This window comes from Halichoerus grypus, chromosome 8 (genome assembly GCF_964656455.1).
Source record: "Halichoerus grypus chromosome 8, mHalGry1.hap1.1, whole genome shotgun sequence".
Classification (NCBI taxonomy): Eukaryota; Metazoa; Chordata; class Mammalia; order Carnivora; family Phocidae; genus Halichoerus; species Halichoerus grypus.
The window spans coordinates 88,786,541-89,068,418 of NC_135719.1; the positions used below are offsets into that span (position 1 = coordinate 88,786,541).

A 281,878-nucleotide genomic window follows, 5' to 3' on the forward strand; every position below is an offset into this window, starting at 1 on the left:
CTCAGGAACTAGTACTTCAGAGGTGACTAATACCTTTTTTACAAAATTATTTAAGAACTCATGGATTTAGGGCACCTGGGTGGCTCAGTCGGTTAAGCGCCTGCCTTTGGCTCAGGTCATGATCTCAGGGTCCTGGGATCGAACCCCACGTTGGGCTCTCTGCTCAGTGGGGAGCCTGCTTCCCCCTCTCCCTCTCCCTGCTGCTCCCCCTGCTTGTGCTCTCTCTCCCTCTGTCCAATAAATAAAATCTTAAAAAAAAAAAGAACTTATGGATTTAGATATACTTATAGGTTTAAATACATTACATTTATTATCATTACTGAAGCTCAAATGATCACATATTTGGTCAGTGGAAGCCTCTTCAGGGTGGCTCCTGAGTCCTTTTAACATGACCCAAGTAGTGATCAATAGCTTCCTTGCTCTCTGGTATGACAAGATGTTCTAGCTTGCCCTGTATACTTCCTGTGTCATGCCTGGAATCTACCATTTGTCTAATAAGGTTTTTTTATTGAGAAATTATATTTTAAAATCATATGTGGTGTTAGGGATGCTCATACTGGATCAATCTTCTGTTTCTAGTCCTTAAAGTGGACAGAGCTTGAAAAAGATAAATGTGTGTAGACACACACACATATCTGTGCATATATTTTGCATCTGCTCTTTCCTCCAGTTATTAATAGTTGTACTTTGTCTAATTGTTTAGACAAATAGTTTCTTGACCCTTATGTCATCTTTGGCCCACAGGCAAAGTATCCTATGCCAAAGTTGCCCTAGTCATCTTGGTTGTCTGAAGCTCATTCCTCAGGAAGCGTTCTTGGGAATAATATTTCTTGTGTCCTTGTATGTTGATAAGTTTGTGCCTTTTGTACTTGAAAACAAGTTTTACTGGATATCAAATCCTTGGCTCCTTCTTTCTTTGAGTACCTTAAATATGTTACAATATTTCCTTCTGGGAAAAAGCATTGCTGTGGAAAAAAACTAATGGCAATCGAATTTTCCTTCCCTTATAATTCGCTTGTTCTTTTTCTATATGCCCAAGCAATTTTTCCTTCCTGTTCCTTCCCAATATGGCTTGGTAGTGGTCATTCTGGGTTGATATTCATAGTGTGTGTTTTTTTTTCAGTAATATATATATGTGTATGGTTTTAGAAAAGTTTCATATATATAGTTTTATATATATATGTAGTTTTAGAAAAGTTTTTCTTAAGTTATAGTTTTTAGTATTTGTTCTATTCCCTTTGGCTTTTCTTCTACAAGGACTCTTATCAATACATTCATCTCCTTTGCTTATCTTTAATATTACTCATTTCTCTTGATTTTTTTTTCAAGATTTTATTTATTTATTTGACAGAGAAAGGGGCAGCGAGAGAGGGAACACAAGCAGGGGGAGTGGGAGAGGAAAGAAGCAGGTTTCCCACTGATCAGGGAACCCAGTGAAGGGCTTGATCCCAGGACCCTGAGATCATGACCTGAGCTGAAGGCAGACGCTTAACGACTGAGCCCCCCAGGTGACCCTCTCTTGAATCTTTTAAAAGATTTCTTTCTTCATTACTTTTTGATTAAGCGATTTCTCTTTTGCACACTTAGTTTCTCTTACGGTATTATCTGTTGTGTATATTCGCTCTTACATTCCTTCATGTTTACTCTCCATTCCTGAAATGAAGTTTTATTTCTAATTTGTATTTGTCACCTCATTTCCAAGTTTTTCTAATTTTGATTTTTTTTCAAGTCTTCTATCATTTTCTTAATGTCTTTGAACTCACTGTGAAGTATTAGATTACAGTTTTGTTCTGTATTGTGGATGTATCTTTCTGGCATGCTTTCTTTGCCTGTGGGATGCTATTCAGTTCCTTATTTTCTTTTTCCTTATAATAACTTTGTATGGTATATGCTTTGATACTTTTCTATAGCACATTTCTTAGTGAAATTAGTTTTTCTGAACTTTAGAATGAAGCAGGGGTTTGATGAAACATTTCTCACTTCACAGAGCCCCCTCTCTTGTTTTAGTGTTGTGTTCAAATATATGGCAGCTTTCTTTCTCAGCTTTCTTGACTCTGTTTCCCTCCTCCACTTTGGTCTGAACTTTCTCTTTCCTTTGTCTCCGTGTCCCTATTCTGCCTGGTTTTCATTGCACTCCCATCAGTTTCTCTGCAGTCTGAGCCCCATCCTAGAAGGGAGCCCTGATTTCACAGGGGCCCCTTCAGTCCCTCTTACTGCAGGCCACTTGAGTTCACTTGCTATTGGCAAGAGCTCAACTGCCCAGTTTCAGCTGCTGTTCTCCAATTGGTCCTCCATATTTTCCAGTGATATCTGTTGACTATAGTGTGGTTTTTCTGTTCTTGATCCATAAGTGAGAAGTCCCATTGCTTCCTTCTTCTTCCTCCTACATAGATAGGCTACTCTGCAGGTCTTGTGAGGGTTGGGTTGTTTCCACCCACTTATATTGGGATTCATGGGGATACCTTGTCATCTAGTCTTGATATAAGTATTGTCCACAGGTTTTTGGTTTTGCTCTCTTATTCATTAAAAAATATATATATATTTATTTATTTGAGAGGGGGTGGGGGAGAGGTAGGTGAGGGGAGGGGAGAGAGAGAAAGAGAGAGAAAGAGAATTGTAAGCAGACTCCCCACCGAGCATGGAACTCAATTCCATGACCCTGAGATCATGACCTGAGCCGAAATCAAGAGTCAGGTGCTTAACCGACTTAGCCACCAGGTGCCTCTGTCTTACTCTATGTTAATGTGGGAATTTGGAGAGATTGAAAAACAGTGCTTGCCACACTCTCAGTTTCCCAGAATCTTCCCCTACCAAGGAACCCTTGATAAATGTTCCCCCAGTCTTCCTTCTCACCTAGAGAAGGGAGAACTATTTTAGTCTCCCTGGTAAAAACATGCAAAAATTTTTGATGGAGAACTCTCTCTCTCTTCTCCTCAGCCTACTCAAGCCCTTTTACCCCTCTTTGCCCTCCCTGGGCAAGTTTTAGCAGGATGGAGGGGAAAACAGGTATGCTTTAGAGCTTGACAGTATGACAGGATTCTTGGAACATTTTTGCAACTTGCCCTCCACAGACTGAATTGAAAGGTCAGTGACAGCAGAATGTTTCAGAGATGAAAGCTATTTTGTCCCAAGTGGAGTTTTAGTGATTCATTCTTAAATAGGAGGAAATCACTCCAAATAACAGATTTTCTGGGGCTAGTAATCCACTTCCAGGTGGAGGCAGGCACCACTAGGAGAAATCAGCAGTGTGACCTCAGAAACATTTTTGATGCTTGTATTCACACGGTGAAAACTGGGGAGCTGTAGGATTTTAACCCTGTAATACAGACCAGTTTTGGTGGTTTTCCTCCTCACTGTGGCTCCTGGAGGAAGGCAGCATATGACTGAAGGAGGTACTCGCTCCTCCCTGCCTGGCAGTCCCTGTGCCCTCCGTGGGTCAGTGAGGGTCCGTCAGCTCTGCAGTTTTTCTGGCTCAGGCTCTGCCGGCTCCGCGGTTTTTCTGTGCAGGTGCTGGCCCTCCTTGGACATCCAAGCACGGTCCTGCTGGGGGCTGTCTGACAGCTAGGGCTCCCTCTGAGTTTCCGACCAGGCAGAAGGCCCCGTTTGAGTGGCATTTCTTTTATAAGCCGGGAGCCAACGAACAATCAGCCCTTCCACCAGGCCAGCATTCAGTGTGTGGCTGGAAAGTGTCTCTTGGTGACCTTTATTTGCATTGGCCTGCAGATACTAGTAAGTTTCCTTAGTGAGGAGGAGAAGGGAGGAGGTAAAGGGCGTATGTGAAGCCTAAGTATTAGCTCTGGGGACTTAAGTATAGGATGTGCGGCCAGCTCTGGCAACCCCAGTTCCGCTGCCCTTTACGAGGGAGACAATGACTGTATCATGAACCACCCCGGTCGAGCACCACCGGAGGGACACTCACAAGTTCAAAGACTTTAGAGCTCAAACTGCCCCTGTCCTTCTGAGGTCCCTCAAGCAGGAGGCCACACCTGGTAGCCGCCGAAGGGATACGACTTGGCTATATAGGAGAGGTCGCCAGCTGGCAGCCTGCAGATGAGTTTGGTTTGGACTTCAGAGAGTTAAAAAAATGTTTTTAATTAGTTGCCAACATTTAAATATCAGGAGACTTCATGTTTTAAAAAAGAAGAAAAAAAAGTCAGTGTCTGGCTTCTCTTGAGAAGCCAGGGACGTGGCAACTAGTGGCTGGCACTGAGTGGCAAACTGCTCCCTAACGGAGGGGCCTGTGTGCTCCCCGTGGCCGTGGCCGTGGCCCCTCTCGCCCCTCTGCCATCATTTTTGCTCTTTCTCCTGGGTTATTCCCATCAGCATAAAAACCTAATGTAATTTCTCCTTTCTTTTTTTAAAAATTTTTTAATTTTGATTTTAATTTAATTTTATTTTTTTAAAGATTTTATTTATTTGACAGAGAGAGATGCAGCGAAAGAGGGAACATGAGCAGGGGGAGTGGAAGAGGGAGAAGCAGGCTTCCCGCAGAGCAGAGAGCCCGATGCGGGGCTTGATCCCAGGGCCCTGGGATCATGACCTGAGCTGAAGGCAGACGCTTAATGACTGAGCCACCCAGGCGCCCTAAAAATTTTTAAATTTTTAAATTTTTTAAAGATTTTACTTATTTGAGAAAGAGCACGAGCAGGGACGGGGCAGAGGGAGAACCAGACTCCCCGCTGAGCAGGGAGCCCGATGCAGGACTCAATCCCAGGACCCTGAGGTACTGACTGAGCCACCCAGGTGCTCTGTTTCTCCTTTCTTAAAAATAATCAACCTTCGATCTACCAGACCACTCTGAGCACCCACGAAACCAGCCTGAGATGTAAGAAGATCTGGATCTCTACAAACAGAATATCGCAGGCAGTTGGTTTTGAGGTACGAAGTGGGGAGCCGTGATTCTGTGGGCAGATATCGGAGGATAAACGGCAGCGGGAGGGTGCCTGGCCGTGGGGATCCTACACCGCCGGTGAGTGACAGCCTCGCGCGCTGCGGACGGGGCACAGACTCGCAGACCGGTAGCGTCAGGAAAGGACTTTAGGGCAGCCCCCGGGGTGGAAAACCAGAGCTGCGGGGTCGCACGCACGCGAACTGCAGCCCCCGGGACGGAAACCCGGAGCGACGGAGTCACACACACGCGAACTGCAGCCTCCGAGACGGAAACCGGGTGCGCCGGGGTCGCGCCGGTGAACTGCAACCCCCGGGGTGGGAACCCCGAGCGGCGGAGTCCCGCGCACGCGAACTGCAGTCCCCGGACGGAACCCCAAGCGGCGGAGTCACGCGCGCGTGAATAGGGAGTAGCTGGCGGTTTTAGAAGCACGAAGGGCAGAGACGTGCCCGACCTGGAGGCAGGACTGGGGGCGCTGCGGAGGGGCGCACAACCCAGGACGCCACAGTTTATAGCAGCACGGACAGAAACGGAGACGGTGTGGCCTGGAGAGCGCACTGAAGAACAGACTGCGGTCTCTCTGCTCTGAGGCAGAGGGTGGGAAACGGTCTCTTCTGCTCTGACTCGCGGAAGAGACGCGGAAAGCCGCCAGGGAAAGACGCCAGAGAACAAAAGCCCCAAAGACTGATTCCCACTGAGCCCATCCCCCGCCACAGGGGCGCAGGGCAACTCCGCCCAAACAGGGTTGCCTGAGTAACAGCGCGGCAGGCCCCTCCCGCAGAAGACAGGCTGGGAAAACAAGAGGCCAGCAACCCTAAGGTCCCAAGAAAACGGGTGCATCTTGCTTGGGTTCTGGTCAATAATTTGGACTCTATACATTCCCTCAAACACCCATCAACAGAATGACTAGGAGGAGGAGCCCCCAAAATAGAAAAGACTCAGAGATTATGACTTATGCTGCAGATTTACAAATGGATGCAGATATAACCAAGATGTCGGAGATGGAATTCAGGCTAGCAATTGTGAAGACAATGGCTAGAATGGAGAAATCAATTAATGGCAACATAGAGTCTCTAAGGGCAGAAATAAAAGGTGAATTGGCAGAACTTAAAAATGCTATCAATGAGATCCAATCCAATCTAGATAATCTAACAGCTAGGGTAACTGAGACAGAAGAGAGAATAAGCGACCTGGAAGACAATATAATAGATAAAAAGGGAAAAGAGGAGGCCAGGGAAAAACAACTCAGAATCCATGAAAATAGAATCAGAGAAATAAGTGACACCATGAGGCGTTCCAATGTCAGAATAATTGGAATCCCAGAGGGAGTAGAGAGAGAGAGAGGACTAGAAGATGTATTTGAGCAAATCGTAGCTGAGAACTTCCCTAATCTGGGGAATGAAACAAACATTCGAGTCCTAGAGGCAGAGAGGACCCCTCCTAAGATCAAGGAAAACAGGCCAACACCCCAGCATGTAATAGTAAAACTTGCAAATCTTAGAACCAAGGAAACCATCTTAAGGGCGATTAGGGGGAAGAGAGTCCTTACGTACAGAGGGAGGAACATCAGAATAACGTCAGACCTAGCCACAGAGACCTGGCAAGCCAGAAAGGCCTGGCAAGACATATTCAGGGTACTAAATGAGAAGAACATGCAGCCAAGAATACTTTATCTGGCAATGGTTTCATTTAGAATGGATGGAGAGATGCAGAGCTTCCATGAGCGGCAGAAGTTGAAAGAATATGTGACCACTAAGCCGGCCCTGCAAGAAATATTAAGGGGGGTTCTATAAAAGGAGAAAGACCCCAAGAGTGATCTACAACAGAAATTTACAGGGACAATCTATAAAAACAACGTCTTCACAGGCAACATGATGACAATTAATTCATATCTTTCAATAATCACTCTCAACGTGAATGGCCTAAACGCTCCCATAAAACGGCACAGGGTTGCAGATTGGATAAAAAGACAGGACCCATCCATATGCTGTCTACAAGAGACTCATTTTGAACCTAAAGATACATCCAGACTGAAAGTGAAGGGATGGAGATCTATCTTCCATGCCAGCGGACCTCAAAAGAAAGCTGGGGTAGCAATTCTTATATCAGACAAATTAGATTTTAAACTAAAGTCTGTAATAAGAGACACAGAAGGACACTATATCATTCTTAAAGGGTCTATCCAACAAGAAGATCTAACAATTGTAAATATCTATGCCCCCAACATGGGAGCAGCCATCTACATAAGCCAACTGTTAACCAAAATGAAGAGTCATATTGATAACAATACATTAATTGTAGGAGACCTCAATACTCCACTCTCAGCAATGGACAGATCATCTAAGCAGAAAATCAACAAGGAAACAAGAGCTTTGAATGATACATTGGACCAGATGGACCTCATAGATATTTACAGAACATTCCACCCTAAAACAACAGAATACTCATTCTTCTCGAGCGCACGTGGAACTTTCTCCAGAATAGACCATATACTGGGTCACAAATCAGGTCTGAACCGATACCAAAAGATTGAGATTATTCCCTGCATATTCTCAGACCACAATGCTCTAAAACTGGAACTCAATCACAAGAAAAAAATTTGGCAGAAATTCAAACACTTGGAAGCTAAAGACCACTCTGCTCAAGAATGTTTGGGTCAACCAAGAAATCAAAGAAGAACTTAAACAATTCATGGAAATCAATGAGAATGAAAACACATCGGTCCAAAACCTATGGGATACTGCAAAGGCGGTCCTAAGGGGGAAATACATAGCCATCCAAGCCTCACTCAAAAAAATAGAAAAATCCCGAATTCACCAACTAACTCTACACCTTAAAGAACTAGAGAAAAAGCAACAAACGACGCCTACGCCACACATTAGAAGAGAAATAATTAAAATTAGAGCAGAAATCAATGAATTAGAAACCAGAAACACAGTAGATCAGATCGATGAAACTAGAAGTTGGTTCTTTGAAAGAATTAATAAGATTGATAAACCACTGGCCAGACTTATCCAAAAAAAAAGAGAAAGGACCCAAATTAATAAACTTATGAATGAAAGGGGAGAGATCATGACTAACACCAAGGAAATAGAAACAATTATTAGAAATGATTATCAACAACTATATGCCAATAAACTGAGCCATCTGGATGAAATGGAGGCCTTCCTGGAAACCGATAAGCTGCCAAGACTGAAACAGGAAGAAATTGACAACCTGAATAGGCCAATAACCAGTAATGAGATTGAAGCAGTGATCAAAAACCTCCCAAAAAACAAGAGTCCAGGGCCTGGTGGATTCCCTGGGGAATTCTACCAAACATTCAAAGAAGAAATAATACCTATTCTACTGAAGCTGTTTCAAAAAATAGAAACAGAAGGAAAACTTCCAAACTCATTCTATGAGGCCAGCATTACCTTAATCCCCAAACCAGGCAAAGACCCCATCAAAAAGGAGAATTTCAGACCGATATCCCTGATGAATATGGATTCCAAAATCCTCAACAAAATCCTAGCTAATAGGATCCAACAATACATTAAAAGGATCATCCACCACGACCAAGTGGGATTTATCCCCGGGATGCAAGGGTGGCTCAACATTTGCAAATCAATCAATGTGATAGAACACATTAATAAGAGGAGGGAGAAGAACCATATGGTCCTCTCAATTGATGCAGAAAAAGCATTTGACAAAATACAACATCCTTTCCTGATTAAAACTCTCCAAAGTATAGGGATAGAGGGAACATTCCTCAAGCTCATAAAATCCATCTATGAAAAACCCACAGCGAATATCATCCTCAATGGGGAAAAGCTGAGAGCCTTTCGCTTAAGATCAGGAACACATCAAGGGTGCCCACTCTCACCACTGTTGTTCAACATAGTACTAGAAGTCCTAGCAACAGCAATCAGACAACAAAAAGAAATAAAAGGTATTCAAATTGGCAAAGAAGAAGTCAAACTCTCTCTTTTCGCAGACGACAGGATACTTTATGTGGAAAACCCAAAAGATTCCACCCCCAAATTACTAGAACTCATACAGCAATTCAGTAATGTGCCAGGATACAAAATCAATGCACAGAAATCAGTTGCTTTCTTATACACTAACAACGCAACTGTAGAAAGAGAAATTAGAGAAATGATTCCATTTACAATAGCACCAAAAACCGTAAGATACCTCGGAATAAACCTAACCAAAGAGGTAAAGGATCTATACTCTAGGAACTGCAAAACACTCATGAAAGAAATTGAAGAAGACACAAAAAGATGGAAAAATATTCCATGCTCATGGATCGGAAGAATAAACATTGTTAAAATGTCTATGCTACCCAGAGCAATCTATACCTTCAATGCCATCCCGATCAAAATTCCAATGACATTTTTCAAAGTGCTAGAACAAACAATCCTAAAATTTGTATGGAATCAGAAAAGACCCCGAATCGCCAAGGAGATGTTGAAAAAGAAAAACAAAGCTGGGGCATCACGTTGCCTGATTTCAAGCTATATTACAAAGCTGTGATCACCAAGACAGCATGGTCCTGGCACAAAAACAGACATACAGACCAATGGAACAGAATAGAGAACCCAGATATGGACCCTCAACTCTATGGTCAAATAATCTTTGACAAAGCAGGGAAAAACATGCAATGGAAAAAAGACAGTCTCTTCAATAAATGGTGCTGGGAAAATTGGACAGCCACATGCAGAAGAATGAAATTCGACCATTCTCTAACACCACTCACAAAGATAAACTCAAAGTGGATGAAAGACCTCAATGTGAGACAGGAATCCATCAAAATCCTAGAGGAGAACATAGGCAGTAACCTCTTTGACATCGGCCACAGCAACTTCTTTCAAGATACATCTCCAAAAGCTAGTGAAACAAAAGCAAAAATGAACTTTTGGGACTTCATCAAGATAAAAAGCTTCTGCACAGCAAAGGAAACAGTCAACAAAACAAAGAGGCAACCCACAGAATGGGAGAAGATATTTGCAAATGACACTACAGATAAAGGGCTGGTATCCAAAATCTATAAAGAACTTCTCAAACTCAACACCCAGAAAACAAATAATCAAGTCAAAAAGTGGGCAGAAGAGATGAACAGACACTTCTCTGAAGAAGACATACAAATGGCGAACAGACACATGAAAAAATGTTCATCATCATTAGCCATCAGGGAAATCCAAATCAAAACCACACTGAGATACCACCTTACACCAGTTAGAATGGCCAAAATGGACAGGGAAAGAAACAACAAATGTTGGAGAGGTTGTGGAGAAAGGGGAACCCTCTTACACTGTTGGTGGGAATGCAAGTTGGTACAGCCACTTTGGAAAACAGTGTGGAGGTTCCTCAAAAATTTAAAAATAGAGCTACCCTATGACCCAGCAATTGCACTCCTGGGTATTTACCCCAAAGACACAGATGTAGTGAAAAGAAGGGCCATATGCACCCCAATGTTCATAGCAGCAATGTCCGCAATAGCCAAACTGTGGAAAGAGCCGAGATGCCCTTCACCAGATGAATAGATAAAGAAGATGTGGTCCATATATACAATGGAATATTACTCAGCCATCAGAAAGGATGAATACCCAACTTTTCATCAACATGGATGGGACTGGAGGAGATTATGCTAAGTGAAATAAGTCAAGCAGAGAAAGTCAATTATCATATGGTTTCACTTGTTTGTGGAACATAAGGAATAACATGGAGGACACTAGGAGAAGGAAGGGAAAAATGGGCGGGGGGAATTGGAGGGAGAGATGAACCATGAGAGACTATGGCCCTGAGAAACAAACAGGGTTTTAGAGGGGAGGGGGGAGGGGGGATTGGTTAGCCTGGTGATGGGTATTAAGGAGGGCACGTACCGCATGCAGCACTGGGTGTTATACGAAAACAATGGATCGTGGATCACTACATCAAAAACTAATGATGTATTGTATGGTGACTAACATAACATAATAAAATTAAAAAAAAAAAAATAATCGACCTTCTCTTGCCTCTACGTTCCCTGTGAGTGCTCTCTCCCATTTCTTTCCCCTCTTTGCAGCAGAAACTCCTCACAAGAGTTGCTCACACTCACAATCTCCACCCTCCTGCTCCCATTCTCTCCCACATGTTCAGGCTCTGGCCCTGCAGGCCCCACTGCAACACAGAGAGGTCCCCAGTGATGCCAGCCAGGGCTCATGTTTCCTCCAAGTCAACCCATGGGCTGCCTGTGACTCTGGCACTTGGTCCCTCCTTGTCCTCCATGCTCCCTCTTTGCTCACCTGCCCTCCAGTTTCTATCACTCTTGAGCTTTCCTTTCTGTCTACCCTCTTCGCTCGAAGAGGCTTAGATCTCTGCCCATGGTCCTTGTGTTTCCCCATACCCCTTTATGACCACCATTAGTCTTATCGCTTTAAAACGCACCTGGGGCACCTGGGTGGCTCAGTTGTTAAGCGTCTGCCTTTGGCTCAGGTCATGATCCCAGGGTCCTGGGATCGAGCCCCGCATCTGGCTCCCTGCTCAGTGGGAAGCCTGCTTCTCCCTCTCCCTCTGCCTGCCGCTCCCCCTGCTTGTGCTCTCTCTGTGTCAAATAAATAAATAAAATCTTAAAAAAAAAAGGTATTATAAAAAGCAGCTATGTGCTGGGTCCCAAGTGTATATTTCCAGGTCAGGCCTCGGCCTGAACCAGTCATAGATGCAGCTGCCTACCTGACACCTCCTCCTGATGTCTAATAGGTGTCTCATAGTGGCACATGCAAGCCAAACTCTTGGTCTTTCCCCCTTTGCCAGCTATCTTCCATGTGTCTCCATGTACATTCTTCACCTTCCCTCTTCTCTCCCTACTCACTACCCTGGAAGACTGACTTGTATGGGCTGTTCCACAGTCGGACTTCGGGTTGGGCTCTACCAAAGCAAATCCCAGCAGGAAATCAAGAGGTCGAGGAGAGTGAGGTCCAGGTGTTTATTTCTTGGACTCTTTCCCCACAGGGTCACCCAGGGCTGGCTGCCTCCTTCTATCAAAAGTAAGTCAACACAGACATTTCCACATGATTCTATCCTTTCTGGGTCCCGTAACTGGCCTCCCAGGCCTAGGGCTGCTCACTGCCCCACTGTTTACTAGACTTGGAGTATTCGTTCTATCACTTGTGGTTTCCCTACACCCTGCCCACACCTTTATAAATAGTCCCTTCATTAAATGCTCCATGAATTATTCTAATGTGAGTGTGCCATCTGTTTCCTGCTGGGACCCTGATTGTACCTCATACTGTTGCCCTTTTTATTTGAAGAGAATGTTATTGCGAATGACCATTCTTTGTGTGAAGACAGTTAGAAAGGCAGATGTGTGTCCGTCATTTTAATGTTACACTTTGATAGAAGCCTGAGGGGAAAGCAGAGCTACATAGTCATTTCAATAAATATCTGTGACTAGACCTTCACCCAAGAGGATAGATAACAATTTGGAAGTAAATGCAAATGAGATAGGAGAGCATTTACCTTAGGTAACAACTCTGCTGCACATGCCAAACCAGTTGCGCGGACTCACGTGGTTCACTCCAGCTGTGGGAATATAAAATTACATATTTTATATAGAGCCCTTCCAAGAAGGATGCAAACTGTATTCCTATGTATTTTCAACCATTTTATCAAGATACACGTAGTGGAGAAATACTGCATCTCCTCGATCTGAAGAGTGGGCATTGATTTAGCTGCCAGAGACAGAGGAAGCTGGAATCATTATTAATTTATCTGCAGACACTGGCCCAAGCCATTCAATAAACAGGAGGTCCTGCAAGGATTATGTTTCATTGATGCTATTGTTTACTCTTATGTTAATGTTATCTATATGCTCAGCAAAAACCCAATTAAGCAAGATCCTTGCTTGTTAATGCTTCATGTTCTTTTTGCATCTGGCTGAGTATAAAAGGAGGAAATATAGTAGCTCATCCACTGGTGATAGTCGGGACAACAGGAGAAGAGGAGACGTCCCTTCACATGTAAATTGTAAGAAAGGCAGAGATTTTATCTTGAATCTTCCACTTCCTGTCTCTTTCCCCCCTCTCAGAACTCCTTTTACCTTGAACTTTCACAATTTAGATACAGCCTAATCTTTCCTTTCTGCAAATAAAGCAATCTGATAAATGTATTACTATGAGACCTTCAGGGAAAGATCTGTGGGCTTTTCCAGGGTATTTTTGCTTTTAAAACCACAAGAAAAAAAAAAAATAGGAAAGATAAAACAAATCACGATGAAATAAGTATCAGTTATTCTATCATTTTGAGGGTCAAATATTATTTCTAAAGGTCCAAATAAAGAAAATAAAAGCAGAAATGGCAAATAATCATAGGCAAAGATTTTATATACAAGGAGATATATTCCACATAGATTATTCTGATAGAAGCAACAAAAATATGCTACATGAAAGGAATGGTTAAATAAAGTGTGATATATCCATACAATAGTTAAATAACTTTTTATACACCCATAAGCACCCATCAAACATCATCTTTTCAAAGTATATTTGAACACATAGGGGACTGTTCCAGATAAAATATTAGGTGGAAAAAGCAGCTATGTGTTTAGTATTATCCCTGTTTGGATTATAAATATGTATGTGTATTACATGTATGCATATCTGTATTAATAGATAAAGAATTGGGAATACATATGCTAAAATGCTAGCAGTGATTATCTCTGGATGATAGGATTATAGATGATCAATAGTTTGTTCTTTAGAAGTTCTGTATTATTTACACTATTTTTGCATTAAACATATAAACATGTTTATTTTATAATTAAAGGTGGGAAAGTTACTCTTTAAAAGAGAAGACTTTGATTTACAGAAAGGAATGGTGGAATTTCAGGTAGCAGGGAATGGGCATTTTAATGTGTGCGAGAGCCTTCTATTACATCAAACATAACAGCAGTAATTAACAACAGGCTTCACAGAATAATAGTAATGAATCTTTCTTGTGTACTTAGTTTTTGCCAGGCACTGTGCATTAGGGTACTTCGTATTCATTGCTTCTCTTCTAATCCTCTTAACAACACTATGGAAGGTAGGTGCTAGAATTATCCTGAAGAGGCAAGTGGAGTTTAGAGAAATTAAGAAGTTAAGTATATTGGTTAGGGTAAAGCAAACCGCTGTAACATAAACCTGAAATCTCATTGGATTAACAAAAGGGAAGCTGATTCCTTAATCACCCAAAGGTTATTTCTTAATCATGTAAAATTCCATTGGCAGCACCGGTGGAGGGTGGGGTGGAGTGTCTACTCCAGGCACGGAGGGAGGCCCTGCTGTCTTCCACACATGGCTTCCAAGGTTGCCCTGGACATTCATACCAGGCCAGCAACCAGGGTGATTTGAGATAATGGAGGACTCCGTGGTTTTTGTGGGCCAGAATTTCCACCCATGTTCCCGTGGCCAGAACTCAATCTCACGGTTACTCTTAACAGCAAAGGAGGCTAAGAGATAGAGCCTAGTCATATCTCCAGGAGGAAAGAGGGAAGGATTTGGAGAATGGTTCACTAGCTTCTGCCCTGTGGGGTAACTTACTGGAGATCACACACCAGGTAAGTGGCAGGGCAGGATTTGAGTAGGGTCAGCCCCATTCCAAAGCTGACATGGTAACCACGGAGCTAGACACATTCACACCACAGAGGACTAAAAGTTTCAAAGCTGACTCCCTTAAGTGCTGGCTTATAGAGCAGCAGAGTTGCTGTCTTTAGAAATGAGGTACTCAATCTTTTATTTTTACTTACTTTTGAAAAGGAAGTTTTACTTTGGTTTTTAAAAGTTAGATTCAAAATGAAAGGAGAGGTTGAAGTATGGCCGAGACTAAATACCCATGAGCAGGATAAACATCCAGGAATTACAGATGGAATGAACTGAGGTCTGTGAAGAAATGCTTTCAGTGGCAATAAGGTAGATCTTAAAAGAGTAGTACAAGAAGAATAGCATGTTATAAACTGATGGCAAAGGAAAGAAAAATTGCTTAATGCATATTCTCTCAAGAATAGTGTTCAAATAAGAAAAAGCAGAACAGGGGCACCTGGGTGGCTCAGTTGGTTAAGCATCTGCCTTCGGCTCGGGTCATGATCCCGGGGTCCTGGGATCGAGCCCCTCATTGGGCTCCCTGCTCAGCAGGGAGTCTGCTTCTCCCTCTACCCCTCCCTTCTGCTCACGATCTCTCTCATGCTCTCTCTCTCTCAAATAAATAAATTAAAAAAAAAAAAAAGAAAAAGCAGAACAAACATAATTAAGAGGGAACTGGAACGGAGGTGCAGAATAACCATGAGGCAGGTATGAGCGGTGGGACCAAAAATGGCAGTGGGGGCAGAGGGCAGCCGATACACGTTGTATTGAAGTTTTATCTGTTGAAGAATCTATTAGGGTAAAAGTCAAAATATACCTGATACAAGGAAAGGAGTAGGAGGAGTGGGGAGTCAAGGCAGGATGTCAATTTTTATGTAAAAAGAAATAGAGGTTTGAATATTATTTAATGTTACAGTGGTCATTAATAGAAAAACTAAAAAAAGAAATTAAAGCATTGAGGAGAGAGGAATAGGGTAGTATAAACAAAATCCTTCTCTTTCATATCAGGGAGTCAATAAAAACTACTTTGTTTGATAAGTTAAGAAATAGAAATATTTCTTAATTTTATCCAATAAATTATCCAGCGGAGATAACCTCCAAAATAATAAAAATAAAAATATTAAGAGTTTAGGGTAGTGTCCCTGGGGGGGTGGAGAAGGAGGCAGTAGATTGTAAGGTCTACCTTACTATTTGACTTGTTCATATATTTTCTTCATGGAAAGTAAAATTCAGTGCAACTCTCTAGATTCCTGTACTTTGTCATGCGTAGTATTTTCCCAGAAAGCCTACTAGAGTATAGATTCAGACCCTTCCCCCAGCAGCCGTAGGAGGTAGCTATAATTTTTATCTGCATGTCGTAATTGTTATAATTTAGCAGGGTGTTCTGATACAGGCGAGGGAACCATGTCTGTAGGCTGTGAGAAATTATGTCCAGTGGTTCTGCCAAAGTCATAGGTATGAGAGCTGAACCAGCCTTCTCTGCTCTCCCTCTCACCACGCTTCTGACATGTGGTATGCAAATCTGGCTGCTCCCTTTCTTCAGTTGGAAGTGTCTTCAGGGAAAGATCTGAGAAGCTGTGCCCACAGATGAGCCTGAGAAGATGGCCTCTCCTTGGTGACTTCCCTTGGTCCACGGCCAGTGCCTTCTGTTTCTAAGCCCAGAACCAGTGTTGTCGGTGCCCTGAGAGAGTCACACCACTGCATATGACAACAAAGTCACGTTAGTCATTTATAATGAGGTGACTGCCACTTGGACTACACGCTCTGATTGGCTGATCAGCACACCGTCCTCTGATGGAGAAACCATTTAGAGAACCAAAATAAATCTAGAAAGTTGCTTTGTAGATGGGGAATCAGTTTATTAGATGAATAGGATGTTTAACAGACATAACTCCGCTTACCCGTCACCCATCTCCACAGCATGTATATAGCTAAGAGACTAGCACTTCCCAGCCCTAGCTACACCTTACGTTCACAGACAGAGCTTTTCATAAGTACTAGCATAAGCTTCATCCCAGAGCAGCGAATTGGAATCTTTGAAGGTGGGGCCCAGGCATGGATAATTTTGTTAATCTCCCTAGAAGATTGTAATGTACTGCTAGAGTTGAGAAACAGGGCATCCCCCACAGGTTGTCTGAAACCTCTCTTTCTTCTGACCCACACGGCAGACAAACTAATATGTGCTTCGGGGATATGCCTGCGGCACCGCTTTGGTGACTTCATATGGTCCATGACTGACTAATTCCTTAATACGTCCAGAAACTCAATATTGTCTACAATACAAGTAAAACTTTGCTTTACGTGTGTTAATTCATTTAATCATCATAGCAACTCTGAGGTTATCTACATTTCATAGACGTGGAAACTGAGGAAATAGGGAGGTTAAGTAACTCGCCCAAGGTACACAGATGTTAGATGGGAGAGCTGGGATGTGAACCCAGGTGACCTGGCTCACAGTCTGGACTCAACCATTCTGTTATATTCCTTTACAATCACAGACTTCTCCCTGTTCCTCATTTGGCTGATGACCTTGATTCTTAACTTCACTGAGAAAACCGAAGCAGTCGGAGAAGGTCTTCCACCAGCTTCCACAACCACACCGACCAGCCTGCTGCATCTGTGAGCGTCCCTTCCATTTGTGCACCAGACCCCATCTCCTCTTGCCAGCTCAGGGACATGGTTCCAGCACGAAAGCCACCTCTGTCCTCCTCCTCAATTATTTCCTTAGTTGGTTCTTTCTCACTAGCTGGTCACATATTTCAATGTTACATATGCCATAATATCTTTCATGGGGAAAAAAAAATCCCTTCTGTGATCCTACATCTCCTTGCAGCTGCCATCCTACTTTTCTTTTCTCTTCTGTAGCAAAGTTCCTTGGAAGAGTGGTCTCTATTTGTCTTCACTTCTTCTTTTCCCATTCTGCTTCAATCAGACTTTAGAGCTGCCCTCCCCCAACATACACACATACACTCATTAAAATAGTACTTATCTGGTGGCCTCCACTCTGCCAACTCCAGTGGTCTTCCCTGAGTCTCCACGCTTTCCGCTTACCAGCAGTATATGGCAGCGTTAATGACCTCACCTGGAAATTTCTGGGACTCCACTCTGCCTCAGCTATGTCTTCTGCTACGTTACTGACCATCCATTCTTTCTCAGTCTCATCTGCCAATTCCCCTTACCCCTTTGCTTTCTAAGCATTGGCATGCCCTGAGCTGTCCAAGATTTATTCTCTTTCTATAGTCACTCCGTAGGTGATCTTATCCTGTACACTAAACGTCCTCAGATTTCTACTTCTAAATATCTTCATGACCATTGGATAGGAAAAGATTTCTTAAACAGAACATAAAATGTGCTAAGCATAAAAAGAAACATGGATAAATCAAGCTCTTTTAAAAATTTAGACTGTAAATCAAGACACTATTCAGAGAGTGAAAAGGTAAGCCACAGAGTGGAAGATATTTATATTGCATGTATCCAACAAAGGACCTGTATCTGTATTATATAAATAACTCCTACAAATAGTAAGAAAAAGATAGACAAAGAAATAGAAAAAATAGGCAAAAGGCTGGAACAGCCCAGATCTCTTCCCTAAAGTCCAGCCTTGAATATAAAACTGTATATTCATGGGCGCCTGGGTGGCTCAGTCATTAAGCGTCTGCCTTCGGCTCAGGTCATGATCCCAGGGTCCTGGGATCGAGCCCCACATCGGGCTCCCTGCTCAGCGGGAAGCCTGCTTCTCCCTCTCCCACTCCCCCTGCTTGTGTTTCCTCTCTTGTTGTGTCTCTCTCTGTCAAATAAATAAATAAAATCTTTAAAAAAAACACAACTGTATATTCATGATCTCCATTGAATAGGCATCTTAAATATTACCCATCCAGAACAATGCCTGCTTCCTCCCTTCCCTCTGAACCTGCTCCTCCTTCAGTAAATGGCAACTCCAGACACCAGTTGCACAGGCCAAAACCCTTGGAGTCATCATCAACTATACTCCTCTTATATCCCATATCCAACCTATATTAGGTCTCTATTGCTGTGCAACAAATTATCATACTTCATTTTCTGTAGGTTGGGGATTTGGGCATGGTTTAGCTGTCCCCAGCTGCAGTCTCTTACAAGGCTACAGTCAAGGTGTCAGCCAGGGCTACAGTCATCTCAAGGCTTGACTATGGAGGACCACTTTCAAGCTCACTCATGTGGCTATTGGTAGGCCTCAGGTCCTTGTTAGCTGTTAGCTGGAGACAACAGTTCCATGCCACATAGAACTCTCGAAGTAAAGATCACAGTGTGCCATCTGGCTTTCCCCAGAGTTAGCAAGAGAGGGGGGGGGGCAGCTAGACATGAGTCACATTTTATAACCTAATCTTACGATTGACATACCATCACTTTGCCACATTCTTTTCATTAGAGGTGAGTCACTAGGTCCAGCCCACACTTAAGGCGAGGTAGGAATCATTGGGGGCCAAGGTGGAGGCTGCCAGTCACACAATCCAACAACAAATTCTGCCATCTCTACTTCTAGAATATGTGTGGAGTCCAAGTACTTCTCACCACCTTCATTGTTAGCTCCCTAGTCCAACCTTCTGTTGTCTCTCACCTGACTAATTTCAATAGCCTGTTAAATGGTATTTTTGCTCCCTAATCCCTACCACACACAAACTGTTTGACATACAGTAGTGAGAGTGAGCCTTTGAAAATATGAGTCAGAACTTGTTAATCCTCTGCTAAAAAAAAATCTCCAGTGTTTTCTAAGGACCCACATGCTCTGCTCCTACCCTGACCTCCTCTCCTACTATTCCCCTCTTCACTCATTCTGCTGCAGCCACACTAGCCTCCTCAGTGTTCACTGAACACATCAAGTATGTTCCCAGCTCTATCCTTTGCATGAGCATTTCTTCTCTTAGATATCTGCAAGGCTGTGTAATTGTCACCTTTCAATGAGGCCTTCCCCAATTGACATATATAAAAGGCAAAATGCACCCCCTCCCTACTCCTTTGCTCCCTATACCCTTTAATCATCTTGTACTTTTCTCCATTATACTTAAAACCATCTACCTTGTTTTACTTGTTTATTTTCTGTCAAATGCAGAATTTTAAAAATTTTTATAGAATTTATTGGCATGGAATAGGAGTGCAATAAATGTTTATTAAACACATACATACCCTTGATCAGGTTATATCAAATTCTCACTCTTTCTAAGGCTGGTACAGGACGATTTTGTGTCTATATGTGGAAGGGATGGGTGGGGATATGAAAGGGGCAGGAGGACAGATTGGCTGGTACGTCCCTAGCACCACACAGTCCCTTTCAACCCACTGGTTCTTCATCCTCTTGTAAAAACCCTTCCTCCCCTGAGCCTCCTGGTACCTGGCTCATACTTATGCCTCCTTGCTCTCACTTCCAGACCCTGCATTCATCCAGGGAGACCTTAGCCCAGCACCCTCAGTTTAGACCTCTGGCTCTTGCTCTACCTGTAATCACAAACTCTAGAATACCCTAAACTTCTGCCCTTTCAATTTATTCTCCTTCTATTTGTCCTTGAAACACAGTGAGATGTCCACCCTACATGCCTCCATTTTCAGCCAAACAATTAATGCCCCTTTGGCTTTATGTCCTGTATCCAGCCTAAATACCTGATTCATTTTCTCATTCTGTACAAAGAAGATGTAGTATAGTGGTGGGAAACAGAGACCCTGGAGATACAGACAGGTTCAAAGCCTGGCTACGCCCCTTGCTAAACCACTCCTTGGGTGAACTAATCTGGCTGAACCCACTTTCCTTGACTATAAAATGAGAATAAGGAGGTTGTGAGGATTGCATGAGATTTAAGAAAGCGTTTAGCTCATAAACAGAACAACAAATGGAAATGATTACTATTAATGATAATTCTTACATGAGTTAATATTTAGAAATGTTTAGAACAGTGCCTGGCACATAGTAATGACTATTTAATGTTTGTTAAATAAATTGATATTTTTTTCTTTCTAATGTCATTAATTTCCTTTACCTTTCCCTCACTCTCAAAAACTCCCAGTTTCTGTTGCTCCAAAAGGAGTTCTGTTCAGGAAGTCACACAGCAGGCAAAATGAAGCCAGAACAAGCCCGGTCCCAGGGCAGTCAGCCCGTCCTTCAGGTGTGCCTCAACACCACCATCTCTCCTCTGCCCAGCAGCTGCCTCGGCTCCTCCCTGCTCATACCGAGAGCCCTCCTTACCATGTTCTCTCGCACACCGAGTACATGTTCTTACCTCCTACTGGACAGAAAAAGACGGAGGTCTGGTGCAAACATCTGCTTGTAGACCCTGCAGCTGTGACTCCTCTTCACTGATGCTCATCCTTACCCTTGTCTCCCACCCAAGGGCTCTCTATCTTGTCTGGGCTCCTTGGGAATGCCACACTCTCTGCATATTTAACCTCCCCCTCTCTGCTGCTTCTGTTCATCGTCTTGATGGGGGGGCAGTAAAACACAGCGGGTTATGCATGTAGCCCTGTCCCCAGAATCCTCAGGTGTGGACCTGGTGCTGCTTTTTCCTGACTCCATGTCCCTGGACAAGTTACTTAACTCCACTCTTGCTCAGTTTCCTCTTCTGTAAAATAGGGAGGACACTGGTGTCTATCTCATAGGCTGGTTGTATGAATTAATACATGCGAAACACTTTAGAACAGTCCTGGCATACAGCAGGCTCTCAATAATTGTGTGTTATTGTAAGTCATCCCAATCTAAAAAAGTGCATGAAACTTCCCTATTTGTGTCTTCTCCTAGCAACTACTGTATCCTTTTTTTTTAACATTAAAGTTTCTTGAAAAAAAAATCCTTTGATATGTTTATTCTCCCTTGCTCTAGTGCTTATTTTTACCCTTCTGCCAAATGTATTGTTCAACTCTCCCATTAAAGTGCTTTTGCTTAGGCCTTGCAAATACCAGTGTGTGTGTGTGTGTCCCCCCATATGTGTGTGTACTTGTGCACTTGTGCTGTCCACCCTGGGACCCCTGGCACTGGACCACTTCTTCCTCCTTCAAATCTCCCCCAGGGCCTTTCAAGACACCATTTTCTTTCCATTCTCTGATCTCTGTAGCACAATCTTTTCCTCTCTTTCCCATGCTTATCTTCTAAATGGTGGTTGTCTCCAGGACTCTGTCGGCAGCCCTGCCTCCTTTTCACGCTATGTACTCTACTGCAATCTACCCAAGTCTTCAGTGTCTGCTTATGTGGCAGGACTCTCAGACTGAATTCTGATCTACAAACTCATCTATTCCAAGGCCTACTTATAATTTTACTTAGTTGTGCCTCAGGCTCATTAAAATTTATCATGTCCAAACTTGAACTCTTCATCTTCCCCACCAAACACACTCCCCTTTCCTTATTCCATACCATTTATTTATTTATTTATTTAGCACACATGCTTGAGTGGGGGGTAGGAAGGAGGGGCAGAGGGAGAGGGAGAGAGAGGATCTTAAGCAGGCTCCATGCCCAGCACCAAGCCTGACTCAGGGCTCAACCTCACAACCCTGGATCATGACCTGAGCCAAAATCAAGAATCAGATACTTAACTGACTGAGCCACCCAGGCACTCCCCATTATTCCATATCTTTTTAAACAGCACCATTATCCACCTATTGCCAAAGCCAGAAAATGGAGCGTCACCCTCAACAACACATTTTTGCTCACATTACCCTGATATTTAGATGGTCATGAAATCTCAGAGATTTTACGTCCTGCTTCTAAAATCTGTCTGCACCACTCTACTCCTACTGTCTGTCTCTCAGCTAATCTCTCGATATTCAATATTTCTTGCCAGAATTATTACAATTCCCTCCTGATGCAGCCTCCTCACTTTACTGTCTAGCTGTGCCAATTTACGCTTCACAATTCTACAGATAGGTCTTTTTAGCATACAAACCTGCTTATATTATTTTGCTGTTTACAATTTCCAATAACTCCCATGGATAAAACTCAAATTGCTTAGCCTGACACAAGGCTCTCATGAATGCACCTCTCCCTGCCCCTCTGTCTTCACCTCCTAGCATTCGCCTTTGTCAATGCTATGCAGTTCCTGAGCACATCTTTCTCTCCCTACCTTCCTGGCTTTGCCTGGAACGTCTTTTCCTGGTTCTCTATTAGACCAAATTACACTCACCCTTTAAGATTCATCTAAGCTTTATCTTCTCCTGGAAGCCTTCTCTGACTACCTCTAGCATAAATATCTCTTTGATATAATTAGGAATTCAATGTAGCTAATGATCTAGTCAGCTAGCTTAAAAAAAAAAGGCATTGTGGGGAGGAACAGGTGCTCATAAAATTACTAGAAGGATTAGAGGAACAAACTCTTGGCTGAGTTTCCAGGCGGGACTCCCAGACTAACACTGCACAACTGGCCCACCAAGAGATCAGTGTGTCTGTTATGATCAGAACACCAGATAATAAGGAAGGTGCCACCACAGTTCTTAGCTGCCTCTGCCGTGATCCAGGTCAGCATGGTACCCAGGAAGCTGGGAACTAGACGTTGTTACCACTGCCAGTGAAAAATCAAAACCTGCCACAGCTGCCTATCAGTATGAAGAGTAGCAGCCATAACAGGTGGCCTCCTTCTTGGGGTACTTACACCCACATTCTAAGTCTTTCCAGAAGGTAAGTACATGTGGGGAAATTGAGCTGCAAAGAAACGGGGAAATGTAGTCTTTAGTTTTCCCGTCCCTAGTGTGCAGAGAGACAGGCTAGAAGGAGGGTGGACTAGAGCAGAGGGAGCCCAGTACACGTATCTGCCTCTCACTCTGTGCTCTCGTGCCATCATGTGCACAGTTTGCTGTAATACCTTCCATTCATGTTCTCCTTAATTGCTTAATTATATCTCTGTCTTATCTGAACAGCCTGTCACCTTCTTGAAGACAAACCTATTTTTGTTCATCTCTCATCTTGAAGTGCGCCTCGCACACAGTAGTTTCTCAGTAAATGTCAATCGAATGAATAAACAAGAAATTTTAGCATGACCTTGGAATTCTCCTTTAATCCACCAGCGGGCAGCTTCTATTAATTCTATCTTCAAAATACCCTTCCAAAGAGCTCTCATCATCTCACCATCTAGTACAACCACCTCATTATTAATTTCTATCCCTTTTTCCATCCTGTGGTATAAACTCCATATCACCACCACATAACTTTCTAAAGCATTAATCTTCTCATATCACTCCCCTAAAAGCTAAAAGCCTAAAAGCTTCCAATGGCTTTTTCATTTAGGAAAAGTACAAATTCCTTAGCACAGCATTCAGAGTCTTCCTCTCTCTGTGCACAGTCTCCTTTTCAAGAAAGCTTCTCTGCAGTTCTAGAGCAATGGTGTTTACGCTGTGTTGCCCAGGGCCCAGAGGCTCCACGGGGCTGTTTCTAGAGCCTCTGAGGGGCAGAGAGGGAGGCCACGCAGATGAGGCTCTGATCCCTCATTTCACTTAAGGCAGAGCTACTCTGCTCAGTCTCATTCAAGTATTGTGTTTCATATAAGACTGTGTTGAGAAAAAGCTTACATTGCTGTGGGGAAAAGAAAAAAAAATACTTTAGAAGGCAGTTTCTAAGGTACTTTATAGTGTGGGTATAGCAGTCATCCTAATAAATTAAGTTTAATTATATACATGTGTGGTACTGCATCTGGCTCATGTTTTAATCCCTTATGTTTAGCCCAGTGGAGGCAGTCAATAGCATTTGTCCATCTGGATGAGGAGCTAAGGCTTAACGAAGACATCATTGTAGTCATCAACTTCATGCAGAGCTGTAAGGGGGAAGAGAGTTGGACTTCCTCTGCTTCCTCGGAAAGACAAAAAGTCCGAATCAAAGGAAGTGTTACAGAGATGAAGTTTTTGATCCACTTGAACAACTGTTAATTTGACCTCAGCAGTTGTGGACTTCCTTGTAAAACCTCTCTGACAGCAGAATTATCTGCCACGAATGGCACATAAGTGATCTCCTTGTGGGGCTGGCCCTCCCACTAGAAGACCTTGCAGGTCCCTTTGTCTTCTGTGCCTCCATGATCTTTTGTAATGAACAGTAAGTCCCCACTGAGATTCCAGATGGCTCAGTATCTGGATTTCCGAGACTGCCGTATCAACAGTATTTTTCTTTTTAGTTGAAAGTAAATTGGTTTGCTACTTTTACATGATTGAAATGGTTGCTGTCTGTTTCTGACTAAGGCCATTCTAGAAAGGTGCCTGGGAACTGAAGGGGTGTCAGATGGGGGAGCTGACGCTGTCACTGAAGTGATGTTGCTGGCGTTTTCTGGTCACAGATTTGCTACGGCAGCACATTTAGAGGCAAATGTATAGCTTCTGCTTCTTAGTAGTAAAGTAAATTCACTGGACTGAGGTCTTGGATTGTGGGGGATTCTGCAGTCATCTCTGTGGGTAGTCAGCAGCTTTAGACATGAAGGCTTTATGGCCTCCTCTTTTACGTTCTAGTTTCACTGCCATTTGATTGGGTTTTCTCACTTGGATATTGGAGATTGGATAATGGTACATTTTATTCCCAGATCAACTAACTTTCCAGTAGAAACCAAGAAGATTACTTATTGTTTCCACACCTTGGGATCTTTTGTGGGGTGGGTCGTGGAACACGTTGGCAGGCAAGACAAACAATGACCCCAGAACTGCCTTGGTTCACAGGGAATCCTAACACAGTCTACGCTACTTAGAAACAGTGAAAGAATTTGTTTGCTCACTTAACTGAACCAAATAACCTATCTTTACTGGGAATCGTTTATCAGATGTAAAAATACTAGATGTAGTTTAATAATTCCGTTGTATTAATATTACTCTAGTTAATTCCTGAAGTCCCGACTAATATCTTCAGAGAGGAATGGTTAGCACAATAACTTAATTGTATTTCTTTTTATCTTTCTTTTTCCTGAGATGGTTGTTTGATTGAAGGCTTATGGCATAGTATTTTTCTTTAATAAGGAGAAGTGTTTGATTTTATAAACTCCTATCACATAAGGACACAAACTCAACCAATAAACTTCAAAGAACCTTTCTTTGAATCTAGATAGGATACTTTCCTTGATCACTTAGCCTTGTGTACTGAAGACTAAACAGAAGTATAATTTATGCATTTTGTAATAGATATCAGTTATACCAACATGCATGCTAAATACAGGGCTAGCCTCCGGCACTGTACAGTTAATGATCACCAGAATATTTTCTTCTGTAGCTTAATCTGCCCTATATCTTTTGGCCTCTTATACATATATGCACATATTCCGTGTTATGGATTTCTCCCTAATTCTGTTATGTTCTCTGCTGTTACTGCCAGTTGTTAATGGGGCAAAGGAGAAATAATGGTATTTGAAATGCTATCTCCTGAGATGGGTATTCTTTCAGATCCAACCATTGATCTGTAGCTAAAGATTCCCTTTTAAATTCTGGCAAAATCATTAGGTGTCTCATTTTCTTTAACCGGATGCTACATTAGCGAGATAGTTTGTTCAGCATTTGCAACACAGTAAATAAGAAAGGAATTTATGTAAATGTCCACAGCTTAAACTAACAGGATTGAAAACCCAGATAGTATGTGTTACAAGCATATGGCCCATTTTCATGACTAATCACTGGAGATATGTAAATGGTGTCACCATAGAAGCAGCAGAAGGAAATATAAAAATATGTGATATAATTATGTTTCAGAGGAGGAATAACCTATTATATTACACAGGATCAGCTCTAAAAAGAATCAAGAAACTTCTTGTGTGTGGCCAAGGATCAAACCCTGCTTTATTTATTTATTTATTTATTTTTTTAAAGATTTTATTTATTTATTTGAGAAAGAGAGAATGAGAGACAGAGAGCAAGAGAGGGAAGAGGGTCAGAGGGAGAAGCAGACTCCCCGCTGAGCAGGGAGCCCGATGTGGGACTTGATCCTGGGACTCCAGGATCATGACCTGACCGAAGGCAGTCGCTTCACCAACTGAGCCACCCAGGCGCCCAAACCCTGCTTTATTTTATAGGCTCAAACAAATTCAGAAACCACAGTCCAGGATTTTTTTTTTTTTAAGATTTTATTTATTTATTTGACAGAGAGAGACACAGCGAGAGAGGGAACACAAGCAGTGGGAGTGGGAGTGGGAGAGTGAGAAGCAGGCTTCCGGCAGAGCAGGGAGCCCGATGCGGGGCTCGATCCCAGGACCCCAGGATCATGACTTGAGCCAAAGGCAGACGCTTAATGACTGAGCGACCCAGGCGCCCCACAGTCCAGGATTAAAAGGACTGTCATAAGAGATGCAAAATGCTTAGCACAGACGCAATCTTTGATGCAAATGTCACAGTTCTAAAAATCCCTGGTAGCACTGGGCAGCCTTTGAAATTTGGTTCATATGTTGAGCTTGTCGATATGCTGCCCATTCTGCCAGAGGCTTAAAATTGGTTCTTTTCTTGGTTCACTTAGGGTGGGGGAATGCAAAATTTGTTGCTCATTCATTATATGTACAAGGCAACATCTGTTCTCTGTTCATTTTTTGTCTGCATTTCTCCCTTCAGAGTCTGTTAAATAAACATAAAAATGAACTTTGTGGTTGAAATTTGCTAACCTAAAGTTGAAAATAGATAGGTAGGCATATTACCTGGGCTAATATTTAACTGGAATGCACCAGCTGTTAAAACACTAACCCATTCCGTTGGTTGGTCGATAGCCTCTATCCTGACACTCCCAAGTGCTATTGGCTCTGGCTGCCTCAGCCCCTCCTTGGGTACTCTGTAGGCCTTTCTATAATCTAGCAACTTAAGGGATAATGCCTGGTTCAGCAGGGTCTCCAGGACCCTGCTGGGGCAGTATGTTGAGTATTTTGAATAGTATCTGCATATTACCTAACTCTCTGGAAAGCAGACTGGCCATAAAAGACTGGAATGTTTTGGGCACCTGGTTGGCTCAGTCGGTTGGGCTTCTGCCTTCAGCTCAGGTCATGATCTCAGGGTCCTGGGATCAAGTCCTGCATCGGGCTCCCTGCTCAGTGGGAAGTCTGCTTCTCCCTCTTACTCTGCTCTTCCCCTCCTCCTCCTGCTCTCTCTCTCTCAAATAAATAAATAAAATCTTAAAAAAAAAAAAGACTGGAATGTTTCTACCCCTCCATATTGAGCAGTATAACATTATCCAGTCAGGATCCTAGCAGGAAAGAGATGGCATACCCAAATGAAGATAATCTGTTGAAAATCAACTTATAAGGAACTTTACCAAGATGAGGGTGGGGTGGTAGCTGGGGAGGGAACCCCAGGGGTTCCACAATAACCCAGGGCTAGAAGCAGTACAACCACCCTCACCCTGGGTTCAGGTAAAGGGAAGAGGTGTGGCAGTAATATAGAGAAGGCTGCCTTGAGGCAAGTGACCTTAGGTCAAGCATTAAGTCAACCCGAAGCAGTCCTGAGGCAGAGATTCTGATTACCACGAACAACTCTCAGAGGGCCCATCTCCTGTGAGCTCCCCATTGGCAGAACCCAGTGGGAAGCCAAGAGGCCCAAGAGCCCATGGACATGGCTATGGGTTGTGCCTCCCGGGACAGGTCTCAGAGTGGGGAGGGCAGAGAACCTGTCGGGAGGGGTGAAAGGAAGTCACCCAGCCAACTATCTAACTGTTGTCCTTCTATGGAATTTTTCAAAATAGGTCATATCCCACATGAAGTGTTCTTCACCAGAGAAAAATATGAGAGATTTAGCTTGTTTCTTTGAATTTATTACTTTAGATTAGGAAATGTAACTTTTTGTTCTGTTAACTAACTTCATTCTCCAGGTTATGCTCAGTACCATACCAAGCCACACTTCTCAAATGGATTTTTCACAATCAGGTTTACACAAAATGTCAATATTAGAATCATTAAAACAAAACAAAACAAAACAAAACAAAACAAAACAAATAGGTATGCGATTGTTCAGCAGAGATTCCTGAAAATAAAGTGACAGAAACTCAAACAGATGTAATTACTCCTGAGGTAGGGCAGTGTAATCAATTATTCTCAGTAAGATTCAGTTGAATCCTTGTGATGTCTACAGGTGTGAAAATACAACTCTCTTAGCAACTCTGTGAGTAAAACACACTGTCTTAGAGAGGTCACAGTTATCTCTGACCAAACTGACTCATGTTCCTTCTCCATGCAAGAATAGATGCTTATTATCTACATATTAAAGGATCAAAAGATAGATTATAGAACAAAGAGGAACTGTGCCTTTTTTTTTTCCTTTGTTTCTTTCCAGCTCCATCTCCAAAATGTTGAGCACACAATGGCCTTGATCAGAGTTGGATTTATGCTGCCTACTGTTTGCCTCCAGGGTCCCACAGCTTTCTGTTGCCACTCACTTGGCACTTTCAGACTTTAAGGAACCATCAAGGTGGTAAAGTACATGCATAGTTATCCAACAGTGATGGAAATGGTTTCCAAGGTGTGGGACAGCAAAAATCCTGTGCCCTGATGATATGGTCAACTTGGAAGTGTTTCCACCGCCAAATCCATGAGGGACCCCTGGCCACCCTGGGATGCCTGGAGCAGTTCGTCCCAGCAGTAACAATCTTCATCCCATGTTTGGTATCATGGGAGAGCTGAGTCCTGGATTTCAGTTAGGCAAATCGCTTAACCTCTTGCACGTATTTGACTTTAGTAGACTTTTGTGAGCATTACTTAGCACAGTGCTGGCTTGCCCTGGTCAGAGGAACCACTTTCCTTTTAGCCAAAGTCCTGAATGGCCATTTTTACTCCTTTGTTAACTGCAGCTCTTGAACTCATGATGATGTCAGCCTTCCTTGGCACTGAACTAAGGAAATTATAATGTTGTTACCTCTTACGGATATTATCTAATACAAAAATATACAAACAGCTTTGTATCTGGATGAGGATTCCATCCAAACAGAAGAGAAAGGAATGAATTTTAAAGTTCTTTGAGTATTGAGGGTTTGGTGTTTTTTTGTTTTGTTTTGTTTTTGTAATTGTATGCCTCAAGTGGGTAGCAAGAAACTTGGATAATGAAAACATAGCAGGGAATTTCAAGTTCAAATATTTGTTAAGGGTCTACTGAGTGCCCAGCACTGTTCCAGGCACTGACATAATGATAGAGAATGATGTCTTCCTTGGCCTTCAGAAGCTCATGGTCTAATAGAAGAGTACATTAAGACTAAGAAGCACAGTAGGGAGTATTTTTTATTTGTTTATTTTAATTTAATTTTTTAATTTAAATTCGATTTAGTTAACATATAGTGTATTATTAATTTCAGGGGTAGAATTTAGTGATCCATCAGTTGTATATAACACCCGGTGCTCATTACATCATGTGCCCTCCTTAATGCCCATCCCCCACCCACCTCCCCTCCAGCAACCCTCATTTTGTTCCCTATAGTTAAGAGTCTCTTACGGTTTGCCTCCCTCTCTGTTTTTATCTTATTTTATTTTTCCTTCCCTTCCCCTATGTTCATCTGTTTTGTTTCTTAAATTCCACATATGAGTAAAATCATACGGTATTTGTCTTTCTCTGACCAACTTATTTTGCTTAGCACAATACCCTCTAGTTCTGTCCACATCATTGCAAATGGCAAGATTTCATTTACTATTTTTTTAAAAATTGTATTTATTTATTTGACAGAGAGAGAGAGAGCGAGCACAAAGCAGGGGGAGAAGAGAGGGAGAAGCAGACTCCCTGCTGAGCAGGGAGGGAGCCCGATGAGGGACTCCATCCCAGGACCCCGGGATCATGACCTGAGCCGAAGGCAGACACTTAACCGACTGAGCCACCCAAGCGCCCCAAGGTTTCATTATTTTTGATGGCTGAGTAATATTCCATTGTGCATATGTACCACACCTTCTTTATCCATTCATCTGCCGATGGACATCTGGGCTCTTTCCATAGTTTGGCTATTGTGGACATTGCTGCTATAAACATTGGGGTGCAGGTGCCCCTTTGAATCAGCATTTTTGTATCCTTTGGATAAATACCTAGTAGTGCAATTGCTGGGTCCTAGGGTAGTTCTATTTTTAACTTTTTGAGGAACCTCCATACTGTTTTCCAGAGTGGCTGCACCAGCTTGCATTCCCACCAACAGTGTAAGAGGGTTCCCCTTTCTCTGCATCCTCACCAACATCTGTCATTTCCTGACTTGTTAATTTTAGACATTCTGATCCATGTGAGGTGATATCTCATTGAGGTTTTGATTTGTATTTCAGAAGGGACTCTTCAGCAGCTAGAGGGAGAGGTAGAAACAGGGAAGAGGTGCCATCTGAGCTGGACTTTAAAGGACAAATTCTAAGCAGAGGAAAACCTAGGCAAAGGTATGGGATGTGAAAAACAGCATGGTGGGTTTGAACAGGCATCGTAGGGATGTGTCTGGAGGGGGAGTAGAGACTTGTGGAGGGCCTGGTGCTAGGAGCTTGGATTTTATGCAGTGAGCAGTGGGGAGCTATTGTGTGACCTCCAACTGGGCAGGGACATGGTCAGATTAGCAGCCTCATGTGGGTACGAGGGATGAACTAAATGTGTATTGGACCATGGCATATATGAAATAGCTTTCTAATTTGCTTTAATTTCAGTTAACAGTGAAATTAATTGTATATCAGTCAGAGTCCTGTCAGGAGTCAGAAATCGGACTGGTTAGTTTAATAGGGAGAATGTAATACCCAGAACTCTTAACTAGGCATTGAAGAAAAGCCAGAGAGTACATTAAGGTGTCATGATGGTGGTAACCGAGGGAAGCAGCTGCCAGCCCCAAGGCTAGAGGAGCAGCGGAAGAGGTCAGCATTTTTAAAATGTAGAAGATTTGGGGGGGGGGGGCGGGTGGTCACGTATCACGAGGCTGGTTCTGTGAGTATTGGAAAACCTGCCAACTAGAATCACCTGCTGCTACCAGAATGACGGGCCTCCCCAGGTGAAGCCCTGAGACTGGGGAGCTGCTGATAAATAGGAAGCAAACAGCAAGCACTCAGCAGAGAGCAGGCCCCTTCTTCCCTCTGCGGCCTTGCGGGCTCCATCCAGCACGCCTCCCTGGCACAGCCTAAGAGCAGCACAGAGCCCCGGCCCCCAACTGCCAGGCGGAGCAAAGAGGGGCGAGTTTGGAGCTGTTTATTATAGCTTAATAACGAGCACAACTGCTGTTCCCACAGGACCGTGGATACCAGTGGATGGGAAGAAACTGGGCAGACATCCTAGAAGCTAAACATTTCCTGAAACATTAGCAGGTAATCATTCACCTTTTAGGCTTATGGTCATAATGACCCATGGGTGCTATTAGCTCTCTCTGTGACCCCTAATTCACATTGTCTTCAGTGTCTTGGGACCTACTGCTTTTCCTCTGACACCTCCCACCCCAAGTCTGTTATCCTGCGGACCCTGGAACTTTAGGGAAAAGACATGAGTGGGCCCAGGCACATCAAAAGGTGGGCAAAGCTCCCTTGGTCCTACAACCTCATGCTTATCTTCTCTGATAATCTGAGATTCTCGGATAATTCTCAGAGAATTCTCAGAGACTCTCAGATTATCTGAGGCGTAGATGTCATTGATAGAAAAATCATGCTTCCTTTACTGTCCCTGCCTGTATTTTGCTTAGGGCCTTGCTCTTTGTGGGTATCTGTACGTATGTATAGAACTGAATTCAGGAGGCTCGATCATGTGAATTAAGCATCTGATTATGCACGGCTGGTATTTGTCTCCTATTGGTTTCCGTGTGTAAGTCTTGCCTCACCCACTAGATGACAGTCTTCTTGAGGGCAAATCCATGCGGCCGGTGAACATGAGGATTCGTAGTCAGTAGAATTAGGTTCAAACCCCAGCTCTAAGGCTTGTTAAATAATTTAAGTAAGTTACTTAATCTCTCTAAGCCTTAGTTGCCTCATCTGCAAAAAAGGGGGTAGTATTTATTTTCACGGGGTTGTGATGGTGAAATAAAATGATCTCCTAACACAGAGCCTGGTCCTTCCTAGGTGTTTAATAATTTACTTCCCTTCTCCACCCCTTACTTTGTGTGTCTTCCACCATTTCTCATCACGCTAGGAATGCAGTAAACTGGGTGACCTGACTGAACAAAATAGAGAAGTTGGGGAATCCTTTTAGGAGAGAATCTGAAATGTCCTTATGCAATTTCCCTCTTCCCCGGTCATCTAGAACATCGGGTACACCGGTAACAATGTAAAAAGCCATATAATGGCTGGAAGTTATTTCTGAAGAGGAAGGTCGTCTTCAGTGTGTGTAGACACGAGCCGCCGGATACGGTGTCAGAACAATAGCTATTCATTGTGTCGGTTTCAAAGCTGGCACCGGCAAGCTAGTATTCCGGTGTGGTTCCCACACAAACAGATCTCGAGCAAAATTTCCATGACCCGATGGATTGGTGTAAACAACTCATTGCAAGAGCTTTTTACATCTATCCCCATGTCACTCATTTAAACACTCGAGGCTTTTCAGGGAGCCTTGTAGGCACTGCTTAAGAATTTTCTTTTTGCAACAAATGTTCATCCACCCCTGTGTTTTGTTGCTGAGTACACAGAGTAAACGGCTCCGTTCCTTCCATCAGAGCTGTACACGGGGGACCCGGCCATCAGATGGCCCAGGTTAAGGGAGAAGTCCTTTAAGGGCAGCAAAGTGTTAACGGGCTGCGCTGGCCGTGGCTGCTAGAGGTCTTGACTCCAGGACCAAGGAATAATGACAGGCTTTTTATTTTTAAGTAGTAGTTAGCATTTGATAGCCCTTCCTATTTGCAGTGACCTTTACAGCTATTGTTATTAGTTAGTCCTCCCAGCGGCTCTTTGAACTAAATGACAAAACTATTTTTACTCAAATGCACCGACTCCCTCCCCTTCCAGTCCAGTCACAAGATCGGTGGGGTTCTCTATACCTCACGCTGATGCCTCCTCCCAAGCATCGAGCTCCATGATAAAGAATATGTTCAAGTCAAAACAGTATAAAATACAGTGCATTTTAATATATTCAGTGCAAGTTAGATCCTGTCACTCCTCTACTTGAAACCCCATGACAGTTCCTCATCTTACTTGCTATAAAAGCTTGGCAGACCTGCCACCCTTCCCTCACTGTTTGGACCTTAACCTCCTACTCCTCGCCTAACCCTGCCCCAGTCACACCGGCCTCCTTGCATCTCCTCCACTCAGGTAGGCTCTTGTCCCAGCCTCTGCATTGGGTGTATCCTCTGCCTCCAGTGTTTTCCCTTCAGATACCGACATGACTGACTCTCTCTCTTCCTTTTAGCCTTCACTTCAGTGTCACCTTCTCAAAGAGGTCTCCCCTGCCAGCCTAATTTAAAGCTGCAACTGTGATCGAGTACTTAAAGCCTTCTAATATACCATCTAATTTACTCAGCTATTAGGTTTGCTGTTTATTTTCCCTCCCCCCACAAGACTGTAAAATCCACGAAGGTAGGGATCTTCGTCTGTTCAGCTCCCTGCGATATACCCAGCACACAGAAGACGTGGAATAGATATTTGCTGAATGGACAAATACTACTCCTCTGAAGGTCGTTGTCATGAAATTTGACCTACAGACTTAGAATGTGTCTCGATATGTGGTTTATCTTTATATTCCTTAGCCATAGTTCCTATGCTTATTTTCCATTTGTAACAACTCATTTTTATAGCAATTCTGTAGAGATAAATGAAGCCCACAGATTCTTAAGGTTGCAAGGAAGCATAAAATCTCTGTGTGGCAGCATAGGAAAGACTTTATGGGTGTTGTAGCCCACTCATCTATTCTCATCCCATCAACGGCATAGCCACATGGCCTTGCATCTCCCTTTCCATCTTTACAGGGGGTAGATTGAAGCATTGGTGAAAAGGATCGGCTCTGCGATCAGGCACCCCATCAGCTAATTCTTGTTCCATCAGTGTCTACCATGTGACCTTGAACAAGGTATTTTAGCTTCTCCCAGCCTCAGTTTCCTGTAAAATGGTGGTGAAAATCATCTCCATCTCAGAGGGTTTTGTGAGGATGAATGAGTTAAGACATGTAAAGAGTTTGGCATATAATGAGCATCAAATCAATAGGAGCTGTTATTATTGATCCTGATTTTTAGAAAGTCCTAAATGTTGAGTTTAATGAAATCTTATTTACGACTTGGATATGACTAATTTAACATACTTCACCAGTTTGGGGGAGGGGGCGCTACAAAGAATGGGAATATCCTTTTCCCCCCAATCAGTTGCCAGAACACCTTCCTGCTCACATTAGTAGGGATTCCAAAACTTCTTTCTTAAGGCCCCAACCACCTCCCACCTCTTCTGAACATCCAAGAACACCAAGAACACCCTGGTCTTAATTCATTCCAAAGGGTCAGTCTTGGGTGTGAGTGATCTGCAGTGTTGCTGTGAACTGGCTCCACAGTATTTTCCCCCACTGCTGCAGGGATTCCCTTGTTGCTGTTGCCCTAGAGCCTCCACATAGTGCATGTGCTTGGGCTCCAAGATGACAGCTCTCTTAGTTTAGAGTGCTCAGTCATGGTACTCCAATCACACCCACATCGAGAAGGTTTCCAGTCTCAGCCATGGCCTGTGTTCGAACCAGCCTCCTCCAACTCCCACAAGGATTACCCTGCCTCCCTGCTGGTAACCAAGACCTGCCACTTTCCTCATGGTGAGTTTGGGGAACCCCCCTTTGGGGTCTTTGGGGTCCCTTTCTCCCAGAACGCTTCTTATGGGGTCTGTCGTAACCCATCAGGGAGACTCTTGAACTCCATGTGCTTTCCCACCTCTCATCAGAGACCAGCTCTGCATAACAAAGGGTATTAGAGGGGCGCCTGGGTGGCTCAGTCGTTAAGCGTCTGCCTTCGGCTCAGGTCGTGATTCCAGGGTCCTGGGATCAAGCCCCGCATCGGGCTCCCTGCTCCGCGGGAAGCCTGCTTCTCCCTCCCCCACTCCCTCTGCTTGTGTTCCTTCTTTCGCTGTGTCTCTCTCTGTCAAATAAATAAAATCTTAAAAAAAAAAAAAAGGGGGTATTAGACATGCAGGCTTTGTCGAGCTATAAGAAGCTTTACTAGGTTCTCTCTCTAGACCTGTGGGGCATGGCCTCTTATAGCATCATAAGAACCACTTAATGACTTTTCCCTGAAGGAGAGAGATAGGTATCTGCTTGGCAGAAAAGTCACTGGCATTGCCTAGCTAACTAATTTCAGGTTGCATTCTACCCAACGCCCTGTTACACTTACATTCCCTGAATCTGGTTCTACTTCCTGAAGTCAGTATAAGCCTCTCTTCTTCCCTATGACAGACCATCACCACTAGAAAGCAATTACCCAGGCCCCTCAGATTCTTTTCTTCTCTGTGGTTCCCCAAATTACAGGGTGACCTTAGGTATGTTTTCTCAACAGTAATAGCTGATGCTTATTGAGCTTACTATATGCCAGGCACTGTGCTACGTGCTCTAATGTATTAACTAATTTAATCTTCAAGCAACCCCATGAGATTAGCCTCCTTTTGTAGCTGAGGGAACTGAAGCTTAGGAAGGCTTAGCAGCATGGCCAAGGGCGTGTATAGCTGTCAGAACTTGAACTCTGGCTGTCTGGGTCCAGAGCCCAGTGATGCAGTGCTGTTTCCCTAATTCAGTTTCATGGGTTTAATTCTTTCATGAATTCAATTCAGCTCTCTAAATCAGGGATAGTACTTATCTCAGAAGATCATGGTAAGGATTAGATGCGATGAAGTATGATAAAGTGCTTAATGCAGTAGCTCCACTAGGGCTCAAAAATATGTTCATTTGTCCCCTTTTTCCTTCCATTCAAATCATCTCCTAGTTTAACTCTTTCACATTTTGAAAGTCCCTGACACAGAGTGGGTGCTCAGTGGGTGGTAACTACTCCTCTTGTTACAGTGTGTGGTTTGAAGTCCCCTCCCTATCCAGAGTATTCTCCTCTAATTCATTTAGATCCTAGACTGTGGTACTCGGGGCTGCACATGATAAACCAGGTGGGCTGGAATGAAGCGGCGTGGAAAAGGACAGTCACCTTCCACAGGGAGGGGGGTACCTATGAAAATTAAGTCCTATTACCTGCAGTCATTTATGCTGTCAATAGGTATTGAAATTGCTGCTAGTCAAATCCTCGACATGTCTTAGGCTTGTACTGATCCTCACCTCACTTGGCTTGTCCTTGAATAATTGATTGTTTCTTTTCCAAAAATGTTCTTCCCCCCTCTCCCGATTTCTTAAACACCACGTGTCTGTTGGGGAAGCTTTGAAAAATGCAGAAGAAATCACAAAGAAGGAAATTAAAGTCACCGCGAATAACGTGATCTAGAGATAATCACTATTAATATCTGCATATGTATCTTTCCAGTATATGTGTGGGTGTATTTCTTTTTTATAAAATCAGGATCACACTGTTCAAAATATATTCTGAGTCTGCCACCTTTTACCATTTTCTCCCAGCCTAAGACACCATCATCTCTTTCTTAAAATACCACAAAACTGGGCTGCGTGTGTGGCTTAGTCGGTTGAGCGTCTGACTCTTGATTTCGGCTCAGGTCATGATCTCAGGGTCAAGAGATTGAACCCCATGTGGGGCTCCATGCTCAGCGTGGAGTCTGCTGGAGAGTCTCTCTCTCTCTCTCTCCCTCTGCCCCTCCTCCCGCTCCTACTCTCTCTCTCTCGCAAAATAAATGAATAAAATCTTTTTAACAAATGCCACAAAACTATTCGACTACTGTCCCCCCAAATTGATTTCCCTAATTCCATTCTTACCCCTCTTCAGCATATTCTTCAAAAAGTAGCCAAAGTGATCATTTAAAATCATAACTCTCTCCTGCTCACAATCCTTCGATGGCTGCCCATGTCATATGAGGTGAACCCCCATGCTTCTCCTGGCTGGCAGGGCTGCGTATGATGAGCCCTTTCTAACCTCAGTTTCCTTCTCTGCAGCACGCCCACCAGGCTCCCGCCTCACGTACTAGCTTCCGGCCCCAGCCTTTTCCTGCTTTAGGGCCTTTGCTCTTCCCAGCACTCCGTGGCTCAACCCCTCACTTCAGTCCCTTGTCAGATACCATCCCTCAGAGACCACCTTCCCAGAGTGCCTCTGCTTCCACCATCTCCTCTCCCTTACCCTGACTCATTTTCCCCTTTGCCTTCATCATTCTTCTGTAATTTATCATCAGTATTTTATCTTTCCAGCTTTCATCTTGCAGGGTCCCACCATTTCAGTCTGCCAGGTAACTCCTATAATCAGGTACTCTTCTAAGTCCTTTTATACATGCCAGTTTAATCTACCTCATCTAAGTGAGGTAGGTACAATTATTATCCCCATTTTCTAGATGGGAAAATTGAGTCAGGGAGTATACGTACCTTCCTTAACATCACACAACCAGTAAGGAGCGGAGCTGGGATCCAAACACAGCCTCCCTGCTTCCACAGCTGGGCTCTCAACCCCTCCTCCACCCCCTGGCTGCCTCCTGGTCTTTCTCCCAGCAGATGTCAGTAAACTTCCTTGTCCTGAAAGTCAAGATCGCCGGCTGGACAGAGAGGCACTGAAGACTGTGTCAAGTGCCACTAAAATCCGTCTCCAGGTTTCTGCAAGCCTGTTCTCCAGGCCTCTTTGGGGGTTATAGCTGAGCCATTCTGAGTTCTCCTAACTGTACTATCATGGAGCCTTTCTCCCTACCTGGTTCACGAAGAAATGGCGCGGCCTTGTAGTTATCATTTCCTAACTCTACAACACTGTGGCACACTGTTAGTGTCCGGGGAACCCCATGAGAGAGATGAGGTTAGTGTGACCAGTATTCACCTTCTTGGGTCAACACGAGGTGTCTAATCTCTACTAAAATTTTGCTGAAAGTGTCTGTTACTAAAATGGAGACATTTGTCTCTCTGCAAGTTTCTGGAAGTTCTACCATGCCTCATAAACTCTCATATATTATCTCATTGCCATTTTTTTCAGATACCATAATCAAGAATTCATGTTCTTTTAGGGTACTAGGGCTATTTACTTTGCTGTCCCTGTTGCAGTGAGTATTTGGGTGCATGAATGGATGGCTCTGGGATGTAATTCACCGGAGCCTGGAGACTTAACGGCAGTGGCCAGGAGCTCTCTTCCTATCTCCTCGTATCTCAGACTTTAATTTCCTCTTGGCCATGTTTTTGCTCTCCTTTCTGGCTTGCAGATTGTTCTTCTTGATAGAGAAGATGGGAACAAACTAGGAGTTGAGTAATTCCGTTTCACTCTATCACCTCTAAGTTAACTGCGTCATCTGCCCCAAGCAGTAGGCCAACCCTTCTCTTGTTTTTTTCCTTGTTCTGAGCACGCCCCAGTGGTTCTTGTTGTTGTTCTGTGTATGCATTAGTCCCAGGCCCCAGCCTCCTACCGCCCTGACTTTATTCATTTCATGTCATTCCTTTGTATCTGCTCTTGGTTGCAAATTCCTCCTTCCTGCCTTTGTAAGTATCCTTATAAAATATAAACTAATTGGAGACACAGTGATTTCTTTGGATCATTTCCTCTCTTCTTCCTCTCTGGAATTATGTATGAGTAGATAGTCAGAATTATATTATGTGGAGCCTCTAATATTTCTGGAGTCAATTTCTGGTCCCAGAGTCTCTGACCATGGGACCAAAGAGCATCTAGCATAGCGCCTTACACATAGGAGGCCTGCAATCTGGTGGTAACAACAACAACGACAGCAAGTGTTTATTTGATTCGGGCATTGTGCTAGAGGCTTTTATATACGTTACTTTGTTGAATTCTCACAGTCAACATTGAAGGCAGGTCCTATGACTCATGATCCTACTGGGGAACCTGAGACACAGGGAAGTGATGTCTGCATAGCTGTGAGGGCAGAGTCAGGAGCCTGACTCAGGTCTGTCCGGATTCCTGAGTGTGCACTTTAACCTCCACAATATGCTGCCCTCTGAGTTTAAGTCCACTGACTCACCCCTTCTTCTCTCTGGACCTGTGGAGTTGTGCTTGCTTACAGTTTCAGGAACACAAAATGCTCATATTCCCTTCTTTGGCTCTTACAAATCATATGATGACAAGATTCCTTTTCTCTCCCAAGTGCCAGTCACCTCCATTCTGTCATCCATGTAGTTCTCCCACATTGGCCAAAAATAGGTCCTTGTCCTTCTGTCAGGTGAGAGTGTCATCAGAGCAAGGCTTGAATGAATTAGATGCTCTGCTTCTGGCAGAGTAGGGCTCTGAACAGACCTTTGAATGGCCCTTCCATCATTCCGTGGCCTGCAGAGAACAGGACCTGATGGTGGAGTGACAGGTGCGCCTAGCTGGGTGGGCCCAAGGGGAACTGGCCCTCCATCTTGCTGCTTCCCCACTGAGCTTTTCACACTCTGGGAATATTATGTTGTTTTGAAGGTTTTTCTTCAACTACGATTTATATGCCACCTACTCTCAAAAAGAATATAAAGTGGTTTACAATAAAGCATGTCGAAAACAGGTCAGTTAAAACACATTTTAAAAAGCGAGGCAGATGGAGAGAGGTCAGAAATCACTTGGTTTAAATTCCTGACAAGAAGTTTTATAGCACATGAAGGTATTTGATTAATTCCCAACACAAACATCTAAGTATGTGGGAATGGGTAAAGAACTCTGCAGATTGAGAGAACTTAGGACAGCAGGGCCCATTCTATATGTGTAATCAAAATAAATGGCATCAGGCCTCGTGCCATGTATGGAAATACTCATGAATACTACCTCATCTCAGGAAGCCTCAGGGGAAGGCAACAGAGGGACAATTGCATGGATTTATCCTAAATTGAGACTAGCCAGTCTGCTCAAGGGTCATAGCCTGGTTAATTCATCACTGTCATTGACAAAGGACCACGATAAATTTGTCTTTAAATTTTAATACTGAATTCACATATTTTACAGCTAGAGCCCACACTGTCCCTTTATCTCTGTGTTATTATTTTTAAGCACAGAAATGGTATAAATCTGTATTGGAACCTTTTAAAATCAACACACTTGCTTCAAGGGAGGCTTTTGTTACGGCTGATCTGCTGAACAAGATTTCTAGTTGGGAATAGATGAGCGAGGAATGAATGAATGAAGGCTACCTGGTCCCGTAACACCTGTGCCCTGCTATCACACTAGCTGCGCTATAGACAGCTCATTCATTAAGGCTGGGTGTGCTCCCTGGCCGTGCTTCCTGCTGTGATGCCGGCTGGTGGCCAGCAGCATGACTCAGGACAGCATGGGGCAGGGCAAGGAGCACAATGACCTTGCCGACTCCATCCGGACACACACCTACAACCACCTTGCTAGGTTTACATATGCTCAAGTTCATTCTATAGCCAGATGGAAAGCTAGAGAAGGAACATTGGCAGGAGAGGGTGGGCTTGTGAATTTCTATACCACCAGAGACGTGATAGACACTCAAAGTGACCAAAGAAATCAGAGGAGAGATTCACTGAGGTCCCTGGTGGGCATTTTCTGTCTTCCCTACAATTGTATAGGGGCTTTTCTTTAGTTCACTGAATGGAATCCGAGTGCTAAGACAACCTAGGAACTAAGTACAAGCCAGGTTCGGTTTAAAGCAAACAAAACCAGGCACGAACCATGAACTAGATCTGACTAAAACTATTTTCTTAGTTCTTTCTGCTCCCCTAATGTGAAGTTTCTTAGTAGGTAGGCATTTATGGGAGATGTAATAGTTATTTATTGTAGGCAAATACTGATATTCTCTTGGGTCCAGGAAGTCATTACAAGTGAGAATGATCAGGACAGGGGAAATGGCATTGATAAGTCTGGGTATAGCTATTTTTTGTCAGCTTGATAGAATTTGGTGAGCAGTAATTTTTAAAAACCTCTTGTAAGGCTGGATTAAAATACATAACGTAAGAAACTTTGGGATGATATTACAGCAAAAGCCAATCTTCACAAGTGACTATGTGAGTTCGCTCAATTTGCCAAGTATTGTTGACCAGTTGGTTGTTTATTCATCCAGTCCATCTGTTCATTGACCTATCCTTCCACCATTTACTCACCCAACACTATTGAGTGCTGTATGAGCTGAACTATGTAACCCCACACACAAATTTATATGTACGTTGAAGTTCTAAACTCCAGTACCTCAGAATGTGAATGTTATTTGGAGATAGGGTCTTGAAAAAGTTAACATGAGGTTAGTAGATGGGCCATAAGAGAATATGACCAGAGTCCTTAAAGAAGAGGAGGTTTGGACCGAGACATACAGAGGAAAGACCTGTGAAGACAGGGGAGAGACACCGTCCTCTACAAGCCAAGGAGAGAGGCCTCAGAACAAACCAACCCCACTGACACCTTGATCTTAGACTTCTAGCCTCCCAATGGTGAGCAAATACATTTCTGTGGCCCTTGGTTCAGGTAGTCCTAGCAAACTAAAACCAGCATCTGTAATACACTAGGGCACCGTGCTAGAGATGGAAATATCATCTCTGCCTTCAAAGAGCTGCCAGGTACAAGACACTGCTAAGTGTTGGGAAAATTACAATGATAAATCAACTACTTAGTTTTGTGAGATGTGAACAGTCTATAAAACTGAAGCGCTTGTCCCCGTTGGTCTGATTGGTACATACCCTCATTTTATTTTGAATTCTGACCAAAATTTTTTCCAGGGTGAGGGATCAGTTTGGAATCAAGTGAAACATATTATCAGCCCCAGGAAATGAAAACCTGCAGAGGTAGGGGAGGTTGCATGTTTTTGTTTTTTTTTTTTAATCCATGTGGCATTATTTAGGTATAAAATAGTCTTCAGAGCATTCTTCCTGTTTTAACTCGTCAGAAAACTCGTTTTCACAGTCAAATCCTGTCTTCATGGCCGATCCATTTCCTCCCGGCTCACCTGGCTTTTGCTGATCTCCAGAAGGAGCAGAAGTATGGCAGTGACACCTGGTTCACTTCGATTCTGTTTGTGCAATTGCTGTTTACATGGAGCCACTAACTGAAGGAACAGATCATGAGTTGAAACATGGTGGAGCACATGGAGGAGGGCCCTGTGGCTTTTGGAGTAGAGTGTAGTCACACATTTTAATAACAGCATGAACCAGCTATAGAAACATGGTATTTCTAAAGCTCTAAGGGACTTTGGATATTGTCTAGTCTAAAAACAATCCCTCATATTTTATAAATTTGGAACCGGAGACACAGGTTAAGTATTAAGTGACTCACCTAAAGTCAAAACCGAACCAAACAAACAAAACACAGAAAGCTAGTTAGTAGCAGAAATGGGATGAAGACTCTTGTCTCTTGCTTCAAGTCCAGCTGTCTTTTCTGACCCTGTAGGTTCAGGTTTGGGAAGTTATATACTCCAGGGCGAATCCCCGCACAAACACCATGTCTGTAATTCAGGTGCATTGTTGCTGAACAGAGTGCTGTCTATTCCTTGGCTTTGGCCTGAAGTGGCTAGAATTCCTATCAGTGTGGGAAACTGAGTAAGGCAAGGATAGCCCTCTTTTCCATTAAAAAATAGAGCTGCTGATGAACATAACAAATACTTATTAGGTACAACTATGCGGCAGACGCTGTGCCGGCCCTTCACGGCAACACATGAGGCGGGCGTGGTTATCCCCATTTTACATATGGGAACACTGAGGGTTAAGAGATTATATCTCTTATCCAAGGTCTCCCAGTACCAATGGATAGATCCAGGATTTTTTATATTCCACAGCCTGTGATTCTCCTGTGATTTTATGCTGCCTTCCCTAGCATAATTAATAAATGTTATATGATAAGGCCAAATTAATGTTACGTTAAGACATAAAGACACACAAATACAGAGTTATGTTTTCTGGTTAACCTTTAACTTTTCTCAGTCAGTCACTCTATAACACTGGTTCATCTCCAGGCTAAAATTGAACACCATTGAGGCTCATGGTGGACCTCTTTTGGCCAGGTAAATACCTGGCCCAGAGTTACATAACTTTGGGACAGCTTTGCATTAACAACCATTGCAAGAAGCTTTCACTTACCCTTATAAAAGAGGAGAGTCACCATCTCCATGGTCCTCTTGTCTTGCTTATCAGGTCTGGCTTCTTTCTTAGCAGAGATGTGGATCACTCCTATGAAGATCATTTTTTTTTTTTTTTTTTAAATTCTGAGAAGACCTTGGGTACCATGTCCTGTTCTCATAGCCAGATGTCTGAGTACTTAGGTCTACCACATATTGTTTTTTCTTTTCTAGACACATAAGAGAAAGGCCAGTGATACACAGTGTGTCAGTTTGGCACACTTAGATTCTGTTTGTAGAGTTGCCTTTTCTATGGAGCTAATATTTACTGAGGGCTGATGTCCCGGGCACCATATGGCATCCCAGGCACCGTACTAAGCCTTTTCTGTGGATTGTCTCCCTTAGGCCTCAGAGTAACCTTGTGTTGCACCTACCTAGTTTACAGAGGTATAAATGCTTGCTAAGGTCAAACATCTCAGCCAGGTTTTTACTGCCATCAAGAACAGACATGAGCTCTGAACCCAGGCTATGTGCGAAGTCCTGTGCACGCTGCCTCCTGACAGCGTTTCTTTGTTTCCTTGTGTGTTTCTCCAGGCAGAAGGTTTTTCTCCACCTGACCATTTATTTTCCCTAATTCCTACTCTTGGAACAGATGATTTCCAAGATCCCTTCGAGTATTGAAATTCCGTGACTAATTAAAGTTGGTAATTGATGCAGTTTGATTAATTTGCACCAACGCCTGAGTTCATTTATTACATGAATTCTTTTACTGAAGACTCCAACGGCTTTTTAGTTTACTTACAGATCTCCTGATGTTAAAGGAATCCTGCTGCTTTTCCCAGAATAACACTTAAAACCTGAATTTTAAAATTGAAGGTTTAAACACCTATCTGAAAGGATTTTTACCATGCACACAATGTATCAATTTTCCATCTGGACCAAAATAGTCCTTTCAAGCCCCGGTTCTCTTGGTTGTTTTTCCCTGCCTCACAGATGCAGTGCTAATTGCTTGCAGCGTCAGGTCCGTTTTAACATGAGGTAACAATTGCAGCGTCTTGGGGTTGACCGCTGTGTTTGTTAGACATGCCAGGTCTGCAGTGGGTGTTGGCGCGTCAGGATGCGAATCCACGTGGAGCTCAACTTCTCTGAGTGGGGGGGCGGGAGGGGGCGCTTCCTGAGACCTTCTTGTTGTGCTCCTCTGGAGGTCGGTGCACCTGTGTGGTTCCACCACCAGGGCACCTCTTGGTCAACCTGGCAGCTTCGAGGGATGCCCTTATGGACAGACACAGGCATTTGAGTCCTCCTAGTCAAGCTGTGGTTTTTGGAGAACGGCTCTGGAAGTGGCATTAATTCACAGACCCACCAGCTGGGCTGGCCCCAGCGACTGAGTTGCTCTTTGCAGCCGAAAGCAGACTCCGCTCGGGACACAGCTAAAATTCATTCTGACTGGATGGAGAAGACAAAGAAGGCCAAAAAGAAGGGAAATGACGGGATTCTGCAGCCACATCTGTGATTAGGGAGCCATGGGACTAACTGTTAGTCTTTGCACCTTGTCTGTAGTTCTGGTCGTTGGGGTCAGGAGAGCCTGGCTTCTAACAGAGCTCTACTATTAATGGCTATGCACTAAGGAGGATGGCATTTGACCTCCCTAGCCTCAGTTTCCTCATCTGTAAATGGAGATGGTGGTATATCCCCCAAGGGTGTCTTGTGAGGACCACATGGTGATGCCAAAACGCCCAGGGCCAACACAGGGTCAGCAGCTGTGTGATGTTGTTTGTGCTCCCTTCTCCCCCTCCCCCACACAGGCCACCACACTCCTCGAAAAATAAGGTTCTTGCAAACCAGGGGTTTAGGAGCACTTATATAGCTGTGCGCCACGCACTGCATGTGTGCTTGATGAGGTTTCAGTAAATCTAATTTTGAAATCCTGTTTTAAATATACTTAGGGAAATACAGAAAGGTACTCCAGAGCAGGTTGCTTTATAGAGACAATAATAATTTTCTGAATCATTTTAATTTAGGCTTTTTATAGATCATATTTTCATAAAATGAGACAACCCCTTCACCCCCACGGCTCCCTAGGGGGGCAATAGCAATGATCAGACAGCGTTTGCCTCCTCGAGATGCTCACACTCACTCCTTCCTGTGTTTCTCCTAAAGGCAAGCTCATTTAGTGCAGTTGCCGGGGGCTCGCTCCCCTTTTCCCTGGGATGAGGGGTCGGCCTGGGTCCTCAGCTGGCTAAGACTTGAACTCACAGGTTAAGGTTGAAGAGTCATGATGGGTCTGTGTCAAAGAACTAGCATCGCGGAAGGGACTGTCCCCCGGGGAGCTGCCTAAGGCCACCTTGGTGAGGCTGGTCCTTACCTTGCCCCAGAGATCCTATGCCAAGTAAATCCATGTGAATCATTAGAATCGTGCCTGGCACACAGAAAGTGATGCATGTCCACCATCAGTACTAACGCTATTATTATTATTATTGTGGTACTTGTTGCAAGACTCTCTGGGATTTGTCTCTTGAAAGCGGTCTTCCATCCTACAGAATCGAGGGGTGGATTTTAGGACCAGTAGCTGTATGGCCAATGGAGGAGCAATATGACAACCTCAGGATTGATTCCACTAATCATCTCAGACCCTCTATGTTCTTATTCTCCCTAAATAGCTAGACCAGCTGAGCTCTGGCTGGGTCCTTCCGATTTACCTGGGCCATTGTTGTCTCCCGAATCCTGTGGAAGCGATGAACATCTCATTGGTATTCATCTGATGGGCTGACGGAAATGGAATGTAGCCAGACTGCTAAGTCCACACTGTCCTGCATTGAGGCCTCAGAAATCTGATTCTGAGAATGTACATCTTGCATTACAATCTAGATTGCCAGAGGAAAGTTTTGGACAGAACCCAGACCGAGGTCTGGGTACGTTAAAGCCTGGGTGAAATGAGGCAGAAAGAGCCCAGAATATACAAGTCTGAGTCTTGGCTGGGGAGATGTGGAAGATTCGAGGTGCCAGACAGCTGGCTTCCCTCCAAGTGTTTACCACCCTGGTGCCCTGGGGCTGTGGGCAGGCCTTGTGCTTATTTGCCCCTCCCTCCTTCCTCTCCCTTTCTTCCCTCTCCTCCTCGTGTTTTTCCTAGGCTGAAGAAACTCAGGAACCTATGGACCCAGAGGGAAGGTAATGGGGCAAATGAGACCAAGGAATCAGACTTTGCCATGGGTTTACAGTGGCTGATCCCTCTGTGAAATGTAACGGCTGGCCTTGGACTTTGAATCCCAGTGTTCACCCTCCTCTGCCTGGGTGTGGACCTTCTTCCGGAGAAGCTTTGGTCTCCAGGAGAGAAGATTGCATGAGGCCTGGGCTTGTATCTCTAGGAAACAGGAAGACTGCGGCAGCCGTGGATTCACAGGGAGCCAGTGACGACAAGGCTGCTGTTTCCTCCCTGCCCCACCCCCAACCCCCCTACTCCTCATCCTGTGGTACGTAAGCTGCCTGCACTATGTGGATCCCACAGGCCATGGGCCTTCTTAGAGACCTCTGAGGCATGCGGCTGGGGGTCACTTGAGTGGCCACGTCTCTGAGTTCACCTCTTGGAGGAGAAAACATATACCCTGGGACCAACTGCAGCTCCTCACTGATGTGCCTGCTACTCAGGCAATAATTGTTCAGTCTGGAACTGCTTTCTCTTCTTCCTAAAGCCTAATGTCCCATCGAGTCCTGAGCTGAGGCTAGCCTCTGGAACCCAAGAATATGTGCTTTTATAAACCCAAAATCCTGCATGCTCTGCCCAAAGGAAGTGTTTCCACAATTCCTCCCTTCCCCAGACAACTGTGTATCGAACTGGAGGAATTACTTTGATAAGGTGGATAGCGGGGGTCCTGGGACTGTCATTGTTCTGAGTCCTGTTGCCTACAGACAAGGAGGTGGTACCAGAGGCCAGGAGGGCGGTGAATGGCAGATACAGCACAGGTTGTGTGTTGGGCTGGTGGGGGTTAGTGGGGGGCTGGCATTGTGTGTGCACACCTGCAGAGCCCCCACTTCCTTCCCGTGTACCCCAACCCACCTTTCCCGGGGCACAGCAAAGGAGGGCCTTTCATCCATGGGTCTCACGGTCACCGAAGGCCTCAAATTTGGATTTTTGAAAATTTTATCCCCAAAGATATGCTAATAGGACTGGAAGAAGGAAATTATCATTGGCTTTAAACTTCTGCCAAATTTTGGTACCATGCCCATGAATTTTAAAAATAAATCCTGCTATTACATTGCGAATAGGATGATTACATTGCCTTGTGTATGTTTTAAATTTTACATGTGTTACAAACCTTAATTTAATAAATGTAAGTTTCTAAAATGTATCACAATTTTTGGAACCCTATTGAGACATCTCTTTATTTAAACATACCTGGACCCGGGCCTCTCTTGACCTCTCCTCTGGGTGGACTGTGGGAAAAGCTGTTCCCTTTCCGTATGTCATTTCAACTTCAGAAAATCTAAAGAACTAAACCCTGTTTCATTACAGCGGCTGACCTACTGAAAGAGACCTTCTAGGTTGGGCGTGCGCAGTTCAGCCTCTTTCTCATGCCATTAGAAGATGCACTGCCCTGTCTTTCCCCATCCCCTCCCCCAGTAAGGTTGTCTTGCTTACGTACTGCAGCCTGCCCAGCTCTGGCTGATAATTCTCAAGTCCTTTACCCTTAGACGATGGTGCTCAACCCTAGCTGCACACTGAAATCAAGGGAGGGGTTTTTAAAAAACTGATGCCTGGGTCCCACCCCCAGAGATTCTGATTTACTTGCCATGGGGTGTGATCTGGGCATTGGGAAAGCCCAGATTAAAAGCTCCCCAGGTGGTCTTAATACGCAGCAAAGTTTGAGAAACAGTGCACCAAGACAGTGGTTTTAAAACATCCATGTTAGAACTACCCTACAGTCCAGCAATTGCACTACCACGTATTTACCCAAAGGATACAAAAATACTGATTCGAAGGGGCACGTGTACCCCGATGTTTATAACAGCATTATCAACAATAGCCAAAGTATGGAGAGAGCTCAAATGTCCATCAACTGGTGAATGGATAAAGAAGATGTGGTATATATATATACAATGGAATATTACTCAGCCATCAAAAGAATGAAATCTTGCCATTTGCGATGATGTGGATGGAGCTAGAGTATATTATGCTAAGCAAAATAAGTCAGAGAAAGACAAATACCATATGATTTCACTCATGTGGAATCTAAGAAACAAAACAGATGGAACATAGGGGGGAAAAAGAGAGATAAAATCAGAAAACAGATTCTTAAATATAGAGAGCAAACTGAGGGTAGCTGGAGGGGAGGTGGGTAGGGGTGGGCTAAATGGCTGATGGGCATTAAGGAGAGCATTTATTGGGATGAGCACTGGGTGTTATATGTAAGCAATGAATCACTAAATTCTATACCTGAAACTAATATTACACTGTATGTTAACTAACTGGAATTTAAATAAAAACTTGAAAAAAGGAAAAAAAAAAGAAAACATTAGCATGTATCAGAATAACATTTGGTGCTTACTAAAAATCAGATTGCTGGGCCCCATCCCCACAGTTTCTGAATCAGAATTTCTGGATGGTGTCTGATAATTGCATTTCTAACAAGTTCAAGTTCCCAGGTGATGCAATGCTGCTGGTCCAGGGACCACACGTTGAGAACCAGTGTCCTAAATGAAAGAAGCCAGGGAGATGGGCCGGAGAGGGAAATATGAGTGAATGCACGAAGATCCAGCTATTTCTTATTCTCAAACTCTGCAGCTGGCTTCAGAGGCCAGGATGCTTCTAAGTTCCAGAGTATGGGTCACTATAGATGCGGCTGTACAGAAAGTCCAAGTGGGATTAAGTTGAGTCCAGGCAGCTGGGACCCCCCAGTGGTTGGATAAGAGTTGGTAACAATATACTGTAATAAAAATTATGTGAATATGGTCTCTCTCTCTCTCAAAAGATCTTATTGTACTGAACTCACTCTTGTGATGATGTGAGATGGTAAAATGCCTACACTGGCATTTGGGTCTGAAACAGAGTCTGCAGGTCTGGATGGGCTCTGACCAGAAATGTGTCACATGTGTAATTTCCTATTTTCTAGTCCTATTAAAAAAACTAGAAAGAGGGGCACTGGGGTGGCTCCGTCAGTTAAGTGGCTGCCTTCGGCTCAGGTCATGATCTCAGGGTCCTGGGATCAAGGCCTGCATCGGGCTCCCTGCTCAGCGGGGAGTCTGGTTCTCCCTCTCCCTCTGCCTGCTGCTTCCCCTGCTTATGCTCTCTCTCTCCCTCTCTCCCTCATTCTGTCTGTCGAATAAATAAATAAAATCTTAAAAAAAAAAAAACTAGAAAGAAACCGTGAGATTGACTTTAACAATATGTATATTGAATCTAATTATCCAAGATCTTACCATTTTAACATATCAACATTAAAAATTATTCATGCGAGAGTTTGCAGTCTTTTTTTTCTGCTAAGCCTTGGAATCCGGTTTTACACCTAGCCTATCTCCGTTCAGACTAGCCACCCTTTTCAGGGGCCGCATGCGCGCAGCGCAGGTCTCGATACACCACGTGCTGGGGCTGTGCGCTCCTGAGGAAGGGCTGATGCACACGGGTCCCCCCTTCCCTCGGCAGCAGGCAGCCCCTCCTTCCTGCCCTTCCGAGAGCCCCTGGAATCTCTTCTCAGGGTCTGACAGTCTTTCCCATGTTCTGCGCCAGCAGCGCTGCCGGAGAGCACAAAAGGTCGAGTGGCCGAATCAAGTCTGCGCGTCTGAGGACAGGATCCGAGAGGTTCTAAGATATAAGCAGAGCCTGGCTCTTTGGGGGAGAGGATGAGGCTTCTGTTGGAGAGAAAATGGGTGTTGAAATTGAGGAAGAGAGTGAAGAGAAAGCTATGGTTGAACAGAGCAGTAGAACCAGGATGGGGTTTTCTTTTGAAGGTGGCAAGCGGGAATGAGCTGGTATTTCTAGTGCTTACCGAAGTTTTTCACAGCACTGTGTCACCCATCCCTGCGCTCTCCCGGCGGCATGCTGCCCTCTCTCCGATTGAAGTCATTAAACACTCAAGTATTGAGCGCCTACTGCATGTGCAAGCCTACTGGTGAGGCAGTCGATTGTAATTATTGAGATCATATGTTTTAGAAAGTCAGGGCTGAGTTCAAATTCCCGTTTTTGCGATACGATCTTAGGCAAGTTATTTAATCTCTACGCCACGGTTTCTTCATTTGCAAAATGGGGAAAATACCACCTATACCACAGAAATATGGTGAGGTCGGTGCCTGGCGTGCGGGCACTCAGTGAATGGTAGCAGCTGGGACTAAGTGAGGTGAGGCAGGTGCCGAGGGTGCGACATTTAAAGATTTTATTTTTTATTTATTTATTTGACAGAGAGAGACACGGAGAGAGAGGGAACACAAGCAGGGGGAGTGGGGGAGGGAGAAGCAGGCTTCCCGCGGAGCAGGGAGCCCGATGTGGGGCTCGATCCCAGGACCCTGGGATCATGACCTGAGCTGAAGGCAGACGCTTAACGACTGAGCCACCCAGGCGCCCCAAGGGTGTGACATTTAAGGAGGCACTTGCACTCGGGGTTGTGCGGGTGGCACCGTGTGGCGCTCTCCCCCCATCCCCATTGTTGCTACTGTACGATTACACTGTGGTAGGTGCCTTGCACACCAGGCTGCATAAAGCCCAGTCCCTTCTCCCAAGGAGTGTCGGGTCCATGAGGGGAGAGAAGATGTATATGCACAGACAAATCGGAGATGAGCTCGATGTCATGATTGCCTTGAGGGAGGAAGGAGAAATCACTTCCACCCGAGGGATTCAGAGACTGTGTCCTGGAAGAATGGATGAGGTATCGGGAAGCAGAGACCGAGGGGGAGGACAGTGGGGAGAGAGAATGGTTTGGTCAAAGCCACAGAGGTGAAGAACTGTGCTCAGGGAGCAGGGAATGGTTGTGATACGAGCGCATGGAGGCAGTTAAAAGGGAAGAGTAAGAGGCTGGTTGCAGGGCTTGAAATACCAGGCTAAGGGGTTTGGATTGTACTTGGTAAAAAATGGAAAGCCACAGACTGCATTCCAGGAAGGAGTAACCAGAGTCATGATGAATACCTTTTCCTTTGGAAACAGAGGGATTTTTGAGAGTCAGACTTGATTGGCATTGCCCTGTCAAAACTGAACACAAGCTCTTGTGCTTTGAGACACATGTAACTTGTAAATCATAGTATCCGTTAGCACCCCTTTCCAACCCCACTCCCCCAAAGTAACCATGGTGACCGGTGTGGTATGTATCCTTCCAGACTTTCCTCTGTTCATAGACAATATAGAGATTGAAAAAAATTGTAACCAAAATGGGATCATATCATATTTACTGTTCTGCTATTTACCTTTTTTATTGTAGAAAACATACATCACATAGAATTTTACCATTTTCACCACTTTTAAGTGTACAGTTGAGTAGCATTAAGTACATTCACATTGTTGGGCAACTATCGCCACCATCCATCTCCAGAACTCTTTTTTATCTTCCCGAACTGAAAAGCTGTACTCATTAAACACTGCCTCACTATCCTCCCCTCCCCCATCCCACCTCTAGTAGCCACCAACTCTACTTTCCATTTTTATGAATCTGACCACCTCAGATAAATGGAATCATACAGGATTTGTCCTTTTGTGACTGGCTTATTTCCACTTAGCGTACTGTCTTCAAGGTTCATCTATGTTATAGGATATGTCAGAATTTCCTTCCTTTTAAAGGCTGAATAATATCCCAATGGGCATATATATATATATATATATATTTGGTTTGTCCATTCATCCATTGATAGACACTTGGGTTGCTTCCACCTTTTGGTGTACTATTAAATAATACATTGTGGACATTTCTCCATGTAAGTCCTTACAGAGCCCTTTGTTCTTCTTAATGGCTGCCTAATACTCCATTATGTGGAAGTGACTAGTCTAGAATCACACAACTAGCTGGTGATATAGTGGGGATTTGAATCCAGTTCTTTTTGACTCCGAAAGCTGAGGGCTTTTCACCACTTCAGGAGACATGAGGGATGCGTACATTTTGAGCCACCACACAGACAGCCTAGCGTTAGGCTGGTATAAAATAATATGAGACAACCTGACTGGGTCCTGAGAAGATTCTGATAAATGAAGAGAGTGCGTGGAGGTCAGGTCTAGCCCTGATTTAGAAGTCCCCACTCTGTCCTCCCACAATGCAGTTATCACCAGTTCTCTGTCAAAGCCGACCTGGGCCTCTCTCAGGGTAGCTCTGGAATGCGGTAGTCCTCCCTTATCCACACAGGGGATACGTTCCAGGCCCCCCAGTGGATGCCTGAAACTGTGGATAGTAGTATCTAAGCACCAAAACTGTATACTATGTTTTTTCTATACATGCATACCTATGATAAAGCTTAATTTATTAATTATGCACAGTAAGAGAGAATCATAAAATAGAACAATTATAACAATATACTGTAATAAAAATTATGTGAATATGGTCTCTCTCTCTCTCAAAAGATCTTATTGTACCGAACTCACTCTTGTGATGATGTGAGATGGTAAAATGCCTACACGATGAGATGAGTGAGGTGAACGAGGTAGGCCTCGTGACATAGCGTTAGGCTACTATTGACCTTCAGCGACAGGAGAAAGTCTACAAGAAGATACTGTTGACCTTCAGAATGAGGATCATCTGCTCCTGGACTGCGGCCAACCACGGATCGCTGCTGACCACGGGTAACTGAAACCTCAGAAAGCAAAACCACGGAGAAGGGGGCATTACTGTAGTAACGAATAGTAGCATCTTGGGGCCAGAAGGGACCTTAGAGTTCATCTGACCCAAATGTTTGTTTCAGGAGAGGAGGAAACTGGCCCCCCCACACGTGAGCTTCCCCTGCCTCCGCCTTGAGGATGTGGCTGCCAGGCAAGCCGTGTGGTAAGAGGCTCCACGCTGTTTCCCATCCCAATTTTATTGTCTCAGTCACCCCGTTGACGCTGGAAACTCATTTTCCCAAGTGCATTATTTTTCTTGTTTATTTCTCTTGTACACATGTGTTCTTCCAGCATCCTGCCTGGCTTTATTAAAAGATATTTATGTTTTCTGATCACTTCTGCTTCCTTCTGTTCCTTCCAGGAATGGAAAATCAATCGGAGTGTCATGAAGAGGATATTCCCTGAAGAAGATTGCTGGTGACAGTGAATTTGTCACCCACCTTACTTTCTTTTACTGAGCAATTGGAATTTCCTCCACAGTGAGTGAGACCCGGTGTTATTACAGTGTCTGAATTCAGGCAGGCCTTTTACAGACAAGCCAAGTTTTCATTCCATTGTCTCGCTGTCATTGGCTCATCTGATCTCCACGCTGGTTAATTAGTTTCAAATCCCTTCATATTGATCTAATAAAATCGGCTTGTTTAATTCATGTCGGGAAATTCTGAGAATGTTTCATTTGGACTCTGATGAGGGGTCTTTCTTTTAGTGTCCTGTCGGAGACCTCCCTTGGGAGAGAGGTTGTCCTCCCTGCAGTCTCTTGAATTTCACAGAGCCAATGCTGAAATGGTGGTGAGAGTCTCCCTGCTGCCAAGTTGGGATGTTTTCACAACAAACACTTTTGCCTGTGAATGGGGGAGTTTTTTAGGTCCTCTCACCAAAGGCACATTAGACTGCTGTCTTTTCCACCTCTGAAGGTTGTCTGAGCTGGTTCTAGGCATCAAAACCCAGCCTGGCACGGTGGGGCCTGCCCGCCCCCCGCATCCCCGCCAGCCAGGGCCAGGACAGAACCACAGCCACTTCACCAGGCCTAGTCCTAGGCTGCTTGGTTTATAAATGCCTTCTTATCTGTTGGCTGTGATCCCCTCAGGAGATGGGGTGAGCAAAACTCCCAAAGTCGAATGTTTTCTGTTCTGTCACAAAAAGAAATGGATGGGCAGATACCAGTGGCCTTGGAGGGGAGGAGGGAATGAGCTAAGAGCCAACCCCATCCTGGATGCAGGACCGATTCATGGCACTCGGTTGGATGCCTGCCCGGGTACCGTTACTCACTGGCTAGAATTAAAATTCTAATAGCTACGTTCCCAATCAGCAACCAGTGGGATGCAGGGAGCTTGTTTATTTAACACGATCAGACCATATCCAACTAAGCTCTACTTGCATATCTCCCCTAAGATAGCTTTCGTAAAATTGTGTAAACATGCTCTTAGAATCTTCTTAGACATCCCTCAAAACCCCCTGCCATGCGCGGCCTGTCCTCAAGCCCAGGCTGTCCAGGCAGTGGGTGAGGCGCCCCCTCGGTGAGAGGGTTCTCCTACATCTCCACCAGGCAAGGCAAAGAGCTGCGGCCAAAAGTGAGGTGCTTCCCCCCCCCCCCCCCGCCCCAGCAGCCTCCCTGCAAGGCAGGGTCCTGGGAGCCGCTGTGCGGGCTGCCGCGTTTGGCCCCTTCATTTGTCTTCATTAATGTTGCTTATAGCTGAGGCCTTTGTCACATATGTGATTATGTGAGATTCGATTCTCCTGAAGGTGTAAACCCTGAGCTCTAGCGCCAGGCTCCGAGCCCGCAGCAGCCTGGAGAGAAGCTTTCCTGCTGTTGCAGGGCTTGCATATGCCTTCAGCCCCTGGGGTTGGGGCCATGCTCGAGGAGCCAGGCCTCAAATGTCAGGAACTGGTTCTTGGAGTGGTAAGGGTCAGAAAGATGCTGCCTTGGTCCTTGGCTCCAGGGACTCATCTCTGCCCGCTGTTCACTTCAGTGAGTAAGTCCTTATCCATTCCTCCCCACCAGCTCTACGTTCACCGGCTCCACTCAGTGTTACCCCCTCAACATCTCTTCCCTCAGTCCCTTCCTCTTTCCTCCTTCAGGGTCCTGTCCTCATCTTAGGCCACCATCACCTCGCGGCTGGATCCTGCGACAGCCTCTTAGTCATAGTCCCTACCTCCAGCCTTGCTCCCCTCAAATCCATCCCACACGCTGCTGGTATCCTCATCTTTCTGAAATGCGTTTCAGTTTGGGCCACTCTCCTTCTCTGGGAAAAGGCCAAACTGCTTCAGCGGGTCTGTAAGGCCTTCAGGACTGGGTCCCCAGAACCCTTCCAGGCTCTAGCTCCATAGCTATGCTCATTCCCTTACCCCTGCCCCCACCTTTCTCTCCATTTTTCAGGCTATGCTTTGTCACAGGGTTCCAGAACAATTCTACCTAGTGCCTAATATCTTAGGGCTTTTAGAAAAAGCAATTTCTTAGTTTTTAACTCACTCTGCTATTTCTCAGATTAAGACAGGAGACCATGGGGAGCTGGACCAAGTGAAATGTCCTAGTCACTATTTTGCTATGTGTATTCTTCTCTAGGGACTGAAGTTTCTTCTCCGAGCTGTCATACTCACACCACTTTAGGTGCAAGGAAGAGAACAATCAAGTTACTAGAGCGAAAGGGGGGGAATTTATTAAAGGCTATGCATGAAGGAACCCAGAGAAATCTGGCTTCAGGAAAAGCAGAAACAAAACAGCTAGAGGGCCCAGCCAGTCTCTCTGTCTCTGTCTCTCTCTTCAGTCTCTCTTGTCAGTTTGCCTCTCTCCATTCTTCTTACTTTCTCTTGACCAGCTTCCTCTGCTTTCTCATCCTATACACAACTCAAAATGGCAGCCACATGCTAGGGTCTACATGGGCTCCTAACTTAACACCCATGACCCACTACAGCCTCCTATTGTCTGAGAATTGCTTTGATGGTCCTGGGTCATCTCGCTGAGGCAGGCTGCAGCAGTCTTAGGTCCTGGCCAACTTTAAGATTGGTTGTCCTTGGCTCAGAACTCCTTGCATTCTTCCCCATAGCTTTGACCCAAAGTGGGAGGTTAAATGGGGTTCCGCCTTCTCTATCAGGGGCTGCGAGTAGATGCAGCTTATCAGTGGGGAGCTGTATTAGTTATTACATGAACTGTGTTAGTAACAAAGAATTTGTTACATAACAAATTAATAAAGGAGGCTGTATTAGTAACAAAGTACCACAAGCTGGGTGGCTTAAACAACAGAAATGTATTGTCTCACAGTTCTGGAGGCTACAAGTCTGAAATCAAGGTGTTGATAGGGTTGGGTCCTTTTTTGTTTTTTTAATTTTTAAATTTTTTTAAATGTGAATATATTGACACAATGTTACATTAGTTTCAGGTATACAACATAGTGATTAGACAAGCTTGTACATTATACTGTGTTCACAAGTATAGCTGCCATCTGTCCCCATACATCGCTATCACAATATCATTGACTATAGGGGCGCCTGGGTGGCTCAGCCAGTGGGCGTCTGACTCTTGATTTTGACTCAGGTCATGATCTTGGGGTCGTGGGATTGAGCCCCACCTCAGGATCCACACTGGCGGGGAGTCTGCTTGAGATTCTCTCTCTCTCCCTCTCCTTCTGCCCCTCCCCTCAGCACTCTCTCCCTCTATTTCAAATAAGCAAATATTTTTTAAAAACCCAATATCATTGGCTATATTCCTTACACTGTGCCCTTTATTCCCATGACTTATTCATTCCATAACTAGAAGCCTATATATCCCACTCCCTTTCACCCATTTTGCCCAAAACCCCACCGTCCTTCCCTCTGGCAACCATCAAGTTTGTCCCCTGTATTTATAGGTCTGATTCTGGTTTTTTGTTTGCTTATTTATTTGTTTTGTTGTTTTTTTATTCCACTTATGAGTGAAATCATGTGGCATTTGTCTTTCTCAAACTGACTTATTTTACTTTGCATAATATCCTCTAGATTCATCTGTGTTGTCCCAAATGGCATGATCTCATCCTTTTTATGTGTAATATTCCATTGTGTATATACACATCTTCCTTATCTATCCATCTATCAATGGACACTCAGGTTGCTTCCATAGCTTGGCTATTATAAATAATGCTGCAATAAACATTGCATAAACATTGAGGTGCATTTTTTTTCAATTAATGTTTTCATTTTCTTTGGGTAAATACCCAATATTGGAATTATTGGATTATATAGTATTTCTATTTTTAATTTTTTGAAGAACCTCCATACTGTTTTCCACAGTTAATGCACCAAATTACCTTCTCATCAACAGCGTATGAGGGTTCCTTTTTCTCCACCTTATTGTTAACACTTGTTATTTCTTGTCCTGTCTTTCTTTTAACCATTCTAGCAGGTCAGATGTAACGTGATATTTCATTGTGGTTTTCATTTGCATTTCCCCGATGATTAGTGATGTTGGGCACCTTTTCATATGCCTGTTAGCCATCTGTGTGTCTTCTCTGGAAAAATGTCTATTCAGGTCCTCAGCCCATTTTTAAATCTGCTTGTTTGGGTTTTTTTTTGTTTTGTTTTGTTTTGGTGTTGAGTTGTGTAAGTTCTTTATATATTTTGGATATTAACCCCTTATTGGGTATATCAATTTGCAACTATCTTCTCCCATTCCATAGATTGCCTTTTTGTTTTGTTGATGTTTTCTTTTGCTGTGAAAAAGCTTTTTATTTTGATGTAGTCTCAGTAGTTTGTTTTTGCTTTTGTTTCCCTTGCCTTAGAAGACATATCTAGAAGGATGTTGCTTCGACCAATGTCAGAGAAATTACTGCCTGTACTCTTTTCTGGGAATTTTATGGTCACGTCTCACATTTAGTTCTTTAATCCATTTTGAGTTTATTTTTGTGTATGGTGTTAAATGGTGGCCCAATTTGATTCTTTGGCATGCAGCTGTCCAGTTTCCCCAGCACCATTTATTGAAAACACTGTCTTTTCCCCATTGTACATTCTTGCCTCCTTTGTCATAGATTAATTGACCAGACAATTGTGGGTTTATTTCTGGGCTCTCTATTCTGTTCATTGATCTATGTGTCTATTTTTATGTCAGGACCATATGTTTTGATTACTACAGCTTTGTAGTGTATCTTGGAATCTGGAATTGTGATACCTCCAGCTTTGTTCTTCTTCCTCAAAATTGCTTTGGCTGTTCAGGGTCATTTGTATTTCCATACAAATTTTAGAATTATTTGTTCTCATTTTGTAAAAAAAAAAAAAAATGCTTATTTTGATAGGGATTGCATTGAATCTGTAGATTGCTTTGGGTAATATGGACATTTTAATAATATTAATTCTTCCAATTCATGAGCATAGAATAACTTTCCATTTGTTTGTGTCATCTTCAATTTCTTCCACCAATGTTGTGAAGTTTCCAAATTTTGGTTAAGTTTATGGGTTGGTTCATTCTGAGGGCTAGGAGGGAAGGATCTGTTCTATGCCCTAACAAAGGCTGTTTTGTTGTTATGTTTCAACCCAAAGCAGATGCTAAGGGCACGGCCAATAGCCATCTCTGTAGTTCCTCTCTTAGGTCTCCTCAGGAGCTCCCTGGTTAGCCTGCTTTGCTCATCCTTCAGATACAACTAGATACTAGAGAGAGACATTATGTTCAAATTGAGGTTCCCCACCACAGACAGAAAGCAACTTGTAAACTCCAAGTAAACATATTCTACAGGCAACAATGCCCCATTATACCCTTTCCAGGAATATAGCCTTTCAGTATTGTGAGACCTTTAGGGAAGGATTATTTATAACATGGATAGGTCCGTAGCTCTGATAGCAACTATTAATGTGGTCACTACTAGTTACAAGAGTAGTGAGGATACTGTATGGCACATGTGTGGTGCATTAGAATTGTCAAAGGATTTTCACATACATTATTTTGTTTCTTCCTCACAACTATGTGAAGTAGGAAAAGCAGATTTTGTTTCATTTTTTTTGAAGAATAATTGACATATAACATTATGTTAGTTTCAAATGTACAACATTGTGATTCATTATTTTGCTTATATTGTAAAATCACCACATGATAAGTCTAAACATCTGTCACTCTAGTTACAAATTTTTTTGTGATGAGAACTTTTAAGATCTACTTTCTTAGCAACTTTCAAACATGCAGTACAGTATTATTAACTGTAGTCCCTATGCTATACGTTGGTTACACTCCTATGACTTACTTATAACTGGAATTTTGTACCTTTTGACCTTCCTTCACCCATTTTGCCCACCCTCCAACCCCCACCTCTGGTAATCACCATTCCATTCTCTGTATCTATGAGTTTGTTTATTTTAGATTACACATATGAGTGAGATCATATGGTATTTCTCTTTCTCTGACTTATTTCACTTAGCATAATGCCCTCAAGTTCTATCAATCCTGTTGCAAATGGCAAGATCTCATTTCTTTCTAATGGCTGAATTATATTCCATTGTATACATATATATATATATATATATATGTATATATATATATATATATATATATACCACAATTTCTTTATTCATTTGTCCATCAATGGACACAAGTTGTTTCCATATCTTGGTTATTGTAATAATGCTGAAATAAGTATGGGGGTGCCAATATCTTTTCGAGTTAGTACTTTCATTTTCTTCAGATAAATACCCAGAAGTGGAATTACTAGATCATAGAGTAGTTCTATTTTTAATTTTTTAAAGAACCTCCGTACTGTTTTCCAGAGTGGCTACACCAGCTTGCATTCCCACCAACAGTGTACAGGGGTTCCCTTTTCTCCACATCCTCGCCAACACTTGTTGTTTCTTGTTTTTTGGATATTAGATATTCTAACAGGTGTGAGGTAATATCTCATTGTGGTGTTGATTTGCATTTCCCTGATGGTTAGTGATGTTAAGCATTTTTTCATGTAACTGTGCAGATTTCTGTTATCTCTTTGTGCCTTGGTTTTTTTGTCTGTAAAATAAAGATAGTAATAGCTACTCAAAGGATTGTTGCATAGGTTAAATATTAATAACTTTAAAGCACTGGCATCTTGAAAGCAAGACGTAACAGATGCTAGTTTCATAATTGTCATTCATATTACAGAGGGAGAAAGGAGATGCAGAGGTTAAGAGTCTCAGCCAAGACTCTCAGATCCATGACAGAAATGGGCCTGGCCCTCAAGTTCAGGACCTGGGGGGGAGAGGATCAAATAGGTACCTCTGTGAAATCAGAAAGGAGATGCCTCTTCATTCCCACCACCTATTCCTGCCATATCCTGCAGTTACTTTGCTGGAGGCTCCTATAATACCATTTCTTTCAACTGTGTTTTCCTTTATTTTATTTCCTGTCAAAGCTGTTTTGTTGTCACCAAAATTAGGAAAGTATAAAGAACATACATTTTGGGGTAAAATAACATGCATCTCTTTAGTTATGCCTATAATATCCCAAGGTCGTGCCGTATAGTCCTTTACCAGAAAGGAAAAAGGAAAATTATATACCCACATGTGTGTGCATGCACACACACACAATTACTATTAGAAGATATAAGGGAACTGGAAGATGGTACAAAATGTTTCTTTACTTTCCCATCAGTCTCCTTTCAGTCTCTAGGTCAAGCCCTTCTCTCTTATCCCCCTGCTGCAATGTCCTGCCCTCCCACCTGCTGGAGGCCTGTTCTCTCTCTCCCCTTCTTGGCTCCATTCTAGGATGTCTTAGATTGGGATCTTCAGAGGCAGCTGCTGGGATGAGGGATCATGTGAAAGTGATTTATTAGGAAACCTTCCCTGGAAAAATTCGGGGGTGGGGAGTGGGATCAGGAAGAGGGGTATAGAAAAGTATCAAGCAAAGTCTCACAGAGTTGCTCTAGGAGACAGAGGAGGTCTTACTTCAAAGTCTTCTTCATCAGCAAAGGACAGACAGAGAGCTGGATAGTTGACACCCCTGCAATCAATAATTATTGGTTGTTAAGGCCTAACCCTACCTTTCTCCCCAAGATGGAAATTCCCAATCACTTCTGCAGTCTGTGTGCAGACCTGAGGGTCCTTTTCAGGAGGGGCAGGTGCTGGCTGTTGGGAATGAAGGCAGCACTGAGGCTGGTGTGTGAGAAGGTGGTGGAGAGATCTGAGGGGACAGGGGTCTGCTCCCTCAAGTGCATGGCGAATCTTGGAGGTTCTGGTCCTACCTCCATCGTGTAGGGGGCTACATGAAGAACCTCCTGAGGGGGTATGAAGGGGACTTTAGATCCTTCAGAGGTGAGAGTCTACAAAACAGACACATCTTTTTGTTGTTCACGTACACTGTCTCCTTTGACGGTTTTGATGTTTTATGCTACACAGGGTCTGGGTTTTTATTTGTTTTACTAAACTCAGAGAAGGGAAAGAAATGACAAGAGTGAAGGTAGAAGAAAACCCCACGAGTGCACAAACATAAATGTGTTTTAGTTCCATCTTACTGATTTTTAAATAAAACTAAGGATTGATGAGACTAATTTTTCATGCCAATTAAATGGTACGTTAGGCCTATGGGCCTGGGTGCCTCTGCTCTCCTGGGAAGGGTTTCTGACTCCAGGCAGGTGCCCCCATGTCCTAACACTCTCACCCCACATCTTTCTTCTTCTTTGTCTGCCTCACCCTTCCTTCTACTGTCCAAAATTGGCCTTGATTTCTTATTTCCTTCTCCTTTTTCCTTCTTTGAAAGCCATAGGTTCACTAGTAGGGGGGAGATGCTGAGAAAGGGGGTTGAACACCCAGTCTGTATCCTTTTGGGGAACAGAGTTGTATCTGAGGTGAGCCAACTCCCAGTGGCAGCAATGGAGGATTCTAGGAGCGGCAGCCATGAAGGAAAGGGAACAGGGAGGTACAGAAAGAACATGCTATCTGCGCTCTGTGTGTCAGAGCTGGTTTCAGCAGAGACCTATTCTCCCTAATGAGGGAAGTTGGGTTTCTGGCCTACAGAAGACAGAGCAGTAGAGGGGAGGGCTTGGCGAGGGGGAGGCTCCTGGCACCTGTTGGAGGGAGCTGGGCCACTCACCTTCGGTGCCTCTTGGCAGAAAGGCAACGTACTTCCTAATGGAGACTGATGAAGCCAGAACTCAGAGAGATAATGAACTGAAACAGGATTCCTCTCTGAATTGAAAGAGCTGGTGGTAATGAATGCAGTTGTCTCTGTTGAGCCTGGAAGCTCCACTCGGCATGGAATTTTGTGAAATGAGGCCCTCCTTGTAGAACAACAGATTGTGAGGAGAAGAATCTATGTTTAAATGGCTGGTAAGCAGAGCTAAGCTAAGTTAGGCAATAGCCTTCCACCTCAACAGATCGATCCTGCAAGCTAGGTGCTCGGACATCTCGGAGAGGCTTGAAGTCTTCCCGAGTCTTCCAGCGACCTCTGAAAGGAAACAGGTACAAAAATCTTTCTGCCATGTAGGAGCTTAAGCATCTCAAGGGCAACCTAAGACTATTGTCCAAGGTTGTTTTTCTGAATGGAAAGTCATCCTCAAATTGGAAGTTTGTGTTATTATGGGGAGAACAAAAGCGGACAGAACCCTCAGGTGCAAGCACTCTGGAAATCTAGAGAGATGTTTTCCTGGGCTGGGGAGTATCAGCAAAATGTCCTAGACTCTGGAGCACATTAAAAGAAGGAACTGAAGGAATATTTATCCTATAACAATGTTGGATAACGAGTCTATTGATCCTGAACTTCCAATATAATTCCCAACATCATTAACATTTCTACTGTACTGAATGGAAAAAAGCAGGATCTGGACTGGAGATACTTTACTCTTAAGGTAAGATATTTTATTGATGTTTAAACTGATAGTGATCTGTATAGTACTTGATATTTGCATTGTCATTGACAAATTTTTAACTCATGCGCTACATGACTGCCAATAGAATGTACAGATTGCACTCAGAAAAGTTTGTGTAGGGGCGCCTGGGTGGCTCAGTTGTTAAGCGTCTGCCTTTGACTCAGGTCATGGTCTCAGGGTCCTGGGATCGAGCCCCACATCGGGCTCCCTGCTCCGCGGAAAGCCTGCTTCTCCCACTCCTGCTCCCCCTGCTTGTATTCCCTCTCTCGCTATGTCTCTGTCAAATAAAATAAAATCTTTAAAAAAAAATTCTTAAAAAAAAGTTTGTGTAAATTAAATTTTTGTAAATCAATCAATTTTGGTGATTTGAGGAGATAACACCATCCATCTATAGATTGTCTCCACAGTTTACAAAGTATGTTAGTATATATGGTATCAATTTTCACAATCTCTTTATCAGGAAGTATTGTCATCTCCATTTTCCAGAAGGGGAATTAAGACTGATGCAGATGAAGGGATATGTTCAAGCTTCTGCTGCTTCTTAGCTTGTGTTCAGAAGTCTGTTCTCCCAACTATAAATCTTACACATTCTTTTTTCTTTGTTTGGTACTCATTCATTAAATCAATCCCTTCACTGAATAAATGCTCATTCTGAAAGGTTAATTCTTCTGTTTTATATGTATGTCAACAAATACTTTTATTTATCAAATTATTGTTAAATTGGGGTAAAGCCATAGTGGGTCAACACTGAATGAGTGTCAACTAGGAGTGAAATAACAATGAGGTTAAGTGAATTTCCTAAATTCTTGCTGAAATTATGGTATCAGTACTGAGTAGTTCAAGCCTCTGGTTAGCCTATAAAATACCCCTATATTTTCATTTCTTGCTTTGATAGCCTGGTTATTTGCAATACCCATAAGAACACTTTCAGTGGAAGCATAATACGTGAGCTTACCCAAGACCCAAGGGCAGATCCATGTATCTGTGCTTTGAAGGTTACACAATTTGGCAGAACAGTTTTAAGAAAAAGCATACACAATTAGTGAAGGACCCTGAAGATTGAACTCCATTAGCTCCATGGTAAATCTACTTCTGCCAATAGCTGGCTCTCTTCCAGACTCTCACCACGCTCCCCATCCCAGAGTTACACTACCCCAATGGGCAGGAATGAGTTCGTTTTTCATCTTCCTTCATCAGCGAGGATACATCCTGGAGATGTGGGGCAAAGCCCTGGTTGGGGACAAACATATTGAGAGCAGCTGGTCATTTGAAATACATACAAGTTTGTGAGAGCAGATAAATTACTTTCCAGGGAACGAAAATAATTTAAAGATATGCTTGAGGAACAAGTTTTAACAATCTTTGAACAAGGAATGAATATCCACAGATCAGAAGGATAAAGTTTACCCCACATTTCAGAGGTGGATTCCGGAAACTTCTGACTGGTTAACATTAACCACCAACAAATTTCTAAGACGCATTATCTAACAAATAGTTTGTTAAAATGTAGAAAGGGAGGGAATACATGATTACCAGATTCTCACGTGGATTCACTAAAAAGAAATAACACAAATGAAATCCATTTCCATGTTTTTTTTTTTTTTTAAGATTTTATTTGAGAGAGAATGAGTGAAAGAAAGCACAAGCCAGGGGAGAGGCAGAGGAAGAGGAAGAGGGAGAGGGAGAAGCAGACTCCCCACTGAGCAGAGAGCCCAATGCAGAACTTGGGATCATGACGTGAGCTGAAGGCAGACGCTTAACTGACTGAGCCACCCAGTTAACCCCATTTCCATGTTTTAAATTGAAGTATTAAACCCAAAGACCAGGGGAATACATTTGGGTTTTAGAAGGCTACTTGACAGGATCTTTCATGATATCTTTTCAAACAGGTTGGAGAAATGTGGATTGAACTACGGAATAGCTAAATAGATTGTTTTGGTTGACTGATAGAGTGAGATGAATTAGTGCTGAAGGGAAAGCTAGAAGAAGTGCCCCTTTCTTTTCAACTCTTGCTTGTCAGCGACAATGGAGATGCAAAGATAAATATGACAGGGCTCCTGCCTTCGAGAGTTCGGCAGGAAAAAACGATATAACGTATAAACAACTAGCTATGATCATTGTGGGGAGGGCTGCACTGGGGATACATAAGGGAAATGGGATGACTGAAGTAGAACCCCTGGGGTTAGGGGCGGGAGATCTTTATGGCAGTTGCTGATGTCTGGCTGTTACGCAAAGCTGTCTTAGAAAGCAGTGAGGATTTCAACTAGAGGAGAAATGACTGGTGGAGAAGGACATCAAAACAAATGACTTTCAGGTTCTGTTCAAATGCTGAAGTCCTGAGTTGTCTCATGGTTAAATCCCCGCAGCTGGTCTCGGCACAGCCAAGCCTGCTCTCAAGTTCTGAGGATGCATCTCCACAGCCAGGCTCCAGGTGGGTATGTCAGGGGACGGAACCGCTGAGATGGGTGACAGAGTCAGCTTGGAGACCACGATCACACTAGGAAGGAAGGAGGGGGAACGGGAAGCTTGTTAGCCTGTTCAGATTAGTAGGGTCCTCATGAAAGGAAATATATTTGGCTGTTCAAAAAATTACAAGCTAAAGGGCCCAGGAATTAGAGGAAACTTACGGTCTGGCAAAGGGAAGCTGGCAATATGAGTGGGAGACCCTCCACTCAGAGAGATTGTATTTATGTCTACAGAGTGCTAAAAACCTCCATATTCTCCTCATTGCAGTGCTTTTTCATGCCATTGAAAAGACTGATTCTGCTTTTCCAAAGAACAGTGTGGGTTATTTATTATCATTTATAAGAAATATTTCTGCAATGCTACCCCAGGGTCTGAAACTAGCCTGGCCGGAAGAGGCATATCTAAAGTCTGAAAATCCTAATAATGTCAGCCTTGTTTCCTGTGCAGAGCATGGTTTAAAGTGAAAAATTAAGTTATTGAGTCATTTAAGTACCTGGAAACAACTCATATAGACTGGGAAGAATTTATTAGAAAACTATATCTCATTCCCCCAACACAGGAGCCCACAGCTCACTGTGCACAATTGTCAACAGCCGGATTCCATTAGATTCTATCCCTGGTAAATGTCCTGGCCTAAATCTGAATTCTGACTGGAGATCTCCTCCCCACCTGAAAGTCACCGTAACAAGATAGCCAGCCACACAGCCTCAAAATTCTTCACCAATGTATCTCCCTAGAGGCTCACCCTTTCTCAGATTAACACCCTCTTCTGAGGACAAAAACCAGGCATGTGGTACGAGCGAAGCCCTTTTCACCAGGCCAGCTAATTACACCCAGCCTTTCTCCAGCCGACTCGGCGTCAAAGACCCGCAAGACAATGAACTCAGGCTGCGGGCTCCGGATAATGCCGGCCATTTAATGTGCTTGAATACCGCAGCCCGAGCCTTCCTGTTTCCAAGCCAGTCGGTAGAGTTGCAGGGTCCTGGGTGTGTTCCTCAGCTTTTCACCATAGACAACAAAGAGGAGTTTGATGTTTGTGCCCTGAATACTTAGCATGAGATGCTGAGGTCCAGCCATTGCTCCACACAGCAACTGAAGGCGGCGGTACTTGGGACAAATGAGGATAGAGCTCGGTGAGCTAGACGACACCATGCCTCTGTGCTCAGAGGTCCCCAGCTAGGACGGTCTCAGCGTGACTGGGAGAATATTCGGTCACAAAATATTATCTCTTCTCCTGCATAAACACACAGCCCTCATACTTCAATTCCTTCAGGAACTTAAAAATATTAGTTGGATTTAACCATTCATTTTTGCACCCCGGAATCCCATGTTTTATTTGTAAAACCACTTGTGTTCTTTAAAATTTAATGAGACAATATTAGATAAGTCATCCAGAAGTCGCATAATAAAATGCCAGTACATCCAGGCTGTGACTCCGTTCTGAGAAATGGGTGATGTGTAAATTTGCTGCCTTTCTGTCCAAGGAACTACCCTGCTGATCTAAACTTGTGAAAATGCAGCTGGGATGGGCCTTCGCCCTTTGGATCTTAGTAATAGGGAATACGGATTTGTACATAGGCAGTCTCTTCATTTCATCCATAATAGCTTGGCAGTCAGATTATTCCCATGTTTTGGTTGAAAAAGAAATGCTATGAATAGCAATAGGGTGTGTGAGTCCATTCCATCCCTCCTTCCTCCCCCTTCTTCCCCACCCTCTATTTGTAAGCAACTCTATTCCAAACATCTCAGGCAGCTAAGAATGAAAATCTAGAGTTGCTATAAAAACTGTATCCTCATACTCCCACCTAGACCATGTCTAGCAAAGGACTCAGGACTTGTGTACACTTGGCTAAGAATACAGTAGGTGGGTGGATAGATTAATAGATTTAGATCATTACATTATCATTTAATAATTTTTTTGGCATAACGTTCCTTTAAGTAAATAGAGGAAAACCAAGGTATCATTCTGAGAAATGATCAAGCTACTTTAAATCTCTTTCAGTTTTTTTAAACTAATCTTCTCTCATTCTCTCTAACACCCTTCACCAGCTAACTCGAGGTCTTATTTTAAGAAACACCAGCCCTGGGAAGCCTTCCGTGATTTCCCAGGACTAGGTGAGTTGGCCTCATTCAGTACCCCCATAGCATGCTATTTGTTCCTATCAGAGCATCATCATGCTAGTCTGTATCATAACTGCTTGTTTAACTGTCTATCTTTTCCACTGTTCTATAAGTTCCCCTAGGACCATGCCTGCCTTTTTCATATTTTGATCTTCAGCACGATTGTGACACATAGTAGCTATTCAGTGGGCATTTATTGAATGAATGAATGACCTCACTGTAATTCAAGGTCACCCTGGACTTTGTAGAGCCAACAAGCATGAATTGTGACCCTATTATATGTGAACATCGTGGTCTTTCTGGTTCTGTAGGTTCCCACTGAAGGATACAAGCAGTGGCCCTGCTCTCAAATCCCTTGCACACTAGCTAGACAAATGAGACAATCAGAATCTCATCAAGAGTCACATTGAACCACTGACTTCAGCGGAAATTCAGAGTGAGATCACGGGGGCCTAAGAAGTCCTGAAGGGCAAGGAATAAATGAAACTGCAGCTGGGTTTGAAGGCGGGGTAGAATTTGATTAGGCAGAGAGGGTGAGGAGGGCACAGCAGGAGGGGGGAATAAGAAATGGAGGTGAGGACGAGTCTGGTGTGAACGTGGACCAGGGAGGAGCCCAGCTTCGCTGGGATGGAAAGGCCAGATTCTCCATGAGCTGTAGAAGCTGGGGCTAGATTATGGAGGGTTTGGAGAGCCAGACAGAGGGGTCTGACCACCAGACACTGCATCCCGGGATATCAGCATAAAATCTGATGTAGGGAATTTCATGATACAGAAAGTCGTTTAGGAAGAAGGTCTTAACGGCCCAGGAAGACTCTGAAGGGAGCTAGCTATGCCAAGAAGGCCACCTAGGAGCCATGGCAGTTATCCAAGAGACACGTAACACAGCCTGGGCTAGAGTGATGTGAGAATGAAGAGAGGAAAAGGAAAACCAGGAAGACATTTTGGAGAAAGAAATGGCACACTCGCCTCAGCTGGAGAGACCCCCGGTTCTTTCAAGGTCTTAGAAGGCTGGTTCCTCTGAAGGTACATGTAGCCGCTCCCTGGGAACCTGCGACCAGGGGCCGCATGGCTCGCGAGGAGGAAGGAGATGGCTTCGGAGGTCTTGGTGCTGTGCTGACTCCCCTCATCCCCGTTTCGGGCCAACCTTCCCTTCCCCGGGGCTGTGTTCCTGTGGAGCCTCTGCTCACGCCCCGAGCACGGCCCGGAGGCTCACCTCCCGGCACCACAGTTCTGAGTCCCCGCCGGGGCCGGGGGTTCCGGGGACCTGTCCCCTTGCTGCCTTGCAAGAGTTTTGAGTCTCTCAGGACAAAGCCCCCAGGCTGCGCTGGAGGCTTCCCAGAGGGCACCACTACCAGGAGTTGCTAGGGAAGAATGATTTTTTAAAAACATGTCAGCCTTTGACTGCCTTCTCTAGGGCCTCCCGGTCCTGCTTTCCCGCTTTGCTGCAATGGCTTTTCATGGCGGTCTTCACAACCATCACGTGAACGTATTTAAAAGAAAGGGTGCTGCTTTTCCAGAAGGTGCTCAGGAGGAGTAGCCACCACTCCCGGTTAAGTTCCCGGTCTGGAGAACTTGGGGACTTGTTGCCCTGATTTATCATTCTGGTGTCATTCCCAGACAGTCGGCCTGCTCCCCCGGTTCAGCTTTTCATCATCATTTCAGGGCTGTTTGCTCAGCCTTCACTATTGCTGTTGCAATTGTGTTTTGGACCTGACCTCCTGGCAGGCTGTGGGCTTGGCTGAGGAAGCTGGCAGATGCTGAGCGCGGCAGAGGAGAGCAGACCCGACCCCGTGAGGAAGGGGAGGAGATTGGGACAGGACTCTGAGATGTGCTCCTGCTGTCTTACCTGGGAAGGGGATCCGGGGAGCCACTAGCTGAGGTGCCCTTTTGGAGCATCCCCTGGTGACTGGGATCGCCGTTGAGGTATCGTTCGCTGCTTCAGCTCTCCTTAATTCCAACTCCCCCCTCAGACTTTCTTGCCTTTGTCACCTCCCAACAAAATGATTCTAATTCTCTCCAAATTGTGCTTCATTTGAAATGAACCCAAAAGCAGCCCCGAGGGCAGCACACAGCTGCCTGCCTCTACTTAGGAGCCGGGGCCCCGGAGGCTGCAGGGTCCGCTGGGCCTGCTGAGTTGCCGGGTACCTTGTCCCCAGTGTCCCCTTCACCCCCAGCCTGAGCCTGCAGGCCGGTGAGACAGCCTGGAAAGAGCTTGGCCTGGATAGCTGGAAATGCAGGAGTCCAGAATCCGCTCGAACACTGACTTTTCCTGTGCTGCCTACTTTATAGGAGCCGGAAACACCAGCCTCCATCTTTGCCTGGGAGGGATGGATTTAGCATTATCGATCATTTATTATGTGTCACGCTGTCTCCATACGCTCTTAATCCTCAGGCCAGCCCTTAAGAAGTGATTAGTTGTGTCCTAAAGGTACAGTTGCTCAGAGAGTAAAAGTAATAACTCAAGGCTGCAGAGCTAGTAAGTGCTCACGCTGGAATCCAAGTCTTCCTGACTTACTTCGCAGCGCCTCTGAGAAAGGGTGGGCCAGCCCGCACGCTGACTCTTCTGATCCACAGCCAAACAGACAGATTAGAAGGATATTCTCAACATCAAAAACTGTGTATTGGGTCCCTTCCACATAAGGCCAGAAAATGTGTCTACCTTCTCAGGAAAAAGGCTGTGGAAAACTCAGACTAGGTACATAGCCGTTCCTCCCGCCCACCTCTCTTGGGGGTCATTTGATTACCTTAGGATGGGAGCCTTAGGATGGGAGCTGTCGGGCATCAGGCTTTCTCTCCTTTCAGCCCACATGAGTCAGCACTGCTCAGTGGGAAATGCGGTCTCAAACAAGACCCTAAAGGCTGATCCCAGCTGCCTCGCTGGATGTCGGAGACCTCATCATGTAGCCTGTCTGGGGTTTCATTGCGCCACCTCAAAAGAGGAACTGAAGGCCATGCCCTACAGAGCTAGGCAATGAAGAGAGGCGAAGCATGCCAAACAAAAGGCTATGCTCGAGGTAATTGTCTCTTGTCCCCTCCTGGGAAGACAGAAGAAAGGGTCCTCCTCCAACCGGCTGCCTGGGACTCAGAGAGCACCCCTTCACTTCTGAAACAAGTCCTTCCTTCCTTGTTTTCCTGTCACCCCCCAACATGGGCAGATGCAGTTTGCTCCCTACAACTGGATAACATCGGGATTTTCCACACGGCCAGGGGAGCTTGGGGTCCAGGCAGCCTGTAGCTGAGGCATGTCTCCTGGGCAGGCTCAGTTATTCCCTCAGCCTGGTGCAGAATTGAGTTACTTCACTCCCCCTCCAGTAAACTGGTTGCTTCTCTAGACTCAGGCCTGGGGTAACAGACTTTGCCAAGTCACCTCACTTCTTAGCTTAGCTTCTTGGGTTTCTTGGAAAACAGGACCTTTTTTTTCTGTCTGGGTTTCAGACCCAGCCTCAGGGCATTCCTTGAGTTAGGCTGAGACCGTTCGCAGGCACCCACCAACCTGCAGAGAAGGCTTGAGCCAGACTAAGGACCTCTGCTGCCCACTGGGGCTCCGCCCAGGTCCCCTTCTTGTCTTCTGTAAATGACCTCCCATTCTTTCACAGCCCTGTCCTTCCTGTGTTCTAGTTCAGCCAGGACTAATGGCTTGTATTATGTCTATCAACACCAACCACCCAGTAATGACTGCATGAAATACAGTGTTGGCAAGAATTCTAAAGTTAAACCTCAGTTTGGTGGGAAAGAATAGCCTAGCCTTGATTAGCACTGTCTGCCACGAGCATGGGAGGAAAAGGGTCAACACGCAGGCAAGGTATTTGCCGTCTCTCCATCAGCATTAAGGGCTCGTTTCTCTGGCTTCACATCAAGTGTTGTGTTGTGTTTTTTTTTTTTTTTTTTTTTAATCTTTATTCAGCTCACATATCTTCCTCTTGGATGTGCTGTACCATTTTTTCTCCTGATAAGAGTAGCATATTTTAAAAGCACACATTTTAAGAAGTGATTTACATTTTATCATAATTTTCCCTGCCCAATACAGTGATTTTTGGAGGAAAGGTACTATTTTTGCCAGTGAATTCTGGGGAAAATCTTACACAGTTATTTCTCTCCTATCTCTTTGAGAAGTTAGAAAAAAGAAGCAGCATATATTTTTCTGGAGACAGGTACTAGAAATTTATTTACTCACTAAATAAATCTTTATTGAGTGGTTATAATGTGCCAGACACTGCTAGGCACTTGGGACAGAAAATGAAAATGACATGGACAACCCCTACAAGAAGCTCACATTCTAGCCTGAAAAAGCCGTGTTAACCACCGACCATAGATAGAATACAGTCTCACCACTTTCTCTAAGGGAAGCTGCCATGATGTTCTTAGAACTGGAGAACTGTTTTCACCAACTTTCATTTTCTAAAGAGGCTAAGCTGTTAAAGGAAGACCAAACCTCCTCCACATTGTTATCCATCAATGATTCTCAGTTCCCAGTGTCAAAGAACCTGTGGTGCCCTTAAAATGCTCCCAGGCAAAAACTGCTGAACTGGGCTAATAAATCTGACTGAGGTAGCAACAAGCTATTTGGCAATAGTCCTTGGAACCACCCTGTTCAGCCTCCACAGTTCCTGTGTTCAGTACTTGGCCGCCCATCCTAGCTCCTGGACCAAGTCTGCCTTGGGCTTGATCTTCAGGCTAAGCCCCCTGCTCCCAGTGCAAGTTCACATCCCTGGGCTTCAGGTTTGAGGCTTCATCCTAAGACAGCACTTGGTGCCTCCTCATGTGAATTCCCATGGCTGACTCCATTGTCCACCTTCAATGCTATCTTTTCAGACCAGGCTTGACCTCTCATCACTGATCTGGCATGTCCTAGATTCCATTTTTGCTAAGAGTTAGTGCACAAGAGTGGATCACCCATGTAGTGGCTACACGGTGCTAAAGCACGGGGACATGCCTGAATTACTCTGGCGATGTCCAGGTATTTCACATTTGCTTTCATTGTGATTCTGGGCTGAATTTCAGTGCTCATCAACATGTTTGGCAATACAGAGACTCAGCCTTGGCCTGGAGGAGGCTGAAGCCATCTGTTCTTTTAAGTGATAGAAAGGATGAGGCTGGATTAGCTAGAACCAGGATAGCACAAGGAATGCTTTCTGAAGAGCATGACCTGGGTAGAAATTTTGCTTGTGTGCTTATGCAGAGGTCCATAAATCTGTTGAATGCACTGGTCAGAAATCTGTGGTCAGAGACAGACTGTAACTTAGTGGTTGCCAGGGACTGAGGCATCGGAGATAGTGAATGATGGCTCCTGGGTACAGAGTCTTTGAGAGAAGTGATAAAAATGTTATAAAATTAGATAGTAGTGATCATTGCACAACTCTGTGAATAGACTAAAGCCCACTGAATTATATACTTTAAAAGGGTGAATTTCGGGCGCCTGAGTGGCTCAGTTGGTTAAGCGACTGCCTTCGGCTCAGGTCATGATCCTGGAGTCCTGGGATCGAGTCCCACATCAGGGTCCCAGCTCAGCGGGGAGCCTGCTTCTCCCTCTGACCTTCTCCCCTCTCATGCTGTTTCTCTCTCTCTCTCTCTCTCTAATACATAAATAACTAAAATCTTAAAAAAAAAAAGGGTGAATTTCATAATATATGATGTATATCCCAATAAAGCTATTATTAAAAAAAAAAAAGAAAGAAAGAAATCTATGATCTATAGTCCCAAAAAGCCCCCAAAGCAAAAAACAACCTGGTGTACATTTAACAAACACTTCTTCAGCATCTACTATGTACTGGGCTTTGCTGTCTCAGAAATGAGACAGACAAGGAGTCTGTAGCTCAAAGTAGCCCATAGATGCAACTGAAATTCCTCCTTGCCCACATCTAGGGCTCACCCGGAGTGTTTGCCAGCCTAGAGCCAGGTATAGACACCCACCCAGCCGCAGTTGTTCTTTGGACTTCCTACCAGGGCAAGACTGCCTATCTTGGCAACCCTGAAGCCCTTTCATCTCCAGGGAGTGTTTCACTGATGAGCTGGCTTATCTCACTTGTTAGTAATCACAGGAACAGAACAGGTTGCAATGAATCTTTCTTTTTCCCTCTGCTTGTGGGAGTCATCCAGGCCTTTCTCTGGGGCTCCCTAACCATGAAAGCTCTAATACAAGATGTTCTGAGTGGGTGGCCCTCCTGCAAGGTGGAATTACCTGGCAGTTTCAAGCTCCTTGGTAGACCATAGCACTCAATTTTTGTCTTCACCTCGAGAGGCTAAGTCCATGGAGTGGCAGTCATGATCTGGACACAGATGAGGCTACTACCTCCACTTCGTCTTTGGGAGACCATATCTGCTTTGGCAAAAGCAGTATGTTATTTATGTGAAATTGTTCTCAGCCATGGTACCCAACCACACCTCCATCTACGACCAAAATTCAAAGAGGTTGGAATCCATCTTCTGTCCTCCACAGGCTACGTTTTCTAACATCCCCAAATGCCCAGCATCCAACCCTCCACCTTCCCTCCAAACCAGAGCAAGGCCAGGCCCTAACTGACTCCACTAAATACAACCCATCGTCCAACACCCACCTCTCTCCTATAGAACAGAATGAATTGTAACCAGATGAGAAAGTCCATATGCACCAAATGAGCTCTCAGCCAGGAGAACAAAGGGACAGTGTTAGAAAGATGTCATCCAGCATGGAGACAGGCAGGAGTTCATATCCTGGGAGCCCACAGGCTGTAAACTGAGCCTAGATTTCTGTTCTGAGATACACATGTACGTCCCTCGGGGAAGTGAAAGCTGTGCAGATCAGCACAACTCTGGTGATGTATTAAGAAACCCCAGGAGCAGTGAGCAGGGGCATGTGGGCGGACAGAAGGACTCAGGGCATCTAGAAACCGTCCACTTCCAATTTAGAGGCTGTCTGGGGAGTTGGGTGGGGCTCGTGATGCCTTTTGTGAAGACTTGGGCTAGGTGGGGGAGCTTGCTTGGCAGCGGTATGATAGAAATAAGAGTTCATTTTATTTGCAATGAAGTGAAACTTCAGCTTAAAAAAATTCCATTGTGACCAGAGCCCATGTCGCAGATGAACACAGAAAAGCACTGTTGGCTGTTGCCATCTCCTCTCAGAAATTGGGCCTTCAAAATCACAGTAAGTGGCAGTTTGAAGGTCATGATCAGGTCCTGTCCAGCTTTCTCACAGGAGAAAACAGGCAAGCAGAAGGGGAAGAGTTTAAAATAACAAGGGGGCTCTTTAAATAGAGCTATAAAACTGGGTGGCAAACCTAGTCCAAGGGTTAAAAACAAGCTTTTCCTCCAAAGTTTCTATGGCAACTAGATAAAATCTACAGCAAGAGTGTAGTTAATGAAATATTTCTTCTAGACCAACATGTAGCAGTAAGTAATGAAGGCTGACTTTGTGTAAGGATCCAGCATAGGTTACATTTTTAGCTGCTGCTTTTTTTTTTCCTGGCAAGAATTGGCATGGAGTTTGGTGAGATTCCATATATTATACGCCCTGATTTCTCTTCCTCATGGCATAGAGTCTAGAAGACTGGGGCAGAAACGCTGGTGTTGATCCAAAATACTTGGAATGGAGTGATACCTTCTCCCTCCCTCTTCCTGCCCCCGCCCCCCAACAGTTTGGATTCATTTGACACACACTTGCAGTGTTAATTTGGACATTTAGAATAAATGCTTTTGACTAACTAATTTTATCTGTACACAAAGAATAAATACAAGCTGGTGAGGTTAGTTCAGAGCTTAGTCTTGTACATGACTAAGAAGTGCTCAGAATGCTGGGACTTGGAGGCTTTGAAAAGATATTTTAACTTGGTCAGTTACTAGCAGTGGGTCTTTGGGCCCATTATTTGATCTTTCTGTATCTCAGTTTCCCATAAAATGGGCCTGAGAGTAGTACCCACCCAAAAGTTAGTTTAAGGATTAGAGGAGATTAAAATACATAAATGTGCCTAGCAGTGACTGGTATGGAGTATTACAGGTATTCAATAACTCCTTATTGAATCTGATTAAATTTCTTTGGCTACATATCACTTCAGCATTCTAGAGAAGCTCTGCTATGTTTCTCACCAAGAAGATTGAATCCCAAATCCTTTCTTTTAAGGTGGCTTCTTAGAGAACAATTTAAAAATATGGGATTATTCTTAGTGTGGAACATATAATTAAATGATAATAAAAGTAGATAATGCTATCGACACTTATTTTGTGTCAGGCAATGTTCTAAGCACTTTATATACATTTGCTCTGTAATCCTCACAGAACCCTTTGTGGTAGGCTATAGTATTATCCATTTAACAGATGAGGAAATGGAGCATAGAGAAGTTAAAACTCTGGATAAACTCCTTGATTGTTTAAGTTACTACCACTATCATTATCAACGCTAATATCTCATGAGCCTGACATGGTGCTAAACACTTTACATGTATTATTTCATCTCATCTTTATACTTGGTATCACCATCTTACAGATGGGGACAATAAGGTTTGTTATACTAAGTAATTAGCCCAAGATCACAAAGCTATTACCACAGAGCAAGTGGTAGAGTCACCATTCAACATAAGCAATCGTGCTTTCTGTAAATAAAGAGTTTTACTTTGTCTTACAGATCTTTATGTTTGTCATTTCCTTTTCTTGCTTTATTGCACTGGTTACGACCTCTGTGTGCAACGATGCCTGGAGGTGTTAAGAATGGCTATTCTTGCCTTATTCCCATTCTTAGGGGGAATGTAGTCAATATTTCACTACTAACAAATTTACTGTCGGTTTTTATAGATGCTCTTTATCACACTCTGGAAAGTTCCCTTGTAGTTCTCATTTACCACAGATGAATGTGCAATGTGGTCATTTTTACCACAGATGAATGTGGAATGTCAAATGCTTTTGCTGCTCTATTAAGATGGTGATATGGCTTTTCTCTTTTATTCTGTTAAAGTGATAAAGTTCAGTGATCAATTTTCTAATATTATGCCAACTTTCATTTGGGAATAACCTCCACTTGGTCATGATGTATTGTAATAATTTTTATATTGCTGCATTTGATTTGTTAGCATTTTATTATGAAATTTTGTGTCTGTAATTCATGAACAGTATTGGTCTATAATTTTCTTTTCTTATATGTTATTGTCAAGTATTGGTATCAGCATTCTTCTGGATTCAGAAAAGGAGTTGAGCAGTGTATCCATTAGAATTCCACCAGAAAAAGACCTAGTTAGATAAGTATATGTGTATATACATATAGGAATGTGTGTGTGTGTGTGGTGATACTGCAAGGTATTGGCTTATAAAATTGTGGGTGCTGGCTAGTCAAGTCCAAAATCTATATGATAGGTCATCAAGAAGGACAGGTTGGCATTTAGGGGTACCTGGGTGGTTCAGTTGGCTGAATCGCCGACATGTGGTTTTAGCTCAGGTCATGATCTCAGGGTCATGAGATGGAGCCCCACATTGGGCTCTGTGCTCAGTGTGGAGTCTGCTAGTTCCTCTCCCTTCCCCAGTCATGCTGTCTCTCTCTCTCTCTCCAAAATAAAATAAATAAAATCTTTTTTTTTTTTTTTTTTTTTTTAAATAAAAGGACAGGTTGGAAACATTCAGGCAGGAGTTGAAGCTTTCATAGCTTTCATACACAGGCAGAATTTTTTCTTCGGTGAAACCTCAGTTTTGCTCATAAGGTCTTCTAGCTGATTAGGCCAGACCCACCCAGATTATTGAGGATAATCTCCTTTACTACAGTCAGCTGATTGTAGATGTTAATCACATCTACAAAATACCTTCAGAGAAACACCTAGAATTAGTGCTTGATTGAGTAACTGGGGACTATTGCCTAGTAGAATTGACATAAAATTGATCGTCACAATCTATCTCTTGACAACTTGGCACCCATACACATCTCCAGAAGTCATACTTAATCTCCAAATAAAGACAATACCAAAGCCCTACTTTTGCCTAACATGACACAACTATCCTGTACATAACCAAAAACACACTGACCCATTCTCAGAAGAGGATGCAAAGGTCGTAAGTAATGTTCACTCCTCTTCTTGATATCCTATAACTTAGATATGATGATGTAAAGTTAACTATTATTAGTACATCTTATGTTGGATGATATGGCGATAAGAGAGGGAAAAAAACAAAAATATCAAATTATTAGATTATATATACATAAACATGTTTATATAACACAATAAGTAAGAAATATAACAATTACAGTCCTCATGTGCAACTGGTCACATGGTCATAGCTGATATTTATAACTACCTTTTAACATCATTTAAACTACTATTTCCATATTCCTTTGCCTAAAGCAAGCATCCCAGCTTGTTTTGGTTCTTTGCCTGGTGGGGTGACTCAAGCCATCATTCCTGAAGGGTCTGGGACTTTAGCAGTTCAGCTTGAATTGAGTTGCTAGTTTTCCACTGACTTGAATCACAGGGCGTGGTAGTACTTAGAGACACCCTAAAGGATTCCTGTATTCCAGACCTTACATACATTGTATGTAATTTACATACTTCCTTACATACATTGTATAGTAACAGCCCAGTTTCTCCTTGATAATTAGGATAAAAAAACTCTAGCCTGTACAGACCCTCTTCTTGCCTGTTGACTCAGAGACATGAGTGCAAAGTGGCTGGATCGCAGTCATAACTTCCGGTTCAGTGAAATCATTGTTGTGTCTCCTGGTGGACACATTCTTCCCTTTGGAACTAAGATCAATAGAGAAGGAAAGTGTAAGGTCAGAGAGATCAAAGCAAAAATTTTACTGGTGGATCAATAGATGTAATAGTGAGTAGTGCTACTCCTATTTCCACCCCTTGATTCTGAGATTCATGAATTCTAGCTGTGCGAGAAACAGTGCCATATATTGCATGCTGATATAAAACATACATAACTTCTTGGAGGACATTGCCACAGCCCTTCAAGGTATTGTCACCTAGATGGCACTGTGACTAAGTTTTTAAAAGGCCATTCCACCATTCTTTCAAGGCAACGGCTTTAGGATGATGAGGGACACAGTGAGACTAGTGAAATCCATGTGCCTGGGCCCATTGCCACATAGCCCACTGCTGTGAGGTAAGTCCCTTAATCAGAAGCCGTATGGAATACCATGATGATGGATAAGGCATTCTGTAAGTCCACGGATGGTAGTTTTGGCAGAAGCATTGCATTCAGGGAAAGCAAGTCCGTATCCAGAGTATTTACTGCAGTAAGAACAAAGCACTGCCCCTTCCATGATAGATGTTGTTCATTGTAATCAACTTGCCGCCAGATAGCTGGCTATTCAGCTCAGGGAATGGTGCCATATCAAGGACTCAGTGATGGTTTCTGCTGCTGGCAGATTAGGTACTCAACAGTAATTGTATCCAGATTGGCCTTGGTGAGTAGAAGTTCATGTTGCTGATCCTATGCATAATCTCCTTCACTGCTGCCATAGCCACTTTATTCATGACCTCTTTGGGAAATGGCAAGAGTGCCTGGGGAAAGAGGCTGACCTGTATCCACAGAAAGCATTATCCTATCTACTTGATTATTAAAGTCCTCCTCTGCTGGGGTCACTCTTTGGTGAGCATTCACATGGGACACAGATATCTTCATTTTCTTGCCCATCCAGAGATGTCTATCCATATACCTCTTCTTCTGACTTCCTTGTCATTGATTTTCCATTCATGATACTTCCAAGTCTGTGCCCATCCAGCCAAACCATTGGCCATAGCACATGGATCACAATAGAGTCATACCTCTGACCATTTTTCCTTCCAAGCAAAATGAGCAACAAGGTGTGTTGCTTGAAGTTTTGCCCACTGGAAGGATTTCCCTTCACTGCTATCTTTCAATGACATCCTAGGAAGGGGCTATGGTGCTGTAGCTGTCCGCGTTTGGATGGTGTCTGCATATGGTGCAGAGCCATCTATAAACCAGGCACAAGTTTTCTCTTCCTCAGTGAATGTATTGTACGGAACTCCCAATGATGCCGTTATCTGTGATAATACTCTTTATTTTGAAGGTATCAATAAACCATAGCAATTTTTTTGTGCTTACTGTTTACATGTGCTTACTGTTACATTTTTTTGTGCTTACTGTTTACATAAAGTTTACATTACTTTAAGCTAATTCTGTCTTTATGTTTCAAGTGGATCTCTTATAGACAGTATTTAGTTGCATTCTTTCTTAATCCCTCCCTTTAATTGGAATATTTAGTTCATTTGCATTTAATATTATTAGTTTTAAGTCTCCCATCTCATTTTTTTTCTAGTTGCCTTTTATGTTTTTTATTCCTTCTTTTTTGACTAATTTTGTGTTAATGGAAGACTTTGTAATATGTTACCTAACATGATTATCCCATAGATTACTGAGATTTGTTCATTTTTTTAACCTCTCTCTTATCTCCAGATTGGGTAATTTTTATTTATTTTTCTTCAAGTTTACTAATCATTTTTATTTCAGATACTGTACTTCCCAGTTTTAGAATTTTTATTTGTTCTTATCTATATTTTCTATTTCTCTGCTGAGATTTTCCATCTGTGTGCTTATTTGACCATCTTTTACTTTATATCCTTTAACATGTTTATAGTAGCTCCTTTGAAGTACTTGTCTAATAATTTCAGCATCTGGAACATCTTGGGTTCTGTTTCTATTTTTTCTTTATTTCTTTAGCTTGGGTAGTATTTATCTTTTTCTTTGCACACCTAGTAAATTTTTACTGTAGCCTGGACATTATGGATGATCCATTAAAGAGACCCTGGATTAGGTGTTGAATGTTGAGTTTAAAGAGTGTTGAGTTTCATTCTTGTGGGCAATTAAATCATGGGTAGATTCTTTTTGGTTCTGTTGGGCTCAGTTTTGTTCTTCACTAGGCCTATTTTGGTGTTGAGGTTAGTCTTAGTTGTAGCCTTTACTTTGTGATATGGTCCTTATTCCTGAGGTTCTTATTTCCAAAGTAGGAACTATATTCCTAAAGCAGTCTTTTTTGGGTCTCAACCGGATTCTAGACCAGAACTCCAATATCTGCCAGTGATTATATAACCTCTGACATTACCATTGGTAGTACCATTCAGCTCTCAGCCTTGCAGCAATCAATCTGCTGGGCTTCCTGGAGTCTTGCCCTGTGCCATGCAGCTCCATCCACCCTTGCTCAGGATCCATGGTGAATCCCCACACCAACTTTTGGGAGCTCTTCTCTGCACAGGTTCTTCTCTAGTGCCTGAACCCACATACTCCAACTCTTTAAGCAGCCCAAAACCATGTCTGCATTATCTGCTTACTCTGCTTTGTCTCCATCTCTCTGTTAGGGCAGGAATGTGCCCAAGGCAGTTGTGGGCTCATCTCATGCTTCCCTTCTCTCAGGAATTACAGTCCTATGCTGCCTGTTATTCTTTGCCTGAAAGCAGTTGCCTCATGTGTTTTGTTCCTTGTGATAGTTTATTTCAGTAGGAAGACAAGTCAGGTATCAGTTACTCTGTCATTATGAGACAGTGAAGTCTCTGAATACGTCATCTTAAAACCATTTTGAAATATAGTAAAGAACAAATGCTTGCATGTGATAGTTGCCGATGAGGAGATCAAGCTTCTATAAAGGAAAATATGGCAATTTTCTGTCTTCTTTAATGAATGTTTAACAGATATTGCAATCAGAAAATATACCATTATTAATTCACTTATCAAATAGCTAAGAAGTATTTACATTTTGTACTTAGTATCTACTAAAAAATGGTAGAATCAGTTCAACTAATATTTTGATAATTTTTAAGGCCCTGAAAGAGGCAGAAAGAAAATAAAGGAAAGCCCTAATGCCAAGAAGATTTTACTGTACCAGGAAAGGCAAGTCTCATAATAGAAAACAAGTTAAATATGAAGGCAAGGCAGAATACAATTACATGCTAAGACTTGTGGGAACAAATAGATGAGACAAGCCTGACTTATCTTCCCCTTCTAGCTGCAGGAGAACCTCTGCCTCACATATGAGCCATCCCCCACACCCAAGTCACAAAAGCTGGACCAGGATTGGATATCTGACGTAAAGGGTACCAATCTATACATAGGGCTTAGCCAGTGACATTTCCCTCTCAGAATTTGAATTAAAAGACTCAGAGATTGCAGTTCTGATCATAGTGGATGTTTGGTAAGTAAAGTCATATGGAGTTGGCAATGGAGGTGGCACTAAGGCAAGTCACACTCATGGCCAAGTTGTGGATCTGGAGAAGTAAGAACCATTGGTGAACAGTCTTCAGAGAGATGCAAGAGAGAGAAATAGAAATATTCCAGAGGCTGGGAGAAAAATAGATTCCTACCCAACAATTTTCTGGCTAAGTCCTTTTTTGTGATTCTCATATTTAATTTCTATGATAGTCCACTGTATACTTTCAAGAGCTCTCTTTTTTCTTGAGATGGTTTTAGTAGTTGTTTTTTCCCCCCCTTACAATGACATATGCTCTAACTAGAACCATGGTTTAGGTGAAAAGTGCTGTAGGAGGTCAGCCAAGATAGAAATTACTCTGACCTATAGCAATCAAAGATGACTTCATGGAGGAGATGATATTTAAGGTTCATCTCAAAGGAAAAACTGTATTTGAATGGAGTAGAACATGGGTGGTCTTCACATGCCTCAAAATTTTCCTTTGTAGTTCATACTATACAATCTTTAAAAATAAACCAGTAGCTTCAACCTTGCACTGTGTTTCCTTTGGTTACCAATGGTTTCTTCTCTACTTGCTTTCTGTGTCAAAGGATAAACCACTTTGTGCGGTCTCAAGGTTCCAATCTCTTGCCTTATTCTCCTTTGGTTTTATATGTTCTACTCTAGGCAAAGAGCCACAGTCAAAAGTTACAGAAATGCTATTAAAACTTTATGGAATTATTTTTAGTTTTACTCCATCCTTGCTGATCCTCATTTATTTATTTTTTGTATTTTGTTTATTTTGTGCCTCTAAGTGTAGAATCATTTATAGCAGCACTAGCACCAAATGAGAATCAGAACACTAGCTTTTAATTCCAGCTTAGCTAATTCCCTATGGCCTCCCAGCACCTTGCTGACTTTCCCTGTCTGTAAAGAGAATGTGTATTGAAGGTCTTGATCCTTGTTTCGTATCAGAGTATTATTATGGGAATTAATGAGATCATGTTTATAAGAGGATTTAATATCTTCATTGTGGTAAAACATCAGAGATTGCAAATCTGCCCAGCAATTGCTGCCATAATGATTATAGTAAGCAATAGAGAATCTAATGAGAGATTTTTCTGTAATTGTGAAGATTGCAAAGTGAGAAGGAGGGGGTAGAGACACAAAAGCCAGGTTCTCTTGGACTTAGATGGCATTTGACTTTCCCTTGGAAGTGGTTGAAGATAAGAGTCTCAGAAGGAATATAGTCATTTCCTGATCCTTTGCTCTGCATCACCAAAGCCTTCTCACTGTCCCCTTTGAGAGAGCACCAGTGAAACCAGCTCTGTCCTTAACTAATGCTTTCCTATTTGTTGGGATAAATGGTGACATTTGGTGTATTGGCAGTGCAGGTCAGGTTGAATAATTGCTTTGCTGTAAAGGGATCCTGGAGTAGAAGACAGAGCTGTAAGCAACACAGACAGGAATAGTATTAAATTTGCATGGTCAGTGAAATAAGGGCCTCATTTTGCATGTTTTGGATGGGTAATATGCAGGCAGTATTCTGACATGCATTGGCAGAAATATCAGGCAAGACTGCATGAGTGATAATGTTCCCCTTGAAGAGAAAAACTAGGGGCCAGAAGGCAACCAACTATCATAAAGGTAATTAATTGTTTTACTTCTTAATGGTCTGGTAAGATTGCTTTTTAAAAAAATGAATCATACAAATGGGACTATGATGTCAGACAGACTGTCCATTGAGACTTAAGAGACTAGTTCCTGCTATAAATTATGATAATGAGTTAGTTTTAAAAATGTTTTATGAGGTTGAGAAGAGCAATGTCAAATTATTTTTCTTCCATCTCTCATTGCTTTGAATGCCTCTCAGGATACAGAGGGTAACATTTCCTTTCAAAAATTCCTTCCAAGTTGGCTATTAGATTTACCAGTCAGGTCTTTCTCCATGGATGGTTTTAGTGCATGATTTTCATGACTCAGCTTAAAATGAACAAGACCCCATTGTTGGCTTTCTTGTTTTTGCACCAGCATTATTGACAAGATCTGCATAACTCTTGGGAAAAGGTCTGTTGTCTAACCAAGCTACTATGGAAACCTGATCCAGGCCATTTAGAAGCCTAATGTCTTTTCCTCTTGAATTTGTGAAGAATTTTGAGGCTGGTCAAACTTCACTCAGAAAACATTCACCAGGGCAGAGGGGTACAGCTTGTTCACTACATTTCGTTTTTCATTTTAAATCAGCTTTGCAAATAGACTCACTGGCCCAGTGTGAGGGACAGGTGGTGTTACCCCAGGGGTCATTATAAAGCACACAGATTTCATTTATTTTATCCCTTACTTTCTGACTGGGCAGGAGCAGAGAGAAGCAAGGCTTGACTTCTTTTTTTAAAAAATAAAGCATACCCACAAAATTGATAGTTGGAAAAAAATTGTAGATATCTATTCTATGTTAGTGAATGGCTCTGTGTTCAAGAGAGGAGTTGAGGGGCGCCTGGGTGGCTCAGTCGTTAAGCGTCTGCCTTCGGCTCAGGTCATGATCCCAGGGTCCTGGGATCGAGCCCCACATCGGGCTCCCTGCTCCGCGGGAAGCCTGCTTCTCCCTCTCCCACTCCCCCTGCTTGTGTTCCCTCTCTCACTATATCTCTCTCTGTCAAATAAATAAATAAAATCTTTAAAAAAAAAAAAAAAAAGAGGAGTTGAAACTATACCTCAAACCTCCAGGTTCTAAAGAAGAGCTCAGAGATGTAGTCTATACTCTGGTCTCCCATGAGAATTTTCCTCCTCCCACCCCTTTCCTTGAGATATCGACTTGATAATCGAAATAACACTCCTGGAAGGTGAAGTTAGAATCCGTGCATCACACTGGGAGCCAACACCAAGAGTGCCCCAGACTGTGTGGCTGGTCAAGGACTTTCCTCAATAAATTCTTCAGGGTATTTCCTTTCTTTGTTTATTGCTAAGTATCCTGAGGCCTTAAAAGGGTAGAAGAAGCCTTCATTGCCAATATCTTTAGGTATAAATCTCCGCCCTGTGAAACAAGCGTTGCAAAATTTATAATGTGGTTATTCGTCATTATTTATGATTCATATATACTTAAACTTTATGATGACTCTGACCACAGTCATCTCTCCTGGAACATGGGCCAAAGGGATGGGGCCTTGGGGACATTGACAGGATTCCTCAGTGTGCAACAGCTGGGAGCTGGGTATCTGTGAGTTGAACGGTCTCCTTCCAGGGGTTTGATATGCAGGATATGTCTGTGCTGTGCAGGCAGGGTACAGAAACGGAGCAGATCATAGCCTTTGCATACTCTCCTTTCATCCTCCTCAGAGGTGATGATATAATCGTACCATTATCTGAGATAATTGGGATAACTCAATACACCAACTCTATCCTTATTTCTTGCCAATATTTCAAACTCTTTTCCTGCCAGATCTTTTATGCAAGTTGGAAAACCAGTGTTATTAAGGTTTATGTCTCCCCCCACCCCTATGCTCAAGTTATGTAGATTTTGCCAATAATTATGATGCAAAAACAAAGCAAGGGAAAGGAAAAAAAGCAAGAGTTTGAACAGTCTGATGCTGGATTATCTGCTCTCAGAGAGGTCATTCTTGGCCCAGAGCATACAGCTGAAGTTGGGGTGTGGTTTGGGCTCCCTCAGATTCCCCTGGGGAGAGGGCAGTTTCTCCCACAGTTTTCTTTATAAACTCTAACATACTGGCACAGAGTCTTCAAGGATGTGGTCAGATTCCTGGCAGATTCAGTAAGAGGTAGATTCTGAAACTGAGGGAAAGACTATTGGATTAGAAAATATTAGGTTATCTGTTGGCTCGGAGCACTTGGGTAGCTCAGTGGGTTGGGTGTCTGACTCTAGATTTCAGCTCGATCGGGGTCTCAGGGTCATGGGATTGAGCCCCGCCCCACCTCGGGCTTTGCAGGGAGTCTGTTTGGGATTCTTTCCCTCTGCCCCCACCCCACCTTGCATGTACACATGTGCTAGCTAGTGTACTCTCTCTCTCTCTCGAATGAATAAATCTTTTTTTAAAAAAGATTATTAATTGGCTCAATCAACAGATTTTACTGAGTATCTACTATGACCCAGGCACTATTCTAGGTGCTTAGAATACATCACTGAACAAAAAGGACAAAAGTTCCTACCTTGATGAAGCTTACATTCTAGTGGAATTAAAATTAATCAAAATAGAACCAGTAAGTTGATGGTAAAGGTAAGGGGGATTGGGAGTGTTGAAAGGGTGCAGTTCTGATTTTAGACAGTAGTGATGAGCCGGGTGCCCAGGATAGATCTCACTGGGAAGTGAGATTTGAGGAAAGAGTTGAAGGAGGTGAGGGAGTGAGCCTTGGGGGTATATAGGAGAAGAGCATCCAGGTGGAAGGCGAAGATGGAACAAAGGTCCTTAGGCAGGAGCCTGTTGGTGCACTTAAGGACAGCAAAAGGCCCTGTAGCTGGAGCAGAGTGGGGGTGGGTGGGAAGGAATAGGAGAGTAGGTAAAAGGTAATGGGGGTGGACAGAGCAGATAGAGAGTTGTAGGCCATTGTAAGGACTTTGGCTTTCCCTCTGCATGAGACAGACAGCCCCTGAGCAGAGGAGTGACATGACCTGACCGGCTGAATGCATTCCTGGGCTTCTGTAAGGGTCATTTCCCCATCACTCATGGCTGCCTGCCTTCAGCAGAATGTGGTGGGCAATAATCTCCCAGGCACAGCATCAGGGTCCATGCTGGGCCTCAGGTCTCCTTAGCTTAGTTAGGGTTCTTAATAGTAAAATCTTGAGACCAGAAAGGAAAAGAAATCCTGGGCTCAAGAGGATACTTAAAGAGGACATGTAGAGGGATTAATCACACACCTTTCACGAGCCTTAGTTTCCAGCATCTGAGCCACACAAAATAACTGTCTCCTGTCGGTCCCTTTGTTTTGAATTTAGCCATCTCAACATATTCCCTTCCCCAAGCTCGAGCCATTCTTGGACTGACTGGTAAGAGGAACAAACCCCCTAGATACAGCGTTCCTGGTCAGTTGTGTCTGTGACAGCTTCTCTGCCCAGGAATGGTGCAGGACCTGCCACACCAGCTACACTTGTCAGATTCCTTCTAGAATCTGCCTCTGATGCTCAAAACAAAAAGAATGTTTGTGTGATTTCTGATTCCACGTGAAGTGTGAGATGTTAAACTAATACATGTCATAATCTTTAAGGCAATTTTGGATTAAACTAATTGACTAAAAATGTCAATCAAACAAATAAAAGATGCAGTTCACCTCCTGTTGTCTTTAAAAGGTAGGAGATGAAAGAGCATTCTTGGAGAAGGAGGAGGAGAGTATTTGGGAGGTCAATGGCCTGATCTGCATGTGTCCCTTGAGTGACTTCTATTGAATGGGGAGCAGATCACACAGGATCACACAGGTTGCCTGTGTCACATCATAGGTGAGCAGACCTGGGGAGGACACTGGCCCAACTGGTCAAAAAGCTAGAGACTCAGGAAATATCGGCCTGGCTTTAAAGGATGATCTGAGACCATCACACTCCTCTGTGGGTCATCTGAGACTGAGAGCTGATGGAGGTGAGCAGTAAGCTCAAAACTGGAGCTGTCAGCATGGTACTCTTGGATATTTTGAGGGCGTCTGGAATCCGGGAGAGCAGGACGGAAGTGTGGTAATGATGGAGTGCTGGAGTCATGGTCTTCCCAACCTTGCCATTGAAGTCATGGTGGCTCCCTCTAGTTCTCTCCCCTCGGATACCTGCCTTGCCAAGGAACCCCAACACTCCTGTTTTTAGATTTCTGTGCCATTCCTTCTTATTAAGGTAAAACCCCTTTACTTGAGATGGCTTGAGCAAGTGTCTATTCCTATCAGCTAGAGGAGTGCTAACAGAAAAACCTGTTCATTCACTCAATCAATGCTTCTATCTCTGAGGAACCAGCAATGAACAAGACAAAGCCTCTGTTCCTGTGGGGTCACGTGCAAGTGAGGGATCAAGATGACAAATAAGTTATATAAATATAACTTACACACTTTATACACTATATCAGATTCTAGTAAGTAGAATGGAAGAATGTGGAGAATAGGATGGTGGTGGGAGAACTGACAGAAGTCCTCACTGATAAGGTGGCGTTCTTAGAAGGTGTGGGAGCCAGTCCCACAAATACATGGGGGAAGTGTTCTAGGCCAAGAGTACAGGAAATGCAGAAGGAGGCAGGTGCTTGGTATGTCTAAGTATTGGCCAGGGCCCCGAGTGGCTAGGCTGAATGCGTGAGAGTGCAAACAGCAGAGGATGCATCAGAGAGGCTGTAAGAAGTTTCAGATTATTATCTTTCATTCATTATAATCATCTTTATTGAACTCTACTTAAAGTGCCAAGTTTCCTGAAAGTCCTGGAATCAAAACTTAGGATACGAGTGTCTTCTGTCTTTAAAGGCGCCAAATTTCAGTTCAGCCATCTGACACTAGAATGATCTGCAGCTTGTATTTTCCATACTTGGAAAATGAAACTAACGTATTAAGAGAGAGGAAGTGATTGTTTACTTCTTAGGGCCAGTGTATCACCTGGGAAAAGATGCAGAATTGCAGGATTGAAATGAGACTTGAAAGTGGTGTTTATCTGCTTCAGCCCCTGCCTCCATGAGGGAGTACCCCCAAGATGTCCCAGAAATGCAGCCCTCTTTGCTGTGCTTTGAGGAGGTGCAAATGTGGAATTTTCATAGCTTTCTTTGGAAATGCCTTCTACAAACCCAACACTGAATGTGTGCAATTCTGCATGAAAGCATCAAGGCGTTCCCACCCGCACCCCCACCCCCAACATACTGCTACTACCAAAAATGTCACCAGGTGACCCAATTCCTTCATTCAAATGTTATTTTTAGTGAGGATAAAGAAAGAGTATCATTATGAAGCTGAGCTGGGAACAAATCCCCTGCATACGCCTCCTCTTTTCATCAGCACCACCCATGGAGGACCAGAGTGACACTTGGCCAGTCTCTCTCTCTCTGTGTCTCTCTAGAAGACGATATCAGACTATATCCCAAAATAGTCATGGTTCAGCCAAAAGATGAGTCTGCCTTTTCTCTTCCAAAGAAAATCAAAACTGTCCCCAAATTAAGTTCCTAAATGCATAATAACTCTGCTAATAATGGACTTGAATGTAATTTATCATTCCTCCAGAGACAGAAATAACATTAATAACTATAATTTGGATACAACTGCTCCTCAGATTTACAATCAGTTTAAGAGACTGTATTTTTTCTGTGCCTTCTGTGAAGTCTAAATGTTGACCTGTGATCCTGTAAAGAAAATGCATGAAAATGAAGTATTATCAAATCTCCCACTCTGCTCTCATAATAGACAAATCACTGGTCACTCTTGTCTCTGCTGTTCTGTTGGTTGCTCTGTGTGTGTGTGTGTGTGTGTGTGTGTAGAGTTTGTTTAATCTACATTAGAAATCTGCCTTCTGCTTGTCCCAGTGAGCTTTTATTTTCGATTCCTTTCTTTTGCAAGCCAAGGGAGGTAAAAAGAAAGTTTGCTCAATTGTCAGAAACTCAGATTCTTGCCATCTGTTTACTAGGGTACAAAAAATGAAATTGCTCAAGATAACACTTGGGATTTGATGAGGACAATTGGTTTCTTTGGATGGAGTGCTGTGCTTATGTGACCAAGGCACAGATTCAATCCCTTGTGGGCCACCTAGAGTTGTACAGAGATATGCTTGGACTCCATAGTATTTCTACCACCTGAACCTCGACCCATTGTCCTTTCAGTGTTTGCTGTTAGCCACATTTAGGAAGCCACATGAAGTGAGTCTGGATCCATGAAAATTACTATAGATGAAATGTCTTAAAGGGCTGGCCCTCCCCATGGTAAATACCATCTCTGTGACATAATGACTATTGACAGGATATTGTCAGCACTGGGCACTTATATAAATACAAAGAATTCAACATCTGTACACAGATGTGTGTTTTTCAGGATGACTGGTCTCTCTATATACCTAGTAGAGCCTAGTGGTTAAGATCTTGAGCTCCAGAGTCAGAGAATTTTTTTTTTTTTTAAAGATTTTATTTATTTATTTGACAGAGAGAGACACAGCGAGAGAGGGAACACAAGCAGGGGAGTGGGAGAGGGAGAAGCAGGCTTCCCTCCGAGCAGGGAGCCCGATGCGAGGCTCGATCCCAGGACGCTGGGATCATGACCTGAGCCGAAGGCAGACGCTTAACGACTGAGCCACCCAGGCGCCCCCAGAGTCAGAGAATTTTTAACTCAAAATCCCGCTTCATCTCTTACTTGCTGTGTCATCTTGGACAAATTAACGAACCTCTCTAAACCACGACTTCCTAACTGTTAAATAGAAGTTTAATAGGACCCAGCTCATTGCTATGAGGATTATGAAGATTATATGAGATGATACATGTAAAGCACTTGGCATAATATCCCCCATGATAAGCATTCAATAACTGTTAACTGTTATTATTCAGTATGATTTGTTTCTACGGATAATAATAGTGCCCACGTATCAGGTGGTGGCAAGCATTAAATGAGATAATCTGGTAAAAATCGTAGCACATGCCTAACTCATAGTTAAAGGCTCAGTAAATGCTGGTCATGATAATAGTGATAATAACAATGACCAGAGAGGTGAAGTAACGGTCCCAAATTTACACAACTGGCTAATGGGTGAGTGGGAAATAGAACCTGAATATGATGGCACTTCTATACTGTGCCTCTATATTAAAGTGTGAGCTAAGAACTGTTGTTAATGAAAATTATTCTTTCTGAATCTTAATGTCTTGCATTCGACACCAGCAGACAACTTAGTATTTGAAAAGGTTGCGTACTTTGGGAAACTCAGGTTCTTCTAGAACCACACTTCAAACAAAAGTCTGTTCCTTCACATCGTGAATTAACCACCTTTTCAATCTTCAATAAACACATTGGTTATTTTTCATAGAGAGAGTTTATCACTTCTAGAAAGCTATTGAGTACCAGAGCAGTAGAGAACAACAAAGCCACATTAAGGTGAAGTTCAAAATGACACATTTCTATGCATCATAGAATTCCAGAGTTTCTTACAAATAGCAGAAATCGCAGATTGTAATATGCCAGTGTGAATTACTCATATGCCAAGTGTCTGCCCTCCCCCATTCATCTCCCAGGATATTGTTCTGGGAGAAATCTTTGGAGAATTTGGGGAAAAGCCCCAAACAATTTCAGAGACCATTAACATTAAGCCATCTCTTGGTATGCAAATTTCCTACAAGTTCAAATTCAATCAAATGTATTTCTTTTAAGTTTGAATGAAGAAATATGATAAAGGACACCTATTATCATAGTCAGTGGTAGAGACAGTTATTGTTTTAATCTTGTTAATCCATCACGGTGGTTGAGATGGTTAGAGATGGAAAAGGACATTTCCTTGGTGACGTGAAAGATTGTTTTTAACAAATCTCATCTGGAGTTTTAGATTTTATCATAATTTCCTATATTTAATTACTTATTACTTTGGATTCACACTGATTAATTATTACTTTGGATTCAAGATAACAAGCATTTTCCAAAAGCCATTCTACCTATACTAAGCTGGGTCTTACCGAGGGCAATAATAGATCTCATGGGTGATAATTCCTTGCCCAAATATCTCTGAGACATAATGGGAATAAACATATTTCTCATTTTGTTGCTTCTTTTCCTCTTCTTAGCAGAACCATTCTCTCATATTTCATGATAGTGAAATTATTCAAGGCATCGTAAAAACTGGGAGAGGAAGATAATGGGAAGTGTTGAAAGAAAAAACAGGTCTTGAGCAATATGCAGTACCAATCAAGTAGGTAGCCCAGTGGTTGTTCTTTATCATGTTTAGATGTCACTGGAGATCAAAATGAAACCCATCCCTCATGTGCACAGGTGCACTCGACAAATCCAAGCTCTCCTGGAATTTGGGGGAGGGGAGGAAGGAAGAGGTGGCATCTCTGGTGAAATGGTGTCTCGATCATCTGACCAGCCATGTGTGTGGTCCTTGCTCACTTGGTACTTTCCCACACATGACACTCAGCACTGTTCACTGCTTGCCACAAAGCAGGTAAAAAAAATTAAAACCGAGACCTCTGTGTGTATAGTGGGTTTTATGTAAATATGTGCAGATGGAGGGATTTTATAACCCTGAAACATAACTTAAAACTGACTTTATTTTTTTAAAGATTTTTTAAAATTTTTAAGTAATCTCTACACCCAATGTGGGGCTCAAACTCACAACCTGGAGATCAAGAACCACATGTTCAGGGCCCCAGACTGACTTTAATACACCCTTGAGCTTCAGTATCTCTGCTCCTGCCTCCTTAAACATTGTTCCACCCTCGCACTGCCCTTTCCCTCACCTCTTAAAAGCCAGTTGCTTCCATTTTCTTCAGCATAACCATTTGGTTTTTCCTTTGTTCTGCCTTGTTCTTCCAGGTGCTATATTAAGTCTATCTAAATGGTTCATCAGTATATTTTATCTGCATTCTTTTTCTTTCAACGGATATTTATTGAGCACCTATTCTGTGCCCACCGCTGAGCTGGTATTCAAAGAGGAGCGAAAGAGATCCAGTCCCTAACCTGATGGAACTGAGCAGTCAATTCTCTTCACGAAAGAAATTCTGGTAGCAACAATTATGAGATTAATTCTTTCTAAATCTCACTGCATCATAAATTGGCATTTGAACTTCCTAATTCATCATGGCATCTAATATTCTGTCATCATGATAATAATTTTCAAATGTGTTTACCCCCCATGGGACTATAGCAGTGAGCTGTTCATGTCTTAAGTAAATTTCTGCACAAAAATCCACAGACGGAGACCCAAATCCAGAGAGAGAGTTAAGATGCTAAATCCAGAGGCGATTATTATGCACACTCCCTGAAGGCCTGGACGCGGGCATAGCTGACCTCAGAGCCACCCGAAAGGAGGAGGAGATGGAGCCCCATTATCACGGCCAGGCTGCCTTCTTTGGGAAAGAAAAGTACAAGGGAAGTACCCAGCATGTTCCTAGGAGTATGGGTCAAAATCAACAGTGCATTGTGTGTGCATGAAAACAGCATTCTTTAAACATGTTTCGGCCTCAAATTAGAGATTCCCCAGGACACACAAGAGTGGAACAAGTGTGAGGGCCGGGGGTGTGAATTAGCTCAAAGGGAGCCCTTTCTCTTCTCTTACAAGTGCCATGCAGGTGCGACTGAAAAGCATTCAATCGGGGACAGCTAGAGACATGCAAAATAAGAGTCTAAGCCGGGAGACTCTGGGACTCGGCACTGGAAAGAAGGCCAGCAGTCAATGGGCAGATTGTGCTGGCTGCTTATCAGGCCTCCCGAGCTAAATAGTACAGGACTTGTCCAATATGCAGATGGGGAAAGAGCAGATTCCTGTTTTTACTAATGGCCTCATAACTACCGTCAAGTGAGAAGCATTAGCAATGGGTAGACAGTGGGGGTTTATTTACAGCAAGAGGAAAGAAACGGCTCGTTGGGGCTCCGGCCACGCGCTACCCGCCTGCACGGCAGGGTGCCTGGGTCAGCCCTTTCCAACAGAACGTCCGCTGCGGGCCAGCCTTCGGCCCCTGATGCGCCAGGTAGTCTTTTCTTTGTTAGATACCGCAGGATGTGCTTCCCAAATGATTCTGCCTGGGTACCCTACCTGCAGGAGCGAGGAAATACAACTCCCTGGAAATCCGGCATTTAGCTGAACACTCACAGAAGGTGGAAAAGTTGGTTGCGCTCTCTCCACTTTTTATGTAAAAAATATTATACTCTACTTTATGATATACTGCTATTTTATTATAAAATTAAATTATTCATTAAATTGTTTTATATGGGGGAGCCTGGGTGCCTCAGTCAGTCCAGTGTCTGCCTTCGGCTCAGGTTGTGATCCTGGGGTCCCAGGATGAAGCCCCGCATTGGGCTCCCTGCTTGGCGGTGGGGAGTCTCCTTCTCCCTCTGCCCTTCACCCCACTCGTGCTCTCTCTCTCTCTCACTCTCTCTCTCTTTCTCAAATAAATAGTCTTTAAAAAATTTGTATGTCCTAATCCCCAAATCTTTGGAGAAAAATTCATATTCTAAGAAGATGGACTTATTTATCCTCTGTCTACCGGAACTGGGTACATGGCTCCTTATTTCCTGGGATGGAGGAGGTGTGTGTGTTCTGGTTTGAGAAGTAGAACATAATGGAAATGTGTAGCAATACCAGTGGAAACATGACATATGCTGCGAGAGGGGTGAGATTGTTTAATAAGTCATCATTCTGGCACTGCCACCACCACCCTCTCCTCTTTTCCTTCCTGTGTCGTTTGAATGTCAGCTCCTGCCAATTCTCAGTCATTTAAGTATGATAACCACATAGCCACCTCCTTAATAGATTGAAAAGCTATGCATTATTTAAACCCACTTGTCTTAGTCTTTCACAGACAGAATCAACACAGCCTCTGTCCTCTCTCGATGGACCTAGAAGGAATGGTCTGAGACAAAAATGATCAAAAATGTTTGGTCATTGGGGTGCCTGGGTGGCTCAGTTGGTTACACATCCAACTCTTGATTTCGGCTCAGGTCATGATCTCAGGGTTGTGAGATCAAGCCCCGAATCAGGCTCTGAGCTCCCTGTGGAATCTGCTTGAGGTTCCCTCTCTCCCTCTCACTCTGCCCCACCCCCACCCCGCCCCCCTGCCGCTCATGCTCACTCTTTCTCCCCAAATAAGATCTTTAAAAAAAAAAGTTTGGTCATTAACTTCTTCCTTTTTCATTTCGGGCATAAAATGGGCATAAAAAAAGATGTGTAACTTCCACCTTTCCTAAAATAGGATAGAAACTGAGACAAAATTGAAGGAAAAGAACGAAAAACCTAAGTCCTGCCCAACTTCATATTACCACATTGGTGCAGGTAACCCAGGGGAGAGATGTGTGAGACTCCAGTTGTATCTAAGAAGACAGGTCTCCAAAGTAAAACAGAATGTGGAGACAAGTATCTAGGTAGAATTCTAGCCTGTCCCTAAATTAACGTAGATGATTCAGACACAAGTGAGATTTTGCCTGAATGGCCCAGATAATTACCTGATGTCCCATGGCAGTTGAGATGGTGAGAGCTTGCCCCAAATGAGGAATGTGAATACAAGTGTTTGAGACATACCCTGGCCAGAAGAATAATTGGCCAATTCCTTGAAAAACTTGGTTGCAGGAGAGCAGAATCATGAGTGTGTTTCTCAATCCGTTACTGTTAAGGGATTAATAATAATAAATTAATAATACATAATTATATTATTTATTGGATGGAATAATAAGTTAATCTCCCCTTTAGTTGGAAATGTCATTTGAGCCACTTGGCAAAATCTGGGAGGCATTCCACCAAAAGACAGAGGATACATTTCCAGGTGGGGGATGTCAGAACCTATAGGAAATGAGAACGGGGTGATTAAATTTGAAATCACTTCTGAAATTCTAGCCTTAAAACCAAGAAAAGAGAGTTCACACTCCATGTTTTAGAAGTTGCAGTGGGACACTGTATGATCAGGAATCTGGAGTGTATAAAGGATGCTCCCAGCCCATGCAGCCTGTTCAGGATAGAATGGGTAGGGCCCTCCTAACATTTAACAGGGTAAAGGTAGGTTTACCCATACTCACCCAAAATGTAGCTGGGCAGGTATGAACTTTTTTTTCTTTGTTTTTTTTAATTTTTATTTTATTTTAAAGATTTTATTTATTTACTTGAGAGAGACAGAGAGAGCATAAGCAGGGGGAGAGGCAGAGGGACAGGGAGAAGCAGACTCCCTGTGGAGCAGGGAGCCCAATGCAGGGCTCGATCCCAGGACCCTGGGATCATGACCTGGCTCAAAGGCAGACACTTAACCGACTGAGCCACCCAGGCGCCCCTCTTTGTTCTTTTTTAAAACCGAGCCTTTACTCTCCGAATTGCCAAGGCACCAAAGCCGAGACTCTGTTGACCTATTTTGACACTAGACCGCAAAAAACTCCAAGCTGAAAACCTAGAGCTCTAGGTCAAGATGGTGAGGTGTGCATTCTAAGAGCAGCAGAGTTCTGAGTGTGTGTGGAAGGTGTGCGAGTCCAGTAGGCCAGGGAGCAGAAACAAGGCATGGAGTCTTCCAAACCACTGGCTGGACCAAGGAGAGAAGACCGGGCTGCCTGCTCCCTCTCCTTGCATGGCTCCAGCTTACATATTCTTCCACAGGGCATGAGCAGCATTGGGAATGGAGTCGGCTGGCACACCTGGGAACCTCTGCAGTCTCCAGCCCCCCAGTGAACAAACTCCCACTGGCTTGTTAATGATTCAGTGTGTGGTTTGTGGTCTTCTCCCAGGGGACAAGGGCGCTGATGGAATTTCACAGATGCTCTTGGGCCTGGGAGGGAGTGTTGCCTGGGGATAGGGCCTTTTCATCTCCCCTCCGTCCCCACCACTTTTTCTGACCGCCTTCATGAGAAGTCTGCCCATACTCTTGGCTCCACACTTTCTGCTCTGACATGAGCTTGGCCATCTGCTTCCCTGACCCCAGAGGAAGCCAGCCTTGCCTGGTGCATTTCTGTCCAGCGTGAGGAAAAACGAACATGGTGCCTTTTCTGCAGCCACCTGCACGTCCTGGAGCTTAGAGAGTCTGTGCAAAGGTAAACAGTTACATAAGGAAAGACAGACTCACTTTAGGCCTGGATCTTGTTAGGTGGGGCCTTCGAGACCACGTGGGGTATTAAAAAATAATGTGGGGATTAACGGCATCTCTTTGCTGTTTGTTCTTCTGAGTCATGCTTCAGTTTAAGCAGCAAGAAAGATGATGACCTTTCTCTTCACTTGAACTTAAAGAGCAGCTGATGCCCAATGGAAAATTTTGAGAAAGTTATTGTCATGAACCACCTCAGTGGCCAGAGGAGTTCCTGCAAGGCTTTTCTCTGGAGAAAGGGAATTTCAGGGTGAGAAGTCTGGGTGCTGGGGGAGTGAATCGGGAGGCCTAGGGAAGTGTTAGAACAACAGGGAGACTGGAAACTAGTTTCTGTTCGTGGCTGAGGCTTTCAGATTTTCTTGATATTTTTCTGGATTTTTAACTTGGAGACAAGAAGAACCTTTTAGGCCGTGAGCAAGGCAGGAAAGCTCAAATCCAGGCATTGGAGGGTTTCCTAGCTGCGTTGATAACCAGCAGGGAAAAGGCACATTCCAGTTTCTTCCCTCATGTGGAGGTGATAATTCCTGGTCTTCATGAATCTTATAAAAATGCTTGGAAGATTAAGTGGTTAGTCTTTGTGCGATACTTTGGGTAAATGTTAAAGAAATGTGCAGTTAATTCCCAGTCTGAAATGGTTTTATTGTGATTCTCTTCCCCATGGCTGGTTCATGATACTGTGCACTAGGATGTGTTAGGAAAAGGCAGACAGCAGAATCAGGTCTCATTATCTATTCAGTTATTTTTCAAAGCCTTCCTTGGGGGGAGATGGCTAATGAATGACCTAACAGTAAAGCGTATGAAGGAATGTACTGTACAGAAGATAGGCACTAGTTAATCTCGTCTGTTGAGTCTGGACAGAGAGGAAAAAGGGAACTTGTGTTAAAGCAAGAGAGAGAGAAGTTAGACATAGTGAAGAACTTGATAATGAAGCATTTTAAGTTGCTGAGCAGGGCACGTAAAACTGTCATCTTGGCCTTGGCTGATATAGAAAGTGGTAAAATGAGCCAAATTTCTAACAAGGAAAGAAAGAATCTGTACTATCTGAATTAGTTAGCTCTGCTTTCTGGCATAAGCAGGCTCAATTTTCCCACAACCAGCACTCTGACCTGTGGGCCTGACAACTTTAGGATCTCGCTCTAGAAAAGTCTCTTTTGGAAACTAAAGCCTTTCTTATCACTGTGAAAGTGAAGGTTCTAGGGAGACTATAGATTTTTTAAATTGGAGGGCTTCCTTCCTTCCTTCCTGCCTCCCTGCCTCCCCCCACCTGTCTCTCTCTCTCTCTTCTTCTTCTTCTTTTAACCTGTTTTATTCAGTCTGTTTAACCATCACAAACCCAGATTCTTCCCAGGGGGCTATTTCTGCCTCCCATTTACTGAGACTACCGGGTCATATCACTTGTTTTTGATTAGCCCCTAGCTATCGAAAGCTGCTATTAGGCCATTAAGCGCCTTACTAGATGCTTGCTCACCTACCCACGCAGGCTGTTAACCTCCATCACCCTCCCTCTCGCCTATGTTTTCCTCTGTCCCTCCTGCTTCCCCACCCCGCTTTTCCCTCACCTTCTCCTGATAGCTCCCCTTCCTTCCTTCCTTTCTTCCTTCTCCTTTTAAGCCATGGTTGGAAAAATTACATAATGTCTTGGAGTCTACAATAGAAAGCTTAGCTGAAAAATCACTGCTAGGAGGTCCAGGAAAGACAGAAGAGGCGCTCAGATTTGTTTTTCATTCAACAAATATTTACTGAGAAGCTACTATGTGCCAGGCCCCTGAAATTAAACTATTGGCAGTCTTTAAACTGAGAGAAAGATGGTCTTGCCCATCTGACATATAGGCGTAATTGGAGATTAGAGGATGGACAAAAAGACCTTGTAATTCCCCAGCCCTGTGTTCATAATTGGTGATTACTGCTACAAAAAAAATAAAGCCACAGATCTTTTACAAACACCCCAATAGCCATAGTGGGCTGCCTTAGAATGTCAGTAGGATTATGTGTGCTAATTAGTTTCCTTGTTTCCTAGCCAAAGACCCTGCAACATCGTAGTGTCCGACCCTTTCAAATTCTTTCTGAGCAACCAGTTTCTAGATCGTTGTAATCAGTTGTTTCCTATGGGCAAACCCTTCTTGATAATGAGCTCATCATTCTATCAGGTGAAAATAAGCAGCACAATTAATATTTGGGGATGAAAATAAATTACTGTTTTCAGAATAATGAGCCCCGAGTCCTGTTTTAGAGCTAAATTTGCAGAGCAAGACCAAAATTTAATTATTTTCATGAGAACCGATGGACTTTACTTCAAACCAACTACACTTCATTAAAACTCTGATAAGAGTCTGCAAAGCAGCACAGAAATATTGCAGCTGTGGGCTCTGGGAGAGAAGGAAAGAATCCTTATATTGTTCAAGTATGACACAATGAGTTTGTAATGGAGTAACTCCATTCCAGATATATTCAGATTCAATGCATTAATTCTCTTCGCCTGCCACCCGGGTTCACTTAATGGTGAAAGGGAGGCAGCAACCAACTCTCTTACTTGCTTTAGACTGTACAGGAATTGAGCAAGCGAACTGGGGAGGGAGGAGGGCAGAAGCATAAGAAGGATATACTCCCTCTGAATAAGAGGCTGGTACCGGGACCAACGAGAGTTTGGGCAAGTCATGTCCAGCCACGATGTGGAGGATGGAAAAGTGGGTGGAAATTCGACAAGCCTCCACAGAGGTGGAGATGGTGCCTATCCTTTGTGACTGCATTAGCGACTCTGTCTTTGGACTACAGATTGCGGATTCTGAAGCCACTCAGAGAACATCTTCTCCGGGAAGCTTTCTGTAATGCCTCAGACTAAGTTAGGTGACTTCTCTGTGCTCCCTAGGTAGCTTGTACATCCTCCTTAATATTCTTACCACCTTCTGCTGAAATTGTCTACTTTTTCACAGTGGTTGCATCATGGCCTTTCATTTGACTCCGTCACTAATTAACTGTGTGGCCTTGGGCAAGTTATTTAACCTCTCTGAACCTCAGCTTCCTCATGAATAAGGATTGGAGATAATAATACTTAATAGGGTTGATGTGGGAATGAAGTGAGTTAGCAAAGGGTCTGGCATATACTAATCATTGTCACCATCATCATTAGTGATAGCTTCTTTCTCACTCGATCATAAGTTTCTCATGTGCCGGGTTTATATTACCAAGAGCTCAGTAGATAGGGTGTTCTCAATAAAAGTCTGTTCAGTGGACTTCATAGCATTTGCTGCCAGCATTGAGTAAGAGGCTAGATGTGCCTCTCGTGGGATAATGATGGAGCCTGGAGAAAGCTAAGGGTCAACAGAGATACTGTTCCACTGCCTCTTTGGGTTAGTCAATGAAAAGTAATAGGAACAGCCTCTGCTCTGAAGGGTTAGATTTCTTTTTTTTTTTTTAAGATTTTATTTATTTATTTGAGAGAGAGGAAGAGCGATAGAGCACAAGCGGGGTGAAGGGCTGAGGGAGAAGCAGACTCCCTGTAGGGAGCCTGATGTGGGGCTCGATCCCTGGACTCCGGGATCACAACCTGAGCCAAAGGCAGAGACTCTTAACCGGCTGAGCCACCCAGGCACCCCAAGGATAGATTTCTTGATAAGGAGATGGTATGATGAATCCAGAGAATCTTGTACCACGTGCAAGCTCCCTGCCATGCCTCGTGTGTCCATTTGGAAGGGGTGGCTATTGGGGCCTGTCTCCCAGAAAAAGCTCCCTGATAAAGAACCCAGCATAATGCATGTAGAAAATGAAGCTGTGGGTCCCTTTGTAGCTTTCTCTGTCTGCACTGTGGGCCTCCAGGAGCAGTGGGGCTTCTCTGGTTCCTTTGACTCACACACACACTGCTTGGCAGTGGTGGGTACTTATGTAGGTTCACTCTTAGTGAGACTTATTAGAAACTGAAGGGCAATTTTGAAGGAGGAGTGCTCTGTACAGTCAACTCTGCTTGTATCTAGGATGCCCGGTTGTGGTCATGTCCAAGAAGAACAATCTAGACAACTTCTTAAGCTCCTTTGCAGCCTATTGAGTGCAGGAAATAATAGTTGTTGGGGATTGTGTGTGTGTGTGTGTGTGTGTGTGTGTGAAAGAGAGAGAGAGAGGGATGAGGGTAAGAGGAAGAGAAGCAAAAATTATGGCATTTCTAACCAAATTGTTTCCATAATTTTGTCTTTTTTAAAATTAGCATAGCTAGTGAAATGAAGAGGTGGCTGCTGACTTAGAAACATTTCAGACAGCAGTGTTTCTACCAATTCATCAGAGATGTCACTAAGAAAGAGAATGACTAAAATCTGGTGGTATAAATACTGTTTTCAGCAGCCTTTCTCAAGGAGCGAGGCTGGATCACCTCAGGCACAGTAGACTTCAAAATTAAAGAGGGAGACATTCATGTAACATGGTAGTAAAAAGACACCTAAAGGAGAAGGCCTTGTTACCGAGCAGGGCATAGAGGGGGAAATGCCTGCCCAACAGGCATTAGGAATCTGGCTGGAGTGCAGGATCTGCTACTAACTAGTGTGTAGCCTTGGACTAGTCACTTTATTTCCTCAGGCCTCAGTTTTAAATCTGCTAGTAGTAGATAGGAGTAGTCCTGGTTGATAAGAGTCCTCGGGAACCTCCTGGATAAAGAATTTGAACTGAGTGCTCCAGTGACCCGGAGGAAAGGGATTTGGAGGAGAAAGATGCAGCAAACACGAAAGTCCAAGGTCTGTGCAGTCCCCAGTAGAACATTTATCCTCGGGGAAAGAGAAATTCTGGCCCAGCAAGCTGGGCTTGGCAATAGGACTTCAGGATCAAAAGGAGTAATGACTCTTAGTTCCGCATGGCTGCATGGAAGCAGCCACCCTGTCCCAGCTCTCTGGGTGTTACCCTAGAGAGAAGACCAAAGAAGCCTGGAAAAGCAGTGCCACCACACTTGGTAACACCACAGAGCCCAAGCAACCCCACTGTGGATGAGGCTTCTCCCACAACAGAGCATAACGCTGGGGCGAACACCATTTCCTTTCTGTGTGGCAATGCACTGGGTGGTCAAGGCAAGGCTCTGCCTTCAGAGCAGAGCAGGGCCATCAGCCTGCAGGGGCAGAGTCTGTCAGTACTGGGGAGGGGGTGCATGTAGAGATACACAATGAGCACAGACCCAGAAGGAGTCTCAAGAACCCTTGAGACATCTCCCCAGGACTCCCGAGAATACCCCCAGGGTGAGAGACTGTTGAGACAGAGTGATGCAGATGGAGTCCTACAATCCAATAAAACTCTATATTAAGGACAAAATTGCTTCATTGATTCCTAGAGCCTGGAGACAGCTGGGTCACATTTCTTTGGAAATATGCTTTTGAAGGGTGTATCAAACACTTATGTTCTACTTTGATTATTCTCAGCCTTACCTGTCTTGTTCCAACCACTGTAACACTTGTAAGCTCCGCACGGGCTCTCATGGACTTCCAGTGGCTGACACTCTCTAGCCTCACGACTGCACTGCAAGCCATTCACTTTCTTCCCGGGGCTTCCCTGTTGACGCACAGGCATATGACCCAACGAGGTGTCCCTGCATGAGCAACAACCTAGAGATATAAGATAGTCAATCCCATGGTTAAAATCTTAGACCATTAGGAAACCAGAGTTCTCCCCCAGTGGGGGAGCAATTGGTCCATCTTTCTCTCCCATCCCAATACAATGTACAATCTCTAAGATGTAGTTTATACAGTTTCTTGGAAGATGGTTTCATCAAATGGAGCAAGAAAGTAGAGAGAAGAGACATGTAGCTTGACCTATGGGACTGGGCATCCAGTGTGCAAATCTCTGTGTCTTATAGTAATGATCACCAAAGAGCATCCACAACAGAGGAGGATTTCAACAACCAGGGGAGCAGATGATTTATCCCACAGATGTAAGCCAGTGTCTCTCCTGAGCTGTGTTCATGCAGTGATCCCATAAACAGAGTGACCAAGGTAGCAAGGAAGGAGCCTATGCGTGGGCCCAGGAGTATGGGCTCTCCCTTACCAAGTCTGCTCTAGCTACTAGCACTGTCAGAAGCAGAGATGGATACCAGTTCCTTGATATGACGTCATTCTTCAGTGAGACCAGCCAGCCACTTCATGGCAGGCCAGTTATATTGGAACCCCGGCATGCAGTAATTCATTTTTGCTGGAATTGATACTCTGCATATGGGCTTTTTTCCCTTCCCAAAGTGCCTTCACCAGCATAACCATCCGAGGCCTTTCAGAATGCCTGATGTATTGATGTGGTAGCTCTCACAACATTACCTAAGACCAAGAGACCCATTTTACGGCAACAACAGAAGAAGTGTGACAATAGGATCTACCATGTGCCTGCTCATCAAGCAGCAGCCAGGCTAGTGGAATGGGAGAATGGGCTCTTAAAGCCTCAGCTAAGTCACCACCTTGGGGAAAATACCCTGCAGAACTGAAGCACTCCCCTCTGGGCATTCAATATATGTGCTGAACCATCAGCCAATATATGGTGTTATGTTCCTAATAGTTACAACATGTGAGTGGGTTAGGGAAGGAGCATGGCCTCTCTCATCATCCCTCCCAGCAACCTCCTTATGGAATTTGTGTTTTCCATCCCTACAAACAGGATTTTCCAGGTTGAGAGGCCTTGGTGCCCAGAGGTCACAGTAAGGTTTCCACTGAACTTGAAACTGCAACTGCTACCAAGTTACTTTGGGTTTCTTTGGCTGGTGGATCAGCAAGCAAAGAAAGAGTTGCTGTACTGAAGGCTATGAGGAGCTGTAGTTGCTTTGTGCAATGTGAGCAGAGAAGAGTACCTCTGAAATGCACAGGATTCATGAGGATGTATTTTGGTGCATCCAGAGAAAATGGGTAATGATAGCAATCACAGCCCAAAGGCAAAGCAATAAGGACCTCGTCCCCTTGGGGACACAGTACTCAATTATACTACGAGGCAAATGCAGTGTCCATCGGTGGCAAACTGCTGGCCAAAGTGATAGAAATCTAAAGTGGGAGGTGGAAGAGGAAGCTGGTGAATGGCAATTATGGCCTTAGGACCCGCTACAACTGGGGGACTGCATCTTATTTCACTAACCCTCCTGCCTTGGATCTTTTTGGAAATTTCAACTGCTACCACCTTGAGGGAGACTCTGTGACTGACTAGATTCAGATCAGGGAAGACTTGGAAGACTCAGACTTAGACTCAGCCCTTCAAGGAGAAAGTGAGGGCCTCTTGTTCTTAGGAAAACAGAGGCTCCAGAGTATATTAAGTGAGCCAGATGACAGAGGGCACAAGCAAGCTGCTTGGTACCGGGGTGGACCGCGTTAGACTATTCTCTTTTTCTTTTTTTTTTTAAGACTTATTTATTTATTTTAGAGAGAGAGAGCATGTGAGAGAGCGAGCACATGGGGAAGGGGGCTGGGGGAACAGAGGGAGAGGGAGAGAGAAACTTAAGCTGACCCCGTGCAGAGCACGGGGCTTGATCTCAAGACCCTGAGATCAGGGACCCAAGCCAAAACCAAGAATTGGATGCTTAACCAACTGTGCCACCCAGACACCCCTGTGTCAGACCATTCTTAGCCACCACTTTGGATCTCTTGGCTTCACTTGTCTCTTGCTACAGCTCTTACTGCAGCAAGCAGCTTCACAAAGGCATGGCCTAACAGTGCTTTGCCTCACACCCATGCTGTGCAAAGCTCACCTGTTACTCTGGGACTTCTCTGATACCAAGACCTAGACATAGAATTTCACAGCAACCTTTACACATGCACACCTAGCTGTGCACAAAAATTAACTCTATAGAGTGAAGCTTTGACCAATGGGATATGGGAGCAAGCGATAAATTCTTCCCCTTTTCTCCCCCAAAGGGACATTCCTGAGACATTGTTTACATGGCTCCACGGAATATGGTCCTGTGATACCAAATAATTAGTTGTATTCACTGGTGACCAGCTCAAAACACTTTCTTGTATTGGTTCTATCTCCTTTTTTATCTCACTTCCCTTGTCCTTCACTCCTGATTCTTGGTGAACCTTCCCTAACAAAATTGTAGCACATGAACCCTTGGCTCAGGCTCTGCTTTCTGAGGAATCCAGGCTAAGAAAAGTGTGTCTCTGATGATAGAAAAATAGATAGGCATACAAAAATGAAAATATTCCCCTCCACAAAAAAAAAAAAAGAAAAAAAGAAAAAGACAAGTCAAAGTTTAAGCCTAACCATAGATAAATAGTCCATGGTTCCAAGTGTTCATTATGGGGATATGATTTGGACTTGAGTCTTTGGTATCAGGTAGTAAGAGCTATAGAAGAGTAGTTTATAAGCCTTTTTAAATTGCCACAGGGTATCTCCACTGGAGTTCCAGAAAATTTTTATTTAGAATTCAAGAGCAACAAACACTAATATAAGGATATTTGTTGGCCCAGGGCAGCCTGGTAAGAAGGTGAGGTTGATCTTTAATGTCTCTGCAGACATTCTTTCAGCATCTTGCACTCTTCCCCTAAAACATTCAGTGTTATGTTCTCTTTTCTGTGTCCTTTATCCCAATCTTTTTAGCTACAAGTTATTTGGAAATGGAAGATTTGCATTTGAGTATTAATGACTAGTGGAGCCTAATCTGGGAATCCTCCAAGAACCCCAGGAGGTTTTTATGGAATAACCCCTTAACTCAAAAGACTGTGTTTCTAATGGGGGAATTTCTGACATCAACAGTTGGCTGATAGAGATAGATTTGAGCTTTCCTTTTAAAAAATCACATATACAATTCTTATTTCTCATTCATTTCTAGGACTTAGTCCAGGCTACTTTTTCTATGTCCTTTCAGATTATGATCTTTAACTATTAGATGAAAGTGTGTGTCTATGTGGTGGGGTAACCTGAGTTTTCCCCCACCATATTATTATAAAAGTTAAAATAATTTTATACGAGCAGGCTTATACTTACCACTTAGATTTTTTTATTACTCTTTTACTAGACTTGCTTTCTCACATATCTACATATCTATTCATCCCTGTATCCACCCAGCAATCCATCTTATTTTTTGAAGCATTTCAAAGTAAATTGCAGGCATCAGTACTCTTTTCCCTAAATACTCCCCTGGCTAGATTTTCCTCCTAGGTAATCTACATATCAGGAAAAGGCAAAAAAGAATTCACCTACTGCTACTTAAAAACTCATTCATTACTTTGGGAATCCAGACAAAGCGAAATCCATGGGTGGAATGAATGCAGTTCCCTCCTATTTTCTCTCTAGCAAGAAGGTGACTAAAACCATGAACATACGTTTCCTGGAAATGGAAGTCCTAACTCATTAATCTCTGTAGGAAGAAGAAGCCATCAAACATTAGTTCCTATGTAGCCACATGCTATAGTAAAACCAGCTCTCAATTTTGTTCTAAATACTCCAATCATTTTGCAGTATCTTTGTGTTTATAGGTGTCTGAAGCTATAAATCATATCTTAAACTAAGTACGAAGTTTGAGCCAGACCCACGTAAGTTGTCTGATTGCATTCCTGACCCACACAGATAGCCTTTGTGGATAAAAACAAGTTGCCGTATCTCGATCTTTTCTAAATTTATGTTCTCCCTGACAGAGCCCCAGCCATGAGTTTGCAGCCTCTCTACCAAGTGCCCTTGACAGCTTCAGTCCCAGTGCTCTCTCAGGTCCAGCTGACACCCCACTATCTATACAACCACGCAGTCAAGCCCTTAACTGTTTATTTATTTTGCATAGAATGGTCTTGTCTCCCTCCTGGTGTCTAAGTTCTCGGAACATAAGAACACTTGGCACAGTACGAGGCAAATGCCTAAGACTCTACGTATCCCAAAGCTTTCTTATATTCTCTCATTTAAAGTTAATGCATAATGATAGTAGACTGCTTGGCCTCCTTGCTTCCAAACCACCGGTTCTGGGTACTTTCAAAGTGTTTCTCCCCAGATACGTGATCACGGCAGTTAATATCAGCCGGAATACTTTCCAGTAAGTCCGCAGGCAGTCATCATGAGCAGGGACTTAGAGACAGGGCTTTTCTGTCTCAGAGCCAGAATTCAGAAATGCTCTGCTTTTCTTGGGTAAAAAAGACCCAGGGTTTTTCTTTGCAACACCCATTTTGCACTGACCTCTTTTTCTGGCTTCTCAGTAAAAGGATTAAGGACTCAGGAAGCACTGGGGGGGAAACGGCTTGTTTAGCTGGAAAGGGGGCTTGGGCAAGTCGGACACAGTGGGGGTGGAAATGCCATGAAGGAGCTTCTATTGCTCTGTTTCTGGCAGTTCTAGAAACCGAGGTCCCTGGTGAGCCCTGGGCCATCCCCCAGCAATGTGCATGGCAGTATGTCTGTTATGTACATTGAATAAGCACGTCCTGAGAGTTAGCAGGACACAGGGTGCTGAAGAGCTGGGGCAATTCATTCACCAACACCTTAATAACCCAAATCATTTACCTTGACTTCCAGAGGGTCCAATCTCTTCTGAGAATGTAGCCCATGGCCATGTGTCGATCCTTACATGTGACACCTTGTGGGTGTTTAGCCAAATAATAAATACACTGATGTGCTTAAAAAATGAAAACAGACCCAGGCAATAGATAAATGTGCCTTTCTTTCTTCTAAATTTCCCCAGAGAAACTTCCTCCTCGTTCTGAATTTTATATGACAGAAAAATCATCTACAAATGCACTGGAAATATTGAAAATAATTTCACTGAGGTTTAATGGTCGGTGACAGCAACTGGGTCCCATGGCTTGTTTCTGACCCGAGCTGGATTTAATTCTAGAACCCAGGTGGGGTACAAAGTGACCTTCTTTTCATTATCCTTGTTTTTACTGTGATTTTACAGTGGTTTCAGTGAAGAACAGACTGAGAGAAATCCTTAGGAGCTTATCATCAAAGTTGGGTATAGAAACATAGATATAAGGCACCCAGCAAGAGGCCAATTGTCTAGAGAAGAGTGAGTCCCAGAGCTGCTGTTTTCGTGTTTCTTCCTTCCTCTGCCATTCTATAAGATCATTGCCTTCAATATTTTTCAGATCAGTCTTCTCAGGAGTGGTCTGGAAAATGAAAGAGCAGGGAGAACAAACTTTGCTAGAAGAAATTTAAGTGCACTGGGGGAGCAGAGGTGGGGCAGCTCTACCGTGATCTTGGCAAAGAAGCATCATGTGATATTCAAGGCACCACTCAATTCTCCTGTCCACATCTACACGTGCCGTGGCCTTGGATTCCCATCAGAACCCACATGCTATGATGCCTGGAGATTGAGGAGATCCCCTACAGCCACCTCAGAGACAGCCTGTAGGTTGCCAGATTGGGACCCCTGCGACTCACGAAAATATTTACAGGCAGGGGCCAGCCCTACAGGAGCAAGGAGGACCTACCTATTTTACAGTTAGATCCTACTCAGAAGTAGGATGAGGAGTTAATAACTCCCTTGTCCCTCCTTAAACCCTGATTCTCACACAGGAGGCTGTTATCAAACCCACAGTCTATTTAAGAGAGTTCCCAGAGCAGATTAAAGAAAATCCATCACACACTGTTAGGAGGGAACATCCTAAAAGGTTTTCACCAGAGGAGGAAGCGGTGCATGGTAAGCAAAGCCAAGAGAACAGCTGGAGGCCAAGACAGCAGAGCTTACATGTTGAGTTAATAGTGACAGTATTAGATGGGATTATTCTGCAGATAGCAGCAGAATATCCACTGTTAAGAGTATCTATTGTTTACTGAAGAAAACCTTGAGCTAGGCAGGTTTGGGTCAGCATCTTCACAATGCAAGGATAGAATTAGAGTCTGTGATTCTCTTGATCTTCCCCTCACGGTCACAAAATTGTTGCCATGACTCCAGGCATCATGACCTCACAAAGCCATTTCCAAAGGCAGCTAGCAGAAATATTTATCATAAGCCTTCTACTTGTTATTAATTATAATTGTAACTAAATTTTTTGAGCATTTACAGTATGTCAGGGGCTACCCTAAGTACTTTATATGTGTTGACTCATTTAATTCTACAGCAGATAAGAAAAACCAAAGCCCAGAGAGTATAATTAACTTTATCAGGGATTCACAGACAAGAACTGGAGCCTTTGCAGTGCCAAACCACCTCTCAAATAGGGAAGAAGCGATTTCCCGGAGGCCCCCACCCCCACCCCCCAACAGACTTTGCCTTAGGCTTTATAGTTTAAACCTGGGTTATGTGACCACTCTGGATGCAAGGGAGCAGGGAATAGGAACATCTGCCTATTTCAGCCTATAGAAAGATGGGGGCTGTGAAGGTCAGTTGAGTAGCCAACCCACAGTGTCTGCCACAGTTACAAAAGAAACAATGGCCTTTGCCATAGGGGAAAGGTTCTGGGGCACTAAGGGCTTAGATGAAAGTCTGGGGTCACAGGGCTTTTTGGCTTACTGCCACGGGGCGGAGCGGGGCGGGGGGGCCGGGGGGGGGGAAGCTTCCACTCAAGAACAGCCAGAAATAGCAAAAACACCAGCAGCCAACAATCTTCTCTCTCAGCCACTCACTGGAGTGTCTGTGCATAAGCAGTTCTTAATAAATTATTCATCCTAATTTAATGGGGAGGAAATCACATGCAACAGGTGTGGTTCTTCCTGTTTGTTGAATGGCTTTAAAACAAGCTTTCAGACACTGGTCACCTCGGGGCTAGTAGCAGGAGGACAAATCAGCTACATTTTAAGCTAATTACCCAAATGCTACAATACCTGTCAAATGGGGACATTTTGTTCCAGGATCAGTGGTCATAGACTAGAACTCTGGAAAGGAGAGGAGAGTATTACATAAGCAATTTGCTTTACATATCCACTGAAAAAGCTTTTCTTAAGCAAGACATGGTCACATTCCAAATGTTATTGTACCTATTGTAAACTTGGGTAGAATCTCATTTTAATAAGCTTGAAGAGACTTCCAAATTGCTACATTCGATCCAAATCTCATTAAACTTGAAGCCTATTGCTATAATATACTAAAATATATTGTATTCTTTCCTGGGTTTAAAACTCACTTGTACAAAGCAAATGTTAGGTGCACAGTTTATTTGCAAATGACATGTGTGGGAGGGAGGAAGGGGTGGGTGCCAAAGGATGGGCCTGCCTTGTGCCAACCCGTTGGAGCCAGAGAAGGTAAATGATGCTGCATCCTTCTGCAATGACTGTAGCTGAATGTAGCGCAATATTTTAATGAAATATGACATGTTTTTCAAATGTTAGGTGGATATATTTTGCAATTTTGTAAATTGCATGGTTGTTTGTTTTTGCCCCAATTCCTCTGTCTCTTTTTTTGTCAGGAACTCACTGTGTTGGTACTAACAGCTAAGGAATGCTGTAAAATGAACAGGGTTTTGAATTGTCGTTATCTATTCAGAAAATAATTAAAGGTTCACTAAAGACAGTCTGTAACTAGAAGACGCATAGAGCTCCAAAGCAAACCTACCCAGATCTGCTGCTTTCTCTCTGTGGCCTTGGAGCGAGCCATCACTTCTACTGTCCCTAATCTCTTTGAGCCTCAGCTTCCTTATCTGCAAAATAGGGAACTTGATTCTTGTGATTTCTTTTGATGTTGCAAGGTTCTGAAATTCTATGATTCTACACACCCTGGATCAGGATTTAACACAATCCCCAAATCTGATAAATATCACTAAGTCACAACCAACACGCTTTCCGTATGCTGTTAAGAATATTTAACAAAGCAGACAAAACACTATATGAAAAGGAAATATCTTCATCCAAAAAAATAGATGATTAAAAGGATAAATATTTCTCAGTGCTTTGTCTGTCTGAGATTTTGTTCCTCCACATCATTTCTACACTGACAATGTTAATATGTAAAGCTCTCTCAAGGCATGGAAATAGCCTTGTTCACTTGGATGTTAAAATGGCATTTTCCCTACATTATGCTTTATGAATGGAAGGTTAATGAAATTGTGCATGTTTCAGTTTTCACTCTGCAGGTTATTTTGTAATAGGGATGAGACTGTTCTGCCTTTAATTTGGTGTTTTATTAAATTAAATGTATTTCAAAGGAAGGGCCATTTTATTCCATTATTCTCCCTTATATTCACAAGCAAGAGGGCATGCTAACTGCTTCTCTTGTGGATGCTTTTAGAAGTCTCCTGTTTCCAGTGAATGTGATATAAGCCCATATTTTATGCACGGAAGAAAAACTGAATTTTCTTTAAATCAAAAGTCTTTAAACTAAGGCAGGAGCTTCCTTTTGGATTCCTATGGTTTGCTCTCATCTCATCTTAAAAAAAAAAAAAAAGGCTTAAAGCATATCAACAGTTAACTCAATGGTTTTCAACTTGGGGGCTTAACATATCCCTTAACTCAGTGGTTCTCAACTGGAGGTTATTGGCATTGATGGGACAATGTTCGGTTTGCATGACTGACCCATGCATTGCAAGGTGTTTAACATTTGTGGCTCCCACCCACTAAATGCCAGAGCACCCTCTGGTCCTCTGACCACTGTGACACTCATACCAGCCCCACACACATTTCCAAATGCCAACTTCTCTGCAAGAGTCCAAAGTGCAAGTGTCCTCCGCAAAAAAAAAAAAAAAAAAAAAAGAGGTCTAGTAATAAGAAATTACTTTTCAAAAACTCAAAGAGGGTCTGTGTCCACATGTGGAGAAACGTGGTTTTTTCATGTCTTCAGTTAACATACCTCGGTAGCTTCATTACTCCCCTGATGATGACACTTACATTAAGAGAAAAAGCGTAAGAGAGAACGTTTGAGGATCACATGACTTTTAAAAATAATCTACTTTTCCTAGGTTTTAAATAAGAATGGAAGCTTTCATTAGGTGACTTTATAGAAAACATAGATTTACTTCTCTTTCATACTATATAGAATAGACTAAGTGTGGTCCACCATAAAATGACCCTTGAGACGTAAAGATACTGTGTAAAAGGAAACACACACAGAAGAATGAGTAGATTTTGTTTTCATGCTCCAGATTCCTCTCTGGTATCAGGGTTTTGAATTCCAATAAAATTCAACAAACAGGCATTGAGTGCTAAATGAGACAGATGTTCTCTTGGGTCCTGGGAATGTAAAAGATGAGTAAGACATGTTCTCTGCTTTTGAGGCTCACAGCTGTGTGCCTGGGAGACTAACTCTTGGATAACCAGGATGTAAAATAATAAACATCACAACAGTAGTATGTTTACATGCTACAGGAATCAGGTAAAGAGATAGCTGGTTTCACCTAGGCATAGGAGGGTAGGGGGTGGGGAGGAGACAGATGGAGACTGGAGGATCCAGAAAAACACCTTAGAGAGAAGTTGGACCTTGAAGGATAAATCAGTATTTGCTAGGTGCTAATGGGGTAGGGAACGAAATCCCTAGCGGAGAATAGCATATACATGGTCCAAAAGTGTGAAAGAGAATGGAGAAAATCCAGTGTGGTGGGTCACTGGCAGAAGGGTAGTAGAGGGGAAGGTAGAAGATAAGTCATGAGTGGCAGTGTCTAGAGGGCCTGGTATTCCAGGTGAAGAAGTTGGAGCTTACTTACTGATAGAAAGGAATCAATTTAGATTTTTAAGCAGGCAAAGTAGAATAATCAGATTGATATGGGGACAGGAACCCTGATGGCAGTATAGAAGATGGGTAAATGTAGACAAACTTCAACCAGGGATACCAGTTAAGTGAACTGACCTTAAAACTTCGCTTTTAAGCACTCATTTAGGGGCGCCTGGGTGGCTCAGTCAGTTAAGTGTCTGCCTTCAGCTCAGGTCATGATCCTAGAGTCCAAGGATTGAGCCTTGCATCGGGCTCTGCTCAACGGGGAGCCTGCTTCTCCCTCTCCGTCTACTCCTCCCCTGCTTGTGCTTGCTCTCTCTCTCTCTCGCCCACTCTCTTAAATAAATAAATTTTAAAAATGTCTTTAAGCACTCCTTCATAAGATTTGGGAAGCCAAGTTAATCCATAGCAAATTAAAGGCAGATAATAGGTTTGAGGATTTTCACCAGTGAAAAAAAAATTTTAATTGAAGTATAATAAAAAAAAAAGTAAAAATACAAAAACAAAAAACAAAAAAATTCATTTCAGGTAAACAGTGTAATGATTTAACAATTCCATATATTACTCAATGCTGATCACAGTAAGTGTATACTCTTAATCCCCTTTATCTATTTCACTCATCCTCTTACCCACCTCCCCTCTGACAACCACCAGTTTGTTCTCTGTATTTTTGTTTGTCTCTTTTTTCTTTGTTTATTCATTTTTTTTGTTTCTTAAATTCCATATATGAGCGAAATCATATGGTATTTGTCCTTCTCTGTCTGATTTATTTCACTTAGCATTATACCCTTTAGGTCCACCCATGTTGTTGTAAATGGCAAGATCTCATTCTTTTTTATGGCTGAGTAATATTCCATTGTGTATAAATACCACTTCTTCTTTATCCATTCATCTATGGATGGACACTTGGGCTGCTTCCATGTTCTGGCTATTCTAAATAATACTGCAATAAACATAGGGGTGCATGTGTATTTCCAAAATAATGTCTTCATTTTCTTTGGGTAAATACCCAGTAGTACAATTGCTGGATTGTAAGGTAGTTCTATTTTTAACTTTTTGAGGAACTTCCATACTGTTTTTTTCCCGACTGGCTGCACCAGTTTGCTTTCCCACCAACAGTGTATGAGGGTTCCCCTTTCTCCACATCCTCGCCAACACCTGTTGCTTCTTGTGTTGTTGATTTTAGCCATTCTGACAGGTGTGAGGTGATATCTTATTGTGATTTGGATTTGCATTTCCCTGATGATAGTGATGTTGAGCATCTTTTCATGTGTCTGTTGGTCACCTGGATGTCTTCTTTGGAGAAATGTCTATTCATGTCTTGTGCCCATTTTTAAATTAGGTTATTTGTTTTTTGGGTGTTGAGTTGTATAAGTTCTTTATATATTTTGGGTACTGACCCTTTATTGGGTATATCATTTGCAAATATCTTCTTCCATTGCATAGGTTGTCATTTTGTTTTCTTGATGGCTTCCTTCACTGTGCAAAAGCTTTTTTTTTTTTTTTTTGGTGTAGTCTCAATAGTTTAATTTTGCTTTTGTTTCCCTTGCCTGAGGAGAAATATCTAGAAAATATTTCTAGGCTGATGTCAAAGAAATTACTATTCACCACTGTAAATTTTAATGATTTTCCCTATTCCTGATATTCTGAGTGCCAGCTTCAACCACTATTCCTTCCTAAACAAGGAAGCATGAAACATTTTTTTGTACCAGATCACCATGTTTGTATGATATATTCCTACTGCCATAGGCACAGTTGATTGAGCCAGAGATTCACAGTAGGCACAAAAACAGCTATCAAAAGCCTAGGTGGATTGGCTCTGGGTTGTGGCCAGTGACAGGTGCCCTTTATTGGATAAGGACTATCTAACAATCGGATCCTCTCAGGGTGTCTGAGCACAAGACATAGACAGAGACTTACAGAAAATATAATGGCAAAGAAGCCATGATACACAGAGAAAAGCTCCGAGGAGAAACAAGGAGGGGCTGAGACGGGCAGAGTGGTCAGTCAGAAGTGGCAGAAAAAAGAGATGCTGAACCAGCAAAGAGCTGACTCCTGTGGGTGGGGCAGCCAGTGTTCGTCTTGAGCGGTACTCTTAAGCTTCCAGGTCTATTGTTCCACAAGTGAAGCCCTTCTCTTCACCTGTGCAATCTTCTCATGCTAAGAAGCTGGCTGTGTGGTTGCTCAGATTTTTTCCTGCTCTTTTTTGTGCCCTTGTATCTCTTAGAAAATAAATTCAAATTAAGTGAGGTAACTTTTATATGTTTCTGTTTCTTGCGAACTATAGAAAACTCACTAAGTGAGATGCTGTCATTTCTTCATAGTTAATAACAAAAACACCATTTGCTGAGTGCTCATTATGTGCCAGGCACAGTTACAAGAGTGTATGTACATGATCTCAGTTCAATCCCATGGCAACTCTGAGAGACAGATTCTTCCATTATCCTCATTTTACAGATGAGGAAGAGGTCTCAGAGAAGTGAAATAACATGCCCACATGCACGGCTAGCTAGTGGCAGAGCCAGGGTCTGGATCCAGACTCATTGGACCCTAGAACCGGCATTCTTGACAATTGTACTGCTGTGGTAGAGATGGCTAGTTGCTCCCCCCAACTCATGCTCCACCTTCCATAGAACATACTTGTTGCTGAGAAGTCACTGCCCTAGCTGGTCACTACATTTCCCAACCTCCTTGCTTCTAGGGGAAGCCATGGGACCAATTCTTGCCAGTGGAATATGAGCTTTGGTTTTCTGTGAGCAGAGTACCTTCTCCATACTCTCTTCTTCTGCCAGCTGAATGCAGATGACAGGGACAAGGCTTCAGGGAACAACAGAGCCACAACGTGGAAGAGCCCATGTCCCTGAGTCATAACACGGAAGAAAATTAATTGCTGAAGAGGAGCACCTGCACTGTATTATTACATGAGCAGGAAATAAACTGAGATGCTTGGGTCTTTGTTTCCACAGTCTAATACAGCTGTGTTGCCTCCCTTTCTTGCCTTGGATATAAAGAGCAGAATGAGAAGCTTAAAGCTTGAACCTCTCATGCCCTGGTAGGTTACCCAATGTTGTTAAAGGATTGTTGTAACTGTCTCAATTTCACTCTTTCCCCACACCAACTATAGCTCCCTTGTTTTATTCAGCATAACAGAAAAACCAGAAGGTGTCATAAACACAGAGTATGTTTGTAAACACATTGTTCTCATGCCTTCTCAAAATTCTTGAAAATTCAGGAGAAAAAAACAGCAGAGCTTTGAGCCTAGTAGCACCTCTCATCTGTTAGCGGCCCCCATTCTAGTCCAACTTATGTTTAGATTTCACTTCCTATTTTATGCCTCCACCTGCTGAATCACAGCCACCTTTGGTGTGAAACCCAGCACCTGTTTAATGGGCTCGTGAGAGATGACACAGCTGTTTTCAGTAGTAAGCAAAAGCGTAACACACCTGGGAAAAGACAGACAGACTGTAAAGGACAGAAGCTAGGAATTTGAAGAGTTGCCTATACCGCTACTCACTTGTGGACTATGTCACTGATGTGGGCAGCTGGGATCTATCGCACAGGGCCCCTAGAGGGAGACACATAGAATGCACCTGGAATTATCTGCCTGAGGGACAGAAGGAGAAAGTATTTACCCAAGAGTAACCATTCCTATTGGTCAAGAGTTGCCCTTTGGGTGGGTAAGACCCCTACACTTCCAGGTTTCACATTCATGAGGACCAATTCTAGGAGGTATACCATGCTCACGTATCAAAGAGGCCCCATTAAAGGGAGGAGAGGATAGGAGAAGGGGTTCCAGCAGTGTCTGATGGAGACCTCAATGCTGGGAAACGCAGATGGGTCTTGAATCCATATCTTCTGGTACAATGTCACTGCCCACATGCCCCTGCTCACTTGGTCTGGGGGAAAAAATGCAGGCCTGGGAGTTGGAATATTTTCCTCTAATTCTGGAATTGCTGCTACAGGCTACTTGACCTAGGCAAATCATTTAATATCTGGACCTCAGTTTCCTTATTTCTAACATAGGCATACTGGACTAACTCATTATTTCCCAACATGTGTCCAATGGTAATGTTGCAGAATGTTATTTAACAGGTAGAGCTGGGAAGAAAAGGTTTTCTGCCCAAACAAGATGGTAAATGGAACTAATGAAGTTATACAGGTTTCTTCACTAATGGCTATCTCAGAGTCTTTATAATATATATTACACAAGATCCTTTATTTGAAAAAACATCTCATAGAAGTAGGTTTTTATTCTAATATTTATTAAGCACTTACTGTCTGCCAGGAATCATGCCAAGAATTTATCATATTTTTTAAAATTCATTTATTTTTTAAAATATTTTATTTATTTGAGAGAGAGAGAGCACAAGCAGCCGGGGGGGAGGGGCAGAGGGAGAGGGAGAAGTAGGCTCCCAGCTGAGCAGGGAGCCTGGCACAGGACTCAATCCCAGGACCCGACTCAGATCATGACCTAAGCCGAAGGCAGATGCCCAACTGACTAAGCCACCCAGGTGCCCAAAATTCATTCATTTATTTATTTTTTTAAAAGATTTTATTTATTTATTTGACAGAGAGACACAGCGAGAGAGGGAACACAAGCAGGGGGAGTGGGAGAGGGAGAAACCGGCTTCCTGCTGAGCAGGGAGCCCGATGCGGGGCTTGATCCCAGGACCCTGAGATCATGACCTGAGCTGAAGGCAGACGCTTAATGACTGAGCCACCCAGGCGCCCCCATTTATTTTTTAAAAACAGTATTTGTTGAGCTCCTGCTATGTGTACTACATGGTTCCTGGCACTGGATATACCTCCACGAATAAGACAAAGTCCTGATTTTTACTTGGAGGTAAGATAGAAGAAAGGCAATAAACAAATACATGAACAAAAACATTGACATGCATCCTTTCATCTTATTCTCACAACCACCAGTGAGACAGGAACTTGTAAAATTATGCCCATCTTATAAATAATAAGACTGAGGATTTGCGAGGGTAACATTTAAAATCATAGAGGTAGAAAGGACAGAACTAGGACTGTATCTGCATTAAAGTCTGCTTGAACTATGTTGACATCAGGTGCACAGCATTGAAATACTCGGTGTCCTGGGACTCTTACATACTTTGCCATTGATCCATGTTCAGCTCATGCCCATAACTGCTATGATCTCAACCACTCTGCTCTATTGTCTCTTCCACCATCCTGAAGGTCAGTGCCCTGCAAAACACCAGTTTGAGAGACAACACACCAGATAGTCTGGAGGAAGGATCTTCCAGCCCTAATGAGACAAGCGCCAGCAGAAGATTTTGCTCAAACACACAGCAGAGATTCCGAACTCAAATGATTGAGAAGTGACAGTATTGCGAAGTACTGCATAAAGTATTGGGAGTTATGCCTTTCAACAACTCTGAATAGGCTTGCATTATTCTCTTCTTACCATAATAATTAAATTTTTTCTCTATAAAAAGTAAATGATGTTGTGGAAGTTCTTGCAACTTTAATAATCTAAGGAGTGACTTATCAGTGATAAGCTGATTTAAAAAGCATATACTTTATCTTGACAACTTCCTTTGAAGAAAATAAAAAATCCAGGGCCTAATTCTAATGATCCTTCAATCTGTGATATCACTATCAGAAATAATAAAGTAGGGAAAGGAGGATTATACTTTCTGTGTATGGCCTATTGAAATGGTCAGGATGGTTGAATATTAGAAATAAGAAATACCCTTTGAAGGTATGAACTATTTGTATGTAGATAACATTTTCTTAAGTGCTTTGCTATTTTTACCATTGAAAGACTTAAAACTTCATCTAGATCTAATCTGACTAAAACTTCCCAGCTGAAAGGAATTTGAGAGAGTTATAGTTCACATAAAATCTCCACAGTAGATGGAAACATCTCTCTCTCTCTCTCTCTCTCTCTCACACACACACACACACAATATTATCTTTAGACAACAAAGTAATGGGATTTGAAAAATGGAAAAAAACAAAAACAAAACAGATTGCTTTTTTGGTAAATTTTCACAGTAAAGGGTCACAAACAATTATAACAACACAAGGTAATCTTAAAAAGATGGGACCTCAATCATCTGAAGCCTTTAGAAACCACATCCCCACTGGCGTTGGGATCTAGGAAAAAATATCAGAGAATTGTAGCAGAATAGTGCCTTTTACTTCCACTGACATTCAGTGGGGTCATGCTCTTTAGGTGTGCACTAGGGAAAGGAAAGAGTAGAGAAAAAGGAGCAAGAGAGTCAATGTGTTGACCAACACCATGTGTTGTTATTGTTTTTAATATATCATTTAATAGGGCTGAAGCAGGAATCATGTATCTTTGATTTCTAACTGAGATGCAAGTAAAGGTGACTTGAAATGTGTTGGAAGCTGTGCTGGGATAATATTAAAAGCCCTAACACTTATAGGACTCATCATTAACCCCTAAGGCAAGCCTCAAAAACTTCTCTACAAGAAAATATGGTCACCTATGAACAACCTCTTTTGAATAACCAAGGTTTCATCAAACGTGGAATAATTTTACAATATTCAAGTAGATGATCAAGGGAAATGCATCCTCTGTTCTAAACAAGTCATAACGGAAAACTAATTGCAGATGATTGTAAAAAGAAAAGGGCAGGGCATATGGATAGTAAGATATAGAAAAACACATTATGAAGCAAAGGCCATCTCATTAGGTCTTTGAAATTATTGATTCAGGATTCCTGGGCCCTGGTTAAGAGGAAGTAAATGTTAAGCTGTAATTCTCATCGTGCACAAGGAGGAGGCCATTTGCTACCTATACAAGAATTCTTTGGATACTCATGTAAAGCTGGAAAAAGAGAACAAACGCTTGCAAAAGAAACTTTTCCTGTCCTAGTAGAATAAAATCAGAACTGTAGCTGCTTTTTAGTAATCCTGGGATAGTAAAGGTCTGGTGTTCTATTTCAGAGGGGATTTGGTGCAATTACACCCCCTACACTTTGATCACTTTTATCCTTTCTACCTTGCTGTCACCAAGTTTAGCAGCCCCCCCGCCCCGCCGCCCCACGTCAAAAGCCTACCTCTAGTCTGAGATAGCCTACTTTTTCATCAGGATGACACAAACAGAACACCTCCCACTCTACAAGCCTATAAAGGTGATCATTAAAAGGAACTACCCGTAATAGGTACAGGTGGCTAATTTTTCCCTTTATTAATCCATCAAACATATTGAGGAATTCTCATGTCTTTACCAGGCCTTGGGAACACCAAAGTGAATTATACCTTGTCTTCTTTGTAGAGCTTTCAGTTTAAGTAAGTGACAGATAAAGTCAGAGCAAACCACAATATGGTAGTTAATGGGGCAGATACAAAGTCAGGGAGCACAGAGAATCGATGTTTAAGAAGACCTTGGGAAGTCTGAAAGTTTCCCCAAGTTGCCAAACAATAATGACTATGAAAAGATTTAAGTAAAAATTTTTCTTTATGTACCTTGTTCTCTTGGTGTCCAAACATACAGATCTCCTTTTGGAAGTCTACTATACTTCTTTTCCCTGAATGCTGCCAACTCTTGTGGTGGGTTCGATGACTGGCCCTGAGGACCTATATATTGGTGGCTTATTATGGAGTGAATGTTTGTGTCTCCTCAAAATTCGTATGTTGGAGCCACACCCCACATTGTGATGGCATTAGGAGGTGGGGCCTTTGGAAGGTTATTTGGTTTAGATGAGGTCATAAGGATGGAGCCTACAGAAATGGGCTTAGTGCCCTTATATGAGTCACAAGAGAGATTATTTCCTAAGTTCTCTGCCATGTGAGGATACCACAAGAAGTCAGCAGTCTGCAACACAGAAGAGAGCTTTCAACTCAACCTGCCCATGCTGGCACCTTGATAATTGACTTGCTGCTTCAGAACTATGAGAAATAAATTTCAGTTTTTTATCAGCCAGCCAGTCTATGGTATTTTGTTTTAGGAGTCTGATCTGACTAGGACACGGCCTCTTGCTTACCTTCATTTAGTCTTACAGGTCACATTGATTACATGCTGTCTGAATCTTTTTCCAGGCTTGTTACAAAGGCAGTGCTGGGCACAGATCCAACTGAGGAGCTTGGCCTTCATTATTGTCTTTTAACCAAAGCACAATGTCAGCTTTGTCTCTTTTATTATGCTGATAGCCAGCACTAATCAAATTTAACATTTTTGTCTTTCTATTCATTTTCTATAGCTATCATTCCTCTGATACTTCATTACCTACTTCCTCAGAAGAAATAGTTTTTATTCAAGGTGGCAGGGGTGGTGGTGGAGAAGAAGCTGATTGCAAAAGATTTACCCAAGCAGAAATTCACATAAAATCAGTTAATACCAATTCAACAAAAATTGAAGTGTCTATTTTGTGCCAAGTAGAGGCAGTTTAAATTTGGGTTGTATAAACTGACACATATGCAAATAAATGAGTGGATGCAAAGCAATCTACAAATTTAATGCAATCCCTATCAAAATGCCAACAGCATTTTTCACAGAACTAGAACAATCCTAAAATTTGTATGGGACCACAAAAGACCCTGAATATCCAAAGCAATCTTGAAAAAGAAAAAACTGAAAGTATCAATTCCAGACTTCAAGTTATATTACAGAGCTGTAGTAATCAAAACAGTATGGTACCGGCACAAAAATAGACACATAGATCAATGGAATAGAATAGAAAACCCAGAAATAAACCCATGATTATATGGTCAGTTAACCTTTGACAAAGGAGGAAAGAACATACAATGGAAAAAAGTCTCTTCAACAAACGGTTTTGGGAAAATTGGACTGGAACATGCAAAAGAATGAAACTGGACCACTTTCTCACACCAGACACAAAAATAAACTCAAAATGGATTAAAGACATAAATGTGAGACCTGAAACCATAAAAATCCTAGAACAGAGCACAGGCAATAATGTTCTGACATCAGCCATAACAACTATTTTCCTAGATGTGTCTCCTGAGGCAAGGGAAACAAAAACAAAAACAAACTATTGGGACTACATCAAAATAAAAAGTTTCTGCACAGTGAAGGAAACAATTAAACTTCTCCCATACAGTAAGATACAACTTACTGTATGGGAGAAGATATTTGCAAATGATATTTCCGATAGTTAGTATCCAAAATATATAAAAAACTGATACAACTCAACACTAAAAAAACAAATAATCTGATTAAAAATGGGCAGCAGACATGAACAGATATTTCTCCAAAGAAGACATACAGATAGCCAACAGACTCATGAAAAGATGCTCAACGTCACTATCATCAGGGAGATGCAAATCAAAATCACAATGAGGTATCACCTCACACCTGTCAGAATGGCTAAAATCAACACAAGAAGCAACAGGTGTTGGCGGGGATGTGGAGAAAGGGGAATCATCATACACTGTTGGTGGGAAAGCAAACTGGTGCAGCCAGTCTGGAAAACAGTATGGAAGTTCCTCAAAAAGTTAAAAATAGAACCACCCTACAATCCAGCAATCACACTACTAGGTATTTACCCAAAAAATACAAAAATACCAATTCAAAATGATACATGCACCCCTATGTTTACAGCAGCATTATTTACAATTGCCAAATTCTGGAAGCAGCTCAAGTGTCTGTGGATAGATGAATGGATAAAGAAGATGTGGTATATATATATATATAATGGATTATTATTCAGCCATAAAAAAGTGAAATCTTGCTATTTGCAACAACATGGATGGAGCTAGAGAGTGTAACACTAAACGAAATAAGTTAGAGAAAGACACGTATCGTATGATTTCACTCATATGTGGAATTTAAGAAACAGAACAAATGAGCAAAGAAAAAAAAGAGGAGATAAACTAAGAAATAGACTCTTATTTCTTTGTTTAGAAAGCACATGAGTTGGGTGAGGAAGATGGGCAGAGGGAGAGGGAGAGAGAGAATCTTAAGCAGGCTCCACTCCCAGCACAGAGCCCCCTGCAGGGCCTGATCTCCTGACCCTGAGATCATGACCTGACCCAGAGACTTAACTGACTGAGCCACCCTAGACTCTTAACTACAGAGAAGATTTTCCTTATCATGATGAGCACTGAGTAATGTATAAATTGTTGAATCCGTGAAACTAATATAATACTGTATGTTACATTATACACCTGAGGCTAACACTGTATGTTAACTGTGCTGGAATTAAAATTTAAAAGTTAATTAAAATAAAGAAATAAAATAAAGGAATGGAGGGTCAGAGGGATGGATGGCTGTGGATGGGAAAACAGTCAAACAGATTCGGCAGGTGCCTGTGCCCTCTAGAATCTCACCAACAGGAAAACAGCCCACGCCCCTAGTCAGATATATATGCTGTAACTACAGTTGCCATGTTGTCTAAACCAAGACTGCCAAGTACTGCCGTGCTTATGCGGATAAACTGATAGAATATTTGAAACTGAGATTGCTGGAGAGCTAGGACTGAAGTTCACTTTACCTGCAACACAAAATAAAATCATAAAAGAACAAATTAATTCTGACCAGGAACAGAGGGATGCCTACATAAAGGAATCGGTATGTAGGAGGTCTCTGAACAGTGAGCAGGATTGGTCCATCAAGCAACCAAGAAGGACAAAGCTTTGGGACAGAAAGAATACTGTGAGCAAGGGCACAGAGCTGGTAAGCCCATTAATCAGCTGGAGGGTTGGGATTCTGCCCTGAGGTGCTGGGAGATGAAACTCAAGAGAGGGATTGGGGCTGACAGTGAGGGAGTGTTCGCTCCATAGAAAATGAGGAACCATAGATGAAGACGCACTTTAAACCTGACATGGGAAGGAGGGCAGGGGAGTCTGACAACACATCTTAAGCTCCAGAAGATCGAAAACCATGTCTTCTGGTTCAACTCAGTTCCACAAATAAACATTAGAGCTTGAAGGAAGATTAGAAGTGATCTAGTGTCTAGTCCAACATCCCTCAGTCCAAATGAGAAAAATTAATGACTTAAATGACTCACGTAACTACTCAAATGACTCATGCACTACTTAGTGATAAAAGCAAATTCTTGCTTTGCCACTTACTATCTCTGGTTTTAGGCAAATTATTAACCTTTCCAACTCTTAGTTTCCTCATCTGTAAGAGGATGGTTGTTATGATGATTCAGTGATAATATACGTAAAATGTTTAGTAACATGCCGGATATGTAGGAAGAACTCAATATTAACAAAAATTATGGTTAACAACAAAAATAATAACTATTATCAAAGTTCCCTCATTCTGTCCAAAGCTCTTTTATATATGCCCATAGTGCCCAATCCTGACCGATCATCTGAATCACCCAGGGTGTTTTACAGTTATAAATTTCCTGGCCTACCCCAAACCTCCTGAATGTGAATCTTGAGGTGGTTAGGGAATCTGAACTTTTGAAAAGCTTTCTAGACGTTCCTGACAGTAAGAACTAGGATTAAAAACACTGGCCCTATTTACTGCTTTTCAAAGTTTATTTGCTTAGTCTTTGGATAAGAACATGGAATTACTTCCCATGTTTCAGTCCTTTAACTGTAGGAGCTAGAGTTGGGGGAAAGGGTATTGCACATAATGCTGGGATCCCAGGAGGTTAGAAACACACATCTGTGCTCAAAAGAAAGGAGGGGTTGGACAGCAAGATTGGAAATGGGATATTCATCACTGGTGGAAATGATTAATTATGCCCATTTTGCACATACATTTGCATGCCTCTTGATATAACATATGCAAATACATCTTTAATAGCATGACTTGTTTGCCAATGTTGAATGCTAACTGTAAATAATTTCCTTTTTTTGTAGTGTTTAGGAAACTTCAATATGGCACTTGCTGGCAGACAGTTGCTGTCTCCTGGATTTAGCAACATATTAAGTAATCATTTCAGAAACATTTTTCACTTACTACTAACAGAAGATGTCTAGATAATAATTTGTGGGATAGGTAGAGCAGGAATAATTTAAATTTATGGAAAATTGAAAAAATGTAACCTATAGTTTCCATTTTTTTCTTACTAAGTGTTTGCTAATACAGAGCAAAAATAAGCCATTAGATGTTTTACCCCTTCTTTTAAGATCCCAGTTACTTTTTCTCATGATGTCACCAACAGCCAACAAAATACGGGCAATAGAATAAAGGAGAGAAAATACCTATGGGCCCTGGCAATCAGTACCTGGAAATACTGACCACTGAATACCCCCTGTTGACATCCCCCTCTTCCTGCCCTCCTTTTCCCCACTCCCAGCTCTCGGTCTATTGTTTTCAGTCTGTAGAAGTTGGCAGAAACACTTGTTCAACCTGCAGATTCCTGGGGCCCCACTTCCAGAGTTTCTTCCTAGACACAGCGCGTATTTGGGGTGGGCCAAAGACCTAAGACCTCCGCACTTAGGGCAATAACTTCTCTCCCCAGTCAACCCTGTGATTTTCATATGGACAGTCCTCAGGATTCACTTTGAAACACAGTGCCCTGGGTAATGTAGAATCTCAGTGTGGCTCCTGGACCAGCGGCACCACCATCCCCTGGGAATTTATCAGAAATGCAGAATCTCAGAACCCTCCAGCCTACTCAGTCAGAATGTGGATTTTAACAAGACCCCCAGGTGATTCATAGGCACACTCAAGTTTAAACAGCACTGGTCTAGAGGAGGCATCTTCTTACCTCTTTGCATATGTGAATCTATTTGTTTCCCGCATAGCCTTACCCTCCTAAATTACCTGGGATTTCTGAGTTCTCAAGGTGGGTCCCCAAATGAGTCAGAAACTCTGGCGGGGAGGGCCCACCAGTGTGTGTTCTAACAAGCCCTTTCATCCAGGTAATTCTGATACATATTAGAGTTTGAAACCACCAGCATAGTTAATGTTACTGGCCTGCATTTAGAAATGAAGTTCACTGGAATGCTCAGCGTCTTCTGCTGTGTGTAACAAATAGGCCAATGTCATGTGATATAAGGCAAAACACACAGACTCTTGCTTCATATTGTCAATCCTCCAGAATCAGTCCATCCTGTAATATCTCCTACCTCCTACTTCACTGGTGAAGAGGATGTTTTGACAAATACAGGTGTCGGAGGTGATCTTCTCTGGTAGTAATTAATGAAATGTCAGGATCCGAGAAGAACCTGAGTAGCTGTGTTGTATAATGGTATCAGGGGATAAGTGGCTCAGACAGTTGAGTTTCAAATGAAAAATAACTTCCTGATCCCAAAACCTTGGAGGTTACAAATTAGTATTTTCTGCTTTCCGTCAGCTGATCCAACTGGAACAGCCTGAGTGAAAATACCACGGTTGGATGATGCTCAAAAGAGAGCCCCTGAACATGAACTGGGGTGCAATGTGGTGGAAAGGTCAGGCAAATTATGACTGTGACACTGAGCAAGTCCATTTAAGCCGAGTGCATCCACCTTTGTTTCACTCTTGTTTGGAACTTTCCAATAGATTGTTAAACTCAATGCCTAACCTAATACCAACTAGCTCTAACTTAGAGGTTTTTGTTTCCATCTTGCCCTGTTCTCCATGTCATCTGTCTTGGGCTCTCTCTGTCTCTGTCTCTCTCTCTCTCCCTGTCTCTGGTCTCTTCCTCTCCCTATCTCTTCCTCACACTCTTTGTCCTCTGCCTCTGACTCTCCCTAGCTTCCCATCCCAATCTCTTTAATGAAAAGATTCAGGATACCTCCCAGGGGATGGGGGCAGGAGGAGGGGTGGATTGCAATATGGAGGAAAGCAGAGAGCCTGCCAATAAGGTTTTTGTTGGTACTGTTGATTACTTTTTCTGCTGTTGGAGACTTGTGTGTTATCCTGTTATCTCTGCTCCCCCCCCCTTTTTTTAATTTGTGAGTGTTTGCCATAGATCATTATCATGATAGTTCTCGATGGGACTGGAGTACTAGTTTATCAAAATGTCAGCATAAAGACCAAAAGTCAAGCAAATTTGCTGCAATAAGGAGAGGCTGTAAATTTGCTGTCAGTTAAGAAATCCTCTTGAATTCAAAGTGCAAGCTTAGCTGAAAGCATTTTTTAATAATTGTGACTGAATGAGTGTGAGATTAACCCAGTGTGCATGCACTTTGATCTTGTGCCTTGTTAAATTTCTCAGTTTTAATAATTGGGGCCATTATTTATGCCATGATTTCAGGAGCTAGGCTATCAGGGACTGCCTAAAATATAAAATCAGTTTCATTTTGCTAATTTCATTTGTTGAAACTCACACTATCCCCCTTTTATTCATTTTGAATGTTAATGATGATGTACCCTGGAATAACTTTCTTCTTCAAGTCTTAATTATAGTTTGGTTGAAATACTGAACCATTTTAACATTGAAAATATTTGGCAAATAAGCCTGATAAGAGAAATTTTATGAAAGTCCTCATTGTGTTTTGGATATAAGCACAAAGAGAAGAAGCATGTGGAGAAAGACCTTTATCTCCTTGGAATTTTATGTTTTTCTGCAATACACAAAACAGTGGAGTCACAGCAGACAAAAAAAAAAGAAAGAAAGAAAGAAAGAAAGAAAAATTTCCTCAAATCTAATTATCAAAAAGCAATTCATCTTGCTTGAGTATTTCAATCAACCCATCCCTGAAGCCATTTTCTCAATTTGCCTTCCTGTCTGATGTATGGATTTTTGTGCGTGTGTTATCATTTGGAGAAACCTCTTAGCATATGGTGGAAAAAATGCTGTTTTGCTAATTTTATGTTTTATTTCTTAATGACCTACTTCTCTGCAGCAGCTTTAGTGGAATGGTTTAAGCTCAGTCTGACTTTTTTGAGAGTCCTTTACTCTGTGGCAGTGACTCAGCTGGGATAGAGCCAAGATGTTTACATGACTGTGGTGGGGGAAGGGGGTGGTTACATCGCCTCAACTTTTGCCACTTTTGGAGAGAGCTTACAAATTGTATGCACTCAGAATAGGTGGCATCATTAGTGGGGGTAAAATGCTTTAAAGATATGGAGTTATTTAGAATTCTAGGATTCAGTGAAGAGAGTAAGATAGGGGCTCAGTCGTCTCAGAGAACTGGATCCAATAGTAGTGCTCAACTGTGACCCTGGGTAAATCACTTGACCTTAATTCTTTACCTTTAAATAAGGTGAATATATGCATTTTCCTTTTATTGAAATACTGCAAGTTATCAGGACAGTATTGGCCAAGCACAAAGAAATCTTTTTACTTTAAGACAATTATTTTAGGTGATGTTTTGCAAAAGACTGCTTAACACAGGCAGCTTCAACTTAAGATTCTGTGCAAATTGAAGGTGCTGTAAAGGATATTAGCTCCTAACTGAAGGGGTCATTGACAGAATAATTATTTCATTTCCCTATAAAGGAAGATGGGCTGGGCTCTTCGTAAATTTGGTCTTTTGAAACTAAAGTTGAAATTGTATGCATAATTTAATCAGTCAGTATTTTGTAGCCTAGATCAAATGATCTTGCTTACATTAATATTTCCATCAAATGTGAATACTCTTGGTGAATCAATAAAGCAAAACATAAGTACTCAATTGAGTTCTTCCTATGTAATCACTATGTTATGCATGGCTGGGTTTCCAGTACTTTGTGCTCCAAAGGTTTATATTTTATTAATTTTTTTTAAAGATTTATTTATTTATTTATTTGACAGAGAGAGAGAGACAGCGAAAGAGGGAACACAAGCAGGGGGAGTGGGAGAGGGAGAAGCAGGCTTCCCATGGAGCAGGGAGCCTGATGCGGGCCTCGATCCCAGGACCCTGGGATCATGACCCAAGCCGAAGGCAGATGCTTAACGACTGAGCCACCCAGGTGCCCTGGATGACCATTTTTTTTTTTTTTTAATTTTGCGAGAGAGACAATGAGAGACAGAGAGCACGAGAGGGAGGAGGGTCAGAGGGAGAAGCAGACTCCCTGCCGAGCAGGGAGCCCGATGCGGGACTCGATCCCAGGACTCAGGATCATGACCTGAGCCGAAGGCTTAACCAACTGAGCCACCCAGGCGCCCCCCTGGATGACCATTTTAATCGAAGACAAAAATCAGTGCCCATAAAACCATTAGGGACCACACATAAGGAGGTATATAAAGAAATGTTATCTTGGACAAAGGAAATCTTGAGCTGAACCTGGTAGGCTAGAGTAAGGCAGAGAGTGGAAGAGAAGAGATGTTCTGGGCTGAGGGAGTAATAAACCAATGACATGAAGGCAAGAAGAGCCTGCTGCTATGTCTGAACAGTTAGGAGATCACCTTGATGGGTGCTGAAGATTCCTGCTAGAGCTGAAGAGGAAAAAATACTGCTGGTGAGGGAAGGAGGGTGGGGTGAAGGGGGAACAGCTATCATGTACCAGGCACTTCACATGTGTAATATGACTTAATCCTCACAACCAACTGATGTACGGTTACTACTGTTATCCTTCTTTTATGTCCAGGAAACAGATTCAGGGAAGTTATGTAATTTCTCCCAAGGCTGTAACCTCGAAAATAGTGAGCCAAGCTTTAGAACCCAGGTAACTTTCCTCCAGATGCCATGGTTCTTAACCATATCACTCCACTGCAGTGGTCGAGAATGCAGATTCTGGTATCGTTGCTCTTCTGTCTCTGTTAGCTTATAACTATAGGCATCTATAAATTGAGGACAAGAAAAGTACATCATTTAAGATCATTGTGCTAGGATTATATAAGCTATTGCATGTGGAGCACCTAGCAGTGCCTGGTACATAATAAGGTCTCACTAAATCTTTGCCTAATGTTATTGTATCAGAAACAGACTCAAAAGGCCGCCAAGTAGGTAGGAGTTGCTTGAGTAGGCATTAGGCAATTATTGCGGCTTCTTGAACTGGACATTCTGTTATAAAGGACAAAGGACAGGGGTGGCTCAGTCTAAAGAGCAGGTGACTCTTGATCTCAGGGTCATGAGTTCAAGCCTCACACTGGGTGTAGAGATTACTTAATAAATACTTAAATTACTTAAAAAATAAATATTTTTTAAATTTTTTTAAAAAATAAAGGACAAAGGACAGAAGGGGAAAAAGGAAGGAAGACTGGAATCAAGGAGGCCTCCACAAAGCAGACATTCAACAGATGACAAAGTAAGATCTTATTTTTCCCCTAGACACAAAAGTAATAAATATTGATTGGGGATAATTTTTAAATTTCAAAAGAGGACAAGGAAGAAAATGAAAATCTCCCATAATACCATATCTAAGAGATAATCACCATCAGTATTTTGGTATATATCCATGCAGGTTTTTATGTTTTGTGTTTGTGTGTGTTAATTCACATTTTGAATTTATCATATTTACCTACAGTAAAAGTCACACTTTTGGTGTACTGGTCTATGAATTTTGGCTAACACACACTGTTGTGTGATAACCAGTACAATTAAGATATAGAACAATTCCATCACCCTAAAAATTTCCTTTTGCTGCCCATACTCCTCCTACTGCCAACCATAGCCCCTGGTGACCACTAATCTGTTTTCTATTCCTATCATTTTGTCTTTTCTGGAATGTCATATAGTAGAATTATACAGGATTTAGCCACTTGAGTCTGCCTTTCCTCATATTTTAGAAAATGCAATCTACTTACTCTTCGCACCCTCATAAAGAAAACAGCGTAAGGCATTTCAGATTTATCCATGTGTGAATAAGTAGTTCATTTATTTTTATTGCTGAGTAATATTTCACTCTATAGATGTACCAGAGTGTATTTTCATTCACCAAAAGGACATTTGAGTTGTCTACAGTTTTTAGCAATTTGAAGAAAATCACTGGAAAATAAGTTCATTTCTCTTAGGTAATACCTAGAAATGGGTTTGCTGGATCATATGTTAAGTAAATGTTTATAGGAAGCCAAACTCTTTTTCAGAGTGGCTGTATCACATTTGCATGTCCACTAGCAAGTATAAGCGTTCTAGTTGCTCCACATCCTGACCAGCACTCTGATCAGTATGATAAGGTTTTTTTAAGCCACCTAATAGGTATGTAGTGCTATATAATGGTGGTTTAATTTTTATTTCCTTATACTAATGTTGAGTACCTTTAGATGTGTTTTTTATCTTTCAATAGAGAAAATGCTATTTCTCCTTTTCCAAATATATACATTTTATTTCTTTTTATTGACTTATTGCATTGGCTAGGACCTTAAGTATGATGTTGAATAGGAGTGGTGAGAACAGATATCCTTACCTCGGTCCTGTTCTTAGGGAGAAGGTATTCATTCTTTTGCCATTGGGTATGATGTTAGCTGTAGGTTTTTTTGTAGATGCCCTTTATTAGTTTAAGGAATTTTCCTTCATTTTCTAACTTGCTAAAAGTATCATGAATAGATGTAGAATTTTTTCAGATGCTTTTTTGTAAATATTGAGAATATCATATGATTTTTCTTCTTTAGTCTATTGACTGATTTTCTAATGTTGAACCAGCCTTGCATTCCCAGGATAAATCTCACCCGGCCATAATATACTATCATATGTTACACATGTTGTTGTATTTAATTTACTTGTGTGCATATGTATATTTTTGAAAACAAAAACAGAATGGCACCATATATACTCATTTGTAGTCTCTTTCTGAAAACTCATATTTTCTTTAAATGTAGAGAAAATGTACATGTTTGCAAAGTTCTTTCTGATTACTTCGAGATGTTCATTTTTTTTCTATTTTCTCTTGGTGGAGGAATAAATAGTTTTTATGTGTATTTTGTTTCAGTTTCATTAAATTCAAAACCTGGAATGAGAAACTTCCAACCCACACAAACCAACTCTTAGCTGATAAACTTTGAAAAGAACTATTCGCATCTTAACAAAATATGAAGAGAAAACTGCTCTAAGTTTGGAAGGCCGTTATAAATGGTGAGAGCAAAGGGATGAACATAGACCCCTGAAATGCAGCTACTCATCAGGGATCTAGGGAGTCCAAAATTTCTGTCGTATCATAGTTACCTTAAATAACCTGAATATACAACTGACAGCTCTGATGTTTCTGAAGTAAGTTATTTTTCTTTTATTAAACAACACTTGTATAGATAGATACAGATGTAGATACACCTATGCATGTACATAGACTTGAAGAGAACATCGACAACTTTTTGATAAATTGTATTCTGAAGTGTTTTTGTTTTGTTTTATTTTGCTTGAGGTATTTCTTCCCTGGACAAATAAATTTTTAGGTTTTTTAAAAAAATAGAAATGCGAATGTTTTCTACTCCAGGAAAAAATGCTTTCAAGACTAATATGCTCTAGGAACCCACTTTAGGCCTACTTTTAGAACTCCAAAATCTGGGTTTTTTCCAAGTTTTCTTTTAGAAAATGCAATTTAGTTACTCTTCACATCCTCATAAAGAAAATGGCATTGCTTTATTTTATATGTGAGACAGAGTTCAAGATAATGGTAAATCTTGCCAAAGGCCTCAAGGGCACTAAGTATGAACTTTGGGAGGAGCTATTTTTGGGTTTTGTTTCGTTTTAGTGTCTCTCATTCCTAGTCTGGGTTAAGATGGGTCTGGGTCTCTCAAAATGTTTGCACGAGAGGATGAACTTCAATGTTTGCATCGTTTCCCCTGTTTTACACTCTCCTCGCATAGACCACAGCTGAGACTTTTAGAGAAAAGGCGCTTTGGGCAAGTGCAAAGTGGTATTGTCATGTTGCTACTGGAGCTGTCTGTGAGAGCCAAGAAAATAGGACAGAATAAAAAGGAAGTAAAATAAGTCATAGTGAAACTTTCTCCCTCAGAGGAAGGAAAGCAAACATTGAAATATTGCTTTTTCCTGGCTGCTTATTAAAGGGGAAATTTGTCTACTGTGCTGGAAGAGTCTTCTATTCATCGTTCTGTTGATGCAGAGCATCCAAGTCGAGGTTTGTTTTTGTATGCATCACCCATTCTGTTTCGTAAGGTGAACTCTACTGATAGTAAGTATTGAACAGATTCAGCATTTCTCTGGTTGCAAAAGATGTTGGTTTGTTTTAATCATTCAATAATTTATACAGACCAATTTCCCTAAACAGTCTAATTTGAACATGTTTTGCTGCAAAGTCTTCCCAAATTTCTGAAATATATGAAGTCATTGTTTATATGAGAGTGGAAGTCTTATTTTTGATATGCATCAGTTTGTTTGAAGTAAGATGCTATTTGGATATTTTATGGAGCTGACATAATTTTGTCACCTTCAGGAATGTTTAGGTACAGGATATTATAAATTAATTAACTAATATGAAAACCTTGAATTTATAGGTATAGAATTGTAGTGCCACATTATGCAATTAAATACCCCACATTCTATTTTCACAAGTATAAGGTCATTGGTCTAAATTGCAATTATATAATTTCTGTTATGATTGTTGGTGATGGGTATAATTTTACTAATTATTGCCTAAACAATGGAAGTTGGCTGGGACTCAAATTGCAACAAATGCTTTTTATATGAGAAGAGCAAGGAAACTGAATGCTTTTTTCTTTTGTCATTCATTATGATGGGCTGCAATTAATCATAAATATTGCACTGGGGGGTGTAGAAAGCTTTCTTTACTTTCCAGGATCATCTTTCTTGAACGGGATAGAAGGAAACCCTCCAGAGAAAAATAAATGATGATGTTTAGAGAAACATCACATTGACTGACTAATTGGAAGGATAGTGGAAAAATCCCACAGGAAATAGTCCGGAGCCTGTGACTTTTATAGTCAATACTCTTCTTAGACAGAGCAAACATTCTTTTTAATGGCATAAAAATCCATTTAAATTGAAAGTACCATCTGCCCAACCTTCTTATCTGACCACAAGGTCACGAATAACCATTGTCAGATAAGGAAATAATAAAAACGTTTTGTAAAACATAGGATAAACTTGTGTCTAAACAGTAAGAGTGTAATTACAAATTTGGACATGCTGCCTTTTGAAAAGGCACTTGTACTTTTAGGCAACTAAATGCTACATAATTAACTAAAACCTTCTTAGACTTTCCAACTTTTTCCAGTAATTTCTTTGTCTGTTTCAACCACAAGCTTTGAATAAATTGGTGATAAGAGAACTTGATCGTTGTCATTCCAAAGGCATGAAGATCTGTGTGAGTGCAGATAACACAGAACCCTACAACTCAAAATAGAAAGGGAAGAGAATAGTGTGCACTATTCAGCTGTGCACCCTAATTCATAGGGATTGCACAGGTTCTTAGGATTTCTTAGCATCTCTACTGGGGCTGAGGAACTCACCAGCCCCTAGAGGTGAGTGGGGAGGTGTAAAGATCCATTGCCGAGGTGCTGCTGGGACATCCCAGGCTTAGAGTGGTCAACAAGTTCCTTCCAAGGAACTCCTCTAAGCAGTGAGGTTTTCCCAGTCACAGTGACAGGAGTGAGAATTCAATCTCTCTTATGGCCACGTCCCACAAATTCTAGCTAAAGGGTTGCCCCGTCTTCCCCAACGCCTTGCAAGGAGACTTGTCACTTGGAGTGTGTTCAAAGAAGCCATGCTTCCATGTCCCTAAATGTATTCTCAATGCCAGTGACATTCCTATTGAAAGAATAACAGATTGTATAGGGCAAGTCTTCCATGCTAGTATCACATTCCCAAATTAATAGTATGGTTTCTGAAGTATTGAATGAAATAAATTCCCTTTAGTACTGCACAATGTAGCATAAATAAAAATGTAAGTTCCTCATTTAAATCTCATTTGAACATTTTACACTGCTTACCTTAGAGATTGTCTCATTACCTTGGCAACTAATAACAGGTAGGCAGAAACAAGCTAACCATTGTAGAGCTGGACCTTGTGGAAACAAAAGAGGCCTTCTGGGAGGTGGTATATCATACTGTTTAAACATGTCAGATCTGAAACTCTTCTGCCTGGTTAAATTCTTAGCCCGCCATTACCAGCTATGAATCCTTAAGCAAGTTGCTTAACTTCTTTGGACTTCAGTTTCCTCATTTGTAAAATGAAATATATAGTTGTACACACTTCAAAGGATTATTATGAAGATTAACTGAGATCATTCGTGTCAAATTCTTGATAAATTTTAGCAGCCAGTAAGTATTTATCTACTTTGATATTCCTTCTTCTTGCCTTTCAGACACTGGGATTATTCAGAATTATTATTAGTTGGAATTATTATTGAAAATTATTTAGCCTACCCAGATTCTGAATGCGTAAACAATTCTAGAAAAAACTATTTACTCTTTAGGTACAAAAGAGACACGTTTCCAGTAAAGGCCTATCTTTGTTTCTCTCAGCATTGACAGGATATTCTTACACCATAATTATACCCAAAGTTACTGAAGTAGGCCCAGAGCCTCTAAGAAATTAGGTAAATGCAAACTTTGCAGGCCAACTAGCATTCTGACAATTTCTGAAAATCATGATTGTAGCCATCCCTAGTCCAATAGGGACATACATACTCTTCTCATTTGTCTTGGTAGAGAGAGCTTTGGAGTTCCACTGGTCCCTTTCAGGCTCACAGAACTGTTTTCTTCATTTTAGAAGATGTATTGCATGGTGACTAACATAACATAATAAAATTTTTAAAAAATTAAAAAAAAAAAGAAGAAGTTGTAGTAAAATGTGAAGGGGGAAGATTCTCGAGCACCTACATAGCCTTGTGCCCACCTGGACTTCGATGGGTTGTCAGTGGTTTGGTTCTGGAGTTCCTATTTTGAGTTATGTGTGGATTAGAAGTTATTGGCTGGCATTTTTTAAAAGCCAGGACAAAAAAAAGTTACTTTGGTTTTTTTAGGTCATAACATTTATGAATGTTATTAAAGATTAGTATGGAATATAAAAAAAAAATTGTTCTCCTTAGAATTCTTGACCTAAAAAAGTAACCTTTTCATTTTAACTCCTGAGTTTACCTTGCAATACAAGTAAATAGACTGTTATACTCCTTAGCTGCAGCAGAAAACATTCTATCTTTCTTGGATGCCACAAAATCATAAACTGGAGAAGTCAAAGTCAATTTATGAACTCTCCAAGATCTTGCTAAAGAAATAGCTAGAAAATACATTTGAAAAGGAGTATTTATCCTTATGATACACACAAAATAATCTCAGAACACTTCCCTAAGTGACTCTACTATGCTATACGGGCTATGTGAGATTATGAATGCAGTGAGTTTACTTAATATGATGCTTTTGGGAATGTGGTATAATTGAAAGCTTTGGAGGTAAAACTAACATCAATAGAGTTGAAAAGTTCCTTTTTAAAATAAGAGCTGTTAAATTATACCGCAAAATGCTGGAGAAAATATTACACATTATCTAAATGTGAAATTAATGTCTTCCTCAACATTGCTATAAGTAGTGCATCTCAACTTAGTTCATAATTGAGCAAATTGTTTCTTTTGTTTCTGGTGATTCCGATTTTTCCTATAATAATATACCTTTTCCTTATCTCTCTGTAATCAAGTTCTGTCACTAGACTAGGCTGAGCTAGCAAATTAATGCCTCCCAGGAAGGTGTTAATAAGTCATGGAACAAGGAGGTAAATATCTACATGATTTTCTGAAAGTGCCGCAAATTTGTGTCATGATTTTCCTTGGTGAGTTAGAACCATAGCTATTTCACTGGTGCTCCTCTTTCTCTTTTGTAACTTGTGTCTTCATTTATGTGACTCATTTCACTTGTTGAGCTTGTCTCCACGGACACTAACTATCCAATAAGCCACACTTTGGGCATTTTAGAGAGAGAGGGCACATGAGTGGCAGGGGAGGGACAGAAGGAGAGGGAGAGAGAATCTTAAGCAGACTCCATGCCCAGCGCCAAGCCCCAGTGCGGGGCTCAATCTCATGATCTTGAGATCATGACCTGAGCCGAAATCAAGAGTCGGTCACTTAACTGACTGAGCCACCCAGGAGCCCCCGTGTCTGGGCATTTTAAAACAAGATATAAATCAGCAATTCTCAACCTGTAGTTTCAATATCCACAAGTGTATTGATATAAATTAAGGGGTGTCTTTAGTTCTTTAAAAGTAAGCCCAAAATAGCTCTGAACTTCAAGATGCTACTGAAAATTAGAATGAATAATGATTGTGTAACAACTTGCTTTCTAAGACTGGAAACACTATATACTTGAGGAATTCTTAGTACAGATGCAACTGCCTGATTGAAGAAATTGGTTGCTAAGCAAACAACTAAATTGTCTTAAAAATATAATTTAAGTAATACCGGCTTTCATTTTTGGATTCCATTCCCTTCCCCCAAACCCATGATATCTGGAGACACTGTGTTGATACAAAATTTATAAAGAAAGTAGACTCTGCTTCTTTCATTTCACCGTTGAAATGTTTAGGCTTTATAGATCATTATCATTTTAAAAATTGGCTTCCTTTGGCCAAATGAAATCATAGATGTGTGATTTTAGAAATTCTCCCTTTTACAAATAAGGAAAAGAAGTCCCACAACATTTAAAGGCATTGTTTGAGTTTACCCAACTAGTTAGCAACAGAGTTTTCCACCAAGGCCTCTCTCACCAGTATTGTTTTTGTTTTTTTTTTCCCCCACTATACCAGACAACTACTACTATGGCATGGCTGAATCTATCTTATTTTTTTTTAAGACTTTATTTATCTTTTTGACAGAGAGAGAGAGAGCCCAAGTAGGCAGAGTGGCAGGCAGAGGGAGACGGAGAAGCAGGCTCCTCGCTGAGCAGAGAGCCTGATGCGGGGCTTGATCCCAGGACCCTGGGATCATGACCTGAGCCGAAGGCAGATGCTTAACCAACTGAGCCACCCAGGTGCCCCTCTATCTATCTTAGAATAAAGCACGTGACAAGGCAAGGGAATAGTAAACTGAGACTTGGCAATTTGGGGTAAGGTTGATGACATTGTTTCTTAAAGTGTGGTCTAAGGACCACTTATATTAATTACCTAGTTGCCTGTTAAAAATGTAGACTCTACCCAGGCCTATTGAAACTCTGTCTTCTGGGGATGGGACCCAGGAATATGCGGTTTAAGCAAGCTCTCTAGGTAATGTTTCTATATGCTACAAGTTGCATTCCATGCACCAATGATACCCTACATGTTTCACTAGAATCTTATTTAGTATGTTTTAATTTGTCATAATAACATAATTATTCCCATGTGAGAAAGGTGGCATGTTTTGCAGTGGATTCTAAGGTGTAGTGCAGAGGAGTCCTGTGGTGAAAGGGAAGGGCTTTGAGTTTAGTTTCCAATCCAGGCTCTACCACCTTGCTGTGTGGCACTGGGCCAGTTACTTAACTCTCTGAGCCTCCAGTTTCTCTTCTTTCAATAAGAATAATGCAGCCCTCACAGGATTGCTGAGAGATAATGGATATAAAATGCTTGGCAGGCACTGGGCCTAGTGTTTTCCACGCCTCTTCCCTCACCTTGCAAAGTGGCAATACACGAAATTCTACCTTGTTTCGGACCTAGCTACCATCTGTGGATTGTTCCTGTCCTTTGCCCCTCCCCCTCTCCTCTGTGGCTTCCCACCTACCTTCTGGCTATTTCACTGTTCATTAGTCACCTCCACCAGGAAGAAAGGGAAAATAAGAAATTTGACTGAAAGCATCCATTTTCCTCAGATGTTATTACTTCTAGTAAAAGGTTTGGTTTGAGGGAAAGAGGCTGAATCACTGGGCAAAAGAACATCTTTTGGTTTTCCGAGTTTAATTTACCTATTTTTTAGATCATTTCGGTTCCTGCTCTCATAATGGATAACTTTACATGTCCTCATTAGAAAAAGTGATTTTAATCAACACTGCATGATAAAGTGACATTTCTACACGAATCATTTTGATTTGGTTTTTTAGGGTAACTGAGAAGATTTGGTTTAACAAAACTCATTAAGATCCTACCGAGAAGGAGCCAGAGTATGAAGTAGGTCAGATTCCATCTTCCTGGTCATGCCCTTCAGGCACTGCTGACAGGAGTTTTTAGCTTGACAGAAGTGGACTGTGTATCCATGGATTCCTAGTTTGCAGAGCTCCTCGGTACAGGCTCGGACCCAACGGTAAGTTGCCTGGCAGAGCCTGTGGTTGGGAGTCTTGATTTTCATGTAAAATGCCCTGTTTTTTAACTTGTTTGCAGTTTTCCTCATGAAAGGCTCTGTATTGGTGTTTGGTGTTAGGTGCTTGGTATTAAGTGTTAGGTGCTTGGTGTTAGGCATCCACTAGTTGGAAAGGAGAGCACAGTGTCAGCTATGGGAACTGAGATTCCAGAGCTGGTACCACACAGAGCATCACACAAAAGGGAGTGTAGCAATAAGGAAAATTGTTCTTGACCATGTTGGTATGTAGTCAGACTCCAGCAGGAGAGAGGGGGGAGGGGCAGGGTGGGGGGAGGGGGGAGTGTCAACTGTCTGGAGGCCTGGTGTTTTCGTCTCCCCATTCTTTTATATATATATATATATATATATATATATATATATATATATATATAATTTACTTATTTATTTGAGAAAGACAGAGATAGTGAGAGAGAGTACAAGCGGGAAGGAGCGGGAGAAGCAGACTGCCCACTGAGCAGGGAGCCCGATGTGGAACTCGATCCCAGGACCCTGAGATCATGACCCAAGCCGAAGGCAGACGCTTAACCGACTGAGCCACCCAGGGGCCCTCGTCTCCCCATTCTTTACCCATTGCCGGGCTTGGGTCCTGACAGGACATCTGATATTGAACCCTGGCTGACAGATGATCTGGTTGAGATGTGTGGCCTGATGGAACCACTACCAAGGCATCTTCTGGTGGGCAGGTATTTTTGTCTCCTTTAACCACTGCTCTAATCCCACACCTGAAACCAGGTCTGGCATAGAGTAGGCACTCAGTATATATTTGTTGAATAAATGGATGAATTAATTATGAGAGTTAATAAATGTTTGTTGAAGAAAAGAAAGAAGAAGGGGGGAAATGGGAGAGGGAACTGGTAAGAGGATGATGGGTTGGTTGAGTCAACCTGATTATCTGAAGAGTACCTTTTTCAGATAAAAGAAGATACTTCTTTGGTCAAAGGCGTATGAGATTCCTACTACTGGTAGACCCTCCAAATAGTTTTAGGGTCTACTCCTGATAGTACTAATGCTGGTGACTGGTTGGGTTGGGAAAATAACAAAAATGATGATGGATAACAACAGCAGTAGCAACTAACATTTATATAGCCCTTGCACCATGTGGATTATCTTTTCCAATCTGTTTGTAAAACTTGATGAATGATAAAACAAGTCTAATGGCACTTTGCCACAACAGTGTAAATATTTTATATCACATTTTGATATTATATGATAACAAGGCCATTTAGTCACTGGAGTGTGATGTTATAAACAGGGCCTAAGGGCAGCAGGCAAGTCTGGGTTTTCTAAAAAGATACTCTGTGTGTGTGTGTGTGTGTGTGTGTGTGTGTGCATCTAAATGCCTAAAGCCTACTCAAAGTCATTTTAGTAATAACCTCAATTCTGGAAGTTGGGTTGCTAGGTAAAGCTAAGTGTCATCTTTACCTTAATACCACATCCTTTTATTCCGATCATAGTTTTCTGGGAAGTTTCCAAAACCACAAATGCAAATGACACATGCATCTTTAGAAAATTCCCTTTTAGGAGAATGGCAGTATGCCAACAAAGGTGAAGTATAGAGCATACTTTTAAAAAGATCCCCAACTAGGCCTGTATTTTATAGATTTGCTATGTGACCCTTATTTTGTTCTCTCTGCTGCTTTAACTTGGCTCTTGAAGGCACTTTATTTAAATTCAGTGAAGGCAAACTGAATGAATGGAACCATTAAATAAATTGTAGAGTCCTTGAGTGTGTCCTCTTTGAAGGGCCATGGGCTTTGGAGGAAGACAAACCTGATTGGTGTGAATTCCACCTCTGCCAGTGATCATCTGTATGACCTTTGGTAAACTTTCTTAGCAACCAGAATTCTCCACAAAATAAAGAAGGAAATAACTTCTGAGGATTGTTGTAAGGATCAAGTGGTTAATATACGTAAAAATGCATAGCACATTAACATGTCATATACTTCTCTTATTACCTGGTCTCATTAACCCGCCTCAGCATCCTACACAGTATAGACAGTTTAATACCTGCACAGCCCAGAACTAGAGGAAATGAAGGAAAAAAATCAGTTGTTTCTTTTGTCTCTTTCTCCTTTACTTTCACACAGAACACTTCACTTCTGATACTCTGGTCACCAAATGTTTGGGGTTTTTTCCCTACAACAAGCAATTCTCTGGGACATCAGCTGGGTGTCCTATAATTTAACTCAGTTCTGACACAGTCTACTTGGAGACAATATTTAGATCCCACAGGTTAAGGGATAACTCCCACAAGACAGCTCCCACTTCAGATACCAGTTTCAAGTAGTAGGTCTCCCAGGTTACCCAAAACTTCTGTCTGACTTGTTTTCAAGTTGGAGCTTCCCACTACCCCCTCCTCGGGTTCAATTAATTTGCTAGAGCAGCTCACAGAACTCAGGGAAGCTCTTATATTTACCACTTTATTAAAGGATATGATAAAGGATACCGATAAACGGGGCACTTGGGTGGCTCAGTGGGTTAGGTGCCCGACTCTTGGTTTTGGCTTGGGTCATGATCTTGTGGTCGTGCCCTCAGCTCAGAGTCTGCTTGGGATTCTCTCCCTCTCCATCTGCCCCTCCCCCAGCTCTCTCTCTCCCTCTCTCTCAAATAAAATAAATAAATAAAATCTTAAAAAATATAAAGGATACAGATGAACAGCCAGCTGAAGAGATACTTAGGGTGAAGTCTGAGAGGATCCCAAATACAGGAGTTTCTGTCAGTGTGGACATGGGGCGCATCACCCTCCTGATGTGGATATGTTCACCATCCTGGAAGCTATCTGAACCCCATACTATTGGGATTGTATGGAGGTTTCCTCATACAGGCATGATCAAATATTAACTCCATTTCCCACATCTCTCCCCTCTCTAGAGAAGTGGGGGTGGAGAGGGCTGAAACTTCCAAGCTTCTTTTTTTTTTTTTAAAGACTTTATTTATTTATTTGAGAGAGAGAGTACAAGCAGGGGGAGCATCAGGCAGAGGGAGAGGGAGAAGCAGGCTCCCTGTGGAGCAGAGAGCCCAATGTGGGGCTCAATCCCAGGACCTGGAATCATGACCTGAGCCGAAGGCAGATGCTTAACCGACTGAGCCACCCAGGTGCCCTAACTTCTAAGCTTCTAATCCTGGCTTAGTCTTTCTGGTGAGCAGCCCCTAATCAGGAGCCATCTAGGAGCCCACCCAGAGTCACCTCATTAGAACAAAAGATGCTCTCAGTGCTCTTGTCACTCAGGAATTTACAGAGGTTTTAGGAGCCCTGTGTCAGGGCCTGGGGACATAGAACAAATATATATTTCTTATTATAAATCATGTACAAGCCTCAGGGCAGCCCATTCTTTCTCCCATACACTGTTGGCAGTTACAGGTAGACATTGTACTCCAGCCCACTCTATGACAAAAGCATTATCTTAAACACACACACTCACACACACACACACACAATTTTTTATTCCACTCCCTTCTTAGCTTTCAGCTGCCTCCAGGATAAAGCCTAAGCTCCTTGTTCAAGCGTGTGAAACTTCCTCTCTAGCTCTAGGTCTGTTGACTCACTTCTTGCTGATCCTGATCTGTTTCTTCAACCTTGCCATGCCCTTTTACACCTCCGTGCCTTTGCATATTTTGTTTTTGTTTTTGTTTTTTTTCCAGCCTAGAATGCCCTTCTAGAATGCATTCTTCTCCACCTAGGGAATATCCACTATTCCTTCTTTCAGGGTAAAGTTCACATGATATCTCCTCTATAAATCATCTCTGGACTGCCTGAAGCCATATCAGTCACTTCCCTTTATGCCTTCCTGGCTCCCATAGCTCTTTGTTTATATCTCTATTATAACAATGTCATGTAGTAATTAAAAATCAAAGACACATAACAATGCCACTTTCTGGTTGTGTGACTTTGGGCAAGTACTTAACCTCTATTAGCCTTGTTGTCTTCATTTGCAAAATGGAGATATTAGTGCCAACTGGTGGAGTTATTTCAGATATTAAATGAGATAATCTATGTAAAGCACAGAATACAGTGCCTGGAACATGGTCTTTGTCTTTGTTAGACTGTGAGCCACTTCATTTTTATATCCCCACTACCTAAAACAAAGCCTGAAACATAGTAGGTATTTAATGTATGTTTGTTAGAAGAAAAGAAGGAAACAAGCTACCATTCATCCATTAACAAAGAAAACAATGTTAAACTGTATTTATGAAGAAGGCTCATTAACTGTCTTTTCTTTCATACTTTAGTTAATATTCTTGTATCCTGAAATCTTCAGTTTCAAACTCCAGCTATAAAATGCATGCTCTCTCCTCTCCCAAAAAAGTTTACTAGATGTAATATATAAAAATGACACAGCCTTGGAGTGCCCGGGTGGCTCAGATGGTTAAGCGTCTGCCTTCAGTTCAGGTCATGATCCCAGAGTCCTGGGATCGAGCCCTGCATCAGGCTCCCTGCTTGGTGGGGGGCCTGCTTCTCCCTCACCCTCTACTGTTCCCCCAGCTTGTGCTCTCTTGCTCTCTCTGTCAAATAAATAAAATCTTAAAAAAAAAAAAAATGACACAGCCTTAAGTCTTCTAGGTATTTCTTAGCTATAGAAACTGAGCCAATACTGTCCCCAAAAAGAGAAGAAAAATTATCTCCTATTTTAAGAATACAAATAAACTGAAATTAAAGAAACTTGGTAAAATGGAAGTCAGATAGGCCATTCAATAGCAGTTCTAGAATCTTCCATTTCTGTATATAGTGTCAACACTTTTATTTCCAGGAAAATTCACTTGCCCAATTATCAATTCTTTTCTAATTAATTGTTAATCAAATAATACTATTGTCATCTACTTAAAATTCAATACCCAATTATTAAAAATGAACACTGTGTGTTTTTTTTTTTAAAGATTTTATTTATCTATTTGACAGAGACAGAGATAGCGAGAGCAGGAACACAAGCAGGGGGAGTGGGAGAGGGAGAAGCAGGCTTCCCGCGGAGCAGGGAGCCCGATGCGGGACTCGATCCCAGGACCCTGGGATCATGACCTGAGCCGAAGGCAGACGCTTAATGACTGAGCCACCCAGGCGCCCCTGAACACTGTGTTTTACTGCAATGATCTATTTTAGCCCACTTCTTTCTGTTCACTTAAAAGTTGAGCTTTGGCAGTGGGTAGCAAGATTTTTGAGTTCTGGTGCAGGAGCAGGTATTGACAAATCAATTAATCCAGCCAAGTTTATAATTTACCATTCATAGCACTGCTGATTATTTCTCAGATGCTTTGAAATTTTTTAACACTATTTTTTCTGCAATTTGAGTTCCTCATTTGCAAAAGAGAAGGTATAAATACTTATGTGAAAGTATGATTAAATTTGAAGGTTAAATGAAAAATGTATATAAAACATCTAATATGGTGCTTTGCATGTAGTAGACACCCAGTAAGTGTTAGTTCTTTCTCATCAGGATTTTGTTTACAACACCATGTTTTTATTCAGATTGTCCTGTTTGCATATGGGTCTACCTTACTCTCCTATAAACCCAAGCAAGGCAGGAATTATGTCATACTTCTCTTTGGATCCTTAACACCCAACACACCTGACCCCTTGCAGGTGTTTAATACATAATTATGGAAGGCAGGAAGAAAGGATGGGAGGAAGAAAAACAAGAAGAAAGGGAAGAGAAAGGAACTAAATGCCATGAGTACCATGGGACAAAAATCCCTGTATAGTTATTCAAGTTATTGTGTTTTAAGTATTTATGTTTTACTATATTAATTCTAATAACTCTAAATTACCAGCATTATAAAGAGTATAGTTGAATACTCTTTGATACTTTTGAAATGAAAAAGACTGATATATATCTCCTTTTGTTTTATGGCATTTCATATGAACAAACATTACTGAATGAAAATTGCTTGTCAAAAATGTGACGAATGTGAGATGGGGCTGTGATTTTGATGGCATGTGTCATTTATGCCAGCAAAATGAGGAGCGTCACCATGTTTCAGGGCTCTTATGTGGCACTTAGAAAACCCTGCAGTCTGCAATCTACTCGTTCTGTGACCTAGTCAAGGTGATTTATCACAGATAAAAAGCATATGTTTCATGCCTTTTTAGTGACATGCTTGACACATATTACGAAATGATACAATCTGTATGGTATATAGTCAGAGTGCATACCAGTCAGAGATGTTATGCTTTGGGGTTACATAATTCACTGTTTGAAAATACCTTATCTGATATCAAGAAAAGAACAAGAAGCCACTACCAAGGTAGTTTTCAGTCTGCTCAAACAGACTTCTAGTACCCTTTCTCTGATGTGTACTGGGGCTCTTAACTTTCTTCACTTTAGGCTTTTTGTTGCATTGCTGTTCTTTTCTCTTGGTTAGCAGTTAGTAAATACTGTTCTCTTTTTAATTTTTAAAAAAGTTTTAATCATACCAGTGTCAACAACAGAAAAGCATAAGTAACAAATTCCTCTTTGCCATCTCCTTACTCCCTTTCCACTCATTCTATCTGCTTTCCTCCACAGATGGGCATCCTTCCCAACCTTTCCTATGTATCAGATGTATAGATGCAGGTACTGTACATACACATACACTTTTGCACATGAATGGGATCCAGCTATATACATATGCTTTATTAAGTAACATGCTTTTTTCACTTAATTTGTCTTGGAGATCTTTTCATGTTAGTACATGTAAATAGATCTCATTCTTTCTAATGGTTGCATAGTATTCCATACCATTGTTCTAACATAATTGATTTATCCATTCCTCTTTTAATCAGAATAAGTTTGTTTTCCCTTTTTTATAATATAAATAATACAGCCATGGACATTCTTGTCTATTTATCTCTCCATAGACAAGTCTTAGAAGTAGAATTGCCCTGTTAAAGAGCACACTCTCTTTTGAATGCCACTGAGAGCAACCTATTACAACAGTTAGTAACCATTGCTATTTTTTATTCTTCTCTGTTTTACAGGAGGTTGGAATTCTACCTTTAACTGATCCTTCAAATATATTGAGATGTCAACACAAAGAAGATTTAGTTTCTTAAACAAGGGGGGAAAGGAAAGACTGTGCCACTAATATTAATTTAATGAGGGAGTTTAATGATGTGATATTTGGGTTTTCACCGTAACAAGATTCATTTTAAAGTTGAATCCAGTTTTAGTTTTTTTAAAAGATTTTATTTATTTATTTGAGGCAGAGAGAGAGAGAGAGAGTGCACAAGCAGGGGTGAGGAGGGAGCAAGGGAGGGGGAGAAGCAGACTCCCCACTGAGCAGGGAGCCCTATGCAGGGCTCGATCCCAGGACCCTGAGATCATGACCTGAGCCGAAGGCAGATGCTTAGCCAGCAGCGCCACCCAGGCGCCCCTCAGCTTAAGTTTTATATTGATTTTATCATGTGCCACATCTAGGGAGATTTTAACTATTTAAATGGGTAGTCACGTAAAAAAAATTATCTCACGTCATAGATTTGAGGGGTGGGGCAGACAAATATGGGATGAAGTGCTTCTTAGTGTATTAGACAATTGCAGTCCAGTTCTACTGAAGCCCTACAAAATGATTTCTGCTAAATTTAATGTACATTTTCTGTTTTGTTTTATTTCTGTCTTTGTGATGACCCGAATGTTTCCATTATTTCCCTTGAATTGAAGAAAGGGAAGCACCTAAGAATTCTGAACTTTTAAGTGTTAAAAATGAGGAATGTAGGCGACAATTATATGGGTCATGTTTTGAGCTAACTTTTATTTTTTTATTTTTTTATTTTTTTTTAAGATTTTATTTATTTATTTATTTGAGAGAGAGAGTGAGAGAGAGAAAGAGCACAAGAGGGGGTAGGGTTAGAGGGAGAAGCAGACTCCCCGCCGAGCAGGGAGCCTGATGTGGGACTCGATCCCGGGACTCCAGGATCATGACCTGAGCCGAAGGCAGTCGCTTAACCAACTGAGCCACCCAGGCGCCCTGAGCTAACTTTTAAAAAGGTAATGGAGATTTCTACGAATGGGGATATATCACAGCCTCTCAAACGGGAGGTTATGAATAATGTTTAAAGAGGATTGAGGAGCTAGGGCTATACTGGATGATGGTTTTTATGGGTTGTTTGACGATGCCTCTTGGACTCCCTCCTGTTTTCTCCCAATTCCGTTCCATACCTATCCTGACTACTATAGTCACAAGCGAAAGTTGACCTTTCTTATCACTTTATTGTTAAGTTTGTGTTGCAGCTTCAAAAATCAGAAACTTTTAAGTGGAAAAGGAGTCCTTGGCCATTGATTCCTTTCTCTTGCCCTGAAGCAATAAAATTCTGAGCTGTAATCTAGTGTAAACACACGTCATCTGTCTTTCCAAAAGATTCCTATTGAGTTTCTTTCACCTTTTTTTGTAATTAAGAAAAGATGGTTGATGAGAATGGAATGATCAAATCAAACTCTTCCCTCTCTATGCCCTTTGCACATGTGCCCATTCCTTGGTCCTTTCTGACTCTACCCATCACTGCAGCTCCTTCTCCTCTTTCAAGCTCTGGTTGAAAGCCTTCCTTGCTACATCCTCACTCCCAGGGGAGAACATTCTTCTATCATGCTTATCACTATAATTTGAGAGGGTTCTGTTTGTCTCTCCTATTAAAGTGAGGATAGGGGATTTGTTTTTTTCTTCATATCTCTAGTACCAAACATAATATCCAGCACTCAATAAACGTTTATGAGTGAATGAATGAACTGACTGAATAAACCAATTGGGAAAGTAGTCTGTCCTTAGATGTCATAAATGTATTTCGATCTAGAGGAAGAAAGATGGGTTAGCGGTCCCTCTCAAGTTTCTTCAGCCCATGTTAAAGCAGTAATCATCTTACTTAGAATCTTTAAAGTCTTTGTGTAGGGGTGATAACCACTTACTTTGGAAAATGACTACTACATGATTTGGCGTTCATTAATGTGTCAAAAGCCATCATGGCAGCATTTGTCCATCCATCATTTGGTAATCTCCTGGATTATTACTTAGCCAATGGAAGTGATTCCAGAGGTTTGTTGTAGAGACCTCTGATCATTTGGACTGGGCCAAACTAATTTATAAAAATTTTAATTTTCAGGGGCATTTGTATCAAGAAATATTCCAAAATTTGTGTGTGATTGTGTTTAGGTTTGATTGCCTTTTTTTTTTTTTAATTTGTAAGTTGAGGGCAAGAATGACAAGACCCGTATCAAAACAAAATATGTTGTGAAAACTGCTAAACAGTGGTGTTTGGTAAACATGGTGTGTGCTTTTGTAAAAGTGATTAAACTGAAACAGGATTAGCAAAAATTTAGGGTTCAAGATTAGCATAGAAATTAATTTCTGAACAAGCATTTGGTCTAGTTTCATTTAATTGCTTCCTGTGTGATTATGTAAAGCTGAAATTAATTTCTGAAACTTTTTTTTAGGCTTGAAACTATAGTCGTGTCTCTCAACTTTTTGTCTGTGTCTAGATTCCCATTTTGTGTCCTCTCATCATGTAGGGGCCAATCAAGAGCCTATTTTTAAAAACCCTTGTGAGTTTCTTTCTTTTTTTTTTTTTTAAGATTTTATTTACTTAGAGAGATATCGAGAGAGAGGTTGAGCAGGGGGAGGGGCAGGAATGGGGCAGAAGGAGAGGGAGAAGCAGACTCCCCACTGAACAGGGAGCCCTACCCAGGGCTCCATCCCAGGGCCCTGGGATCACGACCTGAGCAACATGAGCAGAAGGCAGCCACTTACCCGACTGAGCTATCCAGGTGCCCCACCCTCATGAGTTTCTGAGCCATACAGGTGCCCCACCCTTTTGCCCTTATTTATCTCATGCAGCACTTTCCAGACTGTATAGGAACCATTCCTTAATCAGTGTATTTTTGAGGAAGATCTTTACCCTGCCAAGCAATCCTGGGCAAGTTTTATGAAGAGACTGCTCAGCAGCCTTGAATTCGCAAGTGCTGAATCAAGAGTGCAAAGCTGGCTCCAGCTTGCAGAGTCAATTTCCCTGAATGCATTCAAATCCACACAGCAGAGTGACTCTGAATGTGGCCAATCCCTTCAGGGGCCTGCCATGTAGCCCTGTCATTCTACTCCATTCAGGATGAGGAGGATAAAAAGAAGGAAGAGTAGAGCTGACAGAAGTCTCAGGGCTACACTCCCTGGCTCTACAGAAGTTTTCTGGGTTTTAGTTCCTTGTGATTTAGGCTCTACTTTTCTCCTTTCCACTGACAGCTAAACCTCTGTCTCTTTATCATGTTTGTCTTGATGTGACCTCTTAGATTCTTACTCAGAATTTTTTATACCTGGGTGAAATGTAAACATAGTAAACCCTTGTTAGACTGGTACTGGTTTGTTCTGGACAGAGTTCTCTTGCTCCAAATTGAAAGCTACTCTTCTTCCAAGTCCATTAGGTGCTCAGTTGTGCTTAAAACATTGACTACCCCAAGTTTTTTGAAGGAGAAATCTCTTTATTTCTAGACTTCCAGTATTCTAAAACAAAATGTTTCCAGTAATGAGGCTTTAAAATGATGGTGCAATTACAAATAAAAGTTATTCCTATGGCTACCTAAAATATCCACTGAGAATTCTAGGTGATCAAGAAGAGGAAGAGATATGTGCATGACACTTATATGTGCATGCTTGTATATAAGGGTGTATTCGTTTTGTATATAAACTCACTTCAGGAAAAACATAGAAGTGTAAAATAAACACTAAAAATAACACTAGAATCATATTACTGAAGAAAAGTAAACATATCGAATAGGTATATAAACATTAAAATGTGACTTGAAAAAAAATATATATTTTAAAAAGTTGGTGGGGATGCCTGGGTGGCTCAGTCAGTTAAGCGTCTGTCTTGGGCTTGGGTCACGATCCCAGGGTCCTGGGATCGAGTCCCACATTGGACTCCTTGCTCAGCGGGGAGTCTACTTCTCCCTCTGCCTGCCACTCCCCCTGCTTGTGCTCGAGTTCTCTCTCTGTCTCTGGCAAATAAACAAATAAAATCTGTAAAAAATATATATAAAAATGTGACTTGATATTTTAAAATTTAAAAGTATATTTATTGAAATTTACTAAGGACAGCTCCTAATAGAATTTCACTAACTCATTCACTCTCAAAATTTTCCTGAAAATGCTATTTACAGAAGCAGTAATATTAATTATTTTAAGGGAGAGTTTAGCTTCAACATTTGAGAACCATATAAACCCAGATATAGCTGCATTATAATCTTTTAATCAATTCCAATCAAATAGCATAAACTAGAAAAATACTGAGTTAATAGTCATCAGTAATTAAGACAGTGATAATTTTGGAGAAGAAAATCACCTACGGTGATTATTTCAATAACTTACTCATTACTGTGAAGAGAGCATAAACAGATTCTTTTTGCATTCTTTGCAGAAATAATCTCCTAATGACACCTCCATTGTAAACTATGTCATTGACTTACTACGTGATTCTTTGGACAGACTTCATTGTTTCCATCTATAATATAAGGATAAACATGTTGAAACCTAGTTTTGAAGATCTATTGACTAAATGAAATATGAAAAATAAAGCAGTATTTAAGAATAGGCAAGCTGGATATTTATAATGGGTTCACTAAACATAAACACATAGGAATATTGATAAATTTTTTATAAGAACAACTTCCCTAGCATGAAAAGCATATTAATAGTGCCACACATTGACATTTACATCCACGTGTGACATTTAAATCCAGTTGCATATGGTTGTTAAATAAAGGACCTGATATAATCAAGGAAGTTTTAGAGCTCAAAGGATTCTTAAAGAGCAGCTGGTCCAACATCCTTATTTTATGGATAAGAAAATTCAGTTCAAAAAAGAGAAGACATTTACTCATGTGTTCAGGGAAGTACTGCAGATCCAGACCTCCTTGGCTAGGGTTGGGTAGTTATTTCTCTTAGGGGCCTTTGAATATGTATGCCAAACACTGTCTGGACACTTAACACATAGTGTCCCATAGGTACAATTTTTCAAATGTATATATGCCACTGGGATTAATAAAATACATTCATTTAAAAAAATGATAAAGGGCACCTGGGTGGCTCAGTCGTTAGGCGTCTGCCTTCGGCTCAGGTCATGATCCTAGGGTCCTGGGATCGAGCCCCACATTAGGCTCCCCACTTGGCGGGAAGCCTGCTTTTCTTTCTCCCACTCCCCCTGCTTGTGTTCCCTCTCTCGCTTTGTCTCTGTCAAATAAATAAATAAAATCTTTTTTAAAAATGATAAAAAAATTGATGGTAGTTTTTTTTGGTTGTCATTTTGTATTTGTCTCATCAACAGATTCTCAAAATACAAAATATCACACGGAAATCATTGAAAATTTTTGAAGTGAATATGAAGTTTGGGAACCACGACACAATATCCCTTCTCCTCTCTATTAAAACTTGTAATGATTCAAAATGTCACAAAAATTGGAAAGGGATAATGATTTCTTTATTTGTTACTGTTATTAATATGAACTGAGGGAACAGAGGACCAGTAGTATTGATGAAAACATGAGTCTGAGACTAATGAAACAATAGAAGACAATAGTAACTCTGATACTGGTATGTACCCCATGCCACTGGAGCATTAGTTACTATACGCTCATGTCAAATGAAAGGTAATCTCCTTGTTTTACACACATGTTAAGATACATGGAACATTTTATTTTAATGGCATTTTTCCCTTGAGAAGAGTAGTATCATAGGAATATCTACCTAGCCCTTCATCCTGACTTACCAGTGGCACCCCTGACTCTCTCTGTTGTTTTGTTTTTAAAGATTTATTTATTTATTTGAGAGAGAGAGAGAGTGCATGTGAGTGGGGGCAGGGAGAGGGAGAGAGAGAATCCCCAAGCAGACTCTCCACTGAGCGTGGAGCCCAACCCAGGGCTTGATCCCACAACCCATGAGATCATGACCTGAGTCAAAACCAAGAGTCAGAAAGTCAACCAACTGAGCCACCCAGGCACCCCCTACTCTCTCTGGTTTTTAAACATCTCTAGAGAAACCTGCAAAACCCTATGGGTACCTAATTTTGACAATCAGCACTGTCAGGTCTTTCTTCTTTTTAACCTTATGGCCGTGTAAGCTCATTTCCTTTTGTTCACTCTTCACTGCATTCTTTATATGCTTCAGAGTAGTTTTCCTTTTCTCAAGCAAAAGAATCCAAGTTACTTCAACTCTTATGGAGCCTATTTCCCACAAAGTAGCACACTCTAAAGTATTTGTATTGAATTGTGCTCTGCGAGTAGACGTGAGCAGCACATCCCTAGAACAAAACACTCTGCCATGAGTCTGCACAAAGGCAGGGTTTGAGAAAATATGCCAAGCCTTTCCCAGATGAAATGAGGACCCGGAACACAGCCCTTATTACAATTCAACAAACCAACTGCTCATTCACAGTCGGAATGTTCTCAGAGTCTCCTCTGCTATTATATTCTGTGGGTTCCATGCTCGCCTTGATGTATGCGCCTCATCCCCATTAACTTTAATGAGTTTTACCCGCACATCAAAAGAGACTGACCCATGTATGTGGGGAGCTGCCTTACACTTTATTTCTCAGGAAACAAGATGCCACAGGGGTAATCTTACGTGGGATAATAGCCAAGGTCTTACTTAAGGCCTCCTTCCCATAGCAGATTCTGTTCCTGTTTCTCTTTGCATTTGAAGTGGTTGGAGTCCAAATAAACTTTTGCATTTAAAAGAAAAACTAAGATTTTTAGGCTAAAAATTTGGCAACCCAGGAAAACGTAGTTTTTACTTAAATGATTTGAGAAAAACACACATTGTTAAAGAATTGTGCCTATTATTTGTATTGAATCGACTAATACATGTACAAAATGACATTTTTAACTCTTGGATTTTCTAGATGTGTTTAAAAGGGTTGGTGCTTTAAGTGTTTAACTATATTATAATTATTTTTCTATACTACTATTACTACTGGTCCTCCTTTTGCTACTATTAATATACTACCAAAAGGATTTGCTGAGTAAGAATTCTGCTTTGCTTATCTTAAAACACCTCCCTTTCTCAAAAAAAGAAAAACAAAAAACCCCAAAAAACCTTCGTTTCTCACTTTTTTGGGAATGTTCCTGCTAAAAGTTTAGTTACATTGAAGGAAATGGAAACACTATATGAAGGAGGGATGGCTTTTAAGAAATGGAATTTGTGGAATGCCCTTATTTTGGATGAGTTGCAGACTTCCAAATTCCACAGAAACCCAAATAAAAACAGTTATATGCCAGTTAAAACAAGACTTCACTCAGTCTTGGAACAGCCTGTATGTCATTTGGTGGTATGGCACTAACCTAAAGACTGTAAAAAACAAAGCCACAAGACTACAAAATTGACAATAGAAGAGAAAAATGAGTTGATTCAAAGTGCCTCTAACATTCAGAATGTAAGTCTGAAAAATCCTACACAAAAGTAATTTGAGCAAGTTAGTTGGTTAACTTGATTAAGAAGAAATTATTGCCCATTCAAATTTGTCATTCTTCAGCAGTTTATCTATGTATTTATCTACCCACATACCCACTTACCTACCTACCTAGCTGTCTATGCTTGTCATGTTTAAAATGAGAAATTGCAAATGACGAAGCTATTATAGAATAATAGAGATTGAAAAACTTATTTGCTCTTTGTTAGAAGATGCAAACTATAGGCCTACTTCTAGGGCATGATACAATCCTGACATGAAAATGAGCTGATTGCAAATAGGAACCATGACTTTCATGTTTATATTTCTGATATGAACAATCTTTGGCACATAGTGGGTACAAATTGATGGTTGTTGAATGAGAGGATATATCAAAATAGTATTTCAAAGAGATAGTATCCCTAAGTTTCAGAACACCCGTTCATTGTATTCTGCCAGTCAGTATAATTTTAAGAAATGTTGTGAATGAGAAGGTATAATTAGTATGTGCAGCATTAAAAAAAATCCTCTATTTTAAATTCTAAGAAAGTATATAGATATATGAGAAAGTATATATGAGGAAGTATATAGGATGAACATATAAAAAAGTATATATGATGAAAATATTTCTCAGAAAATTACCCAGAGGTAGCTACTGTTAATATTTTTATATATATTTTCCCCAGGCTTAATACTTAATACTTAAATGTATTCATATGTTTTTTATATTTGAACAAATTTGGGATAATATTGAATCTTCAGAATACATCAAACTCCAAATATATTTCATATACAAAATAATAGGGAATAAACTAAAAATACCCTATAACCAACTTACAGTTAATATAATATCACTTTCAAATAATAAGAGTTCTCAGCCAAATTAAACTAAAAGCTAAAACCAAATAAGATTTGGATCAGTGACATAGGGCCAATGAGACTAAGGAGGTTCCTGGATCTCTAGATTGTCAGCATTCCTAAAGTGTTTCCTCTTTGTATGAAGACTCTTCTATTTTTAAAGGACATTTCATCTCAGTAACTTAGGGTATTTATTCTCCATGACTTAGGAGAGTTTGATAGGCAAGTCTTCCCTCTATGCTGCAGGTGTATGTGGTAGCATCTGATCTAAAAATATCCTTGCAAATACCTATTATTGTGATGATTTAGCTAAAAATACTTACCTGAATGGTGGGCTGTGACAGCAGATCACAGCGACTTAACTGATGAGATGATGGGGGAAGGTGAAGAGTTTTACCCTAAGGTAAATTCAAAGAATTGTCAGCAGCCTGTTCCAATACAAGGTGAACATAAAGAACACTGTCAAAGCCAGGGCTCTTTTATTAGAATTAGGATGACATTTGGGATGCGTACCACAATAACATGAACCCACAGGCCACACCGTGTATGTACACATAGTAAAGCAGAAGGCAGGATTGGAACTGTAGTAGCCTCTTTTCTTTCTAATCCCTAAATCACTGTGGCACATAATTTCTTTGGGGCCAAGAAGTTGCCTTGCACTGCAAAATATTAAAAGGCATGGCAGTATTTTGAGGTATCAAATGAAAAGTTCACTTTGAAGTGCTCTAAAATTATACTCCTTTGGCTTAAAAGAGTTAACTCACTTTCAAAAATACTTATAACTGAAATTGAATTAGGCACCAAGGAGAAGAAGATTCGTTGTAGTTACTCACTTTTGATTGGAATGACTCCAAAGTCCTGCTCAAGGTTCACGTTATTGAGATCCTAATTGTTCTGGATCAGGAAGCTCACTGTTTAATAATTCTTCACCCAGTTTTTCTGATAGAATGAATATTCTCTTTCTAACAACAAAATCAAATAGGATAACTGGCATGAAGCTATCCTGTTTGAATAAGGAGAAATTGGGAAAGAAAGCCTAGAAAACAATGTATTGCCAAATAAATAAACTGGCTGTAAGAATGCCCTAGAAGAGAAAGTATTTTACTCAATGACATTTTATCTTTTCCAACTTTTTGCAAGTTGGGAAAAAGAAGTATTACAATCATGCAAGGAAGTGATTCTTGGGAAGTATTGGGAAATATTAAAATAAAGTCATCATTGCATTAAGAAAAAAATCTTAAAGATTGTTTTCGGAAAATTCAATCCGAGAATTTAAGATCCAATGAGGCTCAACTCAATTATAAGGCTAAGAGCCTAATTAAAAAATGGGCAAGAGCTGAATAGATATCTTATCAAAGAAGAGATACCAAAGGATAATAAACACATAAGAAATGCTCAACATCATTTGTCATCAGGGAAATGTGAATTCAAACTATAATAAAACATTACTTCGTACCCACTAGAATGGCTATAATAAAAAAGACAGACAATAACAAGTATTGACAATCTAAATGTCAAGATAACTGATGAATGAATAAACAAAATGTGATATATCCATATAATCGAATACTAGTCAGTAATGAAAAAAGAAGGAATTATTGATGCATGCTAATATATGGATGTACCTCAAAAATGTAATAGCGTGTAAAAGAAGCCAGATGCACAGGACCACATAGTGTATGATTCCATTTATATTAAATGTCCAGAATAGGCAAATCCTGAGAGAAAGAAGATTAGTGGTTGTCTGGGGCTGAAGATGGAAATAGGATTGACTACCTGGACACAAGGGAGAAAAGACATAGATTGTTGGGACCCAGTATTGGCTACTTGGATGCTCTGGATTATACTGCTTGCAGGGTATGCAAAGTGATGAATACATTGTGGGAGTATAAAGAACTGTGGTCTTAGAAATCACAGGGTGACATTTTGGCAAAGAAGGTTAAGAGAAGATGACCTTATAACAAGGATGGGGCAAGTATGCTCTGGGAAATCCAGAGGTTCAAAGCTAATGAAATAGATTTTAGGAAGGAGTTTTAGATGAATGTAAATTAACTTAGTTTCATCAGGATGAAGGTTTTTTTGTTTTTGTTTTTGTTTTTTCTCTTTGTAGGGAGAGACGAAGTAATGGCCCTAGACAGAACCGATAAGGAAGCTGAGAGTAACAGCTTTGTCCTGGGTGTGGTGGTGGGTATGGGTGGGTGTTAAATTAAGTGTGAACCAGGAAAAAGTGAAGCCTGATTCCTGGCCTAATCCTGCAAAATAATTTCAAACTTAATTATGTCAGAGTGGCAAAGGGACAATTTTGTGGATGCAGAAATTTCAGCTCAGGGAGCTTCAATGACTTCTGAAGGTCACACAATAAGCAAAACCTGAGATACAATTCAGGTCTCTTGACTCCCAGTTTGGCGGGCTTTCTACTGCAGATGAATTTGTGCCCCAGCATTCCTTTGCACTGTAGTAAGACCATTTGGGCCTCTTCTTTAAACTGGTAATTGACTGTACTGTTTTGAGGAGGATGTAGTGAAGAGGAGTGGTACAAGATAAATGCCCAGACTTAAAACAGCAACCTTCAGTTCCCTGGGGTGATGGAAGCCAAAGGTAACCTAAGTATCAGCAAATCCACATGGGAAACCATCCAAATGGAATACATTTTATTATAATCCTTGTGGTCCAAAGGGGAATACCAGAGCATGTGGAAAGATCAGATCAGCATTACCAGCATTAGAGATACTATCTATTAGAGATACTACCTGAAAGCTTTGAACAGAGTCTTAGTGTAGAAACAGATTAAAAATAGAATCTGTGCCATGAGATCACCAGCAACATAGGCAATACTATTGGCAGATTTACATAATTAAAAATAAAGTCATTAAATATAACATAATGTATGTTCTTTGATATGTTTTGGTCTGTAAGGCCTTAAAAAAAAAAGTCATCAAAGACAGGCTACAATCCAGTGGTGGCAATAATATGTTTACATAGACCATTTCGTTCCATTACATCAGAGATTGCTCAGATGGAACCAGTCAATGCCCAAGGTGGCCTGTAAAAGGCCCAAGAGATAATTAAGAGAGAAGGACAAGCAGATAGAGATTCAAAAAGTAAAAAAGGAAGAAAGAAGAAACAATCTAAAGTAGGAGTAAGAGGGGGAAAAAGAAGAAAGGAAATAATAAAAGAGAAAAAAATAGATTTATGTGATAGGCAGTTGCTTCAAGACAGTTTACCTCATCCTGCTTTATATATTTTATCTCTCCATTTTCAACACCACTATACTCCAAATTTTTATTGCACAAGAAATAATATGTTTGTTGTAAAAAATTAGAAAATACAGAAAAGCAAAAGGGAGAAAATTAATATTAGCTGTAATCTGGCCATCTGGCTTAAATCTCTGTTAACATGTTGGTCAGTAATATTGTCATCTTGTTTTCAATACATTTTCTTTCTACAAAAATGGAATCATACTACCTTTATTTCTTTGTAGCCTGATTTTTTTCCCACAGAAATCAATATAGATATTTTTCTATCTCAAAAATCTATACTTTTAAAATATTTTAAATATTTGCCTGCATTTAAATGTAGTTTTACAAGAATTTGATCTACAGGACACGTTATGAATTTTTGCTGCTTTACCTTTACTTTATTACCACGTTTGTAAAATCTCAGAATTTCTAATGTAAATACTTTTTGAGGAGAAAATAGAATTACCTGTGGGTACTAAAGCTAGAAATAAATGAAGCATATGCTATAGTCCTGTGCTAGACTGTGCTGAAGAGAGGGATTGGAAGCCTATTTGGGGAAAGAAGAATATTAATTAAAAAAAAATTTTTTTTATTAACATATAATGTATTATTTGTTTCAGGGGTACAGGTCAGTGATTCATCAGTCTTACACAATTTACAGCCCTCACCATAACACATACCCTTCCCAATGTCCATCACCCAACCACTCCACCCCTCCCACACCCCCCCCCCCAACTCCAGCAACCCTCAGTTTTTTTCCAGAGATTAAGAGTCTCTTATGGTTTGTCTCCCTTTCCGGTTTCATCTTGTTTCATTTTTCCCTCCCTTCCCCTATGATCCTCTGTCTTGTTTCTCAATATCCACATATCAGTGAGATCATATGATACTTGTCTTGCTCTGATTTACTTATTTCGTTCAGCATAATACCCTCTAGTTCCATCCACGTCATTGCAAATGGCAAGATTTCATTTTTTTGATGGCTGCATAATATTTCATGGTATATATATACCAAATCGAAACAAGAGTATTATTATCCATCACTATGTAATATATGTGTTTGAAAGAAGTTGTGTGTCCAATTAGAAAAACCACTTTATTATTTGAGGGGCTTTTTGAAGAAAATGCAGAAGCATGGATTGGCAAAGCAAACATTTATCATCTATTTACACCTTATAATAATAGGGAAAAATAACAAAGCCTTAATTGTGAAGTGATTAGACAGCTTCTCATTGATTTCAGAAACTCTTAATCTGCACCAATTCTTTACAATGTTCCCTGATGTTTCAGATCCACAGTTATTTTTGCTAGTCACTCATGTTTACCTTTTAGAGAGATGTGACGTGGAGAACTGTGGGTTGCGCTCAGGGAAGAACATCTAACTTTACTTTCACAGGCAAATTCAGCGATTTCTTCAAATGATTTGTATTTTCCAAAGTGATTATCTCAGCTAGTATTTCAAAATATAATCTAAAGCCTTCTGTTAGTAATAAATCCACAGAAATCCATAAAACCTAGAGTGTTTCAAATTATTATTATCATCAAACATTCATTGAACTTTCTACTAACCATGTTCTGGTTATTGTATAGGGCCAAACATTCATTTGCGATTCTTACCTAGCGGGGCTCACAATCCAAATGTGGCCTAAAGAGAGCAGGAATGAGGGGTATTCACAAAAATTATGTTCTTGTGGTTAAATAGTCAAGCAATACGAGTTCCTGTTTCCCATTGTAATGATTTACAAACGACAGTGGTAACAATCTCAAAGAGAATTCAGTTAGCAACCTCTGCAATTATTTTTTAGCTTCGTGGGGTTAACCTTATTGGGGTTGATTAAATTCAAGCTGTGATCTTTCATAAAAACTCAATGGAGGGTCCAGATGGCCCAATAATACCTCCTTTTGTGAGAGAAAATAACTTGAAGATTTTTGTCTAACGAAAGTATTTGTGCTGGTGGGACCTGAATGAATTATCCCTTTTTTTTTTTTTTTTCTTTTAAGATTTTATTTATTTATTTGAGAGAGAGAATGAGATAGAGAGAGAGCATGAGAAGGGGGAGGGTCAGAAGGAGAAGCAGACTCCCCGCCGAGCAGGGAGTCCGATGCGGGACTCGATCCCGGGACTCCAGGATCATGACCTGAGCCGAAGGCAGTGGCTTAACCAACTGAGCCACCCAGGCTCCCTGAATTATCCCTTTAAAAGGAGTCTGCATTACAAATAATCTTTATAAAATACTAATTATTCAAAAATAGAGTTCTGCTTTCATTATTTCAGTTATGTCCTAGGACCAGAGTGGCAAGAACATGACATTTTGAAGCTAGACTCTGATACCATCTTTGGGATTTCAGTCTGAAAATACAATTCTGGAAAATCAACAGAACAAGGCTCTGTGGAATAAAATGCCAGGAAGGTCAATGCATTACTTTCCTACTGTTCCAGTCCCATGCTCACAATTACCTTAACTCTGGTCAAAATATTTTCTACAGTAACAGCCAAAACATAATTAGCACCTTTTCTTCATGCTGAAAATATCATTGGTAGCCATATAACAAATTTGGAGAAAGTCTTTCAGCACCCAACTCAGTGAATGGTTACTGGGGTTATTGGGTGTATCACCATTTGCCTACTTGAGGGAATAGCACGCCATCTTACTCCGCCTTCTGTCCACCTGATAGTCCTCACTGTATCAGACAGGGAGAAAGAGAGAATTCTAGGCAGGAGGTGGGGGTTAGGTGGGAGGTGGAAATGAGTTGTGAAATTCAATAGGAAATCACACAATAAACAATTGTTCAGTGCTTTGGTTATTTAGCTAATTTGCCTTTGTTATTCTCCAACTTCTTTGTGTATTTTGTCTGTAATCAGGTGACATTCTGAAGTAGTTTGTTGTCCAGAAGCCTGTCTTGTATCAGACAGGCAAAAAGTATTGGTCAATTTTATTATGAATGCAAAGGCCCTTTGTTTGGCTTTTCATTTGTTCTTGGCTGAGGCTTTAAAAGCCAAAGTAGTTATGATTAGAGATTTCCAGCAGGGGGTGCAGCTGCTTCTAGAGGGTAAATTCTTTTGAAGCCGAATCACATCCAACATCTGAAATATTGTAGAGCTGGAATTTTGATAACATTTATGGCTGTCATCTCTTTTGATCCTAGAAAGTCCATGCATATTAATACTTTATTAGGATGTGTTAAAGAACTAGAAATTTGTGGAGAATATTTAAATTTAAAACTTAAAATGCCTGACCAAAATCTTATTCTGCTAATTTTTTCAAAGTAAATGACGAACAAAGCTTCGGGTAATTTTAATTATCCAGTACAGCAGAACAAGAGCTTAAATTTTTTATTTTAGATAAGAAGAGTAGATGATCTGAGAGAGCTTGGTAATAGTTACTCCATCTCTCCCTCTTTCTCTCTCTCTCTCTCTCTCTCGTGTGTGTGTGTGTAAAGAATACATTACTTATTTTTTCAAGATTTGTCCTTTTGGGTGGGGAGGGTGGGTGTTTAAAGCCATTTCTTTTTTTCTTTTTTTTAAAGATTTTATTTATTTAATTGACACGGAGAGAGAGAGACAGACAGCGGGAGAGGGAACACAAGCAGTGGTAGTGGGAGAGGGAGAAGCAGGCTTCCCGCGGAGCAGGGAGCCCTACGTGGGACTCGATCCCAAGACCCTGGGATCATGACCTGAGCCGAAGGCAGACGCTTAATGACTGAGCCACCCAGGTGCCCCCCATGTTCAAAGCCATTTCTTTGAAGGCATGGTTCCTGATCAACTTTAAACAATGCCATCTTATTCTTTGTTTTTTGTTTTATTTTTTCTTCTTTATTGCCTTTTATTTGTAGATATCTGAGCATTTTCAAGCACAGGACTTTGGCCCCCGGTTCCCATGTTCACATTTTTATTTGTACATAAAAGTGTATGTTTTATTTTTTGAGAAGAGCAAGTAATATAAAAACAATAAAAATCTGTTAATTTTTTTCATACTGGTAAGCAGCTTTAGACTATTAGTATTGATAAGGAGCAAAGTTTTAAAGTTCCAGACCCCTTAAGTCAAGATGGATGATGTGGGAGGACTAACAGTAATGTCAGCTACGAAAATTATCCTTTGAAAATCATGGCTTTGTTTGTTACATTTTCTGGGTCTTCATTATGAGAATATGACATTTCAAGTCTTGTTTTTCCTCCAGAATCATGTCTTGATTCTTTAGTATCATGTCCTGTTTTAAAGGAAGCATCATCGTATAAAGAAGGTATAATTTTCACCTTATTTATATGATGATGCTTCCTTTAAAAGACCTGATTTATTTGACTTGGGTTTATGTTGATACATGTCCATGGTTATGAAATCTCTGATTATTTAGGAAGTAATTTTTAAAGTGTCTTTAGGGTGGACACTCTATAACACTTAACATTTCAAAGTTGTGACACTGAATCAGCTTACTGTATTTTTAAAGACTCTTAGTACAAAGGTCAAGAAATGCATTTAAATGCATGAGCTTTCCAACCTGCACAGGGGGTATGGGTACTTATGGCATTAGTACCTCACATTGATGGTTCCACTCCCTTTCCCCAATTTCTTCCTCTCCTTTTCTTCCTTCCTCTCTATATTTACTTTGATTGCAAGTTTTCTTTTGCATCCTTCCCTTGCCTATGGTTTGTAACTGAAAGAAAGAAGTGCCTACAGACCTTAACTACTTAACCTATTTGGTACCATTCAGATGCAAGAAAGTGGCTGGAGTAAGGAATTTCAGTGATGCCTTTTTAAAATTAGGGAGGAGTAAGAGACATAAAGAAATTAAACATGTCTCTTCTGCTTTGTCTATTAAGTTTACCTTTGAGAAATATGGACGGTAGAGGGGCAGGAGTGTGGAACAAACTTCTGCTGGAATATTGTGATAGATTTACTGACATATTTTCTGATTTTTACCAAAAGGCAGTTTTTGTTTTTTCTAGTTTACCAACAGACCGTAGATGTACTTCTGGTTGGCAGCAGCTGCATCATTATAACACAAAAAAAGCAACCTTGGCTAACTTCAGTACCTTATGTAACATAAGAAATAAAGAATAACTGGAACTTAAAAGATTTTTCATGTTAACTTTACTGATGATGAACTGTTTTCAAGGTAAGAAACAAATCTTTCCCCAAAGAGAAATTCTCCCCCAAATTACTTCTTTTAGACTTAACAAGTTGGGGTAGACTTATGTTTCTGCTCATTCTTTTATCTGCTGGCAACTAATTTTAAGACCTCTCTGTAAGACAGATTCTGATGACCTTGGGAAAGTCACAAGACATCAGTTTCTTCAATGGTAAAAAGAAAGGCATTTTTCTACCGTCCGTCTTTCCTCCACCTTTCAATACCAATGCTCGGAAAAGAAATACACCGAAAGCCCGGTGTACCCCCAAACTTGTAAAATTTCCATGTCTCAAAAAATACTGAATATACTTAAGGTAGGATAATAAAAGCCTGGTTCCTAAGGTTGGGCTGGTGTGAGCCGGCGTCTTTGGGGCCACCCTAAGCCCCTAAATCTTGGTATCTCGCTTAACTTCCATAAGAACAAAATAAACCACGGGCCTGTCAGCGACCGTGCGGTGTGGACGGAGAAAGGGATTCTTGCTTGCTCCCTTGGAGTTTTGCCTTCTGGGTGAGCATGGCACCAGGTCCCGGGCGGGTGATGTCTGTAGTTGGCGAGCGATCCCCAGGCGGAAAACTGGCTGCATACGTAGGAGTAGACATGAGAGCATGTCCCCGCGAACAAGCTAGGGCGCATATTTTTCTCCCTTGAATTCTTTAATGCTCAGAGACCGTAGGGGGGGATTTATCGAGAATCTTTCGGTGCCCGTGCGATGTTTTGCAACGGCTAACACAATACCAGGTTCCTTTGCAGTATTGTGGTTTGCTCTCAGTTTCAGCCAGAAACCGGAACAGAAGGAAAGGGAGAAAGCAGGGAAGGTTCGGAGACGACCGCGCTCAGGGTTGCATGATCTGCAGCTTCTAAAGCGTGGAGGATGGGACGGAGGAGGAGAATACGGAGAAAGGGGAAAGCTGAGGAAAAATACTCACGCCAATGGGTAAAAGGGAAAAGGTGAGAAGGAATGGAGTAGGAGAGGGAACCAATGGGTGGGAGAGGCGGAGGAAGAAGGGGGAAGGGCAGAAGCCAATGGGGGAGCCCGGACGCGAGCGAGGACGCGGCCCCGCGCTTGCTCCCCTCCCTCCGGCCCGAGCGCTCGCGCCTTCCCAGGCTCCCCGGAGACGAGGGCAGGGGCGGGGCCCAGCCGGGCGCGCGGCGCGGGAGGAGCCGTGAGGTGAGGGCGGCGGGGGCGGGGAATTGTGGGGAGGACGGTGCGGGTGCGCGTGCGCGCGCGCGCGCGCCCCGTCGAGGCTGCGCCGCCGCTCCGCCCCCGGCCGGGTGTGTGGCTGCGCGCGCGCGCGTGCGTTCCGGCGGTGCGCGCCGGGAGAGATGCTGAGGTAAAGTTCGGGAGAGAGGGAGAGAGATCCGTCAGCGCGAGGGAGCCCGAGTGGCCGCCATTACTGAGCCCGGCGCGGCGGCGGGCACAGGGGAAGGGGGGAGGGACGGGGCCGCCGCTGGTGGCGGGAGGGAGGGTGGGAGGGTGGGTTACCCGGCCGCGGGAGCTGTAGGGCTTAAGGTTTCGGGGCGTGTGTGTTGGGGAGGGCGGGCGGAGGTGGCTGAAGGGACGCGGCGCTTGGTGAGCGCGCCGGGGAAGAGAGGCGAGCAGAGAGTGGAGGAGGAGGCGGCGGCGGCGGGAGCGCTCCCCAGGAATGTCGCTGCCGCCGCCACCGCCGGCGCCGCTGCCGTTGAGGAGGAGACGGAGGAGACCGACGGTGTTAGGTAGGACCTTGTGATCGCCGCTCCTCTGGGCCTGCCCGCTCTCCCCCTCCCCGACCGGGACCCTCCCGCCACCGGCTGCCCCGCTCGGTAGCCGCCGCCGGTTGTAACCAGTTCAAGGCGCTGGGGCCCCGCAGCCACGGAGGGGAGCCTGGCGCCGCGCTCCGTCCTCGCAGGCCGAGCGGGGAGCGGCTGGCGCGGGGGGGATACGGTCGGCGTGAAGGGCAGAGAGGCCGGGGGAGGGGGCGCTTTCTCCACAGGTGACGCGGCCGGGGTCGGCGGAGGCCTGGTGGTGGCCGGGGATCGCGCCGGCCCCGCCAGGCGTCCGCTCTCGCCCGCCGCCCTCACTTGCCCTGCTCTCCGATGGTACGTGGGGAGGGAAGGTGGCGGTGTCTGTTGGCTGGGTTGCTGCTGTTAACGAGTTCCACCTGGAAGGGGGAGGGGGTGGGCGCATATTCGCGGAAACACAATCTTCGTTGCAAACTTAAGCGCCTTTCAAGGGGATCGGCCCTTTCACTTTTTCCCGATCTCCCCCACTCCTGCTTGGGTTCTCTTCAATTTCCCATCTGCTGCGAAAGCTCGGGGTAGGGTGTGAGAAGTTGCACTGCGCAACCAAAACCCGGAGTCTTACCGGTTGACTGCGGCTGGGTTGAGGCTTTGATACTGAGTTTTTGCGAGAATAACCTCTAGATTCTCCCTCTGTTTCCACTAAAGAAAAGTATCGGGGTGGGGGTGGGGAACCGCGCGGGAGCGCGCGCGCACTTATCCACACATAAATACTCCCTCACACCCTCCCTCTTCAGCGTTATTAGAAATGCGAGTGAGGTGGAGACTGGGTGTAGCTGGCGCCGAAAGGTGCTCGGAAGTAAAGGCAAACTATTAGGACGTTTGGTAAAATTCCGAGAAAGTTGTAGGGAGACGCTTACACTTTTGCCATATGATAGAAATCCAGTTTGGGCTCATGCTTAATAAATGGGAATTTTAAGTGTTTTAAACCTAGACCAAAACAGGCATACAGATTGTGTGTACGCCCATTTTTAAGTTTAAATTCCTAACGAAAATTTGCTTTATTTCCTCTGTGATAGATAGGAAACAATACCATTTTTTAAAATAGTGAAGTGTAAAACGGTGGAATACGTCGTTGTATTTACTGATCTTTGCCTTTGCTGCCTTCTACAGGTGTTGAGGAGGGGTGTGGAGGGGAGGGTTTTGCAGTCTTCATTTTAAACATCCAAAACCAATACTCAATTTCAAAGTGGGGGGGGGAGTTATTTGCATTCAGTGCATTTGCATTCACTTCAGGAAGTATTTCTCAAAATCTCCATTTAAAATGGTTCTTTGAGCAAAAATTTGATCCAGATGCAACTATTTGGAAAAATATTTGGTTAAGATACATTAGCAAAATGTGTTTTGGAGATGTTTTACTGTCAATTCCAGTTTATTTGACTTCAGTATGATAAAACTGTATTCTTAATGAGTAGTGTTAGATATACATACTATGTAGGTAATCTACTGGACAGTTTGCAGATTAAGGTTTTATTTCCATTTTAAATTGCTTTCTCACTTTTGGCCTTTTCATCTATCCTTTTCAAATTGACTCTTGTTTCCCGTATCTGTAGTAGAGCAGAGGAAAAGAGTGTTAAGTGTGGATCACCAAAAACTTGCATAGGTCTTAAAGCACTTTATGAATAAACATACATGATTGAAAAGCTGGGTATACCTGGGTATTTAACTCTCAAGAAAGGTGCTATTGGGCTATTGATCTGATTGACTTAAAGCAGACTAGTTAGAAGGACACAGATGACTAGATAACAATTGATTTGGTTGTCCTGTGCAAGCTACTTTTTTTTAACCCTCCTCAGCATGTGTTGTTATTTTACCATTCTTTGTGTACGTTCCTTACAAAGGCTTTGGGGAATGGGTGGGTTACACTTCGCTATAAGAAAGAATTGTCACAGAAATCTGATTATCTTTGTCATTTTTAAGCACCCCACCCCATTTAAATTACTTTAGCAATTTAAAAAATGTATTGCAAAATTAATATCTTAAATTCACATCTCCAAAATGCTTTGAAATCCCTCCACACACATACACTTTTTTCTGTTTGAAAAGCATATTCAGTACACTTACTCTTTTGGAGAAAATAATTATTTTGACTTTGAAAGTTAAGATTTTTTTTTAAAGGAATAAAATACTGTATTTGCATTCATTTTTTGGAATTGAAGTTGTGGTTAGAAAACAGTTTTGTGACTCGGTTTTTTAATACTGAAGGAAAAGTTCTGTCTCAGAATTCCACTAAACTTTTTTCAACATTAGCAGGCCTTAAGGTAAGTGTTACCTTTTAGTATGAAATGGCATAATAGAAAATTTCTTGGTGGCTACAGAGTAAGTTTCAAACTAGTTTCTATACAAATTATTTTAAAAACTCTGTAGAGCTGTAAAGACCCCTGATTTTTTTCTTTGCACACCAAGAAGGTATGCAGGTAATTTACTCAAGAAGTGTTATATGGTGTTAGGTTTTAATAATATCTGTGTTCCTAAAAAATGTTTGTAAAATACATTTAAAGTACACCAGGGGAGCTTGGTTTTCTATAATGAATGGTGAAGAAACCTTGATAAAGTGATCCATCATTTGGTGGCTTGAGTAATCAAGCTCCTGTTTGTTTAAATGAAGGCTGTAGTTAATCATTTTCTCAAACCAGGAACAACAATATTAGAAATTAAGAAAAATAGTTCAGTGCTAAGAATTTTTAAGTGTGAACTTTAATTTAATTGGCTTTAAAACTCTGTTGCTTGAACCACTTAATGGATTTTTCCTGGATGCCTTGAGACTTCCTCTGACAACCCAGCAGCTGCTTTTTTTGTTTGTTAAATGTATTGTACTTAAATATAAGAATTTCTCTGAAAAAAGAAATCTGCGCATAAAGGAAACTTTTAAAGTCTCTGCTTTGTAATTCATTAATTCGTATTACCTTTATTTAGCATTTACTGTGTGCCTGGCCATGGAGATACCAAGATAAATTAGAGATTGTGTAGCTTGAGCTTTAGTTGAAGAGGTAGTAACTATAAAGGAGTGAATAAGTGAGTACTAATACTAAAAAATGCAGAAAAGGTAACTATTTCTATCAGGTGCTCTTTGGGAATTATTTACAGAATAATCATTTGAATTTGGATGCATTAACTGCAAATAGGAGTTTGAATATAAGAGAGATGGTAAACAAGGTTGGTCTTTTTTTCACTGTATTTTGGAGGTTGACGGTCCACAATATCTTAGATTTGCAGTAAAAATAGATGTTAATGTTTGGTCATGTCTTTGTGTTTGACTCCTTAGAACTATTACTTGGGAATAAGAGTTATGTATAACTTTGTAATTTTAGGGTTAAAATATGATGTGTGTGTATCACTTGGTTAGGTTCTCAAGCTTTTTTCATCGTGAAGAGTTAATGGTAAAAGTAAATTTTCATTTTTCTAGCTTCATACTAGATTTAGCCTATTTTGTTCCTGAACAATATTTTATTGAGCAGCTAGGGCACTGTGAATAATACAAGGAAATATAAAATACTACTCCCTTAGAAGAGCTTATAGCTTTGGTGGGGAGAGAGCTTGACAATTTAGGAATGGTTGGATACCAGCTCAAGATAGAGTAGAAGAGCCATATAGAAGGCAGGACATACTGATTTTTAAAATCAGTGTAAAGGAATTTAGATAAAGGAGATAAGATTTAGAAGTTGGGGAAGATTGGGATGAGTAAGAAGAAAGACAAGTAAGTTAATGACACTGTGGACCAAAAGCACGGGGAAGTGAAGATAGATTGGCTGATGAGGGGAAAATAGAAGGTAAAAATTTAAGAGCATCAGTTTGTACCTTTTGAGTGAAATTGAAAGATTTAGGGAAAAGTATTAACACAAGGTTAATAGAAGGAGTGTTGGTGAAATAATTCTTGTGTTACTCTTTATCTTCTTTGCTGTATTTGGCATTACTAGCAACCTTGGAAAAACTTGTACATTGGTTCTGTTATAGTTTGTTAATTTTCTTCCTGTTGATCATGTATTCTTCCTGATCCAAAATTTTGTTTCTTTCCATACTTATGTTTTCTTACCTTTTCAGAACCAAATAATAATTCTTTTTATTTACTTATTTTTATTTTGACTGCTTAGAGAACTAGTGGAAAATTAACATTTCTATGATCTGGGGAATTGAAAGATCCAGATTTCTTCTTTATTAACTAAGTAACTATTTAGATGTTTCTTATAAGAGTATTAAATGGTCTCTTAAATAATTTTAAGTTTATGATCTTGAAATTTATGTTACTGATTTTGATGTTGCCTCATTTCATTTCTATATTTTCATTTCTCTTTAGAAATACTGTCACCTGAAACTCAAGTGACACCACCATCTGTTGCTGAAACTGATTAGCTTTTTGTTAAGAAACATTGATTCATTTGTCTTTATTTCTTAAAATTAGCAGCCAGTCACCAAATTCTTTTTCTTGGATTGTTCTTTTCAATTCTGTGGTAGTTCAGGTGCTTTTAAGCCTCCAGGATTTGTCCATCTTTTGGGCTTTGTGCCTCAGCAAATCTAATTTTGTATTCCATTTCTAGCTTATAATGATTTCTTATTGCTTATTACAAGGTCTAACTCCTGCTTGTCCTTGAAGACCTCCTATAGTCATACCTTATATCTTCAGAAATAAAATAGTAAGTCTACTTTTCAGCATGGCAACTGTGCTCAACCACTCCATCCTAATCACACACCTGGAATGACTTTTTGAAATTCAAATCCAGTTTATTTTACAAAGTTGATTCAAATCCTTTCTTCTCACTGAAACTTAATCTATTCCGGGGGTCTGCAGGTTATGGTCCTTGGACCAGATTGGCCTTCTGTCCTATTTCTGTATATGGCTTTTTAGATTTTGAAATGGTTGAGGATACAACTGAAAGAATAATATTTTGCGATATGTTAAAATAATATGAAATTCAAATTTGTGTTCATAAACACAACCATGGTCATTCATTAAGTATCGTGTATGGCTGTTTTGTGCTGTGACAGCGGAGTTGAATAGTTACTAACAGATACTGTATGAGATGCAAAGCCTGAAACATTTACTGTTTGGCCATTATACAGAAAAAGTTTTCCAAACCCTGATCTATTCCAACTTGCACTGATCTTTCATGTTTTTGAATTCTTATTGCATTTATCAGTTCCATGGTATAGCACATTGCCTTTGTCTTCTCAGTTATGGTGCCATAAAGTTTCTTTAAAAATTTTGGGGGAATTTATTTTGAGCCTTTTTTTTTTTTTTCTTTCAATCTATACCTTCTTTTTAGTCTATATGTGTTCCTGAGATTCTTATCCAACCTCTAATGTTCCCATCATTAAGAAAACTGTTAAGCCTTACCTAAAGTATTTTGTATAATGAAAATAATGATTTTCCTCTGTTATAGCATTATAATCTTGAATGTCAAATCATGACCTTTCCCTTACTTCTCTGTTCTCCAGTGAGAATACCTCAGATTCTGGAAGGGAGGTGAACATATTCATAGCGCTAGCTTAGTGGACTTCCCTATACTATACCTTTGTACCCTCAAAACCTCTGACATAAAGCTCAGATAGTAGCTAAGCACAGTAAATACTTAGTGGGTTGTTTACATAGGTTGATATAAATGGAATGACCTTTGGTTCTTCTGTTTTCACCACAGAGTGAGGACATGGTCTAGAAAGAGTTTAGAATAACTTCACACCAAGGCTTTGGACATAACATGTTAGAAGAAAGTTTTCATTAAATAATAGGGTAGTTAATCTGTTTGGAAATAATTTAGGTCATTGGTTTTCAAATATTTTATGCAGTGAAACTTTTTTTCAAACAATAAATACTTGAAATATCAAAAGATAAAAATGAATAAAAGCAGAATTGTCTTTGTTGAGTAGGGCTTGGGGTGCTCCCAAAGTACTGCCTACTTGGACCCTCCTGGAAGTACTTCCATTGAGCCTTTAGGCTTAACTAATTTGTCTTGACAAGAAGACTTTTGGTCTTGAAAAAAAAACTCTGGACTTTTATATTAGAATATACTGCTGTACTGATAGTCTTTGGGCCCATAGCATTGTTGTAATTTTTGTTAATTTTGACTACAAATACGATTTCAAGATTGCCTAGTGGTTTAGTATCTGAGTATGGAGATTGACCCATTTAGTCATCAAATATCTGAGTACCCATTGTGTATCAGGCACTGTTCAGGGTGTTGGGAATATGGTAAAACAAATAAACAACTACAACCAAAAAACAGAACAAAATCTCTATCCTAACATAGTTTAATCCTGAATCCTACCAAGATATGCTTCCAGGTTATTTAGTCACTATGTAAGTTGTTGAAATTTTTAATAGATTCTCTTTTCATTCACTTGATAATAGTTTTGTGTAAAGACCAGTTCATAGGAATGCTGTATTTAGCATTTCATTCAACCTTAAGATTATGTGCTTATGTGGTAGAAAACTTGGTCAAAGACAATATTATGGAATATAATTGACTTTTCTACAGGTATTACATTGTTTTTACTTAGTTATCATGTATGTTAAAATGGCTTTCCTCTTCTAATTTTTCATAGCATTGATAAATTTGTTATTGAGAATGAACAGCATTAAGAAAAGGAATACTATATCAATATTGTACCATATTCATCTTTAGTAATTCAGTTGATACTTTTATTAAGCTAGTGTAGATTGCCTGAAATTGTGAAATATATGAAATCTTCGGGCTTGGATCTGTCTTTTCTCAAATATTTGTTTATATAAGGGATATTTTATTTGACTTAAAGAAGATGGAACATGTAACTACAAAGATCCTTCTGTGTAATTAGGTCTTGAAAGTGTAATTTCTTATAATGTGATTCTAAAAAATGTTTCAAAAACAAAAACTAGATGGTTATTCTGGCTGAATATATTATAGATCATAGTCTTCATTCTGATGCTTAAATTTTGACTTTTTGGGACCTTGAAATGCATGTGCATTTCCTCCATTAATAGTTTTTTAAATTAATTAATTAATTTATTTTAGCGAGAGCATGAAGGGGGGTGGGCAGAAGGAGGGAGAGAGAATCTTAAGCATACTCTGTGCTGAGCGCAGAGCCCGACTCGGGGGCTTGATCTCACTAACCTGAAGTCACTACCTGAGCTGAAACCAGTACGCTCAGCTGACTTGAGTCACCCGCACGCCCTTCCATTAATAGCTTTAGAAAACTTTTTAGATTAATATAGTACAGTGCTTATTTAGAAAACATAATGTGATTTCCTCTTTTTTTTGGCCAAAGAATTAAGAACATTTTGATTTTAATATTTGTTAGGACTCATGCATTTATTGAGTAGCAAGTACATAGGAAGCACTCTTGGAGGCTTTTGAAATACATTGGTGAAATAAAGATTTGTGCCTTTGTGGATCTTTATTAAATATGGTCTGGGGTGGGGAGAAGGATAGAGTTAATGACAAGTAATAAATAAGTTGTATAGTAACTTAGGAATTAAGAGGCAAGGAGGATTTTGGGGGTTATTAGGAAAAGTAAGTGTAAAGGCAGAGACATGCTGAGGAACAGTGTTCCTCAGTGTGACTGGTGCAGAATGAGAATGGGAGAATATATGAGAGTAGGTCAGAGAGCAAGATAGGGTTGGAGAAGATAGATCTTATAGTATCCCATAGAAAGGATTTGACTTTGACTTTTAGGAGCCCCTGGAAGGTTTTGGGCCTAAGAATGGGAAGCTCTGACTTAATGTTTAAAAGAAACTCTGGCTGCTCTGGTAGTAATAGACAGGGGAAGAGGAGCAGGAATGGAAGCAGGGAAACTAGTCTGGAAGCCTTTGGAATAATCTGGGGCCAGATATGAAGGTGGATGGGGTCAGAATTAGAGCAATAAATGTAATGAGAAGTGATAAATTCTCCATATATTTTGAAGATAGGACAAACAGGAATTTCCTGACAAAGTATAATAACTTTAAAGTATAGAATCTTAAAATTATACCTTTTATTTATGAATGTAAGCTTTGTGAGAAGGTACAAAACAAATTTTGGTTTAAGTCCAGAATTACTAAGAATTGATTCTTCCTAGATTCCCTGTAGAACTTGAAAAATTTTCTTTCAGAAAGTCACTTCATGTTATTAAAACTCCATTAAAAGGAGCATGTTGTGTTTGAATGGCTTAGTCAGATATCTTAGAAAACTCAGTCGTATAGATGGCTTCATTTTTAAGACAATTTTAGGGACCACTCAACAGAATATTGGGCAGAAAAATGCCCTCTCCCTCCAACTCTCATCAACTGTAGTTCTACTCAAATTTTACATTGTTGTTAATTTCTGGGAAGGTACTTAATCTAAACATTTCCTTGAAATGGTTGTAAGTTAAACTTAAAGGTAGAATGAGAAACTGCATTGCTGGGGCACCTGGGTGGTTCAGTTAGTTGAGAGTCAGCCTTTGGCTCAGGTCGTGATCCCTGGGGTCCTGGGATCGAGCCCCACATCACGCTCCGTGCTCGGTGGGAGTTGGCTTCTCCCTCTAGCCCTGTCTTCCCTGCTCCTTCTCTCTCTCTAGCAAATAAATAAATAAAATCTTAAAAAGAAAAAAAAGAAACCACATTGCAAACTGTTGAAAAGCAGTACTACTGCTTAAGAAAATAAAGATTGGTTATCCAGAGACTCCTTTTAACTGGATAGCTTTGAATAGATCATTGCTACTTTTGTCATGGTTTCTTCAAGGGTAAAAATAGGAGAAAATGAGAACAAGTTACATAAAAGTAAAGTCACTTCAAAAATTGGAAAGTTGTATGGATCAACATAATCAAATATTATCATTAAACAAATTTGAAAGGAATTTTCAAATAAATCGAATAGCCTGCATATAGATATTGGCCATTAGTTTATTACTAGGAGCACACACAAAAAAGAGGGGATTCTTTTTTTTTTTTTATCAGTGCAGAAGAAAAACTACCTTGGTTAGTTAATGGACAGTAATTTTGACCTGGATGTTGAGGGCCAGTGGATAATTCATGTATGTATAAACTATCCAGGTGACTGAAATTAAATGCCCTTATAACCTGTTACAGCCAAACTCATGAAAGCTCTCTTTCTCCCATGAGGTGGTAATAGCATACTCACCCAAACAAATAGCAAAATGTTTTTGAGGACAGGTGATGACAGTTTTTTCCCTAGTCTGTTGGTTTCTCAAGTTTTTTAAAACTCTGAAAACATTTTTTTTTTAAATATTAAAGCTTTTGGAAAAATTTTTTAAAAGATCTTTTGAGTTAAGTAAACTTGTAAATCAGATAAAGCATGTACTGCTTTGATGATTGAGTTGGAGGGAGAGAGCAACTATTTGTCCAGTGTTCTTTTTTACCACCTGTAGGTGAAAGAATTTTCCACCACCGTTTGAAAATCACTTTGTAGTGACTCATGACATAAGCTCTGGAGCTGATTTCAAAATAACCAGCAGATAGCCTTCCTGAAAGAAGAACATGGATGTTCCTCAGTGTCTAATTGGTAGTTTATTGTGAATTTGGTGTGAAAACCATAAATGTCACACAGAGTTACCTCATTTTTAATTTAAAGTTTAATATTCATGATTCAGAGCCTGCCACTATCAAATTTATTAGGGTGTATGTTGAAACCTCAGTATTAAAATTTATCCTCAATATAATAGTTTTATTTCTCATTAGATAAAAAGCCTTCCAGAAAGGGTAATAACTTCATGCCTCCACTCATCTTCATTTAATTTTAAGGCCCTTTTCTTTCTGTAACTTTTAAAACACATTTTATGATGAGTGTTTTCATTTCTGCTTATACTCTATAACTTAAAATATCTGTCTCAGTATTCTGAGGTATATGCTGTAGGAGAGCAGGAATGTTTCTTTTAAATGTGTTTGGAAAGCAGATACAAGAAATGAATAAAGAAGTGACTGTTAAGGCAAGGGATTAGGTCTGTAGTTAAGAATTTTCTGTAATACTCAGGTTCATAGGACTTTGTACTGTTAACTTTTCTATTAACTTTGTGTCTCTTAAACTGGAAGGCAGGGGACAGTCTTAACGTGTCTTTGAATTGCTCTTAGTTTTCAGAATAGATTTTTGTTTAATAAAGAGCCATATGTAGTGCTAGTGTTCATACTGTTTAACATGAAAATTCCCCAGAGTAATCACTAGGTATGTTTTCTTTTGATGTACATCTTAAAGCTTATTGTCTGCAGTTTTCTGCTTTTCTAGTAAGAAGGAAGGGTAGACCTTGTATTTTACTGTGTTTTCAGGTTTTTTCTTAATTGTTGTAGAATCATTGTGCTGTTTTCATGAACTAATTTCATTTTGCCTTTTTATCACTGTGTATGATTTTGTTATCCAGTTCATTCGCTTTGTTTTCTTATCAGTAAATACAAATATTCTTTCATGCAGTTTAGCTAAAGAAAGTTAAACGTGGTGCTAGGTGCAATTTACCCAATTTAACCAGATTAAGATTTTTTAGAAGTTCTACTAATGAAAAAGAGTTAATAGGATTGGATGGGACTACCCTAATTTCTTTTACTTCTAATTGTTGTGTATATTGCTGCCAGATAAATATTTTTTTTTTTTTTTAAAGATTTTATTTATTTATTTGACAGAGAGAGACACAGCGAGAGAGGGAACACAAGCAGGGTGAGTGGGGGAGGGAAGAGCAGGCTTCCCGCTGAGCAGGGAGCCCGATGTGGGGCTCGATCCCAGGACCCTGGGATCGTGACCTGAGCCGAAGGCAGAGGCTTAACGACTGAGCCACCCAGGCGCCCCCAGATAAATATTTTTAAGTCACAAGTCTGATCACGTCATTTTTTACAAAAAAAAAATCTTTTGACAGCGGGGCGCCTGGGTGGCTCAGATGGTTAAGTGTCTGCCTTCAGTTCAGGTCATGATCTCCAGGTCCTGGGATCGAGCCCTGCATCCAGGTGTCAGCTCAGCGGGGAGCCTGCTTCTCCCTCTCCTTTAGCCTCTCCCCCTGCTTGTGCTTCCTCTGTCTCTATCTCAAATGAATAAATAAAATCTTAAAAAAAAAAAAAAATCTTTTGACAGCTTCACTGGTTCCAAGAATCAAACTAATACAGAACTCTAATACTTCTTAAACTTTTTGTTTGCTAGGCACTTAACATTTAAAAAGATGATTTAGTTCTTAAATTTGTATAGATAAGCAGCCCCATTTTATAGATGGGGAAATCATGACACAAGTGGTTTCAATTTTACTGTTGTCAAAAACTCATAAATAACAGCTTTGAGGTCAGTTCTATTTATTCATGGTTTTCTACTTGTGTTGCTCCTTCAACATAGGATTATTTTGTTGTGAAAGTGAATCTAATAATGCTTTGTTTGAATATCATATGGCAGGTATTACTAATATTTGTAGTTGAGGCTAATAGAATACACTTCAGAAATACAAAAGTAAATCTGAAATTTTAATTTTTAATATTATTTTACCAGAAATAATAGTCATAATTTTAAATTATAATAACAATTTCTTTAATCATTAGTTGTTAGTATAGTAAATGTATAGTATAATTTGAATAGGTGTTTACTTGCAATTGAGGTCAGTGTAGAAGCCAGGTATTTGGGGGCAAATGATGGTTCCTTTCTTACCTCTTTATTTTTTTTTCTATGTTCTTTACTTTGTCTGGATTGAAGATAATTTTCACATATGTTGATGTACACGACTGGATATTTTCCCTGTCTTGTAAAATTTTGATGTGGTAGAAATGATGAATTACTTTTAATTCAACCTCAAAAGAGTGTGAAGAATCTACAAATAAAAACTTCTATAAAAGACTGATTCATTGCTTTCACGTAAATAACCTAAATTAAATTACATGCAACTCTTCAAGGTTATTTCATGTTGCTGGTATATCAAATATTTCTAAAAGATTGTCTCAAATATACAATCTCAAAATTCTTTAGCTTGGTGCTACTCAAAATGTGGTCCATGAGCTTTTTGTAATTACTCTTGAGAGGAAATGAATATAGAAATCAAGGACATTTAGAAATAGTTGGACAGTAATTTTATGTCTCTTGAATCTAATTGGGGTTTAGATTTTTTTAAAAATTTCATTTATTGGGTCTTCCAAATTTGGACTTGCAAATATGAAATAAAAATTGATCCTCCACCTTGATAGTTTGAGAAACATTGGTCTAGTTAAATACTCTCAATATTTGTATTAACTGTCCATTTCCATTTTCCTGTTGAAGTATTTGAATATTTTAAATTTGTTTTTGGGCATAACATGTGATAGATTTCACAGGAGCGTGTTGAAACTTTATGAAAAATTTTATTTAATTGTAAAATCTTCCTAAATTTATATGAGATTCCATTTTAGGGAACAAGCTTTGAGGAACAGTGTAATAGAAAGGTTGTTTTTGAAAGTTGTGAGGGAGTTGTTACGGCAACTAGTACATTTGATTTGATTATCACCAACATAGTCTAGTCACAGAAGGCAGGAAAATTGAGGGAGGGGGAAAGACTAGTTATTTCTTTAGACTTGTAGGAAGGAGTAGAGACAAAATGTACATTTGGTTAGTTGGGGCTTATTTTAAATTTTCTGAGACATTACCTTAAATTATGTGTGTAGTTATTTTAATTGTTAGATTTGTTTTAAATTTTGAAGTCATCTTGCGTTTATAACAGTAAATCATTAACAGTCTTTATGGTGGTTTCCTAAAATACATGTAATATTTGTTGTTAATATCCATAGTTCTTTGTTATGAATATCTTTAGTGTGTATATAATGTGAAGTGTAATTCGTGATTAAGTTTTGTCCTTTTTCTCCTTTCTAGGAAGATGATCCATATGATCTTGAAGACCTTTCTGCACAGAAATGAGGGAAATACAAAGAACCAAATATAGTTCTGAACTTTGGGATCTGTATTTTGAGATGATTTTATTTTCAGAATGAGAAGTATATCTGGCTTTCTTTATGAATGTAGAGACATGAGAAGAGAGTTATGATGGCAAAAAACAAAGAGCCTCGCCCCCCATCCTATACTATCAGTGTAGTTGGACTCTCTGGGACTGAAAAAGACAAAGGTAACTGTGGAGTTGGAAAGTCTTGTTTGTGCAATAGATTTGTACGCTCAAAAGCAGATGAATATTACCCAGAGCATACTTCTGTGCTTAGCACCATTGACTTTGGAGGACGAGTAGTAAACAATGATCACTTTTTGTACTGGGGTGACATAACACAAAATGGTGAAGATGGAGTAGAATGCAAAATTCATGTCATTGAACAAACAGAGTTCATTGATGACCAGACTTTCTTGCCTCATCGGAGTACGAATTTGCAACCATATATAAAACGTGCAGCTGCCTCTAAATTGCAGTCAGCAGAAAAACTAATGTACATTTGCACTGATCAGCTGGGCTTGGAGCAAGACTTTGAACAGAAACAAATGCCGGAAGGGAAGCTCAATGTAGATGGATTTTTACTGTGCATTGATGTGAGTCAGGGATGCAATAGGAAGTTTGATGATCAACTTAAATTTGTGAATAATCTTTTTGTCCAACTATCAAAATCAAAAAAACCTGTAATAATAGCAGCAACTAAATGTGATGAATGCGTGGATCATTATCTTAGAGAAGTTCAGGCATTTGCTTCAAACAAAAAGAACCTTCTCGTAGTGGAAACATCAGCACGATTTAATGTCAACATTGAGACATGTTTCACTGCACTGGTACAAATGTTGGATAAAACTCGTGGCAAGCCTAAAATTATTCCCTATCTGGATGCTTATAAAACACAGCGACAACTTGTTGTCACAGCAACAGATAAGTTTGAAAAACTTGTGCAGACTGTGAGAGATTATCATGCAACTTGGAAAACTGTTAGTAATAAATTAAAAAATCATCCTGATTATGAAGAATACATCAACTTAGAGGGAACAAGAAAGGCCAGAAATACATTTTCAAAACATATAGAACAACTTAAACAGGAACATATAAGAAAAAGGAGAGAAGAATATATAAATACTTTACCAAGAGCTTTTAACACTCTTTTGCCAAACCTAGAAGAGATTGAACATTTGAATTGGTCAGAAGCTTTGAAGTTGATGGAAAAGAGAGCAGATTTTCAGTTATGTTTTGTGGTGCTAGAAAAAACACCTTGGGATGAAACTGACCATATAGATAAAATTAATGATAGACGAATCCCATTTGACCTCCTGAGCACTTTAGAAGCTGAAAAAGTTTATCAGAACCATGTACAACATCTCATATCAGAGAAGAGAAGGGTAGAAATGAAGGAAAAATTCAAAAAGACTTTGGAAAAAATTCAGTTCATTTCACCTGGGCAGCCATGGGAAGAAGTTATGTGCTTTGTTATGGAGGATGAAGCCTTCAAATATATCACTGAGGCTGATAGCAAAGAGGTGTATGGTAGGCATCAGCGAGAAATTGTTGAAAAAGCCAAAGAAGAGTTTCAGGAAATGCTTTTTGAGCACTCTGAACTTTTTTATGATTTAGATCTTAATGCAACACCTAGTTCAGATAAAATGAGTGAAATTCATACAGTTTTGAGTGAAGAACCTAGATATAAAGCTTTACAGAAACTTGCACCTGATAGGGAATCTCTTCTACTTAAGCACATAGGGTTTGTTTATCATCCCACTAAAGAAACCTGTCTTAGTGGCCAAAATTGTACAGACATTAAAGTGGAGCAGTTACTTGCTAGTAGTCTTTTGCAGTTGGATCATGGCCGCTTACGGTTGTATCATGATAGTACCAGTATAGATAAAGTTAACCTTTTCATTTTAGGGAAGGATGGCCTTGCTCAAGAACTAGCAAATGAGATAAGAACACAATCCACTGATGATGAGTATGCCTTAGATGGAAAAATTTATGAACTTGATCTTCGGCCAGTTGATGCCAAGTCGCCTTACTTCTTAAGTCAATTGTGGACTGCCGCCTTTAAACCACATGGGTGCTTCTGTGTATTTAATTCCATTGAGTCATTGAATTTTATTGGGGAATTTATTGGAAAAATAAGAACTGAAGCTTCTCAGATCAGAAAAGATAAGTACATGGCTAATCTTCCATTTACTTTAATTCTGGCTAATCAGAGAGATTCTATGAGTAAGAATCTACCAATTCTCAGGCACCAAGGGCAACAATTGGCAAACAAGTTACAATGCCCTTTTGTAGATGTACCTCCTGGTACATATCCTCGTAAATTTAATGAAACCCAAATAAAGCAAGCTCTCAGAGGAGTATTAGAATCAGTTAAACATAATTTAGATGTGGTGAGTCCAGTTCCCATCAGTAAGGATGTATCAGAAGCTGACCTGAGAATTGTAATGTGTGCCATGTGTGGTGATCCCTTTAGTGTGGATCTTATTCTTTCACCCTTCCTTGATTCTCATTCTTGTAGTGCTGCTCAAGCTGGACAAAATAATTCCCTAATGCTTGATAAAATCATTGGTGAAAAAAGGAGGCGAATACAGATCACAATATTATCATACCATTCTTCAATTGGAGTAAGGAAAGATGAGCTGGTTCATGGGTATATATTAGTTTATTCTGCCAAACGGAAAGCGTCAATGGGAATGCTTCGAGCATTTTTATCAGAAGTTCAGGACACCATTCCTGTACAGCTGGTGGCAGTTACTGACAGCCAAGCAGATTTTTTTGAAAATGAGGCCATCAAGGAATTAATGACTGAAGGAGAACACATTGCAACTGAGATCACTGCTAAATTTACTGCACTGTATTCATTATCTCAGTATCATCGGCAAACTGAGGTCTTTACACTGTTTTTCAGTGATGTTCTAGAGAAAAAAAATATGATAGAAAATTCCTATTTATCTGATAATACAAGGGAATCAACCCATCAAAGTGAGGATGTTTTTCTACCATCTCCCAGAGACTGTTTTCCATATAACAACTACCCTGATTCAGATGATGATACAGAAGCACCGCCTCCTTATAGCCCGATTGGAGATGATGTACAGTTGCTTCCAACACCTAGTGACCGTTCTAGATACAGATTAGATTTAGAAGGAAATGAATATCCTATTCATAGCACCCCAAACTGTCATGACCATGAACGCAACCATAAAGTGCCTCCACCTATTAAACCTAAACCAGTTGTACCTAAGACAAATGTGAAAAAACTGGATCCAAACCTTGTAAAAACAATTGAAGCTGGTATTGGTAAAAATCCAAGAAAACAGACTTCCCGGGTGCCTTTGGCACATCCTGAAGATACGGATCCTTCAGATAATTATGCGGAACCCATTGACACAATTTTCAAACAGAAGGGCTATTCTGAAGAGGTATATGTTGTCCCAGATGATAGTCAGACTCGCATTATTAAAATTCGAAACTCATTTGTAAATAACACCCAAGGAGATGAAGAAAATGGATTTTCTGATAGAATGTCGAAAAGTCATGGGGAAAGGAGGCCTTCAAAATACAAATATAAATCTAAAACCCTGTTTAGTAAAGCCAAGTCATACTATAGAAGAACACATTCAGATGCAAGTGATGATGAGGCTTTCACCACTTCTAAAACAAAAAGAAAAGGAAGACACCGTGGAAGTGAGGAAGATCCACTTCTTTCTCCTGTTGAAACTTGGAAAGGTGGTATTGATAATCCTGCAATCACTTCAGACCAGGAGTTAGATGATAAGAAAATGAAGAAGAAAACCCACAAAGTAAAAGAAGATAAAAAGGTAAGTTTAACTCATAGTAAGTGATGTTCATAAAGATGTTTGTTTTTGCCTTTTAAAATACGTATTTTTTTAAGATAATGAATTTGACATCATAGAGAACTTAGGATACCTTGTGTCATTCATTAAATATAATTAGCAACTCTTTAATTTTCTGAATATTTTGTGAGGGTGAATTATTTTCATTACTTTTTAAATTGCCTTCTTTTTACTTGTGCCTTATTTAGTGTAGAAGTTTGAATTCATATTCTTCAGTATAATCATTCTAGGTGAATATGTTTATTTTCCTAATAGAAACCCAGATATAGAGTGATTTTGCTCTTTTTTGTTTGTAAGCATTCCGTTTATATCTTTTTGCCTTCTTTGACCTATCAGTTTTGCAAAATTAATTTGATATACCTGTCTCATTCAAGGATATTAACAATATAGTCAAACTTATAATTTGTAATATTGGAAATTTACTAATAGTTCTAGGAATCTCTTTTGTGGATGGTGGTGTTTTGCCTAAAGACATGTAGAAAAGTTTCTGAAGTTTGAGTTGTAGCATTCTGACTAAATAGCAATATCTGTTTTCAGTAGATTGTAATTTACCTGATGGTATTAAGCACTAAAAACTTAAATATGTATGCTAAGTTGTATTTAATAATTTTCATTAGATCTTTATCACAGTGGTACTTTAGCACCTTCACTTCTAGTACTCTTTGACTCTTGAGTGTGCACAAACTTTGTTCAAGATGTTTATGGTTTTAAGATGGCCTTCAGCAGACTTTTATTCTCTATATTGATAGTTTCTTCATCAGTTATGTCTGTAGTTTTAATACGTTTACTACAGGTACTCTCAACACATGCTACTAGCTAAATATCTTTGGCATCTTTCATACTCAACCTGTTATCACTAGTCCTCCCTACACGTTTTATCACTGCCAAAAAAACTTGAGCATTTTTTCTCAATTTGCTTATGTTATTAATACTACTTAATGCTTATTAACGAAGATAAAGCATTGACAGTCATTCCATTTTAAATTGCTTTTGTGTGTGTGTTATTTTTCCATTTTTGATTATAAGTCCACTTAATTGTTTTGGTAACTTTTTGTTAAAATTTCAACTTAGAGAATAGTTGCAGGAAGAGTAAAAGGAGCTTTTCTCTACCCTTTACTGAGATTTACCAGCTCTTTACATTTTGCCCCTCTTCCTTGATCTGTTTGGTGTGGGTATTTATTGGGGTTTATTCATTTTGAGCCCTGTGAGATTAAGTTGGAGATGTTGGACTCTTTTTACTGTTAAATACTTTATTTCCTAAGAATAAGAGCATTATCTTAAATAACAACAGTACAGGTACCAAAATCAAGAAATTTAATGATGATACAGTATTATTATTTAATATACAATCTGTAATCAAAAACAGATTTTGAACGTGTCGAACATCCTTCTCATTAGTTTTCTTTATATCTTCTCCCATTTTTTCCTAATTTTATTTAGTTTGGACAATAGTGTATATATATTTTTTATTTTTTCACTTAGTTGTATTTTTCCATATTGCTCCATAGTATTTTTTTTAAAATTTTTTTATTGTTATGTTAATCCCCATACATTACATCATTAGTTTTAGATATAGTGTTCCATGATTCATTGTTTGTGCATAACACCCAGTGCTCCATGCAGAACGTGCCCTCCTCAATACCCATCACCAGGCTAACCCATCCTCCCAACCCCCTCCCCTCTAGAACCCTCAGTTTGTTTTTCAGAGTTCATCGTCTCTCATGGTTCTTCTCCCCCTCCGATTTCCCCCCCTTCATTCTTCCCCTCCTGCTACATTCTTCTTCTTCTTTTTTTCTTTCTTAACATATATTGCATTATTTGTTTCAGAGGTACAGATCTGAGATTCAACAGTCTTGCACAATTCACAGCGCTTACCAGAACACATACCCTCCCCAGTGTCCATCACCCAGTCACCCCATCCCTCCCACCCCACCCCCCGCTCCATAGTATTTTGATTATACTTTTTAGTCATTACATTTTCCATTGAGCAAGTTGTATTAAAACTGGGTGGTTAGGCTTCCAGGTTTTAAATTTTGCTATCGTTTTTTATTGCAGTGGCCAATTTGCATAAAAATTGTTCCTTTTCAGTCATTTCTTTAGGATAAATGTATAGCAATAGAATCACTAGATTGAAGACATGAGTATTCCGATGACTTGATATTTATTACTCTCCTCCTTTTAGTGTTAATTTCTTAACTAAGAGCACTGTGCAGGGAAGGAATAAGCCAAATTTGTATTTATATTCTGAAATTTTAGCACAGCCTCTGATTCCAGTTAGTTTATTAATAATCCTTGAATTGAACTAAATTTCCTCATACCTGATTTGTCTTATGTAGTCACTTAACTACACACATGGTCCCTGACTTAGGATTTTTCAACTTTATGATGGTGTAAAAGCAATAACACATTCAGTAGAAACCATACTTAGAATTTTGAATTTTTATCTTTTCCTGGGCTAGGGAGATCCAGTATAATACTCTCTTGTGATGCAGGGCAATGGTCGTAAGCTGTAGCTCCAGTCAGCCAGATGATGACAAGGGTAAACAACCATTCTGTTTTTCACTTTCAGTACAGTATTCAGTAAATTATAAGATACTCAACACTTTATTAATAGCATAGGCTTGTGTTAGATAATTTTGTGCACGTGTAGGCTAATGTGTTTTGAGCGCATTTAAGTAGGCTAGGCTAAAGTGATCAGAATGTTAGGTGTATTAAGTGGTTTTTTTATTAATATTTCCAACTTACAATGGGTTTATTGGGATGTAACCCTGTCATAAGCTCGGGAAGATAAGCATTTTATTGATTCTAAAATTCAGCAGGTTTTTTTGCTTTTTTTTTTTTTATTTTATAGCTCCTAAATCTGGATATGTCTAGTAATTGATGACATATGTTAATTAACACAGGATTTTATTCTTTCCTTTTTTTAGAGGTACATAAAGTAATGGTGGTATTTACAATCACCTCATCTTAAAGTTACTGACTACAATTTGTCTTTAATTTTTATTACTATTCCACAGAGAAAAATGGGCCTAGATTCTCTTCCTCCACAGTTGGAAATGGTTCATATATTTGATTCCACTCAATCTTTTGTTTAAATGTACCTCTTTTCCATTTGGTGTCCATCTTTTCCTCACTTCTTTCGAAGTGGTGAGTCGGCTTTGAATCGTATTTATAATCTTTCAGTTGCTTTAACTCAGTAGTTTCAGTTGTCTTTTAGAGCTATTTTAGAATTTCCTTGCACTTCTGTATAACATTGCTTTAATTTTTAGATTCATGTATTATACTTGAATTCTAAAAAAATTGGAGAAATTGTATTTTAGAAGCTTTTACATCTGTAAGTAATTTTTAAATCGGGTGTCACTTAAGTGTTTGGTTTCTGTACCTGTGGTCTTAAAAAGATAAACATAGGTTACAGAAATTTCATAGATACTTACAGTGAAATTTCATAGATACAGTTTTGTGTCACAGTTATATTTTATGGCTTTGTATATATGCACAGTGAAATGCTTTAGCTCACTCCAAGACTAACTTTATTATTCTTAATTTAATTTTATTTAAATTCATTTAATTAACATATAGTGTATTATTAGTTTCAGAGGTAGAGTTCATTGATTCATCAGTTGTATATAACACCCAGTGCTCATTACATCATATGCCCTCCTTAATTCCCATCACCCAGTTACCCCATCCCCCCACCCCACCCCCCCTCCAGCAACCCTCAGTTTGTTTCTGTGGTTAAGAGTCTCTTATGGTTTGTCTCCCTCTCTGATTTTGTCTTGTTTTATTTTTATTATATCACAGTTATCCATGGTAGTGTTTTTTAAGCATTACAGAAAGGCTGGAGCACTTTAGTGCAACTTAGTTTGCCTAAAAATTATTTTCATTGTGTCATCTGGACTTCAGTAATTGTCCTCTCATGTTTCAGTTCAGTAAGCATTCATTAAAAACCTGCTAAACACTTAAAGTCTGTACAGAAAGCTGTTGAAGGATATGAAAAGTTGAAGACATGCATTCCTTAAAGAGCTTAAATGGTAGTTTGAGAGATCATACCTTGTGCTTGGGGCAGTGTTAAGAAAGTACTGCTAGAGCAGTTTAAGGAAGCATAGTGTAATTGTTAAGAGCACATGGTCTAGAGCTAGACTTCTAGGATTTGAATTCAGGCTATGCCACTTACTAAGTGTAAGTGCGTAACCTCTCTGCACTTCCAACTAGGAAGATAGAGATAATCATACTTCTTAGGACTTCTTTGAGAAATCAGTTCATATTTATTTACAGCAGTGCCTGACATATTGGTAAATTTGTTAAATAAAAAAGTATATACACTATTGTGCGATAGTATTGTTTACGTATAAATATTAAAAGACTATAGACAGATTCCCATAGAGTGTGTAGAGTTAATTTCACAAAACTTCATGAAGAGAAAGGTGTAAATCACCACTTTTGGATATTTTGATTGGCTTTGAAGAAGGAGAAAAGATATTTTAGGTGGGGAGAATCATTTGTACAGGGGCATAAAATTGTGACTAAAGTAAGGTGAGAGATGATACAAAACTGCCCTTATTTGGGTGTTGAGAAATAGCATTGCATTTATAAAAATCTACTAAACTGAAGAGCTGTTTTAAATCCAAAAACAGTTAGTTAAGCAAGGCCAGAGGAGCAGGGAAAGTTGTGTTGGACTTCAGGTTGAAGGTAAGGAAGAGATTGGTATCACATAGTCTAGGTGGGAAGCTGATTGTACAAAACACAGGGTTTTTTTTTGTTTTTTTTTTTTTTAATTTTTTAAGTGGGCTCCATGCTGAGCACCAAGCTCAATGTGAGGCTTGAACTCACAACCCTGAGATCAAGACCTGAGCTGAGATCAAGAGTTGGACACTTAACTGACTGAGCCACCCAGCCACCCCCAGTTTATTTTTATTTATTTAAGAATTTATTTTAAAGTAATCTCTATAGTATACCCAGTGTGAAGCTCGAACTTAGAACCCCAAAATCAAGAGTGACATGTTCTACCAACTGAGCCAGGTACCCCTACATACTCAGTTTTAAAGTTGTAGGGGTACAGAGACCAAATGAGAAATTAGTAAAGCTATAAGTTGATTCTTTAAGAAGACTAGAAAAATAGGTAAATATCCTGCAAGATTGATCAGAAAAAAAGAGAAGACATAATTAAATACTGAGAATGAAAAAGGGAACATAATTATAGACCAGATTAAGAAGAATAGAATACTGTCAACAATTTAACGTCAAGACATTAGAAAGTATAAACAAAATTAACTCCTAAAAATATGTAATTTACCTAGACAAGAAAGCTTTGAATAATCCTGTAACTATTAAATAGGTTGTAGTAGTTCTGTCTTGCACAAAAATCATTTTCTAGAAGACTTTTCAAGGAACAGGTCATTTCAGTTCTACAAACTGTTTCAGCAAACAGAAGGCAGGAGAATACATTCTTTAATTCATTCTCTGGGGGCGCCTGGTGACTCAGATGGTTAAGCGTCTGCCTTCGGCTCAGGTCATGATCCCAGGGCCCTAGGATCGAGCCCCACATCGGGCTCCTGGCTCAGTGAGGAGCCTGCTTCTCCCTCCCTTTGCCTATCTCCCTGCCCATGCTTTCTCTCTCTCTCTCTCTGTATGTCTGTGTCTCAAATGAATAAATAAAATCTTAAAAAAAAAAATTTAATTCATTCTCTGAAGTCCTCTAGTCTTAATTTCAGAACCAGACAAGGATGGTATAAGAAAGGAAAATTATAGTCCTGTTTTACTTAGGAGTGTATATGGAAGAATCCTAAATAAAATACAGATCCACAGACCGTTGACTGCAATTTTGAAATCCAACAACTTACGAAAACCAAGTTGTTTTTCTTTTAACTTTGCGGCATAATCTGATTTGACCTGTTCTTGATGGCAGAATCTGATTTGAGGCTATTTTTAATTATTATTTATCTTATATAGAGTAAATATCAGTACAGTTCACTGCAAAAATATTAGTGTATTTAAATAACAGGGTACTGACCCGCAATTTAATGGGGTTACATAATTGACATTTTTTATACTGTATGTTATGACTAATGTCTAAAAATTTCCAAATTCTAAAACCTGTTTTCCTCAAGGGTTTTAGGTAAGGGATTTTGGCCATGTAATAGCAAAAAACATGCAACAACAATATATGAAAGGCACTTTATAATTTAACAAATGCATAGAAAACTATGTTGTGAACAGATGAGAACCTTAACTTGAAAAAAGGTATCTACAGATAAACAAGTGAAATCTGCAACAAATATCCTAAACGGGGAAATGGATTCCTTTTTCAACCTGGAATGAGATAATGTACACACTGTCACCACTTTATTCAGTATTATGTGGAGATCCTACTCAAAGCAATAAGATAGGAAAAAAGTAAAAGCATGAATATTGGAATGGAGGAAACAAAACTGTCATTATTGGCTGATGTGATAGTTTATGTAAAAGCCAAAAAGGATCTACAAATAAATTATTAGTAGATAGAAAAGTTAGCAAAATAGCTTGATATATAACAGTAACCAAAAGTCAATCGCATCTCTATATATCAGCAATAAAGAACTAGTAAAAATAGAGAAGGTATCATTTAAAAAAGCATGGTAGATTATCCAGTGCCTGGGGTATTTTAACATGTGCAAACCACTATGTAGAAACGTAATAAAAGTATTGAAAGACAGTGAAAAAGATCTGAATAAATGGGGAACTCTAGTGCCTTCCTATCCATGAATATAGTGTATGATGAAGAAGTCACTGCTCTTCAGACTGATCTCTGGATTCAGTGTTTCATTCAAAGTGTCAGGCTTTCAGGTAATTTCACAACTGATTCTAACCCGTATATGGAAGAGTAAAGAGCCTAGAATAGGACACTGAAGAAAGGCAGAGGTGGCGTGGTGGTGATGGTTATATTTGCTTATTTTATCAGATAATGTAAACCTTTGGCATGTAAGACTGGTATTGCCACAGAGATAGGCACATTGACGAATGGAATTGAATAGAGCACCTCAAAACATACAGTCTTCTGGTTTGGAGCTGTTACTCCAACATGGTACCCATATGGGGCTATTGGAGTGTGGCTAATCTGAATTGGGATATGCTGGTCTAGAGAGTAAGGAATGGCCTCCCTGAGAAGTATCATTTTAAGTCAGATCTGATGGGTTAATAGTACTTAACTAGGGGAATAGTTGGGTGGATGGAAGAATATTTAGTGCTGAATGAATAGTGTTCATGTTGTAAAAGGGAATGTGATATGTTTTTTAAAGAGGACACTGTGGGTGGTCATTAATCTAATGAAGGTACTGGCATACTTTCTGTAAAGAGCCAGATAATAAGTATTTTAGGTTTTGCAGGTAATACAGCTTCTGTTACAACTGCTGATATCTGCTGTTGCAGTACCAAAAAAGCCATTGACAATATGTAAACAGATGAGTATGGCTGTTTTCAAAAACAGGCAGCAGGCTGGATTGGGTCCCTAGGCTATAGTTTGTTGACACTTGTTCTATGGGAGAGAGTAGTTCAAGGAAAGACTTAAGAGTTGGGACTAGACTTGGACCTTTTTAGCTCTGTTAGACGTTTTTGTTATTTAGCTTTAATTTGCAACTAGACAGTGGATGGATTTGAAATCACTTGGTTTTAGTGTGGAGAATTGGTTGAGTGATGGAAGGCTAATTGGCATACTAAAGTAGTCTAAATAAACCATGATGGAGGCTTTGAGTAGTTGTAGTGGGGAGGGAGAATGGTGGCAGTGGAGAAAGTGAGATGGATTTGAGAGTACTTAAAATCCCTAAGATTTGATGATGTATTGTGTGGGGGAAGAGTGAGGATGGTGAATGAGATATGAAAGATACCTTCTTGGTTTTAGCTTATGCAGCTTCAACAGTGATGATGCTGTATATGATGTAGAACATTAGAAATTTACCAGGTTTGGATCTGGGGAGTGGGAATTAAAACTTGGGCTTTAGAGTTCAAGTGGAGATGTCAGTTTGGCAGTTAGATATACCATTCCTCACAGGAGAGGTCTGAATTGGAGATACATATTCAGGAGACAATGAAGTAGAGATGGCAATAGATGAAATTGACTTAGGGTGAACACTTAGGAACTGCCAATGTTGAATGGCCAAGTAGTAGAGATGATCCTTAAGAACAGTAGGTAAAGAGTAATAGTAACACTTAACTCATTCTGAGCTGATCTCTTCACTTGTAAATGAGTGATTATAGTATTTGAAATTGTGGTAGAAATCAGAACTATGTGTTTCAAATGCTTGGCATGTAGCAGTACTTAATAAATGCTACTATAGTATGTATCAGGCCTGAAATATCCCTGTATACTCTGGCTGTATTTCACAACAGTCCTTTGTCCCATTATGCTGGATTAGTTTCTGGACTTATTTTTAAATTAAATACTCTTAAGAATTTTGAACCTGACTTTATGCATTTTCTTTGCTGAGAGGAAAGGTCATTCTCTTTACCTTCATTCTTTGATTCCAAGATGGGAGCTATAGTCCAGGAATCTTTACTCAGATTTCTTAACACCTGGAAAATCTTAACTTTGGGACCCTAGTGGCATCTAACGAAGGCTCAGAGATCTGTTTCTCTTAAACTGGGCTTGTCATTCAAAGAAGGCTTTACACTTGATTGTCCTTTATATTTCAAAATGAGTTTAGTGTTAGTTATGAAATCCAAACCTGGTATGACATTTCTTGATTGCAACCATAGGAATTGTTTTGTTTAAACCATACACATAAATATTTCTACATAAATGAAATCTCAAAAAATAATACTTGCTGCTACTGTGTATGTTATTTTGATGTTCTAGTCCGTTACAGTGAAATGAGGGGATGCTGGTTGTGACCTGCTGAATTGATTTCATAACCTACAGGTGTTTGAAAGTGCTTTAAGAGGAAGAACTGAATGAGAAATTTGAGTTGTATTGATAAAATTGCAGGTTTTCAACACACATTGGATGAAATGAGGTATAAGTGTGTTTAATCCAGTTTAGTTTCTCTTCAGTATCTATTTCAGTGCTCTTAGCTTGATTCAGACAGGAAATAGTAAGATACTTGGTGAATTTTATGGTGCATTAGAGTAAGTTGGTATTATGATTTTTCATTTTTAGCTTCTTTTAAAATTGTTTTCCTATCTTCTAGGTCCTGAATCTTTTCATTCTCTTATTTATATTAGTGACTACCAATTCCTATTTTATTTTCAAACGTTGCTTCCAGTCCATATTCTTTTCTCTGTTTTACTGCTTCCTTCTTACTAAACCTGACTCTCAGATAATGTCTTAGAAGATTCTACTGCTGTAGCCACTATAACAGGGTTTGGGGAAGAATACCAAAATAGGTATGTTACCTTCAAAACAAACTGTGCAGAGATAGATGTCTATATGTATATATTGAGTCACAAAATGTTAATTTGATATTAGTAAATAGTGGATTGATACTCTAATATTAATTAGTATGGTAGATCATTTAGAATGTAATAAATCTTAGGTTTAGAATTATTTGACTTCTGACTTCTAGAATCTCAGTCTTTATTAAGTAAAATACCTTTTAAAAATATTCTTAAACAGTGGTGACCAAAATTTTCTGATTGTTCATTCCAGATATAAAAGTAATGAGATCTATGTCTGTATTGAACTGTTGTTTGTCTGTATCAGAATGCGTAAGTTACAGGGTAAGTTTGCTTTTCATTTTTAGTGTATATCATTTAACCTCTTGACAGTTATTTGATGGACTGTCAGTGTTCACATCTGAGAGAAAATCTTTATAATTAAGGCTAAATAAAAGTTGGATGTTAAAAAGCTTACTGTAGAAAGAACAATACTTGCAGATCAGATACAGATGGAGGTAAAGGTAGACTTTGTTTAGTGAGCAAGGTCATTTAACAGTCTTGAACTGCTTGAAAGTTTCAGATTTTCTGTTTTTTACCTATTCTGGGAGAGTACCTTGGTTAGATTTCTTGTCAGTTGACAGAGTATCCGTTAGATCCATCATTGTCTTGCAGAATTTCCTTGGGGAAGAGTGTGGGTCACTCTTGTAAAAGCAGTATGTTCAGAAGAATGAGAAGGTTGCTTTCCCACGCTCCTCAATCAGCATCTTTCCCAGCCTATTTACCTTGAGTTGGGTCCTATATCCATTCCTAACCAGTAAACTCTGGCCAGGAGAGTAAAATTTATGATACTGAATGTAGGCCTGAGCCTTTATCCCTAGAGCTCTGGGTGAAGTTGCCTTTCCCCCAAATTGGGGTACTTTATCTAAGGGATGAAAACCATTATATCTGTTACAAGCAAGATTTATAATTAATCTTTATGGCCTGGTATGTTATGTTGACTGTTGTCAGTTGAAGTCAGTATGAGTATGTAGCTTTTGTTGTGGTGACAAAAGAACCGTTTATGTGGGTGGTTTTTTTTGTTTGTTTGTTTTTAGTAATTACCATTTATTTTAACTTAAGGAAACTATGATTCTACTCAGCGAGCATCTTACTGAATGTCTGCTGTGCCTGAGCACTGTTTGAAGCTAAGAATACAGAAATGAATTGGTTCTGGGCTCTGCTCTCAAGGAATTCAATCTAGTAAAATGATTTTGTTGAAAATTAAACATTTTATATTTTCAACAAGATTTAGCAAAACTTCTGGTTCTTTCATATCTTTAATCTCATTTGGAAAGCATTTGGTGAGGTGTTCTTTAGTAACCATTTCACTTGCTTTCTTACTAATTGGCTAAATTGGTCTAGGCCTGATTGATGAGTTATGGCGTTTCTAAAATTTCTCATAAAGTTGGTGGCATTTCTGATGTTGGGTACATCAATTTATGGTGTTATATGGGTGTGGATATATAAGGTGAGTATTTCTGTTTATATTTTACTATTTCTTTGAACTTGTTCCGTGCTGTCTATTTGACCATGATATAGTACTTTTCAAATTCAGATTGAAATGTAACTAGATGGTCAGTTTTTAAAGTATATTTATTTTACTCCTGTGTTCTAATGGGGCTTAATTTAAATGGTGTGCTTGTTTTCACTAACTTAAAAGCAAATGTAAATTTCTTCGGTATGGCTTTCTATTCAAACTTTTTTTCTTAGCTTTCATAGCAGCATATTTTGAATGTCTCGCAAAAACTGACATACCACAAATATTGAAATCACTCTTCTGCAGCACATTAATTATAATTGTTAGAATATATTAATATATCAAGGAATCACTATCCTGTAACTTAGAATATTCTTATTATAATTTTATATCAATGGACAATTGTTACTATTCCAAGACTTAACAGGTAATTTTATTAGGGTTGTCAATTTTATGTACTCCAAAATTTGGCATACTACAGATTGTCCCACTTAGTCCTAGAAGAGTTATTTCTACAATAGGTATAGTTTTATGATTTCTAACTCCATAATGTTTTCTTGTCATCTCAGCTGATGTTGTAAAAGAGTCCTCAAGTAAATAGGGCTTAATATATGACTGTGAAAAGAGAAACCCCAAAAGGACTGCTTTTTAAAAGTAGTAATTTTTGTTATTTCCAATATTTAGAACAAAATATAAGTGTGTGACAAAAGTGATCTTGTGATTGTATCTAACTTTGTCCAAATGGAAAATACATCTTGAATACTTGGTACAAAGTAATTGTTTTGAGCTTCAGGGGAAGTGTACTTAGCCTTTGAAAATTTGAAGAAAGGTTTCGGTTTTTTTCCCTGGAAAAATGTACATGCACAAAATTTTACTGGAGTTCTAAGGGTTTCATATACTTTCTAAAGCTGTGGACTCTGGCTTAAGAATCTCTGTTGATAATGAGGAAGGAGGAAGAGACGCTGAAAATTTTTTTCTTTCTCTCTTGATCTTCTGATTGGCAATCATTAGAGTAACAAAGTATTTAACAGATTAGTTGTGAAGTGAAGGGAAAATCAGTGGTTTTAAGAATGAAGTGCTGGGTGTAATAGAAAAGCCATTTTCATGTTGAATATACTTAAAAATATGTATCTGGGGAGACTGGGAGGAAATCCACCCATTACTCATTTGAATAGCTAGATGTTTTGCTAGAACCCTCTCTAGATGATTACATGTTTATTTTTTGGTTGGTGAAGTTGTTAATGACATTAATAAAATACCTGTCAGGTAGATAATTTATGTTGAAACGCTTTATAGGGAGATGGCATCTTAGAGATGAATCAGTGCTAGAACCAATTTGTCTGTTAGTATTTACAAGAACCCAGACCACATTTATTTACCCTCAGTTACTGTCTCTTTCCTCTTTTCACCTAGTGTTAGCTTAAAGGGTGTGAAAGCCTTCATAACATCCCTGATTTCCAAAGTGTGGACTCTCAGTCAGTACCTGTAGCTTTTATAGACTTTTTATGGAGTCCTGGCTCCCATTAAAGGCTTCTTTCTTATACGGATATAAGTGTGTGTTCTGATGTAATACTTACTCCTCTCATCTAAAGTAATTGCTTTGTAGTAGTTTTATCGCTTTGTAATAAGTTTTTTCTTACTACACTATTAGGTTTTTGAGGGCAGTTAAAATTATCATTCATCTTTGCGTTCCCTACAGTAATGTTTCTCAATCTTGAGTTATGTATTGACCTTTTTTAAAGTTAAAATTATCAGACTTTCCAGAAATCTATCTGTAGCTATCTCCCAAACTTGAGTTCTTTGTCCTTGTTTTTATTAGCCTAGCACAATCGTTCTCAACCAGGGTCAGTTTGGCCCTCCAGGGAACATCTGGCAATGTCTGGAAACATTTTTGGCTGTCACAACTGGGGTAGGAAGTAGCTAGTGGTAGCTCTTGGGTAGAAGCCAGGGTTTCTGCTAAACATCTTAGCAATTCATAGGTGATCTCCCACAACAAAGGATTATACAGCCCAAAATGTCAATAATACTGAAGTTGAGAAACCCTGTGTAACAGAATGTGGTCTTTAGGGAAATTCCTGTGAGATTCTAGAAGTCAATCATATAAGACATGTTTGTACCTGCTCATTATGAAAGACAGGATTTTCCTCGTAGGTCATAGAATTTACTTCCCTCTCCTTATCATGATTGGATGAGAATGTATTTTCAGGAAGGAGCTACTGTGGGCCAAAGCTACATGCTATTGCTGTTTATCTTACTTGGCTGATCTTTATTCTGCTGTAAAATACGTTGATACATTTCATTGTCACAGTCTTAGTTGAAGTTGTCATAACTTCTTACTTGGATTATTGTGATGATTTTTTTTAAATAGTAATTTTAATATGAGATAATTGTAGATTGACGTGCTGTTGTAAAATAATGCCAAAAGATCTCATACGCCCTTTGCCCAGTTTCCCACAAATGTAACATCTTGCAAAACTGTAGTACAATATCACAACCAGGGTATTGACATTAACACGATTCACAGATTAACTTAGATTTCCCCAGGTTTACTTGTCATTTGTGTGTGTGTGTAGTTCTGTGCAATTAATCACATGGGTAGGTTTGTGTATTGACCACTACAAGATGCAAAACAGTTCTGTGACCAACAGATCTCTTCCGTTGTCTTTTTATAACCACACCCTCCCCTTTATTACTATCATTCATAACCCCTGGCAACCACTAATTTGTTTTCCATTTTGTCATTTTATAATTTTGCCAGTTCTAGAATGTTATATAAATGGGATCATACCATATGCAACTTTGAGATTGACTTTTTTTTTCCAGCACAATTTCCTTGAGATTCAGTCAAGTTGTTGCCATAAGTCATTAGTTTGTCTCCTTTTTTTGCTGAGTAATATTTCATGGTGTGGGTATACCACAGTTATTTAACCTGTTGAAGGGCATCTGTTGTTTCTAGTTTGGGGCTATTATGAATGAAGTAGCTCTGAACCATAAAGTACATATTTTTTTATATAAATACACAACTTTTCATTTCTCTGGAATAAATGCCCAACAGTGCAATTACTGGGTCGTTTGGTATTTGCATATTTAGTGTTATGAGAAACTGCCAAACTGTTTTCCAGAGTGTGTATATCATTTTAGATTCCCACTAGGAATGTGTGATGGATCGTTTCTCCATAGCTTCACTAGCGTAGGTGGTGCAGTAACTTTTAAGTTTTTGTGTCTCCTGTTTACCCTTGCTTCAAATTATTCTTTTATGTTGCATTCTGAGGGATAATACTAAAATAAAGTGCCTAATCTCTCTTCCTGTAAAATATATTTTGTAGCCCCTGTATAAAGTTCAAATTTCTTAGGGACCTGCCTAAACCCATTGACAATGTGGCCCTTACATACATCTCTACCCACATTATTAATTCCTGTACATTACAGGTATATGGAAATAGATGTAAAATAGATGCAGAATAGTAGCAGTCTCAGAGCTGTTGTGACAGTTAAGATTATACATGTAATATTACCAAGTACCTAATATACAGTAAGCAATAAATGCAGTTTCTAGTGATTTCTGAGTGCTTATGCTTTCATATGGTAGGCACCCAAATGTTTAGATACAGACCAGATTCTTTCTAAATTCTGAAATATCCCTGACCTCCTCTCTTCCTTTTTAAGTTCTAACTTTTGAAGTCTGGATTTAAGCCTCGCATCCAATTATTTTGACATTTAATCACATACTAGTTTTTTTCCTCCATAGTATATTTGAGAGCATTAACATTACTTCCACTGATTTTTGATCATGCACAATATCTAGCATGATGCTATGCACATAGTGCTCAGTTCTACACACTATCAGAAGTACATCACCAAACACTAGCAGATAGTCCCAAGATGGCAGAGGAGTAGGAGACCTTAGTTTCGTCTGGTACCAGGAATTCAGCTAGATAGCTATCAAATCATTCTGAACACAACCAGAGACCTAAGAAAAGAATAGCTGCAACTCTACAAGAAAAATGACCACTTTCTGTAAGAATGACAAGATGGAAAAACTCACTCAAAGAGAACAAGAGGCAGTACTGACTGCCAGGGACCTAATCAGTATGGATGTAAGTAAGATGTCAGAACTAGAGTTCAGTGTAACAATTATAAAGATACTAGCTGGGCTTGAAAAAGGAGAAGACATTGGAGAATCCCTTTCTGGAGAAATAAAAGAACTGAAATCTAATCAAGTCGAAATAAAAAAGGCAATTAATGAGATGCAATAAAAAATGGAGGCTCTAACTGCTAGGATAAATGAGACAGAAGAGAGAATTAGTGATACAGAAGACAAAATGATGGAGAATAAAGAAGCTGAGAAAAAGATAACTACTAGATCATAGGAGGAGAATTCAAGAGATAAGTGATACCATAAAGTGAAACATGATTAGAATAATTGGGATCCCAGAAAAAGAGGAAAGAGAGAGGGTGGTCAGAAGGTAGTTGGAGCAAATTATAGCAGAGACCTTACCTAGTCTAGGGAAGGAAACAGGGATTTAAGTCCAGGAGGCAGAGAGAACCCCCCCCACCCCAAAATCAATAAAAACAGGTCAGCACCCTGACATAGACATTATATTAAAGTGAATCTTGCAAATCCCAGAGACAAAGAGAAAATCCTGAGAGCAGCTCGGGACAAGAGATCCATAACCTAAAAGGGTAGAAACATTAGACTGGCAGAAGACCTATCCACAGAGACCTGGCAGGCCAGAAGGGACTGGCATAATATATTCAGAGTGCTAAATGAGAATATGCAGCCAAGAATACTATATCCAGCTAGGATGTCATTCAAAATAGGAGGAGAGTTCAAAAGCTTCCAGGACAAACAAACTAAAAGAGTTAGTGATCACTAAACCAGCCCTGTAAGAAATATTAAAAGGGATCCTTTAAGCAAAGAGAGAGCCCCAAAGTAACATAGACCAGAAAGAAACAGAGACAATATACAGAAACAGTCACTTTACAGATAATAAAATGGCACTAAATTCATATCTTTCAATAATTACTCTGAATGTAAATGGGTTAAATGCCCCAATCAGAGACACAGGGTATCAGATTGGACAAAAAAGCAAGAAATGCTGTCTCCAAGAGACTCATTTTAGACCCAAAGACACCTCCAGATTGAAAGTGAGGGGGTGGAAAACCATTTATCATGCCAGTGGATGTCAAAAGAAAGCTGAGGTGGCAATCCTTATATCAGACAAAATAGATTTTAAACCAAAGACACTAATAAGAGATGAAGAAGGACACTATATCCTAATTAAAGGGTCCTTCCAACAAGAAGATCTAACAGGTATAAATATTTATGCCCCTAGCAGCCAATTACATAAGCCAATTAATAACAAAGTTAAACACATCGATAATAATACAATAATAGTAGGGGACTTTAACACTCCCCTCACTGCAATGGACAGATCATCTAAGCAGAAGATCAACAAGGAAAGAAGGGCTTTGAATGACACCCTAGACCAGGTGGACTTCACAGATATATTCAGAACATTCCATCCCAAAGCAACAGAATACACATTCTTCTCTAGTGCCCATGGAACATTCTCCAGAATGGATCACATCCTGGGTCAAAAATCAGGTCTCAACTGATACCAAAAGATTGGGATCATTCCCTGCATATTTTCGGGCCACAGTGCTTAGAAACTAGAACTCACTCACAAGAGGAAAGTCGGAAAGAACTCAAATACATGGAGGCTAAAGAGCATCCTACTAAAGAATGAATGGGTCAACCAGGAAATTAAAGAAGAATTTAAAAAATTCATGGAAAGAAATGAAAATGAAAACACAACTGTTCAAAATCTTTGGGATACAGCAAAGGTGGTCCTAAGAGGAAAGTATATAGCAATAGAAGCCTTTCTCAAGAAACAAGAAAGGTCTCAAATACACAACCTAACCTTACACTTAAAGGAGCTGGAGAAAGAACAGCAAATAAAACCTAAACCCAGCAGGAGAATAGAGATAAGATTAGAGCAGAAATCAGTGAAATACACGGAAGAAATACAAACAATAATAACATATTATGAGCAACTATATGCCAACAAATGAGGCAATCTGGAAGAAATGGATGCATTCCTAGAAATGTATAAACTACCAAAACTGAAACAGAAATAGAAAACCTGAACAGACCCATGACCAGCAAGGAAAATGAAGCAGGCATCAAAAATCTCCCAACAAACAAGTCCAGGGCCAGGTGGTTTCCCAGGGGAAGTCTACCAAACATTTAAAGAATTAATACCTATTCTTCTGAAGCTTTTTCAAAAAATCAAAATGGAAGGAAAACTTCTAAACTCTATGAGGCCAGCATTACCTTGATCCCAAAACCAGACAAAGACCCCACCAAAAAGAATTACAGATCAATATCCCTGATGAACATGGGTGCAAAAATTCTCACCAAGATAGTAGCCAATAGGATCCAACAGTACATGAAAAGGATCATTCGCCATGACCAAGTGGGATTTATTCCTGGCCTGCAAGAGTGGTTCAACATCCACAAATCTATCAATAGGATACCCTACATTAATAAAGGACAAGAACAACACGATCCTCTCAATAGATGCAGAAAAAGCATTTGACAAAGTACAACATCCTTTCCTGATTAGAACTCTTCACAGTGTAAGGATAGAGGGAACATACCTTAATATCATAAAAGTCATATACAAAAGCCCAGAGCGAATATCGTCAGTGGGGAAAAACAGAGCTTTTACCCTAAGGTCAGGAACACGGCAGGGATGTCCACTCTCACCACTGTTCTTCAACATAGTACTAGAAGTCCTAGCCTCAGCAATCAGAAAACAAAAAGAAATAAATAAAAGGCATCAGAATCGGCAAAGACGAGGTTAAACTCTACTCTTTGCAGATGACATGATACTCTATGGAAAACCCAAAAGACTCCGCCCCAAAATTGCTAGAACTCATACAGGAATTCAACAAAGTGGCAGGATGCACAGAAACCAATGCACAGAAATCAGTTGCATTTCTATACACTAACAATGAGACAGAAGAAAGAGAATATGAGGGGTTGATCCCATGTACCCAAATGATAAGATACCTAGAGATAAACCTAACCAAAGAGGCAAAGGATCTGTACTCAGAAAACTATAGAACACTCATGAAAGAAATTGAGGAAGACACAAAGAAACGGAAAACCGTTCCATGCTCATGGATTGGAAGAAAAAATATTGTTATAATGTCTTTGCTACCTAGAGCCATCTATATATTCAGTGCAATCCCTATCAAAATACCATCAACTTTTTTCACAGAGCCAGAATGAATAATACTAAGATTTGTATGGAACCAGAAAAGACCCCGAATAGCCAAAGGAATGTTGAAAAAGAAAACCAAAGCTGGTGGCATCACAGTTACGCACTTCAAGCTCTGTAACAAAGCTGTAATCATCAAGATAGTATCGTACTGGCACAAAAACAGACACATAGATCAGTGGCACAGAGTAGAGAGCCCAGAAATGGACCCTCAACTCTGTGGTCAACGAATCTTTGACAAAGCGGAGAAAGTACCCAGTGGAAAAAAGACAGTCTCTTCAGCAAATGGTGTTGGGAAAATCGGACAGCCACATGCAGAAGAATGGAACTGGACCATTTCCTTACACCATACACAAAAATAGACTCAAAATGGATGAAAGACCTAAATGTGAGACAGGAATCCATCAAAGTCCTAGAGGAGAACACAGGCAGCAACCTCTGACCTTGCTGCAACAACTTCTTGCTAGACACATCTCCAGAGGCAAGGGAAACAGGCAAAAATGAACTATTGGGACTTCATCAAGATAAAAGGCTTTGCACAGCAAAGGAAACAGTCGACAAAACCAAGACAACCAAAAGAATCGGAGAAGATACTTGCAAATGACATATCAGATAAAGGGCTAGTATCCAAAATCTATAAAGAGCTTATCAAACTCAACACCCAAGGAACAAATAATCCAAACAAGAAATGGGCAGAAGACATGAACAGACATTTCTCCAAAGAAGACATCCAAATGGCCAACAGACCCATGAAAAAGGGCTCAACATTACCCGGCATCAGGGAAATACAAGTCAAAACCACAATGAGATACCACCTCACACCAGTCAGAATAGCTAAAATTAAGAAGTCAGGAAACGACAGATGTTGGTGAGGATGCGGAAAAAGGGGAGCCCTCCTACATTGTTGGTGTGAAAGCAAGCTGGTGCAGCCACTCTGGAAAACAGTATGGAGGTTCCTCAAAAAGTTGAAAATAGCGCTACCCTGTGATCCAGCAATTGCACTACTGAGTATTTACCTCAAAGATACAAAAGTAGTGACCTGAAGGGGCACTTGCACCTCAGTGTTTATAGCAGCAATGTCCACAATAGCCAAACTATGGAAAGAGCCCAGATGTCAATTGACAGATAAATGGATAAAGAAGATGTGGTGTGTATATACACACACCCACAAACACAATGGAATATTACTCAGTCATTTAAAAAAAGTGAAGTCTTGCCATTTGCAACGATGTGGATGGAACTAGAGGGTACTATGCTAAGCAATAAGTCAATCAGAGAAAGACAATTAGGTGCTCTCACTCCTGTGTGTAATTTAAGAAACAAACAGAGGATCATAGGGGAAGAGAGGGAAAAATAAAACAAGATGAAATCAGGGAGGGAGACCAACTGTAAGAGACTCTTAACTATAGGAAACAAAACAGGGTTGCTGGAGGGGAAGGGGGCAGTGGGATACTGGGTGATGGACATTAAGGAGGGCATGTGATGTAATGAGCACTGGGTATTACATAAGACTGATGAATCACTGACCTCTACCTCTGAAACTAATAATACATTATATGTTAATTAATTGAATTTAAATTAATAAAAAGGTACATCACCTTATATCCAAATGAATTCACATAGAGTTGGCTGTTTAATTTTTCTTGTAATTTTATGATGTGTAATCATTATTTTGTATGAATCCTAATTTTATTAGGTTTGGATGCTTAAGTTTAGGCATACCTACATAGTGACTCCCATAGATACGAAGAATTTGGTATAATGAAACTTTCCATAGACTGGTAAATAAACCAACAAACAGTACTTTGTGTATTAACAAATCTTATATGGTAAAGCCTTTCTCTGGTTCCTGTTTGTAATTTTGTGTGTTTCTGTTAGTGTTTACTGAACATGTGTTTATCATGTGCTAGGTATTTTGCCAGTACAGGTGCCAAAAAAGGGAAAAGTGGACAGTTTCTACATAATATTTTGGAAATCATACCAACAGGACTTCTTATGCAATTGCTGTGGAGAGTAAGGGAAGAGGGAAAATCACGATCAACTCCTAGATTTATGGTCTATGCAACTGGGTAGATTTACTGAGATATTGAAAACTAAGGGTGAAAGGTTTCAGACCAGAGAAAATCAGGACATCTATTTTGTGCTTTTTATCCTGTGTCAAGGTCCCAGTGAAAGTATAAAAGTTAGGTGTATGAATCTGGTCCTTAGAAAAAGAGGTATCAGGATTTAAAGGATATAAAACTAGGGATTAGATAAATTCACCTAAGGGTGTAGAGTACAGTGAGAGAAGAATGGAGGGCTCAGGATTGAGTTTGGGTAAACCAGGAAGGGTTGTTGGCAGGTGAAACTGAAAAAGGAATCCTTTGAGCAAAGAGTAATGAAATGGGAGCCAAGAGAGCAAGTGGTTAAGGAAGTTAGTAGTCAGGAAACAATGTTTCTGAGAGCTCAAGAAGGGTGAAGAGAAATGTTTCTTTTTAATTTGATAGTGTAGAAGTATCTGATCTTGACAAGCAGTTAAATAGAATGGAAGAGAAAGCCCAGGTGGAAGTAGGTTGAAGAGTAAATGGGATGTGAAAAGTAGATAGTAGGTATAGATGGCACGTCCAAGAAGTTTTGCTGTGAAAGGGAGCAAGACACCTGAAACTAACGTATAACATTCTATGTTGATTGACTGGCATTAAAAACTTAAAAAGCAAGAACTAATAGCTAGAGGTCAACGTGGGATCAGAGGAGGGTTTTCATGTTTGTTTTTAAAGATGACAAGTATTAGAGAGTATTGATATGTTCAGAAGAATGACCCAGGGGAGGGAAAAATTAATGTTATAGGAGAAAAGGGATAGAGAATAGGGGTAACTCTATAGTTCAAAGCATTTTGCCTTGAAGGTAACTCCAATTTAACATTGCTCTTAAAAAAAAAAAAAAAAAAAGTCATTACTTTTCCTATCCTTTTATTTTCAACTCTTAGGAGTCCCTTTGTTTAAATGGCATGTGTTTAGTTGGGTTTAGGGTTTTTTTGTTTTTGTTTTTTAAGTTATTTGTCAGAGAGAGAGATACAGAGCACAAGCAGAGGGAGCAGCAGGCAGAGGGAGAAACAGACTCCCCACTGAGCAGGGAGCCCGATGTGGGACTCAATCCCAGGACCCTGGGGTTATGCCTTGAGCCAAAGGCAGACACTAACCGACGGAGCCACCCAGGTGTCTGCTAGGTTTTTTGTTTGTTTTTAAAGATTTTATTTATTTATTTGAGAGGGAGAAGGAGAGAGCAAGCAAGAGCACAAGCAGGTAGAGAAGGAGAAGCATGCTTCCTGCTCAGCAGGGATCCCAACTTGGGGCTGGGTCCCAGGACCCTGAGATCATGACCTGAGCCAAAGGCAGACACTCAACCAGTTGAACCACCCAGGCCCCCCTAGTTGGGTTTAGTTTTGTACCAAGTCTGAGAGTCTTCTTTAGTTGATCTTACTCCATTTATATTTATTTTTGTAAGTTTCAGTTTGCTTTAGTCTTGTTTTATTCCACTTCAGTCGGGGGAAAAAAATGTAAGAAAGAAAAATGAAGAAACAGTTTGTGTGCTGCTTATATTTATCATTAAATATATTTTGAACCTCTGTTTCAGTTTATCATTCTTACCTCTCCCAGTAGTCTGTCATGATACTCTGTCATGCATTAGCATAATTACATGATCTCTTATTTTTTTCCCCTTCTCTTTTAGGGTATATTGAGGCCTTTGGTTTTGGCCTGTTATCAAATTAGTTTTACATTTTGTAGCTTGAGCCACGAAATTATAGATGCTATTTTATTATATAGCCATACCACTGTAATTTAGAATTAATTCTATGTGTAACTATAAAAAAATGTTTATTCTTTCTTCCATAGCACAAATTCTCCACATATAAGCTCTTTATTATCAATGATGTTTCATCACGTGTTTTTTTTTTCAGAAGGAGTTTGTGCTGTTATTTAATATTACATATTTGAGAACTTTAAAAAAATTTATAGTTGCTTGTTATGCACATCCAAATTGACATACTAGCTAAGTAAAGAATTCTTGACAATTCTTTCCTATGAATATCCCTATAGATGAGTCTTCTGACTTCCCAGTTTTCCTGAGAACTTTAAAGCTAGCCTGATACTTTCCCTCTACTGTTTGTTCTTGATTTCTTCTGCCTGGATGATTCTAAGATTCTTTGAAGCTTACTGAGTTGAGTATGATAGGTCTGTAACTTGATGGTTCATTCCTGTTTGTTATCTTTTTTAGTACATGATGAGGTCATTTAATCTACATATTGGCGTTCATCATTTCAAGAGACCTCAAATACTTTTGTTCTTTGCTCTTTTTTACAGGCAGTATTCCAGATCTTTGGCGTATGTTGATGAACAAAGCAGATAAAAATCCCTGCCTTTGTGTGGAGCTTAAATTGTAGTAGGAGACACCAAGTAATAATAACAAAAATAATAATACATAAGTAAAGAATGTAGTCTTGTAGGTAGAAACGGCAGTAAAAGGGATTGGGAATACTGGACAGGAGCTAGAAGACAGGGATTAAGATTACAGTTGTTAATAGGGTAGTCACGATAGGTCTCATTGAAATGGTAAAGGGAACAGCCAATATAATAAAGCCCTAAGTCAGGAGCATGCCTGACTGTTAAAACAGCAAGTAAGCCATGTGGCTGGAGGAAAGGAGTAAATGATGAAGAAAGTAGAGGGAAATGAAGTCGGAATACAAAGAGGCAGAGTTCTAGGCATGCTGATTATATATGGCCTTGTAGGCTGCTATTTAGGGAGCCTCTGTCATTCTGGCTGCTTTATTGAGAATGGTTTGAGGGGATAGTGGTAGAACAAGGGGGGGAATGGATTGAGCAGTTGATGTAATAATGTAGATGTATGAAATGATAGCTTTAAATAGCTAGATTCTATATCTAATACATTTGTTTGATAATTGGAAGTGTAGGGTATGACAGAAAAAAAGGGATCAAGGATAACTCCAAGATTTTTAGCCTGAGCTACTGAAATGAAAGGATGGAATCGTCAGCATGTGAGATGGATAAGGCTGCAGTTGGGGAAAATTTTAAGGAAATCATCAGTAGTTTAGTTTTGCACATGTTAAAGATACCTTTCTTAGACATTCAAGTGAAGATGTCCAGTAGAATGTTTCAAATGAGTCTAGAGTTCAGGAAAAGAGCTGAGCTGTAAGTGTTGGGTTATCAGCAGATGGATGACAAGATGAAGAGTGTGGGTAGGTGTTGAGAAAAAAAGATGGTCAGGGACTGAGGCCTGGGGTTTTCACAGCATTACAAGGATGGCTAAGAGGGACCAGCAGAGGAGACTAGTAAGCGGAGAGTGAGTGAGGTAATAGAGGTGGTGTGCTCAAAGTCTAGTGAAGAAAGAGTGCTGAAAGGTCAAGTAAGATGAAAGTTGGGAACTAACTATTGCAAAACAATCATTGGTGACCTTAATAAGAACAGATTTAGTGGAGTGATGAGGGTGATAGACTAATTTGAGTACATATAAGAGGGAATTGGAAATATCTAATATATATATGACTTTTGCAGAGTTTGCAGAAGGGTGTAGCATTATGGGGCAAATAGCTAAGGAGAGGAGGATTGAGACTTCTTTTTAAAATGGAAGCAAAAGAGTATTTTTTGGAACGTGTCATAGGAATGATACATACAGTAAAGGGGAACTTTGATGATCTTTTTCACTTTATTCTGATCTTTACAGTTATATGGAGTCTTACTGAAGAGATTTTGATTTCTTTAATGAATTTTTTTCCTCCAGTTTCTTTACATTTTGCTTCCTGTTGTCTCATTTCTTTGAGAGAATACCAAATTTTCTTGTTTCCTGGATTGGCTCTTTGAAAGCCTCCTTAACTACTCTTTTTCTTCAGTTTGTTCAATACGAAAGAAGCAGTTGAGGTATGTTTTTTCAGTGTTATTGATTACAGTAATTTATTTGAGGATGTTGCTTAGATGCCCTCCCTTGTATTGCTGATACTACTGGATTGGGAGGGCAGTTTCTAGAAAGCTATTTACATACCGTTTCCTGATCCTGTTTTCTTATACTAATGGTAGTTTTTAATGTCTGCTGAACACTTAATTGATAACACTGTATACATTATTTGTGAACAGGATGCTTATTTTACTGTGGATATTCATTTGCAGCTGACATGACATGAGATTTGCCTGAGTAGCCAGAAAAATAAGACTGGGCATTTGCATTTAAGCAGAAATAAAGATAGTGTGACTGAAGTATGAATCAAAAGTTGGGTTATCATAAATCAGATGTTTTCCTGCTGGCATAATTATTTAATTGGGGGCTGCCATTTCTGACAATGCTTCTTCAAAAGTTATGGAAGTTATTACCAAGTAACCATACTCCTCATCCTTTCTTGCATTTCAGAGAATCTTGATGGCATTTTATAGCAGTTGTAATCATCTAATCTTAGTTTAACCTAAAAAATTCATTTTGAATTGGTATAAATGTATAGCTATAGATCAGCAACTCCTAACTAAGGGATGTATATCAGAATTATGTAGAGTTTTTCAAAATCCACATATTTTAAAAGAACTCCCTGAATTCTGATGATTAAGAACTGTCACTATTAGAAAAAGAGATTGTATACATTTTTATTCATCATAAAAGCTAATATAGGAATCTCTAATCCAAAACTTACTCTGCGTAGAATATTCTTTTATAGGGGCGCGTGGGTGGCTCAGTTAAGCGTCTGCCTTTGGCTCAAGTCATGATCCTGGGGTCCTGGGATAGAGCCCCACATCGGGCTCCCTGCTCCTCAGGAAGCCTGCTTCTCCCTCTCCACTCCCCTTGCTTGTGTTCCCTCTCTCGCTGTCTCTCTCTGTCAAATAAATAAATAAAATCTTTAAAAAAAAAAGAATATTCTTTCGTATCAGTGCCAATTAGTAGAAAAATTAATAAAATCACAAAACTTTTTTTTTTTTCCCCTCCTAATATATATGAATTATAACTTGAGCTGTCAGGGCAGTTCTTTGTTAGTAAATTATCCCTTTAGAGTTTGCCAGAAATTCCATACTACAAGGCACTTAGCCTTTCATTACCTTAGATTACTAGCCCTGAATCTTGGTATAACCACAGAATTAAATAATTTGCCCTTGTAATTTTATAGACCTTGGGAGATGTTCCCTGAGCATAAGCCAGAGAATCTACCTTATTTTATTTCCTTTCTTCACCCTCCCAATTTTAGTCAAGTATTCAGTGCTTACTGAAGTTTACACTTCTTTTTTTCCTCTTTCCTATGATCCCAAGGATAAGGGTGGAATGTTTTCAGAGTCATCTGAGAGTTTAGATTGATTCCTAAAAGGCAGTATTTAAAAAAGGATTTCTTAAGAGTTAAAAGAAGATAGTAGGAAGGGAAAAATGAAGGGGTGGGAATCGGAGGGGGAGACGAACCGTGAGAGACTATGGACTCTGAGAAACAAACTGAGGGTTCTAGGGGGGAAGGGGTTGCCTGGTGATGGGTATTAAAGAGGGCACGTATTGAATGGAGCACTGGGTGTTATGCGCAAACAATGAATCATGGAACACTACATCAAAAACTAATGATGTATGGTGATTAACATAATAAAATAAAATTAAAAAAAAAAAGTTGACTGGAACAATTAGGACCAGCTAGCTTACTTTTCTTGTAACTATGTTCTTTAGGTGGCAAAGATCTATTAAGATCTTTTTATCATTTCATTCCTGTTGCTTCTGTCATAGGCCAGGCATTGCTTTTTTCATTAATCTATCTAAGTGTAATCTTTTTCATTGCTGTATTATCTCTTTAACGAAATAACATCCATCTTTGCCTCAGTTTTCAGTTTTCTAATCAAATTTTGCAGCTGGTAGTTTGCAGGCTAGAAAGCACCTTAATGTTCCTGAGAAAGAGGACTCAGCCACTATCCTACCTAAGTGTCTTCATTTCCACTTCCTTGCATATTCCGGTTTGGTGGTGGTGGTGGTGGTGGTAGTGGAAGGATTATTTAAGGAGTAAGGATCCACACTACTTGACTTGGTGGGTTTAGGTCTTGAGCCAGATCAAACATTCTAGTGCTTTGTTGGCAACATTCCAGAGACCTAGTTATATTATATGTGATCTGTACATATCAGGGTTGTATATAATCCGTATCATTGAGAGCATTTAGAAATTGGATTTCATGAGCTCTGGAAGTTTGCTGGGTGGAGCAGCCTGAAATTGAAATGAAGAAAGGACTTGGTTAATTATTCAAGATAGCCGGAGACTTGGAAGAATACATTGGGGGATCTATGGGGGATCTATCCAAAGGAGAGACTCCTCCAGAAAGAATGGGAAATTAAGATGAGTATTACTTTAGGCATAGAAAGCTCTCCTGTCCTCCCTCTCTTATTCCCCCCCCCTTTTCTGAAAAGAAATGGTATGCTTTTATCCTATTTACAAATCAGTAATGGTACTTATGACAAATTTGAATAGCTTTGTGATTTATCAGAGAAAATAAATTTGTAGATAAACTGAAAAGGGAACAATAAAAATGCTCTAACATCTTTGAATTTCTGAAAATTTACTCATCTTCCTATATTGTAGAGATTCTCAACTAGGAATGCATAATAGAATTATCTTTGGAAATGCTTAAAATATCCTACTCCAGAAAAATTGACTCAGAATCTCCTCAGCAGTTGAATTCTAGACAGTACCTCCTTAGGTTTTTGAGATGTTCACTCCCTGGTTAAGAACCCATTTTCTCCCAGTGCTAGATTGAAGTTAAACTCTGAAAATTAGTATTTCATTTTGTTTTTACTATTGTGAAACTGTTTTATCCGTTACATAAGAAACCTATCTTAACATTTAAGGAATAGAGTTAGTAGATAGGAAGAAACTGGGAAAATGAGGGACAAATGATGGGACTGAATTCGTGAAGTTACATAGTTTCATAGTATAATCAATAATTAAAGCTATATTATGTTCTTATAAATATAGCTATGCACAAAAGCCTCACTTGGACCTGCCCCAAAGACCAAATAGAATTAGTAGACTACACATAAACTGAATTGAGCATTGCTTACTCTCAGCTTTTCCTTTGAGTTGGCATTGAAAAATGATCTTTTCTAATTTCCCTACCTATCTAGTTTCCTATTATTTTCCAAAAGGAACATTTTAGTCAGTTTTTTTCTCTGTTCACAGTTTGTTTCTTTCCATTGCTCAAGTTGTTGTTTCTAGCAGAATTTAATGGGATTCCCATATTGGTGGTCATTTAGGTTGGATGTGGCTTTTAAATACTTCTTTTGATGCAAAATATATGTATTTACATTGCTGAGTACTAATGTTATTCTGAAGAAAATTAATTTTAATAGTTTTAACTTGAATATGTTTTCTTATAGCAGAAAAAGAAAACTAAGAACTTCAATCCACCAACACGTAGAAATTGGGAAAGTAATTACTTTGGGATGCCCCTCCAGGATCTGGTTACAGCTGAGAAGCCCATACCACTATTTGTTGAAAAATGTGTGGAATTTATTGAAGATACAGGTAGGATAGAAGTATTATTGCAAGAGATTTAATTTAAAAGTTCACTTTTGCTATACCAACGGTTTGTCAAATGTTCATGATTCATAAAAGCTAAGTTTTGAAAGAGGTGTATAGTTCTCCTTAGGATTGATTGTCTTGAGTATTAACTCTAGACATAACTATCAGATATTTGATAAGCTTTGTTGTTAGCCATTAATGCTTTTGTTGGACTTCTCTTTGATAAATGGATATGTCGAATGCTAAAATGTTACTTCCCTTATTCCGGAATTTAGAGTAACTTATTAAATTATGCTACTATTTAATCATAGTTATGATTTTAAATAGATAATTTGAAAGTTTTCAATTTTTTTTAAGTCTAGTACTATTATTACCCATTTTACACATGAATTTTTAAATTCCATAACAATATTTATAAATGTATGAAAGGCTGCTTGTTTGAGATGTTACTGTTTATTCAGCAGCACTATCTTGATGTGTTTTATATGGTTTGAGTTGTATTTTTAAGGAGTGTGCAGATAGCCTCATTATTTTGAAAACCAGCCTGTGTCATGTTTACTTTGTCCAATGTAAACTATTATCTGAGGGCTGGATTAGTAAAAATTGAGGAATAAAGGTAGAATATTATCATGTTTATGTGCATTTAAAAACATGAGTTAATCATGAAACCTCAGTAATTGAATGGACTACAAAATGTAATAGTTTGAAAACATGAACTAATTCCATCTTAACTTTATTTGTTCTTAATGATCTTCTTTGGTAAATAAGCATTGTTTAAAAGACAAAACTAGGATATCTGTCCTGTCTAAAATGTCAAGCTCATTTTTACTTGGATGTACAGTTCTATACCTGTTGGGTTGTCTTTTTGGTGAGAAGTGCTGACTTTAAGTTTTAATAAAGGAGTAGAATATGGGACAATAACTATTATCCACTAGTATTATAGTTGAAATAGTCTATATCTTCCCTGTTCCATTAATAAGTGTTAATTTATAGAGCCTACATTTGGATATACTCTTTTTTTTTTTTTTTTTTTTTTAAGATTTTATTTATTTATTTGACAGAGAGAGACACAGCGAGAGAGGGAACACAAGCAGGGGGAGTGGGAGAGGGAGAAGCAGGCTTCCCGCGGAGCAGGGAGCCCGATGCGGGGCTCGATCCCAGGACCCTGGGATCAGGACCTGAGCCGAAGGCAGACGCTTAACGACTGAGCCACCCAGGCGCCCCTGGATATACTCTTTTTTTAAAGATTTTATTTATTTGCCAGAGAGAGCCACAGTGAGAGAGGGAACGCAAGCAGGGGGAGTGGGTGAGGGAGAAGCAGGCTTCCCGCCGAGCAGGGAGCCTGATGTGGGGCTCGATGCCAGGACCCTGGGATCATGACCTGAGCTGAAGGCAGACCCTTAACGACTGAGCCACCCAGGCGCCCCTGGATATACTCTTAATCATTTGTTTTTTTCCTTCAGCAAAGTGTATTTTAGCCAAATTTCTTGTCTATATTTCTATCCGTCTTTAGCGTAGTAGAAGTGCAAAGGTCCTTAAAATATTAGCTTTCTGCTTTGAGCTTAAAGAATTCTCATTTGCTTTAGTAAATAATTTGGCTTTATGGATATGACTGAGAAATTAGGAAGTATTTTTCTTTAGTAATTAGAAAATAATAAAGTAATGTGTTTTGTACATTTATTTTTATAATTAAAATTCCCATTTCTTGAATATTTTCGAGTTGAGTGATTTGGGATGAGGAAAATGAATGAATTCCAAGTGTAAGATAAAATGAAATTCTACCCCAATTCTTAGCATAATTTGAATTAATTCAGTTAACTGACAGGTAATTTATATATTTAAGTGCTTTGTTAGAAGTGTACTGAGGTACCATAAGACCATAAGAACATACAGAAGATAAAGCCCAGTTCTTGTGTGGTGGTAGTGGTAGTGTATTTGATTTACTGATTAATGCTGATGCGTTTTAGCAGAAAATTCTCAGTTGCTTGAGTTCAGTATTGAATTCTCAATATGCACTTGTAGCACAACCATCTTTTGAAGGTTTTACTTATAATGTAAATATATATCAGATACTTATATTTAAAAGTCGTACTTTGTTGTTTGGAGATCCATAGACATAGTGGTGGAAATGAGCAGTCCTTTTACTGTTAATAATCAATCAACAGGCCTTGTTTAAAGGACTAAATTTTTTAAACAACCTTGAAGAAGCCATTATGGTAGTTTTAAAATTCAACTTCATTGATGATTTACATACAGTGAAATTCACCAATTTTAATTGTGCAGTGAGTTTTGATAACTCTAGTCATTTAAACACCACCACAGTCAAGATAAAGAACATTTTCATAACCCAAAAAGCATCCAGTGTTTCATCATGAAGTATAATGATAGCTAGCTGTTGGGGGTTTTTGTAGATGCTGTTTATGAGGTTGAGAAATTCCCTTCTATTCTTGTTTCCTTGTATCCAAAATGGATGTCAATTTTGTCATGTGATTTTTCTTCATCTGTTGAGGTGATCATATGGTTCTTTTTAAAGTCTGTTTATATGGTAAATTATATTAATTGATCTTCAAATGTTAAACTAAACTGCATCCCTGGGATAAATACCACTTGGGCATAACGTTTTGTCTTATATTATATATTGCTGGACTCAGTTTATTGAAATGTTAAGGATTTCTGCTTCCTGAGGGATATTGGTCTATAGTTTTCTTTCCTTGCAGTGTGTCTGTCTGGTTTTGGTATCAGAGTAAAACTGGCATCACAGACTTGAGTCTTTTTTCTAAAAAGTTTGTACAGAATTGGTAATATTTATTAAATTTTAGTACAACTCACCAGTGAAACTGTTTGGACCTGGAGTTTTATTTATGAGGAGGTTTTTAACTATGGATTAAAATTTTTAAGTAGATACAGGGCTTTACAGATTTTTCATTTCTTGAGTAAGCATTGGTTTTTTGTGTGTCTTTCAAGGAGTTTATCCATTTCATCCAAGGTGGCATAAGGTTGTTTATAAAATTCCTTATCAGTGTTTTAATGCCTATAGCATCTGTAGTGATGTCTTCTCTTTTGATTATGTATCACTAATTTGTGTCTTTTTTTCCCCTCTCATGAGATATTTATCAATATTATTGATCTTTTCAAAGAACCAACTTTTGGTTTTATTGATTTTTGTTTCCTGTATTTTGTCTGTTTTTTAATTCAGTGAATTCTTTTAATTCTCTTTTTTTCTGCTTCATTTGGCTTTATAGTGTCTTAAAGTAGAAGCCTGGGTTAATGATTTTGACCAATCTTTACTATAACATTTAATGTTAACTATTTTCCTCTAAGCATGGTTCTAGCTGTATACCACAGATTTTGATATGTTTACATTTGCATTCAGTTTGGAATACTTTGTAATTTCCCTTTTGATTCCTTCTTAATTTAACTCATTGGTTATTTTAGAAGTATTTTATTTCCTTATTTTTTTAAGATTTTTATTTATTTGACAGAGAGAGAGACAGCGAGAGAGGGAGCCACAAGCAAGGGGAGAGGGAGAAGCTGGCTTCCCACAGAGCAGGGAGCCCAATGTGGGGGCTCGATCCCAGGATCCTGGGATCATGACCTGAGCCAAAGGCAGACACTTAACGACTGAGCCACCCAGGCGCCCCTTTTATTTTATTTTTTTTAAGATTTTATTTATTATTTATTAGAGCACAAGCAGGGGGAGCAGTAGGCAGAGGGAGAGGAAGAAGCAGGCTCCCCACCAAGCAAGGAGCCCGATGTGGGGCTCAATGACCTGAGCCGAAGGCAGACGCTTCACTGCCTGAGCCACCTAGGCTTCCCAGAAGTATTTTATTTCTGAATAATTTCCAGATAATCTTTCTGTTACTCATTTCTAGTTTAATTCTATTGCAGTTGGAAAACAAGCAGTTTGATTTCACTGTAAGTTTATTTAGATTGTTTTATATCCCAGAATATACTCTGTTTTGAAGAATGTTCCGTGGGACCTTGAACAGAATGTTTTATTAAGCTGTTGGGGTGAAGGGTTCTTTAAATGGGAGTTAGATCACGTGACGTTCTTTAAGAAGTCTCAGATCCTTCCTGATTTTTTTTTGTTGACTTTTTTTTAAATTACTTACAGAATACTTTTGAAATCTGCCATCATGATTATATATGTCTTTCTCCTTTTCAATTCTGTTAGGTTTTGCTTCATGTATTTTGAAATTCTTTTAGTTGCATATACATTTAGGATTATGTCTGCTTTATGAACTGAGCTATAATTATAAAGCATTCTCTTTATGCTTTATAGTATTCCTTCTTAAGTCTACTTTATGTAATATTAACATAGCCAATGGTATTTTCCTTGAGTAATGTTGGTGTGGTATATCTTTTCCATCCTTGTAGCCTATTTGTATCTTTATATTTAGTTTAGCTTCTTGTAAGCAGCATATCATTGGGTTTGATAATTCATTTCTGTTCATGGAGTGTTTATTAGATCATTGGATTTTTTTTTAAGATTTTTTTATTCATTTATTTGACAGAGCACAAGTAGGCAGAGTGGCAGGCAGAGGGAGAGGGAGAAGCAGGCTCTCCACCAAGCAGGGAGCCCGATGCGGGGCTTGATCCCAGGACCCTGGGATCATGACCTGAGCTGAAGGCAGACGTTTAACCGACTAAGCCACCCAGGCACCCCTTAGATCATTGGTTTTTAAGTATCAATATGATAGGTTTTAAATCTCCCATCTTGTTTTTGTTTTTGTCCATGTGATTATTATTCCTTTTTTCTTCTTTTCCTGCCATCTTTTGGATTAATGGAATATTTTAAAAATTATGTTTTACCCCAAATTTGGGTTATCAGTTATATCTGTCTTATGTCTTTTTAGTGATATGCTAGTATTTGAAATACATATCTTTAATCACAGCTCATTGTCAAATATTACACCACTATAATGTATAATTTAGAAGCTAGTAACAGTATATTTAACCTTCCATCCCTTGTTCTATTGTTGTACATTTTAATTCTGCAATTTTTAAAAAATTTCAGTATAGTTAACATACAGTGTTATATTAGTTTCAGGTGTACAGTATAGTGATTCAGCCATTCCATACATCACCCAGTGCTCTTCAGGACAAGTGCTGCACTACTTAATCCCCATCACTTACTTTACCCATTCCCCCACCTACCTCCCCTCTGGTAACCATCGATTTGTTTTCTATAGTGAAGAGTCTGTTTCTTGGTTTGTCTCTCCCTTTTTTTTTTTTCCCTTTGCTCATTTGTTTCTTAAATTCCACATATAAGTGAAATCATATGCTATTTGTCTTTCTCTGACTTATTTTGCCTAACATTTAACTCTATGTGTTGCGTATGGCAAAGTTTCATTCTTTTTTATGGCTGAATAATACTCCATTTTACATCTGTATCACTACTTTATGAATTCATCTGTCAGTGGACACTTGGGCTGCTTCCATAATTTGGCTATTATAAATAATGCTGCAATAAGTGTTGGGGTCATGTACCCCTTTGAATTTGTGTTTTTGTATTTTTGGGGTACCCAGTAGTGCAGTTGAGGATTATAGGGTAGTAGTTCTATTTTTAACTTTTTGAGGAGCCTCCATGCTGTTACAGGGTGGCTGTACCAGTTGTCATTCCCACCAACAGTGCACATGGGTTCCTTTTCCTCCACATCCTCATGAACACTTTTTGTTTCTTGTGTTTTTGATTGTAGCCATTCTAACAGATATGAGGTAATACCTCATTATAGTTCTGATTTGCATTTCCCTGATGATTAGTGATGATGAGCATCTTTTCGTGTGCCTGTTGGCCATCTGTATGTCTTCTTTAGGGAAATGTCTGTTTATGTCTTCTGCCCATTTTTTAACTGGATTATTTGTTTTTTGGGGTGTTGAGTTGTATAAGTTCTTTATATATTTTAAATACTAACCCTTTATCAGATATGTCATTTGCAAATATTTTCTCCTATTCTGTAGGTTGCCTTTCAGAACAATTTTGCTGCTGTTTCCTTTACTGTGCAGAAACTTTATTTTGATGAAGTCCCACTAGTTTATTTTTGCTTTTATTTCCCCTGCCTGAGGAGACATATCTAGAAAAAAGTTGCTACAGCCGATGTCAAAGACATTATTATTACCTGTGCTCTCTCCTAGAATTTTTATGGTTTCAGGTTTCACATTTAGATCTTTAATCCATTTCAAGTTTATTTTTGAATGTGGTATAAGAAAGTGGTCCGGTTTCATTCTTTTGCATGTAGCTGATCAGTTTTCCCAGCACCATTTGAAGAGACTGTTTTTCCCATTTGATATGCCTTCCTGCTTTGTTGAAGATTAATTGACCATATGATTGTGGGTTTATTTCTGGGTGTTTTATTCTGTTCCATTTGACTTATAATTCTACAGTATGTTTTAAACATCATAATACATGTTTATAATTTTTGCTTTAAACAGATAATTATCATTTTTGAGAGATATTTTCTTTCAAAAGAAAGATTTATAAATCGTTTTATATAATGGCTTTAGTAAAATATAATTCACATATTCTATAATTCACCAATTTAAAATGTACAATCCAGTGGTGTTTTAGTATCTTCACAGAGTTGTGCAGCCATCAGTGCAACCTATTTTTAGAGCGTTTTCATTAACCTCAAAGGGACCCCCATACTCATTAAGCCATCACTCCCTATTACCCACACCCACCCACCCTTAACTTTCTGTCTCTATTGAGTTAACTGTACTGGTATTCTGTGACTGGCTTCTTTAATGTAACATTTTCAAACCTCATCCATATTATAGCATCTATCAGTACTTCAGTTTTATTGCTGAATAATTTTCCATTGGTGAACATTTGGCTCGTTTATACTTTTTGACTATTGTGACTATTGCTTCTGTGAATATTCTTGTATAAGTTTTTGTGTGGACGTGTTTTTCACTTGAGTATGTACCTAGATATGGATTTGATAGATCATATGGTAGACTATGTTTAAATTCTTTAGAAACTACCAGACTGTTGTCCAAAGTAACTGTACCATTTTACATTCCCACCAGCAATATATAGGAGTTCCAGTTTCTCCATATCTTTGCTAATACTTTCCTTTTTATTTTTATTATAACTACCCTAGTGGATGTGGAATGATACCTCATATGGCTTTGATTTCATTTCCTTGAAGACAAATGATGTTATGCAAATTTTCCTCAAGCAGACTCCCCACTGAAGATAGACCCCTCGTAGGGCTCGATCCCAGGACCGTGAGATCATGATCTGAGCTGAAGTCAGACACGTAACTGACTTAGCTACCCAGGGGCCCCTGCCCATTTTTAAATAGTTATTTATCTTACTGTTAAGTTTAAAGGCTCTTTATATATTCTGAATACAAGTTGCATTTAAGTATGATTTGCAAAAATTTTTTCCTAAAAAACATTCCTTGATGTTTGTGCTTTTGAAGCACAAAAGTTGGAAATTTTGATGATGCCCAGTTTAAGATTTTTTTCACTGTGTTCATAGTATCATGTCTAAGAAGGTTTTGCCCAATCCAAGGTCACACAGATTTATTCCTGTATATTCTTCTAAGAATTTTATGGTGCTAGTGCTCTTCCATTTAGGTCTGTGATCCATTTGAGTTTTTTTGTCTATGGTGCAAGAAAAGGTTACAGCTTGATTCTTCTGCATGCAGCTCTCCATTGTCTAAGCACGATATATTTATCCTCTGTATGTGATGTGTTCTCCTTTCTCCCTCAACTCCCAGATGCTTTTAAAGTTACTCTGTTTTTTAGCAGTTTTATTTAAAATGTTCCTTAGTGTGTGCTTTAAAAAAAAAAAAAAATACTTGTGCTTGAGGTTTCTGGAGCTTCTTGCATCTTTTTGGTTTATAATTTTCAAATTTGTAAAATTTGGGGCCATTATTTCTTGAAATATCTTTTCTCCCGCTCTTATTTCACCGTACTTCTGCTTGTAGACTCCAACTACATGTGTGTTAGACATCTTGAATTTGTCCCACAGCTCACTAAGGCTGTGTGTTTTGTTAAGCCTTTTTTTCTGTGTATCATTTAGATTACACTGTATATCTGTTCACTGATTTTTTTTCTATACCATCAAATCCAGAAGTTCCATTTAAGTCTCTTTTATTTGTGTGTCATTTTTCTACGCATAATTTGGTATTTTCCTTTACATCTGTGAGTATACTTAAAAAAGTTGTAATAGCTGTTCTAAAGTCCTTTTTTACTATTCTGCCATATTTCATTTCTGGATCTGTTTCTGTTGATTGTTCTCCTAATTATGAGTAACTTTTCTGCTTTTTTGGTGGTTTTGATTTGATGTCAGACATTTTCAATTTTACATTATTAGGTGGTGAGTTTTCCAGTGTTCTTTTAAAGAGTGTTCAATTTGTTTTGTCATGTATTAATTATTTGTGAATCACTTTGATACTTTCTAGGCTTCTATGTAAGTTTCTTTTGGTGGATCCAGAGTAGCTTTTATTTTATTGTTTATATAGAGCTAAAATAACATAAGGACTTGACCCAAAGCCCTGTATATTAAAAGGTCTTTGAGAATAGAATTTGAACTATTCTCTGCCCTGGACTGAGGAAGTTTCCTCTCATACATGTGGAGTATTCAACCAAAGATTTCAGGGACGTTTCTGCACATCTCTGAGGCTCTTTTCTGTGTGTAACGCTCCCTCTTTTTTGGTATTCTACCCCACAGATTTTGACCTTCTCATCCTTTCTGAACTCCAATCTCCTACCTTCTCAACTCTGGTAGACCATTGTGCTCTCTTGTGATTCCACCTCTCTGCACTACTGTCTAAAAACTGTTTCCAGGCACTGTAATTCAGACAGTTGAACTTAATTTGCTGCTTTTCCCCCATAGATCACTGTTGTTCAATGTCTGAAAACTTTTTTATATAATTACTCCAGTTTTTAGTTTTTTACTATAGGAGGGCAGTTTCCATAGCAGTTAAGTCCTTCATGGTGGAATCAGATGTCCGTATAGCAATTTGTATAATAGTACTGTATAATAGTTGTGCTAAGGTAAAGTTGGGAAATGACCCTTGAAGTATTAGTATAAGTTTAAGGTAGGCAAAAAGGCAATGTGGAGGAGAGACATTGAAAAGAAAGGGAATGATAGGCTTCTCTCAGGAATTAGTATGATAAACCTGATAGATAATGAGGTTGAAAGAGGACTCAAAAATGCTCCTCATATTGCTGGTAGGGTAAATGTAGGTATACCATTAATGAAAACAGAAATTGAAGTATGAAAAGCAGAAATGGCATTTTGATAATGGATTCATATTATGTACATGTTAAATCTTTAGGTGCCTGTGGGTTAGCCATAAAACGCCCCAAGACTCCATTGAATGTATGGCTATGGATCTTTGGAAAATGGTTTAATCTTAAGATTTTGGTAATTGTCATTATATAGATATCAATGTAAGCTATGTGTTGATGAAATTGAGGGTGAATATACAGAGTGAGAAGAAAAGTTCAGTGCAAATAGGCTGTACAAAAGAGTAGGCTCAAAAACACCAGAGAGGAGAAAAATTTTAATAAGGAAGCATCATTATCAGCACTGAATATGAAGAAGTCAGGTGACTTAGAATGATACTTTTAAAAACATTTTTGTTGAGATAAAATTCACATGACATAAAATTTAGCCATGTAAAAATGTACAGTTCAGTGACATGTAGTGCATGTACAGTGTTGTGCAACCACCACCTTATCTAGTTCCAAAGATTTTTATCACCTTAAAGGAAACTATACCCATTAAGTAGTTAGTCCTTTCCCTTTTCCTCCCTTGGCCCAAGACTCTGGCAACCACCAACCTGCTTTTTGTCTTTGTGTATTTACTTACCCTGAATACTTCATATATATGGAATCATACAATATGTAACCTTTTGTCTGGCATCTGTCACTTTGCATAGTATTTATCTGTGTTGTAGCATGTGTAATTGTATGGATTTACCACATTTTGTTTATTCATTGATAAGTTGGCGGACGTTTAGTTTGTTTCCACCCTTTGGCAATTGTAAACACTGCTGCTGTGAACATTCATATACAAACATCTGTTTTGAGTACCTGTTTTCAGTTCTTTGGGGTACATACCCAGGAGTTGAATGTTGAGTTGCGTGGTAATTCTGTTTATCTTTTTTTGTGGAGCTGTCAAATTATTTTCTACAGTGGATTCACCATTTTATATTTCCACCAGCAGTGTACAAGAGTTCAAATTTGTCCACATCATTGGCAAATTGGAAGAGCAAAATAAGATTATCAGCAGCAGGAGGTGCACCGCCAACAAAGCAGGAAATTGAAAAACTATAAAATGTAGGGAAAAAAATTGCAAAGACTCTAACCCAGGAATGCCTAGATAGATTCTGAAGATAGCACACCTTCAAAACCAGAGAAACCAGGAATTATAAGTTAGTCTCTTAAAGAATTTCTTTAGTTTTAGTAATGTTGTGTCTAGCAGAAATTCCTTGAGGTTTTCTGGTATATTAATAATAATACTTTTTATCGTTTCTGGCTCTGAAATATATTTTTATCTGTTAGCAGGAACATTATCTTCTTTAAGTAGCTAGTCATTCGGTCTTAAGTAATGCTTTTTTGTTATTGTTGTCGTCATTCGTTTTTACATCATTGCCTTAGATGATAATCTTCATGAGAGTAGGGACCCCTAGGTCCTAAAATCCATGGCTGTGGCACATATGAGTAAGTCCTTACTTAATAAATGTTTAAACAGTTTTTTTCATAATAACTGAGTATTTGTCCTTGTGACATTAGTTATACATGAATAATATTTCAGTCTTTATTTTCCAAACTACAGTTAGCATTTATTGTTTTTCATACAAACACAAAGACTGCATAATAATTGCAAAAGATGAGAAAACGGAGACATATGTGCTCCAGTGAGACTTATAATAATAATTTAAATGTATAGCAACTGAATAATTTGCATTATGCTTAGCCCCACTAAGTTGTAATATCATAAAAACACAGGTTTTGCATTTTAATAATAATGGATGAAGGTGATACACAATGTGTAAGATGATCTCTGGGTTTTCTTTGGAAAGAGACTATTCTTAGGTGAAAGCTATTTCAGATGCTTCCTTTTTAAGTTAAATTGAAACATGAAACTGTCATTTTTGTGGTTGACAACCAGATGATGTATACATAGATCTCTTGTTTAATGATGAAATTCCTGCAGGAAAATAAATGTGGAAGTCTGAAGAGACCCTAGCCCTTAATCTTTTTATTCCTCAGTGAAATAATACACTTTGCTAATATAATAATCAGCTTTTATGGAATATTTACTATTTGTACAATAATTTTTAGTATGATATAAAGTAACTTTGTATATTTATGTAATTTTCACACCTGAATGAGTTGTATGTACAATTACTGTATCTGTTTTACAGAAGTAGAAACAGGCTCAGAGAAATTAAGTAACAGATCTGAGGTCACACAATTGGATTCTAGCTCCACTTACCATTACTGCTTACAGATGATGTTTGATGAGAGTTGTTTTATTGTTGTTAAGGAAAGGAATTGTCTCTTTCATTATAGCAAGAAGAAAGGCACAGATAAGTCCATAAGAGGTAGAATGAAAAATGAGTTGTGATTTTATTATGATGAAGAGTTAAGGTTTTCTTTTTGTATATATTTTTACCATATATAATATACCTTTAAACATAATAGCTTTTTCAAAAGGGGATAATTAAAAATGGTTTTATAATAGTTTTAGTATATGAGCAACATCATTCCATGCAATAAGATAGTTGTCTTTGGAATTACCTTTTATGACTTACCATATTCTAACATCATTATAGTTGTGGTTTATTCAGTTATCCTGTATTTCTGAACATAAGTCTCCAAACATTCAATACTGGCAGTTATCCTTTTATATGTACATTTTTATTTGCTTGTATTTTTATTTTTTCAGAAAAGTGTTTAGACGTGAATTTTCTATGCCCAACCCAAAGTGGTAGAAAGTATGTACCATAATAAAAATAGGCATTGTTGAATGTGACATACTAATTACCCTAGCTTGTTCAGTGTGTGACCTTGAGAAAGTCATTTCACTTTTCAAAGCTTGTTTATCTTTTACATAAGGCCTCTGATCAGTTATTTTGAACATGGGATGAAAATGATGTATGTAATATGTTTTTATGAACTTTATTATTTTTTTTTAATTTGTTAAGTAATCTCTGTGTCCAACGTGGGGCCCAAACTCATGACCCTGAGATCGAGTCTCATGCTGTACCAACTGAGACAGCCAGGCACCCCTTCTTTATGAACTTTTAATCATTATAGTAAGGAAAGTAACAAAATGAAAGATTGGAGAGCTATTGTTATTTTTTCTCAAATATTAAAGATTTTGTGGCTGGGAAATATAGTGACATGTTTTATTTTTATTTTTTTTAAGATTATATTCATTTGAGAGAGAGAGCACAAGCTGGAGGGGGGGAAAAGGGAGAGGGAGAAGCAGACTCCCGGCTGAGCAGGGAGCCCGACTCCAGGGCTCTATCTCAGGACCCTGGGATCATGACCTGAGTGAGCCAAAGGCAGCCGCTTAACCGATTGAGCCACCCAGGTGTCCTAGTGACAAAATAATAAACATATCTTTTCCACCCCCCCAGTGGAATTTTAAGATACTGTTTTTGATTAAGAAAATACTGAAAAAAGAAAAGAAAATACTGCCTTTAGCTTTATTATTCCTGTAATAGCCTTTGCCTAAAATGTTATTTAACACTGCCAGAAGATTCTTAACTGCATTGATGTTAGTTCACCCTTTTTTTTTTTTTTTTTTTTAAGATTTTATTTATTTATATGTCAGAGAAAGAGAGATAGAGCACAGGCAGGGGGAGCGGCAGGCAGAGGGAAAAGCAGGCTCCCCACTGAGCAAGGAGCCGATACAGAACTTGATCCCAGAACTCTGGGATCATGACCTGAGCTGAAGGCAGACGCTTAACAGACTGAGCCACCCAGGCATCCCGATGTTAGTTCATCCTTATAAGCTTGATATATAGATAGATCTATTTTTTTAGAGCAATTTTAGGTTTATAACAAAATTGAGAGGAAGGTATATATTCCCATATATTCCTTGCTCCCACATATGAACCCCACCCCCACCCCACATTACCAGCATCACTCACCAGAACACTACGTTTTTTACCAATGTTCAGCCATTAATGTATCAAAATCACCCAAAGTCCCTAGTGTACTTTAGAGTTCACTCTTAGTTTTATACATTCTATGGGTTTGGATAAATGTGTAATGACATATCCATATTATAATAACATACAGAGTATTTTCACTGTCCTAAAAATTCTCTGTGTTCTGCCTGTTCATCTCTCCCCCACTCTCCCTTCTTCTACCCCAGGCAGCAGCTATCTTTTTTATTCTCCATCTTTTTGCCTTTCCATGGTATCATATAGTTGGAATCACAGAGTATGTAGGCTTTCCAGATTGGCTTCTTTCACTTAGTAATATGCATTTTAAGATTCTTCCATGTCTTTTCATGGCTTGATAACTTACTTCTTTTGGGCACTTAGTAACATTCCATGTTTGGATGTGCTACAGTTTGTTTATCCATACACCTAGTGAAGGACATCTGGGTTGCTTCCAACTTTTGGCAATTATGAATTAAAATGCTATGAACATGGGGCGCCTGGGTGGCTCAGTTGGTTAAGCGACTGCCTTCGGCTCAGGTCATGATCCTGGAGTCCCTGGATCGAGTCCCGCATCAGGCTCCCTGCTCGGCAGGGAGTCTGCTTCTCCCTCTGACCCTCCCCCCTCTCATGTGCTCTCTCTCATTCTCTCTCTCTCAAATAAATAAATAAAATCTTTAAAAAAAATAAATAAATAAAATGCTATGAACATAGTCTGCAGATTGTTGTGTGGATGTAAGTTTTCAACTCCTTTGGGTAAATAACAAGGAATACAATTGCTGGATGGTATGGTAAGAATGTGTTTTGTAAGAAACTGCCAAACTGTCTTCCAAAGTGTCTACCATTTTGCATTCTCACCAACAGTGAATGAGAGTTCCTGTTTTTCCACATTCTTGCTAGCAGTTGAGTTTGTTAGTGTTATTTTAATAGGTATGTAGTGGTATCTTACTGTTTTAATTTGCAGTTTTCTAGTAACATGCTGTGTAGAACATATTTTCATACTCTTATTTGCCACCAGTATATCTTCCTTTATGGTGTCTGTTAAGGTCTTTGGCCTGTTTTGTAATGGAGTTGTTTTCTTACTGAGTTTTAAGCATTCTGTGTATATTTTGAATAACAGTCCTTTATCAGATATGTCTTTTGTAAATATTTTCTCCCAGTCTGACTTGTCTTCTAATTCTCAAAATACTGTTTTTCACAGAACAGAAATTTTTAGTTTTGATCAAGTCCAGTTTATCAATATTTCCTTCATGGATTATATCTTCAGTGTTGCATCTAAAAAGGCATCACCATACCCAAGGTTATCTCGGTTTTCTACTGCTATCTTCTACTCATTTTATAGTTCTGTTTTATATTTGAGTCATTTAGTTTTTAGATTTATATTCCATTTTGAGTTCATTTTTGTCAAGGGTGTAAGGTTTATATCTAGATTGTTTTTTTTTTAATGCAGATACATAGCTTTTCGCCATTTGTTGAAAAGATTATCTTGTATTTATTGCCTTTGCTCCTTGGTTAAAGATTAGTTGACTTTAAAGGTGTCTGTTACTAGGTTTCTCTATTCTGTTCCCTTGATCTGTTTCCCTATGTTTTCCTTAATACCACATCGTCTTGTTTACTGTAGCTCTATAGTAAATCTTAAAGTTGGGTAAGTGTTAGTCCTCCAGCTTTGTTCTTCTCTCCGAATATTGTATTTGCTTTGAGTCTTGGCCTCTCTGTATAAAATTTAGAATCAGTTTGTTGATATTTATAATAAAATTATTTGCTGAGAATTTGATTGGATTGCATTGAATCTGTAAGTCAAGTTGGGAAGAACTGACAATGTTGACAATATAGTGTCTTCCTATCTGTGAACATGGAATATCTCTTCACTTAGTTCTTTGATTTGAGTTCTATTCATCAGTTTGTGGTTTTCCTCATGCAGATCTTATACATGTTTGTTGAATTTATACTTAAGTATTTCATTTTGGGGAGTGTTAATGTAAATGGTATTATGTTTTTAATTTCAAATTCCACTTGTTCACTGGTATATAAGGAAAGTAACTGACTTTCATATGTTAACCTTGTATCCTGCAACCTTGCTATAATCACTTATTAGTTCCAGATTTTTCACCTATTGATTTTCTACATAGATGATTGTGTGATTTGTTAAAAAAAAAAAAAAAAAAGATTTTCTTCCTAATCTTTATGCTTTTGATTTCCTTTTCTTTATTGCTTTGGCAAGGATTTATAGTATACTGTCAAAAGGCATGGTTAGAGGGGACATCCTTGCCTTGTACCTGATTCAAGTTTCTTACTGTGAAGTATGTTTGCTGTAGGTTTTTTTTTATAGTCTTTATCATATTAAGGAAGTTCCCCTCTATTCCTAGTTTGCTGAGAGTTTTTATCATAAATGAGTGTTGGATTTTGTCAGATGCTTTTTCTGCATATTGGTATGATTGTGTAATTTTTCTTTAGTCTAATGATTCAATGGATTGTTTAATTGGTTTTTGGATATTGGACTAGCCTTTCATACCTCGGATAAATCCCACTTGGTCGTAGTATATCATCTCTTTTAAACATTTTTTTTTATTCAATTTGCTAATACTTTGTTGAGGATTTTTGCATCTGTGTTCATAATAGATACTGGTCTGCACTTTTATTTTCTTACAATATTTTTGTCTGGATTTATAAGCTTTTATCATATGAAAAATTGCACTATACTCAGCTTGAGATTGATGGACATGTTACTGCATCCATTGTTTCAAGACTCAAAATAACTGGCCTGTTGAACTGCATACTGCTTCATATCAGGGACAGTGTATTTTATGTCTTTTATCACATGCATATTCTAATACACAGCACATAGTAGGTGTTGTATTAAGGAATATTAAATCCTGCTTCAAATCAAAACACATCATAGTACGTTTCCATATGTTCATATCTTTTCTGCATTTGTGAATAAGTACACTTTTAATTAATTTCAATAAGATATAGCTGCCTCATTTAGTGTTCATCTCATTTATGCATATAATCTGTTACACATTTTGTTTTAGGCTTGGGACATCACATCTAAGAGAATGACTCCTAGATCTCTTTCTCACACCCCAGTGTTTTCCTTTATTCCTGACTGCCTATTGAACTTTTCTATTTGGATGTGGTATCTTGGGATTTAAGATTAAAATTCAGTTCATTTTCCCCCAAGCCACTTCTCTTGATTTCCTTTTTTCTGATAGTGCCAGTTTCTTTTTCCCAGTTACCTGGGCAAAGGTATTTCATTAATCTGACTCCTCTTTCACCCTTTGTGCCCACACACCATTAATTGCTCAGCCTTACCCTTTCTTAGTAGTATTTTTCTTCTGTCTGTTTTCCAGTGTCACTACCATATCAAGATCTCTTTTTTTTAATCACATTTACACTGTTACTGCTTGTAATCCAGTTGTCTCCCTACCCCCAAATGTGTCTTCTACTTAAAAATATTGAGTGCTTAGAAGGAAAAAAATAAATAAATTCCATAGCCTAGGAATTAAGGCTTTTAAAACCTAACTAATTTTGGGGGCGCCTGGGTGGTTCACTCGTTAAGCGTCTGCCTTCGGCTCAGGTCATGATCCCGGGGTCCTGGGATCGAGCCCCGCATCGGGCTCCCTGCTCAGCCGGGAGCCTGCTTCTCCCTCTCCCACTCCCCCTGCTTGTGTTCCCTCTCTCACTGTGTCTCTCTCTGTCAAATAAATAAAAAAACCTTTAAAAAAAAAAATCTATTTGGTTGCAAGAAACCAAATGCAAAAGATACGCTTAATTGAAAGGAAAATTATCTCTGGAAGCCAAGAGATTCTGTCCCCAGTGGACTAGAATCCAGGTAGTAGTATCTGTTTTTCTGTGTCCTTTTCTCTCTAGACTTACCTTGTCTATTTACACATCCTATATTTTCATGTCTTAGTTTGAATTACATGCTGAGCCTAACCAGATATCTTTGAGTCCCCAATTCCAAATTCTCAGAGAATCTGATGAGTATAACATAGCATACTGTACTGACCAGTTTGTTGATTTAGCATTTCCAAATAATCAAATTTAATTTTTTAAATAACTGATTAATATAGAATGTTTTATTTTGTCTAAATGCATATTGCATTGTGCAGTTTTCTTGAAATATGATTTTGCCTTAATACTACTACTTATGGTACCATGTACCTCCCCATGGTTTTTACCTTTCTGTCAAGCAATAAGAATGTATTTTAAAGATTTTACTTATTTATTTTAGAGAGAAAGAGCGTGTGTAAGTGGGGGAAGGGGCAGAGGGAGAGAGACAATCTCAAGCAAACTCTGTGCTGAGTGTGGAGCCCACTTCAGGGCTTGATCTCATGATCCTGATGAGATCATGACCTGAGCCGAAACCAAGAGTCCAGACACTAAACCAGCTGAGCCACCCACGTGCCCCAATAATGCATTTTTAATTGTGTAACATCTACCTTGAGTAAGTTTATATACTACCACCAATTTTGATTTTTTTCCCCACATGAGCTTTTGAATTTTTTTTTTTGAGGTAAAAATCACATAACATATAACTTAACCACTTTAAAGTGTACAATTCAGTAGCATTTAGTGTATTCATAATGTGTAAACCTCACCTCTAATTAATTCCAAAATATTTATCTCTCCAAAGGAAATCCTGTACCCATGACGCAGGCAGTCACTCCTCACATACCACATTTTGTCTGTCCATTCATCCAGTGATGGCTATATGGGTTATTTACATTTTGTGTCTCTTGTGAATAGTGCTTTTATGAAGATTTATATACAAGTATTTCCTTGAAAAGCTCCTGGCATGGAGCCCAGTGCGGGCCTGGATCTCACAACCCTGACATCATGACCTGAGCCCAAATCAAAAGCTGGACCCTCAACCTACTGAGTCCCACAGGCACCCCTTGGCCATTATTTCTTCAAATATTTTCCTTTCCGTCTAGGAAAGCCCTTGTGCATATGTTGGTAAACTTGATGGTGCCCCAGAAATCTCTTAGGTTTTGTCCATTTTTCTTCATTCTCTCAAAATAGATAATCTCAACCCACCAGTCTTTAAGTTCACTATTTATTCTACCTGCAGATAAAATCTGCTCTTAAACCTCTCTAGTGAATTTTTTTAGGATTGATTGATTTGTGAGAGCACACATGTGCGGCAGGGAGGGGCAATGGAGAGAATCTTCAAGCAGACTCCCTGCTGATCAGGACTCAGTGCCATGACCCATGAGATCACGACCTGAGCCAAAACCAAGAGTGAGACGCTCAACTGACTGAGTCACCCAGGCGCCCCTCTGTAGTGAATTTTTCATTTTCTTTATTCTAATTTTGAGATCCAGAATTTCTCTTTAGTTCTTTTTGTAATTTTTATCTATTTATTGATACTCACTATTTGTTGTGATTGTTCTCCTGGTTCCTTTCAGTTCTTTGTTAATGCATTTTTCTAAACAGTTGATTTAAAAGTTTTTGTGTGATGCAAAGACTGGGTTTCCTCATGAACAGTTTCTGTTTATTTCTCTTGTTTCTTGGGTGTACTATATTGTTTATTTCTATGTCTCTTAAAATGTTGTTGAAAACATATTTTGGGGTTTTGAATATTGTGGTATCTCTGGAAATCAGATTCTCCTCCTCAGCAGGATTTCTGTTGTTGTTTATTGGCTATGTTTGCTGGTTTGGTGACTTTCCTAAAATACTGTTGTAAAGTGTGTATTTTTTGTCATTTGTGGCCACTGACGTATGTACTCCATTAGATTAGTGGTTAGCTAGTGTTTTGACAGTTTGTTTAAATGCCTGAAAGTCATTGGAAAAAATCCTTTCCAAGTGTTTGCAGATTTTATTGGGGCATTCTTTCAACACTTCCCAAGCCATTTATAACTCTGCCTGAGCCTTCACTTCCAGCTTGAGCAGAGCCTGTGGTCAGCCTAGAGATGAAAGTTTCTAATCTTGTCAGGCATTTTCTGAGGATGTATCTAGCCCTGGGCATGCATGTGGACTTCTTGATTCCCCAGTATTATGTAGGAGCTTTTTAAAAGCTGTAATTCTGCCACTGTCTCCCATGCCAGCATCTTCCATCACAGGCTTTCCCTCCCATTGCTTGTCCTGACTGTTGTCTCCTGCTCCAAATTGCTACAGCCAATACTTGTGCCTTTAAATGCCAGTGAAACTACCTCACCCCTGGGGACACTTCAAGTTGAGTGAAACACAAGCAAGCCCTTGTGCTGTTCATCTGGGAGACAGGTGAAAACCTATCACCACATTTCTTTGAGAATAAGATCTCTGTTGCTCCCTCTGGCACTTGCACTCTTTGCCCAGAGCACAGGCTGCATCATTATGGTCGTTGCCAATCTGAAGTGTAGGGGTATGGTAGATGGACAGTTAGAAGCTGCTTTCTTCACCAAGCCTTTTAGTGGTTGTGATGATTTTTTTTTTTTTTTTACTAGATTTCAGAGTTCTGCAAAAATTGATTCTGACACTTCTTGACAGCTCATTAGTTGCTTTTCTGGGGGAACCAAGCCCTGAAATTCCCATCTCCATCTCTTACTGATTCCATTCCCCATGGACATATTTTTCTAATTTATGGGTTATCTACATACCTTACTTTGTAATCTCTTTTATGATTTAGGATTATTTCAACCTGAAGGTGTACAGAAACAGTCTGTGAAACTTTGTTTTATATCCTGTATTAGCAATTCAGATAGACCATTTTCAGATACCAAGAACTTTGTACAGCACAAGGGTTAGGTACTTTTCTAATAAAAGAAAAAAAGAGGATACTTGGTTAAAAGTTATCATTCAAAATTTCTAAACTTTTATATTTAGTTTTGGAATTTTGGAATAGATTTCTAATGCCTTTATTGTTTGAAGGCCCACAATAGATATTTCGGGTGATTTAAGTCCAAGTGAAACTTTGATAATTCACATCTAGATAAGTGAGTTAGGGGTGTTTTTTGTTTATTTATTGTACATCATTTAGTTATTAGTGAATGGAAGGCAAAATTTTTAGCATGTATGATTAAGTACCTTAAAATTTTTATTTAGCGAGAAATATTAAATGCTTATCACTATGTTGGTGGTTGTCAACCTCAGCATTATTGACATTTTGGGCCATTTAACTCTATGAGAGGGGCAGTCTAGGATATAATTTAATTTAGGTGCATTGCATTTAGTGTTCTTTTAGTCTTTTAAAACCCCTTTAATTCAAAAGAGTTTTTGAAATTATCATCAGACCTTTAGCCACTAGTTTTAGTCTTCATTGATTTTTTTTTTTAATTTTTTAAAAAGATTTTATTTATTTATTTGAGAGAGAGAGAAAGCATGAGAAGGGAGAGGGTCAGAGGGAGAAGCAGACTCCCTGCCGAGCCGGGAGCCTGATGCGGGACTCGATCCTGGGACTCCGGGATCATGACCTGAGCCGAACGAAGGCAGCCGCTTAACCAACTGAGCCACCAAGTCACCCTTCATTGATTTTTTAAATTTCTCCTGTGGTTATTGGTTGACATTTCACTATACAAATGAACTACTCTTTCTTCCTCAATTTGAGTTTGTGTGATGTTTCCTCATTATTAGATTTGAATTACATTTTTTTGTTAGAAATACCACCAGGGTGATATGTCTTTTTAAGTACGTCATACCTGTTGAGACAAAATGTCAGTTTGCCCCGATATAGGTGTTATTAATTTTGATTATTTGGTGCTATATCTACCAGACTTCATCACTGAAGTTAAAACTTTAATTTATTAACTTTTTGTTTATATTGATATGGATTCATTCATCCTTAATATAGTCAGTGGGTTATAATCCATTAATGTTTTTATATATTTTGATATTCAGATCATTGTAACTTAGTCTCCTTCATGGCTTCTGTGTCCTTTTAAGATATGTCCCCATAATTCTTTAAGTACTTTTTCAGTTTTCTGGCACAAGATGTACCAGGCTTGGCTTATACTTTTTCTGATTGAACTTTGGCATCAGCCTTTGCTCCAGATTGCTCTGGTTTGTTTTGGTAAAGAATGGTATTTAGAAACCAATATTGAGGCTGTTTATGGACCTTCTTAGCAGAAAAGGCTAGGAAAGCTCAGAAATATATGTCTGTGTGGATCTGTACTTACTTCTGTAGCAGTCTATTAAAAACCATGAATTTTTGCTGTTAACTTTCAATTTCAGTCTAACGCCACAGCGTACATTTAATTCTATTTCCTCTTATTAGTAATTTCCTTCTCCAACAGTGGGAATCCTTGCTCCTTTTATTCTCCGCATATTTACTAATTTGCTCAAGTCTGGAATGTGCAAAAGTCTACATTACACCCTAGATTTGAAACCTATTAAGTAGAGTTCAGTAAGTGGCTCCCAGTTTGTTTTTTTTTTAATTTTTAAGGTCCAGTTACATAGAGTGAAGTGCACCAAACTTAAGGGTACACTTAGATTGAGTTGAGACAAATGCATACCCCTGTTTCATCCACATACCTGTCAAGAGACAGAACATTTTCATCATCCTTTATGTCTCTTCCCAAATTAGTTTCCCAACCACCCAAGATAACCTCTTCTGATTACCCCATCCCCCACTTATAGGTAAGTACTACCTGTTTTAGAACTTGATATAAATGGAATCATACAAAATAAATTACTTTGTGACTGGTTTCTTTCATTCATTACAGAATAATTCTTGTTGACTATGTCAGTAAAATTTTATAACATTTAAAAATACAACTTTAGCCCATGAAACTTTGTCATTGGATTTTTGCTCCCTTTTATGTTCATAGATTTCTGAATATTAACTTTTCCTCCAGCATGAGATAAACTTCATTCTTTCCTGTTGTGTATTCTTTGTAAAGACTAAAGAGATGCCTGGGTGGCTCAGTCAGGTAAGCGTCTGCCTTCGGGTCAGGTCATGTTCCCAGAGTCCTGGGATCAAGCCCCATGTTTGGCTCCCTGCTCAGCGGGGAGCCTGCTTCTCCCTCTCTCTCTCCTACTCCCCCTGCTTGTGATCTCTTGCTCTCTCTGTCAAATAAATAAATAAAATCTTAAAAAAAAGACTAAAGTAATTCTAATAACTAGGTAGGAAAGTAGAAGGAATTAATAATACATTGTCCCGTGCAAAAGCTGTGACATTGGTCAAGGAATGTTTGAAATAATCTACTTTTTCATTGATTATTTGTTCTGGGGTTTTTTTGTTGTTGTTGCGGTATTGGTGGTGGTTGTTACTCCTGTAACAAGAGTACAATAAGAGTACAATGCCTTATCAAATTGAGTTTCTTTTAGAAGTGCTTTGAGGAACTTCCTATTGAACATAGAGAATAGCTATAGACTTTTGGCCAGTGACATATAAATGTTAGATCTTTTGTTATTGTCTACAAGTCCCTGGGGCTTTTCTTTTTTCTTTCTTTTTTTTTTCTTCTCCAGTATAATTTCTTTATGTTGTTTAGACTCTGTAATTTCTATTGATTTATCTTCAAGGTCTGGTTCTGTTATTTCTTAGTTCTAAAATTTCCAGTTCTTACTGTATTTCTGGTTTTTTGCTGAAACTTTCTATTTTTTGTTCCTGGTGTATTTATAATTGCTTGTTGAAATATTTTATGATAGCTGCTTTAAAATCCTTGTCAGATCATTCCACAACTGACACCTTTGTATTGGTGTCTGTTAATTGTCTTTTCTTATTCATGTTGAGATTTTCTTCATTTGTGGTATGATGAATGATTTTAGCCTATTATTGTATCCCAGGCATTTTGGGTATTATGCTATGAGATTTTGGATCTTCTGTTTTACTAGGCCTCTTCTGACACTGCACAAGCAGGGAAGGAGAGCTGCTTCATTACTTCAAGTTGGGGAGGGAAGTCCAGATGCCCTACTTGGTCTCCATAGGGTTCTACTGACACTGCCATGGTGGGGAGGGTAGTTTCCCTCTTTCGTCAGGATCTAGTCTCCATTTACCTCTAGTGACATTCCAGGGAGGGGAAGGGGTGCCTTTCTTACTGCTGGGCAGAAGTGGAATTCTAATCTCCCTACTTGGTCACAACTGATATATGTGAGGAGTGGGTTTCATGGTCTTTGGCTAGAGGAGGGCAGTTATAATAAAAAATGTTTTGTTTTACTTTCTTTTTTTGTTTGTTTTTTGTTTGTTTTGTTTTGCTTTCTAAGGCCACACCTTTCACTAGAGAAAGCAGGTTTTTCTTGTTGTGGTTGGTTTTCTGTTACTTTTTCTTTTTTGCCTGTGCTTAGTGAGTGGTATTTCTGGGTTGCAGGCTTCTGTTGCCCAATCCAGTATATATGAGGCAAAAAGAAAACCCAGAGAACTCACTGTCCTATTGTTCTTCAAGTTCCAGGGTCCTTAGATAGCTCACTTTCTCTCCACCAGTCTTTTGACTTTCTATATATTATGCTCAGGAATTTTAGCTGTATTTGGTGGGAGAAATAGGGAGAAACTTGTCTTCTCATTTTGCATGGAACCTGGGTGTCCTAAATGGTTAAACAGAAAAAGTAGTCCATTGAGAATTTAAAAAGAAATGCTCAAAAAAATTAAATTCTTAACAGTTTACCACCATGTTTTTGTAAGTCACTAAGATGTACATAAACTTAAATATATTTTTTGTTGTAGGTAAGTATGTATGTATAAAAGCTTGTATATTTCTTTTTTCTTTTAGGATTATGTACTGAAGGACTCTACCGTGTTAGTGGGAACAAAACTGATCAAGACAATATTCAAAAGCAGTTTGATCAAGGTATGGCATATAAAATAAAATCATTTTAAAATTATTTTCCTTATTGATATTTCATGGTGGGAAGATTGATTTTCTAAGGATATGGGATTTTGAAGGGAAAGAGTTTTGAAACAGGATTAGAAGATGTGATAGAATAAATACCACAGTCAGGAAATAGAAAAGCTATAAATCCATTGTCAGAATTAGAAAAGCAATAATAAATTGACTGATGACATACCAGCATCTTTGTATAGCAGAGATAGTACTTATTTAAAGATGCAATTAAAATTTTATTTCATGCTGTAGGGCCAACTAACCATTAGGAATAAAAACAAAACAGTTCCCTACTCAAAGTAAATTCTGTAAGAAATCAAAGTTTTAAATACGAAAAATGAAGACTGAGCATTATGGAGAAAAAGGAGTGAATATTTTTATAATCTTAGAGTATGGAAAGGCCTAAATTTGATACGAAACCTAGAAAGCATACACAAGATAATAAATTGGACTACCTAAAAATGTAAAAATTCTGTGTGAGATAGTGGATAAAACAAAATCAGGAGACAAACTATAAACTTGAGGAAGTTATGGAATATTATCTAAGCTAGATAAGCAGTTCACATCAGAAGAAAGTGACCAACCAAGTTTATGAAAATATGCTCTGTCTCTATGATTTGTAGATACAAATATTAAAGCAAAAAGATTTGGTTTTTATGTGTTTATTATCAGTGAAAAAGATTGTTGATAGAGTATAGACAAGCAGGTATGTTGCCTTTTGAGAGGCAATTCATGTATATCTATTAAAATTCAGGTATCTTTGCTAGAGAAATTCCACTTACAAATATTTATGTTACAAAAGTCTTAGTGTAAGCTTACGAAGATATACTTGAAAGGGTAGTCATTGCAGCATTGTCTGAAATTTTTTAAAAAGGAGGAGAGGGCGTACCCCCTGTGCTTATAAGCAGAATACTAGATAACCATGTAAAATAATGTAGATTTGTGTGTGTTGAAATGGTAAAATGTCAGTTGTTGAGTGGTGTGTGTGTTTTCCTTGCTTTAAAAGTATATTGTATATATAGTACTTAATTTTTTAAAAATATTTTGTTGGATAAACTGGAACTTTATAATACCAGATTTGTGCAATTTCCCTTAAAATAATGAAGGAACGGGTAGTGGTCAATACTAGGGCCTCTTTAATTAGACTGCCTGGTTTTATTTTCTGGTTCTGCCACTTACTGTCTTTGTGCCATAGGGAAGTTAATTTTTCTTAATCCTAACTTTTTCATATTTAGAATGGGAGTGATTAGAGGAACTGTGATGAATAATGAAGAGTTTTCTGTATGACCATATTAAATATTCTTCAGATAGCTATTGTTACAAGGAATGTAGCCTAAGAAAATAAGCTTTAGTATATAAAAGTGTTTATCATAGTATCTTTAATGTTTTTAAATGAAATCCAAATGTTCAGTAATAAAATATTATGTATATTGTTAAATCTGGGGGAATATTTTGTGGTCATTAAAACTATCTAGGGCAAAAGGTTAATAATGGGTTAAGGATATATGTAGGTTCTTAGTACTATTCTTTCAGCTTTTCAGTTATATTACAATTAAATGTTATCTAGCACACAGAAAAGTTTTTAAAAAGTTGCTTGTGAAATTTTAATGATCTTAGGTAATGCCTTAAAAATGAAATCCAGTATAAAATGTATTTATGATTTGTCTGATTTATTTTTTTAATAAGTGGAAAAGGGCTGAAAGGAAATATGCTAAAATAAAGTATAAACAGTGATTGTCTCTAGGTATGGGGTAATTTTTTTCTCTTGTTGGTCTGTGTTTGTACATTTTCCATCAAAAGTATCCATTGTACTTGTAAAAGGAAAATATTGATTCTTTTAATAGCAATTAACCTTATGATACATCTTTAGTATTTTCCATTCTTTTTTTAGCCAGAATTTCACTGATAAGTGTTGAAATTAAAAGTATTTCATATAAAAAATTAAGCATAAATTAGAAGGTGTAACTCAGATTTGTGTGCTTAAGTCCTGTCTTTTGTCTGTTTTCTTATTGCCTTTTTAAATAGCTTATATAAACAAAATATTTTAAAAGATAGATGTTAGTGAAAACTAATGTTCTTCAGCATACTAATAAGCCTAACAGCATTTTTTGTTGTAATAGAAGATGCTTCTTGCTTGGTTCTCTCTTTCCTTATGTCAGGCAAACTTAAATTAAAACAGTGGGGGAGGGATGTATCAGCTTGTAAAGAAACATGGCTGATGAGAAGATTCTAAAAATTTGGATCTACAAGTACCTGTTTAGCTTACTTCTCTTACAATAAATCAGAATTTTATTTTATAAATTTAAATTTAAACTTTTGTCTTGTAGATCATAATATCAGTCTAGTATCAATGGAAGTAACAGTAAATGCTGTAGCTGGAGCTCTTAAAGCTTTCTTTGCAGATCTGCCAGACCCTTTAATTCCATATTCTCTTCATCCAGAGTTATTGGAAGCAGCAAGTAAGTTATAAGCCTCCTTTTTTGGAGAGGGATGATGATGGTGGGTTTTATATGTTGATTGCTATGTGTTAAAATCAGTCTCGCACTAGAACATGTAGCTAATAAAAATTTAGCTTATAAGACTCTTTCTTAAACGTATTTTCCTCCAAATAAACAAAATCAGAATCTCGGGAGTGTTCCCCAGGAATACTTAGTTTTAGCTGGTCTCTCAAGTGACTCAGTGCTTCTAGAAGTTTGAAGATCACTGTACTAGAAATTTGAGATTTGCATTTTTGATTCAAACTCAAAGGCTTTTTAAGAAAATTAAATGAACTCGTCAAATGAATGTATCTGTAATGTATTTCCGTAAAATATTAACCTGTGTATGGTATTAAACGTGTATTTAAATTTTTTAAAGTCAAATTAACTTTGGCCTCGTGTCTTCAGTCATTTTTTGAAAAAGGTAGGAAAATAGGTACTTACTCAGTATTTTTTTTTTTTTCACTGTCTCCGAGTCACTTAGACCTCTGATTAGCTTTATTTGCAGAAAGGCTGTTGTAATAGGTGATAATGTATTTAGCAGGTTCTTTAGAATATTTTTTGTTTACCTATCCTAATGTGCTTCAAAAAGATTGTTCATTGTCTTTTACAATAAGCAAACCAGGAAGCTTTACCGAATATTTTTAAGTGTATGAATTTTAACAGATTTCTCTCTAATTTTACAGAAATCCCAGATAAAACAGAACGTCTTCATGCATTGAAAGAAATTGTTAAGAAATTTCATCCTGTAAACTATGATGTATTTAGATATGTAATAACACATCTAAACAGGTATTTTTATTTTTTGTTTTTGCAAATGCACTATAAATTTCATTCAAACTTCAGACTTGATAAATTCTGAGAGAAAAGGAGGCAAACTAATTTAAACATACAGTTCAATTTTGGTTCTATTTTTTCCGGATTTTTAAAATAGATATTTCATCAACTTGTTTAAAGAAAGGTGTTGTATGACTCTTTTAGTACATTTAATGATTACATGAATAGTATAATAGGTACATCTCCCCTGTTTTTTATTACTGTTATTCTTTAATAGTTCTCTTCTGTAGAATCTTGGAATTTTAGGTATGAAATAACTCTTAAATAATTAACCAAATCAACCTATTTGAAGTTGGAAAAATTGAGGTTTAAAGAGGGAAATTATATGCTCAGTGTCACATAATAAGTGACACATCTTATAAGTAGAACCTAAGTCTTATTAAGATGTTTCATTTGCTTTTTGTATCACACTGTGTTACTTTTGTATATCTTGCCTGTTTTGTTTGGATATAGCCCACACAGTGAAATTTTTATCAGAAACTTAAATTCATCTTATTATCTACACTGTTAACCTGAAATGCAGGACATTAATCCTGTATTAAAAGCCCTAAGTATGTTAAGCTTGAAGTTTATTCTTTTTTCTAAAATGATACTACTCACAATGCCATTTCTTAAGTGAAACTTTGTATAATAGCTTAAAGCTCAGACTGTTGAGTCAAACAGGCTTGGTTTTGAAACATTTTTATTCTGTGACTGTAGGCAGATTACTTACCTTGCTTAAGTCTTCATTTTCTCAACTATAAAAAATGAGAAAAATAACACCTCACAAAGTTGTTCTTGGGACTAAACAATTATTAGTATTTGTGCTTATTTTTTCAAAAGTCTATTCATAATATTTTTTAGTGACACTTTAATGAACTGAAGTTTGGGTTTTTTTTTAACTACACCAATGCTAAAACCTAAGTATATTTCAGTTTGTACCTCTTAAAAGAGAATATTAACCAATGTTTAAAGTTTTATTTTTGCACTCAATGTAGTATAAAATTATATTAACATTTCTAGTAACCGTTCTCTGAAGTCTCCCTCCTTGAGAAAATACCAGCATACTAGTATTAACATATAATTAGTGGAATATCATCTTTTGAAAATTACCATACAAGTGGTTTTTGATATGATAACAGATGTGTACATGGTACTACCAGAACTTACCCAATATGGAGTGTAAGGATGGTTTGTGAACATACTATTGTCTGGCCAGATTAAAGTGCTGAAGTAAGAATTGTACTTCATTTAAAAGAATAGGGAAAAAAGACAAAAGGAAAAGCATGTTCAGAGAAACACAGTGCTAGCCCACAATCAGTATTATTTTAGACACTTTCGTGCTTGGCTTCAGTAATACAGCCACGCAACAAAGGCATATATGATGGGTTGAGGAATAGCCGAGGACTTCGTGATTCCAGTAGAGAGAAGGATAGACAGGGTTAAGAGGTAAGGTCAGAAAGGGAAGAGAGACAGTGCGAGGTCATATAGGACAGTATTAACACAGAGTGTAGGCTTAACTAGCTTTAATCCTCAAAATGTTTTACTGATAAGGAAGTTGCTTTATGGGTGTATGTCACTAAGCACATTGTTTGTTGACTTCAACTGACATTTATGGGGATGTGGGGAATGAGACTTTGTCTCAATGAAAATAGCATTGCATGCCAGTTACTCTTAATGGTAGATGGACCACTGGAGAGTAGAGCAGAGAAATAACATCATCAGACTTAAATTTTAAAAGGACTGTAGTAGGACTCTGTAGTAAGTATAGACTGTAATGGGAACTCTGTGTGCCAGATATTCTTACAAATGCTAGGGACATAGCACGTGAATAAAGGAGTCACTCATTTCATGGAACTTAAATTCTAGTATAGGAAATAAATGACAAATAAATATATAATGGATGATTGACAAATTGCAAAAACTAATCCATAGAGTTACTCTTTTGTTATATTCTCTTTCACCTTCCATATTCAGTGAGTAACTGTCAAATCCATTTTTTCTCCTCATTAATTTTCCTTTTTGTTCCTCTGCCACGGCTTTAGTTTAGCCATTATCATTTCTCATTTAGGTAACTCTAGTTTCTTCGTAATTAAGCTCTCTCCATGCCAGTTTTCCTCTTGATCCTCCTTTGATTGATGTCAGATTGATCTTTCTATAAATATATCTTTCTGATTGAATAACATCCTATATCCTAAAGAAAAAACTGTTTAAGTGGTCTGGTTCTAACTTCTTCAGTTATACCTTCTTTCCATTTCCCCCAAGCACACATCAGGTAACTGTATTAAACTAATAGCACTTAACCAAAAGTATCAATTTGTGCCTGTCTGTCATTACATCTTAATGTGACTGCCTCAGTTCTCAAAATGCAGTCCTCAAACCAGCAGCAGCAGCATCACCTCAGAACTTGTTAGGAATGCAAATTATCAGGTCCCACCCCAGACGTAATTATCAGTCTGTGTTTTAACAAGCCCTCCAGGAGGTTCTGATATACACTGAAGTTGAGAACCATTGTTTTGACTGAATTACCCTTCCTTCCTACCGTTTTACCAAATGCCCATCACTTTTTTTTTTTTTTAAGATTTATTTATTTGAAAGAGAGAGAATGAGCGAGAGAGAGCACATGAGAGGGGGGAGGGTCAGAGGGAGAAGCAGACTCCCCGCCGAGCAAGGAGCCCGATGCGGGACTCGATCCCGAGACTCCAGGATCACGACCCGAGCCGAAGGCAGTCGCTCAACCACCCGAGCCACCCAGGTGCCCCCAAATGCCCATTACTCTTAACTCATACATCAAACATTACCTCTTCAAAGAAGCCTTCCCTGGCCACCCTCATCTCTTATTTGGAACCTTTCTTTTACAATTTTTGACCCAGCAATTAGACCTGATGCCCATACTCTCATGTCTTTCAACTTTAAGGTTTTTTTCTTTTCTCAGAATCTATACTTGCCTACTGCATAGAAACACCTGACTAGGCCCACTATATTTTAACAGAAGGTTAATTTTATTCTAAATATTCTAATTTTGACTCTTAACAGATAGTAATAACTTTTACCATAGAACACATATATTTAAGGCACATATTTTACCTCAGATGAGCAATTCCTATGGTTGGGGAGAGGAGATTCTTTGGTTTATATTTAAAATATTTTGATGTGCAAATTTAATTATGAGATTTTCCCACTACCTTGCATACTGGGCTGTTTGTTTATATGTGGAATAAGAGGGTCAGCTAAGATTCTTTCTCAATTTAATAATTTTGAGTTATAATTCAAGATTTGCCTCTTAGGTTTCTTGTTTCTTACAGATAATGATAGAAGTGCTTGCTCACATATTTAAAGAACTAGATGTAAATCTGTTAATAACGTATGATCGATCATTTGTAAATTATTATTAAATCCTAAGAATTTTAAGGTGGAATGTGTTTCTGTGAACTTTTGTCTTTCAAATTAAATTTGTAGCAAGGTACAAATACTTAATGATTGAAAAAATTATTTTTTGCAGTAGTAGAAACTAATTTTTTTGTAAGTTGAAAAGCCTCTTGGTTGGGGCATTATGATAGAGTAATTTTTCTAAAGTTTGGTTTTTCCAAGGTTCAAAGAGATGGCATACCATAGTTGTCTCTTCCTCTCTCATAATAGTCAAGGAATTTGTATATGCAATTAGAATTTTCTGTTTCTGTTACCAGAAACTCATTAAAATTTGTCACGTGTTCTCTTTACTCTGAGAAAAAGGTGTGTTTTTTTTTTCCCACACAAATTAAGGAGGCTTCTCTAAGTAAATTATAAAGCCACTGGGTACAACAATTTTTTTTTTTTAAAGACTATCTTTGGTTCTCAGAAGAAATGGATTTTACTGCTGTCTCCTGTTACTGGAATGTAGTTGAACATCTTAGAATGTATAAGAAGAAAAATGTTTTAAATTTGAAGTTAAGATAAAAGGTTTTAAAACTAAATCATCTGAGATCTAGGATACTTAAATTGTCATGAATTTTGATTGGTTTCTAACTGTTTTTTCCTATCATAATTTCAGGGTTAGTCAGCAAAATAAAATCAACCTAATGACAGCAGACAACTTATCCATCTGTTTTTGGCCAACCTTGATGAGACCCGATTTTGAAAATCGAGAGTTTCTGTCTACCACTAAGATCCATCAATCTGTTGTTGAAACGTTCATTCAGCAGTGTCAGTTTTTCTTTTATAATGGAGAAATTGTAGAAACTGTGAACACTGTGGCTCCTCCACCACCTTCAAACCCAGGACAGTTGGTGGAACCAATGGTACCGCTTCAGTTGCCACCACCCTTGCAACCTCAGCTGATTCAACCACAGTTACAGACAGATCCTCTTGGTATTATATAAGTAGGAATTGATTGCAGACAGCCTGAAATTGACAAAAAGCAAATCTAAGCATGCATGTTTCAGGGTTCAGTAGTATACTTGATTTTTCTTACAGGTAATTCACATTCCGAATGATGAAACATTTTCTCTTTGAACTATATGGTGTTCCTTACTCACTCACATTACAAATCTAAGACCATGTGATAAGCATGACTGGAGAGGTTTAATTTTTATAAACAAAAATAGCTATAAAATGCAAAGCTGCTGTTGCATGCAACCTTATTGCAATCAGTATATCATTCCTGTGGCATTTTCTGTCACATTATATTGTGAATAAAATTTTTCTATAGAAATTAAATGATTTAAAAACTCACATATATGAAACATTTAATGCTTTTCAGCCTGCTTTATGGCTGATTTTGTTATTTGATGTGCTAATTTGGGCAACTTAATTTACATTTTAGCAATCTGTGTAGATAACTAAAAGCCCAGTTAAGTATTTTATAATTTCAGGCTACTTATGCCATGCTTGGGATGTTGTTTGAAAGAAAGAAAAATACACTTAACATATTTCTGCACCTTCATCTTCTAAGTAAACCTGTGGATGATTTGATGAGGGGTAAATGAACATATTTCTTGTACACGCATACCAAGGACATACTTGTGGCTAAAGTGAGTTCATAATGTTGTGCAAAGGATAGTTGTCACCAACTCATTTCTTTATGGTCCATAATGAAATAAACATCTTGTATACTGTTAATTCTGTAAACAGATGCATGTTCAAAAGATCTATGATGGTCTTGTAATCTTAATCTAATATATTTTAGATATTTTAATTTTTTCCCTCTTGGGAAATACATTTAGTATAGTGTAGAAAATACTTCATGACATTTTCATATAAGGTTATATAACTTTTCATACATAAACATGAAATTTGTTGTAGAAAATTCTTTAAACCAAACATTTTAATCTAGGACTTCAATTTAATCTGTTCCTTGAATCTATTTTTATGTGGCCCTTAAAAACATATCCAAAAATCCATTGCTAATATAGCAATAAAAATACTTTGGGTACTGACAGCCTCTTTGGAGTGTGTGTATATAAAATTGCAAACTTGTATTCATATTCTTTTCTGTGATATGTTGTACTAAAATCAAAATGCTTTTGCACCATTTTTTAAAACAGTTTTTTCTTTTGACGTTGGTACCAGATTTGCTGTAAATGACTGCTGCTTTGGGGGTTAAACATTTGGTTAGTGAAGATACAACCAGAACACTAAATTATGGATAAAAATTTCAGAATAGGTGGCATAGGTAAATATTTTTAGGCTTCATTCAAAATTCGTTTATTATCAAACCATGCCATTTTTTTCTGGAAAGAAAAAAAATGGTGTGTTTTTCATTGTTAGGTTACATTTTTCTGTAGGAAGAGGAAATTCTTTGGTCAATGTTGTAATCCTCATTCATACTGCAATTTTAAGGTTGTCTTATGTGTATTATAGTAAATAGATGATTTTGAGATTCGAGGCTCCTAAGAGTTTGATTTGCTCATTTTTCCCTAAAATAAATACTGTCTTTCCCAGCTGTTATGTCCTAGGTATTGTACTTCTAATTTTAACTTCAGAGTCAAGATGTCAACATGAACCAGGCTGCTGTTGAAGTACATGTATATTATAAATTATCTTACTTGTGTTATACTCTTATGTGTTATTATCTTTTCTAAGAAAACAAAGTCCCTATTATTCCTATTGCAAAGCACACAGGAATTAAGAAAGTACAGTAATTTTTAAAAAGAAAAATCCGGTAAATGTAGTATTCTTAACTTGTTCTATATTACTTAATAACCTATTGTCTATATAGCTTTAATTTATAGCTGTCAGTTTAACATTGGCATGTCTGGCAAAGAAAATTAAACTTTAAGAGTTTTATAAACTGTTTCTAGGTTGCTAAAGAATTTATTTTTCTACTATATATGGTATAGACAAAGCTCAAAACTATGTACAGGAAAAAAGCCTGACTATTTCTTTTGGAAGTAGGCTGAAAAGAGAATTTTCAGAACTGTTCTTGTCTTCAGTTCATTCGGTCATGACTTTGCTATTGTAATATGTGAATCCCAGTTTATTTAAGCTATTCTCTTTTATACTATGTTAATTTAACTTTCATGTACATTTAGTACCATTTTGTTTAGCATTTACCATTTTCCACATTAACTACCTTACACCTTCCCCAAAACTTACCTCCACTTTTCTATGCATTCTATAATTGATTTGAAAACCTTTGTAGGGCTCATTTAAAATTCTACATTTGGTTCAATTAACCTGTAGGTTACAGTTAATTGAAAATTAAAGTACAGTTTAAAGCTCAGTCTGTTACACTGAATTGATTGCGTTTGTTTTTGCCAAGGGTTTAGATATGTTTTTAATTACTAGAAAAATAATTCTAAGAACAGAATAATATAATTAAACTTTTTCTCTGGTAAGTTACTGGAAGGTTTCACTGTTTAGGGACATATTATATAATGAGACTTAAAGGATGAAAAGAATATTAGATAGTCTCATAATTATGGGTAAATATTAAGGCATTATATTTTACAATTTTAAATAAAATTCCATCTACACACATGTTGCCATTGTTTCATTTAAGCTTCAGTGCTTATAGTTATTACAATATTGTACTTAACAGTGTCTAGATTAGCAATATAAAGAAGCATAGTGGTACTCCTTTTCAAATTTTTAGTAGATTTATTGGAAGACAAATTCTATTCAACAGACACTAGGATACACAATTTTAGAACAAAATTCTAGGCATAATACATTTCCATTTGAAATAGTATTTGTTTAGTAGTGCTTTTTCCCCCCTAAAATTTACGCTGTATATACTGTAGGTAACAGCAATCTAACTTAGCCAAAAAGCATCTTTTATTTTCCATACTGTGTGTAAATAATGTAGACCTTTTTTTTTGAGGTACTGGAATTTAATTTCTAATACCTCTTAGATATAAACAAAAGGGAACAATTGGAATAAGAATTTAGGCCTTAGCTTCCATGGTGATTTTTAGTTTTTTATACAGTAATGTGATGCTATTTGTCAACTGGATATAAATATATATATATAATTTTAAAAAGTCAGAAGTGCTTTGTTTCTTTGTTTATAATTAATGTAATTTTGTGCTTCACCCACAGGATGCTGCAGTAAATTAAATATCAGTGAAGCTTCTGTATAAAGAATGCTATGAATAAAACATTAAGAAGCTATGTAATTTTAAGTTATAGTTGCCTCTAATTTTACCATTTCATTGGTAAAAGCCTTTTTTCTTGGCGTAAAATAAGAAAATAAAAATAAATTTGTCAATATGATGAAAGTTTTATTAGGGAACTATATTATTGAGCTTTCACTATACCATGAGAGGAGATCCAAAATTCGTTTTGGATGCATACATACTGGTGGAGATTCAGTTTTTAAATGTTCAGGAAAAGATGGGTTGCTCAGATTTCTGACTCAGCTGTTACCTGAACCTGAATTTTGAGCTGTGGCTAGACATTCTTTTGAGCCCCTGGAAAGATTTTGAAGCCTATTCTAGTTCATTAGAGCTGCTGACATTGAAGAATATACTTTTGTTTTCTCTTCATGGATTATGAATATTAAGCCCAGCTTTATGGATGTATGTTCTCAGAATCTATGGATCTGGTAAAGTTTGTTTGACTTTAATCTTTTTGTTTATCTTGAATTCAGTTATTTTAATTAATTTTTAGTTTGAACAATTTCTGATTTGTTTCAGTGCTTTATAGGTCTTAATTTTTTATTGTATTTGAACTCTTGGAATTCTCAGCAGCCTTTTCAATTTATCAAACATCTGGAAATAAAATTTTCCAAGATGTAATAGGAGAAGGAATTACTCTTCAAAATTGATTTCTTATGGTAACATCTGTGTATAGTTGAGCAAACTGTACAAGCATTAATAGCTGATGCCCAGTATCCAGCCATTAGATAGCCAGGTACCATGATCTTTTTAAAGTAGTTAAAATCTAATTAATGAACTTTGGACAAAACCTTAACTTCAGTTGAACCTTGTCATCATCCTATCAGCGTGATTCCATTTATCCCCCCCACTCCATATTTTATTTCTTTGTGGGTAGGTGGGTCTAGGTGGGGGGAATCCACAGTTATCACTTAAATCTTAAAGTATTCAAAATCTTTCAGGCAATAGGAATGATTTTGAAAAGCTAATCAATGATAGTCAAAGTTAAGATTTCGGTCATTACTAAGTTTAATGTATAAAATTATAAAAATGCAGTGCTAGCAGTTTAGGTTTAGTCATTTTACAAATAGTCTAAGACCTGCAATATACACACTGAGTAGTTGTCATGGAATTTGTGGGAAGAACATTTGTGTATTCCCACAGTGTAGATTTTCTATTCAATTTTATTTGCCTCACATGGTAAAAATGATGAACAACTTAATAATGGCTCTCCTGTTCTGAAAGTTTGCCTAATTTTTAGTTAAGATTCTATTAGTGTTGTGACCTATTTTTTCAGATTTATTTCTATTCTGTATTAAATCTTACTCCAATACAAGTGATGCAGGCTTAACAATTGACCTATTTATTCATTGCTTCACTAAATCATCCAAGTTACTTGTAATTAGGTATCTACTCACAAGATCATTTTCTTGTGACCTTGAACTGAATCTTTTGTCCTAATCATTTAATATGTTTTAGGTGCTTGCCAGTTTTTAAAAGATCTTACCCATTTTAAATTTGGAGCTCTGGGTTTTCTTTCCCTTTTCTCTAGATTTTTGGTGTTTCATTTTATCCAAATAAATGTCTTTGTAGTTGTTCAGTGACGCCACCTTATATTTATTACTCTAGAATGATAAGTAAAATTAGAACCATTCCATACTATCCTTGCTGTTGTTATTAGCATAGGACCTAGGTTATTTTAAATGTGCAGGTGAAAAGATTTTAAAAACAAAAACCCAAGTTATCTGAGAGAACATAACCTTTGGATACCCTCTCAAATTTACTTCTTGGAAATTTCATTTTCAGCTTTTTCATCTTTGTTGGTGCTCAAAGGTACAGTTGCTAAATGTTTTTGGTTTATAGAGAGAAAGCATTACCAGTGATGCCTTTTTCAAATACAAACTAAAATGCTTTATCCAATTCTTTACCAAATGACGGTTGTGGGGCACCAGTCTGGATCAGTCGGTGAAGCATGGGACTCGATCTTAGGGTTGTGAGTTCAAGCCCCACATTGGGTGTAGAAATTACTTAATAAAATCTTAAAAAAAAAAAAAACGGCAGTTGTAAATTACTTAAAATCCATTTAAATAATTATTTTCATGGTGTAGATCAAGGTGAGCGAACTTTTTCTGTCAAAGGACAGATGGTAGATATCTTACCATATGATCTCAATTCTATTGTTGTAGTGCAAAAAGAGCCATAAACAATATAGAAATAAATGAACATGACTGTGTTCCAGTAAAACTGTGTCTACAGAAAAGATGCAGCTGACCAGATGATCCCTGGCATAGATTGTTAGTAAAATTCAATCTTCGAAGTTTCCAATTATGTGAAATAATTGCGATAGATTAACTCCAAATAATATAGGTCGAAGTAATATTTTACAGAGGGTGGTGATAATTGTCCTCTGTTTTAGCACCCTTTATTCCCAAAGGGTATTATTACCTTTTTTAGTTGTAATAAAGTAAATGAGCTATGTGGAATAGTTCTTTAAAAGATCATAAGTTATTAAAACATTACATCCAGTGTGTAAGACTGGTGATATAATTGTATATATCAGAATTGAATTACTTTCACAGCTTTGCTGCCTTTTTTTTTTGAGACCGAGAGCATGAGCAGGGGAGGGGCAGAGGGAGAGAGAATTCCAAGCGGGCTCCATACCCAGTGCAGAGCCCGATGCAAGGCTCAGTCCCATGACTCAGATCATGAGCCGAAACCAAGAGTTAAGGGGGAAAAGACATTTTAAACGGACGCGATCATGAGCCGAAACCAAGAGTTAAGGGGGAAAAGACATTTTAAGCGGACGCTTAAGCGACTGAACCACCCAGGCATGCCCCGCCTTCTATTCTTAAAGATGACTTGAAGTAATATATTTTTTAAAAATTTAGAGAGCGAGAGCAGGGAGAGTGGCAGAGGGAGAGGAAGAGAATCTCAAGCAGACTCCCCGCTGAGCACAGAACCACAGGGCTCAATCCCATAACCCTGAGATCATGACCTGAACTGAAATCAAGAGCTGGATGCCTAACCAACTGAGCACCCAGGTGCCCCTTACAGTAATATTTTTAGTGGTGGTCATTGCATCTCTACAAACTATACATTAATCGTGAGCATACTTAAGTAAATTTTGACATTACTGAAATGATTAATATTTTTACTAACCCTAAAATACCAAAATCATGTCTATAATAGATCTGGAAGTATGCGACCACTATTTAATGGATACTCCCTTCAAAATGTAAGTTTCTGCTTCTGAAATCTTTTTGGCTGTTTTTAGTCTATTTAAGTGCCATCTGAGGTGTATAGGCAGCAAATCTTAATTCAGACAAATTCAAGCAAGTTTCTTCAACTAAGAATAACCTTAAAGTTTTAAGAACGTGCTGGCTTTTGAGTATTTTTCTCTTTATAGCCATGGTTTCCAAAGAATCACTAGTGGGAACTAGTTAAGCTATCCAGAAGCCATCCAACTATACACATCTCTGAGGTGCAAGATTAAGAGATTTATTCCCGGTTATGTGCTTATATATTCCATCTGGGGAAGACAAAATGGAGTTCCTGGGAAAAAAAGTTCATATGAGAAGTGTTCATTAAGTAGAAAAAGCCTTGGCATTCAAATTTAAACTTTGTATCAATATGTAGACTTGATAGTTACTGAGCAATTCTATGACCATAAGTTGTAATAAACCAGTCAAAACTAAACATTTTAATGGCAAAGATCTGGGCATATTACTAAGGAAACTTTTACTGTTATTTCTTAGAAAATTCAACTGTTTATTTTTATTTTATCTATTGGGGGGGTAGTGAGAGAGCATGAGAGGGGAGAGGGTCAGAGGGAGAAGCAGACTCCTCGCCGAGCAGGGAGCCCGACGTGGGACTCAATCCCGGAACTCCGGGATCATGACCCAAGCTGAAGGCAGTCGCCTAACCAACTGAGCCACCCAGGCACCCCAAATTCAACTGTAAAATGTCTTCTCCCCTTTAACTCTTTGTGAATAAAAAGGTTCTATCAAAGAAATAGGAAACTGATGATAAAAGGAATTGGAGGATATAGAGTGATTTGCATTGCAGAATGTGCTCAGTGTTGTAAATTTATATATTCTGAGTTTTCAAAAGTCACCATTTTTTCCACCACTTTTAATTATTTGCATTACCAACACTGTAGAGGTTCAGTTTTTCACATGAGAGGATGTAGCTCACTTCAGGTCAATAACAACCATCGAACACTCTATTAGGCAGGATAATTTTCAAAAGCCGTATTTTTAAAGGCAACAATGTGATGTGGAAAGGAGGTGTACACTAGACTCAATCCTGTATAGAGGGGAGAAGTATTCAGAGCTTAGTGGAAGATCACAAACTCTTACACTCCAGTTTACTTTGTAGAAGCTGGCTTAGTCTGGGCATCTGGATTTGGCCCAGGTAAAGGGCCATGTTAGGGAAGGAGAAATCAGCTGTGCTTTTACTGATTGCATAGGGCTGGAGTGACAAAATTGGAGGCTTGAAAGCCTTAAAAGAACAGCCAGTGTTTCTTTTTTTTTTTTTTTTTTTTTTTTTTTAATTTTTTTATTGTTATGTTAATCCCCATACATTACATCATTAGTTTTAGATATAGTGTTCCATGATTCATTGTTTATGCATAACACCCAGTGCTCCATGCAGAACGTGCCCTCCTCAATACCCATCACCAGGCTAACCCATCCTCCCAACCCCCTCCCCTCTAGAACCCTCAGTTTGTTTTTCAGAGTCCATTGTCTCTCATGGTTCTTCTCCCCCTCCGATTTCCCCCCCTTCATTCTTCCCCTCCTGCTACATTCTTCTTCTTCTTTTTTTCTTTCTTAACATATATTGCATTATTTGTTTCAGAGGTACAGATCTGAGATTCAACAGTCCTGCACAATTCACAGCGCTTACCAGAACACATACCCTCCCCAGTGTCCATCACCCAGTCACCCCATCCCTCCCACCCCACCCCCCACTCCAGCAACCCTCAGTTTGTTTCCTGAGATTAAGAATTCCTCATATCAGTGAGGTCATATGATACATGTCTTTCTCTGTTTGACTTATTTCGCTCAGCATAATACCCTCCAGTTCCATCCACGTCGTTGCAAATGGCAAGATCTTATTCCTTTTGATGGCTGCATAATATTCCATTGTATATATATACCACATCTTCTTTATCCAGTCATCTGTTGATGGACATCTTGAAGAACAGCCAGTGTTTCTACGTTCTATTTGTTAAATGTTGAAATTTGGGCAAAAAAGCTAAACTGAAAATTTCTCAAAGGCGAAACTGAATCCCTTGCAATCTTTCAAGGCTGAAGAAACAAAGGTCCACCCAGTTTCTCAACCAAAAACTTTCTAGGCTTGTACTCTAGGCACAGGGATGAGTTTGGGCTAAATCTTAACAAAAGTCTGCCTAACAAAGCAAAGGGGGATCCCCTTTTCAAGAGGAAGAAATTGTCTTGGAGCCTCTACAGTTCTTTTATACACAATATCCAGCACACAGTTTAAAGATTACTAGGTGTGTGAAGCAACAAAATTATATGACAGGTAAGAGGGAGAAGAAATGTATGATTGAATCCAAATTATCTAGATTGTGTAAAACTATGACTTTTTAAATAACTGATTTAATGTGAAAGAAAATGGAGAGGGTTGACATGAAATAGTGAAGTTTTTCATCAAGGAATGATTTTTGTTTGAAAGGACCTCTAGAACTGAAAAAAATTAAGATCTTACTTCCTAGGTGAGGGGCCCCTGGGTGGCTCAGTCCATTAAGCATCTGCCTCTTGATCTTGGTTTGGGTCTTGATTTCAGGGTTGTGGGTTCAGGCCCCTCACTGGGCTCCACGCTGGGTGTGGAGCCTACTTAAATAAAGGGGGGAGAGAACTCCCTTTGATGAGGTAACTGTTCACTAGAAGAAAAGATTAGTGAACCAGAAGACAAGATTTTCACTGGATAATATCAGGATATGTTCAAAATGTCTGACATGTACTTTGGAGTCATGGGTCGGGGGAGAGTGATTAGGGCAGAAACAGTGCTTGAGGTTATGGCTAGCAAGCAGTTTTGCAAAATTGATGAAAACCCATGGATTAAAGTTCAGCCAATACCAGTTAAACAGAGCTAAATATTTGAAACTATGCCTAGATACCCATGGCAAAGTGCTGAAAATCCAAGACAGGCCTTATTTTTAAAGCAGCTAGAGAAAAGGCACTTTCATTACCTTTAGTGGAGCACCAATAAGACTGACAGTTGATATCTCAATAGAAATCAACAAGGACAGAAGACAGTGGAATGACATCTTTAAAATGCTGGCAGTATGGGGATGAGGGGGAGCAGTATCTGCCAAAGAAAAGGTCCTTCTGGAGTAAAGATGGATCCAGACAAAAGGTAAGGTACTGAATTCATCACCAGTAGGCCTTCAATAAATAAAAACTGAGGAAAGCAGAAGTAGTCCTTAGAGAGTTTACTGTTGTCATTGAGATTTCCAACTGTAGTTCCTGAGAGACTCTGATCAATGAGTCAAGTTCCTTCTAAAACCCACAAGGTTTGTAGGTTTTGGTGTCTCAGATAAAAACAGCCTGAGAGCTCAGTCCTGAGACTAACCCACCTCTAATAGCAACTCTGATCGGAACTTAAAGACAGCCCAACCTCTTTCAGGCTCCTGTGGAAAATAGAGTTGAGGATATAGGCCAAAATGAAATAAAGTAGGAAAGACCTTGCCCACCAATCAGTATTTAGATTCCTTTGAAGAATTCATACATAAGAATTACATGTGTACAGAATGTAAGCAGGTCTTCATTCAGAAGCCATATGAACATCAGACCATTCGTACTGGAAAGAAACATGGTAACTGGGAAATTCAAGTCACACACAGTGGTTGAATATTTGCAACCATTCAGAACAAAAATCTTAATACATGCATTAAATATGTAGAGACATTTACCAAAAGACATAACACTAATGCTCACACTGGAGAGAAATCCATGAACATACTGAAATTTGAAAAGGCCTTCACCTGTTAAGTCTTGGTTGCACTTCAGAAAATCCACACTGACAGGAAGTCATTTGAATGCAATGACTGTGAAAAAGCCTTCACCAGAAGTCACAACTCTTGTGTACATCAGAATTTCATACTGGAGAGAGACTGTATTAGGTACTGCGTTTGAAAGTCCATCAGCCTCAAGTCAAACTGGCTTATTGAGTGATAGCCAGCTCCAGAGATGGCCCCTGATGCCCTGGCTTCTGGTGGTGTGACATCTTTGTATGGTCCCCTACATTCTACCAAGATTGGTCTTGTGTGACCAGTAGCAAACAGCAGAAGTGATGGTATGTTATGTCCAAGGCTAGATTATAAAGGACTATGGTTTCCCCTCTTGGGCACCCACTCTATAATGATGAATGAGCTTGGAAGCTGATTCTTCCGCCCCCAGCTGACACCTTGAATGAAACCTCACAAGATAACCAGAACTAGATCTATGCAACCCAGATTCTTGACCCTCAGAAATGTAGTTAAGTGTTTTAAGCTGCTGAGTTTTGGGGGTAATTTACACAGCAAAAGATAACTAATACAGTTGCACATTGAAGTTCATACTGGGGAGCTATTTTATGAATGCACAGTGCGTTTTCTTCATTTCCAAGTCACAACGCCAAGTGTATCAGAAAATTCACAGAGTGAAACCATATATATGCAGTGAGTAGGAAGACAATAAGTGCTAGATTAAATTTCAGTATCAGAAAACTGGAGTGGAGAAACTTTTTACAAAATAAGAGCACCTTCATGGAGAAATCTTGTTTTAAATACATGTCAGAGAATGTACTGACTATATAGTAACTTCTCTAGAAAATACCACAGCAGCATCAACAGATTGACAAAGGAGAAAAAGTGCGTGTGTATGTGTGTGTTAGGCCTTCCCCAACAGATTGATATGACCATAGTACCTGAGTCACTGTTGGTGCATTTAGTGGGGGAGAGGCCTTGGCATTAGTTTGCAGTATATATCAGAATTCATAAACAAAACAAAATCTATATTTAAAGTGAGAAAGCTTCTCACAGAATCCCATGAAATTGCACATTATAGATTTTATGCATCTCAGAAATTATATGGGTATATTTGTGAGAAAAATTCTGAGGAGAACATCTGAGAATGTGTTGAGGAAAGGGCATCTTACTGCACTTTTCTTAAGGAATAATTCATAGGAAAAACTTGCCAGTTTGATTAGGATGTGGACTGGAAAACTTTATAAAGGGTCAGATGGTAAATATATTTTTTATTGAAATATAGTTGACAAACAGTGTTACATTAGGAGATGGTAAATATTTTATGCTTTGTAGCCCAGGAGGCTAAAAGCAAGGATATTCCATAGACACGAAAAACAAAATTTTCTATTGACAAAAATTTTAAATGTCATTATGTTACAAATTAACCATTTCCAATTAAAGGTTGTGTGGAAATTCTACAATCACATGATTAAATAGATTTTAAAATTAATTTCCTTTGCAAGTCCATCAGGTCAAAAACTGCTAAAATTATAGTGTGAGCTTGGAAAGTACATCTAATACAAATTTGGAATTGAAAAATTTTTTTCATTTTAATTTCTAATAGTACAGAAAATGTATAAAGCAACTTGAGATTTGCTTGTGATTCAATGTTAATTATCATGAAATGACCACTGCGGCATAGATTTTACATGTTAACCTACTTTGCCTTGTAATTTTAGGTTGAATTCAATGAGAAACATCAAGTCAGCAACAATAAGCTGATTTTGAAAACAATTTAGTGTTCAGTAATGGTGGTTGGGGTGGGTCCTCTAATTCAGAAAAATTTCAAATCCTGGCCCTGACAAATTCATGAAATTTAGAATAGATAAGATAAAAATTGATGAAGTCCACCATTGATACTGCTCATTTAATAACACATGATAGGTTCAAATATTTTCTGTAAAGGACCTGCTGTTAAATAATACAATGAATAACCATGAATTTGAAGCCTTTACATTGCAAGAGCTTGATAAATTTGTCCAACAAAGCTTCTTTCTGTTCTACACCTATATTTTACCACCATCAGTTGTAAGAACAGATTCTATTTAAGGTTGTATTGAACATTTTCTCAACCTTCTTTGGTTGTTTCACAAAACATCCATAGAGGTTGTTTAGTCAGTTCAAACTCAGCATTGACTGAGTAGATAGTAACTGAGCAGTATTGGTAAGATCTGCGACTCAAGGAAAACCACTTGGAATTCTTTGCATTGTTTTTAAATGGATGTTACCTAGTGTTCTAAACTAAGCAATTGTTCTCACCAAAAAGCTAATAGTCTTCAACAGGTTTCCTCTGCACACATTTCTTTGGCTGCTGTAAACATGATTTCATTAACTCACCACATGTTATTTCTACTGTCTCTTCAAGAAAATTGAAGAGGAGCATTGTGTCATCTAATTCTATAATGCCAGTGTTACCCTGATACCAACAATTTAGCAAGTTGAAACAAGCAATATACAAAAAGGATAATATGCTATGACCAAAGATGCAGGATTGCTTTACCATTCGACAATGAATTATAAAATGACATCAGTGAAATTGGCACAGTAGATAACTCCAAGGGCCATCCCTCCAAAAAAGAAAGATAAATCAAGCATTTTATGTGAACATAACACATGAAATTTGAAAGGAAAGGAGCCAAACTTAGTTATACAAGTTTATTTTTTTTACCACAGTTCCCACCCTTATGCTACATTTGCCTTACAGAAAGTCAAAATCCTATATAGTTAGAATGTAAGTGGGATTTCATGATAACAAGAAGGTATTTCCATTTATAATAATGCCAGGTAATATCATTTGGACCAATCCTCTAGCTTAGGACACCTAGGGAAAAAATGGACAAATTTGCTTCAAAACATTAATATGAAGGCCATCAGAAAAACTAACAAGATCAGGGTTCCTGGCTGGCTCACTCAGTAGAGTGTGCAACTCTGGATCTCAGGGTTATGAGTTCAAGCCCCACGTTAGTTGTAGAGATTACTTTAAAAAAAAAAAAAAAAAAAAGAAGGAGCTAACAAGATAGTGAAGGATTATAGCCAACAATAGGGTGAGAAAAAAATGGCAACATAGATAAACCTGCTTTTGGCCTCCAATTATTTAGGAGGTAACTGAGAATCTGAATAATGCTTCTGATGGCCTTCTATAGTTATAGATGGGCAGGAATTAGATTTCAAGATCTCAAAGTGTTTCTACAGTTTTGCAGATTTGATGTCTTACACAAAATAACAAGATGTGTACAGACAGCATGAATTAAAACTAACAACACAGACTATATGCTAAGCCCAAGGAAATAAATGTCAAGAATTTCAGCAGATGACTACAAAAGCACAGAAAAATACCAAGTGGAAGTTAAAGAACCCAGAAATATATTAGCTGAATTTAAGGACTCAAAGGATTGGCTTATAGAAGATTAGACACAGCTGAAAATATAATTCATGAATTCCAAGTGGTTAATACAAAATAGAATAAAAGATTGAGAACTGAAAATATTAAAGTATAGTAAGAGGAAAGTTGTTTTTTTTTTAAAGATTTTATTTATTTATTTGACAGAGAGACACACAGCGAGAGAGAGAATACAAGCAGGGGCAGTGGGAGAGGGAGAAGCAGGCTCCCGGCTGAGCAGGGAGCCAGACATGGGGCTCCATCCCAGGACCCTGGGATCATGACCTGAGCCGAAGGCAGACGCTTAACGACTGAGCCACCCAGGCGACCCAAGAGGAAAGTCTTATCATAAATTTAATTGAACTTTCCAGAAAGAGTAGAGATAGTAAGAAGCAATATATGACTAGATAATAGCTGAGATCTTTCCACAACTATCAAGATCACAAACAATTGATTAAAGGGCTGTGAATCAACGGAAAGCAGGAAAATACATACCAAAGCAGATAAAAATAAAACTAAAATTAGACTGAGAATTAGACAAAAGCAACAAGAGAAGAAGGATCGAAAGAGTACCACTTAGACTACAAGTGGCTTTCTCAATCAAAATATTAGAAGCCAAACAATGTGAAATATCTCCCTAAAATTCAATAGCAAAAAAAAAAAAAAATTGCCTTTAAGAATAAAAGTAAAAGACATTTTCAGATGAAGTAGAAAATGCTCTTAAAATGAAATACTGAAGACTGTTTTTCAGGCAGAATGAAACTATCCCCAGGTGAATGTTGATATGTAGGAAAGAACGAAAAGCAACAGCAATGGTAAATATGTGGGTAAATCTAATGTTAAGTAAAAAGTGTAACATTGAAGCCAATGGAAAGGTGGAAAAATGGAATAATAAATGCTTAAAAAGAGAAAAGGAAACAAATAGGACAAAATATATTATGATACATTTAGATCCAAACATATTAAGTACATTGAATTTGAAAAATTAATGTTCTAAATAAGTGATATGGGAAGTCAGACTGGATTCAGAAAATGACAAAATCACATTTACAAGGGCCACACCAAAAATCATAAGGATAGGGGCGCCTGGGTGGCTCAGTCAGTTAAGTGGCTGCCTTCGGCTCAGGTCATGATCCTGGGGTCTTGGGATCGAGCCCCACGTCTGGCTCCCTGCTCAGCGGAGAGCCTGCTTCTCCCTCTCCATCTGCCTGCCACTCTGCCTACTTGTGCTCTCTCTCTCTCTGTCAAATAAATAAATAAATAAATCTTAAAAAAAAATCGTAAGGATACAGAAAGATTAAAAGGAAAAAGATGGTATTATAAACAAATGAATGTCAATATATTTGAAACTTTGAGTGAAATAGAAAAATTCCCCCAAAGCACAACATATTAAAACTTACATGAAAGGAGTAGGAATCACTAATAGTTTGATATCTACTAAAATGAATTTATAACTTCAAAGGTTACATGCATTCATAGGCCCATATAGTTTTGCTGGTGAATTTTACTAAATAAGGAAGAAATAGCACAAAATTTTTATAATGTCTTTAGTAGAATTGAAAAAGGAAACACTTGAATTGATTTTATGGGGTTAACATAATCTTGATAAGTAAATTCAACAATGACATAATTATAGGGCACTATTATGTATATAAGTGAAAAATCTTAAATATGTTTAGCAAGATGTTAAAAGGAAAATACAGAATTGGTTTAACTTTCAAAAATCAGTCACTGTAATGTGCATTTATAGAATAAGAGAAAAAGTATATGACTATGTCAATAGATAAGTATAAAGCACTTTATAAAAAAGATATATCATGCAAATACAAAGAGCTGATGTTGCCATACTATTGTCAGACAGTAAAATGTAAGGTAAAAAGCATTACTAGAGATAGAGAACACTTAATAATGATAAAGGTTTAATTCAGCAGGAAGAGATAGCAATTCTAAATTTGTAAGCACCGAGTAGCATAGCATTAAAATACATAAAGCCAAAACAAATGTTAGAAATACAAGGAGCGCTAGATCTCCATTATCCAAGCAGATTAACACATGGAATAAGCAAATTAAATAACAGTAAAGGTATCAAAGATTCAACATGATAAGCAAACATGACATAAAGGGCCCATATTAGATACTGCACCCAATAACTGTAGATAATTACGTGAAACTACTACAAAATTGAATATATGCTGAACCACAAAGGAAATTTCAAATTTCAAAGATTAAAATCATATAGAGTTTGTTCTCTGGTTATATTAAAATTAAGATAAAAGTTAACAGCAAGATAAGAAAATCCCTGAATGTTTGGAAATTAAGCATATACTTGTAAAAAAAAAGTTCGTGGGTGAAAAAGAAAATAAAAAATGGAAATATTTTGAACTAAAAGATAATGAAAACATCAAATCTTGTGGTATGTTGAATTGTGGAGATTTATGGCTTTGCATACATATAAGCAGAATTCATAGTTTGAATTCATGTATTAGGAAGCTTAAATTATCAGCAGGGAGAAAAAAAATAAAAACTAATGAAGTAGAAGAAAAATGCACAGAGTAAATCTTTAAGAAGATATGAGTTGTGAGGAGGTTTGAAAAGAAATAAGCAGTTGCCTATATTTTTAGAAAGGCCCCTATGACAGCACATTCAATGGTATTGGAGGAATCTGTGATGGGAAAAGACAATGTAGAGTTTATGGAATTCCCCAATAGGAGAATTGCAACACAGACTCAGGGTTTTGGAGCAATCCACACCATCTCCTATAGAGTATTATATATGGTTCAAGAAGTCCTTTGTATGCTTCTGCACCCTGGAAAAGAGCATGACCATGACTATCAAGTAAACCATGTGGCCAGAACTATCTAAGATAAGGTAGCTTCTGTCAGATCTGTCAGGTCATAAAGTCAGATGGACCCAGCAGCAATCTATCATAAGATGGAAGTGGTACATCTGTGATTGGGCATGAGTGCCAGAGGATCCAATTAAGTTGCACAAGCAAGTAGTCCTCATCCCTCCTATCTCATCAACTACTGTTGCCCTAGTGTCTCTTTCTCAGTTAAAAATCATGTCCATATGGCAGCCATGGAAGTGCACTGCTCAAATCTTTCAAGAATTGGGGCGCCTGGGTGGCTCAGTCAGTTAAGCAGCTGCCTTGGGCTCAGGTCATGATCCCAGGGTCCTGGGATCGAGCCCCACGTCTGGCTCCCTGCTCAGCAGGGAGCCTGCTTCTCCCTCTCCCTCTGCCTGCCACTCTGTCTATTTGTGTTCTCCCTCTCTCTGTCAAATAAATAAAATCTTAAAAAATCAAGAATTGCCTCTAGGATTGCAGTCAATCGATCGTTCTCAGCTGCTGCACTCTCAGAATTCACTACGACATTTAAACCCAAGACATACTATTCTTGGGCACCTATAGCCAATGATCAAGTAGTGAGTGGGCGTGGACAGATATTAGGAGCTAGACATTTCTGTATTCACCAAGAAAGACTCTGTGGCCTTGCATTTTATAAGAATGAGGAATGTTTTGTTTTGTTTGTTTGTTTTTAAGATTTTATTTATTAGAGAGAGAGAGAGAGCTGGGAGTACAGAGGAGGAGGGAGAGGGAGAAAGAATCTGAAGCTGACTCTGCGCTAAGGGCTTCAGATCCCACGACCAACCGCAAGATCATGACCTGAGCTGAAACCAAGATTCAGAGCCCCAACCGACTGAGCCACCCAGGTACCCCTTGACTGTCAGGAATGTTTTTATGAGAGGGACACCAGTATTACAGGGTATTTATTGGTGGTTCTTCTCATCCACAGGCTGGGGATGATAGTAGGAGCGGTGGTCACAGAATTGAGCTCATTCATAGCAATAGGAATAATGGCATCTCAAAGCAGGTAGCACACTCAACTGCCAGAAGCCACAGAGCCATACTTACCATAATGACCTGCAAGGTTGGAGAGATAGCCATAAAGGCTTACCCAGGAAATTGTGGAGATAGGTAATAGAACATGGCTACCCTCTGGGCAAAAGAGGTGAACATTCAATGATGGTGCTACTTAACATCTAAAATACTCTTAAAGAGCAAGTGTGGAGAAGCAAGAGGCCAAGGGCAACCTCTCCAATAAAAGTTAAAATCCCTTGTTCAGTTCCCTGAACTGAGCCAGTATTCAGACCCAGAACCAACTCACTAAAATGTGAACAGATCTCTAGGAGGAAAGACCCTACAATATCCCAGCAAGTATATATTAGAAGATCTCCCTTATAATTTCCTAAAATGGCCTAGGCTATTTAGGTAGGTGATTGATTGTACACTGGGGAAAATGGAGGATCTCACATTTTGAGGAATATTAAGGTCTGAGTTGATGTTTGATGCCTTAAGGCCCCTTTGTTAGGATGGGGGGTACATAGGGGCCAAGTAACAAGAGGAACTCCGTCCAAAGTCCAGCTTATAGTGGATCCACTGTTTCAACAGACCCCCATAGTGGTTATTTGACTGATCCTAAGTGTGTAATTAGGATGGACATACTTGGTGATTGGACTAACCCTCATGTGGTCCTTGGCCTGTGGAGTAAGATTTCTCATATAGTGAGAAAGCCAAGATATGATCCTATCTTCAACCTTTAGCGAAGATAGTAAAGAAAATACATTATCTCATCCCAGAAATGGGAGTGGCAGAGATTAGTGCCACCTTTAAAAATGCAAAGTGTGGTAGTCTCTATCAAACCTCTATTTAATTCACTAGTCTGGCTCCTGAGAAAACCAGGTGGATCCTGAAGAATGACTGTAGACTTACTAAGCTCAACCAAGTAGAAGCCCTAATAACAGCTTTTATGTTAGACATGATAGCATTGTAGAGCAGATTAGTAAGTCTTGTGATACATATTATGTGGGCATTGATTTGGCAAGAATGAGACTATATCCAATTAAGAAAGAGAATCAGAAATTACAGCAAACAGTATTCATTTACAGTTTTACCTTAAAACAATGTCAATTCTCTTAACATCTGCTATAATGCATTTTGAAGAGATTTGAGTATCTGGACATCGTATGGAACATCACTTTGATCCATTCTATTGATGTCATGCTGATCGTGCAGGATAACTGAAAGATAGCTAGTATGCTGGAGTCTTTGATAAGATAATATACTCCAGATGAAAGAGATAAACCCAATAAGGATCAGGGAATTCTCACTTCAGTAGAGTTTTTAGGAGTCTAGTGGTCAGTCTGGATATTCCCTGCAAAATAAGAGAAAATTGCTGCATCTTGTATCCCATGGAAGCACAGCACCTGGTAGGCTTCATGCTCTGAAGGCAACATATTTTACACCAGATTTTCTCAATTTTGGCACTGCTGGACCAAATAATTCTTTAGGAGTTGTATTGTGCATTGCAGGATGGTTTGGCAGTATTCTTGGCCTCTACCTAAATTGATGCCAGTAGTACTCCTCCTACTCTAGTCATGAAAATAAAAAATTGCTTCATACTGCCAAATGTCCCCTGGGGAGCAAAATCATTCCTGGTTTAGAACTATTGTTATATACCCAGAAATTTTGCTTTGACCCACATACCAAGTGACAGGGAAAACTGCCAGATTTCAGAGTGGTCCGAACAGCAAAGAGTTCCATAGAAGGTACAGGCTTTGGTATATGCAGCTCTGCTACTTGGGCCGTACTATCCAGTAGACCCTATGGTGTTGGACGTATCAATAGTGGGAAAGATATAATGTACAGTTTATAGAAAAGTCTTAAAGGGATGATTAGAATTCAGGTCCCTGGAGTTTTGGAGCAAAGTTATGTCATCCGGAATATAAATTACTATGTCTTTTGAAAAATAGCTCCCGGCATGTTCCTGGGCTCTGGTAGAGAAAGGAACAACCAACCATGGACACCAAGTGACCATGCATCTGGGACTGCCCATAATGAGTGGGTTCTGTCAGACCCTTAATTCATAAAGATGGGCAGGCCCAGCAGCAATCTACTGTAAGAGAGAAATACTATATTTGGGCTCATACCTGAGCAACTAGAAAGCACAAGGAAGGTTTTAAGCAAGTAGTTCAGCTCCTTGTATTACCCACCACAGCTCACATCTATGGCTGAATAGGGGCCTCCTATGACCAGCTGAAGGAGAAGAAAAAAAATACACAAGCATGGTTTATAAATGGGATATTTCAGTAAGTGGGTACAAATTGATAATAGATGTAGCTACAATATAGCCACCCATGGGAGTGGTCCTGAAAGACAGAGGTATAAGAAAATGTTCCAAATGGGTAGAACTATGAGTGGTGCTCCTGGTCATTCAGTCATTTTTGTAGGAGAAGTAATCTAAAGTGAGAAAATCTATGGACATACAGGCAGTGGTGAATAGCCTGGCAAGCTGGTCAAGGGGCCCAAAAGAGGAAGGACTAGAACATCAGAGATATGGAGGTCCAGGGTTGAGGCATATAGCTGGGATTATGGGATTGGGTATGAAATATGAGTATTTTTTTTGTACTCCATAATAATGCCCATCAGAAAGCATTAACCACGGAAGAAGACTGAACAACCAAATGGATGAAATGACTTCACCAGTTGATATCAGCCAACCTTTGTCATCCATTACCCCAGTGGCACAGTGAGCTCATGAGTAGAGTGGTCACTGTGAAGACGTGGGCACAATAGCGTAGCTCCCACCTTCCCACTGTGAAGACGTGGGCACAATAGCGTAGCTCCTGACCTGGCTATTGATTCAGCTGACTCAGCTATTCTGAATATCCAATTCGTAAGTGAGAGATAGCAAGGCTGAGTCTCCAGTATGGCACTATTTCTTGAGGAGATAAATCAGTGACTTGGTAGTATATTGATTACATTGGCTCCTTATATACGTATGGTCCTCTGGAAGGGCCCAACAGTTCATTCTCACAAGAATAGACAGCAATTCCAGGTATGGGTTTGCCTTTTCCTATCCCCAGAACCTACGCAGCATCACAATCTGGGGATTTATAGAGTACCTGGTCAAGAGTCATGAAATTCCACATAATACAGCATCCAATGCAGAGATTTACTTCACAGTAAAAGAGGTGCAGGAGTGGGCCCATGACCACGGAATACACTAGTTCTATCTTGTTTCACACCACCCAGAAGCTACTGGTCTGACAGGCTTTCTCTGCTTATTCTGGCCTCCTCTTCTCTTTCTCTTTCACAGGGTTTACCTCCAATAAATATCTTGCATTTCCAACTCTGTCTTGGTGTCTGCATCCCCAAGACCCCAAACTAATACAGCCTCTGTAGGAGGGTCACTTATGATCAGCGGATGGAAGAGAAAAAAAATCTAAGCTTCTTTCATAAGTGGATAGTCTTGGAATGTGGCTACAAACCAAAAATGGCCTATAGCTTCACCTCAGCTTCAGTTGGGCATGGCCTTAACAAACAGTGATGAGAGGATATCCTCTTGGTGAGCAGAGAGATTCAGTAGTATACCTGATCATCCACTTTCATAGAAAGAGAAGGAACTTAGTTTGCATACATACAGACTCATGGGCAGTGGCAAATGATCAGAAGGGAAAGAAGAGAAGATAAAGACTGGACTTTCAGGAACAAGGATGTCTGGGGGAGAGACATTTGGATGGACTTCCTGGAGTGGGCACAAGATGTGAAGATCTTTGTATTGGATGTTAATTCTCACCAGAGAGCACACACCATGGGAGAGGCACTAAACAACCAATTAGCCAGAATGACTTGACTGGCTAACATCAGCCAGGCTTATCATCATCTATCCAATGCTGGCACAATGAGTATACAAACAGAGTTACTAAGATGGTAGGGTGGAGGCTATGCACAGGCTTAACAACATAATCTCACTTCCCAAGTCTGATCTAACTACACCACTTCCAAAAGTCCAACCTGTCCAGATTTCCAGCAACAGAGATCAACAGTGAGTCCCCAGTACCATCTCTAAAGGAGACAAATCAGCCACTTGGTGGCATGTTGACTATTTTGCACCCACTTCCACTCTGGAAGGGTAAGTGACTTATTTTGATTGGAAAAGATACATTTTCTTTTTTTAAAGAAAGAGTTTTTCTTTTTTTTTTAAGATTTTATTTATTTGTCAGAGAGAAAGAGAGAGAGCAAACACAAGCAGGGGAGTGGCAGGCAGAGGGAGAAGCAGGCTCCTTGTTGAGCAAGGAACCCAATGTGGGACTCAATCCCACAACCCTGGGATCATGACCTAAGCAGAAGGCAGACACTTAACTGACTGAGCCATCCAGGCACCCTGAAGGTGGGCAAATTTTAATTTCATCATCTTTGTTCTTATCCTTGTTTTGTAAACTTCCCAGCCCCTTGCTAACAGAACATTTCAAATCTTGATGCCCGGCACTTTAATTTGTATTTTCCCAGTCCAGAATAGCAACGTTAGTTAAATACAAGTAAAATTTTAAAGTATCACTATCCAAAAGTATTTTATAATATGGCCAAATTGATGATTCTACATATTAGGCAATAGTTTCTTGAGTCAGAAATGTATTTTATATTGGTAATAAAAAAAAAACAACTCAGGATTTTTGTGGGAGAGCAAAGAGTGAAGAGTACTAACTAATGAGAGGAGATATAGGAAGGGACTCATGGCTAATGCCATTGATAGCAGTGTAAATGTGCTTCATTTTGAACCTGGGCCATGTTTCAAGAGAAAGCCCTTCCAATAGCATTCTCTGTATTAAGCTCTAGTCCCATAAGGATTAAATGACGGCATTCTGTAATCATATAATGGGGTAAGATTATATTATAAACTGAATTACAACTTGGTAGAAAATAGTAAAGAAAATGTTTAATTAAAATTAGGTTTCTATAAATAGCTATTTATAAAAGCATTTTATGTATATTTATGATATTAAAGTCTACCCAGTTCAACACAGCATTTGGCTGCCTTTTATTTGAAGGGCACCATGATAGACCTACAAGGGTAAGGGTAAGCTCCTAAATGAGTATCACTTAGTCCCTGTCCTTTTTTTTTTTTTTTAAAGATTTTATTTATTTATTTGAGAGAGAGAGAGCACATGAGAGGGGGGAGGGTCAGAGGGGGAAGCAGACTCCCTGCTGAGCAGGGAGCCCGATGCGGGACTCGATCCTGGGTCTCCAGGATCATGACCTGAGCCGAAGGCAGTCGCTTAACCAACTGAGCCACCCAGGCGCCCAGTCTCTGTCCTTAAAGACCTTATTATAAAATAGGCAACAGGTGAAATTGATCCTCAAGCCTGATTCTCCAACCCTTTAAAGGGAATTGGGATTCATTGTTTAACAGATGAAGACTTGATGAAATAAATGTTGTAAGAAGATTAATTTGGTAATGGAACTTTGCTGGAACTTTAGGTGGTAGTCTGGGCATGGGAGTTGTCTAGGTTGAGACGATTACAAAGAATATGCCCTCCTTCATTCCTATATCAACAGCCCACCAGCCCTACTACACCCATCTGGGACTTGCTATCAGCTTTTCATAGGTACTTTTTAGATACTTGAAGCTTCTTCTTATTCCACATCCCTTTCCTCCTCCAGCATGTCTCTTTGATGTGCAATGTCAACCAAATATGCCACCAACAAATGATTTTTCAGACATGTATATAAATGTGATAAGAAAGATAATGGTTTATTATTTATAATTTCTGAAGAGAGTGATTCATGATGACAGGAGCAGTTTATTTGCTTTTTCACTGAGGATGATGTCAAGTGATACAGGTTTGAGTTAACAAAACTGGAGGAACTAAAATGCTTTGTCTCAGAAAAGGAGAGTGGTGAAGAGAGGCCCTGGAGAGGTAAAGGCGGCCTTAATGGAGACCAGTGGGGAGAAGGAGACCAAGTGGCCGGTGGTCTCGGTGGAGCTTTCAGAGAAGAACCTGGAAGTCTGCTGGGGACTTTTGTCATACCAGTAATATGCGCACTGTGAGGTAAACCTCTTTACTTCGCTCCCTCATCTCCCTCACTGAGACCAATAAAAATCTCTATTGCTCACTGGTTCTTGTGGAGAGGCTGAGTTTGTTTGCTTTTGTTTGTTCTATTTTGTTTGAGGGTGTAGAACGGAGACGACAAAAACTCAGTCCTTTGAAAATAGAGGCTGCCATAGAGACCCTTCCCAGCACTGCAGCTAGGATCCTTCCTTCCCTTTCCTGTTCCCACCAAGTTCTCCTTCTACTGCAAGGTTGTCATGGCCCAGACACAGGGGGTGGGGGGTGGGGTAGTCCTGAAGGAGGAAAGAGCTGGGGAGGCATCAAGGGCCAGGCCCTGGAGAGATTCCCCTGCAAGCAGGATTCTCCAGCTCCCCTCAGTTCTGCTGGGACAGGCCTCCCCCCATCCCCCTCTTCCTTCTTTTTTGGTCTTCCCCTCCACCAAGCCCCTTCTCTCACTACAGGGTCACAGCTTGAGCAGAGGTAGGGTGTTGGAGAGCAAAGGTCCATCTCCATAACCTGGCAGGTGGAGAAGAGGAGAAGTAAAGAAGGAAACATTGAGTATTTTATTAGGTGCTTTTACATTTAATCCTTTAGAGATGAAAGTTATTATTTATATTTTACAGATGAGGGAGTGGAGGCCAAGAGGGATTTGGTGACATGCTCAACGTCATAGAGCCAGAGACTGGGCAGGTTATTCTTACTGTGAATTTTGTGCTATTCCCTCCACCCACAACTGTTCTGCTGTAGGGACGAAGGTGGGACACTAAGGAAAATATCGGATCTTCATACTGCAGAGCAAGAAGAAGCCTTAAAGATCCTCCACATTTCACCCCTGAGACAGCTGAATCCAGAGATATGACTACTTTCCTCAAAGTCATCACCAGGTTTGTGGCAACCAAGTTAGGTCTCTTTTACTCCACTTGAGTAAGTATCTTTCTTCATAAAATGAAAAGGATTGCATTGTTACACACAATTCTTGGGGTGTTTAGTATACTATGACTATAGTACATGACCGGTTAAAGATTTTCTTTTTTTTTTTTGTTAGGTTTAGAAGGTGCTTTTTTTTTTTTTAAATTATGTTATGTTAGTGATTTTCTAGGCTGGTTTGATAATAAGTCTTTCTCTTACACGATGCATTCTGAGTCCTCAAAAACTGACCTACAAAACAAACTTGAACACTAGGAACTGCCTATTGTGTGTGTGGGTATGTGTGTGAGGTATGCTGTGCGGTCTCAGATTTTAGAACCAGGAGAGACTCTTACCCTCTGCTCCTGCCCCATACCTTTCCACCAGTTCACATGGGACAGCAGCCTTCATTCTCATTTTGACCAAGATCCAGAGTAAGAAATACTCTTGACATCATGACCCACTGTGTGTGTGTACATCCACACTCACACATTTAACACAGATGTGAAAGTTTCCTAAATATCCCTTACTGTATATAATGCTCTCTAACATTTTCTTAGTATTTTTTCAGTATTGATCATAACAAACTAATCATCACTGCAGTCCTCCAGAGCAGGTGATTTCACAACACAGTAATAGGTTAGGTCCAAAAATTTAAAAGGAACCAAAACATCGATGCTGAGAAATACCATCCAAGAAATTCTAGACTCTAAATATAGCTTGATATCAATATATAGTCAAAGATTAATTTGTCAAATATGAATATTGGACATCAGTTGTTTGCATGGAAAATACATTTCCCACTAGGGGAATATATCTCTAAAGGTATAAAGCAAGCCAGTTCACAAAAGTTTATTTTCATATATTTATACACACGAGCAAGACACCAGTAGGGCAGCATATTGGGGTGGGGAGCCAACCACTTCACTATCGACCTTATGTCTTCTGTTTTCTTCTACAGCCATTTCAAAGAAAGACATTTTCTTTTATAATACTAACCCAGACTTTTAAAATCCTAATCAGCCCCCCCCTGGAAAGTATGATAAGTCAAAAATGCAAAATTTCTCAAAACTGAACATTTTGGTCCAAACAAAAAGATTAGGGTGTTTAAAACTTCCTAAGCCACATCCTAGGAGAAGCATTTTCAATGTATATGAGTTATATCCACTTAGAAATTATGTTTTGGGGAGCTTGGGTGGCTCAATTGGTTAAGTGTCTGACTTCGGCTCAGGTCATGATCTCGGGGTCCTGGGATTGAGCCCTGATTTGGGCTCCCTGCTCAGTGGGGAGTCTGCTTCTCCCTCCCCCTCTGCCCCTCCCCTCCCTCATGCGTGTACGCATGCCCTCTCTCTCTCTCTCAAATAAATAAATAAAATCTAAAAAAAAAAAAAGAGAAAGAAAGAAATATGTTTTGCCCACCAACACTGAGAAGGGATCTGGGATAAGAACTATATTATGGAGTACCTACAGACTCCACAATAAACGCTCTCTATAAAAACACTTTTTGTACTGGGCTGAGTACATCTATAAAAAAATCCCATATTTATTTTGCAGTTGAGGAAAATGAGACGCACATATATTAAATGTAATTTTCTTAAGATCATCCTAACTCTGTGGTGGATTTGAACCCTGGTTGTTCTAACTTCAGAGTCCATGGTTTTGCACAGCCTCATCTGTTCTCAGTCATTTGATTTGTTAATTGGACAAAGGTGGTGGAAACTCTCAGTCACCTGAAGAAGTCCGTAGTGTTACGAGTTCTTACTGCACTGGGGAGCCTGCAATGCTGCTATTACTCCAGTTTTGATCAAGTTGGGAAAAACTCCAACTCCAAAATTAATGCTGTATCACCGGACACTTGAATTTCTAATGCACAAAATAATAAACAAAAATGAGCAGTAGGAGCATTCTTTTAATAAGAACTAATATAATTCCACACTTCATATTACCTTCCATGGTTGCTAGGGTGCTGATATTTAGCCCTTTCTCACCCCACTTCCACCTTATTTAAATAATATTTAATTTGTCTTTCACCATACCATCCCAGGCTTAGCATGAAATTCGAGAATTTAGACAATCCTCCCTTTTTTGGTCAGGAGGTATCCAAACAATCTTGGAGGGATCATCTAAAAAAAAATCACCCCTGATTGGTATAAGCCTGAATCTTCTTAGTGAATTTCCAATTTATACCATTCTGTAATCATATCAGTCTGATGTGACTGATATTTTCCCGAGTTTTTCTTTTCATCTAAACTTTTAAGTCTATCAACACAGTCATTCATACTTTTTTTTTTTTTTAAAGATTTTATTTATTTATTTGAGAGAGAGAGAATGAGAGAAAGCATATGAGACAGGTTAGGGTCAGAGGGAGAAGCAGACTCTCCGCCAAGCAGGAAGCCCGATGCGGGACTCGATCCAGGGACTCCAGGATCATGACTGAGCCGAAGGCAGTCGCTTAACCAACTGAGCCACCCAGGCGCCCCATTCATATTTTTTAATTGTCATTTTATTTCCTGCTTTATCTGTAATGTCCCTCACTCTCCATTCCAAACATGGCTTGTTTATGCCTCTTCTCTTTATGTCTTGATTAGTCTTGCCTAAAGTTTATCAATTTTATCAGTATTTTCAAAGAAATCAACTTTTTGCTTTATTGGTTCTTCTATGATGTCTTTGTCTTCTATTTCATTTTCTACTTTTAATCTCTATTATTTCCTTCTACTTTCTTTAGGCTTATTGTGTTATTTTTCTCATTTCTCCAGTTGGTTGCCTAAATCGTTCATTTTTAGTTTTTCTCTTTTCTTTAATATGCATTTAAAGTCACAAGTTTCTCTGTGTGTAGCACATTGCCTGTACTCCACACATTTTGAAATAAACAGAAGCATTTTAAATGTTTTATATACAGAATATTTATAGTTATGTTTTTCTATTATTTATAATTTAATTAAATTTTTTAGAGATCATAGTCTCTCTAATAACACTGATTTGAAATTAGTTGAGATCTATTTTATGGACAGTATGAGTTTTCTTTCTATAGGCATTTGGAAAGAATAGGGAGTCTCTAATTCTTGGGTACAATTCATATTCTATACATGTCCATTATACTAAACCGATGAAATTGTGGTGCTTCAATCTTTAATACTTTTACCGATTTTAGGGGGATCTATTGCTCTCAATTACTAAAATAAGTGTGTTAAAATCTTCCATATGACATGGAATTTGGCAGTGTTTCCTTAAAGTTTTGTCTATTTTTACTTTACATAATTTAAATTTCCTTTATTAGGTGCATAAAAGTTCATAATTGTTAAACTTTCTTGGTGGATAGTGTTATCATCTTATAATGTCTCTCATCTCTATATTTTTGCCTTAACATCTATTTTATTTATTAATACAGATCTGCTGCTTTCTTTTGGTTAGCATTTACTGGGTATCTCTCTCTCAAAATGTGTAGAGTACAAAGTGAATTGTACCCAAGATTAAAAAAGATAATCTTTTACTGTTTTGGGTTTTTTAAAAAGATTTTCTTTTAAATAATCTCTATACCCAACGGGGGGCTTGAACTTACAACCCCGAGATCAAGAGTCACATGTTCTACTGACTGAGCCAGCTAGGCACACCTTTAATTTTTTACTTTTAACCTTTGTGTTAAAACTTTATCTCAGACTATAGATATTTATCATGTAAATGGCATAGAGATGGATTTCTTTTTATCCTAGAGCAGCAGTTTTTGTATTTCAGTTGGAATGTTCTACCATATTTTTTGTAACCATTTATATGTTTGAATTTCTTTTTATCATGTTATTTTGTGTTTTCCATTTGTTCCACTTTCTCTGTCTCTCTTTGTTTCTTGCCTTCTTTTGGCTTTGACTGAGTTTTTTGTTTTATTTCTCCTCCTCTACTAATTGGAAAATTTTGTCTATTTCTATTTTTTCAGTGTTATTCTCAAAATTTTCACATGCTTTTTAAACAAATTCTAAAGTTAACCAGTGCAGTTACCCTTTTCTGGATCGCCACAGAGGCTTATAGAAGGTTTGCTTTATAACTCTGATCAGCCCTACCCTACCTATGTTATTGTTTTCCAGTATTTTGTTTTTAATATATAGCCCTATAAATTAACTCCCAGTATTATTTCATACAGTAAACATTTGGTTTTATTTACTCACATAATTACTATTTCCTTTGCTTACCATTCCTTCTTTCATGTCAGAGCTTTCTGGGTTCATTTTCATTCTTCTGGAATATATTCTGTATGACTTCTTTTTTTTTTTTTTTTAAGATTTTATTTATTTATGTGTCAGAGAGAGAGAGAGAGAACAAGCAGGGGGAGCGGCAGGCAGAGGGAGAAGCAGGCTCCCTGCTGAGCAGGGAGCCCGATGCAGGGCTCCATCCCAGGACCCTGGGATCATGACCTGAGCCGAAGGCAGACACTTAACTGACTGAGCCACCCAGGCGTCCCTGTATGACTTCTTTTAGTGAGAATTCTCAGTCTTAGTTTTTCAGAAAATACCTTTATTTTGTATTTATTATTTTAAAAAATATTTCACTAAATATACATTACTAAGTTCACAGTTGATTTTATTTTTATTTTTTAAAGATTTTATTTATTTATTTGATAGAGCGAGAGAGAGAGCACAAGCAGGGGGAACAGTAGAGGGAGAGGGAGAAGCTGGTTCCCCGCCAAGCAGGGAGCCCGATGTGGGGCTCGATCCCAGGACGCTGGGATCATGACCTGAGCCGAAGGCAGATGCTTAACCATCTGAGCCATCCAGGTGCCCCTTTTACAGTTGATTTTAAAGATATCATTCCATTATCTTTTTATGTCATTGATGCTGAGAAATCAGCTGTCAGTTTAATAGAGGTTCCTTTGTAGATAATCTTCTCTATCTGCCCTTAACATTATTTTTGCCTTTGGTATTCTGTAGCTTTAGTATGATGTATGAAGCATGTATTCTTGTCATTTATGCTGCTTTGGATTTTTTAAGTTTACTGAACATTTGTTCTAAAAGTTCTCAATCATCATGTCTTTGAATATTCTCTTCCCCCTTCTATCTAGTCTTGCCTACTTTTATGGACTATTGTTATGGACTGAATTGTGTCCCACCAACATTCATGTATTAAAGCCCTAGTCCCCCGTATGTTTATATTTGGAAATAGGGCCTTTATAGAGGTAATTAAGGTTAAATGAGGTCAAAAGTGTGAGGCCCTAATCCGATAGGACTGGTGTCCTTATAAGAAAAGGAAAAGAGACCAGAACTCACTCTCTCTCTCTGTGCCCATAAACAGAGCGAAGGCAGCTATATATATTTCTGGTGGGGACCAGAAACCAACAGCACCTTCACCTTGGATTTCTAGCCTCCAGAACTTTACATAAGTTTTAATATCTGTATTCATCAGCATTCCAGAGAAACAGAGTCAATAAGACCTGTCTATCCATCTCTCTATATATAACCAATAAGATATACTTATATCTATATCTATATTGATCAAGAGAGACAATGAGAGAGGAAGAAGAGATTTATTATGAAGAATTGGCTCATGTGAATATGGAGACTGAGAAGTGCCACAGTCTGCCATCTGTAAGCTGGAGATCCAGGAGAGCTGATGATGTAATTCTAGTCTGAGTCCAAAGGTCAAAGAACCAGGAGAGTCAATGGTGTAAATCCCAGTTTAAGGGCAGGAGATAATCAATGTCCCATCTCAAAGAGGCAAGCAGGAAGGGGACAAATCCTACCTTTTCAGCTTTTTGTTCTATTCAAGCCCTTACCTGCTTGCCTGATGCCCACACACGTGGGGAGGGCAATCTACTTTACTGAGTCCATTGATTCAAATGCTAATCTCATCCCAAAACACCCTCACAGACACACACAGAAATAATGTTTAACCTGAACACTCCGTAGCCCAGTCAAGTTAACCATCACAATTACTTTGTGCTATATTCTGTGTGATTTTTAATTCTATCTTCCATTTTTGTAATTCTTTCTTTAATTATGGTCAATCTGACATTTAACCCAATTATTGAATTTCTTATCTTGATTACACTTTTCATTTTTACATGTTGCCTTTGATTTTTTTTTTCCAGATCAGCCTGATTATTTTTTTTTAGTCTCTGGATCTTGTTTTTTAGTCTCTTGTTCTTTGGGCATACTCTTGATAGCTTTTTAAACAAGTCACTACAATCTGGCATCACTTTAAACTATAATTTTAGTTTATCTAATGTGAATTCTGGCTTGTACCCAGATGATGGTGAATGTGTGATTAGGAGAAACCTCAAGAGAATGTTTTCCCCACTGTGCTCAGAAATAAAGCTGACACTGGCATGTTTCCTAATCATTTCTCTTTATGTGGAGGGGCTCTGCCCCAAGTTCATCCTTCCAATAGAATGACACTTTTCAGAGTCTCAACTATATGCCAATATCTTTTTTTGATTTGCCACTTTACATAAGCCCTCAGTTTTGTCTCCTGTCTCTTGCATGCAATCAGTTAATGCCAAAAGCTCTACACCACTGGGGACTGTCAGATGCTTCAGGCAGCTATCATCCCCAATGCTCATTATCTGGAGGTAACTTTCTTGCCAGCTCAGCTCTGCATTGATGGAGACTTTTAAATAAGATTTAGCCATCTCTCTCTCTCTCTGTGCATGTGCGTGTGTGAATATGTGTGAAACACTGAGTTCCTCAGGGTATCTGGTTTTCATATTACCAGGCATCATATTATACAATTAATAGTCAATATTCTCTCATGTTTTGCTTCCAGGATATTCAGTTTAATTGTACTATCAAACTTCTCACCACAAATTCAGATCTGTGCATTAATAGTTAATCTCCAGGCATGGCTAAATATTATCAATGAAGCCTTATTTAAGTCAGTAATGTGTATGACAGATCGAGTCAGAAATTAATTCTTTTATTCAAATATGCAGTTCTATTATATGTCAGTTTTGTTCAGGTGCTGTGCTAGGAACTAGAGATGAAAAAAAGAAAAGAAAAAGACTAAGACACGATCCCCAAGGTTTTCATGATCTAGAGAGGAAGACAGATCAGTAAAGAGACAATTACAGCTCAGTGTTATAAGAACTTTGAAGACAATTTCCCCAGGGAATGTGGGGGCTCAAAAAAGGGTACCTACCCCAGTAAAAGGGGGGAGGACTCCTAGAAAGCAAGATTTGTGCCAAAAAAATGGTTGCATGGTTAACAAAACTGAATTTGATCAACTGACTGGGATGAGTTGTTTTTGAGGCCAAACATAAATTCCTTCTTGCAGAAGCTTCTTAACTTATCCCAGCCCCGATCACATTGCCTATAAATGTATGGGCCTAGGCAAGAGGGAGTGAATGGATCCATCAAACTTTTACCCTTACTAGAATAAAAGATCTTAGAGCAGATGTCTCACAGCTGCCTTATGGATAGAAACATCTTTTGAAATGAAGGATAAAGGGTGTTTATTCTAGTGAACAGAAACTATGGCTTCTCAGTAGAGCATTTGAAGGTAAATTCAATATGTTGACAATTAAGAAATTATTTTGCTGTTGCCTCTGGATTCTGTACATGGACAAACTATATCCATATATTGCACAGCTTTCCTGCCTGGGATACCTCTCCTGCCCTCCACTGCCTCTCAAAAAGTATACATTTTTAATTAAGACCGTGTGGTATTGGCACAAAGGATCAACAGAACCAAAAGAGAGACCCACAACTGTAAGGTCAAAGGCATGCACAAAGGTAGCATTGAAGGTCAATAGGAAAGAGTGATCTGTTTAATAAATAACATTGGGTTGATTGTGTGTCTCTGTATGGAAAACAAATCTTGACTTCTGCCTCATGCCATACACTAAAAAATCATTTTCTGTAGAATGTATATCCAAATATGAAAAGTAAGATAATAAAGTTTCTAGAGAATATCTTAGTGACTTTGAGGCATGGGAAATTTTCTAAAACAGACCCAAACAGGTATCTTTTCCTGGTAAGGAAAAGACTGACTACATTAAAATAAGGTATTTATGTTCATCCAAAAAATAAAATCACCATTAAGAAAAGGATAAACAGTCCAAAAGAAAAATGGGAAAGATTAGTGAATTCTGTTTGTTTTCTTGACACACACACACACAATCTCATTTTAAACCCTTTCCATTGAAATATGACACATGTATATAAAAGTGCATAGAACATTAATGTATAGTTTCGTTATCATAAAGTCACACCAGGTAGCCACTACCCTGATCCAGAACACTGCCAGCTCCCAGGAAACCCCTGGGTGCTCTCTCCCCTCCAGATACGGTAGTCACTTTGCTATTTTTTTCAAGGTAGTATTTTCAAGGTAATGTTCTTGATGAAATGTACTGTGAAAACAGTATTTTGAGTCAAAGATCTTTGGAATGCCTGTGGACTCCGAGAGAAGGGGACTGGGGAACTCCTTCCTGCATTTTGTCCTCTCTCCTGAAGGGGAAACCCAGGTTTAGGTTGTCCCTCAAATGGCAACATCAGGCTGCCCAGCTGTGACCACTTCAGCGCATCCTGTGCGGCAGGTACTAAGTTGGGCACTGTGTATACTTAGCTCACTTAATCCTCAAAACAGCCCCATGGTCTTGGTCAAAGGGTGAAAGAGAAGAATAAAGGAAAGTTGCCCTTAATTCACAATATTCGAGGACTGTTGATTTACTTACACTTTTTCCGCAAGGTAAAGTGTACAAGGCACAGCCCCATGTGACTAATTGGAATTTCCCTCTTTAAAGTATTTATATAATTGGCATTTAGTTTATCTGTGGAGAACTTGAAAAAATAAATTTCCTTGGATCAAAGCATTTTTAAAAAAGATTTTATTTATTTGACAGAGGGAGAGAGAACACAAGTAGGCAGAGAGGCAGGCAGAGGGAGAGGGAAAAGCAGGCTCCCCGCTGAGCAGGGGGGACTCGATCCCGGGGACTTGATCCCAGGATCCTGGAATCATGACCTGAGACCTGAGCCGAAGGAAGACGCTTAACTGGGCCACCCAGGCGCCCCTGGATCAAAGCATTTTTTAAAAATATTTTATTTATTTATTTGATTGAGCGAGAAGGAGAAAGAGAGAGTCCAAGATGGGGGAGGGTCAGAGGGAGAAGCAGACTCCCCGCTTAGCAGGGAGCCTGGTGCGGGACTCCAGGATCATGACCTGAGCCACAGTCAGTCGCTTAACAAACTGAGCCACCCAGGTTCCCGGATCAAAGCATTTTGAACACGTTTAGGGCGCACTAAAATTCTTATGAGTCATATTAAAAATGTAATATATATGTTTTATATATTATATATATGTGGCCAGTTGTACTGTACATTGCAGCTATTGGATGTTCCGTTGACAAAAAGTAGAATAGTTTGGTGGATTTATTCCTTGGGCTCATCCTGTTTCACTGGAAAACTCATCTAACCGTACATGTCACAGACTAATTCAGGACAAAAGCAAAGCCTCAGCTGAATCGTGAAAACAGCCCATCCAACCTAGGAAGACTCTGTCTACCTGAAGTAAAAGGCCATCAGTCTAAGTGAATGCTCCAGAAAGACACATCTAAAAATAAAAGCAGCCAGCCTACTAGAGAGAAGAAACATCACTAGGCATCTTGACTATGGTTTTATTTCATTAAATTGCTGAGTGTCTGCTGAGTTACAGGAAGTAAAATTGAATATATAGTTTCCAAGTGCCTACTCTGTTTAAGGCATTATGTGGTGGGCTCTAGGAGATTCAAAGATGAATGACAAGCCATCCTCCCTAATAAGGAGGTTACAGTCCAAGGAGAGGTAAACAATAAGACATATACAGATAACTGATTATATGAACCATGTGTGATAGGACCTAGGGAAAGAAGCAGAGGAGAAATGAACCAGTAATTATTTGAGTACCTTTCATTAGCCAGGCATATTTCATATATCTTTTTTTTTTCTCACAGCCCTGAGATCATGACCTGAGCTGAGATCAAGAGTTGGATGCTTAACCAACTGAGCCACCCAGGGGCCCCTCATATATCATTTCTTAATCTTACTTAATCTTCTTAATCTTAATCTCATCAATAACATGATGAGGTTGGTATTATTTCCAGTTCAAGGAACTGGGTAAGTTCAACCAAAGAACTAACCCAGGATCACACTAGTAAATGGCACAGCTGAGGATGAAATCCAGATATGCCTGCCTGGAAGCACGTGTTCCTAACAACCTCACATGTTAAGAGCCATGTGATCTATAGAAAACAGGTCCTTACTGACCGTGTGCCTCAAATGATGAAAAAGGAACCAGGAGGATGAGTCATTTTAGGATGATGTCACATACCATTATACACGCCATCCAAAGGTGATTTGGAATTATTTTCTTAGCCTAGAGCATAAAACACTTCAGCTGGAAGGTATGGTGCAAGATTTAATCAGCAGGCATTCTCCTGTCTCTGCCATCAACCTCAAACCCTGCCTTTAAAAGATAAAATTAATTGAGTTTTATTGTTCCCGTGAGTACCAACGCTGTGCATATATCTTCATAAAACAGAAAAAAATAAAACTCAATTTTATTATAAATTGTAGGGGTCCATTTTCACTCATTAATATTACTATTTATATAAATGATTATTTTGATTCTTAATTATTCTTTGTTCAGGTGACTATGCAGCCCCAGCTGTCTTTCTCTTTAGTTGCTTGCCTTCACTGGAATACTCGTTCCATGGTTTCTCAAGAGCTATCATCACTGTTACTATCGTTATTTTGCAAGGTGAATGAACATAAATATAGATTTTCATCATGTGTAAACTCAGCTGACAATCAGAAAAGGTTTTTCTTCCATTTGAATTGTGTGGTAACGGGGGGATGCTAGAAGATTAGCCCAAATGAACAATTCAGCACTCTCTGGTCGGATTCCAGGTCTGCCAGCAAGGTACTGGGCAGAGCACGCTGCCTCCTGGCACGGTCCCTGACTCTACGCAGGTGACGACTAACGATGCTTGTCACCTGTTGTTTTTCCTAAAGTGCTGAGAGGGTTTGTTTGCTAATGAAAGATAACACCATTTCTCGAAATGGTATAAACCACTGTAGAAACTAGAAGATAGGAAGTAGTCTCACACACCTTTTGACTGGCACAGGTCTACCTGGATTTGCGAAAGGTGGCTTTATGACAAGGATTGATCTGCCATAGTTGAGACTACTACAGTTTTAGCTTTTCATCAATGTCAGACAAAGCTAAAACACTAATGGTTAGCATCTCTGTCTGGTTCTCCACTTATGAGAACCAAAATAACCTTTAAAAGATCAAAAGTACAATACTGTTGTGTGGTAACATGCTTAAACCAGTGAAATCCTGTGGCTCAACTGCATGACTCTCAAACAATTCCAAGGTACTAGATGAGAATAGACCTTTAGAGTCTTAAACTTTTAGTCTCTTTACCATGCTTGATGTGATGAATGAGCAGTTGGTATGTAGTCTGATTTTCATGGGTCATTTCAAGCTAGTATGTTAAGAAAAAAAAAAAAAAAAATCCCAGTTAGGGGCGCCTGGGTGGCTCAGTCGTTAAGTGTCTGCCTTTGGCTCAGGTTGTGATCCTAGGGTCCTGGGATCGAGCACCGCATCGGGCTCCCTGCTCAGCGGGAAGCCTGCTTCTCCCTCTCCCACTCCCCCTGCTTGTATTCCTTCTCTCGCTGTGTCTCTGTCAAATAAATAGATAAAATCTTAAAAAAAAAAATCCCAGTTACTTATTAGTATAAGTCCTTAAATATTAAGGCCTTGAGGAGAAAGGGAGTTCCCAGTGAAATTATGATGGTGGATCTTAACAGTGTGGAGTACTTTACTTAAATGCACAGTCCATATGCTCTATTGTTTGTGTGTAATGATCTGGTGAATTGTCAATCTGTCTTTTTTAAAAGAGTGTGTGAGAAAATTAAAATGTACATAAATGTGCATGGATGAAATAGGGCTTCATGTTCTCATGTTTGGAAAATGTGTTTTCATCACATAGTGGGAACAAAAACATTGATCTTTGAAATCATACTGGAGCTGAACATGACATGTAATTTGACATGTAAATACGTAATTCACACACGATTTCTCAGAAATGAATGAAATGTGGCCGAATATTTCCTTTTCTTCATTGCATTTATCACCACCTGAAATCACTTCATTTACTTATTTGTGTACTTTGTCATTGTCTGTCTCTTCCACACTCAAGTGAAACTCCATGAAGCAAGGGGTGTAGTGACTTGGCCACGATTGTACCCCTGGAGCCCATAACATTGCCTAGAACAAAATAGGTGCTCAATAAATATTTATTGCATGAAGGAATTAATATAAATTGAAAAATATTCAGTGCACTGAAGTGTCGTGAAATATACTGAAGTATATTTAGATATTTCTGAAATCAACTTGATGAAGTCTCCACAGTGGCAACACCCATCAGCTTTACTAAATGCCCTGTTATTAGATGGAATTGATACATTTAGTAAAGGAGTATACCTAGAGTATAAAGTTCCAGGAACCATACTATGCTGGTTAGAAGCAGCAAGCCCTTCAGCATGAGATTTCAGCAACAGTTCTTTTGTTACTGATACTTTCTTCTTTTTCATTGAAGCATGCTGTCTTGTTGCAGTATACTTTATAAGGGAGATATGCACACATCTCAAGTGTATACTTGATATGTTTTGATAAATGCATATACCTATGTAACCCACACACTGATCAAGATAATAGAACTTTACATCATTCCAGAAAGTTCTTCTATACCATCTTTTAGTCAATCCCCCATTTCCCCCTCTCCCCTAAGCAACATCTGTTCTGATTTCCATCACTATTAAATTAGCTTTGCTTGTCCTTGAATTTCATATGAATGGAATCATTCAATATGTACCCTTTCATGTTTGGCTTCTTTTGTGCAGTATGCCTGTGAAATGCATCAAGGTTGTTGTGCTTTTTAGTAATGTGTTCTTTTTTATGGCTGAGTAGTATTCATTTGAAATTTGTAAAATTCATCCATTTTCCTGTTGATGGACATTTGGAATATTTCTAGTTTGGAACTATTATGAATAAAGCAGTTGTAGACTTTCTCAGATGAATCTTTGCGGACACATGCCTTACTTTCTCCTGGACAAATATGTAGAAGTGGAATTGATGAGTCACAGTGTAAGTGTATGTCTATCTTTGTAAGAAGCTGCCAAACAATTATCTGAAAGTTAAACAAGTTTACACTCCCACCAACAATGTATGAGTTCCAGTTGCTCCACATAATGGCCAATATTTGGTATTGTCAATCTTTTAAATTTTAGCCATTCTAATAGGTGTGAAATAGTAATAATTGTGTGTTAACTACCAGTTCTCTGATGATTAATGACATTGTGCATCTTTCTATTTGCCTATTAACCATTTATATATCTTTTGTGTGTGTGTGAAGCGTCTGTTCAAGTCTTTTGCCCATATTTTATTTGGGTTTTTGTTCTCTTTACTGTCAAGGTGTAAGAGTTCCTGATTTATTAGAGATATACATCCTTTCCCTGATATTTGATTGTGAAATTTTCCTGAGTATTTTCTCCCAGTCTCTGGATTGCCCATTTTTTAAAAAAATTGTATTTTGATGACCAGAAGCTTTTAATTTTGAAGAAGTCCAGTTATCAATTTTTTAATGGCTTCTGCTTTCTGTGTCTTGTCTTCGAAATCTTTAATAATCCCATAGTTGCAAAAATGTTTTCCTGTTTTCTTTTAGAATCTCCATCTCTAATTAGATTTTTTCACATGCTTAAAAAACAACATTCAAGTTTTACCTACCTTTTTAGGAGGTCTCAGAAATGCTAGAACTCTGTGTAACTTCTGGGATTCTTTAATGAAAATTATTTGGCCAATTTTGGTTGATAAAACATGCATTCAAATAATGAATTATTATTTATTTTGTTCAATTATTTTTCAAGAACTACATTTTATTTTATTATTTTATTTTATCAAAGAAATGAACACTAAAGACAATTCTGAATCATTTGTTTTAATGGAGGACAACATGGGGACAGAAGCTCTGTCTTGGGTCATTTTATTATTATTATTTTTATAGTTGTGGGTCTTTTTTCCTGTTTTTATTTTCTGATTACAACAATTGTACTACTTTTTATTTCATTAGTAAGCTTCACTAGTCTAAAAAAAGTAGTCCACAAGCATTTTGGAAGATGGAAGTGAGCTGGTCTGAGAATTGAATTTTTTTCCTTCATAATCTAGGAACACTAAACCTAGAGCTGACTGAAATATTTCATCTTCTCATGTTCTGTTGCGTTGATTGCCCAAGAATTTCAAAAGAGTTCATAAAGATTTTCCTGGTTAAAGCTATATTAGGATATCTCTAATGTTAAATCAAATCACAGAATAATAGAAGCAGCATGGATTTGGATTCTGAGGATCCTGAGTTTGAATGCTCTCTCCCCCAATCTATTTTTATTACCTGTATGAATTTAAGCAAGGCACATAATTCCTTTGAGCATTATTTTCCTCAGCTACAGAATGGGATAATCTCTACCTGTCAGAATAATTTTTTAAAATATTTTATTTATTTATTTGAGAGAGAGAGCATGAGCAGGGGGAGAGGCAGAGGGAGAGAGAGAGAGAGGGATAAGTAGCCTCCCCACTGAGCAGGGAGCCTGTTGCGGGGCTAAATCCTAGGATCCTGGGATCATGACCTGAGCCAAAGGCAGATACTTAACCAGCTGAACCACCCAGGGGTCCCTCTCAGAATAACTGAAAATATGAAATGCAATCTTTTATGTTTAATGACTGTCAAGTAGTTGGTGTTCAGTAAATATTACTCCCCTCCCACCTTTTCTGTTTCTAATTCTTTTTTTAAACTTCATTTTAATTTCAGTGTAGTTAACATACTGTGTTATATTCATTTCAGGTGTACAATACAGTGACTCAACAATTCCATATATTACTCAGAGTTCATTGAGTAAAGTGTACTTTTAATCCTCTTCACCTATTTCACCCATCCCCTCACCCACCTCTCCTCTAGTAACCATCAGTTTGTTCTCTATAGTTAAGAGTCTGTTTTTTGGTTTGTCTCTCTCTTTTCCCCCTTTGCTCATTTGTTTTGTTTCTTAAATTCCACATGTGAGTGAAATCATACGGTGTTTGTCTCTGACTTATTTCAGTTAGCATTATACTCTAGATTTGTCCATGTTGTTGCAAATGGCAAAATTCCATTCTTTTTTATGGCTGAATAATATTCCATTGTGTGTGTGTGTATTTTTATATATCTCACATCTTTACACATTCGTCTATTGATGGACACTTGGGCTGCTTCCATAATTTGGCTATTGTGAATTATGCTGCAATGAACATAGGAGTGCAGTCATTTGAATTGGGGTGTGTGTGTGTGTGTGTGTGTGTGTGTGTGTGTGTATGTGTCTTTAAATAGGCTCCACACCCAGCATAGAGCCCAACGCCGGGCCTCAACTCATGACCCTGAGATCAAGACCCAAGCTGAGAACAAGAGTCACACGCCCAACCAGCTGAGCCACCCAGGCCTCTCTGAATTAGTGTCTTTATATTTTTTGGGTAAATACCCAGTAGTGCAATTGCTGGATCATAGGGAGGTCTATTTTTAATTTTTTGAGGAACCTCCATACTGTCTTCCAGAGCAGCTTCACCAGTTTGCATTGCCACCAACAGTGCATGAGGGTTCCTATTTCTCCACATCCTTGCCAACACTTGCTATTTCTTGTGTTTTTGATTTTAGCCATTCTGAGATGTATGAGGCGATATCTCATGGTGGTTTTGATTTGCATTTCCCTGATGATGAGTGATATTGAGCATCTTTTCATGTGTCTATTGGTCATCTGCATGTTTTCTTTGGAGAAATGTTTATTCATGTCCTCTGCTCATTTTTAAAAAAGATTTTATTTATTTGAGAGAGACAGATAGTGACAGAGATAGTGAGAGAGAGCACAAGCAGGGAGGAGAGGGAGAAGCAGAATCCCGGCTGAGCAGGGAGCCAGATATGGGACTCGATCCTAGAACCCTGAGATCATGACCTGAGCCGAAGTCAGACACTTAACCAACTGAGCCACCCAGGCACCCCCTGCTCATTTTTAAATCAGATTATTTGGGGTTTTTTTTAGTGTCTATTTGTGTAAGTTCTTTATATACTAACCCTTTATTAGATATGTCATTTGCAAGTATTTTTTCTCATTCAGTAGGTTCTCTTTTAGTTTGTTGGAATCTCTTGGAGTCTTCAGACAGATTCCTAAGGGTCAAAGGATTTTCTACAGGATTTTTAAAAGAAACTGTTTTTGGGGGGGATAATTGTCTTAAAATATTGAAATAAGCAGAATCTGACACATTGGAATAAGTTGCCATGAGATTCCAAAGTGAATTTGCATTTACACTTGCCGTTTCATCTTCCTGAGCTAAGGGACCATCAATGTGACGGTGTATGTAACCGGCTGATATTTGGTTGTTGTGTCTTGCTCGTTAAATGGTAGCAATGGCCAGTGCCTGCCACTATACTTATGTTGTCTATGAAGGCAAAGTTTCTGTTTCCTAGTGATAATATAAATAGCATTTTCAATGACCAAGATTTTAGTTTCTTATGTTTTTAACAAATCAATACTTTGATTTCACATCATGAAAATGACATGCCACTGAGTAATGTGCTATTTTGTAGAGGCTAATGGGAAATGAACAGAGGCAGACTAAACAATATAAATGATGTATTTGTACCAAGTGAAAGCCAAATGCTTTCAGGACATTCTATACAAATAAAGATTTAATGGTAATTTGAATATTCTAAATTGAAAACAGAGTGGAAGCAATAATAATAAAATCTGATTTATGATCAATTATGAAATGGTGTAAATGAGATACTAATTGCCTCTGTGAAACTCTGCATTCTCGAGCCTCATTCATGGCAAACATAGTGCTGAGCCTGTTTGAAAAACCACAAGGCCTGTGATATCTGTGTCAGACTTGTTTTGCTGTAGGAACCTGCCTTGTTTTGGGGGTGAGAGGGCATTTCTGATTATACAGATTCTCTGTTAATTCTTTTCTATCTTGCCAACAATTGTTGAAATATTAGCCAATATAGTCCCAAGCACATATACAATAAAACACTATGAGAGGCCTAATTCTGTCTTTATCTTCAACAGTCTATGAGCTCAGGACTGAAGTAAAACAAACAAAAATGTTAAAAAATATTTCTAAGAATTTAAAACTAACTTTGGATATTTTCTTGTTTCAAATTTCAGCAAAATTTGATTATACATTTCATGCTGATTTCAATTATATTATTATGCTAACTCCATTTATTGAAATAAATAATACAGCTTTAGATTCATCAAGTAATATATTGGCATTCAAGGATTTCTCACTAGCAGAGTGTTAAGTATGAGGCCTGAATTACCTTATTTCATGTCAGTGCCCGTCTACTGTATACAGTATCCTGATTTCATAGATGTTAAAATAAGAAAAAAATGTATGTTCCAGTTTCTGTATAATTTGTATAATCTGTGTAATTTGGTTGCAAACAAAGGTTGTTTTTTTCAGAGCTTACTTAGATGAATTAGTATTCTCTGCAGTTGTCACCACACAGAAACAGACTATAGAACTGAACCTGAGGCTACATCTTTCCCCTATCAAAACCAACAATGGTGATTTAGTTTCAGCCAAACACATCATATACTGCAATAAATTAATGTTAATTTGGCTTGCATTGATTTGTAGTTTTGTATTTAATTTGAAAATCTGCTTTGGTTTTAGAGTTTGTAACAGCTGTAAGAGTAAGGAGTTTATGCCCAGTTTTATGTTTATACATATTTAAACAACAACAACAAAAATAGAATTTCAGCAATACTAGGGGTCTAAAGAGAATTTATTGCTTTAAAAGGGGTCAAACATAAGTCGCCTGAGAAATTCTGTTCTAGCTCTTTAATAGCACATTGTTCAGTAGTGCCATGACATCTGATAATTTAAAGCCGTTATAAAGATTTTTTTTCTCCCAAAAGATTTGATCTCTTGTGAAGATACAACTTTTTGTTCTGTATATGTCAACACTTCTTTCTTTTTTTAGAATATAAAGTGTTTAAACGTGGTCATCCTGCAGTGTAGCCTGACTGAAGGAGTTTACAACTGGTAGAGACCTCAAGTTCATGACCCTGGAACGCTGACCATCCTTCCAATTATAGATTCCTGTAACCATGTAACCGTTAATAAACCGTTTGGTTGTAAGGTTTCTAAAGAGAGCAAGAACATGAAAAGGTTTTTATATATTTCTTCAAATCTTACAACTGAACATCAATTTACTATTTTTTAATAGCTTTGAAATCAGAACTGGCTTATTGGAAAGACAAGCCATTAGAAGAAATATATCAAAGAATATTTTATTTGTAATTGGGCAATTTAACTCAACAGGCATCTTGTTTTTGCCTAGTTTTTTTGAGGGGGAGAAGAACACAGTGTTTTTATTACTTTTCAAAAGCTGTGAAAGAAAAGGATTATAATAATAAACAAAGGGAAAGATAGGTTTACCAATAATCTCTATAGGCTGTTTCT

The 281,878-nt window shown here is 39.5% G+C and overlaps 1 protein-coding gene and 2 long non-coding RNA genes across 9 annotated transcripts; all 3 read left to right on the forward strand.

Annotated features, from left to right (window-relative positions):
* Positions 1–30,639: 30,639 nt before the first annotated feature.
* Positions 30,640–47,722, forward strand: LOC144382774 (uncharacterized). The gene is made up of 3 exons (XR_013450169.1): positions 30,640–30,740; positions 31,569–31,643; positions 46,456–47,722. It is a non-coding gene; the product is annotated as an uncharacterized LOC144382774 (long non-coding RNA).
* A 4,904-nt stretch (positions 47,723–52,626) lies between these two features.
* Positions 52,627–53,742, forward strand: LOC118535640 (uncharacterized). Its single transcript, XR_004917270.2, has 3 exons — positions 52,627–53,070; positions 53,190–53,269; positions 53,468–53,742. It is a non-coding gene; the product is annotated as an uncharacterized LOC118535640 (long non-coding RNA).
* Positions 53,743–131,237: 77,495 nt separating this feature from the next.
* ARHGAP5 (Rho GTPase activating protein 5) lies at positions 131,238–241,546 on the forward strand. 7 transcript variants are annotated; one of them, XM_036092042.2, is made up of 7 exons: positions 131,238–131,605; positions 175,836–179,723; positions 207,276–207,423; positions 231,188–231,265; positions 233,626–233,757; positions 234,462–234,567; positions 238,622–241,546. In XM_036092042.2, exons 2-7 carry the CDS (start codon positions 176,004–176,006, stop codon positions 238,947–238,949), a joined length of 4,512 nt encoding a protein of 1,503 aa, XP_035947935.1. In that variant the 5' UTR covers positions 131,238–131,605; positions 175,836–176,003; the 3' UTR covers positions 238,950–241,546. The 7 variants fall into 7 exon arrangements, with proteins under 7 accessions (XP_035947935.1, XP_077909672.1, XP_077909671.1 ...); XM_078053546.1 differs by having other exon boundaries at positions 131,238–131,551; XM_078053545.1 differs by lacking the exon at positions 131,238–131,605 and adding an exon at positions 162,116–162,261.
* The last annotated feature ends 40,332 nt before the right edge of the window (positions 241,547–281,878 follow it).

Excerpts from the sequence above, each read along its gene's own strand:
- ARHGAP5 (XM_036092042.2), top strand. The coding sequence starts at position 176,004 with ATGATGGCAAAAAACAAAGAGCCTCGCCCCCCATCCTATACTATCAGT. Across the intron at positions 179,724-207,275 it reads AAGTAAAAGAAGATAAAAAG|CAGAAAAAGAAAACTAAGAA; the intron begins GTAAGTTTAACT and ends GTTTTCTTATAG. Across the intron at positions 234,568-238,621 it reads GTAATAACACATCTAAACAG|GGTTAGTCAGCAAAATAAAA; the intron begins GTATTTTTATTT and ends TCATAATTTCAG.